The following is a 288,358-nucleotide window of genomic DNA, read 5'->3' as shown; positions in this document are numbered from 1 at the left end:
TCACATCTTTCTGATAGGAAGGAGACCAGAATCGCTTTCAATATTCCAACAGTGGCCTAACCAATGTCCTGTACAGCCACAACATGACCTCCCAACTCCTGTACTCAATACTCTGACCAATAAAAGAAAGCATACCAAACGCCTTCTTCACTATCCCATCCACCTACGACTCCACTTTCAGGGAGCTATGAACCTGTACTCCAAAGTCTCTTTGTTCAGCAACACTCTCTAGGACCTTACCATTAAGTGTATAAGTCCTGCTTAGATTTGCTTTCCTAAAATGCAGCACCTCACACCTATCTGAATTAAACTCCATTTGCCACTTCCCGGCCCATTGGCCTATCTTACCAAGATCCTGTTGTAATCTGAAGTAACCTTCTCGCTGTCCACTACACCTCCAATTTTGGTATCATCTGCAAACTTACTAACTGTACCTCTTATGCTCGTATCCAAATCATTTATGTAAATGACAAAAAGTAGTGGACCCAGCACCGATCCTTGTGGCACTCCACTGGTCACAGGCCTCCAGTCTGAAAAACAACCCTACACCACCACCCTCTGTCTTCTACCTTTGAGCCAGTTCTGTATCCAAATGGCTAGTTCTCCCTGTATTCCATGAGATCTAACCTTGCTAACCAGTCTCCCATGGGGAACCTTGTCGAACATCTTACTGAAGTCCATTTAGACCACATCTACCGCTCTGCCCTCATCAATCTTCTTTGTTACTTCTTCAAAAAAATCACTCAAGTTTGTGAGACATGATTTCCCATGCACAAAACCATGTTGACTATCCCTAATCAGTCTTTGCCCTTCCACATACATGTATATCCTGTCCCTCAGAATTCCCTCCAACAACTTGCCCACCATCAACGTCAGGCTCACTGGTCTATAGTTCCCTGGCCTGTCCTTACTACCCTTCTTAAAGAGTGGCACCACGTTAGCCAACCTCCAGTCTTCCAGTACCTCAAGTGTGACTATCAATGATACAAATATCTCAGCAAGAGGACCAGCAATCACTTCTCTAGCTTCCCATAGAGTTCTAGGGTACACCTGATCAGGTCCTGGGGATTTATCCTTTGTGTTTCAAGACATCCAGCATTTCCTCCTCTGTAATCTGGACATTTTGCAAGATGTCACCATCTATTTCGCTACTTTCTCTATCTTCCATATCCTTTTCCACAGTAAATACTGATGCAAAATACATGTTTAGTATCTGTCGCATCTACTGTGGCTCCACACAAAGGCCGCCTTGCTGATCTTTGAGGGGTCCTTTTCTCTCCCTAGTTAACCGTTGGTCCTTAATGTATTTGTAAAAACCCTTTGGATTCTCTTTAATTCTATTTGCCAAAGCTATCTCTTGTCCCTGATTTCCCTCTTAAGTATACTCCTACTTCCTTTATACTCTTCTAAGGATTCACTCGATCTATCCTGTCTGTACCTGACATATGCTTCCTTCAATTTCTTTAGTCATCCAGCATTCCCTATAACCTACCAGCCTTTCCTTTCACCCTCACAGGAATATAGATTAGATTACTTACAGTGTGGAAACAGGCCCTTCGGCCCAACAAGTCCACACCGACCCGCTGAAACGCTACCCACCCATACCCCTACATTTACCCCTTTACCTAACACTATGGGCAATTTAGCATGGCCAATTCACCTGACCTGCACATCTTTGGACTGTGGGAGGAAACCGGAGCACCCGGAGGAAACCCACGCAGACACGGGGAGAATGTGCAAACTCCACACAGTCAGTCGCCTGAGTCGGGAATTGAACCCGGGTCTCTAGCGCTGTGAGGCAGCAGTGCTAACCACTGTGCCAGCGTGCTGCCCATATACTTTCTTTGGATTTTCATTATCTCATTTCTGACGGCTTCCCATTTTCCAGCCATCCCTTTATCTGTGAAAATCTGTCCCCATTCAGCTTTTGAAGGTTCTTGCCTAATACCATCAGAATTGGCCTTTCTCCAATTTAGAACTTCAACTTTTAGATCTAGTCTATCCCTTTCCATTGCTATTTTAAATCTAATAGAATTATGGTCCCTGGCCTCAAAGTGCTCCCCCACTGACACCTCAGTCACCTGCCCTGCCTTATTTCCCAAGAGTAGGACAAGCTTTGCATCTTCTCTAGTAGGTACATCCACATACTGAATCAGAAAATATTCCTGTACACACTTAACAAGTTCCTCTCCACCTAAATCCTTAACACTATGGCAGTCCCAGTCTATGTTTGGAAAGTTAAAATCCCCTACCATAACCACCCTATTATTCTTACAGATAACTGAGATCTCCTTACATGTTTGTTTCTCAATTTCCCTCTGACTATTAGGGAGTCTATAATACAATCCCAAAAAGGTGATCACCCCTTTCTTATTTCTCAGTTCCACCTAAATAACTTCTCTGGATGTATTTCCAGGAATATCCTCCATCAGCACAGCTATAATGCTATCTCTTGTCAAAAATGCCACTCCCCCTTTTCTCTTGCCTCCCTTTCTATCCTTCCTGTAGCATTTGTATCCTGGAATATTCAGCTGCCAGTCCTGCTCATCCCTGAGCCATGTTTCTGTAACTGCTATGATATCCCAGTCCCACGTTCCTAACCATGCCTGAGTTCATCTGCTTTCCCTGTTTGGCCCCTTGCGTTGAATGAATTCAGATACACCTGAATTTTCAGATCGGAAAACCATAATAAATGGGATTCTGGCTTTAATACGTTGACCTTGGTGAAGGAAAGGAGGTGAAATCAATCTCTATATTATATTTACTCAATGGCCCCTTCATCTATTGAAGAACCTATGGTTGCAGTACAGGTACACTTCCAGGAAGAGACACTGAAAAGTTAACTTGGGTTGCTGCACTTTGGTCCAATGCACACTAGATTCTATCCAAGTAGTAGACAGCTGTTGTCTCTGTGTAATGAGTGAGCAGCCTCTGTGGTCTGGTAAGACTGCTTTAGTATTTGTTAGATGTGAGTGAATAAAAATTCCAATATTTACATTATCAAATTACTAAAACAGTGCTTGGGAGCTTGAGGAACACAAATTTAGCTCGAATATAACCTATTCCCAAATGCTCCTTCTTCAACAGCTGTCTAAATGACCTTAGGAATTGGTAGTGTGTATGATGTATCCTCAAGTTCATAGGAAAGAAACTTTGATGTCTAACTACACTGTTGGGGCATGAGGTTGATAAGATAGAACCCATGTTCTCTGGTGTATTGGGCAAATAAATTGAATTTCTCCTTGCCCCATACTCATCAAATTCATCTCCTTGGCTGAGCTTGTGGGAATAACTATTGAGTGACCATGGAGCTATCCACTGGGTCAGACTCGAGATGGTGGTGTAATGTGATGTTACCCACTCTGGTTTACATGTGAGTACAGGTTCACAATAATATGGTTGACCCTAGGCTGACCTCTCAAAATGTTTAGCTAGCCGCCACTGAGTTCAAGTGTAAAAGGGACAAGAGGGCATAGATATGGGAGTGATATGCAAAAGAAGCAAGAGTGAAGTGAGAAAAAGCTTTCTCACTCAGTGAGCAGCAGTGCCTGGAAATGTGGTGGAGGCAGGTTGGATTGAGGCATTCAAGAGGGCATTGGATGGTTATTTGATTAAAATAAAGGGTATGAAGAAGAAACAGCAGATTGGCAATGGTGCTCATTTAAGATGCAGCAACAATGGGCTAACTGGCCTCCTTCTGTGGTAAAGCACTGCGGAGACGGGCAGCGCCCAGATCCCAGGGATGAACAAATGAAAAACAAAAGATATCAAGACTGAATTGTGAGACTGAGGTTAGACTAATTGAAAGGAGTGTGGGCATAAAATCCATTGATTGATATGACAGTCCGTGTATGATTTCATTACAGTCACAAGCTGTCAATGGAGGTAATCTTCTTGGCCACTGATCGCAATGGAATGATATTTTACAATGGGCAGAAGACCGATGGCCGCGGAGACTTTGTTTCATTAAACCTGCGAGATGGTTACTTAGAGTTTAAATATGATCTCGGAAAAGGACCAGCAGTTATCAGGTAACGCTAAAAAATATGTCATTTTGCACTAAGATTCTCACTATATAGCCTTGGAAATGGAGATGAACAACTCCTTGGGATCAGTGTATAAAGCCATGAAAATATTTTATTTGTCTAAGTCCTGTCAATTGCCCTGGCATTTTGAGGGTTCCTCTTCTACAAGGTTGTCCTCAACCGTCACCTGGTTATATGCATTGTTTTTTGTAGTGTTTCTGTTATTAATTATGGGGTTGGTTAGCTTCACAGCTGGTTAGTAATGCAAACAACCTGGGTTCAATTTCCACACTGGCTGAGGTTACCATGAGGGACTCTCCTTCTCAACTTCCCGCCTCAGGCGACTGACTGTGTGGAGTTTGCACATTCTCCCCGTGTCTGCGTGGGTTTCCTCCAGGTGCTCCGGTTTCCTCCCACATTCCAAAGATGTGCGGGTCAGGTGAATTGGCCATGCTAAATTGCCCGTAGTGTTAGGTAAAGGGGTAAATGTAGGGGAATGGGTGGGTTGCGCTTCGGTGGGTCGGTGTGGACTTGTTGGGCCGAAGGGCCTGTTTCCACACTGTAAGTAATCTAATCTAATCTTCTCGCCTGAGGTGTGGTAACCCTCGGGTTAAAGCAGTTGTCTCTCTGTAATGAGTTATCTGGTAAGACTGCTTTAGTATTTGTTAGACGTGTGTGAATAAAAATTCCATAACCTGCACAGATGAGAATTTTTGTGTGACAGTTGACTTTGTTCATTTTGTGATGGGCTCATTGAATAAATGATGAGAAACAGTGCACTTTATTTAAATGGTATTTTGTTGAGGCCAGACCAGTAAGATGCCCATATCAGTAAGCATTCTAAAAAGTATCAGCTGGTCTTTCATTCATTTTAATCAAAAGCCTTACAAGCGATCAACTTTTCACTGTGCCTCGGCACGTGACAATAAATTCAATTCAATTCAATCAGAAAAGTCTCATGTTTCCCATTTGATTGACTGCCCCTTCTATACAATCGCATCTTCCTTATGGAGTAGAGTTGAATTTATCAGCTTTGATTGGATGAAATCTTGGAGGCTACATCGCATGTTCTCATGTGTCGCACCAATATCCTTCCCCTATTGGTTGCCCAAACTGCCTGTTCTCATCATGTGATGCCTTTTGAAAAAAGCCAGTTGAGAGAAGGGTGTCTTCTCATTGGCCAGTCAACAAGCTTACTTTTCCAGCTCCCACATTTCCATAACAAATAGACAAAAATGCTGCAAGGAACTACATTTTCCTTCACGACCCCTCGGATCAAAGATCCGTGTCCTGAACCATAACCTTCAATGTCTGGAAATGCCAGGTCAAACCTGGAAGGCTGACATTTTCCCATTGAGCATTCTGTGTACTTTAGATGAAGTTCTTGCTATGACCGTAAAATCCAACCCAGTGAATCTCTTAATTGAGGCTCATCTTTGGACAAATTAGAGGCACAAAAACATAGAATTAGGAACAGGATTAGGCCATTCAGCCCTTTTGAGTCCCCTCTGCCGTTCTGTATGATTGTGGCTGGTCATCGAAATCAGTCCACAATTCCTGCTTTCTCTCCATACTTTTTGATCCCTTTCGTCCCAAGAACTAAATCAAACTCCTTCTTGATAGTACATCAAGAACCTTCACTTACTGAACACACCCTTTTGTAAGCGGCTTGCTCACCATTTCCAGTATGTGGCCTAACCAAAAACTCCCTAGGAGCAGAGCCTGTTTGGGGAATCACCTCTGGTGTGTACATATTCATGATGGATTAGGAACACAGCTTCTGCAATTGTTGTCTTCTCGATTAACAATACTCAAAATACCATGATGCATACTTCGCTGAAAATGACCGATAACCTTTCTCCCTTAAAATAGGAGTAAGGAACGCATCCCACTGAATGTGTGGAATGTGGTTACTGTTGAAAGAAATGGACGAAAAGGATTGATGATCATTAATAATGGTGAACCCATCAATGGTGAATCCCCGGTAAGTAACAAGGAATATCTGCCTATTGTCGGCTGTGAATTATTCAGGTTGGAAATGTGCTACATGTTTGTGGGCTTTTGTGTTGCAGTGGTAACGTCCATACCACTGAGTTAGAAGACTTGCGTTGAAGTCTGATCTGCTCCAGAGGCACAGAGTAACATCTCTGATTGGAAAATATACTCCATATTTGTCAGATTTGCTGTGTCCTGGAAGGTTTTACTGCTTCATTCTCTGAGCATTTATAATGAGTGGAACATTTTCAAGTTGTGTATAAACTATGCCTGAGTCAATAGCTACAAACCTTCCTGAAACAAGAAGCTCTCACTTTTCAATACCTGGACTGATTTAAGGAACCTCTTCATACAGCTGAATAAGGACACTGTTTTCCAAAAAAAACCTAGCAATTCTTTTGTGAATTATTTTGAGCCAACCTGCTCATGCATGTTATGTCACACCTCTGGGGCAGGTGAGATTTGAACCAGGATCTTCTGGCCCAGAGACACTATCACCATACAGTAAGACACAGAAATTAGGGTGTATAATGAGCGATAGACTGCAGGTTTGGCAAAATCTATTCAATTGTATTTTACTTGAGATACTGAATGATGGAAGAAATGTCTGGAATTAATTTGCAGTTCAGGAGTCCGCTGGTCGATATCATGTCAACCAGCTCCAGTTGAATGTTTTTCGGGCACTTGCGTCATTCCTCTCCATTGCAGTAACATTGGTGGTGAGAGGGTCTTGGGGCTGGGCTTTGGATCAAAGAATAATTTGTGCAAGTTGGTGGCTTGTCTATGTTTGGAGTTCTGCACAAGAGAATGTGTTAGAGAGGGCACCCTATGTGGTTTCCTCTTTGTAATACCGTTCAGGTGTTAAGAGAATCCATACAACATGAGTACAGGCCCTTCAAGTCCACACCAACCCTTTGAAGAGTATCCCATCCAAACCCATTCCTCTACATTTACCCCTAACCTACATATCCCTGAACACAATGGGCGATTTAGCATGGCCAATTCACCTAACCTACACATCTTTGGATTTTGGGAGGAAACCCACATAGACATGGGGAGAATGTGCAAACTCCCCACAGAGAGTCACCTGAGGCTGGAATTGAACCTGGGTCCCTAGTGCTATGAGGCAGCAGTACTAACCACTGTGCCACCATGCAGCCTTCTTCATTTTTCTTTGTTTTTCTCTGCTTTTCTCCATTTGTGAAAATGGTCTGAAGTGACCCTTCCTCCACCCAGAAAACAGTGGCCCCTCAGTGCTGTGACTGGCACCAGGGACTTTGCAATGTTTGGAATGGCGAGGATAATATAAAGGATTCTTTGCTCCTCTATGGTACAATGGCTCTCCAGTCCAATGTTGCAGTTCTAAACCATGCAGTCTGTACCTGATTGGGGAATGTGGAACATGCTGCTGTAAAACAGTTTACTTTTGAGAGGAGCATGTAATATTGGCAGGAGAATTCAAAAATTAGGAAGTATACGGTTTTTAGCAGCTGTATGCAATCTCGAATATTCATGCAGAAGCCACAGAAATTCAATTCGGGTTTTACTGTATAGCTTCCAGCTGACACAGTCAGCATAGATGGCACACCACTGACACCTGTTGCCCATCTAGAGAAGTGCAGGGTTCTGCGCAAGGGCTATCAGTAGATTGAAGGATCCTGGGTCAGAGGAACCTTGATTATCTGAAGGACACATGTGAGGAGTATTTTGTTTGGTTAATCAAATGCTGGATAACACAGTTAGCCAAGTATCAGGATCTTGCGAACTTGTTTGGATAATCCAAAATTCAGTCAATCAAATGGACCTCAGTTTTGATGGTAATACTGTGCTACATAACAATTACAAGATGCTTGTAATAGACAAGGAAATATCTTCTGGCTGCTATCTTGCTGTGTGGTTGAATATTTTGGAAGCAGTCTGAATGGTCATGACAATCAAAGTAACCGCCGAAAATACAGCTCTTGTGTACAGTCCCTGTCCCCTATGATGACATGGGAGTGTAAAATTTACACCTGAATGGGATCTCAAAGAGTTTACCTGATCGGGGTTGTGGGACAGAGGTGGGTGAAAGGGCAAGATGGTTGAAAAATGTTCACTGAAGGCTAGAGAGACCATTTTACCACTGACGTTTAGGACCAGATCTGATACAAGTCAACAGAAAAGAAATTTTCCTTTAGCAGGGACTGCATGTGTGGAGGTGTTCTCCTTGCTACATCAGTTAAGAGATTTTAATTTCCGGGCGGTTTGAATGCAGAGGATCTGCTCTCTCTGTGAACTATTAAAATAGTAGCGTCTATGTGGGTGATGTGTGTGTGCAAATGTGATGAAGCAGAGACCAAACCACAAAAGTCATGGATCCAAAAAGGTTCTCAGAAAAACCCCTTTTATGATTTACTGACAAATGGGCAGGTGTTCTGGAGAAGTGGGTGGCACATGTTATCATTAGATATGGAAATCTTGATCAATTCTAAACTGATTACTCTAACTTAAAAGATAACAGTGTAAAATTTCATGTGTGCCCAGAATTGGTTGGTTTTCAGTATTTAGTGTGAGAAATGGGATTGCAATGAGGCACTGGGCAGTAAAAGAAAAAGGACTGAAAGGTCCCACAGGTCAGCCATTAAAGGAAGACCATTTGGGACAGGTGGGGTGATGCAGTTGAAAGATAGAGAGTGTAACCACCAGGAAGGAAGGGTGGGAAATGGTCTGCAGTGATTGGCAAGGGTGAGAGCCAAGATCAAGAGAGGAACAATGAGACATGATGATGGTCCATGGTGGCCTGTCCAGTCTTATGTGGTTTTAATGTAGAATACTGAAGAACATTCCTGCATCTCCTGGCTCTTGTGTCCAACCAAGTATTTGATGCAGCTCATAATGGCCTCTCTTCAAGGACAGCTTGGTAAGCCAAATGTCACCCAGGCCCAGTTTTCCAAAACACACTTGGGTCCAGTACAGGAATGCATCCTAAAAGGTTTCTCAAGCAGCCAATAGTCCCTCTATTTAATGAAGCAAACAGTAAGTTCCAGGTTCTGCTGTGTGCTCGATGTGGCAGATTTTATTTTTTGCCTACACAGATATAGTGTACCTCCATCTTGTCATGCACATGCTTTTCTTTTCCACCATATTGGAGGTTGCTGTTCAGCATGTGCAAATTGATGATACACAGACAAACTCATGGTAGTCAGTCAATCTTTATAAGTGGCTCAAGGCCCTTACTTCATTAAACAAGCAGCCTGTGTTCCATGCAAGGAGTTATGGAGGAATAAACTTATTGGTGGAGAGGGAAATCTTTCAGAAGTAGCTGCCATTCCAGTGTGCTGGAACAGAGAAGAGTAGATTTGAAGACTGCACAGTAATTTTCTCATCTTTTTGCATGGGGGAGGCACTGAGGCTCTTTGAGTCTTCCACAGGAGCAGGTGAATTTGGGGTTGTTTGCCCTGACATTACCAGGAACACATCACGTATCCAATATCCATGGTGACCACTTTTAATGAAGTTCTTTCTATGCAGTGAAATGCATGTCTGTGAATGTGGCTGCAGGAGGTACAAAGCTATGTGATGATTGCATTTACAGTCTGTGCAATTACCGAAGCTCATCTGGGAAGTTAATCTCCATCCCTAACAAAGTATCTCACAGCCCTTGAAGTATTGTTAATGTTCTGATTAGTTACTAATGTGTTTGACTATGTATTCTTTATTTCACACTTACTGATTCGCTTTTTTCTCTTATGTTTCTTGTACTTATTCTGATGTGCTTTCTGGATTTAAGAAATCACGCAAGGTAAAACAAAACAAAACCAAAAGAAAAATTGGTGTCATCACTCTCACAACATCGTTATCCCATTCTAAACTCATCCAATTCCATTGCTAAACCTAGAGGTAGTTGTAGAACATCTAGTTTTGCATTACATAACCTCTTCAAAATTCAGATCATGAAATGTTAGTGATGATGAAGGTGGACTAATTGGAAATGGAGATTCAGCAGGACTTATGTTATATAGTAATGCCCTGTAACCTGCCCCTTCCTGTCTGGTTCTGGCCTCACTGGGCTATCAGTATACTGACTGGGCTATCAGTATACTCATTAAGCTATCAGTATACTCATTGGGCTATCAGTCATTGGGCTATCAGTATACTCACTGGACTATCAGTTTATTTATTGTGCTATAGTATACCTATTGAGCTGTCAGTACACTCACTGGACTATCAGTACACTCACTGGACTATCAGTACACTCACTGGGCTATCAGTATACTCACTGGGCTATCGGTATACTCACTGGGCTATCGGTATACTCATTGGGCTATCAGTATACTCATTGGGCTATTAGTACAGTCATTGGGCTGTCAGTATACTCATTGGGCTGTCAGAATACTGACTAGGCTATCAGAATACTCACTGGGCTATCAGTATAGTCATTGGGCTTTCATTATTTTCACTGGGTGTTCAGTATACTCACTGGGCAGTCTAAACACATGGTGGGTGTACGGAGATTACTCAGATGAGTGGCTATTGGAGGAGGATTCTTCCCACATCTACTCTGGTCAGGTCCAAGGTAGAAAATGTCACGAATGGTCATGCCCACTGTGCCATCACTGAATTTGTTCCAGTGTGCCCACATAAGGGTCACCTCCCACCGCGGCTGGTGTTCACCCAACAGCAGGCAGGGGGTTTGCCAGTGCAGGAAATCTGTAAAGTTAAGCATGTCAGGATTATATGTAGGCTTCACATTCCTGATGAAGGGCTATTGCTGCCTGACCTGCTGTGCTTTTCCAGCAGCATACTCTTGACTCTAATCTCCAGCACCTGCAGTCCTCACTTGCCCCCACTTCACGTGTATCAGGTCCACAGGCTAATGCATAATCGAGAGATCCTGCATTGTGAAGGAAGGATCTATGTCCTTGCTATTGGTTCCCTAACTTCACTGTAATTCCGCCCACACCATCACCCACTTGCGGCCTTGATCCCATAGCGATCCTGAGCCTTCAGGTGGGTTGCACTGCTGGGAGATGGCATCACTCCCTTGGTGGGTGCTGACCAACAATGGCAGAGCTGTTAGTCACCGATTGACTGGCAGCTCCCAATGGGGAATGTCTGCCTCTGCTGGAGTCCCTGGGAAGGCCCACTGCCCAATCGACACTTAACATGACGGTCTTTCTGAAAAGGAACACCACTGTGTTGTTGCTACCTCTCCCTTTGAGTTGCTGCTACCCTAAAAAATACATCAAACAGGCACCTTGGCTCTTTTGTTTAAATCCAAAGTGATTCTGTCACCCTGCTCAGGCTCTGCTTTCAGGGACCGTACTGGTAAGGAGGCACCTCAGATAGGGCCCTCACTGCATGCAATTCATCTTGTAGATCCTGGTGTCGCACAGTTATCATTATCACAGTCTGGCAGGTAGGGGAAGGAAACAGGCAATAACTCATCTGGCCTCCAACCACAGGGTTCCATTACCAGGTGGTCTATCTGATAGGCCGTGCAGAACATTCCCTGAGCATAACAGTTGCCTATACCTGGTTCCTGCTCTAAACTTACGGCCATACCAATGTCATCACATCGTGTTCCTTACTGGCAGTCAGCAAACTGGTACTAAATTTGTTTGGTTTCAGAACATTAAAAGTATAATGTTTGTTGAGTAATTGGTTCTAAAAACAAAGTGAAAAACAGGAAAAGTAAAATCAGGATCATAGGAGGACAAAGTATTAAAATAAAGTCAAAAATGCATATAATACCAAACCAAAAATAGCAAAAATTAGGGGAATAAAAGAAAAGCCAGAGAGAGAGCAAATAAAGATTAATGAAGGAGTGAGCATGGAAACTACAGTCTAACAGGCACAAATGTAATCAATTTTACGTTATGTAAATTTTAACCTTACTGTTTTTACAATCTCCACCTTTGTAAGATTAGTTTTAATGATCTGACCTCTGTGACAGCTTTATAAACAAATGTGCTGCAAATTCACCTCTGCTACTGACAGATTGATCAGCAAGTTTTATTTTGGTGGCACAAAGTCCATACATTCTCACAATAAAAGCAAAGGAATGTCTTGCAGCACCTGTGGAGAGAGTTAATACATAGACGATAGACTTGTACAGCACATGAATGGACCCTCTGGCCCACAATGTTGTGCCAAACATGACGACAAATAAACTAATCCCTTCTGCCTGCCCTAGGTCCATATCCCTCCATTCCTTGTATATTTGTGTGCTTATCTCAAAGTCCCTTAAATGCCCCAATTGCACCTGCTTCCACCACCACCCCTGGCAACAGATTCCAGTTTCCTATTATTCTGTGAAAAAATACTTGCCCCTTACATCTCCTTTGAACTTTCCCCTCTCACCTTAAACGCATACCCCCTAGTCAATGTTCGAGACCAATATATCTCTCATTATGACACGAGTTCTGACATTGGCTTACTAGCTTTATATCAAGTTCACAAGGACAAAGTGTCTGAGATTTCCTTCTGAAATGAAATGAAGTAAAAATATAGAACAATATTACATGAATACAAGGAAAGAGAATCTGCTGATTGTCCAAAATAAAATGCTAATTGTTGAAAAATATATTATTGGTGAATTCTATAAAAGAAAAATAAAGCCCATTATTCCATTTTATTTTCTTCTTGTCTTGATAAGCTGACCTTTCAGCAAGAGCAGGAGCCAAAGACATAACAACAATGAGAGTAAAACTTTGGATTTGTCTAATTTGATGACTTTTACACAACATGTAATTGAGCAATGGCTGTTGGATTAATTTAAATTTAAACTTTAGTTTATCCATATTTTATTCTTGAATCAGACACTAGCCATAAAAAAATTACAGACATGTAAAATATTCTTGTTGGTTTATATTCCCATTAAATTTAAACAAACGGTTCTTTTAAAACAATACAAACTTAATATGAACCAAAAAAAAGAGAATATTTATCCTAACATTGTCAGCCCTGGCTTGATTGATCTTCAGTAATACCTGTGAATGCTGAAAATCTGGAACACAGAAAATGCTGGACAAACTCAGCAGGTCTGTCAGCATCTGTGGTGAGAGAATTCACCTGAAGAAGTATCATATTGGACTCAAAACTTTAACTCCATTTCTGCTTCCAAACCAGGCCTCTGGCAGAACTGCTGTGTGCCTTCCAATGTTCTCTGAGACTTTTTCTGGATCAGTTTTAAAACTCTATAAGTAAAACTTCTAATTATACAAATAATGATCGAATCAGTGGATTGAGGGCCCAATTAAATGTCAAAATTGTTTTGAAGAAAGAAAGCAGTGGGATGGGAAATGTGTGGAAAATTCAAGCTGTGAATTTTTGAAATACTCAACTCCATATTTAGCATTTCAATGTGAATTTCATAATCTGTAATAACTTATCAATCATTAAGATTTCATTAGAATATTCAAATCTAAACTAGCTTTTATAAATGTACAGTCCTGTTCTGTGCATTTAGAAACTGAAGTGCCTGTGGTAATCTCTATTAAAGGTACTTTACTTTAATGTACATCTTTATAAACAAGCAAGATCACCACTAACCTGATAAGTGTGTCATTACATTGCTTGTGTGTACTGGTTTGTGTGTGTTTTTCCTCATGAGGCTTTTACTGAATTTGTTTGACATTATTCATTCATCTCATGCATATTTAATCTTGTCTTGCATTCTCATTTGGCACACATGAGCTCAAATCACTACCCGCGGTCTGTTTCTGGTTACACATTCATCGCAGCACTTGACGGGGATTGTGAAAGGGATTTATTTGTCATGGCTGGCAATATATTCATTAGTATGTGATACAAATGATCATGTTTTTTGAGAGAGAATTTCAAAGGCCACGTTTTGCGTTCAGTATCACAAAGACCAGTGAAAACGAGAAAAAGACACCACTTCCCCAATGAAAATATGATCGGTCACAAATAAATTAAATGGGAACACAGTTGAGCCTTTGCTCTGCCCGTTAGCCTGTGTTCACGCCTGACAGTTGAACCATAAAGATTGAGTATGAACAGAAGGCAAATACTCCAGAACATCCATAAGTGTTCACTGTTAATTAGTAAGGACACTTGCGGTTGGATTTCTGTTTTTGTCATGTGAAGGACTCTATTTTAAATATATACAAGTTTGAACAAGTCACAGACGTGACCTGATCCAAAACTTTAGACACAGACACCAGCTGTTCATTGGTATTTTTTAGACTTTAACAACAGTCTTTTTGGGGAGGGTAGAATGGTAGCTCAGCAGAAAGGATTGAATGAGGATCTTCCTGAGAAGCAACAAGTCACTCCAGCAGGTATAACCAAAGAACTGCGGGTGCTGGAGATCAGAAACAAAAAAGAGAGAAACTCAGCAGATCTCACAGCATCTGCAGAGAGAAGGCAGAGTTAGCATTTCAGGTCCAGTGACCCTCCTTCAGAACAGGGGAATGTGAAAAGGATTTATTTGTCATCGCTGTAGATTCATTAGCATCTGACACAAATGATTGTGTGTTTTGAGAAAGATTTCTGAGGAAAGGTCACTGGGATTTAAATGTCAACTCTGTGTTTTCTCTCCAAAGATGTGGCCAGACTTGCTGAGTTTCACCAACAATTTCTACTTTTGTTTCAAATCATGTCAGCGGTTCTGTACTTGGATATTATCAAATTTATCAAAAACAGATATTGCTGGAAAAACACAGCAGCATCTGTCGAGAGGAAGTACAGTTTTTGTTTATGTTACTGATTTCCAAAATCTGCAGCTCCTTTTATTTCAAAAAAGTTCCTTTTTTTTAAGGCTATTATAATTAAATATTTTCCTTTCAAAATCTAAACCTTTAGCTGAAATGTGGTAAGTAGCATTTCTTCCTTTTTAAAACAAACTTGTAATCAGAAACAGACTACAATAGTGTAGTGTGAATCAGAGATGTTGGTTCAGCTGGAATATCATTGTTTCAATTCCAGTACACTGAGGTTTTTTTGCATTTATTCTTTCTATCCATGATCTGTATTTGGCCTTTGTTCAGAAAAACTTGTTTTTCAGCCCAAGCCTCCTCCACAAACAATATCAACAACACCCCTTTCTCATCACTTCATACCTTTAAGTAGTTTGTCACACCATTGTTATAAATTTATATCCCAAATAACAGTACTGAAGCTTAAAGTCAGTCTGTCCACTTCAAAATAACCAATTTAGCCTGTTACTGCAAGTGACTGAGAAATAAAAAGCCCTTGGTGTATGACTTTTGTGGTAATGCAGCTTTAACAAAATAAAATACCCACCAGTGTAAAACCTTATTATTACATTGACAGACTGACTTTACGTTGAAATATTATGCCACATTGGCTGCTGGCTTAATTATTGATGTATAATTATTCAGACAAATATCATCTGAGCCTGATCGTGTCATTAAATAAAAGATGTTCTTCATCCCAAGACCCCGCACACAGCATTGAACCTCAAGGAAGCCTTGTATGTAGGTGGAGCATCGGAGTTCAATGAGTTTGCCCGTGCAGCTGCCATCACCTCTGGATTTAAAGGAGCAATTCAGAAGGTAAACAGAACGAGAAACTTTAGCAGCCTGAAAAACTGGGGACAGAGCACTGGTTAAAAACCATGAGATGTTTGTGCTAATTAGCCTTGTCCCCTCTCCAAGACTTAATCTCATCATTTATCCATTTTCTTAGTATTCGTACTGCCCATTATCCAGTTTTTAATTTGTTATGAGAATGTTCTGTTAATTATGTTGAAGATATATATTGAAAATGCATCTTGAATTTTAAGTGTAAATAGTGCTTTCTGATCAATTTGGCTTGAGTAAAAAGCAAGACTTGGCGCAGTGAGCATCAAGAGCTGGCATTTTATTTTCCTTTGGTGCACAGTGTCTAGTTAATACACCTCGGTTTTCTGTTTTGAAATTATTCCCTCCAAAATTATATTCCTGTCTTGATTAGAGATTAGATTCCCTACAGTGTGGAAACAGGCCCTTCGGCCCAACCAATCTTCTGAACAGTAACCCACCCAGACCCATTTCGCTCTAATTCCCCTCGCACTATGGGCAATTTAGCATGGCTAATTCACCTGACCTGCACATCTTTGGACTGGGGAAGAAACCGGAGCACCCGGAGGAAAACCACACGGACACGGGGAGAATGTGCAAACTCCACACAGACAGTCACCTGAGGCTGAAATTGAACCTGGGACCCTGAGACAACAGTGCTCACCGCTGAGCCACCATGCCGCCTTAACTCTGCCTCTTTCCTTAACTGTGCCCAACAATGGCAGCAATTCTGTCTCCATCCAACAATCCCACCTTCAAATGCAGTACAAGATGGTGGTCAGGTGGAGATTCACCAGTTTGAATGGCATTCCATTTTGCAAAGATTTTGATTAATGAGGATAACATTGAAATCATGCATAGGTCTCTTGGGATGGTGTCAGGAGGATTTCTTCATGGAAGAGTCGTAGAAATCGTGAATATGCTTTCTGAGGAAAGATGCTCAGATGGGAGATCAATGGAACATTCCAGAACTGAGACTGTTAGACTTTTGTAAGGCAGAGCTATTACAGATTACAAAAAGAAGGTGGGTTGATGGAGTTATGATACAAGTTGTCAAGAGGGAGGCCCAACGAAGGCCACAATCTTGCATCAGTTGGGAGTTCCAGTCATCAATATGGGCAATCTGCATGAGTGATGGCCAACACAATAGAGTTAGGGCAGGAACAGTGGGCGTCCATGTGATTCCTGCGTCCGTAACAGACTCTGGACCACACCTCACCTTCTGGCCATTATATGGTTGAGTTTCCCATCCAAGATCAAGAACGGGCCACTGTGGGTGTGTAAAAGTTTAAAAAAAAGAAAGTGGCCCCCTCCCCATCTTCAGACTAACAACCTCCGCCTGTTCAGCCAATGGAGTTGCTAATCTGAGCGTACTGGGGCTTCTCTGGCTCTTCACCATTGGGAACCTGCTGTCTAACCCCAATTTGAAAAGGAGTCTATTCCCTTCGTGTTGATTGGTTCCCATTTTCAGAGCCGAGGTGAGGAAGTAGATAACAAGCTGCACGAGATTGCATCTGGTGCCCATTCTCCTTCTCCAACTCTGAACAAAAATTGATTCAGATTATGGATTGAGTTTGTTTCGTTGGAAATAAAAGTAATCTTGAATTTTTGAAACTAAATTCATCAAAACAAAATGGCTGAATCAAATGAGTGCTTTTTGTATTTTTCCTGAGTTTCAGAATTGGTGATTGTTTCCTAATTGCTTTTCTCTTTGCTCTTAGCTTTCAATAAAATCTATTCCACTGCTTAAGAAAGAAAATATTAGAAAGGCAATGGAGATCTCCAATTACCGCTCTCATCCCTGCACAGCAAGGCGTAATCCGTGCCGCAATGGCGGAATCTGTAGTCCAAAACTCGGGGAATATGATTGCATGTGCCAGCGTGGCTTCTCAGGATCACAGTGTGAAAAAGGTAATTGTGTTTCATGTGAAAATCTGGCCATTGTTTATCTGTTTCATCTGTTACTTACCTCTTTAAGGTACGGACTTGTTATTGTGTTTGTGAGCTTTGACAATGGATTAGGAGAGGTTCATCATCTACACAAAGCATAAAGCTTAAAATCAACTTCCGCACATTTCCAACAGCCACCTTATTGTGATCAAGGATGAAATCTTGTGTTTCTGGAGTTCGCGAGATAGGAGGTGGGAATGTCATACCCCATGGTTTGGTGTACCCAGTTCCCACTGCCTTCCCATGTCTGAACAGCAAGTTTCATGGTTGACCTTCCTGACCTACTGCTAATCATTAAAACATGTCTAAAGAATGAAGGTGTTGCTGGCTAAGCCAGCATTTGTTTCCAATCCCAAATTGTCCTGGAAGAAGAGCTGCTGACTTGAACTGCCGCAGTCCCTGCAGTGTAGGGACACCCACAGTGCTGTTCGGGAGGGAGTTAGAGAATTTGGATCCAGTGTCTGTGAAGGAATGCTGATATATTCTTAAGTCAGGATGGTGAGTGACTTGGAGGTGAACTTGCAGGTGGTGGTGGTGTTCTGACATATCTACTTTCCTTGTCCTTCTGGATGGTAAAGGTGATGGGTTTGGAAGGTGCTGCCTAAAGAAGCTTGGGGTTTGCAGCACTATATCATGTAGATAGTTAACACTGCTGCCACTGTGCATTGGAGGTAAAGGGAGTGGACGCTGAGGTGCCAATTAAGCGAGTGCCTTTCCCAGAATGGTGGTGTGCTTCTGGCATGTTGTTGGACCCACACATCCAAAACCAGCAGAGTAAGGGGAAGATGCAGCGCAGTGGTAATGTCAGACCACCGGTAATCAAGAAGCCCGGGCAGATGCATGCGTTTGAATACCACCCTGGCAGATAGTGAAATCTGAACTGAATAACTATCTGGAAATAAAAAGCTAGTTGAATAATGAACAAGTAACCACCATTAATTCCTATGAACACCCATTTGTTTCCTAATGCACGCTAGGGAAGGAGATCTGCCATCCTTACTTGTTCTGACTTACATGTGACTCCAAACCCACAGCAATGCTCTTGACTTTTAACTGCCCTCTGGATAATAAATGCTGGTTCAGTCACTGGCATGAATGCTTTTTCAAAACAATTACACTCCTGAATTGTAGATAATGGCTAGTTAAAGACCACTTCAGGGACTCCTCCACCGAGGAATCCTGGAATTAATCCAGCATCAGGCAGGCCAGTCGCTGTCCCAGAAGGAGGAAGAGGGCGTGTCTGTTTAGGGGGAGCGTGGAGGTGGAGACTTTTGGAGGGGAACTCATTCAGCATGGACATCAGGCAGGGAGTGGTCACTGAGAGACATCCCCCTCCTTTACCCTTGCTTCTGTACAGTATTTCCTGCTCCCTTCTCCTCACTACCCCACCTTGTAAAACCCTTCCACATTTCACACGTCATTTTCACTGATTCTGCATCCTGGGACACTCTGGAGTTGCACTTTCAACAGCAGGCCCTGAACTTTCTCCTTTGCGCTGCTGAGTGCAGGAGCTGTTGTCTCTGATTGGCTGTCAGCTCCAGACAGGAAGGATCTCCACTGCTCCTGTGGAACCAAATTCCAGAGGAGGATCCTGAAAAGGATCTGCAAGGATCTCTCATTGCTCATGGAAGATTTCACCCCAGAAATTGCATCACTGACTCATTCTCCTCATCTCTAGCTTAGGACTGAGGTCAGTCACAGAAAAGGCTTACATTAATCTAGCGCCAATCACAAACCGTCTGGTTCAATAATTCCCTTAAGGGAAGGAAAACTGCAATCCTTACTGATTTGGCCTACGTGACTCCAGATCCACATCAATGTGGTTGATTTTTAAATGCCTTCTGGACACTTAGGGACGGGCAATTAAGTGTTGGCCTAGCCAGTGATGCCTACATCATATCCAGATGACTACAGGCTGCTCAGTTTAGAGAAGGGAAGTTTGATGAGGTGGGACCTTCTCCAGTACTGGACTTGAACTCACAATGTTGGTATCATCTTGCAATTGTAAACCTATGTCCAGCCAACTGAGATAATCAAGTTTGGGCAGGACAGGGGATAACTGTCCAAAGTTTCTTTGAAATAGTGCCACAGGAGCTTTTTGGATAGATCCTTGGCTTGATAGGTATCTGAAAGGGAGCACCTCCATCAATGAGGTTTTCCCTTTGTATGGCAGCAGAGCATCAGCATCGACTTTCGTGCTCATGCCCTGGAGTGCAATTTGAACCCCAAATCTCGTCATTCAAAGTCAAGCTTAATGCTACCCAAGTCACAGTGCTGACAGTACCCAATTATAGATCATTGAACTCAGCACAGACAGACAAAGAGAGCAGGGCCACTCCAGGCTGTGTCAACTCATTGGATAAACTTACCCAGGCCATTATTGGAAACTGAATTAACACTTTATAATATCGGTAAAAGAATGTTTTGTGTAGAATGTTAAACCCACAAAAATGCTCTTAAATAAACAGTGTAATGAAAAATCTGCCTTATGTGTATAGTTACAAGAACTTTGTAAATACTGGACAATATGTGGATCTAAGCAGACACTGTAATATTTTAATATTCTATAAGCAGCTAAATAATTGTGAATTTCATTATATAAATTCAGAAGCAGCCAGTGTGTTATAATTTCCGTTCCAGCGCTCCTTTTGAAGATACTGGATGTGTTAGTCACCTGCAGTACTTCACTCTAATGGCAATAGTTTGTGGTGAGCCAGGCAATGCATTATCATGGGTGTGCACAGGATGTGCCTCACCAGCTTATTGGATGTCCACACATCGATTCTGCTAAGACACTTCCCTTCGTAGGGAGATAGTTGGATAGAAAAGCCCAGACGGTTTATTCACCCTCTCCCCCACCCCCAAATGACCTCCACAAAATCAACCTCATCCCTCCAGTCCAGTTTTATTATGGGCAGTTAATGTGATATAGTCACGCAGTTCAGTTAATGCAACATAATAGGGGAGCGGAATCAGATCTGGGACTTTCCATCTTTACATGAGTCAGTCCTGTATCGGGCACTGTAGTGGCTAGCTTCATCATTAGGAAATCCCTTGAAATAAATTCCACTAATACATCCTAAAACTTAGGAGACAGATGGAAGGTAATTACTGAGCTGTATAGATATGCTTGAGTGTGCAAGTTGCATATTTAGTCGACTGCAGGATTTTTGCTGCTACTTATTGAACATCACACTGTAAGCCCCACAAATTGTGGCTTTTCGTTCAGGGACGCTAGTTTGAGATTTGTCTAAGAGTGACAAGACTAGATTGTTGTTATTTTAAGCTCAGGCTCTGTTGCCTAATTTGTCAGCCTCTTGTTACTAAGGATACAAGTCGACTAGATTTCAGCTTATACCTAAACACGACAGCAAGCAAATTCTATAGTGTCATTAGCCACTTTAAAATATGACATGAGGCCTCTCAGTTGTGAAATTTCACATTGTATACCTTTCTGCTCAGACTTGAAAACAAATGTGTTCCAAATATCATTGATGGGACTTTTGCACTATGCCATGTATTTAGGAACAAATTACTGCAGATGTACTGAATCTGTATTGAAAACAACAAATGCTGGAGATCACAGCTGGTCAGGCAGTATCTGTGGAGAGAGAGTAAACTAACATTTCAGGTTTAGTTGACTCTTCTGTTCCTTGGATGCTGCCTAACCTGCTGTGCTTTAACCAGCAACACGTTTTCAGCTTTGACTCTTCATCAAGCAATCTTCAGCATTTGATGTTTATAAGCTATGTGTTTAGCTTTATTCTAAAAGTGATGGCTGACTATAATTTGACTACAATTTCCCCTGTTTCTGTAGCGCTTGAAGAGAAGTCTGCAGGTGAGAGTGAATCTGTGGCGTTTAATGGACGGACATTCATAGAATATCACAATTCAGTAACAAGGAGGTATGTCACGTTCTTTGCACATGAATAACTGTTGATAAAATGTTCAATACTTGACATAATCAAATACCAACTTGACTTGAAATTTACTTTTGCCCTAATTTTGGAAATTTCTGCACCATTCACTACCTGACCAATATTCTCCAATCTCTACATTAACATTATTAATGTACATGGAGGTGTATTGGGTAACCTGTCCATCAATATTTCAGACCATTTTGTCAACACACATCTAACTATTTGAAGACAATTCTCACAAGATAGTGGGACAAGGTATGCGCTTTTGCCTTTGACCTGGCTTGCACACATCTTGAAATCAATATCTAATTCCCATATGAGTATGATTTTTGTATCATACAAGTTGATCGACTTTCACTAGAACTTTCTCTTTGGGGACTGAGGGCTTACATCTATTTTCAAGGTCACTTTTAATGAGCAAACATAAAGAATAGTTATTGTAAGGTGATGCTAACCCCGACAGGCAGCTGCAACTCTGAAGACCTTTGAAGATTTGACATAAGTTGTGTATTGAAAATGAGGAGGGTTCAAATACTACAGTATTCCAGGTTAATTAAGGTTAGAAAGGTCAAGATTCACTGTAATAACATGCAGTTTGGCTCTTGTTTTTGTGTTGTTCCAATGCTTAAATCTATGTGTGTCACTTTAAGTCTTCATATGTAACTGGTCAATCCATACAGAAATCTTAATATGAAGCAGTTTTTCTGTACCAAAACCTTCTTGCCTTCATTTGTTTTATCTGGTTGCTGAAAATTCTCCTTCAACTAGTGGTTTGTGCTTGTCCCAGTTTTCTCATGGTGTGGTGTCTGTTTTGTCTCTTATGTATGTCCTTGTTTTCTCTACTCTCAAGCCATCTTGCAAACGAGATCCCAGAGTAAGTACAATGTCCAGATACTGAACTCATTCATATGCTATCCCTCTCCCTATGATACGTATGTGACATGTTATCAAATATGCAAGGAAATGGCATGTATGTGGGAAGTGTGTGCTGGGAGTGACGGATTGTGAGATACAAACATGAGCTAATCTACCCCAGGCATGTTGGAGATTTCTCGGATGCGCTGTGGATTACTTTTCATACTTTATCATTTCTCAAAGTCTGCGTTTCTTATGTTATTTCTGTTCCCAAGTATTTTGTAAACAATGAAGGTTATGATGGTATTGCCTTAAGGCTTACGCCAGTGGAACTGACAGCTACTGCACTAACATTGTGCAACCAGTTGCAAGCTAATGGCAAACCCACCAGATATCTCAAGGGGCCTCACATCAGCCACAACAGATTTGGGTGTTAGAAACACAGACCACAGGCCTTCTGCAAAATCAAAGTACCTTAAATTGAAGATGTTAAATAGCTCCTACTTGTTATAGGTGGAATCTATGCAGAGATCTCCAGCATATTCTGTAGTGGTTTTCTAGAGACATAAAACCATAGAGTGTGAGATACTGTTGGACGTGCAACATTTCAAGTACTGTCAGAATATTAGTACCATCTTTTCTCCCACAGTCTCTGATTTATCTGTTTATTTAATTATATGACCAAAAACAGTCAGTTCATTGCCTTGATTTTATAGATATTTTAATCAAACTGTTCAGAGATGTTACATACCTATGGAGTGGGTGGAACTTGAACCCAGGCTCAGATGTAGGGACATTGCCACTGTACCACAAGAACCCTTGCCCTAATTTTATAATAAAGTATATTTCTTTGCCCTAATTTTATATTAAAGTGCGTTTCTCTTGTGACATTGGTACGCTATGCACCATCCTCGTGCAGGGGATTAGCCTGAAATCAGACCCTGTCCAGCACTACTCTAAGACTCAGCTGCTTGGGGACTGTGCACGTACACTTCTGGATGACTGCTTTAGTGCTTGTTTGGGAAAGGTTTAGCTGTATCCATACCCCAGGGCACAAGTGACCTGCATTCAGGTCAAGACCCACAGCAGGGATGAACTGTGACAAGGGAATCTGCTATCTAAACGCTGTTTTATTCCCTTTCACTCCCCCCACATGGCTGTGAGGTTGGAATCATTTGCTCATTCTGTAATTAGTTTTGAAATAATTCCTTCCTGCTACTGGGCTATGTCTCTGAACATCATTATTATCTGTTGGCAGCCTGAGTATTTTGCAACTGAACATCTTTCTGTTCAGCAGAAAATCGTACTTTAGTATAAAAATTCAATTTTTTTTAAACTGTTGATTTTTTTAATAAAGAATAAAATAAATAGGGGATGCTTTTATCCCTGTCCAACGGGCTGAATAGATTGGGTAAGGTCAGGAGGTTAAACCGTGTAGTCGGTATTTCCAGTCACCTTTGCGCCTATGTCAGCAACCGCAGGGCTTTATTGCCCCTGATTCAATTTATAGAAGGAACTGCAAAGTCACATAAATTGCTGGACCCACTGTTAAATAAGAGTTGAAAAGTATGGCGCTGGCAAAGCAGAGCAAGTCAGGCAGCCTCCGAGGAGCAGGAGAGTTGACGTTTCAGGCACAAGCCCTCTACTGTTAAATGAACCCGATGCTGAAGTATGAAGCTAGACATGAATCTTCTGCTTAGAATCATAAAATCCCTATAGTGTGGAAGCAGGTCATGCAGCCCATCAAGTCCATTCCAACCTTCCAAAGGCCAACCCATCCAATTGCTGTAGCCCTGCATTTCCCATGGCTAATCCACTTAACTTGTATATCTTTGGACTGTGGGAGGAAACCAGAGCAACCACATGCAGGCACTGGAAGAACATGCAAACTCCTCTCGGTTGCCTGAGGGTAGAATTGAACCCGGGTCCCTGATGCTGTGAGGGCAGCAGTGCTAACTACTGAACCACTATGCTTGAATGTAGATGTTTTTACAGAATGCAGCATTGCATATGTCTGCCTCAAAACCTACCAGTGTCCCAGCAGTCTCATTTCAAAATATTCCATCAGTCAAAGCTCTTCATCCATTTATCCCTTGCCTTAATGATTCAATTAAAATAAGTTGATGTCCACCAGCAAAATCTGACGGTATAATTTGAGTCAATTAGTATCAACAAACCTTAAAAGATTTTTTAAAAATTCTTGTGAAGCAATATAATCACACTGTACTCCTCCAGGCCCAAAGAGGAAACCTTACACTGTCTTCTCCGATTAAAAAGATTTTGAATCTCACCCATTCCCCACATCACCTACATCATTTACCTTATTTTCAGAATGATTCCATCCTGATATGCAAAATCCTGTTCTCACCTCCTGACTAATGAATGGATGGATTAATTAATTGACCTACTGTGGGGATTTCTGTGGTTAAAACAAGAAATGAAGCACAGGAGTTAAAATGATCGCTTACATCAGCATGGATACTTTACAGGAAGGGATTTAAGCTTCTTGCTGAGCTAGATGGGGCGGCACGGTGGCACTGTGGTTAGCACTGCTGCCTCTCAGCGTCTGAGACCCGGGTTCAATTCCCGACTCAGGCGACTGACTGTGTGGAGTTTGCACATTCTCCTCGTGTCTGCGTGGGTTTCCTCCAGGTGCTCCGGTTTCCTCCCACAGTCCAAAGATGTGTGGGTCAGGTGAATTGGCCATGCTAAATTGCCCGTAGTGTTAGGTAAAGGGTAAATGTAGGGGTATGGGTGGGTTGCTGCTTTAGCAGGTCGGTGTGGGCTTGTTGGGCCGAAGGGCCTGTTTCCACACTAAGTAATCTAATCTAATCAGGTGTGAGGGCAGAAATTGTTGGTGAGAAATGTTTCTGGACAGAATTGTTTTTAAGAAGTTGTTGAAGATCTGGTGATGCCAGGAACAAAATGTGTTGAATGTTTCCTGTCAGAAAGAGCTCTAATGTTTTATTATTTGTTTCAAGTAAAAGATACCATGAATGAATTTCTTTTAAAAAAAAAATCCCTCATCTCTCTTATTGTGATATCATGTGTACTATCTGGGCATGCACTTCAGTAAACAATACCATGCAAGCCATTACTCCTCATGTGATATCAGGTTGTGAGTGCAAATGAGCATCACTAGAGTCATATGTACATCTTGTTACATTCTGTAACATCCTTCTCGCCAGGGAAGGTAAGTTACTTTTTCACCGGGTATATGTATTTTTTCCCATGAGTCCACATACAGCAGAATCACATCACCTTACCGTTCATTTGCAGTCATCTGGAGCTGAATAGCCATTCACAATCAGAAATGGAAAATGCTACATTGTACTTTGAAAGATTCAGTGCTCCTCGCTGCCCATTTAGATTATGTTCCCCTTACTTGAGATAAAGCAAGGATGACATAGGAATAGAAGTAGGACATTCAGCCCCTCAGAGCTGAAAATGTGTTGCTGGAAAAGCGCAGCAGGTCAGGCAGCATCCAAGGAGCAGGTGAATCGACATTTCGGGTATGAGCCCTTCTTCAGGAATGAGGAGAGTGTGCCAAGCAGGCTAAGATAAAAGGTAGGGAGGAGGGACTTGGGGAAGGGGCGTTGGAAATGCAATAGGTGGAAGGAGGTTAAGGTGAGGGTGATAGGCTGGAGTGGGGGTGGGGGCGGAGAGGTCAGGAAGAAGATTGCAGGTTAGGAAGATGGTGCTGAGTTCAAGGGTTGGGACTGAGACAAGGTGGGGGGAGGGGAAATGAGGAAACTGGAGAAATCTGAGTTCATCCCTTGTAGTTGGAGGGTTCCTACGCGGAAGATGAGGCGCTCTTCCTGTAGGTGTCGTGTTGCTATGGTCTGGCGATGGAGGAATCCAAGGACCTGCATGTCCTTGATCGAGTGGGAGGGGGAGTTGAAGTGTTGAGCCACGGGGTGGTTGGGTTGGTTGGTGTGGGTGTCCCAGAGGTGTTCTCTGAAACGTTCCGCAAGTAGGCGGCCTGTCTTCCCACATCGGGTGCAGCGGATGCAGTAAATGATGTGTGTGGAGGTGTAGGTGAATTTGTGGTGGATATGGAAGGATCCCTTGGGGCCTTGGCGGCAAGTAAGGGGGAGGTGTGGGCGCAAGTTTTGCATTTCTTGCGGTTGCAAGGAGTGGAGGTTGGGTTGGTGGGGAGTGTGGACCTGACAAGGGAGTCATGGAGGGAGTGGTCTTTTTGGAACGCTGATAGGGGAAGGGAGGGAAATATATCCCTGGTGGTGGGGTCCGTTTGGAGGTGGCAGAAATTACGACAGATGATATGATATATATGGAGGTTGGTGAGGTGGTAGGTGAGGACCAGTGGGGTTCTGTCCTGGTGGTGATTGGAGAGGCGGATCTCAAGGGCGGAGGAGCGGCAAGTGGAGGAGATGTGGTGGAGCGCATCATCGATCACGTCCGGGGGGAAATTGCGGTCTTTGAAGAAGGAGGCCATCTGGGTTGTTCGGTATTGGAACTGGTCCTCCTGGGAGCAGATGCAGCGGAAACGAATGAATTGGAAATATGGGATGGCGTTTTTACAGGGGGCAGGGTGGGAGGAGATGTAGTCTTGGTAGCTGTGGGAGTTGGTTGGTTTATAGTAAATGTCTGTGTTGATTCGGTCGCCCGAGATAGAAATGGAGAGGTCTAGGAAGGGGAGGGAGGAGTCTGAGATGGTCCAGGTAAATTTGAGGTCAGGGTGGAAGGTGTTGGTAAAGTGAATGAACTGTTCAACCTCCTCGTGGGAGCACGAGGCAGCGCCGATACGGTCATCAATGTAGTGGAGGAAAAGGTGTGGGGTGGTGCCAGTGTAGCTGCGGAAGATGAACTGTTCCACATATCCTATGATGAGGTAGGCGTAGCTGGGGCCCATGCGAGTGCCCATGGCTACTCCTTTGGTTTGGAGGAAGTGGGAGGATTGGAAAGAGAAGTTGTTCAGAGTGAGGACCAGTTCAGTCAGTCGAAGGAGGGTGTCAGTGGAAGTGTACTGGTTGGTTTGGCGGGAAAGAAAGAAGCGGGCTTTTGAGTCCTTCGTGATGGGGCATGGAGGTGTATAGGGACTGGATGTCCATAGTGAAGACAAGGCGTTGGGGAGCGGGGAAGCGAAAATCATGGAGGAGGTGGAGGGCGTGGGTATTGTCCCGAACGTAGGTGGGGAGTTCTTGCTCTAAGGGGGACAGGACCGTGTCAATGTATGCAGAGATGAGTTCGGTGGGGCAGGAGCAGGTTGAGACAATGGGTCGGCCGGGGCAGTCAGATTTGTGGATTTTGGGCAGGAGGTAGAAACGGGCAGTGGAGGGTTTTGGGACTATGAGGTTGGAGGCAGTGGATGGAAGGTCCCCTGAGATGATGAGGTTACGGATGATCTGGGACTTGATGGTTTGGTGGTGGGAGGTGGGGTCATGGTCAAAGGGGCAGTAGGAGGAGGTGTCCGCGAGCTGGCGTTTAGCCTCAGCGGTGTAAAGGTTGGTGCGCCAAACTACTACCGCGCCTCCTTTGTCTGCCGGTTTGATAGGCCTGTTCCACCATCCAATGAGATCATAGCATAGCCATATGCCTGCCTTTGGCCCTTATCCCTTATTACCTTTGCTCAACAAAAAAAAAATCTACCTCAAATTTAAAATTAACAACTGATCCAGCATCCATTGCCATTTGTGGAACAAAGTTCCAAACCTTTACCATCCTTTGTGTGTAGAAGTCATAACATCTCTCCTGAATAGTCTGGCCCTAACGTTTAAATTATGCCTCCTAATTCTTGAATTGCCAACCAAAGGAAATGGTTTATCTTTATCCACCCAATCACCTTTGGCCTTCTAAATTCTAGAGAAAACAGGCCTAATTTGTATAATCTCTCTTCATAAATTCATCCCTGGAAGTCCAGATATCATTCTTGTAAGCCTACGTTGTACTTCCTCCAAGGTCAATCTATGCTTCCTGAGGTGTCCAGATCTGTTCACACCACTCAAATGACCATTTGGCTCATTGCAATTCAACTTTGCAAAGAACAGGAACCAAAATTCTACTGCAATAGATAACAAGTCCATTAACAAGTGGAAGAAGAGATGATCAGCTACTGTTTCGGGTATGCATTCATAGTTTAGGAGAGCCCTGGTGAGGAGTAACTAGATGAATCATTGACTTAGATGTTTACAGACACTGTTTGACCTGCTTGCACACTTTTTATTTTCTTTATTATAATTGTGCGTTATCCCATTCCTTTGCAACAAGAGATGAATTTAATGAAAGGAAATGCTTTATAGGCCTTATTGGAACACAACCACATTGCTAGTGAGATTTTGATTCAAAACCACTAAATCTACTTAAAAATGTGTTGATATGTATTGATAGTTATCAGAAAAAGACCCAAGTTCTCCACAGCTAATACATACAACTTGATGAAGACTGTACTGAAAACAGCGATGACAAACATGGGGGAAGACTTGTATTGTAAGAATTCAAATGAACTAAGAAAACATTTCATTAATATTTAGTCAGATAAAATTATTTGGAGTAGTTTCAGGACAGGGAAGTTTAAATAGTTGCACCAAAGCTTCTACTCATTTTATAACTAATAGTTCACTGTGTAATTTGCAACGCAGTATGTTTAGACTACTATCTGAATGACATCCAAAAGATTTTCTCGTCAGTGCGTGCTTAATAGTGGAATGTCTCCTCTGTGAATAGTGGGTGGTGAAATTTTCATACAATGTCCACAGGGCTCTGAGAAACATTCAGTGATGTTAATATAGATTATGTTTGACAAAATTAGATTGTATCTAGAGAGTACATCATACTAGGATGAATGATTTAATGTTACGGGTTAGATTTTCGCACAGTCGGAAAGTGTCCTAGAGTAGTGGGAAGGTCTAGGCCTTTCCTCCCAATTACTTCTGTTGCTATTTTACCAGCTCTCCCAACCTACCTCCGGAGAACTTGCAAAATTTTAGCCACAGACTTTCCCATTCTCAGAGATAAAAGGTGAAGGATATAAATGTTGGCACTCTTAATCAAAAAGAGAAAATGTTGGATAAAGAAAGACTGCCCACCAGTATTTGAAAGGAGAACACAAGCAAAATCTGTGACCCTAAATGGCTCATGTTCTTTTGTCTTTGTTTCTTCATGAGCTTGCTCCTTTGCCAATACCCACTGAATCTTCATTCTTCAAGTGAGACATTCAAGAGGGCATTGGATGATTATTTGGATAGACATGATGTGCAGGGATGTGGGGGAGAAAGGCAGGAGATTGGCTCTAGATAATAGAACTGGTGCAGGTATGTTGGGCTGAATGGCCTCTTCCTATACTGTAACAGTTCTCTGATACTGTATGATTTGACCAGATTATAGGTTGAATAGGAAGGAAGCACCTGTACTGTGCATGAAAACTATTAAAGGAAAGTTTTAGCAGGCTAGCACTTTGTGCAATATTGACCTTGCATGGAGGCAGATGATTTCAGTGTCAGAGACAGTAGTGACCTTGGTGTTGGAGAAAGTGAGGACTGCAGATGCTGGAGATCAGAGCTGAAAATGTGTTGCTGGAAAAGCGCAGCAGGTCAGGCAGCATCCAAGGAGCAGGAGCAGATTCCTGAAGAAGGGCTCATGCCCGAAACGTCGATTCTCCTGCTCCTTGGATGCTGCCTAACCTGCTGCGCCTTTCCAGCAACACATTTTCAGCTCTGACCTTGTTATTGAATAACATTTTGCTCCTTCTATGACAAAGAAGCAAATCAAGCTTTGTGTCATTAGATGGTCTGAAGAAAATCACATTTATGGAATGATCTGGGAATGTTTTTGCTTCATAAGAAATAAAACTCCATGGGAGAGATGAGTGAATTAATATTCACTTTTTCCTTTGAGAACCCCTATCTTCCTGATACTCATCAAAGTTAGTCTAATAGTGAGTCTGAAACCATTGTCAATTATCATAAAAACCCACATGGTTCACTTATGTCTTAAGGAAGGGACTGTGCCTACCTTACCTGGTCTGACCAACATATAACTCCGGACTCCAGCAATACGGTTAACATTCAATTTCCCTCTGAAATGGCCCAGTTAAAGGCCAACCAGTGATGGGGAACAAATGGAGAATATGACCATTGTGAGAGTATTTGTAATGTTGCAGAAGCCAGATTGGGATTTTAATTCTCCAAACTAATATGTGCAATCTCCAGGTTCTGAATGAATATTGCAGCACTAATTTGATTTGGAAATTCTTTCTCCACTAAATACAAATGTAATGTGCAATCAGTCTTTTGAAGGAATTGGGTTTTAGTTTCTTTATTTTACTAAGAAATCCTGTGGAGGAATTTCTATTTTACCATAATTAGCAACCCAAACAAAAGCCATATTACATTTTAGAACATTACATCAGTTGTATAGTACTTTGATCTCTTGCTATAAATTCTGTGTCCTATGATCCTGCCCCACTAGCTACCTAATGAAAGAGCAGCCCTCCGAAAGCTTATACCTCCAAATAAACCTGTTGGACTATGACCTGGTGTTTTGTGATTTTTAGATTTTATGAGTTTCTGATCAAACAAATTTTTGCATTGTCAAGAAAAAAATCAAATGTATGTTCGAAAATGGACTGGCAGGTGAACGTATGAATGTAGGAATTAGGAGCACCCCTTGCAATGAACATCAACATATTCATTTTTGCATTCTAAATTATTCCTTCATACATTTGAGGATTGTAGCATGGTCCCAAGAGAATAAAAAATAGATTGATCATAAAAATAGTTTCATTAGCGTGCAATGATCATCAGTGTCTTTGTAAATTATAGATAGCCATTCAGCCTAAGAAAAGTTAATTTTAAGAATTTCCTCAAAAACAAGTACAATCAGTCGAAATGCACAATGGTGGCTTTTTTTTAATCTTGTTGGAAGTGGGATTTGGAAAACAGTATATGGGCGAAGCAAGCTTCCACTGTTTAATCTAACACCAATGATTTTTGTTCATGATTTATTTTTTGTTGTCCATCTCTTGTGACACTTGGTTGCTCAGCTATTTCAGAAAGGATTTAAGAATTGACCACACCTTTTGGATTAGGAATCAATCTAGGTCTGACCAGGTAAGCATGGCAGAATAGTAGGAGCCCTTATGGCAGTATCAGTACCTCTAGCTCAGGAGATCCAGGTTCAGGTCCCACCTGCTCCATAGGTGTGTAATAGCATCCCTGAACAGGTCAATTAGAGAAATAAGTTTTTAAAGAAATCCAGGTGTTTTAGTGAACCACTTTATTTTTATGATGATCAATGATAGTTCCACTGCCACCACAATTGAGACCAGCTTTCAATTCCATACATTTCTTTACTCTTTGAATTTAAATTCTGCCAGTTTTTATGGTGAGATTTAAATCCACGCCACCAGCTTGAGTCCCCGTTGCTAGTCCAGTAACATTGCTACTGCACCAATATGTCTCTGGATGGCAGTAACTCTTTCTGCAATATGCTTAATTTACCTTTGACATTCCCGTATCCTTTGTTATGGGGTTGGTTAGCTCAGTTGGCTGGACAGTTGATGTGCAATGCAGTGTAATACCAACAGCATATGCTCAATTCTTGTAACGGCTGATGTTACCACAAAGAGCTCTCTTTCTCAACATCTCCCCTAGCTTGAGACATGGTGACCCTCAGGTTAAACCACTACCAGTCATCTCTCTTTCTAAACAGAGAGCAGCCATTTGGTCTGGTAAAACAATGGTGACTTTATCTTTCTGTATTAGTTGTTTGATTTTGGGTGAATTACACAGTAAACAGCAGCACATGTCCAGTGAAGAGTTCACATCCATCCCCTCTTGCCAATGTCTAATTTGAAGCTTTCACTGATGCTAAATGAGGATTGACTTCAAACCAAGATAGTTTCAGGCCACACAATAGCTTTCCATCTGTTCAGATCCTATTCAGTATTTCCCAAACCTCCAACTTCTAATACTTGGAAGGACAAGGAAAAAAGATGCCATGGAAACACCGTCATCTCCGGGTACCATTCTGAGCTGGGTGTTTGTCCCTTTCTTTCAAAGTCACTGGGGCAAATTCCTCAACAGCAGTTCAAACAGGCAGCTCATCACAACATTTCCAAGGTTATTTAGGAAGGGTTAATAAATGCTGACCCAGCCAACGACACCCATGTACCACAAGTGAATTTAAAAGAGGTTTGGAAAATACGGAATAGGATCTGAACAGATGGAAAGCTATTGTGTGGCCTGAAACTATCTTGATTTGAAGTCAATCCTCCCTATTTAAGAGTATTGTGTAAGAGTATACCTTTAGCTCAGGAGCTGCATCAAACCAAGAAGATGGCTCAACAGTCCCTTCTAAAGCAATAAATGCCATAGTCAGGAGAATTATTTTGTCTGAAAATGAGTAATATGTGATTGCCTACCTTCACAATAGATCATAATCAGCAATTAATGACTGAGATCCATGGAATAACATTTTACTCTGAGCTATCTATCACCTTTTACAGAACAAATTAAATTTCTACCAAATCAAGTAACTATTACTAATACTATAACTATACAATACAGTAACTATTATTATCCACCTCGCCGGGGAGATGCCATTACTAAGTTTAAAAATGAAGAGTAATCCATTTCTGCATCACACTCGTCCTTCAACTTGAACAGTTAAAAAGACCAATCGCACCGTTACCCTCAGAACCTTTAAGCAATTATATATCATTTATGTGCTGTGTCAGTGACCTTCTACTAATTCTGCAAATCTGCTCAAATATATCATTAAATATTCATATATATCAAAATGATATATTGTCTTGCCTCAGAGAATACATTCAAGAAGCAATTTTGATCACTAAGGATTTCATTTTTACCTGTTCTTCTCAAAACATATACATGTTGGAAGTATAAATGTTATCACTTATATACCTGAAAGTGGCGTAATTTTTGTTTTGGAGAGAAATTATTCTGATTGTTACTGTGCTTGTACATTATTTGTCCTCTTGCTAACTATCTCCCAGCTGGTCCCATATTGTGAAGAATAGTTCACAAATTCTTTGTATCTTAGCCTCGGCAGCCAGTAGACCATTGATATTTGGGGAGATCACATGACTATCTTGACAGTGTCCTTGGTTAATACCCACTTTACAACAGGTTTCACTCAAAAGTGATCCAAGAGCAGCAACAATTTGTTTTAAGCTCCCTTAACCCTGCTGTCAGCCATGTCAAAACAGCTTGCTCAGTAATGAGCAATTGATTAGATTAGATTCCCTATAGTGTGGAAACAGGCCCTTCAGCCCAACAAGTCCACACCAATCCTCTGAAGAGTAACCCACCCAGACCCATTTCCCTCTGACTGATGCACCTAACACTATGGGCAATTTAGCATGGCCCAATCCATCTGACTTGCATATCTTTGGACTGTGGGAGGAAACCGGAGCACCTGGAAGAAATCCACTCAGACACAGGGAGAGGGGAGAATGTGCAAACTCCCCATAGTCATCTGAGGCTGGAATCAAACCTGGGTCCCCGGTGCTGTGAGGCTGCAGTGTTAATCACTGAGCCACCATGAGGAGACTATCTTGTAGTCAATTTTCTTTCTTTCCGTCTATCTATTCTATTATTGTATAGAGGTTGGAAAATTGGTAATTCAGGTTTTCAATCTGGGCTAGTGCCTTGAATGACAATTCCATTTCTTTGGAGAGATTTTTGTTGCCTATAGTTAAAAAGTACAAAAAAAAAATTCCTTTTCTTCTCTTAGCTGTCCTGTTTCCTCCTGGATTTGCATTTTTTTTTACCTTTTGCAGCTAAGAGTGGTTGACAGGCAGGCTAGCCCCACACATCTTTGAATGCTATTGTGAGCACTGCATTGTTGGAATGCAGGTGCACCCTATATCCAAATTGCTGTGCCCCGCATTACTGCTCCAACACTTTACTTCCAATTTTCTTAAACTTTACCTTTAATGACGACATCACTGCTTCCTGATTTTTCCTTTTGGAATGCCAAATTAAGATCACTTTCCACCTCAAGTGTACTAACTGAAGAAACAGGTTCCACTGTATGTCTATTTTGGTGTTTTCAGATTTTTAATTTAGACTTTACATGTATTGGTTGATTGAGGCTTTTTACAGATTGTGCTGTCTAGCTTTCCCTTAATGATTCAGCAATTAAACAATCTTCATGGCTACTTACTGCATGCATGCATTCTTCTTTCTGCCCCCTAAGTCCTGAATTCATGGACTATCCTTCAGATCAAAGGTGAGTCTTCACCGTGCTTACATTCACTGCTTCTGTCTGTCCTCCTGTGTGTGGTGGCTTTCATCATGATGTCTTGGGTACAATTATAAAGGAAGTGAGAGCTACATTGAGCTTGCTATATGATTGGATTTTCCAGCTCATTAGATTCATACGTAAATATCTATACCATTTGGTGAATTCACAAAGATAGTCACGCAACTGCTTTGGATTAGGAATCTGTCACACTGTTAAAAAATAATCAAGATTTGCATAATTAAATGTATTGCTGACGTTACAACAATGGTTACACTTCAAAAGCATTACATCGACTAGGAAGTGGTAGGGATGTTGCAGGGATGCAAATAGCATTAGCTAAATGCAAATTGTTTTGACCATTGTAAACAGATTCCTTTTCTTCCTTCTCACATCCCCACTCTCAAACCTCCTCCGCTCTGGAACAAGAAAGCAGCAGTTATAGTACTTATTTGTCAAGATTGGTTTAAAGTATCTGGCATTCAAGATTCTAGATATAGATGATTAAAATTATTTTTTGTTTGACATAATGCCTCAAAATGCTGAACTTAACAAAACTGAAATGATTACAAGATTACACTGTATTTTATTATTAGTATGGACAGCTCTAATGAAGGTCAGTTAGCTTGCTCCACCCAGTCAACTCATTCCTGACCCTTTTTCATGTTTTCCTTGAAATACTTGCATGTGTTTCTTTTTAATCACTATTACATATTCTGCTTCCTCCACTGTTTCTGGTAGAATATTCTCTCTTATTACTTGGGCTTTTGCTCTCTTCTCTTTTCAGTGTGTTCTCCTCTCTCATTATTTTGGTCTTTATTATAAACTTGAGTTTTTATGGTTTAAAATAGACTTTTTACATCATCTTACCATTCTCCCAGTTCACGAACAGAATGCACAGTTCACCACCTGCATGTCTCAATTGATTTCCTCACTTGTTTAATCCCTTCTGAAACTGCTAATATAAGCCTTAGTTGTCACTCGAACTAAACACTTGTCTGCCTTTCTTATTATCTTCATTTTATATATTCTGCAGTCTCCTCTGTGTTAGCCATTTTAATTCTTCCTTCACGGAATTTTAAAAATTTCAGTTTTCTATCCTTGGTCTCCCTGTTCCCACTTGTCATTTAGTAGTTTGAAGCAACTTAATCTAAAAAAAACTTTCATTGGATGAAAGCCAATCTTTAGGTCTCATTTTATCATGTCCTGTCAAGTACCAGCATGTAGCCTGCTGCAATCTAGATGAGTAAACTTCCCCAAATAGTCAAAGAACCTGCACATCTCCCTGGCTTGTTGATCCTGTAGAATGCTGTAGCTTTCAGTAGATATAAGACCTAATTGTTTTTGCCTTTCACTGACAGTATGGTTCTAAACTGTGAACCTTTATGAATCTTGAAATCAGACCACCAGGATTCCTGTATAAATACTTTATTGATGTAGATTTGATTCTGTGATATTTAAACCTATTTACAGCTTTGACAGGCTGTACAGCAGATTGCTCTCAGTTTCTTTAACCTAAAGGCCTTCTGATGTTGTGTTTGATGCTGGTTGGTCTTTAAATGTTATTTATCTCTGGATGTTGTGTCTGTGGCACTGCAAATATCCAATGTGGTCTATTAACCCTCTTAAGTTCACTGCCCAGATTTTCTGATGGATACCACCCCAAAATCAGACAGTATTCACATGAGCAGGAACAGGAAATGGGTGGAAGCCCTATTTTCACAGAGATATGTTCATTTTCACCTCTTTGCATTTTCCAGAGGGTGAAACCAACAGCAGAGAAAGCATCCAGTTCAAACAGATGGATATTTAATTGCATTATTTCGGGTTTGTAAGGCATGACATTTCCTGCCATTCTAATGTGCAGGATATGAAACACTTTATGCAGGTATCCAGTATTGCTAGTCAGCATTAAGATTGGGGAAAGTACACTGTTAAATTATGGAAGGCCTATTTTAGTCATTTTTGGTTATTTGTCTTCATTTGTTTAGGCAGTTACATTATCACAAACCTTTGTGCCAAAGTAAATAGTTTGTCACTCCTCATCCTGTTACTGACACCAGTGGGTTTTCCGACTGGGAATTACCCCGTCTGGCATGCTTAAAAAAAGAGAGAGACTTATGAGGTCAGAACAGAAAGTGCTGGAGAAGCCGAGTAGGTCTGGCAGCAACTGTAGAGAGTGAGACAGTGTTAACGTTTCCAGTCCAGTATGACTCCTTTTCAGAACTTATGGCGATCTGGTTGCACATGAGAGTGTCCATTTGCCAGCACCTCAGTTTGTTGGACAAAGATGTGACTGGGGTTACCTCTTCCTAAAAGAAACTGGGCCACCAAAACCACCAGCATTATAACAAGATGCCTAACAATAATATAATTAGCATCAAGATTAGAATGGTGCTGGAAATGCATAGCAGTTCAGGCAGCCTCCGAGGAGCAGGAAAATCGACATTTCGGGCAGGAGCCCTTCATTAGGAATGAGGCTGGAAGCCTCAGAGGTGGAGAGATAAAAACAATAATAATATGATACTACTTAAACACAATACCAGGTTTTCAGTGGCATGTATCAAAGATGGCTTAACTAGACGATTAGTACTTGGTGTATTAAGTACACCTATCAATATGCCATCAACTTCTCTAAAACAGCATCTGAGAATTGAATGCAGAGCATTTTCTTAAGATCTGTTTTAGCAATAAGGCAGAGTTTGTGCAATAAGGAGAGTTTGTGCTATTTGTTGGCAAGGATACTGAAGCTACATGGAGCTGATGGTTTGCAGATTCAGTGATGGTAATGACTAGCTGTGTCCTGAACTTTGGCTCTCAACATCCTTACGGGCATCGCACGGAGGCCCAGAGGATAACCATACTCGCAGCTGTCTCATGAAGTGCTACCTCCCACTTCATCAGCCATCAGGAGATTGGTGGTGAGACTGCTTTTGTCATTTACAGACTTGTGCTTCATATCCTGTTGTTTCTATCAGTCTCCTCTTAATCCGGTGCCTCTCCAACTATGGCAAAGTCTTCTAAAGACTTTTAGGATTTTCGGAAGGCTTTCAGAATATTGTCACACTGTTGTGAAGGCTCCCTTTAGTTGAGTTAAAAATCACACAATACCAGGTTATAGTCCAACAGGTTTAATTGGAAGCACTAGCTTTCGGAGCGCTGCTCCTTCATCAGGTGGTTGTGGAGGACACAATTGTAAGACACAGAATTTATAGAAAAAGTTTACAGTGTGATGTAACTGAAATTATACCTTGATTGTTTGAAATTATACCTTGAAGTCTCTCATCTGTCAGAATGACCATGTTAGCTTCACTTCTTTCATATGTAAATCACAAAACATTTTTTAAAAAGTACATTCTCAGGTTAACTTTAACAATTGGCGTCAGCACAGATAATGTGTTGAAGGTGTTAGCCCCCTGTGTGCTGCTGTCTGTGCCATAATGTTTAGACTGATTCTAATCTAAAAAATGAATTAACAGATTCTTACATGGATTCATATGAAAGAAGTGAAGCTAACATGGTAATTCTGACAGATGAGAGACTTAACAAATTATCAAGGTATTTTTCAATGTAGAATTTCAGTTACATACACTGTAAACTTTTGCTATAAATTCTGTCTTACAGTTGTGTAGTGCACAGCCACCTGATGAAGGAGCAGCGCTCCGAAAGCTAGTGCTTCCAATTAAACCTGTTGGACTATAACATGGTTTTGTGTGATTTTTAACTTTGTACACCCCAGTCCAACACCGGCATCTCCAAACCCTTTAGTTGAACCATTTCTTTATACTTATACATAATATTCTGCTTTGACTACCAGTAAGCCATATTCAAATCTGTACACGAAAACATTCAAATGAACTGCAAACAGCAAATTAAATCCAACTTCCTTGAATCTGGCTATAACCTATCTCTTTATCCTTCTAGGCAAACCCCAAAAGCCACAAATCTAGGTCACTGGGTATGTGAAAATGTCAATTTCTTGGTCCTTTTTAATGTAAATTAAGAATTGATCATTTATGATGAGTCAAAGTGACAGAGGAGTTAGTGGACCCAAAACGTGATACTTTGTAGTGAATGTTTAGCACTGGCACTAAGTTAAGATTTGAATCTCTGAATCTGTTCTTAAAGATTTTTGTTTCTGTATTTAGCGAAAAAGCGATACAAATGAATTACTTTGAACTGAGCATCAAAACAGAAGCAACGCAGGGACTGATTCTGTGGAGTGGGAAAATCGCTGAGAGATCTGATTACATTGCACTGGCTGTAGTAGATGGGTATGTGCAGATGACCTATGACCTGGGTTCCAAGCCGGTCATACTCCGGTCTACAATTCCAGTCAACACAAATCAGTGGATTAAGATCAAAGCTAACAGGTACATTTGACATGCATATTGCCTTTCATTTCAATAGTTACTAATTGTGGTTTGGGGACGGTAAATGTGAGTGCAGACAATTGATTAGAAATTTCTATTTGTTATCCTAGTTGTTAAATGCATGATGTATCCAAATGACTTATCTTTTTCCATTATTTTAACAAAGATATTAAGACATTTAAAATAGCATTAATACTTCTAACATGAATGTGATAAGTGTTCTTCCTTAATATCATGAATTCTACTTTCCACCCTCATATAACTAAGATCTAAGATTTAGTATTCCAGTGGGATGGTCAGATTTTGCCTTTTGCAAGTTTATATTGTTGGTATCAGTAGTTTGTCATGAGGGGTCTTCAGTATTATTTCAGTTACTCAAATCAGTGCCCTGCTCCTTGCTCTGGTTACCCAACAGGATACACAGATATGGGACACTCCAGGTGGGAAATGAAGCCCCTGTCACTGGTTCTTCTCCTATTGGTGCCACACAGTTGGATACCGATGGCGCTCTCTGGCTTGGTAAGTTGGAACCATCATGAGCAGTGTTTACAATTCTAGTATAAATGTTTAGAGTATTTGGATGGCAAGGCATGTCGCCTTGGTCACGTGAATCACTTTGAAGCCAGCCTGTATCAACCACCTCCTGTAATAACTACTAATTTGAGGATCAGGATCTGAGCTAATGACCTTATGGCCTATCTGATTCAGCTAGTCACTAAATAAACTCACCAAGTCAATAGGGGATGCCAGGTTAATGTTCTTGGAACAGAGCTAATTTCTGTTTTAAGTGATCCTAAGTTCAAAAGGCAAAGTAAAGGTTTATTTACCAGAGTGCGTGAGTTCTGTGAATAGGTTGACAGGCTTGTGTGTTTAAGGGTTCAGAAGCTAATCTGAGTGAGAAGTCATGGAGTAATACTGTTTGGGGCTAGGAATTCTGGTTTGCTTTAGCTTTGAGCTTTATTTGCACCAGCTCTTTATTTTAAAAAAATTGTTTTAAACTCTGTTGTGAACATTTAGGATAGATTTTCATAGTGCCATGAGCAACATAGGCTATGGCATAAAATCTGGGAGAAATCAGGTGAGTCCTTTCTTCATGTCAGGACTAAATTGTTGAATTTTCAGACGCAGTTGAGAGCGTCAAGACAAGATTCTCATCGGGAAGTAATGAGATGCCTCTTCACGGGGATTATAGCTGGTTGGCAGCTTCATGAACAATGAGTCTTACCTCATTAATCAGCAGCTTCCTTTCCAAGCACCCAGCATGAAGAAACGAGGCATCAGTAATTCCTGACATGAAAGCCAGAGTGAGTACCTGGTAATTTCAGCTCATCGCAAACTCCTCCAGGCCACTATCTGTGACACCCGACAACAATGTCTCAGAGATGCTGCATGGACACAAGCTGCACACACACTGTGTCCATGGATGTGGGCATCTGACACCCACCAGGTTCTCAGAACCCTCATGTCACCAATGCTGCACTTGAAAGGTGCACTTTGGGAAGCAGCGACAACTAGCATTCCAATGCTGCTGCCCAGGCACTTTGCATGCAGTAATCACAGAATTGTTACTTTTATTGTCATGGCCAGATGAAGGCCATTTGGCCCAGGCTGCCTGTGCTGGCTCTTCCGATGAGCATCATGATCTAATGACAGTGGCAATGATGGAGCAGGCATTAGGAATATTTTAAATGCTTGAATCAGTCAGTGGAGGGGGAGTTGGGGGGTGTGGATCTGAAAAAATACCTTGGACCAAATGCACTCTATCATCATAGCATGCTGCACCCTATAGAGGGCAGACAATGAGAGGAGGACATTGGGGCAGGCAACGGTGTGATGTACCGGATACTGAGGAACACAGAGAATGGGTGTCATCTTCTGAGGAGGAGGAAGAAACTGTCCTTGTTCATGACAGACCTGCAGTAGGTGGTACAAGCCAAACAGGACCTACTGATACGCAGTCCCAGTAGATGAGAGCTGGGTGCAGCAGGAAATTGTGGACTGTAAAATAGTTGTTGATCATCATGCATTTGTTTTGAGTTGTGGAGGTGAACTGCATGCTCTGTTTGTTTTGCCAGTGTTTGCTTTTGGTGAAGAAATAAACGCTCTCTGAAATTACCCGAATGTTTGTATGTGATGGCCCATGTACAATAATAAGATGCTGGTCTCCAGTGTGCACTGGGGCACAGTAATGATGACTTAGAGGCAGTGGTAGCATGGGATGTGGCTAAAGAAGATAAGCTGCGTGGCCTAGTGGTTAAAAATGATGAGGACAAGAAAGTGGAGCTATGTGCATCTAGGAAGTGTCTGTCATGCCTGCTATGTGTGTGGGGATGCTGCACCATTATATTGCTGGTTATATCAATAAATGTCAACGTCAACATTTGGCCAGATTTTTGGCTGGAGTTTAAGGTGGCATGGGTGCCAAAGATGCAGATCAGCATATTCCAGGATATCTAGTGACTGGTGAGTTCTTTTGACTGTGGCAAATAAGGACCTGGGCTAACATTGCACAAGAGGAGTGTCATGGCAGCACAGTAGGTGGTTAATGAGTGAGATGATGTGGCGAGAATTCTCAATAGGCCCCATGAAGAGAAACCCTTTGTGAAACTTGACAAAATTGATGCTTGGTCTAAATATAGTGGGATTCAGGCCCTTCATGTTCCACTAGAAAAAGAAAACATGTAAAAATATATGGAGTTAAATATTTGGAGTTAAATCCTTATCGAGTACCATAGATTTTCTCTTTGAAGTTAGTCCGTATACACACTTATTAATATCGTCTATGCTAGTGACTCCGTTTCCTTTCTTAATTGCTCCATGGAGTTTCCTGTACAAAGAATTGACATGGATTGAAGATGTGCCAGTTTCAAAGTGCAATTGACAATTACGGTTGTAAATGTGCTGAACAAACAATTTCTTACAGCTTCCAAAGTAAATGCATTTTTTAAAACATGCAGTCTTCAGACATCCTGAGCTAAGCATAACCCATTTTAACACACTAGCTATATTATACATTAATCAGAATTCAACTGAATTGATCTATGTCATTAGTACCAAGAGTTCTTAGGCCTGTAATGCAATATGTCCATTAATTCAGTCGGTTCTGCCTTCAGCAAAAGTGCTTGGAATGGCAATGCATACCATGTAAAGCTTTTAGTTTTGTGGTGCGTGCTGTGCACAATTCTCACTGATAATTGTTCCTATTTTTTCCAGGTGGAATTGAGAAGCTAGCACTTGGAAACAGATTGCCAAAGGCCTACAGCACTGGTTTCATAGGCTGCATAAAGGATGTAATCATTGATCGTCAGGAACTTCAACTAGTAGAAGACGCCTTGAATAATCCCACAATATTACACTGTCCAGCCAAATAATGAACAGGCCATGCCTATTGCTGTAATTATTTTCTATTTTTGTATACTTTTATTGCTTTTTATATTGAAAATGTTTTGTTGCAGTATATCAAGCTGATCTCACAAGCGAACCAAACGATCAAAACGTCCTAGGCTACAACTACACTGTACACAGTTAATTCAGTCATACTTGAACCTGTGAAATTTGGTGCTGATAGTACCCGCTGCCTTCTTTGAATCATTCTGCTTCATAATCTAAGAACTTGTGGTTAGGCTCTTCTTATTTAAGGCAACTAGAAGACTTAAATCTGTAGTGTTTACTATCTGCGAACTGAATCTGGCCAATGTATTTTCTCAGATTTGACCCTTCACATCAAATTGTGAGACACAATAAGCATCGACTGTCTTTGTTTCTCTGCTTTTAATAATTTGTGTTGTTTATGTTTAATTGTGTACTACTTCAAGGATTAAATATATTGCAACACTGAACTGGCCAACACGTGTTGTTTTGGGAAAATGCTATATCCCTTTTATAAAAGAAATGAACTCATCAGACAAAATGATGTACAGCTAGATGGAAAGAGATAGCTTTGCATGTCACCTTTTTTTTAAAAAAATAAATTTACTTTCAATATTCCCAAGTCAAGGCAGCACACCTTCAATTGCTCTGGACTTTTTAGATAGTTCTAAATCATTTTAAGTTTTAAAAACCTGTATTTCACAACAGAATCTCATAAATACAGCTGCTTTTCAATCATCAAAGTTCAGATATTTTGGTTTGCAATCAAAAGGAAATAAATAGAATCTCTTGATTATTTTGTAGCTTCTGAAAAGAAAACAAAATGTCATTTAGATAAAGTCTGCTAATGCAACGTTTCTCAACTATCAAATGTTTTCATTCGCATAAGGAGCTTGCTCCTTTCTCTCCATCAAGAAAAAAGTTTTTTTCCCCAAACATGCAGTGTTCATTCACTCTGCATAAGAGGTAACCCCTGGTTCTGCGCTGAGATCCTAGAAACCAAGGGAATCTTTATTGCATTTCATTAACTGGCACTTGAAACTCAATATGGAATCAAGCTGATATAATTTCCTGAATTTGTTTTTCCATTTGTCTATATTTTTGTATGTAAAGACTCAAACTGTTTAGGTGTTACAATTTGCCACATGCAGAAATAATCTCCTACTTTTGATGCCCACTGTGTATAGTGTATGTACTATGGACCAATATGTAACAGATACCTTTCACTTAACACTTGTGAGATTGCATGTGGCCTGCTGGTGGTCCATTTTTTTCTAATGGTCTTGGACAGGGAAAAATATGCCTACGTTTTAAATTTAATGGAGAAAGACTGATGTCCAGTTGGCGATCACACTCAAAAAAAACCCAAGAGCTTTGTATTACATGTGGCATGCTACTGAGCCAGTCCCATAATATAATTTTCTCCTTCGCTGCTGCTTGCTGTAATGTGCTCCACCTGCAGACTTGACCAATGGAAAGTACATGGGCACAGGTGGGAAGTTTACTGCTGTAACTCCGTGCCCAGTAGCTAAATTAAAATTACAATGGGCTGTTGGAAAAGGTTTGCGGAAAATGAGCTTTGCTTTCATGAAATATGCCAAGGATTTTGCAAGTGGCATGAGTGGCCATTAATGTGTCTAGTCTGCTGTAAAATTTGGTCTCTGCAATGTGCATTGATTCAGATTGTGATATTTTTGTCATCGGCATTATTCAGTGGTGTCAATTATTTTATTTCTGGCCCTATCACCTGACTTTTTTTTAAAAATCCACAGAAGGTGTCTTTTTTTTAATTCCGCCTTAACAACTAATGTGTATTCACAGAATTTCTTTATATTATGTAACATTCAAATACATATCATTCTATAAACCTGTAAGGAGATAGCTGAAAAGAGCACAGTTAGGAATAGAAAGGGGCACTGTATCACTGGGAATTGGAATGTGACAACCACCAAAATAAAATCACTGAAAGGTGGTCAGACAGAGGTGACCACAACAGAGGGAATGAGGAATGCCTTTCTGACATTTACGTGGGTGGTGCTGCTGTTAGTGTGCTGTTTTATTACTCTGTGAAAGGCATCTAGATCACCTGCAAAGAAAATAAGTTCTCGCTGTCACTGTGTGATATTGTCAACTTTTAGGCCAGTATTTAGACTTTGTAGTTGTCATGGTTTCGGTCATTTTTAATGTCACAACTTTTATTTTAACGTAATCTCTGGCCCTTTGCAATGACTGGTGAGGAATGCAGTCTGTTGTCTATTGTCCTTTTAATGCTTACCTCATCATTGTTGCAGACTGCAAGTGAGCAGACAACTTTGGAATGCTGGTCACTGGGTTTGAGAAGGTCAATTAAGTGAACTTGCGTGTGTTTTTTTTTCCAACAAGGGAATTGAAGAAATAGAACATAAGCAGAAACATTCCAAAATGCTGTGTCTTGAATTCAGAAATATTTGTGAGAAAGGGGGGCTTTAGAAATGCCTTAAATGCCACGTTCACCAATCTTCTGGTGAGCCTCACCGTGCACACCTTGTATTGTGCACTTATTTTTATTTGATGTTTTACTGCTGGTGTTTTAACTCTAGTGTAAAAATATTCAAGCCCTTTTTTTTAAAAGAGAAGAGAAATGCTGGTTTTATTTATGTGTTTCCATACAGTGTTTTTTCAGGTACATGACCATTGTAAACTGCTGTAATTAATCTGTAAGGACAGTGCACAGTATATGATCAGCATGATGTAACCATTACTAACTTTATTACTCGTGTCTTTTGTCCAATCATCATGAAATAAAGTGGTAAAACTTCCGAATAATTTTAATTTCGTTTTCCTGTTAGTGTGGAAAGTGATCTTTAATGATTTATTAAATGTGTGTTGCTGCTCTTGAGAAATTTTCTGATCCTCTCCCAATGAAGTTGCCTCCAAAAACTGAAATACTGCAGTTACAGGAAATCTGAAATAAAAAAAACAAAGCGCTGGACATGCTCAAAAGGTCAGGCATTATCTGTGGAATGAGAAATGGAGTTGGCAATTAATTTGGCCTGAAATGTTGATCATTTTCACCAAAGGTGCTGAGTTTACAGATTTATGATGGTCTGACAAACTGTATAGTAGCAATGATTCAGAGTTAGGACCACACCTACAAATTATCACTTTCTTCTACTTGCTGGGTCTCTCCACAATGTCCATAAACCTTGTGTGTCCACTGTTCTTTTAATAAACAAAAAGCTTGTAAAAGGTCATAAGCCATTACCCATTTATTCACCTCCTCAGAGCAGATTATCCACTTGTACTTTGATTATGAAAGTGCTCTTTACTTACTATTTTGTTCTTTGCTAGCTTCCCAGCTGTAGGTTTAGAGGTCAGTACATTGTAGAAAAACTAAAGAGCTAATCACTTTACAATTGGCACAAGGTAATACTGCCAGTATTGCTGTCAAAGTAAATGATTGCAGAAGTTATACAGTAGCCTAACGTATTTGGTTAATAGAGTTAAAAGAATACTGATAATACATTTAGCGCTAACAATACTGTATGCTTAAGGTAAAAGATGAGAAGTTATCATCTCAAAACCACACATGAAGTAATAGGTTCAACATTTATCAGTAAATGAGCCAATGTCTGTGGGAACTCAATTCAGTAAACCAGCTGAATACTTAATGCGTATATGTGAAGATAATGTGATGATAGAATTAATCACAGCCAATTTCATTTTGTTGGCATATGTACATTTTGAGTAGCAGAAATGAACCAGGTGAACTGGGTAATTAAGGTAAACAGTATGCTACTAAATATATTCAAACAATAGTCTATATACGATAATATGCATCTTCATCTTACTCTCATTATGTCATATTAAGGTGATATTTATTGGACTGCTTTTGTGTTCTAATTTGTTTTGTTAATTTAACACCAGAGAAAATATGGACACAGTGTACAAAGCACAGAATCAAGTTTTCAACAACCTTGTGTTGCACAAACCAACATGAGTAATTGGCAAAATCAAAATACATTATTCCAGTATGATTACACAATCCTATCATTGAGTTTGCAATTCACAAAAAGAACACAGAGGCATCACAGTCCAAATTCAATGTTATTAAAATGTGTAGTGGGTTCCTCAAAGCTCTCCTACCAATCTTACGTTTGAGCTCTACTTTTCATGAATGCTGCCTCTAAATCACAATACATCAATACAGTCACCAAGATGTATATTGATTGTTAAATTCCTGGGAAAACATATGCTTGACTTGTTTGGTTTGGAAGGTTCAATGAAATTGTCCATACAATGGCACTGGTTCCACAGCTATCATATATTTGTGTGGAGATTGTCTCTGGTCAGTGGATAACAAATCTCCCTGGCTGTTAGAAACCTATTTACATCATTGACATTCCAGCATGTAACATTAGGCTTATTATTACCTTTGTGCTGCTCTCTCAACAAACGAGCGTAGTGGCCCAGCAGTAACTCCATACTATGGGGTATCTCATGAAGGTCATGGGAGTGAGTAACTAAGTGGGTGAGAGCATTTAATTGAACAAGGGGCAAAGTGTCAGCTTCCTGATGTAATGAAAGCTGGTTATTAGATTGCCTGGAGATTGTGCTTCCCAGTGTCGAGTGGCAGGAATCCCATTTTAATGCATCAGCACATAATGCATGCTTATTAAAACACAACTTCACCAGATTAAATTCAACCTTTGGCATTAAGTATGCAGCAATTCAAAAAAACACTCCTTAAGTTTCATAGAAATATAGAAACTAGGTTAATTAGTAAGCTATTCAACTCCCCCCAGGCTTTCTCCACCAAACAATATGATCACGGCTGATTCTCTATCTCAATGCAATTTTCCCATTTTCTCCCCATACCTTTGGATCCATCTAGATCTTCATTGGTTAAAAAGTGCCATTCTATAGGTAAGGACCATCTTCTTGGTTTTGTATATAGTGAGAGCAGCTTGAACAAGGAGCTTTATTGAACCAGCAGAAAGGACACGTTGATGTATTGACATCAGGTGATGGCTGTGAAAGGGGACTGACAAATAGGGAGGAGGCATCTCTGAATGGCTTGGAGGAACAGAATGGATTTTTACACTTAATGGATTTTATGTTCTATATGTTCTAGGGAAGTTCAGAAGATAAGGTCCTGAAAGTCAGGGATAATCAGTAATAGCAACTTCCCACCATGTGGCTTTTGCATGATTTTTCAAATTGTTATAGCATGGAGTACTCTTGCACATTTGTGCTACATGGTGCCATTAAGTAAACTAAGTGGTGAAATGTTTCTTTCAAGGCTTGAGAACATTGTTTATTATAGTCATTCCGGTGTTTCTCAGATGTGTTGAGCATCATAAAAACTAGGACTATCAGCCAAGGTGAAAGAGGTTGGGCAGATCTATCAAAAACCATACTTGCAGGTATTGAGGCATTATAATCATCTAAAATGCTGAAGATTCTGTAAAAGTTCTATCAGATTGGAATATAATTGATATGGCAACTTTATTTCAGAAAGGTGGGAGACAGAAAGTGGAAATTATAGGCCAGTTAGCTGAGCATTTGTCACAGAGAAATTGCAAGTGTCCGTTGTTACAGAGGATACAGCAGGATACTTAGAAAATCAAAAGTGTTCACATGTGGAGAAAATGCTTCCTTTTATCGGATGCACTGTTAAAAGTTTGGGTCACCCATTAAAAATCAGGTGATTTTTTTTCTCTTCTGAGTGTCATGAGTATCTGAAACTCTTCTTGAAAAAGTGGTGGAAGTAGAGTCTGAGAATATTTTAAAGCAAAAGTAAATAGAATCTTGATAAGCGAGGAAGTAGAAGGTTATCGTGATAGACAAGAACGGGGATTCAAGGTTATAATCAGATCAGCCATGATCTTATTGAATGATGAGCAAGGGGTTGAATGGCCTCCTGCTCCTAATTCAGATGTTCCTATGTTTGATATATTCCCAAGATGAAAGGCTTAGTTTGTGAAGCAAAGTTGAACAAGTTGAGCATTTATCCACTTGTTTAGAAGAATGAGAGGGTGATCTTATTCAAACTTGCCAGCTCCTGAGGGGACTTGACAAGGTGGATTCCGATAGGATGTTTCCATTGCAGGGGATGCTAGAAGTCAGGATCAAGCTTTGTTAAGAAGTCTTACTTTTAAAACAGAGATGAATCATTAGTATGTGGAATTCTCCTTAGAAAAAAGAGATCAGTCACTGAATGTTATCAGGTTTTGTTAGATTTTTGATAGACAGGAAAGCAGGTTTGGGACTACAAGCAGATCAACTCTGATCTTATTGAATGGCAAAGCAGGTTTGAAGGTTAGAATGATCTACACTTGCTTCGAAGGCATATGTCTCAATGTTCCAAGATGTTATAATCATTCAAATGTTGCACATTGCAAGGCAGCTCCAGAAAACTTGACATTAAATGAGGATGTCCCATGTATTTACACATTGTGTTATGCAATATTCTGTCTCTTCTGTTATGTCTCATTGTCTGTATACCTTTAAGAGACATGTTCACGAAGTTGAAGATGTTCTTAAGATTGATCTGATACACTTTGGCCAGAACCAGTGTGAATAGTTGCAAGTAGTAATTGCCAAAGATGAGCAACTGCAACAGATGCAAACATCATGTTCCGGGGGTGGTCTGAAAGTGTTTTAAAAAAAAGTACCTGAGAAGATTTTGTCCATGGTATTCCAAGACAAATCCTAATCTCAAAAGCATTCTGTTGTGATATCATATCCATGTTACATAGAGTATTGAATGCACATGATAGCTAGCACATCAGTACTGGCTGGAGATGATTCAGAGTTTTCAATAACTTGTGAGTATATGTAGGACATGCCAAAAGTGTCAGCTCCTACAGAGGAGGGAGCCTTTACATCCACATGATTTTTCATCCACTCTTTGGACAGAAGACTGATCCATTCACATTGCACATGGAAAATTATATGCTAGTGATGGGTCACTTCTCTAAATTACCCATTTTTCAACAATTTAGCAGCACCTCTCGCACAACTATTATTGATACAATGAGTCTATTTTCAGTTTAGTTGGTGTCCCAAAACAGACTGTGTCTGAAAATGGACTACTGTATGCTGGAAATATTCTCAACATGTACTACACGGGGAGTAATCCATATCACATTGCCACCCCACTATCCATGATCATGTTGGTTTAGCAGAATGGACAGTATTACTATTAAATCAATTATCATTAGGAATCAAAGTTAAAAATCACACAACACCAGGTTATAGTCCAACTTGAAAGTGCTTCCAAATAAACCTGTTAGACCATAACCTGGTGTTGTGTGATTTTTAACTTTGTACACCCCAGTCTAACACCAGCAACTCCAAATCATTAAAAGTTAAGCATTGAACAAGATTGTTGCATTGCATTTCTGCATTTTCCTACGACACCAAAGGAAAAGGAAACACTGCCCTATACACAGATGCCAATTGCAAATGATCTTGCCCAGCAATCAACAGTCTAAGCATTCCAAAATACAAGACATTCTTTTTAAAGACAGAGGAGAATGAAAGTGTTACATGATGAGTGAGGAGATAGAGAACTACAGGACAGAAAGTGTATTAGGAGTACAGCTCAGATACTTGGTTCTAAAATATACAGTTAGCCAAGATCATACAAAATCATTACTGGTTTATGGTGCTACCTTGAAAAGGAGTGGAAATCGGCTCAGACCAACGTATGGCATACCATTCATACGTAGACAAGTGTTTCATCACCAGATGAGGACAAGTTGTCAAATATTCAAAATGTTACACTGAAGTATGAAATGTCAGACTACAGCAACTAGCAAAAAGCGAGGACCACAGATGCTGGAGATCAGAGTCGAAAAGGGTAGCGCTGGAAAAGCTCAGCAGGTCAGGCAGCATTTGAGGAGCAGGAGAGTCAACATTTCAGCTATTAGCCTATCTTGAAGAAGTTCTCCTCCCTCTACAAGGATCTCAGTGAATCTCTCACTCCCTGCACGCACCCCCCCACCCCCCACCCTGCCCCAGGTCATCTGCTCTGCCCTGATGCTCTTCAGCCACGTTCTGAATCGGACCCGCTACTACCCATTGCCTTCCCAGCTGAAACCATCCCCACTCCAACCCTCCTGTTTATATCTCAGCCCCTTCCACCGCGCTCCACCACCACCACCCCCATCCAACTGTCCTGGTGACAGGCTTATGCCTGAAACATCGATTCTCCTGCTCCTCAGATGCTGCCTGGTCTGCTGTGCTTTTCCAGCTCCACACTTTTCAACTCGAGTATGGAATGTAAGTCTCGTAAACTTTGTATTACCCATTTGTGTATCGAATTGACAACACGTGTCTACGTTCAACCACGTATGTCTGTTTGAGATACATTTTCATCTTTTATAAAAGGAGACTGTCTCATGATCAGACTGTCAGTACACTTTTAAGAGACAAACTCATGAATCATGCTGCTGTTTATAAGAAATATAAATTCTGGAATATCTCGCAATGAGTTGTTACCTCAGTGTGTAAAGGAATTGTTATCTAGATACAGCAGGTTTTTTAAGTTCTGGAAAATATTCCATGCAATCAAAGATTGTAGACATAAGTGTGGATGAGCAGAGGGATCTTGGTGTCCATGTACACAGATCTCTGAAAGTTGCCACCCAGGTAAATAGTGCTGTGAATAAGGCATATGGTGTACTGGCTTTTATTGGGAGAGGAATTGAGTTCCGGAGTCCTGAGGTCATGTTGCAGTTGTATAAGACTCTGGTACGGCCGCATCTGGAGTATTGTGTGCAGTTTTGGTCGCCATACTATAGGAAGGATGTGGAGGCACTGGAACGGGTGCAGAGGAGGATTACCAGGATGTTGCCTGATATGGTAGGAAGATTGTATGAGGAAAGGCTGAGGCACTTGGGGCTGTTTTCATTGGAGAAAAGAAGGTTTAGGGGTGACTTGATAGAGGTGTACAAGATGATTAGGGGTTTAGATAGGGTTGACCATGAGAACCTTTTTCCACGTATGGAGTCAGATATTACGAAGGGGCATAGCTTTAAATTAAGGGGTGGTAGATATAGGACAGACGTTAGGGGTAGATTCTTTACTCAGCGAGTCGTGAGTTCATGGAATGCCCTGCCAGTAACAATGGTGGACTCTCCCTCTTTATGGGCATTTAAACGGGCATTGGATAGGCATATGGAGGAAAATGGGCTAGTGTAGGTTAGGTGGGCTTGGATCGGCGCAACATCGAGGGCCGAAGGGCCTGTACTGCGCTGTATTTTTCTATGTTCTATGTTAACTGCACAATTGAACACACACTAATCTAAATCTGGAAGGATGACAATAACCTTTCCAATAGCTGTATATTTTAACAAAAATAGTACTTTATTGAATTACGTAATATTGAGTGTGTTACCATTGCACATAAAAAGAAATAAGGCTACACATGCAAGTACAGAGATAGGGCTAGAGAATGAAAATAGCTGGGTAGCTCTTCTGGGAGCTGATACAGACATGATGGCTTCTTCGGAACTGTAAAATTCTCTAGTTCTAGGTATTCCTAAGGAATACTATTGGAGGAAATATATAAATGTTTAACATGGAGATTTCTTTCTCTGCTTCAATAACATTAGACAAATTAATTATAAGGTTGAACTGTATAATTTCTTTAAAATGGATTAACATCCATATTAAATAATTACTCATTTTATTGCTTTGTGTGTGGATATTCCCTCACTTGGGTGCATCCACCTGGGGTATGGAAGCTACTAGTAGAATACACATTGAGATCTGTTATGATGCTGATTGCTAGAAGGAGACCTATTTTTCTATCGTGGAGAAAATACCACAAGCTTGTCTCCATTTCCTTTCACAGAATCAGTCTTTGCATATCTTGATTTGTTGCCATTAATGAACAGAATTAATTGCACCTGCATAGTTGTTATATCAAAAATTTAGCCTAGCCCTGAAATTTTTCAGACCATGATTATTTTGCGATGCCTCACAGCTGGTATGGCAGTATAATTAGATTAGATTACCTACAGAGTGGAAACCGGCCCTTTGGCCCAACAAATCCACACCACCCTCTGAAGAGCAACCCGCCCAGACCCATTCCCCTACACCTAACACTATGAGCAATTTAGCATAGCCAATTCACCTAACCTGCACATCTTTGGACTGTGGGAGGAAACCGGAGTATCCCCACGCAGAAGAATGTGCAAACTCCACACAGACAGTTGCCCGAGGCAGGAATTGAACCTGGGTCGCTGGCACTGTAAGGCAGCAGTGCTAACCACTGAGCCACCATGCCGCCCAAACTTTGGCTCATAAGATTTAACAGAAAGGTTTATGAGATCATTACTGTACTTTGGTTGTGGGTATGTTCGCCAAGCTGGTAAGTTGATTTGCAGACGTTTCTTCCCTGTCTAGGTGACATCTTCAATGCTTTGGAGCCTCCTGTGAAATGCTGTGTCTTCTGGAATTTATTTGGCTGTGTTCCCGCGGCATCTGGTTTCTGATTCTGGTAGTTCATTGTGATGGCTGACATTTGCATCGAGGTCTGTAAGTTTGTTAATGGATTCTGTGAATGAGTGCCATGTTTCTAGAAATTCTCTGGCTGTACCTCTGTTTAGCCTGTCCTGTTATCATTGTGTTGTGGATGTAGGTTTGCTCGCTGAGCTGGAAAGTTCATTTTCAGATGTTTTGTCACCATACTAGGTAACATCTTCAGTGAGCCTCTGGATGAAGAATTGGTGGTGTAGCCCACTTTCTATTTATATCTTTGGGTTCCTTGGGTTGGTGATGTCATTTCCTGTGGTGACGTCATTTCTGGTTCTTTTTCTCAGTGGGTGGCAAATGAGATCCAAGTCAATGTGTTTGGTTGGAATGCCATGCTTCCAGGAATTCCCATGCGCATCTGTTTGGCTTGTTCTAGGATGCATATGTTGTCCCAAATTTACAGATTGGCCAAGAAGGTATAACAAAGACTAAAACACTTCGTAGAAGACACACTCCACTCCAGCCACTCCACCCACGAATTCCTGAAGACCATCAAAGACACCAAGATAGAAGAGGATGAAATAATGGTCTCCTTTAACATAACAGCTCTGTTCACATCCATCAACATCAACCTGGCCAAGGAAACACTGTCTACACTATTAGAAGAACCAAAAATGTGAATTCCTAGAAGCATGGCATTCCAACCAGAACTCTATCAACAAACATATTGACTTGGATCCCATTTACCAACCCCAGAGAAAAAGAATGGGAAATGACATCACTATAGGAAATGATATTGCCAAAGGAAATGACATCACCAATCCAAGGAAAGTCAAACATATAAAGAGAAAGCAGCTTAACCACCAGTGCTTCATCCAGAGGCTCACTGAAGATGTTACCTAGTGTGGTGACGAAACATCTAAAAACAAACCTTCCAGCTTAGCGAGCAAACCTACATCCAGAACCTCAACCTGAGCTACAAATCTTCTCAAAACTCACTATTATTGTGTTGCCCAGTCAAATTTGTCATCCTTGTATCTGTGTGTATGGCTACTAGGGACAGGTGGTTGTGGTGTTTAGTGGCTAGTTGATGTTCGTGGATGCGGATTGCTAGTTGTCTGCCTGTTTGTCCAATATAGTGCTTCGTGCAGTCTTTGCATGGAATCTTGTAAATTACACTAGTCTTGCACATGATGGACATAGGGTCTTTTGTTCTGGTGAGTTGTTGGTTTGTGAGCTGTTATAGACCTGAGTGGTTGGAAAAATCTGGGTGTTAGTTCCATGACATCTTTTATGTAAGGTAGTGTGGTTAGTGTGTTGGTTCGTGGCATGTCCTCGTCGTGTGGTTTGTCTGTTATCACCTGCGGATGAAGTTGAGGGGATATCCATTCTTGGTGAAGACTCTGTAGAGATGTTCTTTTTCTCTTCACATGTCAGGTGTGCTGCAGTGTGTTGTAGCCTTTTAGAACAGGGTCTTAATGCAGCTTCTTGTGTGTGTTCAGGTGGTTGCTGTTGGATTTGGTCCATGTCTGTGGCTTTTCTGTGCACTCTTATATTGTATTCCCCATTCTGTGTTATTCTTATAATCACATCCAGGAATGGGAGCTGATTGTTGGCTTCCTCCTCTCTCGTAAATCTGATCCCTGTGAGCATGATGTTGATAATCTGGTGTATGTTCTCGATTTCTGTTCTCTTAATGATTATAAAAGTGTCATCCACAACCAAATATAACAGATCAATGGAACACCTTTGGGCTCACCCACCTCCAGGCTTAAAGCAAAAGTGGTGATGCAAAGACTGGAATGAACAGTCCTCCCACAAATCCAACCCAAACATGGGATCAGATATGTGGATGACACTTTTGTAATTATTAAGAGAACAGAAATCGAGAACACACACTGGATTATCAATACATGCTCACAGGGATCAGATTTATGAGAGAGGAGGAAGCCAACAATCAGTTCCCATTCATGGATGTGATTACAGGAATAACACAGAATGGGGAATGCACTACAAGTGTGTACAGAAAACCACAGACACGGACCAGCTGCTGAGCTACAACAGCAACCACCTGAACACACACAAGAGAAGCTGCATTAGGGAACTGTTCAAAAGGGCTATAACACACTGCAGCAACCCTGACCTGCAAAGAGAGGAAGAAGAACACCTCTACAGAGTCTTCCCTGAGAACAGATATCCCCGCAACTTCATCTGCAGATGCCTAACAGACAAACAATGCGTCGAGGACATGCCACGACCCAACACACTACCACACTATCTTATAAAAAAGAATCTCGGAACTAACACCCAGACTTCTCCAATCACTCAGATCCATAATAGCCCAGAAACCACAACCACACTCAAACAACTCACCAGAACAAAAAAAACACTATACCCATCATGTGCACGATTAGAGTAATTTACAAGATTCCATGCAATGGCTGCATGAAGCACTATATAGACAAACAGACAGACAACTAACAATCCGCATTGACGAACACCAACTAGCCACTAAAAGCGGGGGTGGTACCAGGGGACTGGAGAGTGGTGAATGTTGTGCCCCTGTTCAAAAAAGGGAACAGGGATAACCCTGGGAATTACAGGCCACTTAGTCTTACTTCAGTGGTAGGCAAAGCAATGGAAAGGGTACTAAGGGATAGGATTTATGAGTATCTGGAAAGACATTGCTTGATTAGGAACAGCCAGCACGGATTTGTGAGGGGTAGGTCTTGCCTTACAAGTCTTATTGAATTCTTTGAGGAGGTGACCAAGCATGTGGATGAGGGCAGAGCAGTGGATGTAGTGTACATGGACTTTAGTAAGGCATTTGATAAGGTTCCCCATGGTAGGCTTATGCGGAAAGTCAGGAGGCATGGGATAGTGGGATATTTGGCCAGTTGGATAGAGAACTGGCTAACCGGTCGAAGTCAGAGAGTGATGGTAGATGGTAAATATTCAGCCTGGAGCCCAGTTACAAGTGGAGTTCCGCAGGGATCAGTTCTGGATCCTCTGCTGTTTGTAATTTTTATTAATGACTTGGAAGAGGGAATCGAAGGGTGGATCAGTAAATTTGCAGATGATACGAAGATAGGTGGAGTTGTGGATAGTGAGGAGGGCTGTTGTCAGCTGCAAAGGGACTTAGATATGATGCAGAGCTGGGCTGAGGAGTGGCAGATGGAATTCAACCCTGCCAAGTGTGAGGTTGTCCACTTTGGAAGGACAAATAAGAATGCGGAATATAGGGTTAACGGTAGGGTCCTTAGTAAGGTGGAGGAGCAAAGGGATCTTAGGGTCTATGTTCATAGCTTTTTGAAAGTTGCCACTCAGGTGGATAGAGCTTGTAAGAAGGCCTATGGTGTATTAGCATTCATTAGCAGAGGGATTGAATTCAAGAGTTGTGAGGTGATGTTGCAGCTGTACAGGACCTTGGTAAGGCCACATTTGGAGTACTGTGTGCAGTTTTGGTCGCCTCACTTTAGGAAAGATGTGGAAGCTTTGGAGAGGGTGCAAAGGAGATTTACCAGGCTGTTGCGTGGAATGGAGAATAGGTCATATGAGGATAGGTTGAGAATGCTAGGCCTTTTCTCATTGGAACGGCGAAGGATGTGGGGTGACTTGATAGAGGTTTATAAGATGATCAGGGGAATAGATAGAGTAGACGGTCAGAGACTTTTTCCCAGGGTACAACAGTATGTTACAAAGGGACATAAATTTAAGGTGAAGGGTGGAAGGTATAGGGGGAATGTCAGGGGTAGGTTCTTTCCCCAGAGAGTGGTGGGGGCATGGAATGCGCTGCCTGTGGGTGTGGCAGAGTCAGAATCATTGGTGACCTTTAAGCGGCAATTGGATAGGTACATGGATAGGTGCTTAAACTAAGACAAATGTTCGGCACAACATCGTGGGCCGAAGGGCCTGTTCTGTGCTGTATTGTTCTATGTTCTATGTTCTAAGCAGCTGTCCCTCGTAGCCATACACACAAACGAAAAGGACCACAAATTTGACAGGGACAACACAATGATAATAGGACAAGCTAAACAGAGGATAGCCAGAGAATTTCTAGAAACATGGCACTCATCCACGGAATCCATCAACAAAGACCTAGACCCAATATACCAGCCATCACAACAAACTACTAGAATTGGAAATGAGAAGCAGCAGGAACAGAACCAAATAAATTCCAGAAGACACAGTACAGCAGTGCTTCACAGGAGGTTCCAAAGTACTGAAGATGTCACCTAGGCAGGGAATGAAACATCTGCAAGTCAACTCCCCAGCTCAGTGAACATGCCCACAACCATGACAACCTGTAGTTGAGTTACAAATCTCTCCGCAAATCTTGAAGACCTACAGGCGAGGCATGCTAGGATCATTCCTCATTATAGCATGTAATCTAAGGGTATGAAGGTCTCAGGTCCCCTTTTATCTTAGATCACTTGAAGCATGACACTCTACTGGAAACATGCTCCTCTGTTGTAATCAAGTAGCTTAATACTGCATAGATGATTATGTGCCGGCTGAATGTAATGTTTTTACATAATAATCAGGCATCATAAATATATGTTGGATTCTTCAAAACACAATATCTATGCCCAGTTTCTAATTTTATGGGAGATAATGTAAGTATTTCCGCATTAGGTAAAACACCCTAAGATTGGAGGAATTTCACACCACTGCCCTATTTCTGTAATCCTTAATAATAAAGTCCAAAGCAGCACCTTTGTTCAACTGGTGATGCCCTGCATCCTTGGGAATTCATCATCTTTCTGCCTGGATCTCAATTGCTATGGATCAGTGCCAAAGTCTCCTAGCAGGAGAAGTGCTCTATCAGAAATTCAATGATCCCTTGCAGATAAAGGTGTATCAAGGAGCAGTTTACTCTTGTCAAATTCCCTGAGATGATTTGAAACATAGCAAAATAGGGGCTGTGATCATTTCAAGAGCCATAGATACAGCAGTGACAACTGAGATTGCCTCCTTGACTGTGGCGCCATGAGATGTCACATAACACAGTAACCATCTCCTTCCATAATTAAATTGTTACATGCACTTCATTAAAGTCACATCCAGAGTCTTGCTCTTAAAGTGGTAGATGTAACCTAATGAGTGACTCCAAGGGGCATGAAGTCTCACTTTATACAGGTCACACTTTTGTAATCTGTGTGTATGTACAAACAAACAAATGCTGCTCATTGTGCATGGCATACATTTACTGAATCCAAAATGTTATTACTCCAGTTTGAAGTAAGACTAAATGGTGTGCATCACTTGAAAGGTATTAGCAAATAATGCAACAAAACGGGACTTAATTGGCCTTAGCAGCTTGAAAGTGACAAAAAGTAAATCGCTGCCAAAGTCAATCACTACTCACATCACAAGTTGGCTTCCATCCACACCCATATTTTACATTTCCACCTTGACACTTGATATTAACAGCCAGGCGTGTTACCCATGGCAAAGGTCACACAACCAAAAACAAATGGGGGAATGAACCCTGGAGGACAGTTTTGAATTTTCTTCACAGTGAACATTTTACCCTTGCTACACTATAAAGCCTTGTTCCTAGGCTGCATATTAATGTTATACAGGGAACTGCGTAGAAGAAACCCATTACCGGTAACAGTCCCACTAATCTAAACATTAAATCCAATGCCCTGTTTACTCATTAACACATCAGTTTGAACCTTTCCTATTGGAGTTCCCTTGATGCTGCAGCTGCGGAGGGTGGCAGAAATTAACCTCACAATGAACAATGTGTAGGGAGTGAATTATTTCCCTACCATAGAAGTCAGGTGCTGCGACCGTTAAAAGTTTTGGTATTTCTTCTTTGCTGCATAAGGCCCCATTTTACATAGAGAAAGTGAGGACTGCAGATACTGGAGATCAGAGTCGAGACTGCGGTGCTGGAAAAGCGCAGCGGGTCAGGCAGCATCTGAGGAGCAGGAGAATCGACATTTTGGGCATAAGCTCACAGCAGAAGAATGATCCTGTCCCATTCTTTTAACACTGGTTACATCATTCTCTGTCAGCCTTAACCACAATAGACATGACTTGACAATAGATAAGATTGAAGTGGATTGAGTTCTAACATAGCAATGCAACAAAAGGATTGCTTTGGTCTTTGTCAGATATCAACCATTCGTTCTTTAAATCTGCTGACATTTTCCCACTCATTAAAGATCAAGGATAAAATATGTACATGGACTTTTGGGAACTGCATTAAGAGAGGTACGTTAGAACTGACTGCTATGCAGTGTATCAGGCGGTGATAGAAAATGGGATAGGAATCCTAGAGAACATTTAGGATCAAGTCACAACAAGAAGCATGCAAAGGGCACACATTCAGAAAATCCTTATAAAGAAAGGTCATGGCTGAGTGAACTAATCTGAAGCAAATTCTGTACATTCATAGCATTTGTTTGCAAGTGAAATAAATAGAAGTCAGAGAACAACTTCTCAGAAAGTTATCACATGAGGCTATACATCAGAAAACAAGTATTCTGTTATTCTGAACTTCCTATTTCTTTATTTTTTAATTTATTCCAATGATCTGTAAAGCTGGATTTTTTACTTCTTTATTTTTCTCATTTTTTTCCTAAGGTGGTCCTATAGTGTGACGACTTGTAAACTTTTCACGACATAAATATCACATTTATACATGTGATAATAAAACTAATTCAATTAATTCAAACAGAAAATAAGTGAGGGTGTTCAAAGAAATTATTTCATTCAGTTGCCAACAATGAGTCACAAGTCAAGATGTTGGTTAGCATGTGATTCAGTTTAACATCAACAACAAAAACTTCAGTCTCAATTGCAGTAAGTTCAGGGCTGCCCACCTTGCACTAACCATTATAATAAAATCATTGAGCTTAGCTGAACAATCACCGAGGACTTGCTTTCAGGCAGAGAACTGAAGTAAAATTCGAAAGTACTTCAAGGATTCCTGAAAGGTGTTCTGGTATTCCAACAGGTTACATATTTAATTTCACAGCTTCCAGGCTGTGTCCTCAAACTAAACTGCTTCTCCACCCATCTTCCTCCTAGAATCCCTACAGTGCTGATAAAGACCATTCAGTCCATTGAGTCCTCACCCAACCCTCCGAAGAACTACCCACATTACCCCGTAACCCTACTTTTACCATGGTTAACCTCCTACCCCTGCACGCCATGGGACAATTTAGTTAATCCACATAACTGCATATCTTTGGACTGTGGAAGGAAACTAGAGCACCCAGAGAAACACATACAGATACAGGGATAATATGCAAACTTCACACTGACAGTCACCTGAAGATGGAATCAAACCCAGTCCATAACACTGTGAGGCAGTAGTGCTAACCCCTGTGCTAACCATCAACACTTCACATGAATTTTTGTTTCTGATTTCCAACATCCACAGTTTTTTGTTTTTTCTCTGTCATATTATTTATCTGTCTGGGACCTGGTCACAATTTTTTAAAAAGTAGATAATATGTGAGATTCAGCATTTACTAAGAGAGTTAAGACTCAAAATTCCATGGCTTTATGCAAACAGCAATGAACTACAACAATAGCACAATCTACAATAAATAAACAATGGAGATCGAATGTCACTGACACAGTGGGTCATCAAATCTCATTCTACCACACAAGAGGTCATAATTGTCCACATCTGTTGGTCTGGCCTTGAATTTCCCTCGCTGAAGCACTTTGTCATGGACTCTCTCAACAACACCTCCTGCTTTGTCACCCCTCCTTTCCTGGGCCTGTACTCCCCAGACATTGAAAAAATGCTGTATTACTCATTCATAAGCACAAGTCTAGCTCTTCACTGACAGATTATTTCACCAAGCTCAAACTAACCCCAGTTTTTGTTCCTTGAACTGCAACACTTCTCAGCGTCATACATCTGTTATTGCTTATGGATTTTTCAAGCTGCCACCCACCCCTGTCTCAGTTATTGGAAATAATAATGCTCAGAGGATTGTATTGAGCCTCTTATGGCTTTCTCCTATACAGAATGAGACTCTAATCCAATTTCTCAGCTTCCCAGGATGAATTCTAAGCTTTGGCTCCAATATTTACCTGCTTCCTTATTCTTAGAATGTTCTCCTAAGTTCTGAGAGTGCAGAGCTATCCAACTGTGCTTGACTCTTCCCTGAGCCATTTACACAGAGTGTCTGCAGTTCCTAATGCAGCTAACTGTGGCACTCCTGAAATGGAGGTAAAAACAATGGCTGCAGATGCTGGAAACCAGATTCTGGATTAGTGGTGCTGGAAGAGCACAGCAGTTCAGGCAGCATCCAAGGAGCAGCGAAATCGACGTTCTGGATTCCGGATGAAGGGCTTTTGCCCGGAATGTCGATTTCGCTGCTCCTTGGATGCTGCCTGAACTGCTGTGCTCTTCCAGCACCACTAATCCACTACTGAAATGGAGGCTACACCCCTCTCCTTCTCATCCTAATGCTTTGAACTCCTCTTAATAAAATCCAAACAATCCAGAGTAACCTACTGAAAAGCTCACAATAATACCCTCCCCTATTACTGGGCAGAATTTAATGTCAAAGTTGAATGTAGCACCTTGGAATTAAGTGTAGCCTGGAAGTTACATTCACATAGAGAGCTAGAAATGGAATTTATAACATTATATAGTAATGACTGATCTACAACTCAAAAAAAACTATCTCTGATCCACACCCCTCAACCAACAGAAGATCTTCCAAAGTAAAATGCTATGCAATGTAGAAACCTGAAATGTAAATATCAAATACTCGGGGAGGTGATAGCCTCGTGGTACTATCACCAGCCTGTTAACCGAGCAGAACCAAATAAAATTCTGGGACCTGGGTTCAAATCCAGTCATGGCTGATGGTGGAATTTAAATCCCAGTTGAATTAGGAATCTAATAATGACATGAAACCATTATCAATTGTTGAGGAAAAGCCCATCTGGGGTATTAGTGCTTTGTGGGATAGAAAGCCTGTTGTCTTCACCTGGTCTGGCCTACAGTAATATGATTGACTCTTAAATGCTCTCCTGGTAATTAAAAATGGGTAATAAATGCTGGCCTAGCTATGCACATCCACATTCTGTAAATATTTCCTTAAGAAGGCAGGTTAGACACTATCTTTATAGAGAGAAAAAATAAGGTTAGACTTTGGTTACCTTTCATCTGTAGTCCTACCTGCACTGTATTGAAGAGTACTTAAGTTATACTAACAATACTTCACTCCCTTAAAATTTGTATATGCTTTAGATTTATGTTTCTGTAACAAAACAAAATAAGTTTATTTCACAACACTTTTATTAGTACACATTTTTAAATTAAAATAATTAGACTGAGAATAATTGAAAACCTTTTACATATTTGAACTCATAATTCAGAAATAAATTAGTTTTATGTCATGCAAATCTGAAGGGAGTGCCATAGAAATTATAAATTTGTGTTACCAATTTCGTTGTATTTAATACAAACCATAAATAAAAAATATATTTAATTTCTAATAGGTTTTAAAAACTTGTGTATTTTAAAACATAGGTAAAGTCTATGGTAATCAACCATTTTTACAAAGCACAGTCTTGTGATGGAAGGCAGAGTGCTGAGCAGCATTAGCAACTCCTAGATAGCAAGGGTCTTTGTTTTGGACTGAATGTCACAAGAAACCAAATTACTACATATGACAGACACAAATTGATTTTTGTAACAGACAGACAAAGATGTTTGAGTCATTTTTTTCTCTCTAGACACTCAGCCTTTGTAACTTAATTGAGCCCATATTATCCCCCTTGAACAAAAAGCACAGTGTTTAAGTTCATTGGCACTTGGCTATAAATACCAAAGTGTGATTAATCGTTAACAAGATTCATAACATATTATATGGCATGGTGTATGAGTGAGTGCATTATTCAATTTTAAAATTAGTACCTGTAAACAGAAAGATCATGCTATTTACGTCTTAATCTCTCAACATTTCTACAAGAAACTCAGAATTAAAGGGTCTATACTGCAGAAAATGTTGAAAGAATAACTAAAGCTCTATAGGTTTATGTAAGGTAATCTTTTATGGCTAGAGGTTAGTCTTGTTACAGCTTCGGAGAAATATGTATTGTGGAATTGGTTATCTGCAATGTGTTATTACCTCAGTAAGTAAAAGCAATTGTTATCTCGGTACAGCTGTTTGCTTAAGTTCAGGCAAACATTCCATGCAACCAAAGACTTGCAGATATAAATATACAGTTGAATAAACACTAACCTGCATCAAGTAAGATGACAACAATCTTTCCAATAGCAGCATATTTTAAGGAAAATATTACTTTATAAAATTACATAGTATTGAGTGTATGTTACACTCAATACTATGTGAAATAACAATACACATGAAAGGAAATGTTATTGGAGGCAATAGGGAAGTGTGATTTATGGAGACTTCCATCTCTGTTTTAATAATGACATTAAAACATTTAATTATGAGGACGTATTATGCTGGTTTCTTTAAAATTAATTCATGGCCAACTTAAAATACTGACAAAAATAATGATCAAAAAATGAAAAGTTCACTTATTTTATTGTTTCATGCATAAATTGTCCCTCACCCACGTGCATCAACCTGGGGCCTGGACGTTACTCATAGAATGTAAGTTGAAATCTGTCATTATACTGATTTAAAAATCATACAACACCAGGTTATAGTCCAACAGGTTTATTTGGAAGTTCAAGCTTTCGGAGTGATGCTCCTTCATACGTGACACGTACGTGGCAGGTACTCATGGGTGAAATAAGAAGATGAAATAATGGTCTCCTTTGATGTAACAGCCTTGTTCACGTAAATCAACATCAACCTGGCCAAGGAAACACTGGCTACATTATTAGAAGAACCAAAGACACATACACCAAACACCACCAACCTCATCAGCAAGGACAGTATCGTCAAACTGGTGGACTTAAGCCTTACCATCCACTTCACCTTCAACAACAAACCTACAGACAAACCAACGGAACACCCATGGGATCTCTGATATCAGGGTTCTTAGCAGAGGCATTAATGCAGAAACTTGAACAAACAGCTCTGCCAACCATCCAATCCAAACTTGGATCCACCACATGGATGACATTTTTGTCATAACTTATTAGAGGAAACAAATTAGAGGAAACCTTCAAGACCATCAATAATACCCTGACTGACATAAAATTCATTGAACAGGAGGAAACCAACAACAAACTGCCTTTCCTAGATGTCACATTAGAGTGAACAGCCAATGGGGAACTTCAAACCAGAGTCTACAGGAAAATAACACATACAGTCCAAACATTGAACTACAGAAGCAATCATCTCAACATCCACAAACAAAGTTGCACTAGAACTTATTTCATTGAGCCACCACACACTGCAGCACAGAGGAACTTCGCAGAGCAGAGGAAAATCATGTGTTCAGGGTATTCAAAAAGAACGGGTACCCAATAAACACAGTACACCAATTTCTCAGCAATAAGCCCAAACACTGGCCACTCCCCCTACATCAAAGACATTGCAGAAATGACTGCCAGACTACTCAGACTCCTTGGCATCATGGTAGCCCATAAATCCACCAACACATTAAAACAGCAGGCAATGAACTTTAAAGACCCTATACAGACAACAAGCAAAACTAATGTCATTTACAAAATACCGTGCAAAAACTGTAACAAACACTGCATTAGACAAACAGGCAGAAAACTAGCCACCAGGACACATGAACATCAACTAATCACAGAACGACATGACCCTTTCTCACTACTATCCTTACAATAAGATAAGGAAGAATACTACTTCGACTGGGACAACACATCCATCCTTGGACAAGCCAAACAGAGACACTCCCGCGAATTCCTAGAAGCATGGTACTCCAACCGGAACTCTATCAACAAACACATTGACTTGGACTGCATTTACCACCCCCTGAGAAAAAGAACAAGAAATGACATCACCACATGAAATGACACCACCACAGGAAATGACATCACCAACCTGAAGAAACTCAAACATGTAAATAGAAAGCAGGAAACATCGGCAGTGCTTCATCCGGCGGCTCACTGAAGATATTACCTAGAATGGTGATGAAACATCTGAAAATGAACCTTCCAGCTCAGCGAGCAAGCCTACATCCAGAACCTCAACCTGAGTTACAAATCTCCTCAAAATTCGCTACCAAGCAGATGCTACGACAATGGATGAATGGACCCCACGCAACAATTGCCAGACAAGGATGTTCCTCTCAGCGGTCAGGAACATTTGGCCTCGGATCTTCGGGTGACTATCCTCCAAGATGGACTTTGCAATACACAACAACAGTGAGTGGCTGAGCAGAGACTGATAGCCAAGATTGGTACCCATGGGGATGGCCTCAACCGGGATCTTGGGTTCATGTCACACTACAGGTGACTCCACTGCACTATACACTCTCACACAGACATTCACACTCAAGCACACATACACACAGTCTTACAGTCTCAGACACTCACGCAGACACTGCCTCATACACATGCTGTCTCTCAGGCATACATCCCACTCCAACCCCCCCGCCCGCACTCACATCCATGTGCAGATCCTATCACAGGCATATACTCTATCACACTCACGTGCACATTCTATCAAGCACACACATACACATACTTCCCCCCATCCCTGTGCACCCCCCCTCCACATAGACACACACTCTTACTCTCTCTCTCCCATAAGTCTATGGGGTGAATTTGCATTTGCAGAATTGTATTTGCAGATACATTCTATTTTATTCAAAAAGCACACTATCTGTAGGCAGTCAGTATTTTTTTATAATCCATGTGACATTTTATAAATTCTTACTTTGGAAATAGAACCAGTCTGGCTCAAGATTGGAATACTCACAGACTCTAACCTCACCTTTAATGCATTGACTGAGCTGAGATGTCACCTTTCTTCATAAAACCTTATGTTATCTTGGGAATGTGACTTGAAAGAAGTTCTGGGATTTACATATTAATGAATCAAAACATGCAGCCCAATCTAAAAGATGAAAGACTTAACATCAGTCTAGTATTTTTCAATATATCACATCAGTATGACACTATGATATTTTGCTATAAATTCTGTGTCTAGTGATCCTATTCCACTAGCTACCTGATGAAGGAGCAGCACACCGAAAACTTATATTTCCAAATAAACCTGTTGGACTATTGTCTGGAGGTAAAAACAATGACTGCAGATGCTGGAAACCAGATTTTGGATTAGTGGTGCTGAAAGACCACAGCAGTTCAGGCAGCATCTGAGGAGCAGCAAAATCGATGTTTCGGTCAAAAGCCCTTCATTAGGAATAAAGGCAGAGAGCTTGAAGCATGGAGAGATCTAGCGGAGGGTGGGGAGAAAGTAGCATGGAGTACAATAGGTGAATGGGGGAGGTGATGAAGGTGATAGGTCAGAGAGGAGGGTGGAGTGGATAGGTGGAAAAGAAGATAGGCATGTAGGACAAGTCATGGGGACAGTGCTGAGCTGGAAATGTGGCTGTGGTAGCGAGTTTGTTTCAGGACATGGTTGAAGAGCTTCAGGGCAGAGGAAATGACCTGGGAGTTGCAGTGGGAGAGGGACTCCCTGAGATTCTTGTAGAGCGAGGAGGAAAACTTCTTCAAGGCAGGGATCCTTGCAAGAGGATTCGCAATAGAGGAGGAAAACTTCTTTAAGGCAGGCTACAATCTGGAAATGAGTGATCTTTAACTTTTCCACCCCAGTTCAACATCAGCATTTCCACATACTGATTGCCAGAGGGAGACTGTTATGGAGAAAATAACAATAGTTTGTCACTATTTCCCTGCTCAGTATCAGTCTTTGCGTGCCTCAATTTGTGCTCATTTGTGCAGCAGAGAAACTAAAACTGAAAGATCCACCAAAGTAAATATCAGATATTCAGTCTAGCCCTGAAATTCCTCAAGTCATGATTCTTGTGTTAGTCAGTATGGCAGAATGCCTTTAAGAGACATGCTCATATCCTGATGATACTTTAAACTGGTGGCACAGTGGTTAGCACTGCTGCCTCACAGCGTCAGGGACTCAGGTTCAATTCCAGTCTCAGGCGATTGCCTGAGTGGAGTTTGCACATTCTTCCTGTGTCTGCGTGGGTTTCCTCCAGGTGCTCTGGTTTCTTCCCACAGTCCAAAGATGTGTAGGTTAAATGAATTGGCTATGCTAGATTGCCCATGGTGTTCTATATGTATTAGTCAGGGGTAAATGTAGGGGAGTGGGTCTGGATGGGTTACTCTTCAGAGGTGTGGACTTGTTGGGCCGAAGGGCCTGTTTCCACACTATTGGAATTCTGTGATTTAAAAAGAAAGGCAGGGGACTGGAAACCAGAGCAGCAGGTCATCAAGAGGAAGGGGAAAGTAGATGTTAGGACCAGTAAGTCAGAAGGGAAGGACAGGCAGAGACAGGTTAATGAACACAATGGTACTAATGGACAGAATTGTGTTTATTTCAATGCAAGGAGTATTATAGGTAAAGCAGATGAGCATAGAGCCTGGATTAGTACATGAGACAATGATGTTGTGGCCATTACAGAGGCTTGGTTGAGAGGGGGAGGACTGGCTGCTCAACATTTTGGGGGTTTTGTTGTTTTAGATGAGATAGAAAGGAAGGTAAAAGAGGTGGAAGAATTGCATTACTAATCAGGGAGAATGTCACATCTGCACTCAGAGAGAACATACTGGAGAGTTCATCCACTGAAGCGATACAAGTACAGCTCAAAAATAAGATGGGTGCAATCATTCTGATAAGATTATACTATATGTCTCCCAACAGCCACTGAGACATTGAGGAACAAATATGTAGGCAAATTACAGAAAGACAGAATAACAACAGATTTGTCATAATGGGTAACTAACTTCCTCACTATTGACTGGGACTCCCTTAGAGCAAGAAGCTTAGACAGTGCAGAATTTGTTAAGTGCAACCAAGAGGTCTTTTTCAAACAGTATGTGGATAATCCAACTAAAGAAGGGGTCATACTGGACCTTGCATTGGCTAATGACCTACCTTTAGTGGGAAAGCATTTTGGAAACAGTGATCACAACTCCTTAACTATTAAGATAGCTATGAATAAAGATAAGTCAGGATCTTGTGGGAAGGTACTAAATTCAGGGAGGGCAAGTTACGTCAGTATTAAGCAGGTGCTAGGGAATGTTAATTGGAAGGAGCTGTTATGGCAAGTCCATAATTGATATGTGGGAGCTGTTTAAAGACCTACTGATCAGAGTTCAGGACTAGCATGTTCCAGTAGGGAGGAAGGACAAGGATGGCAAGGTAAAGGGACCTTTGGAGAATGAGGGAGATTATGAATTTAGTCAAAACAAAAAAAGAAGCATACATAAGGTTTAGGAAGCTAAAATCAGGCAGGGCTGGTGAGGGATATAAAGAAAGCAGGAAATAACTCAAGCAGGTAATTAGAAGGGAAGTAAAGGGTCATGAAATGACCTTGGCAAGTACAGTTAAGGGGAATCCCAAGACATTTTACACATACATTAAAAACAAGAGGATAACTAAAGAGAAGTTAGACCACTCATGGACAAAGGAGGGAACTTGCATTTGGGTGCACAGGATGTGGGCAAGATCTTAAACGAGTACTTTGTGTTGGCATTCACCCAGGAGAAGGATACAGAAGACAGTGAAGTTAGTGTGGAGCATGTTAATATGCTAGAGCATTTTGAAATCAAGAAAGAGCTATAAGGAGAGGTTTGTGTTGTTTTCTGTGAAGCTGCAGAAGCTGAGGGGAGACTTTATAGAAGTCCATATAATTGTGATATGCATAGATAGGGTTAACGGTCAGAATCTTTTTCCCAGAGTTGAAATGACTAACACTAGGGGACATGCATTTCAGGTGAGAAGGAGAAAGTTCAAAGGAGATGAGAGGGACAAGATTTTTACATAGAGAGTGGCAGGAGTCTGGAATGCGCTGCCAGTGATGATGTGGAGACAGATGCAATAGGATCATGTAAGGGACTTTTAGATAAGCACATGAATATGCAAGGAATGGGGGGATATGGACCAAAGGGCAGGCAGAAGGGATTAGTTTAATTTGGTGTCATGTTTAGCACATCATGGCCTGAAGGGCCCATTCCTGTGTTGTACTGTTCTATGTTCTAACTGCATCATAGCATGTAAACTGAGGGTATAATGGTTTCATACTCCTTCTAATCTCAGATCATTTGAAGCATGACACTCTGTAGGATGCATGCTCCTCTGTTGTAAGCTAATAGCTTAATATTACCCCAGACACTTATGTGCCTGAGGAATGTAATACTTGTCCATAATTGTTAGTTGTAATAAATGGGATTTTTCAATACACAAAACCCATGCCCAACCACTTATGTAATGGGAGATAACATGAGCAGTGTCAAGGCACACTGACCATGACTGTCCAGTTTTATGACAAGCATGCTCCACAGTGCCCTCCCGCACTGACTCTGGCACAGATGGTCAATTGAACGCATTTAATGTGCATGAGTCAAATGTGCATGTTAGGCCACTTAACTTGTTTCCTCTGTCTGTGAAAATCATGACCAAGGAAAGTGTTTTGAGCATGTTAGGAATTGTTCTTCCAATGTCACCACGAGAAATATCAAGACTAAGTTTCCATATGCTCAAAAAGGTGGATGAGAGATATATGTATGCATATGTATTGAAATGTTGCATTTTATATTCCTTCTGTTGTATTGAAAACCACGATCAATCTCTAACATTTAGAGAAACAAGACATAAGTGTCAGGTTTTCCTTTGCTTTCATCTCACACCTGGAAAATGGCAACACTAAACACTCACTTTGAATTTCTTCAAGAATAAACGAACAAAAATCCTATTCTTTACTTTTCCAGTTTGAACACACAATGCTACAGAAAATGAGGACAGCATAGAGTCTGGGATGTTTTCCAATGTAAGGTGAAGACCTGAAAGCTTATCAGCATCATCCCAAACCAAGCTGTGGTACTCCCTTAAGTGTTCTCTGAATCTTGTTTTTTCAGAATGTGTTGGAATTAAACAATTACAGTTTCCCAATCTTTTGTTTTGCCAAGATACATTTCATAGTGAAGAGTGTTTCCTGTTTATATCACGTTATTCAGCCAAAAATAATACTGTGATTTATTATGCTGTTTTTGAAAGACAAGGATAGTTTCACCAAACTACCAGGTAGAATGTGAAAGCCTTTTTATAACGTATTCTTAGGCTAGCTGTCATCAAACATTGAAAATCAACTGGAAAATGAGTGCACTGGTAAACATCTGCACACCCTGCTTGTAAATCTCTAAACAGTTGCTGTATCGCCTCAATACCTCTAAACCTGTATCATATTTTAAACTCAGTAAATGACTCTCATCAGCTTCTGCTTTCCTATTGAAAATCAATATGTTTGGATCCACACATCTGTGAGCATGAATGTAAGACTAGTACAGCAGCAACAAACCAAAGTTGTGCCACATTCCATACAAGCTAACGGATAGCGAATGCGAAGTGTATTACAGACAAGGAAGAGATTGCATAATTCATGAGTGACAAAGTCACAAGTGCTTTCTCAGCTCAGCAGAATCAATTAACAAATTCAATTCTACCCCCAACGTAGACAAAAATTGTACAATTTTAGGAGATGATGAGTTTTCCCTGGTCTATGAAACAATATTAACATCTCTGTGTTTGATTTTATATCCATTGCATTGTATTTGCATAAATGTTAAGGTGGGAGGTGCTGAACAAAGCTTCATATCCTGCACATTGGATCTCAAAGATTATACTATATCAGGAAATAGAGGGGTTGGTTAGCTGAAAGACTGGTTTGTAATTCAGAGTGACATCAACAATGTAGGTTTCCTTCTGTACTGACTAAGGTTACGTGAAACCTTCCCCCACTTCCCCCAATCCCTTCTTAATCTCACTTGAGGCATGGTGACCCTTAGGTTAAACTCACTGCTGATCATCTCTCTCTATTGAGAGAATAGTCTGTGATCCTCTGAGACTATGACAACTTTCACTTTCAAACCATAATAGTTCAATAAGGTTTGAGTGTGTATACACGAACCTCAACTGAACGTCTGCTTATTCCTGCTCCTCAGATGCTGCCTGACCACCTGTGCTTTTCCAGCATCACACTTTTCAACTTTGCATTTGCCATAAGCCACTTTCTCTAAAATATATAGGAGGGAAATGAGCAGAATTCACTGAGAAATTCACTTTCTTGTGCATAGAGAAGCAACTAGTCTTGAACAACTTGCCTTCTACTTGATGACAGTAACAAATGAACTTATCACATGGAGAATCACAACTGTGATTGTACTTCTGGGCATTTTGGCACAGAAATGTTCATCAGGATTTTCATGGAGCTTGGGAGGAATGTCAAAAGGTATCAGTGAATAGAACATTGTTAATTTTTTAACACATCCTATAGCTTGTAGGTTATATGTGGTTAATGGTTTACCAGCTGAAAATGTGTTGCTGGTCAAAGCACAGCAGGTCAGGCAGCATCCAAGGAATAGGAAATTCGATGTTTCAGGCCCGAAACGTCGAATTTCCTGTTCCTTGGATGCTGCCTGACCTGCTGTGCTTTGACCAGCAACACATTTTCAGCTCTGATCTTCAGCATCGGCAGACCTCATTTTTTACTTAATGGTTTACCGGATATGTATGTGCTATCCACAACCAATCACAACTCTACAAAGCAATCAATGACCTATTGCCGGCCGAATTTCACTTTGTACATACCCACTGGTGCCAACCCATCTACAAACAGCCTCCTCCACTGCTTAAACAAAGCAGTTGTGTAAACTCAAATATGTGGTTTACTAGATCCATAAACTTGATGAAATGGTTCGATATATGGCAGTCAAATTTAATAAAGAATGTCTCAAGTGATCTACTTTGGTAGAAGGAAAGAGGGAGGCAATATAAATTAAATGATAACATTTTGAAAGGAGTGCAAGAACAGGGCAACCTTTGATTCCTTTCAGGAGATCTAGGTAGCATTGGAAAGGTCAGCATTTGTTGCCCATCCTTAAAAAAACCCTTGAATTAAGTGAGTTACTAGGAAATTTCGGAGGCCAGTTAAGACCAAATGCATTGCTGTGGGTCTGACATCATATGTAGGCTAGACTAGATTAAAATTACAGATTTCCTTCCTTAAACTTTTATAAAATACTATTTTACTGGGACATCTTATATTAGGAAGGATATTAAGGCTTTTAGAAAGGTGCAGAGGAAATTTAATTGCATGGTACAAGGGATGAGGGACTTCAGTTCAGCAGTGAGACTGGAGAAACCAAGTGGGGAGGGCGTGGTTGTTTTTCATACAGCAGATAAAATGAAGAGGAAATTTGAAACTGGTAGTCAAACGTGTGAATGGTTTAGGTGGGTTAAGTAAGTAGAAGTAGTTTCTAGGGGCAGAAGGGTCAGAAATCAGAGGGCAGAGACTGAAAGTCTTTGGCAAAGGAAGCAGCAGTGACATGAGAAAACATTTTTTGTTACTTAGTATGTTTTGAGATTTGGGTTGCACTACCAAAAATTTTGCTGAAAGCAGATTCATTTGTGGCTTTCAGAAGGGAATTAGATGAATGCAAGCTGTGAAGAGGACTTAACTGGATAGCTCTGCAGAAGGGCTCACACAGACATAATGGATGAAATTCCTCCTTCTATGCTGCAGCATCCTATGTTTCATGATTTTTTTTTCATCAACATTAGGTTATGCACATCACCACGCAGGCTTGGGCTATTTCAGTAGAACACATTTTAAAGATTAAATTTTTAAAATTTTCTGTGCTTTTTATTTTGGGCTGAAGTAGAAATAAAAGGACTGTTTTACTGCAAATAGCTGAGGAAGGAATTATTGTACTATTTAAAAGCAAGTTACTGAAACTCTAAACACAAACAGAAAGAACTGTGGATGCTGGAAATCAGAAGCAAAAACAGATATTGCTAGAAAAACTCATTCTGAAGAAGGGTCACTACATCTGAAGTGTTACCTCTGCTTTCTCTCCTTAGATGCTGCCAGCCTTGCTGAGTTTTTCTAGCAATTTCCGCTTTAATTACTGAAACTTATGGTGAGTTGGGTTTACACAGCTGCTTTGTTTAAGCAACAGATGAGGCTGTTTGTAGATGGGCTGGCACCAGTAGGATTTGGTTGGCAATGGGTTGCTGTGTGCTGTGTAGAGTTGTAACTAGTTGTGGATAGCAAAGGTCATCAGCCTGACAACAAGCATTGGATTAGCTCCTGAGTAGCTGAAGATCTTGTGGGCAGGCATGATGCTGGCAAAAGCCTTCAGATTGCCACAAAGAGCAGAAGGTGCACTTTTCATCCAGTAAGATACCCACGGCTAGGAGAAAGCCAGTTTATTTTCCCTCACCACTTGCTGCAATCTTTGGCTTTTAACTAGTAACTAAGAGGCTTTGGAGGGAATGCACAAGTTGACTTTGCATCCTGTAAAGAGGTGAAGAGGACCTCAATCAAAGAGACTGGAGAACCACAAGTCTTAGCAAGCAAAATAATCCTCTCAGACCATTGAACTGCTTTCCCAGATTTCACTTCCATCCATTACACCTATGCTTTTTTTGTCTGTCTCTGTCTGGAAGGGAGTTTTAGTAGGGGTATAAAATTTTAATCAGTGGAGTTGTCTATCAACATCTCATAGATTTTTTTTAACATGCAATTGCTGTCTATTTATTTGTAATAAATAGTAATTTCTCTTAAGTACAGAAACCTGAACTATGTTTCTGTTAACTTGAGTATGTCTGACAGGCAAATTAGGAAATTCTGGGTACTTTGATAAAATCTTTAATTTTTGGTGACACTATGGCAACAGTGGGGCTTGATTCCTAGTGAGTTACCCCAGTGAGACATGACAATCTCAATAATTTGGTTTAAAGCTGGCTTTTCATTATTAATTCAATGTGAAATCAAGCTAAATTCCTGCAACATGCAAATATTTTGCCTTGTAAACTCTCGTCCTAATGTAATAAATTATGCTGCAATGGAAATTCCATAGTAAAGAAGTTTAGAGTATATTTCTCCTCAGTTTATTCCCTGTAGCCTCCCTTCCCCCATCCCACACCTCACCCACCATTCCTGAGGATAGTGAATCATCCAGAGGTGTGGTGGCATATCTTGCACCCAGTGGTACTTCGCACTTTTCAGATAAATCTGGATTTCATGACAGTCTATTTTTAGTCTGGATTAAGAGAAAAACAACTTCTGCACTTTGTCAGCCTATTAAAATGAGAATGTTGCATGCAAGATGCTTTAAAGTACATTTATTCCATTTATAAAAGAGACTTCTGTAACTCACTCAAAGCATATATTTTATGAATATATCTTGTACAGTGTTTTGTTTCTTAATATGTGGTGAGAAGCAGGATCTAATGTCATATACAGTACACAAAGGCACTTAGTCATTAGAGTACTGCTTGCAATATCAGTTGACATTTAGCTATCGGAAAGTCCTGTGTAGGAATATGAGTCTATATGACAATTATTAGGTCGCAGTTTTGGTGGGCAGCCTGACTTGGTTTACTTAATTATGTTGCACTTACACATTTCTCTGGCTTGTACACAGTTCAGCAACCATGCTGTTGTCAATAATATTTGCTCAAATGTTATTCTCTAAAATGACTTGGGGTTAGCTATTGGCAGGGGTAGTGTTCAGGTATGTAATTGGCATAGATCAATCAGAAAATAAACATGATTGTGGAGACCATTTAGCTCAATGAAACTATTCCATCCAGTATGTTCAGGGCATGCCTAGCTGTTTTATGTACTTTTAGCCTGACTGAGTGTCATAGTCCTGCAACTCTCTCCACTGAAGAGAGATGACAGGTTGTGGTTTCACCTAAGGGTCAGGACTTGAACCCATACTGCATTACAAACCAGCTGTCCAGCCAACTAACTAAACCCCCAGACTAGGACTAGACTCGTGACAAAGTAGCTCATGGTTTAGAAGATCCAGAAAATTCTGGAAATGCTCACTGTGTTGGGGGCACAGGAAAAAGTAAATTAAAGTTTCAGTTATAGGGATGCTGCCTCAGATAAGATTCTAGATTTGTCACCTCACAATATAAATTCAATTTTTTCCAAATACAAAGCATGAAACTACTTTTGGACACAAACGTTGGCTGGACTTCAATATCAGATAGTGAAAGGAAATGTCAATACTGTATCGTTTATTCTAGAAATAAGGAGCCCCTCAAACTCCATATCCTGGTTCCTTTAGATTTAGTTTTGACTGTTGCTATGGTAAAGCAGTGTGAACCGAGCTCCCATTCTCCAATGAAAGCAAAACACTGTGAATGCTGGAAATCTAAAAGATAAATAGAAAGTGCAGGAGAAACTCAGCACATCTAGCAGCATGTGTGGAGAAACAGAGTCAACGTTTCGATTACTCTTCTGTGGAATTGAAAAGGCTTGATTTTTAAAAATATATTTTAGACAAAACTGGAGGAGACCCAAGGGGAACCGGTTGTGAGCGTACCCTGAGATAAAGACAAAGGCAGTAATAATGTTTGTAAAGAAGATAGGATAGATAGATAGATAAAATAGGTGTACAATTAGGTAGAAAAATGAGAAAATGGGTTTGCTATCCAGAAGAGGAAGCTTCTAGGAACTCAATATTGAGGTCCACAACTTCAGATTATGGCCTTTGTATCCTCCATTTCTTTTACATCCTCTACCCTCTCTCAGGCATGTCTTGCCTTTGTTGTCAGCAGAGCAGATCCACTTTCTACTAATATTTTGCACATATTTAACATCCTAATCACCCCTAAACTACCTCAAACACTCTTTGAACACCCCTACCATCCCTGCTCACTCCTCTTTCCCTCTGCCTAAAAAGAACATTTTAAAAAACCATATAGGTATTTATGGTGCAGTCTTAATGACACTATCTCTGAGCCAGGAGGCCTGGGTTCAAGTCCGACCTATTACACAGGCAGGTAATAACATGACTGAACAGATTAATGAAATATATCTTTTTTAAAAAGTACCAAAATCCAAAGCATTGTCTTCCAAGGAAGAGTCATGCCGGACTGTAAACGTTAACAATGCTTCTCTCCCCACAGGTACTGCCAAACCTGCTGAGTATTGCCAGAATTTTTTGGTAGCCTTTTCCCCCCCATCACCTGCTCCTTACCCTAATCAATCCTCCTGCTCCCCTACTGCCTCCCTGTTCACTCTACCCCCCCTAGATTCCCAACTCCCTCATTCTACCAAATCCCTCCTCCCCAGCACCACCCCTCCCCCAATTCTCTCATTCTTCTCTGCACTCAATACCCCCTTCCAACTCCCTCAGTCTATGCACACCTTGCCTCCCTACCCGCCAACTACCTCATCCTTCCTCCCTCCCACCTCCCCCACTCAATCCATATCCTTCATCCATCCTCAACCCACTCCCACTACTTCAACCCGCTACTTCTCCAAACTCCCTCACTTTACCCTGCTCCTCTCCCCCAACTCCCTCACTCTACCCCATCCTGACCCTTCCCCATTCTTCCCATTCCATTACCTCAACCTCCTAATATATTTTGAGAAGATCTGAAAACAAACCTTGCAGGTCAGCGAGCTAACTTACATATATATCAATCTTCTACTTTCACCCAACTCGTTCATTCTTCCCACTCCCTTAAGTCCAAGCTCCTCACTCTAACCCTACCCTACCCCTTCACTCTACCTCCACTTCCCCACCTCCATCGCTCTACTCCCCTCCCATTAACTCAAACTCCTACTTCCCCAACTCCTGCCCATCTGGCAGCATGTAGTTGGAGAAAGGGAGAGCTGTCACCCAATGCGCGCGCACGTGGAGAAAGGGAGAGCTGTCACCCAATGCGCGCGCACGTGGAGAAAGGGAGAGCTGTCACCCAATGCGCGCGCACGTGGAGAAAGAGAGAGCTGTCCCCCCCAATGCGCGGGCACGCGGAGAAAGGGAGAGCCGTCACCCAATGCGCGGGCACGCGGAGAAAGGGAGAGCTGTCATCCAATGCGCGGGCACGTTGGGGAGTACTGTCATCCAATGCGCGCGCACATGGAGAAAGGGAGAGCTGTCACCAAATGCGCGCGCACGTGGAGAAAGGGAGAGATGTCACCCCAATGCGCGGGCACGGTGAGGAGAGCTGTCACCCAATGCGCGGGCACGTGGAGAAAGGGAGAGCTGTCACCCCAATGCGCGGGCACGTGGAGAAAGGGAGAGCTGTCACCCAATGCGCGGGCACGTGGAGAAAGGGAGAGCTGTCAGCCCAATGCGCGCGCACGGCGAGGAGAGCTGTCAACCCAAATCCGCGTGCACAGTAGGGAAGGGAGCGCTGCCAACCCAACGCGCGCGCACACAGATTAGCTGTCAGCTCAATGCGCGCGCACGCTGGGGGAGCTGTCAATTAATTGCGCGCGCGCGCATGCGACGGGGGGAGTCGTCGTTGCACAGCGCGCGCACGTGGGGTAAGTGAGAGCTGTCAGCCTATAGCGCGTATGCGGAGCGAAGGCGGGGCTGTGACCGTTAAACGGTCAGCTCGGCTCCTTAACGCGACTGACTGGTGTTTTGGGGAGGCTGTCAATCATCCAATGTGCCCGCCGTCGATTGGCCCCCCGCCGCACCAAGTGGGTGGGACAATAGTGGGCGGGATCCCGAGTGGGCGGATCTACCGGCGCACAGCTGGCGGGCTGGCCGTCAATCAAGGTGCGACCGCGCCGTCGAATGGGTGTTGCGGCTGGTAGGCGGTGCCCCGTGTGGGTACACCTCCGGCTCACTGTTGGCGAGACGGCTGTCAATTAACTCACCTGCGCGCTGTCGATTGGCTACCGCTGGAGTGGGCGGGGTCGATCAGGTCGGACTACTCGCTGTGGATTGGGGGCGGTAGGTGTCCATCATCGGACAGGTCCCAGAGGCTGGTGTACTCTTTAAGCCGGTAGCCGCTGTCTCCTGGTCACTCACTCACTCACTCAGAGGTCTCTGGATCCATCCAGCTTCTCTTAACAGCCATGACATCCCGGAGGTAAGACATGCCACCACTTAATAAATTCTGTTTCACTCGTTGCTGAACGCACGAGTTGTATATATATTTTTCCCTCTAAAGTTCTAGTTGGGAGCCGTCTCTAAATCCATGGCACTGGAATAAGTGACAACTATAGTACGGTTCAATCTTGCAGGCCCTTGGGTTAATGAAGGTGGAAAATACATATGATTAGATTATTACTTGAATTGGACATGCTTTAAATATAACTATCCTCTGCGTATTTTGTTTATTTCAGAATTCCCATTAAGTCCAGTTTCGCTTACCTCCTGAAGTTTACAATATAGGATTTTAATAGAACTTCACTATTCATCGACTAATTTTTAAACAAAAGTTCGACTTTCATCAACTTGCTAATAGTTTTTCTTACCTTTCTGTTACGGACGTGTAACAAAGTGTTTGAATAATGGTGAAAAAAATGCATTTTGCAATTTAAAATATAGCTATTTGAATAAATTGGATGTTTTACTTGAGGATGCACCCTGGATAATTACAGAAAATAATAATTGTGAAAGCAGTTAAATACTTGGTTGTTTTCTAAGTACCAATTCAAAATGGATTTCTTGTTCTTTAAAGGTTTCAAGACTATAAGTTTCTCATGGATTTAATCAAATTTATGAATTTATAAACATATTTCAGGAATATTCCTTGCTTAGAATTCTCCACAGTTGTAGATAAGGGTCTTTTCACTTTATCTTTATTCAATTGCATTGAATTTAACTTAGCGCGCAGAGAATTGAGCAGGCTTGATGATTCAACTACGATACTTTTTAAAATCATCTTTCACTCCTGGTCCTTTTTGTCAACATGAAGATAATGCAGAATAGCCATATAGCCTGTTGAAATAAAAGATTTATCAAATGAAATTAAATCACTGGCAGAAAGAACATATGCACTAAAAAGCAATGAATACTCCAGATGGTATTAGCATGCTGTAAATTTTTGACAAGTTGATGTTTGTACTTTTTCCAGGTTTTATTATGTTATATCTCCATGTTTTATAGTATTTTATCAATTCCTTAAATGATTGATTTGATAAAGCACAAACTTTTAGGGAGGAAATAGAAATATATATGATATTTACTTGGTTTTACAGTTATTTCTGTTTGTTTGTGACTTTTTAAAAAAATAAGTTCAAATAGTTACAATTCAACAGCATATTCAGTAATGTTGAAAGAGTTTTCAGCAAATGTATAATTGTGAATAATTACTATGAAATGTACTAATAAGTATGTTAACAAGTATTTCAGATGAGATTGCTCTATTCGAGTTGGGAGGTCATGTTGTGGCTGTACAGGACATTAGACAACTTTTGTAACATTGTGTGCAATTCTGCTCTGCCTCCTATTGGAAGGATGTTGTGAAACTTGTAAATCTTTCCTGAACCCTTCCAACAATGTTGCAGTATTAGAGGGTTTGAGCTACAGAGAGAAGCTGAATAGCTGGGGCAGTTTTCCCTGGAGTTGGAGGCTGAGGGGTGACCAGATAGAAGTTTGTAAAATCAGAGAGGCATGGATAGAGTAAATAGACAATGTATTTTCCCTGAAGTGGGGGAGTCTAGAACTAGAGGGCATAGTTTTAGGGTGAGAAGGGAAAGATTTAAAAGGGACCTATGGGGCAACACTTGCATGCAGAGAATGGTGTGTATATGGAACAAGCTGCCAGAGGAAATGGTGAAGGCTGGTAGGCATCTGAATGAGTATCTGAATAGGAAGAGTTTACAGGTATATGGGCTAAGTGCTGGCAAATGGGACTAGATTAATTTAGGATATCTAGTTGACATGGATAAGTTGGACTGAAGGGTCTGGTTCCGTGCTGTACATCTGTTTCCACAATATATTCAAGCACTTTGATCAGTTCCTGATGCTCAGCTAAGTTATCTCATCTTTATTTTGTCATCTTTGGAAATACTTTCAATTCTTGATGAAGATCAAAATTTCTCTCTAAGATTTAAATGACGGTGAGGAAGTGAATCCCAATCGTGTTTGCATTTAAATCATACACAATATTTCCACTAATCTTTCTTGACTGCGCCAGTCTTACTTGGGTATCTTGGAGAAGCCCAGGATTTATTGCCTCAGCCTCACTGTGGAATTCAGTCACCCAATTTTACTGTTTGTTGTGGGTTGACTTAATAGCTAAAGGAGTTGGATAATTCTTCACAAAACTGTGAAATTCCCAATGACACAAAGCTTCTGTGATAATTTTAAGGTTATTCCAAGGCACATTTATTGGATAAGGAATCGGCTGTCGCTAACTGTGTAAAGCAAGTCACTAGCATGCTTGTTGGGGAAATACTTTGACGACTTTTTCATTGGAAATGTTATAACTACAGATGGTTCAGACCTTTTGTTGGCAGGTTTATTTGCTCAGTGCATTATAAAGGGATCTTCATGTTGCCGCACATCAACAGAATACATTTATGAACAGAAGGGAAATGTAGTTCATGTACATTTGAGTGTTTTTTTTACCACAATAATAGAATACCGTGTGGATTTATGATTATCCAGGGACCATCTATGATGATTTTATTGTGCAGTAATCCACATAGTTGTACCACTTGAAAATCCTGAGAGAAGACTGATGGCTCATAGACAAAATTTTGTCCTCATTTAAAACCACTACATAGCAGCAGTACATACCACTTTTGCAATCAGTTGACTTTATGGACCACTTCAGATCCCTCCAAACTACTGAACAAATTTTAACCAGCTACTCTAAAAATTATTTTTTGTGAACTTTTCCTCATTACTACTGACTGCTTGCTTGAACCTTGCTGTGAAAAGGCAGCTTCAATTATTACTAATGACAATTCAAGTAAATATCAGTGATTTTTTTTTGTTTGACATTTTCAATCAACCAGTCCAGGCATTGTCCGAACTGAGATGTCACCTTTTTTTTGTTATAAAACCTTCGGTTATCTTGGGAATGTGACTTGAAAGAAGTCCTGGATTTACATATTAATGAATCAAAACCTGCAACCCATTCTAAAAGATGACAGCAATCTAGGTTTGTTCAATATACCGCATCAGTTGTATGACACCATGATGTTTTGCTATAAATTCTGTGTCCTATGATTCTGCTCCACTAGTTAACTGACGAAGGAGCAACCTCGTGTTGTGTGATTTTTTTTTTAAAAACTTTTGTCCACCCCAGTCCAATACTGGCACTTCCACATCAGGAATGTTATGATAAACAGCTATAACCTGGGCCTTCAGGCAGAGATTAGAATACTGTCAGTGCATCACAAGAGCTCTAGTATTGACTTTTAGCCAGACTCCTATTGCAGAATCTGGGTAGATAGGGGTTAAAATTACATGTATTTTCATTCCTGAGCATTTCTGTAGCCTATGCTTTATGAAGGACATATACCAAAGACTTGTGGTGTTTTATATTATTAAGTATGCAAATCAGATGTTGATGAAGTCATTGAGACTTGACTTCCATTTTAATTTATATATATAAATTATATAATTTATAATATACACTCAAATAAGTAAATACAGGGACTAACAAGGTTCAAATTCATTGAAGAATCAACAGCATTACTCAAATAATTCTGTTGTAAAACTTTGTAAATAACTCCTGGGGACTTCATAATCGCTATTAGTTTATGAGGCTGCCCTTGATGAGCATGATTGGCATTGATGGTGTGTACTGTAATTGAGTCTGGATGTGAAAGATGGCACGGAAGAAACTTTTCAGCATCAGTCGTACCAATGCAAGTACAAGTATGGTATTGAGCAATGCTAAGTGGTGAAGGTAAGCAGTCTTTGAGATGGAGAGTTTGGAAACTCCTGTCCAGGTCATATAAGACTCAGTTTATAAACCATTTACTTGACCATGAGAAAATGGGAGTGCAAGGAAAAAGTGCTGTCAAATAGATGGGAAGAGTATGGCATTTATTCTAAGGGGTGATGATATCATTGGGTTTCCCAGTGTTTAACTGAAGAAAAATTTGTGGCTGTCAGGATTGGATATCAGTCAGGTAGTCTGATATCACTGAGGTGCAGGATGAATCAAGAGATTAGGAGCAGAGAGACCAATCTTGGCTTTGTCAGTGTACATGTGGAATTGACCTGATGACCAGGGTATTAATATTTATGCAATGGTCCCAAGGTCAGAAAGAGTTGCAGGTTGTTGATGCAGATGGTCTGACTTCCCTCTAAATAATATGAATGGCAGCCAAGTGACTGCCACCGTCCTATTGAGAATGGTGGCACACCAGGTCTAACGAAAAGCCTGGAAGCTAAATAGCTGTTGGTTCTGCTAAGGTAGACTGGGCTTGAGGAGCCTGACTCACAGACAAAGACCAGATTTAAAAATAGCATTGATTGAGATAATAGCAAGATACAGCATGTATTCAATTGGAATCTGCATGGTATAAAGAAATACAAAGAAAGGTATTTGAAAGTGAACTTGGACTGTATTAGTTGAGAAATTTATAGCATATGACTGAGGTACTTAAAATTATAAAGGAATACATTTCTTTATAGTGGATGTAAAACAAGACACATGGCCATGGTGCATAAAATTAGGTATACTACTTATGCAGAGAGAAAGCACCAGCATGGACTATTGGCCGGATTCCATGTTATAATTTCTGTAATTCAATGAACAGTAAAGGGCATAGCCAAAAGCCCAGTCCATTAGTGGAATTAATATTTCCCTCTTTACCTTGTCAAAATCCCTCCCCATTTGGAACAACCTTATCAATCTTCTATTAATCCTCCTTGTTCCAGTAAATTTACTGGCTAAAACAACCTTGAACAGATGTTTACAAATCCCAAGACTGAAACTGTTTTCAGGCGAGCATTAAACTTTGTGCAAGATACAAAATCAATTCTAATAACTGAATTCTGCAAAATTTTAAGGATAACGGCTTCTGATTAGTTTTGGGATGTTAATCATTTCCTTTTTAACATGCTCAGAGGGAAATTAGAATTACTTTTGTGCAAAAATGAACCAGATAGTCCTAACGGACTAATTTTAATTATTGAAAGGATGCTAAACCATACTGTTTCCAAAATGTTGTTAAATATTGTATTGTTTTGCATTTGCTTGAGACTGTGTATGAGCAAACGTAAGGATTTAATTTTCAATAGTGAAGGAAAATCAAAGGTATGAAACTGATACAATGTGCAGGAGATTGGCTTTGAAATAGCATTGATAGGGTTCAGGAATTGGAAATAAATTGGTGTTTTCTAGTTCCTTCCTTTCTTAAACCATTTGGGTATTTGCATGCACAGATAATTTTGAGTTGCCAGTTTGTCTTGCAAAGTTTAATGATATTTCCTTTGTACTTGTTTCTTCAGGACTTGCAGTAATTCTTCAGGTGAAATATTAAACAAAGTAGATCATTAAACAAGTCTCATTCTTTTTAAAATGTACAAGTGTTTTGACTTGCCAGAAAGTGTTTGATGACGATTCTACATGACAGGTTATTAGTAAAAGTGAAAATGATGTGATTATGGAAATGGGAGTCAGAACAGTGATAATGCCTGCGATTACACTTGACAAGTTGTGACGAGTGGCGGTCTGTACCGGTGCATTCGTTTTTAAGTGATCAGTGATCTCGATAGAATTCAAGAGGACGTGATCACTGTTTGCTGAAAATACCCAGGTGGCAGCGCAAGTACTATAGACAGGAATAGGAAGTTGCAAAGGAACATTAGTTAATTTAAAACGAATGGCCAAATCTGTGCCATTTGTGGTCCAGTGTGGAGAAATGAGAATCGTACTGTTGGCCAAAAAAACTGTAATAGTCAAAATGCTAGGAGTAATAGAGCAGCCAAGAAATCTAGGTGTCCACATACTTCACCTAATAAATAAATAACTGCAAAATGAACATACCTCTCCTGAGGGGTTGTAATAAAAGTGTTGGAAGTTATACAATCGACATTGGAAAAAATAAATTGCCCTTGGGAATGGTGCGACATAGATTCAGCAGTGAAATTTAAGGGTTAACTTAGAAAGATAAATTGAATAGACTAGACTTGAATCCACTTGATTATAGAATATTTAAGATAATTTAAAGGATTGATAGATTTGATGCAACAAAACCATTTCCTTTAGTGATACAAGCCAGACTAAGATGGTAAGTTAGGCTTCCTCAAAGGCAGTGTCAAAGTCCTTTCTTTATGTAAGGAGTAATCCCAAAAGCTGTTAAAGCTGTACCAGTTGAAAAGTTCTAAACTGAAATTGATTTAGTTTTGTTAGGTCAGAATGTAATGGGATATGGAACCAAAGTACATAAATGGATTTGATACAAATCAGCTATGATCTAAGTGAATGTTGAAATAGGTTCAAAGTCTGAATGTTTTGAATTATACAATGTTAGCAGAAACTGTCTACAGTTGCATTAATTTTTGATTTAGCATGCCCTTTATTGTAATGGGGATAATTTGATTTCCCCCACAACCTGCCAACCCAACCATTATCCTATAGGCCTTACAACCATTATTTTTAAAATTAATATTTTTCTTCTGTAAAAATGCAGACAATTTCATAGAAGAAATGTATAGACAACATATAGCAAGCATCATGCCACTGGAATCGTTAATGATATTCTCCACGTTTTAAATTGGGATTTCTGCAATTTATAGCAGAAAGTGATTCATTGACTTTATATGAAAAGTGGCTTCAACAATGAGAAAACTGTCAATTATTTGGTATTTAAGTGGACTGAATGCTTATTTGGATAATGCAAACTGTATGGAGCTACTGTTGTCCTAGGTGGAATGAAACAAAACTGATGACCAAGTCAGGTTTGAGAGGATTGAGATGGTGTAGATATTGGGTGAGGGGAGGGAGGGAAGGCGGAAGAGGAAGAGAGAGAGAGGGAGGTTGAGTGTGCATGTGATGGGGTGTAGCACTAACAGCTGTTCAAGAAAGTTTTATGTCTCCAAGATATCTGTAATTGTGGGTGGCATGAGGAGGAGTTGTACTGGACTTGACATTAACTCAGTTTTTGTCACCATGGACACTACAGGATTTGCTGAGACTCAGTTTTTTTTTAAAATTGTGGTTAACGTTCTCTCATGGTATAATTTTAAGTCTGACTCAAAACAAAGTTTTCTGGTGTACCTTTTGTATAGATATTTCAATTTAGTTTATAATCACTTTATGTTCTATGCAAACAAACTAAATTCTTGCAAATTATATTAAAGGCCACACTGTTAGAATGTTAGAAAAAGTTTTTTCCAAATTTTTTTTATGATGTCTATGTCCTTTCCAATTCTTTTGGTGCAACTATAGCTGAGGGAAGAGCTTCATTGATGCCTGTTTGGAATTACTCCCAAGAGCTCCCTGAAAGTAGCTTTAATGTGGGATTACTGTCAAAATGAATCAATGCCGCAGGAAAAGAAAATCTAATCAGTAATTAAATTATTTCACATTATATTAAAGCGTTAAAAATACAATTTTTAATGCAATTAGATAAATATATTTACATGTTTCTTTCTTTCATAATTATTTTTTGATATGTAGTTCATAAAAATGTGTTCAAAAGTATTACTGTTTCGTTATAACTGTAGTTGTTATTTCTTTAGTTTGATAATATGCTTCAATATTCAGTCCTGCTGCTAGTGGAATCCTAAAGCTGAGGCTAAAATAGTGACCCCAATATTTTTAGGGAGGTCGGAAACTGAGTGGGGAGATAGAGTTCTGGATGGGTAAAGTAACAGGTTTCCTGGGCACCCTGCATAAATTAACAACAGAATATATTAATTTTCTTTGTCTGGTTGGGAATCTACAATCAGTCTAACTGACAGTGTGGGTTTGGTGAATTTGTCTATAACAAAGGAGGCAAAGGGGATATATTATGGTCTTGTTCGCGTGTGTGAGTGTGTGAGTAAGTCTGCAATATATCTGTTCTTCCTCTACCAGGTTTCCTGAGGTCTGAGAAACTCAGCCAAAATAGGTTTAGAAGAAAAGCACTTAAAAATTTGAGGAACATACCCTCTTTAAGTGCTTTTTGGTAACTGATTTCTTCCAGAGACCAGGTTGATTACCGCTGAAGTGAAGATAATTATTAATTTTCCCATCTGAAGTGGTAAAGAAATTCCGTGTTTTTAACTTCCTGGTTGGCTGTGGTGAGGATACTTCAGTGTGACTGGCTGCTTACCTTTGGAGGAGAAAGTGAGGACTGCAGATGCTGGAGATCAGAGCTGAAAATGTGTTGCTGGAAAAGCGCAGCAGGTCAGGCAGCATCCAAAGAGCAGGAGAATCAACATTTCGGGCATGAGCCCTTCTTCAGGAAACACATTTTCTGGCTGCTTACCTTGTTTGCTGCTGTACATCTGAAAGTGTCCTAATCTACCATAGCGAAAGACCGTCTGCTAGATCCTAGTCGTCAATTTCCTTCAAGATCAGCATGCTAAATTTCATGATCCAAGCCAATATTTTAATTGTCTTCAACATAATACATTCACAGCATTAGTTTGATCATTTCAGATTTGTTTCTTTACCATCTTACTACTGTACTGACAAAGCAGTACCTCAAGTCAACACTGGTGTGACTGCACTTGTTAAATTCCTTGCAAATACCTGTATAATGATCTTTTGACCTCATGTAAATCAAAACCATTGTAACATTACAATCACAACAGCAACCGAAGATGCATCTATTTAAAGACATTTTAAATAAAGTGGCGATTGTCTCCTTTAAATCATTGAAAATAAATTTATTGATTATTTGTATTTTGAGATAAATCCTATGTCCTGTTATAGTAATTTTCATTCTAAAGTTGACCTAATATTACTTTGCAGCCTAAAACTTAAGAAATATAATTTCTACTTTAGGTACAAGTGAATCAAACAGTAATACTTATTGAAATACAGTGTACCGGTTACAAATGAGTTGTGATTTGGAGGAGCCGGTGTTGGAATGCGGTGGACAAAGTTAAGAATCACACAACAGGTTAACATCCAACAGGCTTATTTGGAAGCACTAGCTTTCGGAGCTCTGCTCCTTCATCAGGTGGTTGTGAAACTGGACAATAAGACACAGAATTGGTAGCAAAGGATTACAGTCATTCAATAATATATTGAACAAACCTAGCTTGTCAAGCCTTTTCATCTTTTAGAATGGATTTGCTGGTTTCGATTCTTTAACATGTAAATCCCAGAACTTCTTTTAAGTCACATTCTCAAGATAATTTAAGGTTTCTGTAACAAAAGGTGACATCTCAGCCTAGACAATGCCTCAAATGATGTGAGTCAGACCAACCTCGACTTTTTAGATGGGTTTGACTCGCACCTTTTTAAATCGAGAGTGCGATGCTGGAAAAGCACAGCAGGTCAGGCAGCATCCGAGGAGCTGGAAAATCGACGTTTTGGGCAAAAGCCTTTCATCAGGAATTAGACTTTTGAGCCAAGGGGGTAGAGAGATAAATGGGAGGGGGGTGGAGGGGAAGGTAGATGGAAGTGGGGGTAATGGCGATAAGTCGGATAGGAGGGTGGAGTGGATAGGTGGGAAGGAAAATGGACAGGTCGTGAGTGTGGTGCCAAGTTGGAAGGTTGGATCTGGGATAAGGTAGCGGGAGGTGAAATGAGGAAACCAGTGAAGTCCATATTGATACCTATCCAGTCCACTCTCCTCTCCAGCCTATCACCATTACCCCCACCTTCCATCTACCTATCGCACACTCAGCTACTTTCTCTCTTTCTCTCTTTCTTTCTCTCTTTCTCTCTTTCTCTCTTTCTCTCTTTCTCTCTTTCTCTCTTTCTCTCTCTCCCCCCCTCCACTCTGCTCACAAGCCTCCTTCCTGATTAAGGGCTCTTGCCCGAAACTCCTGCTCATCAGATACTGCCTGACCTGTGCTTTTCCGGCACCACCCTCTCGACTCTGATCTCCAGCATCTGCAATTCTCACTTTCTCCTAGTTAATTTTCACATTTTTTAAGGCGTTATCTGAGCTAAGATGTCACCTTGTTGTTGTAAAACCTTTTAAATTATCTTGAGAATGTGACTGAAAAGAGGTTCTGGGATTTACATCGACTTGACAAGCTAGGTCTGTTCAATATATCATTGTAATCTTTTGCTACAAATTCTGTGTCTTATGGTCCTGCTTCAAAATCATCTGATGAAGGAGCAGAGCTCTGAAAGCTAGTGCTTCCAAATAAACCTAGTGGACTATAACCTAGTGTTGTGTGACTTTTAATAGAGTTGTTGACTTTAATTTTTGACAGATCTTCGCTGTTGTTTCAAATTTATTGAGCACCCTCTTTCTTTCTTGCTGTTTCTCACTCTGCTGCCCTACAATTGTAACTAAGCAAATAGCCCAAGAAAGGAAGCTGGCACACGGTTTCCCAGACTTGGAGGTGCAGACCAAACAGGACAATTGAGAGAAGAGCAGTGTAATCTCCTCCAGGTCACCAAAGGAAACCATGCCACCAAACACAGCTAGCTTGGACAGAAATAGCTGCCTGGGCTAGCATGGTGTCTCATGTTAAAAGAAACACCCAGCAATGCCAAAAGAAGGCTACTAATCTTTGCACTCACAACGGTAAGCGCCACCATTTGCGGCTGTATTATGTCACATTCCCAGACTCGCCATTACTCCCTCTAACCCTGCCACTGCATACTGAGGCTCGTACTGCATTCAACACTAAGGGTTTTATGTCTATTCAATGGCTCTCACTCACGTCATCCTCCCAAGATGCTAATTTTTATCTGACCTTTGCATTTCTTACTCTCTCATTGCAGACACCTCCCCACCCATCTTGGCCTCACCTTATCAATAACATCACTTCCATTGCATTCCATCCCTCCCTTTGTGTAATTGCAGGCAAAAATCATCTCCTAACCAGGCTGAGATTTCAAGACTGGCAATGGGATGGCAGATATTAGACTCCATGTGAGTCATGCAAAGAGCAGGACTGCTCATGTGAGGACGCAAACAGCCAAAAGGCCACAAAGCAAGTGAGCTTCATGATGTGCTGCTGCACCATACAAGCCAGTGCTAGATAATTTTAATCCTTATCCTGAACAAGTGTTTAGTCCTTTTCCACTTTTCTGCTTATGTAGGTATTAGTGGGACTTTGAGCTAAGAGTAGGCAGTCATTCACAATCTCCACCTCTAAGGACAAAGCTATGCAACACTAAGAGGACACACCAGCAAGGCTTTTATCTGCATCCTTCAGCATATCAGACTTTAACCTCATTGGATTGTCTGTGCTACCGACTTTAATCAAGAAAATCTGGTGAGCACATGACTGAAACATCTCTGTGGCTTGTCAGGGAAGAAGTGCCCCTGGACTCGAGTGTTCAGCACTGCTGGAGACCAGGCACCAGCAGCTCCCTCAGGCAGAAGATGGTCCCATAGTTTCTGCCATTATTGACTTGATCAAAATGCACTGAGATGCAAAGGAATATCGGATAGGTTTGTCAAAAGCAGTCAGTAAACAGGATCAAGGATGAAGTCCATCAACATTTATCAGTATAATGTGGTTTCCAAGATGCATACGTGTAGCTGCCTCCATGAACAGGTCAGCAACCAACAGGAAACCCATGTCCAGCGCACTCTGTGTACACTGGAAATATTAGATTACTAACAGTGTGGAAACAGGCCCTTCGGCCCAACAAGTCCACACTGACCCGCCGAAGTGCAACTCACCCATACCCCTACATTTACCCCTTACCTAACACTACTGGCAATTTAGCATAGCCAATTCACCTGATCCGCACATCTTTGGACTGCGGGAGGAAACCGGAGCACCCGGAGGAAACCCACACAGACACGGGGAGAACGTGCAAACTCCACACAGTCAGTCACCTGAGTCGGGAATTGAACCCGGGTCTCAGGCGCTGTGAGGCAGCAGTGCTAACCACTGTGCCACCGTGCTGCCCAATATGCATGAACTTGCATTCCATCACTTTAGTTATTGGTGTTCTGCATCTGTGACAAGGTGAGAGGAGGATGAGGGATCTTGACTCTGAAGAAAAGTTGGTGTCAGCAGGCACCAAAAGGAAGGAAGGGCCAAACACAAGGCCTCAAGATACGTTCTCGGGACACTCCTGAAGATGCTCTGTCTGTCCACCTACTCTGTACCTGTCCTGCCAATGCATGCTGAGGAGGGTAAGCCTACAACTGCAAAAGGCATTCTCTAAGACCTGGGCCCTGAGTCCTCCAGGTCAGCTAGAGGCTGGTTCTCCTCCCTATTCCAATTGTAGACATTGGAACAGTGCTTTAAATGTAGTGGGAGGGAAAGGCAGCAAAAAAACCTACCAAGGACACAGGTGGCACTACATTTTACAAATCCTGCCGTTTTTGTAAATGTACATTCACTTTGTAGCTGTCGGTCAACCCATTGTGTGAGCCTGTTCCTGTCCCACTGAACGCAACTCTGCATACCTTGACATTGTCCTGTCCCCTTAGTCCAGGAACTCCCCACCCATGTTCGGGACACCCTTTAATCACCTCCAAGACTTTTGTTTCCCTGACCCACCTTATCTTCACTATGGACATCCAGTCCCTGTACACATCTATCCACCTTGACTAAGGCCTCCAAGCCCTCAGTTTCTTCCTCTCACCATCCTAACGAGTACCCTTATACTGATACCCTCATCTGCCTGGTTGAACTGGTTCTCGCCCTCTAACTTGTCTTTCCAATCCTCCCACTCCCTTCAAACCAAAGCGGTAGCCGTGGGCACCCACATAGGCCCCAGCTATGCCTGACTCTTTGTAGGGTATGTGGAATAGTCCATCTACCGCAGCTACACCGGCGCCCCTCCCCCAAAACCTTTTCCTCCACTATATCAATGACTGTATTGGCACTACCTCCTGCTCCCATGAGTATGTTGAATAGTTCCTCAACTTCATTTGCACCTTTCACCTGACATTAAATCCACCTAAACCATGTTGGACACCTCCCTCCCCTTCCTGGACTTCTCTGCCTCCAGCAACTGACTAACCACAGACATCTACTACAAACCACCAACTCCCAAGGCTACCTAGGCTACTCCACCTCCTGTAAGAATGCCATCCTTTATTCCCAATTCCTACGCCTTCGTAGCATTGGTTCTCAGGATGACCAATTCCACCTTAGAAAACCCCAGAAGGCCGCCTCCTTCAAAGATTGCAATTTCCCCTCCCATGTAGTTGACTATGCCCTCCAGCGCATTTCCTCCACTTCCTGCACCTCTGCCTTAAATCCCACCCCTCCCAAAACAACAAGGACAGAACCGCTGGTCCTCACCTTCCACCCCACCAACCTCCGTATTCACCCCATCATCTTTTGCAACTTCCGGCACCTACAAACAGACCCAACCATGATGGACACGCACACACTCGCACATGTGCACGCGCATACATCTCAATCAGTGTTACAGAAAGACCGTTCCCCCTCTGACTCCCTTGTCAGATCCATGCACTTCCACCAGCCCACACCAGACTCCCAGCACCTTCCTATGCCACCTCAGGAAGTGCAAAACCTGCACCCACACCTCTGCTCTCCCCTCCATTCAAGGGCCCAAAGGATCCTTCTACATCTGACAGAAATTTACTTGTACCTTCAGTGTCATCTACTGTATCCATTGCATCCGATGTGGTCTCCTTTACATCGGGGAGACTGGATGTCAACTTGTGGATCGTTTCAGACACCCGCACAACAAACCCTACTGCCCCATGGCTGAACACTTCAATTGCCCCTCCCACTCTACCAAGGACATGCAATTCCTAGGTCGCCTCCATTGCCAAACCCTTATCACCCAATACCTAGAGGAAGAATGCCTCATCTTCCACTTTTTTCCGACCCTGCAACCACATGGGGTTAATGTGAATTTCGCCAGCTTTCTCACTTCCCTTCCCCGCCCCCCCCCCCCCCCCCCCCACAGTATCTAGCCCTAAGCCTCCAAATTGGCACTGCCCTCTTGACCTACCCATCATCTTTCCTATCCATCCGCTCCACCCTCGTCTCAGACCTATCACCTTCCCCACCTTCATCTATCTATCACATTCTTGGCTTTTTTTTTCCCCCAACCCATTTGTCTCTCAGACCCTGACCCACAAGCCTCATTCCTGATCAAGAGCTTATTGCCCGAAATGTCGATTCTCCTGTTCCTCTGATGCTGCCTAAGCTGCTCTGCTTTTCCAGCACCATACACTCGAGTCTGATCTCCAGCATCTGCAGTCCTCACTTTCTCCTAGTCTCTTTGAACATCCCAATATGAAAGTTGTTGTAATAACCAAGCATTTTTTCTTCACTTTGAAGTAACCGACTCCTTGTTTGCAGATAATATCATTGAGGGCAAGGATACTTGAACTATCATATTGTTGACTACAGCTGAGGCATTGCATTTTGTAGCTGCAGCATTCCCTTTCCCTACCAGGGCAGAATTAGTGTCTAATTCCTTCAGCAACTGGTCAATGAACAGCTATCCCACACTTGAGCTTCCCACTTAGACTAGCTGAACTTCCTACTAAAAATATTGGACCTTTTTTTAATTAAAAAAATTACTGTAAAAGCTTCAGTATTATTACAAAATTATCATCTATGACACTTTAGCAAAATGTTAGGTTTTCATATCACTTTTCTAGTTTAATTTGAGAATTTGATTGTGATTCATTTGAGTTAGTCAGTAAGGAATAAGTGACACATTGGATTTGACCTGTTTCTGCTTTAAATACCTTGCAATACAATGAACAAACTACATATTAATTTTAAGTATACACATGGTCACAGCTACCTGTGTTTATATAACCCTGTTGTGAACATGCATACAAACTTATTTTCTCCTCTACTTATGCATCCTTCAGCTCATTCTGTAAGGCTTTGTGCATTTATCTACTGTTAATTTAAATATTGCAACATAGGTTTCATAAAATAAAATATGACTTTGCCAGTTTTCCTACTGTTGCTCCTGACGAGATGATAAAAAGACAATGTGCTAGCACAAATGTTAGGTGGGTTTTACTGAAATTGAGAGCCAACGCCTTTTTATACTTTTCTATTTTACTGGTTTTCACAGACTTGAAAGGGTCTCGTGCTTGGGTATGAGGAAATAGAGGAAGGAAACTGAATGATCAAAAAAATAATTTATATAAGAATAAAGTTACCAAATATTAACTCCAATCGGCTAAGTTTGAATATTTTATTCAGGATCAATGGCTATCCAGACTTGATTGCTTTAGGATTTTTAAAATTTAATTATTTTTGTAGATTCACTGACTTCAATGTGATTAATACTTGAGCATCAGCCTATACCATTAGTGCATCTGTGTTGAGCCGTTCAAAGATTCTTTTGCTAATTACTGAACATTACTGGACTTGTGGATCTACAGAAATATAACCTATTTTCTCCTGATAACTTTTTTAAAAAAAAGGTTTTAACTATGCCATATTCAGGAATCTACAATTCCAAAAAAGAAATGCAGTGTGTACATGGGATGAGAGATTTAGCACCGCCCCAAGCAAAATCTGTCTGGGGATTGTTCTCCGAGGCAATAAAATTGGTAAGAATGTCAAATGTTCACATCATCTGGAAAAATAAACTAGTTAACCTGCCATTCCAAGTAGAAACCCTCTCTGTTTTGCACAGAATTAGAAATGCCTTTTTTTTTCTATTCAACAAAGGGCACAGATGCAATTTGAAAATATAAATATATATCAGTTCAATGAAATGTGAATTGATTTTTATTTCATTCAAATTTTGAGGATAAATGAAATTTGCTGTTTCGTACTTTTCAAAGCCCAGTATAATTTCTTACTAATAAGAAATGTGGAGTAATGTAGCTTCGAAAGGGGAAACAAATCAATTTGGAATATGAATGGAAGATATATGTCTGCTGTAGAATTCAGATAGCTACTTTTGTACCTACACCCACATTCTGACCTTTAAACATGCTGTTCAGAAAGATTTAATAAAAAAAAATCGTTACCAGTTAAAGTGATTCTTTTGGAAAAATTGACAATGAATGAATGAAAACAAAACCACATTTATACAATTGCCTTTCATGACCTCAGGAGGTCCCAAAACACTTTACAGCCAGTTAAATCCTTTTGAAGTTTAGTCACTGTTCTACCACACAACGCAGTCAGAAGGATATTTATAATGTTTCTCACACACTAAACCTTTTTGACACTAACATTTTTTTTAACTGAGGAAAATAGTTTGTTAACATTTAATAGAAACATTGTTTTAATCATTTATTTTTCTTTTAATGACTAATTTAGTTATCTGATTTCCTCCTCTTCCTGAAACCATTCTTTACAGTGATCTAATACTGTTGATGTTTGTCTAACTTTGGTAACATATCCTTTTTTTAAGAATTTTTTTTTCCATGTGATTAGTCATAAATTCAAGGCGATGTACAGCACGGAAACAGACCCTTCAGTCTACTTCGTCCATGCCGACCAGATATCCCAACCCAACCTAGTCCCACCTGTCAGTACCCAGTCCATATCCCTCCAAACTCTTCCTATTCATATACCCATCCAGATGCCTTTTAAATGTTGCAATTGTACTAGCCTCCACAACTTCCTCTGGCAGCCCATTCCACACACTCCTCATCCTCTGCATGAAAAAGTTGCCTCTTAGGTCTCTTTTGTCTTTTCCCTCTCACCCTAAACCTATGCCCTCTTGTTCTGAACTCCCCCACCCCAGGAAAAAGACCTTGTCTATTTACCTTATCCATGTCTCTCATGACTTATAAATCTTTAAGGTCAAGCTCCGCCTCCAATGCTCCAGGGAAAACAGCCCGAGCACATTCAGCCTCTCCCTATAGCTCAAATCCTCCAACCCTGGCAACATCCTTTTAAACCTTTTCTGAACCCTTTAAAGTTTCACAACACCTTTCTGATAGGAAGGAGACCAGAATTGCACGCAACATTCAAACAGGCCTAATCAATGTCTTGTACAGCTGCGACATGACCTCCCAACTCCTGTACTCAATACTCTGACCAATAAAGGAAAGCACACCAAGCGCCGCCTTCACTATCCTATCTACCTGCGACTTTACTCTCAATGAGCTATGAGCATGCACTCCAAGGTCTCTTTGTTCAGCAACACTCCCCAGGACTTTACCATTAAGTCTATAAGTTCCTGCTTTAAATTTGCTGAAATGCAGCACCTCCCATTTATCTGAATTAAACTCCACCTGCCACTCCTCAACCTATTTGCTCATCTGACCGAGGTCACCTTCTTCGCTGCCCATTACACGTCCAATCTTGGTGTCACTTGCAAACTTACTCACTATACCCCTTAAGCACACTTCCAAATCATTTCTATAAATGACAAAAAGTAGTGGAGCCAGCACCAATCCTTGTGGCACTCCACTGGTCACTGGCCTCCTGTTTGAAAAGCAACCACCATCCTCTATCTTCTACCTTCGAGCTAGTTCTGTATTCAAATAGCTAGTTCTCCCTGTGCTCCGAGATCTAACCTTGCTAACCAGTCTCCCATGGGGAACCTTGTCGAATGCCTTACTGAATTCCATATAGATCACATCTACCACTCTGCCCTTCTCAATCCTCTGAGTATTACTTTTTTAAAAAAATCAAGTTTGAGACATGACTTCTCACTTACAGAGCCATGTTGATTATCGCTAATTGTATTATAGTTGTCCTGAGGATGGCGTAAACTGTTGTAATTCACAATTCTCGTTCTCTTTCCTCTGCTCCCTCCATCCGCAATTACACCCCCCCCCCCCCAAGAATTTTTTTAGAAAATGCTTCCTTTTGCACTAGTTACTTTGCTTGTTTTCACACTTCTCAAACTTCAAGTACTTATTACAGATTTGTTCACTTTGGATCACAACAGTATCCGGGCACACTCCCATGCAGCAACCTTGATATATTGCCAGTACTGCCATCCTTAAAGAGTTGCAGTTAATTACTATCATTTTGTATTATATTTTAACTTTGTAAGAGTGGAAGAGACTTTAATCACTTAGCAAATACTAACCAAGCAGTTAGCTCTTTGTAATGGAGCAAGAACCGATTTTTTTTTCTCTCTCTCTCTGTGGGGTGAGAACAGTTGTACTCAAAATCCAAATTTGCACTCCATTTCCTCAGTTATACTTCCTCACTGAATTTAACACACTCTGCTGTGTGGTGAAATGACAAAATAATCATGTTCAAATTGGACATCAGTGGAGTGGTAGCCCTGCAACTTATGAAGAGCATCTGTGGTAGGAGAGCCAGATCAGGTTATGTTCCGTATGTGTGTTTTTCTTTGGAGAATCCTGCCAACCCAAAGCAGCCCAGGTTTCTGATATATACCTTTCTGTTATCAGGGGAACCTGCAGTAGATATTTGGCCTTCTGAATGAGGCAATCAATGTTTGATAGTGAATGACAAGAAGATTCATGGCATTGGTCACCTTTTCAAGTATGACTGAGTTGGCCATGTTTGTTAAAATGATTGAAGATCCTTCATCAAGAAGGTGTGGATCCCTTGGAAGTTTTCCTTTTTATTAGGCATAGCTTTTGAAGGAACTCCACTAATACTTGTAAAAAATGTTATTGCTTCTGCAACTGTTCTTCATCTATTGGTGACTATCGCTGTCACTGTGCAACCGTGGAGGGAATCAATGTTTCGGGTGACAGGTTGCTTTGTCCTGGATGGCACGGAGCTGTAATGATCCATACAAGTGGAGATTATTCCATATCTTACGGATACCTTACTATCTTACGGATAGAGGCTTTAGATGTTCAAAATGTGAATTACTTGCTGTAGAATTCCTAGTTTCTAAATCTTGTAGTCACAGTATTTAAGTAGCTGCAGTTCAGATTCTGATTGGTAGCATTGGAGTGTTGATGTTGGAGAATTCAGTGAATGTGATGCCATTGAACGTCCAGGGAAGATGATTAGATTCTCTTTTTGTCAGATGACTATTGTCTAGTACTTGGACTATTACGCAAATGTTATTTGTTGGAACTAAAAATGGTGAGATTCGAAGAAAATTAAAGTGAACTGGTCTCATGACCCAGTTCTATTTAATTAAGCTGTAGTTAAATTTGAAATGTCTTGAGGTGCACAGGAGTGGAGCTTCAGTAGAGTACAAATGCAATTAAACTGCAAAGTTAGCATAGATATCCATTGATGTTTTTCTTGTGCATCTTTCCCTTTTGGTTTGTCTCATCAGTAGGTGTACATGGGCTGCATAGCAGAGGAAAATTTGTCCTTCGGTCTTATTTGAAGTTTTGATAGTGTGTCCGGGAAGGAATAGATTTAAAAGAAAGGAAATGGGTTATAATTCATATTGAATTGTGTTGTGGCTGACTGCCAGTTCACTGCAGTTTTTCTTCTTCTACTGTTATCGTTCCTTGCAGTGCTTCCTAGTTTTATCTTGGGACGTCAGCAGGAACATATTTAGAAAGCCAGCCTCATTTAAAGCATTTATTACAAACTGCTCCAGCTGTAGTTAGCAATATCAAACAACATGCAATTTCAGGTGGAAACTATCCTTGAATAAAATCTCTTTCTAACAGATCTCTAACTGCACGATTGGTAATGCTACTGCCACCTAGAGAAATTTCCTATATTAACTAGTTAATTTTAATTCTGCATTTAGTAGATTGTATCTGTATAATTTTTCAAAGGTAACTGCTTTCAGCTAAATTCAAAAAATTGGACCAAGTACAAAAAAATTAAATTGAAGAAGACCATTTTGGCTTCTCTGTGATAACTAACTATAATAATTTTTAATGTTGAGAGGTCTGTTTTGTTTCCAAATAGAATATTGAAATAAGATGGTAGCTCTCCTCCCTTCTGCATCAGAAAAAGTATTACATTACAGCATTTAGGATTTGAGCAAATAATCTAAGTTAACACGTCTGTGCAATATTAAATATTTTCAGGGATTGTTTTGTTTGATGTTAAAATTGGATGAATTTTACCATGGAGCTGGAGTGAAATTTGCACCGTTTGTTTTTGCTGTCTATCTGATTAAAATTTGAGAATTATATATACTGCGTGTCAAATGGGACATTTTTAAACGTTCTCCATTAGGTGCAAGTGAAGGGATGTTATCATCAAAAATGAAGATTGACCTGTTTTATGTTTTTTATATGCTGATTAAATGTAGAAGCCCTGTGTCATCAAATAACGTGCTACTAATTGACTATTGTAACTTTACAATGCTATATCACTATGACTTCTTTATATTTGACATTACTTTTACTTTCTAAGATTAAAAAGTGATCATTTTCAGTGATTTTCTACAATGTTTCTTAGAATAATAGAACTGGAAATTCCAGATTCAAATAGTCAATCCAAACTAAACTTCAAGGTCCTATGTGCTCATGGTATCAAAGAGGTTGTTGTGAGAAATAGTCCACATAAGATCAACATCTTTCCGAAGTTGAAGTTAGCATATATTTTCAAGTTACCCTGGCCCAAAATGTAATCCCAAAGCTGGATTCTGAGAGTGCAAAATATGAAGTGTTTCAGTTTCCTGTATAGTGGAAGCTATTTGTTTTGTTCACCTGAGAATATAATCAAAAATGAAAGTTGGGTAATGGCACAATTGGACAGTTGGTAGTCCTGAGAAATGTGTTTATCTTTTTTTTTGTACCAGTTTGAATGTTGGTATTTCCATGGAGTGAAATATATTTTATTTAGACATGAGTTGACAGATAATTTAAAAGTTAATTTCAGAGCACAGAATCTAATTTGTTAAAAAGCTTAATTCAGTTCTTTATTGTTTCCAAATTGGTCAATATTTTTGTTTTGAATTTGGTGGACCTACATATAAAATAAAATTAATCAAATTGTTGAAGTTCTCATTTATGGAAAGCTTGACTGGCCTTTTTTGAAGTGAACATGTTTAGTAGTTAGAAGGAAATTATGTACATTGTATTAGAGCATTCATTTGATTTAAAACCAACTCATCAGCAATACTTTAATAGTTCATACTGAGTATTGAGCTTGAGTAAATCTTTATGGTTGCAGTAACCATTTTTTTATAGTACAGATAAATACTAAGTAGTTAGGGTTGGGGAGATGGAAATGTGGGGTGGTGGGAAGAGGAAATATTTTACACCCTGACAGCTGTTTGCACGCATTCTATTATGAGATTGATGTTCAGAAAAATAAAAATAGTCAGAACTTCAGTTCAGTTATTCAGTAAACTTTGTCTGAGAGCTTCCACTACAACCATTAAATATGAAATATTACACAAAATACTGCCATTGAAAATGATGAATCGATTCAGTAAATATCAAATTGAACGTTTTTACAACATATCAAATAAATCTTGAGGAAACCCGAATGTTAAATATTATGCTCTAATGGAAGCCAGTAATAAAGCTAAGCAGCGTTTTTACTTCCTAAAAATGTCTGCTGCTCTCTCTACGATAGGACTTTGATCCGATTTCCTTTTCCGCATCATAACCTCATTGAAGCAGCTGTTGTCTCTTCTTGGAAGCCTACTGAGGTACAGTTGTAATGTAACGTTGCAGTGACTCTGAACAAGCGTTGCAATCTGTTTGTTACAAAATTCTCTTAACTGCCCAACCACACTCACCAAATCCTAATTAAGCCCTTTCCCTTATTTCCCTGAGCTGTTCTGGAGTTATTGACTTTTGTATACTTAAGCTGGATTAGTGGCTGTTGGCTTTATTTGTAGGGCTGAAGAACTTTGGACAGTATGGTGAGGTATGGAAGCTGTGAAGATTTTTATGTTTTTATTCAAAATTATAAAATATTCTGTTTGAGAATGTTTGCAATAGTGTGTAGTAGGACACATATTTTTGTTGGATTTAAAGTAAAATGTCTGAAATAGAATAGCCATTCAATGTTGGAGTGCAGTATGGTTCCTTAATGTATACTCAATACTAATTTGAAATACTCAGCTGCAATACCATGTGTAAAGCTTCTTTTTAGATTTGAAAATACTCTGCAATCCAGAAATGTTTTATTTGGGCCAATGTAGATTGGTGTATAGTTTTGTCGGATATTTTGTTTAGTTTTCAGATTATTTTCAACTCGAGCTTCTAACATTTATGATGCCCAAATCACTAAACTTAAAAATTAATTCAAATTACTATTAATTCAAATTATTATTGCTATACGAAGTGTGAAACTACGTGCAAAGGATAACAGAAGTTTAAAACTCTGTTCCACAAAACAGTAAATTATGCTTGGTAAATTGTTCATTTAACTCAAAGATTGATTTTTATTAATCACTGGTAATGGAAATGAAGCAAAGACATCCATGTGGATTTGGGTCACAAATAAGCCATGATCTCATTGAATGGTGAAACATGGCTGAGGGAATAAAATGGCCTACTGCTGTTTCCATATACAAGTAAATTAAATTGGAAAAGAATGCAGTGGTTTTGGATTTCTAAGGAGAGTTAGAAATGGTTTTTTTATCAGAAAATTGTTATCCATTTTTCCTACGTTCTTATCCGTAAGAGAATATCGATATGAATGTTTAACCCATTTGATTACTTTACTTTCTTGGGTTTAAACCTATGTTTTATTTGTTCTGTATTATTATACTTATTCCATTAACAAACAATTTTGGAAATTGAGATGAGACTTCAGTGTAGTTAATAAACTCCTTTTTTTTTGTAACTTTACTTCTTGGTTAATCAAGGCTCTTTCTTTTTCCCTTGCTAATGAAGGGAATTGTGTGACAGTTAAAACAATAACTGAGCAACTCTGATCCTGAATTTAGATTTGGTTAAGAATGCAAACTAAAAACACCGTAAATATTATCAATATCTTAGATTGAAAAAGAAAAAGGAAAACAAAGTATTGAAAGATTGTAAGTACTAAGAACTGGAACTTTTAGGAATTCTATTATTGTTTCAAATGCTGTCAGATTTTTAAATGTTGATAGTTTCTCTGATGTGAATTCAAGTGTGTTAGTTTATTGTGGGACTTTGACCATGAGCAATCAGTTGTTAGTTGTAGTAGTGTATTATAGAACTGAAGATATGTGCATACTTCAGGGTAAGAACATTCATCATCTTTATCTTGCACTTTTCTTTCTTAATTTCATGTGTTAGATGAATGTTGTAATACAAACACTTTTTTACTGAATTTGTCACAAACTTATTCCTTTCAAAGAATTTTGACTTGGTGATTTTATTGTCACTAGCTTGCTGGTGACCTGCTATCTAATTTAGGAGAAAGTGAGGACTGCAGATGCTGGAGATCAGAGCTGAAAAATGTGTTGCTGGAAAAGCACAGCAAGTCAAGCGGCATCCAAGGAGCAGGAGAATTGACGTTTCAGGCATAAGACCTTCTTCAGGAAACGTTGATTCTCCTGCTCCTTGGATGCTGCCTGACCTGTTGCGCTTTTCCAGCTGCTATCTACTTTACACAAGTACTGGAAAAGTACACATCAATCCATCAATTTGTTGCTCCAAACTTCGAGAGGTAATTGAACAGCAACATTGTTTAACCAGGGTAATTATTTTAAAAATTCAGTATTATTGGAATCATTTTAAACTATATTTGCATTTCAGCTGATAAATTTTGATTTTATTGTCATGTAGAAGATTTACAGCACATCAGGATGTGGCTTCATGTGCATCCTTAATCACAATAGACCGTTCAAAAAATTCCTCAGTTGGTTTTATTTTCTTTAACATGAACAGGAAAATGCCATAGTTCCAGCAATTTCATATGGTATCAGATTTTGCAAGGTTTAAAAAGAAATTTAATTCCTATTTTATACTTTATTCTACTAATCAGAATTTTTGAGACATTTATTTTCTCGAAATAAAATAATCATAGAATTGTTGTGTAATGGGTGATAAACAAAATGTTCATGTAACATTTTAGCTAGGCCTCTTTATGTTGCTTCATCAAAATGCCACTGAAGTTTAAAGCAGACATCTGTTGATGCCTGACCCACCTCATTTACAGTAACAATAAAAATTCACTTTTTTTTTGTGGGTCCCTTGATCAAAATAATGAATACTGGTCTCCAAAATGCATTGAACCAATTCAGTATTTTTTAGCATTGCATTTGTGGCATGCCAGTACATCAATTTGGCTCAATTTTCAGCACTCTGATCCACCTGCCATGTGTGATGGCGAAAAGGCACATTACTTCTAAGTATGTTCCTGGACTAGCCTCTACACCAGCGTAAAGACTGGAACAAAATTATATAGGGATAGTGCACAGAAGCCGTTTTCTCTAATCTGAAACAATATGTGAATCAGTGCCCTTGTTTGAAGAATGTAATCTAGTCTGAGGAAACAAGAAATTGAGACTTAAAAATATATTTTATCTCTCCTCCAGAAACTTGTATTACTATCTGAACTGCTGTTTATTGCAATACAAATATCTTTTTAAATGTGAAGTTCACCAAATTGTTGTGAAATAAAATGAACCATCACTTTACTGCATTGTTAGTGGTGGGACCTGGCAGGATTTCGCCAACTGCTGCAATTAAAATCTCCACTGTTTAAAAAGAGCCTGTTCTACATGAATATATGATAGCTTCCTTTAGTTACATCAACATCACTGAGATTATATGTTGTGCAAAGTTCCTTGCATAATGTCAAGTTCCCTTTTTTTATTTCTAGAACTATTTGCATTAACCAAGTTTATAGTCTGGTTGAAGATTTGTAGCTCGGGTGTCCGTTGTTGTGGTTCTGTTCGCCGAGCTGGAAGTTTTTGCTGCAAACGTTTCGTTCCCTGGCTAGGGAACATCATCAGTGCTATTGGAGCCTCCTGTGAAGCACTGCTTTGATAAATACCGGAAGAAACATCAAAGCAGCGCTTCACAGGAGGCTCCAATAGCACTGATGATGTTCCCTAGCCAGGGAACGAAACGTTTGCAGCAAAAACTTCCAGCTCGGCGAACAGAACCACGATAACCAAGTTTATATTCTAATAATTATGCTTAGTGCACATTTACAGAATTTTGAACTGCAAGTTGATGCTTTTTCTGTTAAATTTAGTGAGTGGGAAGTTGTCAAGTATGGGTGTGCAGTTTTGCTGTAAACATTTCCAACACGCTGAAGCTGCTAGGAAGCGCAGGAGTGACTTTACACCGTGTCAGGTAGAGAAGAATGTGACTGTAAAGCAGAAATGTTATCCTGTTACTTCTGAGCATTTTGCACTACAATGATCTGGTTTTCCACAAATTTGGGACAATTTACCAAGGTATATATGTCAAGGCTTTAATTAGTTCACCTTTTGTTTGTTCAATTATTGGAAAGTTTATTTTTGTTTCAGTGAGTGGAAGTGATAACTTTTATGTTGGTAGTGCAAAGTGCCATTTCAGACTGCAAAATGCCAAAAGTTATTTAAATTTGTGGCAGGCATGTGCATTTGCAAGCTATAACAAAGCAAATTGTTATTCCTAAAAGATATTTGGGCTTAATTTAACCTCAGATTCAAAAAGACAGCAAAACCATTTTTTTTTACATTGTACACATCAGTAATCATGGAGATGTACAGCACGGAAACAGACCCTTAGGTCCAACCCGTCCACAACGACCAGATATCCCAACCCAATCCATTCCCACCTGCCAGCACCCAGCCCATATCCCTTCAAACCCTTCCCATTCATAAACCCATCCAAAGGCCTCTTAAATGTTATAATTGTACCAGCCTCCACCACTTTCTCTGGCAGCTCATTCCATACACGTACCACTCTCTGCGTGAAAACTTTGCTCCTGGGGTCTCTTTTATGTCTTTCCCCTTTCATCCTAAACCTATTCCCTCTAGTTCTGGAATCCCTGACCCCAGGGAAAAGACTTTGTCTATTTATCCTATCTATGCCCCTCATAATTTTGTAAACTTCTATAAGATCACCTCTCAACTTCCGACGCTCCAGAGGAAGAAAACCCAGTCTCTTCAGCCTCTCCCTATAGCTCAAATCCTTCAACCCTGGCAACATCCTTGTAAATCCTTTCTGAACCCTTTTCAAGTCTCACAACATCTTTCCAATTGGAAGGAGACCAGAATTGCACGCAGTAGTCCAACAGTGGCCTAACCCATGTCCTGTACAGCTGCAACGTGACCTCCCAACTCCTATACTCAATAAGAAAACATTTGTGGCTTAGTGCTAGTGCTAGAAAAGGCCACAATAATCAATGACCAATCTAAGATTTGGTAAAATTTCAGTTGAATAGAATGACAGTGTTAACACTGTTAAAACGATAATCTTTTGGGTACTTTTAAACATTTTAAATGAGGAAGGTAGCACATCAGTAAAATGTGTACAGTAGCAAAACATATAAAACTTTACAGTTTCAGTAGAGTCAAAGTCTTGCTGTTGTGAATGTGATCTTTCAGATAAGCTAACGTAGAATCATATACATCATTAGAGATATTTCTCTGATCTATCCTTGGAAGATATGTTCTGTGTAACCTGTGTTTTCTGTATGGAGTCTTACTCTGCAACAAATGTCAGAGATATTGTTAGGCTTTCACAGCTGGTGTAGAATGAGTGATTGATTGTATATGTACAGATGACACCCAGATCCACCTGACCACCCCTTCTTTTGACCCCTTTGCTGTCACTGAAATTGTCGCATTATTTTTCAACATTTAGTACCTCGGGGTGCAGAAGTTTTCTGCATCAAAATATTGGGAATAACAATGCTCAAGGTTTGTGCGAAGATTTGTAGCTCGGGTGCTCGTTGTTGTGGTTCTGTTCGCCGAGCTGGAAGTTTTTGTTGCAAACGTTTCGTCGCCTAGCCAGGGGACGAAACGTTTGCAACAAAAACTTCCAGCTCGGCGAACAGAACCACAACAATAACAATGCTATTGATTTCACTTCCTACAGCAAACTGTGTTTTGACATCATCGGCTTTATCCCTCATATCAACAGAACTGCAGTTTGCAATGTCAGTGTTATGACAGCACTGAGATGAGCTTCCAATCAAATAGTGTCAATCATAAGCAAGGTGGATACTGACTATTCTAACAATATTGACTCTACGCCTGCCTTTGGCTCCACTGCTGAAATCCACTTTATTGCTTGTAGGCAATTTCAACACTTGACTGGTCTTTTATCTTTCTTTCTCTGTAAAGACCAGAAGACCATAAGATATAGGAGCAGAATTAGGCCACTGGACATATTGAGTCTACTTTGCCATTCAATCATAGCAGATCTGCTTTTCACCCCCATTTTTCTGCCTTCTCCTCATAACCCTTGAACATCTTACTGATCAAGAACCTTTCCATGTCTTAAAGATACTCAATGATCTTTATAAACCTCTATAAGGTCACCTCAGTCTCCACTCCAAGGCAAAAAAGCCTCTGCCTATTCAGCCTCTCACTGTAGCTGAAACCCTCCCAGACCTGGCATGATTCTTTGTAAATTTTTTCTGCACCTTTTCAAGTTTACCAACATCCTTCCTGTAGGATCGTACACAATATTCCAAAACTGGTGTCATCAATGTCCGCACAGTCGCAAAATGACTTCCCAACTCCTACACTCAATGAAGGTAAACTTGCCTATCTACCTGTAACTCTACTTTTAAGGAACTATGCACCTGCACCCCTAGTTCTCTTTGTCTGCAATACTCCCCTAGACCTTATTATTAACTGTACAATTCCTGCCCTGGTTTGCCTTCCCAAAATGCAACACCTCCCATTTATCTAAAATAAACCTCATCTGCCACTTTTCTGCTCATTCGCCCATCTGTTCAAAGTCCCTATTTTGGTGTCATCTGCAAACTTGCTCACCATTTCTCCTATATTCACATGCAAATCATTTATATAAATTACAAAGAAGCAGTGGACCTAGCATTGATCCTTGTGGCACATTGCTGGTCGTAGGCCTCCAATCTGAAAAACAACCCTCAACCACAACCACCCTCTCTCTCTTACCGTTAAGCCAATTTTGTAGCCAATTGGCTGGCTTCCCAGGATCCCATATGATCTAAACTTACTAACCGGTCTATTGTGCAGCACCTTGTCAAATGCTTTGCTGAAGTCCTGCATCCCCATTCTAAATTATTAAAGACTTAACAGCAAGCTAGGTTTGTTCAATACATTGCATCAATTGAATGATACTTTAATCTTTTACTATAAATTCAGTGTCCGATGATCATCCCCACTAGGTACCCGACGAAGGAGCAGTGCTCCAAAAGCTTGTACTTTCACATACACCTGTTAGACTACAACCCGGTGTTGTGATTTTTAACTTTCTCCACCCTGTCCAACACCGGCACCTCCACATCATGAAGTCCATATAGACACCATCTACTGCTCTGCCGCCTTCAATCTCCGTTTGTCACCTCTTCAAAAAACTCAATCAAGTTAGTGAGACATGATTTCCCATGCACAAAGCTGTATTGATTGTCCCTAACCAGTCCTTGCCTTTCCAAATGCATGTAAATCCATTGCCTCACAATCCGCTCCAACTGATGTAAGGCTTTTCCTTGCAACTTTACTTAAATAATGGCACCACATTAGCCAACCTCCAGTCTTCTGGCACCTTACCCGTGGCTATTGATGATACAAATATCTCAGCAAGTGGCTCAATCTGTTCCCTGCCTCCCCATGAAGTTCTGGGGAACACCTGATCAGGTGCCAGGGATTTATCTACCTTTTGTGTTAGAAGACATACAGCACCACCTCTTCTGTAACATGAACTATTTTCAAGAAATCAATATTTATTTCTCCAAGTTCCCTAAATTCTTAGTCCTTCTCCACAGTAAACACTGACGCAAAATATTAATTTTGTATCTTGCCCATCTCCTCAGCTTCCACACCTAGATGGCCATTCTGGTCTTTTAAGGAGCTCTATTCGCTCCCTCATTGCTCTTTTTCCCCAAACGTATTCATAGAATATTTTCCTGGATTCTCATTTTTGGAAGCTTTATTTGCACAGTTACCTCATGTCCCCTTTCTGCCCTCCTCAGTATTCTCTTAATGCTGTTTTGCTCTTTGATACCAACTGTCTATACCTGATATATGCCACCTCCTTTTTTTTTGTCTCTTGACCAGAGCCTCAATTTCTCTAGTGATCTGGCATTCCCTGCCTCTATCAGCCTTTCACCCTAACGGCAATATACTGCCTCAACTCTTGTTACCTTATTTTTGCCAACCATCTGTGAATAGCCTCCCCCCCCCCCCCCCCCCCCCACCCCCCCCATCAACTTTTGAAAGTTGCTGTCTAATACCATCAGAATTGGCTTTACCCCAATGTAGAACTTTAACTTTTTGATCAGTTCTATTCGTTTCCATAACTGTTTTAAAACTAATAGAATTCTGACCGCTTGCCCTAAACTGACACCTCAGTCACTTGCATTTCCTTTTCTTCCAATAGAAGGTCAGGTATTGCTCCTTTTTTAGTAGGTACATCCACATATTGAATAAGTGTTTTTTTTCATACACACTTAATGAATTCCTTCCCATGCAGCCCTTAACGTTATGACAATCCCAGTCTATGTTTGGAAAGTTAAAATGCATTATCATTACAACCATATTTTTCTTACAGGTAACTGAGATCACCTTACATATTTGTTTCAGATTTATAGCTTCTATTGATGTTTACCCTTACCTTGCCATAGATATTCATAGAACTGAGTGGAAGAGATGTGCCTAATCGTTGTAGGTATTGTGAAACAGAAGATTTTAATTATGGTCTTTTCAAATGCTACTTGGTCACAGAACAGTATCAGTGGAGGGCATAAGAACATCAATTCACAAGTCACAGAAGCTCCATTTCAAAACTAAGAAATTGTAAGTTAAAACATTTGAGATTGCTGAATGTGAATGTAGGTTGGAGATGGTCGTGACAGTACTAAATATGTAATCCATACCAGACATAATTTAAATTTTTCACAAGCCTATAGTTTTTGGCTGGAGGGTTGATAATCATTTTCAGGTATTAAGGCATGAAAGAGATTGTATTTCAAGTATTCTAGCTTTCATAGACTTTATAGGTGGCATGAATGCTATATCATAATGTAGAATTAGAAATTAATTGCAAAGCTTAATTTGATGGTCTGCTGTTACACGTATGCACAGAGGGAAATTTACAGTTGGACAAAGAGGAAGTTTGTGTGTGAATGGTTTTTTTTTTGTGCTTTGAACCATAAATCATTGAGACATTAAGACCAGATGCAGAGAGCTGACTGAATTTAGCATCAGACATAACGACTAATTATGTAAGCCTGGCTAATTGTAAACACTGAGACCACTATATATTCCATTATAGTGCCAATTTTGCAACCTGTATATACGTGGAGAGAGTTATCCCATTGCACGACACCAGTAAATCTTGTAATGCTTTGTTTGCATACCATTAAAATAGTTTTTAAAATGCCGCAGTGAGTCCATCTTTGCATTGGAGTGACTGCGATATTATTTAATCAGTTGTATTGTTTGTGAAAAATTTATGTTTTAAGCATGTTGTGGGGGGGAAAATAAAAATATTCCTTCTAAACAACAACAATTTGTTGGTGCTGCAGCTGATCTTTTACTAGGTTGAAGGCAATGTAGTGGTGATCTTGTATATTCCTTCATAACCAGTACATGGGAAAGTGAAACACCTTAAGATAATCCTGTTCATCAGGGAATGAATGTCTGGCAACAGAGAGGAGGTATCAACAAAGATGGTTGTGAGGTATAATTAATTTATCATTGTTACAACCCTGGGCAAAGTTCTCCAAATTATTACAGTTCCAGACAGGATGCCCCAAATTCTTACACTCACAGGTGACGAAAGATAAACTGGCTCCGTCTTTATGCACTCACTCCTTGGTTGACGGTTGATTAGTATTGACGTTGTTAGTCAAAGGGTTGATTTTTGAGATTCTTGGCTTTGTGGGTTGATTGAAATTATTTTCTATTAGTTCATTTTGACAGCAGCTGGCTGATAGCATTTTGAAAATTGTTTGTTTTTGTTTCTTTTTAACCTGCACTGTTAATGTGTTTACCGTGATCGTGGGGGATTTCAATATGCAGGTAGACTGGGAAAGTCCGGTTGGTAGTGGTTTGCAAGAAAAGGAATTTGTGGAATGTCCACGAGATGGCTTCTTGGAACAGCTTGTGATTGAGCCCAGTAGGGAACATGCAATACTGGATTTAGTTGTGCAATAAGGCAGAATTGATCAGAGAGCTTAAGGTGAAGGAACCCTTAGGAAGCAGTGATCATCGCCTGATCGAATTTAGTCACAATTGGAGAGAAAGAGAAGATTAAAATCAGAGGTAGCAGTATTTCAGCTGAATAAAGGTGGCTACAGAGGCATGAGGGAGGTGCTAGGTAGAATTGACTTGGAGAGGAGCCTAGCAGGAATGACAATGGTACAGCAATGGCATGAGTTTCTGGGAGTAATTCGGGAAACACAGCAGAGATTCATCCTACGTGGGGGAAAAAAAAGCATGGTAAGGGAGTATAAGTCAACCATGGCTAATTAGGGAAGTCAGGGATAACATAAGAGCCAAAGAGAGAACGCGTAAAGTAGCGAATAACAGTGGGAACCCAGAGGATTGGGAAGTTGACAAAGACCAATCAAAGGCAATCAAAAAAGAATCTAGGAAAGATAAGATTAAATATGAGGGTAAGCTAGCCAGTAATATAAAGGAAGACTAAGAGTTTCTCTAGATATATAAAGGGCAAAAGAGGACATTGGGCCACTGGAAAATGATGTAGGATAGTAGTGGGGAGCAAAGAAATGGCTGATGAACTGAATAATTACTTCACGTCAGTCTTCATTGTGGAAGACATGAGTAATTTTCCAGAATTTCAAGAGTGAGGGGCAGAGCTGAGTATGGTGGCCATCACCAAGGAGAAGTTGCTAGAAATACTGAACAGCCTGAAGGGGGATAAATCACCTGGACCAGATGGACTACACCCCAGAGTTCTAAGGAAGATAGCTGAAGAGATAGTGGAGGCATTGTGGTGGTCTTTCAGGAATCACAAGAAACAAGGAGAGTCTCAGAGGACTGGAAAATCACTAACTTAACACCCCTGTTTAAAAAGGGAGTAAGGCTGAAGATGGGGAAATTATAGACCAGTTAGCCTAACCTTGGTCGTGTATAAGATCCTAGAATCCATTGTGAAGGATAACATTTCTGAATACTTGGAACTGTATGGTGAAATAGGGTAAAGTCAGCATGGTTTCATCAAAGGTAGGCCAATCTGCCAGAATTCCTTTGAGGAAGTAACTAGCAGATTAGACCAAAGAGAACCAATGGATGTTATCCACCTGGACTTCAAGGTGCCACACAGGAGGCTACTGAGTAAGATAAGGCCCATAGTGTTAGAAGCAATGTTACAGCATAGATAGCTTGGATGTCTAGCAGAAAGCAGTGAGTGGGGATAAGAGTCTTTCTCAGAGTGGCAACTGGTGATAAGTGGTGGGACAGCAATTTTTCACTTTATATGTTAACAACTAGATGAAGAAACTGAGGGTATTCTAGCTAAATTTGCAGATGATACAAAGATAGGTTGAGGGCCCAGGAGCATTGAGGAGGCAGAGAAGCTGCAGAAGGATTTGGACAGGTTAGGAGAGTGGGTAAAGAAGTGGCAGATGAAGTACAACGTGGGAAAGTGTGAAAATGCACCTTTAGTAGGAAGAAAAGAGGCATTAACTATTTTCTAAATGGGGAGAAAATTCAGAAGACTGAAGTGCAAAGAGATTTGGAAGTTCTAGTCCAGGATTCCATCAAGGTGAACTCGCGGGTAGAGTCGGTAGTTAGGAAGGCAAATGCAATGATGGCATTTATTTCGAGATGAGTTGAATATAAAAGCAGGGATGTACTTCAGAGGCTATAAAAGGCTCTGGTCAGTCCACATTTTGGAGTATTGTGCGCAGCTTTGGGACCCATATCTCCGGAAGAATGAACAGCTTAACATATGAAGAACGTTTGAGGACTCTGGGTCTATACTTGATGGCGTTCAGAAGGATTGGTGGGTGCGGGGTGGGGTGGGGTTGGGGGGGGTGATGAGGGGAGGGTGGAATCTAATTGAAACTTAGAATACTGAATGGCTTGGACAGAGTGGTTGTTGGGAAGAAGTTTCCTGAAGACAAAAACTAACTAAAGAAGAAATACTTGCAGAACACAACATCGTGTTATGCCGTTCCTGTGTACAGCGATTTCTGTGCATGCACAGAACACAAGAAACGGTCTTTCATGGGCTTTTTCTGTACCTGTCATCCAGACTATAAAAACTACTGTACCTATTGTTCTGAGAGAGACCACACGGTCAAGTCCTGCGGTTAGGGTCAGAATCACGCTGCCCCTCCCAGAAGCTTTTAATTTAATAAATTTTATTGACTTGCTTCTAAATTTGAGTTTTATTAATTTTACTACAACAAATTGGTGCTGCTAGTGGGGTCCTGTTCCTGTCCCAGGTAGGGTGGCCACCTCCCGGGAGTCGGGGCAGGATATCAGACAAAAGCAGGTCGAGCTACAGAAGCTGTTGATCTGGTAAGAGTGAATGAGTGTCTGCAAATTTAGCTAGAATGAGTGTGTCTGTCTGTTGTGTGGCCTCTGAGTTGAGTCATACTCAGATGCCAGTGTGATTGTTTCTGCCTGAGATAAAAGCCTACATTAAATAAACTGGATTAGCTTAGATTACTTACAGTGTGGAAACCGGCTCTTTGGCCCAACAAGTCCACACTGACCCTCCACAGAGTAACCCACCCAGACCCATTCCCCATATTTACTCCTGACTAATGCACCTAACATTATGGGCAATTTAGCTTGGCCAATTCACCTGGCCTACACATCTTTGGATTGTGGAGCACCCGAAGGAAACCCACACAGACGCTGAGAGAATGTGCAAACTCCACATAGACAGTCACCCGAGGCGGGGATTCGAACCTAGGTTCCTGTCGCTGAGAGGCAGCAGTGCTAATCACCAAGCCACTGTGCCGCCCTTTGTGCGTTCTTTAAAGGAGAAGACATGAAATTTGTCTCACAGACTTCTCCAGAGAACTCGCAGGACATTACAATTCAGTTAGTTGTGCGTTTGTCCCTTGTTTGTCCCCAGGTGTGACTTTCTTGATGTCTCTTTCTTTGGTCATTAAAATTATGTCCACAGTTATGAATTAAAGTTTTGATATATTCATAGGTGACTAGTAGTTATACCTTTAGAACCTGATGCTAATATATTTGAATAACATTACTGATTCTCGGGCATGCCCAGCAATTACACCTTTGTTCGTGCCACAAATTTTCCTAATTAAAAACAAAGTTCTGGTCATGCTGCACGATGGCTGACATTCAACCCTCAGGCCATCACTGCACTGCTTGTATGTAGAACTTCCACTGTAGCCCTGATTTTTGCCTTATCTTCCTTTTGTTACAACACAGGATAGCAAACCAGATCAAATCAGTCTTACTAACACTGGATTCGCAACACAGTGAAATTAAAATATTCAATGAGCCTCAAAATTGCCCCCCAAAAATGCCAGATACTAACACTTTATTAATACTGTAACTTCAATAGAGCAAAGCTAAACAACAAGGCAATCTCATTATTGTTTATGATTTTAAACCTAGCCTTCTTTGAATATAGCCCACTCTGTCAGACATCCTGACAGATATTGTTGAGGGACAAATTAAAAAGAAAATAAGAGTTATAACTTGACAGTTTGATAAATCTTTCAACTATGAGTACCAGATCTGTTATGGAGTCTTTGAAAAATATGTTTTATTTCAGAGGCACATGATTGTATCTTGATTGAATTCTGAGGTCTCTTGTCAATGGAGGCAGCTTCCAGCAGTCTCCAAGAAATATTGACTTATTTCTTTATAATATGAGTTTCTTTTCTCTGAACAGTCAACAATTCTTCAACAGGATATAAAACTAGAGAAAGTAAAACTCAAAAACATAGCCCTCCAGTTCAGCAGTTTCCAATATAACCTTCTGCCCAAAACTTCAATTAAATCGATGGTTTCACTTTCATTTTCAACATTCTCTCTATGATTGGCTGACCAGCATTGGCCTTCCTTTGACCAGTGCAACATCTGCAACCAGCTGCCAGTCACTGAGCATAACACATCCTGCTGCTGAAATGTCTACACTATTTTTGGAACAATAATGTAATAGGCAATTATCTTTCCAGGTAAGTTCCAATTTGCAAACATCAGTTTGCTTGTTCTCTTTAAAAATGAACTGCTGTTCAAAGTTCGATTCTTAACTTCAGCTCACCATTCCAAACCAAAAATGAGAAAAAGAGAGAGAAATCAGTGGTATTAATGCTTGCACCAGTATGAGAATATCAACCAATCTACTGTCCATACAGGTACAAAGCAGGTGATGGATGCATTATTTGCTGCAATAAACATTTGCATAATGACCTAAAGTATAACCAGAAGAGACACCGAAGTGTCTTGGCCTAGTCAGATGGCAGTATCTTCCAGATGCCATAGCATCTTGATTCGTAGATCATAAGTAATTGCCACTTGAAAGCATTGTCAGCATCGCTTCGCATCACAATGCTTTGTCTAAACAGGGATGATGCACATTTGCTGTGTCATATTTGTCCTTCTGTTTTGTAGACATTATTTTTATTGGATAGTTGATAAAGTGAAAAAATTACCAGTATTGCAATAGCCCAGATAGAGGTGCAGCTAGTTCCGGTGCATGTCTTCAGCAGTATAGCCAAGATGGTGATTATGATGTTTGGACCCATAGCTTTCACTGCATCAAGGGAATTCAGCTGTTGTTTGGTGTGAATTGAATTGGTTGAATGCTTGCTTCTGTGTGGTGGAGACCTCCATGAATACGGATGTTTTAACTTTTTTTTTGTTTCTTGCATAATACAAGACTGTAAATGAAGCTAGTTCTTCCTGTTTTTTTTTATTGTCCACTATCATTCACAGTTGGTTGTGGTAGGAGTACAGAGTCTTGATTCTATCTGTTGGTTGTGGAATCACTTGACTTTGATTTTTAGCATGCTGTTTCTTTTGTTTAGCATTCATATAAATCCCTTTTTTCATGTCTTTGATCAGGTTGATACCTCCTTTTGGTACCGTTCCTGACAGTTAACCTAGGGGCTAAAAGGAGTGAGGGAATGAAGGCAATGTCAACAGAAAAAATGTTCTCTCAAAACCTAAGGATGGTCCTTTCAAATTCTAAATTAGCAAATGTTATACTACTTTCAAGAAGGGCAAAGGGGGTGGGGGGAAGAAAGCAATAGCTCAGTGGGCCTGATACCAGTCTTAAGGAAAGTGGTGGAATGTAGAAGGAAATTTTTAAATTACTTCAACAAGCACGGTTTTTTTAAAATCGGCATGGTTCTACAAAAGAAAAGTTCTGTTAACGAATTTGAGTTTTTTGAGAATGTACTAATCGGATTCATTTCAAAAAGGAACAGTTAGATATAGTACGCTTGGATTTCCAAATTTGATGAGATGCCACATGCACAAGATTAATAGGAGATAAAGGCTCATACAGTTGGGGATGATGTGTAAGCATAGAGAGAAAGCAGAGGGTAGGCATAAATAAAACATTTTCAAGTTGGCACGCTCCACTTAGGAATGTGCTGCAAAGATCGGTGTCAGTGCAGCAGTAATGAGTATTGGAAGTGGCAATTTTTTTTTTAAAAATGCGGATTATTGGTTTTCTTGCAGATCTATGGTGAAGTAGAGTTGAAGCCCATGATTCCGTGGAATGATGCAGCAGGCTCATTGGGCCATAAGACTTTCTTGTGTTCTCCAATGTGGTGACAATCTTCGGTCTTGTAAGAATATTTGCGGCATAGTGGTGTCCTCTGTTAAGCATTGTACGATATGGCGCTTCTGCTTCACTATAATATGGCTATCTCTACTGCATTTGCTACAGGGGAAGACTGTGTGCTCAGAAGGTGCTTAAGTCACTGACATTTCTATAGTGATTGAATCACGATTGTCTCAATCCTGGTGTCCAATGGTAGAGTAAGGGATATGCTGGGCTATGAGGTTGTGTGTTACGGTGAAAGTTTTTTTTTGCTGTGCTGATGGCCCATAGCACCTCAGGGTAGCCTACTTTGAAATGCTAGATCTATTCTAAATCTAACCCATTTAGTGCTGCTAGTGCTCCAAAACATGACTGAATGTGTCCTTTGTGTAAAGATGGGATTTTCTCTCTTCAAGGTGGCCTTCATATTAGCAGTATCATGGATACATACGTTTTGTGACAGATTTGTGAAAGACTTTTGTGCTGTACTATTCTACGTCTTAAGTTGCATAAGTGTCTTCGTGCCTTCTGCTGTTGGATAACCCTTCAATGAAAACAGCAGTTGTCTTCAGTGTTCGTATTGCAACCCATAAATAGATTGCAGTCAATAGATGATTAACAGAGCTGATAGCATTTTGGAAACAATGGTAGCAAGCCTGTTCTGATTATAAATTTCCTTTAGCAAAAACATATCTGAATATTTTGAATCTGCTCAATGAAATAGTTTAGCAATAGGAATGCAAGGATCTTCAGTTCTAACATTCATAAGCTAAATATGATTGAAACCTAAAAGCCTTTAATTGTATAGTTGAACATGATGAGGTTCGTGTTCTTTGGGCAACATAACTCGTGCATTTAATTATTTTTGATATCCTTAGATAGCTGCTAAAGTGCATAATTGTATTTCACACTGCAGCAGCCATGCTGTTAAAATAATTGAAACCAACATTGAAATGTGTCTTTAAAAATGGGGAACAAACAACTGAAACATAAGGTGTAACTAGTTTTAAGCTTTGTTAAGCTTATTAAATTATTTATGTGGAAGTAATGAAAAATCTATCCCGCTGCATTTGTCACATCTGATACAAAACACAACAAAAGCACAACCAAGAAATCTATGGCTTTCAGCAGCTTTTTCTCAGTTTGTAATGGTGTCTAGAGGCAGCTGAAATAAGTAGAGGAGCCAAGCAGAAACTTTTAACAATAATAATTTAGCCTTTAATTGACCAAAGGAAGTATTCATATCGTTTTCCAATAAGGAACACATGAACAGTACCCAAACATCATTAAATATTACAGTTTGCTTTGAAATTGAGTACGTATTTAACAGTGATAGGGGAAGTTAGTTCATACATCAGATAAAATATCTTTACCGTTCTATATAAAACTGCGCTATAAAGTCAATTTTAATTTCATCCTTTATTTCAAAAAGGCAAGTGCCCTTGATCAGCATTGTGTGACCTGTTGTGGTTGTGTTCAGGTATTGCTAGTTTTGATCAAGAATGTACCAAATAAGCTAAATGACTTCTGTCATCTAAGCGTATGCATATTTTTTAATAAATACATTCATGCCTGAAAGACTCAACTGACTGGAAAGTTGCAGCTTTAATTAATTGAACAGCACATTACGTAATGTGTAAAGAAAATAATGCAGATGTCAAATGATCTGCAAATTAGTAAAATTTAGTTTTGATAAGGAAAAATAAAGTTTCTTCAACTAATATAATGTAGAAACAAAATTGTACACTCTTTTTTTACAGCCTAATCAGACTTAATGTTTCATATAATCGACCTGTTCTGCCATCTGATTTACATGGATGAGCAGTTATTTCACGAGCATTTTGATTCTTTTGTGTACAGTTGTGATTGTATCTTCTGGAAAGGATATGCAGGCACTAGAGAGTACAAAAAAGATGCTGGAATGGAGGTTATATTAATCATTAAAAAGATGAACAGGCTCAGTCTCAAAGACTGTAGGACAACTTGTTAGAAGTATTTGGTACTATGAAATAGAATAGACACTGACAGGTAAGTTGTTTCCACTTCTGGGAAGCGAAAAACTAGGTGCCACAAATATAGGATAGTTGCCAATAAATCAAATAGGGGAAATTAAAAGAAAGTTTTTTTTTCCCCAAGAGTGGTGAAAATGTAGAACCTGTTACGGAAGGGAGTGGTTAAAGTGAGGTGTTGATGTATTTAAGGGAAGCTAGATAAGCATACGTGGGTAGTGAGAATAGATGGTTATGCTGATAGAATTAAACAAGGAAGGTTAGAAACTTCAAGTTAAGCATGACTGCTGGCATGGACTGGTTGGGCCACCTGGCTTCTCTGGTATTTGTTTAAAAAAAGCTTTTCAATTAGCTGCTCTGGCACGCTACATCCTACTTAACAACAAAGAAACTCTCTCTAGTCTTGTTGTGTATGCTCATAAGTGTTAATTATTATATTTTCAACTGCATTATAGTGACCTACATATACTCTCTCACAAATCTAAAGCTGTAATGATTGTGGCATCATTGATTTAAAAAGAAAGGAGTTTCAAGCAAGTAATTACTGATGTACTGCTGCCTTAGAGGAGACCTAGTGAATAGGATTGGGGGAGGGGGGAGCAAAAGAGAGGGTTTGAGCCAGGGTACATGCTTGTTGGATACTTAGAAGCAAATTAATCTTGGAATAACTATGGTGGTTTTCTTCACTAATGTATAACAAACGTTTGGAGATTTTTTTATGCACCTGTAATGTTTAATATTTAATCATGGTTATATTTTTAAAAATGTTCTCATATGATTATACATTGATTTTAAGCATTGTCAAAGTATACTTTTAAGGCTCAAACGGTTGGTTGATTATCAGATCTTTGATTTCAGTATTAATAATTAATGTATCACATTACAATGATTATCCATAATCGGTTCTTTATTCCAGTGATTATAATTTAATTATGTAATAAATATTGAAATTATAATGCATATGAAAACATCAATTAAAATATCCACCTGTCATAAACCCAATCATAATGATTAGTATGAGTTTTGCTTATTTAAAAATTGTTACATCAGAGGACGATGCAAGCATCCAATGGAGACCGAGTGAAACAACTGCAAGAGATTTTTGCATTGCTTCATCCAGTGTGAAGGATAGTGTGTCACTGGGATACGTGGAACTTTTCCATAGAAAATGCATTGAAATCCATTGACAACCATGCACAGATATTTGACACACTTCATTCTTGAATAGTGATTTGTTGTAGCTCAACACTTTTTTTTTAATTTGTAGTTTGTGTCTAGTACACCTCAGATGAAGTTTCTTTTAAATTTAAGTTTCTACTTCACTTAAAAATAATTAAGTGTAGAAATCATGGTTGGATTGAAGCCAGGTCATAAGTAATTTATCTGATTCTTTTGACCAAATATGGAAAGTTTTAATTGGATTCCAGTATAAGTAAATCCCAGAAGCCAAAAAGAAGGGCTTTGGTTTGTTGGTAACTTTGGGTTTAGATGCTTCTGATTTGGTTTTGTTAATATTTTAGCACTACATATGTACCCTACTGAGTGTAGCAACTGCAAATACCTCCGTTTTCTTAGTGGCCTCATTTTGTACTGTGGAAATTCATTAGCTGCTTGTTGGAAATATTTACAGGTTAGTGATGAATTTTGTTTCTGTGGAAATAGAACATAGAGTTTGGGTTTTAAATGGAAAATGTGGTTAGCCACAAAAAACTGTGCAAGAATAAATGTGAGGTTTGATTTAGTCGACATTTCTTTCCTAATATGACCAAATGTAACCCCCTTCAGGTTTTATAAAATAAATATTTGGTTTTTTAACTCTTTTTTATCAAAAGACTTATGGAAGAGGATCCTTTATGGTGCAATGGCAGTATCTGAGTGAGGAGGCCCAAGTTCAAAACTTGCTTCTTCCAGAGGTGTGTAAACTGAACACCTGGACATGGTTGACTTTTTAAAAAAAGGAACATGGTCACAGTTTTACAAGCATTTTTGTGAGATCACTCAGTTTTTACGTTTGGGCTCACTAAAATCAAGTATTGCCTTTTTCAAACTGTAGATTTTGTTATAAACAGAAATGTACATCACAGAGGTATGATTTAAAGCTATGTATCATTTGAGTAACCTCCACTATGAATTAAATATAGTGATCACTGCAAACAACTTGTTCAGTGGTTGAGTCATTTGTGCATGTGTTGACTGGAAATATCAATGACCAGCCCTTTACTTGGGGTCAGTTAGCTCTGTTGGCCGGACAGCTGATTTGTGATACAAAATCATGCCAACAGTGTGAGTTAAATTTCTGCTCTTGCTGATGTTACTATGAAGGACTCTGCTTTTCAACCTCTCCCCTCACTTGAGGCTTGGTGATCCTTGGATTAAACCGCCAGCCATCTCTCTCTCTCATGAGAGGGCATTCCTATAGTCTAATAAGACAATAGCTATTAAAAAGAATAGTTTCTACATGATACTACTTTTAAAGTATTACCTGGTGGTCATAAATGTAGATTTATGTTAATCCAAACCTCATGTCAACAAATTTGTTGCCAGGAACTAGGAATACTTCCATTGATAGCAGAGACATGTATTCTGAAAGTTATCCTTGCTGTAAACTCTGAATAATTACAAATAGTAAAACAGAATATGCTAGAAACATTGAGCAGATCAGGAAATGTTTGTCGAGCTGCTTTTTTTTGAGCGAACATTTGTCCTGAAACATTTAACTCTGTTTCTTGCTCTCAACAGATGCTGCCTCATCTGAACATTTCCAACGTATTCTGTTTTCTTTTGATTTCAGATTTCCAACATCCACAGTATTCTGCTTTGTTTATTTTTGCTAAATTTAGTCAAATCAGTGGATGATATCCTAAATCTTACAAATGGAGATGAATAGCCAATACCCTATATGTTATAAACTGATAACTACCATTGACACAACTGGCAACAGCAATTGCTGTTAGTAACTACTTGTAGAGAACAGTGGACCTATAATACAGATTATTGACTTGTGTGGTGAATGCTGGTCTGTGATGGCTGTTCAAAAAACAGCTAGACTTTTTTCTTTAGAGAAGTTCACCTTCTACAAAAAGTAGGTTACACTATTGTGTAAGTCCAAGTGAATATAATTTAGATGAATTTCAATTGCCTAGCAGCTTGGAGCTGAATTTTTCTTTTTTTTTCCTCCTCCTTTTCCTAATTAGCAGGGGTTTTCTCAAGGAGATTACATGGTGGATGTGTTATTTATATATAGTAACACACAAGGCAGTACAATAACTTGTGAAGTTTTGATGTGCCAATTTATCTTTTTTCCTATTTATTATTTTAAGTATTTCTGTGTGCATTTTTTCATATAAATTACTTTTAAACTCTCACCTTAGTTTCTAAAATGCTCAAGCTAGTAAAATTCCTGGTATTTTACTCTTAAACCAGTAACTGGTGGTCACCCCAAGTCTCACTATACCCATGACTCTGCATTTTCCTCTTCCACCTTGATTATCCTTTGCTTGTACCTGTCATATTATTATTCTTCTTACCTACTCCATTCTCATGCTGGCAACGGCAAATCATAACTGAAGCAGCATAACTCAACACAAATAAAATAAATACCTGAATAGTGATAGCAAAATTCACGTATCAGCATGAGAGAATTTGACAAGGCCTATATAATAGAGCATGTCCCAAAAGGACATTGTGGAAAAGTGAATATAAGTTTGTGTAGTGAAAGGAGGCTGTGTTTGGCTTAAATCAAAATTAATAGATTTTCAGTATTTTAGCACTCAGAATTATTGAATAATAAACTATAATAGATATGGTATTAATTAAAACTTGTTTCTTTATTTTATTGTTACACAGGTGGTTCCATCCCAATATCACAGGGATTGAAGCTGAGCGGCTTTTACTGACAAGAGGTGTTCATGGGAATTTCCTAGCTCGACCCAGTAAAAGTAATCCTGGCGATTTCACTTTATCGGTTCGGTAAGTCGCAGTTAACTATCTAAATGAAATAGTAGTTGGAAAGAAAGAAAGAAAGAAAGAAAAAGAACTGCTATAAAAGAAGCAGCCAGGTATATGTTTAAGAATTTGCAGCTCAATTTAGAAGGTTTATTTGTAGGTAGGTTGTACTGTTGTTTGGTACCTTCTGGTTGTTTTGGGGTCTGTCATCCAATGTGAGAAGATTATATCAGGTGGACAGTTTTATCCAATAAGAGGTGAAAATACAAGATTAGGTCTTGAGAGGGGTAGCAGGAGTGAACAACTGTGAATACTGACTGCTTTTCTATCAATATGGGGTCAATACGAGCATTCCCTCTCCATTTCAATCAGTAGTCAATATCTTAGATGGAGTACTGTTTTGGGTTTTCTGGCCCGAGGTGCATTTGCTACAGTCTGGCTTAGCAGGGAAGCCAGAGTGGGTAAATTAAGTAACATTCATGCCACAATTATTATATAATGGGAACCCAATCCATATGTTTAAAGTACTCCATTGTTTTCCAAGTAGCTTTTTCCAATTCTTCCATGGGATGTAAACATCCAATGGTATTTGCTATGCAACGCTTCGTTGGCCTTCAGAAGATGATGATAAGCTGCCTTTTGAGACATTGCAGTCCACCTAGTGCAGGTCTGCTCACATAGGTAATACGCATTGGTGCTACTACTGTGTCAATGATTGTGGAGAGAGTGAATGTTTGTGAACATGGTGCCAATCAAGTGGGCTGCTTTGTCGTGGATGGTATAAAGCTTCCCAAATGGTATTGGAGCTGTGCTTATCCAGGCAAATGGTCATTGCCTGCCCCTTATGTGGTGCAGATACTTGCCACTTATCAGCTTGAGCCTGACTGCTGTCAAGGTCAGTGACACGGATGCCTTTGGTATCTGAGGAATCGCAACTAGTGCTGAACATTTTACGATCATTAGTATATGTCCCCGCTCCTGAAATTAAGATGGCGGGAAGTTCATTGAATTGGTTGAAACTGGTTGGTCCCAGGCCACTACCCCAAGGATCTCTTGCAATTATGTCCTCCAACAACATCATCCTAATCTTTTGAAAGTTGATTTTTACCATGTCAGCTCCAAATGATGGTCAGACTTGCCTTAAATCTGCTTACTAATATGCGCATGCATGGAAGACTCTGTCCACGTCATGTTGTAATCTAGCTTTGAATTTTTATTCAAAGAAACATTGCAGCAAATGAAAGACCATTGTATTTTTTCGGGAAAGTTATCACTATTAACATGATGTTTGAAGACCTAAATTTAATTTCTAGTCATCAATATTTCAAGGTTAACCATCGTTACTGAGTAATTTCTAACTGACTTGCATTACTACATTATGTAATGTTCTTGTAGCCAAGATAATGGCGTTTCAATGGGTCACTAACAACCATAACACTGTAACAACAAATTGTTTGTTATCACTGTACTTCCAGAGAATACAGTACACTCTTTATGGTTAAGTAAATTACAATAATTAGAATGCAAAAACAATCAAATCATCGATGCAAAAAATCCCCACTACAACTCAACATTATCAAGGAATGATTTACGATCCTACTTTGACCCAGTCTTATTTTGTTAGATCCGAGACCATTTTGTCTACACCAGAAGCTGCTATATGCTCTGTATCAGCAGAATGCTGCCTCTGTTGATGAGCAACATGCCAGAAATACTGCAACTGAAAAGTTGCTGTAAGTTGTAGAAGTGATACTGTGAAGTGGCCAAAAAGCCTTTATGATAAAGCAATAATTTTTTTGTATCTGCTTATAGTGACCAAATCTCTCACTCATTTGTGATTCAATCTCTCAAACGTGTTCTAATTCTGGCTCATGAAGATTTTTTTTTAGTTCTTGTGTGTGTGGATGACTGGCACCAGCATTTAATGGTTATTGTAGCTTCTCCTTCAGGTGGTGGTGAGCAGCCTTTCATGATAATAGTGGCTTGCAGTTTTGAAGGTTTTCAAGAGTCCCTCACATTGCTGTATGTATAGAGCTTGTCACTGTAAGAACTTTCCTTAAAGAATATTAGTGAAAAGGACAGGTATTTTTTTTTTAATGACAATCTGGTAATTTCTTGGCAAGTATACTTGATATTGAGTCTTTTTATTTTCAATGTTTACTTTAAATGACCTGGAAAGTAAATTTTTCAAGGTCATTTTAATAGTCAGGGAATCGAATAGATAGAATAGTGATATGGATTGACACCATTTAATTAAATGGTGCAACGGGTTCGTGTGACTGAACACTACTACTGTTCCTGTGTTGGTATTACCATTCTGGTTGTGCTAAAGATTGGTGGAATCAAAGATAGATGACGGGAAATTGCCAGGTTCCAACTCTCCTCCATTATTGGAGAAGAGTTTGACCTGTGGTCTTTCCTTTGAGTGGAAGTGGGGAAGGAACACAGTCATGATCTTTTCTGCTCTTTTAAAGTTTTTTTTAAAATTCATTTTGTGGCTTGTGGGCATTGCTGGCTGGTCAGCATTTATTGCCTGTCCCTGGTTGTCCTTCAGAGGGTAGTGGTAAGCTGCCGCCTTGAACCACTGCACTCTGTGCTGTAGGCTGACCCATAATGCCATTAGAGAAGGAATTCCAGGATTTTGACCCAGCGACAGTGAAGGAACGGCAATATATTTCTGAGTCGGAGTGGTGAATGGTTTGGAGAAGAACTTGCATTTATCCCAATTATCTGCTGCTCTTGTCCTTCTAGATGGAAGTGGCCGTGACTTTGGAAGGAGCCATCTGAGGATCATTGGTAAATTTCAGTGGTGCATCTTAGAGTACACACTGCTGCTACTAAACATTGGTATCGGAGAGAATGGTGCTTGTGGAAGTGGTGCCAATCAATGGGGCTGCTTCTTGAGTGTTGGAGCTGCACCCGTGCAGGAACGAGGAGTATTCCATCACATTCATGACATGTGCCTTGTAGGTAGTGGACAGGCTTTGGGGAGTTAGGAGGTGAGTTACTTGTCACAGTATTCCTAGCCTCTGATCTGCTCTTGTAGCCACTGTTTAATATGGACAGTCCAGTTAAGTTTCTGGTTGAGCATAACCCCCAAGATGTTGTTAGTGTGTGTAAGTGGTGTAAATGAACAGTGGTTAGATTGTCTCTTGTTGGTGATGGTCGTAGCCTGACATTTGAATGGTGCAAATGTTACTTGCCACTTGTCAGCCCAAGTCTGAATATTGTTCAGATCATCTTGCATTTCAATATGGACTACTTTAGTATCTGAGGATTTGCAAATGATACTAAACATGGTACAATCATCAGTGACCACCCCCCACTTCTGACCTTCTGACAGGAGGTAATTTATTAAACAGCTGAAAATGCTTGAGCCTAGGACATTATCCTGTGGAACTCCTGCAGAGATGTCCTGGAGCTGAGATGACTAACCTCGATCAACCATGACCATCTTCCTGTGTGTCATGTATGATTCCAATCAGCGGAGCATTTGCCCCTGACTCCCATTGATTCCGGTTTTGCAAGGGTTCCTTGATGCCGCACTTGGTCGAATGCAGCTTTGATGTGAACGGCTGTTACTCTCACTTTACTCCTTAATATAATTTGGGACATCCCATTTACAGAGTATGATCTCTTTGAATTCTCTGTCCAAAAGCAGGTTGTTGGGAATTAAATGCTAAGCTATATGAAGTGTCATAATCTGTGTTCACCTTTGGATAAGATGTGCATCAGTATTTACAGTGGAAAAGGATATGGAAGAAATAGAATGTAGGAAAATAGATGGTAACACCCTGCAAAATGTCCAAATTACAGAGGAGGAAGTGTTGGATGTCTTGAAACGCATAAAAGTGGATAAATCCCCAGGACCTGATCAGGTGTACCCAAGAACTCTGTGGGAAGCTAGAGATTGCTGGGCCTCTCGCTGAGATATTTGTATCATTGATAGTCACAGATGAGGTGCCGGAAGACTGGAGGTTGGCTAACATGGTGCCACTGTTTAAGAAGGGTGGTAAGGACAAGCCAGGGAACTGTAGACCAGTAAACCTGACGTTGGTGGGCAAGTTGTTGGAGGGAATCCTGAGGGACAAGATGTACATGTATTTGGAAAAGCAAGGACTGATGTGGGATAGTCAACATGGCTTGGTGTGTGGGAAATCATGTCTCACAAACTTGATTGAGTTTTTTGAGGAAGTAACAAAGAGGATTGATGAGGGCAGAGTGGTACATGTGATCTTTATGGATTTCAGTAAGGTGTTTGACAAGGTTCCCCATGGGAGATTGATTAGCAAGGTTAGAATTCAGAATACAGGGAGAACTAGCCATTTGGATACAGAACTGGCTCAAAGGTAGAAGACAGAGGGTGGTGGTGGAGGGTTGTTTTTCAGACAGGACGCCTGTGACCATTGAGTGCCACAAAGATCAGTGCTGGGTCCTCTACTTTTTTGTCATTTACATAAATGATTTGGATGTGAGCATAAGAGGTACAGTTGGTAAGTTTGCAAATGATACCAAAATTGGAGGTGTTATGGACAGCGAAGAGGATTACCTCAGATTACAACGGGATCTTGACCAGATGGGCCAATGGGCCGAGAAGTGGCAGATGGAGTTTAATTCAGATAAATGCGAGGTGCTGCATTTTGAGAAAGCAAATCTTAGCAGGACTTACACACTTATTGGTAAGATCCTAGGGAGTGTTGCTGATCAGAGACCTTGGCGTGCAGGTTCATAGCTCCTTGAAAGTGGAGTTGCAGGTAGATAGGATAGGGAAGAAGGTGTTTGGTGTGCTTTTGTTAATTGGTCAGCGTATTGAGTATCGGAAAGATATTGTGAAACTTGAAAGGGTTCAGAAAAGATTTACAAGGATGTTACCAGGGTTGGAGGATTTGAGCTAGAGAGAGCGGCTGAACAGGCTGGGTTTTTTCCCCCTAGAATGTCTGAGGTTAAGGGGTGACCTTATAGAGGTTTACAAAATTGAGGGGCATGGATAGGATAAATAGACAAGGTCTTTTTCGTGGGGTTGGGGAGTCCAGAACTAGAGCGCATGGGTTTAGGGTGAGAGGGAAAAGATATAAAAGAGACTTAAGGGGCAACGTTCTCACACAGAGGGTGGTACCTGTACGGAATGAGCTGCAAGATGAAGTGGTGGAGGCTGGTACAATTGCAACATTTAAGAGGCATTGGATGCCTATATGAATAGGAGGGATATGGGCCGGGTGCTGGCAGGTGGGACTAGATTGGGTTGGGATACCTGGTCGGCATGGGTTGGACCGAAGGGTCAGTTTCCATGCTGTACATCTCTATGACTATAAGAGATGGGGTCTGGGTCTACCTCCGCTGAACCTTATGCTGTTAACATCTTCTAGGATTCACGTGGGGATTTCGGGGAGGAAACTGCTGTCCTTACCTGGTCTGGCCTACATGTGACTCCAAACACTTAATTGCCATCCTCCTCCGAGATGGGTAATAAATGCTGGCCTGGCCACTGCCACCCACATCCCATAAAAGAATAAAAACAAACATATTAGCTATCCGGCCAATTGAACTAACTGGCCTGAAAATGTGTTGCTGGTTAAAGCACAGCAGGTCAGGCAGCATCCAAGGAATAGGAAATTCAACGTTTCGGGCATAAGCCCTTCATCAGGAATTCTGATGAAGGGCTTATGCCGGAAACGTTGAATTTCCTATTCCTTGGATGCTGCCTGACCTGCTGTGCTTTAACCAGCAACACATTTTCAGCTGTGATCTCCAGCATCTGCAGACCTCTTTTTTTACCTGAACTAACTGGCCCCCTGCATCATTTATATTTGAAACAACAAAACTATCTGATCTTTACATCATGGAAAACACATAAAAGCACACTGAAATTATGGCATTTCTGAATGTGTGGAGAAGTATGTTTTGAGAATGAATCCTGTATACAAAGAAGGTGACACAATCAAACAGGAAGCAATGAAAGAGAGCTTACTCAAATGGAAATTTCACTGACATGGTGCAATCATTTCAAGGCTCGCAATCAGATAAAGAATAAAGATGAACTAAATTTAACTAATTTGTGTTTTAGATTTCCTATCAAAATTTTGAAGTAAAGCAAGCTTTTTTTTCATGAAAACATATGGATCAGGCCTCCTGGGTGTTTCATACATTTAGTAAGTTACATTGCTTTGGTCTTATAATCCTTCTCCTGCAGGTAGAGGTTACAAATTTTTGTCCTTTCCGTTATCTTATTTTTCAATATAGTGCTTTTTTCTGTTTTATAAGTGAATAAAGCTGACCAGTTTGGTTAAATGATCTGGTAGAACCTTTACAGGATTAAAAAAGCAGACAATGCTTGAAATGCAAGATATGTTCATTGATTAGGAGTAGACATGGAATATTGTTTCGTCAGTAAGAGCATTTTTTAGATATTTTCTACTCAGCCTGCTCGCAGATGTTGTTCCACATGTCTGGAGTAGGTGGGATTTGACCTCCTACTCCTGGTACAGAGATGAGGACACATCCTCTGTGCCAAAAAGTAAGAGCGTTTTTAAACTGACAAATCTCTTTGGGTCTCCAACTTTCCCTGTGCACAATCCATCACCGCCCCAACTTTGACTGGGGCTCCATTATTGACCCAGAGATGGGCTTGTATTCAGTTAAGGACAGTGGGATTTGAGTCAGATGTTTCCAGCATGAAAGGAGTATCAGGCTGTGATTGAGGGCTTTGAAATGGAAGCCACCTCTTCCCAATTTTTTTTTTAAAAACTTAAAGCAGTGCGTAACTGTTGACGCATCCAAGCCGACAGGGAGATCGTCTAAGCTGCCTGGGCACTGCAGCTCAGTCTTCTGTTGGGGGAGTTGCCTTTAGGCACCAGAATTAATCCTTGTATCTTGTGGGAATTTGGAGGCGAATTGGAAAATCCTAGTCATTGACCCTCAATTGGTCACTGTAGGTTTTCAGAAATCATGCCACTGCTATCAACTCTTGGCCTTCTTCATCCCACATTTTGTGACTACTTTCCTCCTTGCTTGCCCCCTCAGGAACTAAAAGTTCAGCCTGGTTTCTCTTTCTGAATCCATATTGTCTAAACAATTACTATTGAATTTTTAAAGTTTTAGTCTGAGGTCAACTGATGTTTTGACCACATTTAAGGGTAGACATTTGCAGAATTGGATAGTTTAAGTTAATGAAATTACATGTTTTTCAGGTTCCTGCAGCAGATAATTCTTAGAAAAACTGGTTTACTTTTGAAGATGTATAAATATTGCAATTGTAACATTGAACTTTGAAGTAGATTGCTACATTCATGGGGTTAATGTTATATGCACTTCTATGCATGTTTAAAGTACAGCCCTTCGATTCAGTGAGTTGTGTGGTTTGTGGTTTCAGTGGTAGGAATGTCAGTAGTAAAGACTGGTTTAAAGGCATCTCATGCAATATGAGTTTTCATTTATGGCACTTGGATTTAAGGACAGCTTGTGTGCAAGGAGTTGTTTGGCTAATTTATTTGTAATTGTTTCAAAGTGTAATTTTAATAGAAATTCTTTACACCACAAATTATTAACTCCGGCTCCCTTTTTTCTATTACACAAATCATATGTTGGATTGATAACCACATTTGACTCTTTTGTAGTGTTGGTTAGACCAAATGTACCAAGTGGAAAATTGAAGTTTTAAAAATTGAATAGAAAATAGAAAGAAATAGGGAAGGAATATTAAGAGACAAGTGAGGATGATGTGTATCAATAAGGTAGCAGAAAGCTTTTCTGTGCTCACTGTTTACAGTTAAGTATAAATTTGCCCTCCAAGAATGTGTGTACAATTTAGTCAATTCCTTTCCTTTGTATGTTCATCAACCTATTCAGGCTCATTGTTTCCATGTTTTCCCCTGGTTTATGCTGCAGATTTTCACATCATTTCTGTTTATTTAGCTCTTGTTCAGAAGTGGTAAGAGTTGAGGCCTCCTCTAAATTTTGTTTCTTCCCATTAGACAACCAAATGATGATCATCTATGGAAGGGAATTGTGTTTAAGTGGCATCAGTCATACAGACATGCCATCTGTCTCCTTGAACCAAAACCTTAGACTTTTTGTGCCCTTTTTAGATGGAGGCAATTTCTGATAGAAAGGACTACCACACATGTCTTTTGGTAGCTAGTTGGGGCTTGTTTATACACAAGCCAGAGCTGAAAATGTGTTGCTGGTTAAAGCACAGCAGGTTAGGCAGCATCCAAGGAACAGGAAATTCGACGTTTCGGGCCAGAGCCCTTCATCAGGAAATGATTGTAGAAGTGGGCAGTGCGGGGTTGTGGGACTATGAGGTTGGAGGCGGTAGATAGGAGATCCCCTGAGGTGATGAGGTTATGGATGGTCTGGGAGATGATGGTTTGGTGGTGGGAGGTGGGGTCATGGTCAAGGGGGCGATAAGAGGAGGCGTCCGCGAGCTGGCGTTTGGCCTCAGCAGTATAAAGGTCGGGGCACCAAACTACTACCGCGCCTCCCTTGTCTGCCGGTTTGATGGTGAGGTTGGGGTTGGAACGGAGGGAGTGGAGGGCTGCACGTTCTGAGGGTGAGAGGTTGGAGTGGGGGAGAGGGGTGGACAGGTTGAGTCGGTTAATGTCGCAGCGGCAGTTGGCTATAAATAGATCGAGGGCAGGTAAGAGGCCAGCACGGGGTGTCCAGATGGATGGGGTGTGTTGGAGGTGGGAGAAGGGGTTGTCAGGGGGTGAGCGGGAGTCTTGGTTGTAAAAGTAGGCACGGAGGCGAAGGCAGCGGAAGAATTGTTCAATATCTCGCCGCGTGTTGAACTCATTGATCCGAGGGCTTAGGGGAATGAAGGTGAGGCCTCTGCTGAGGAATGATCTTTTATCCTCAGAGAGGGGGAGGTCTGGAGGGATGGTGAAGATCCGGCGAAGTTGGGAGCTAGGACCTGGTGTGGTACTGGAGCTGGGGGTGGGGGCGGGGTTAGGGGTGGGGACAGAGATCGACATGGGGCGGAGTTAGACATGGTGACGAAGCTCGGCGTGGGGGCGGGGTCATGCATGGTGATGGAAGTAAGCGTGGGGGCGGGGTTACGCGTGGTGACGAAGGTTTGCGTGAGCCATCAAAAGACAGGACCAAATACCACCTAGTATCCTTACACACAGATAAGGAAGGACATCATTTCAACTGGGACAATACATCCATCCTAGGACAGGCTAAACAGACATGCATGGGAATTCCTCGAGGCCTGGCATTCAAACCGGAACTCCATCAATAAATACATCGATTTGGACCCCATTTAGCAACCTCTGAGAAAAAAGGCCTGAAATTATATCACTCACCATAACAGACCAAGATACTTAAATTGAATACAGGACAGAGCACCAGTGCTTCACTGGAGGCTCACTGATGATGTTACAGAGCATGGTGACGAAATGTCTGAGAACAAAATTACAGCCTGAACCTCAACCCGAGTTACAAATCTTCTCAAAAACCACAAACCTAGGCTAAAGGATTTGGCTTCATCTAGCATATACCTTCGATTGTTGTTTGTTTCCAATTCAACACCACAATAAACTCTGAATCAATTACTGATAACTGTCAATTATCTATATTTGGAACACGAACACATCTTTTGTGGGAAGTTAAAAATTAGGTTTTGTTTCAAATGGACATTACTATAATTGTGGAGAAAATGAGGTCTGCAGATGCTGGAGATCAGAGCTGAAAATGTGTTGCTGGAAAAGCGCAGCAGGTCAGGCAGCATCCAAGGAACAGGAAATTCGACATTTTGGGCATAAGCCCTTCTTCAGGAATGAGGAAAGTGTGTCCAGCAGGCTAAGATAAAAGGTAGGGAGGTGGGACTTAGGGGAGGGGCGATGGAGATGCGATAGGTGGAAGGAGGTCAAGGTGAGAATGACAGGCCGGAGTGGGTGGGGGCGGAGAGATTAGGAAGGCGATGCTGAGTTCAAGGGATTCGACTGAGACAAGGTGGGGGGAGGGGAAATGAGGAAACTGGAGAAATCTGAGTTTATTCCTTGCGGTTGGAGGGTTCCCAGGCGGAAGATGAGGCACTCTTCCTCCAACCGTCGTGTTGTTACGGTCTGGCGATGGAGGAGTCCAAGGACCTGCATGTCCTCGGTGGAGTGGGAGGGGGAGTTGAAGTGTTGAGCCACGGGGTGATTGGGTTGGTTGGTCCGGGTGTTCCAAAGGTGTTCTCTGAAACGTTCCGCAAGTAGGCGGCCTATCTCCCCAATATAGAGGAGGCCACATCGGGTGCAGCGGATGCAATAGATGGTACGTCGAGGTGCAGGTGAATTTGTGGCGGATATGGAAGGATCCCTTGGGGCCTTGGAGAGAAGTAAGGGAGGAGGTGTGGGCGCATGTTATGCATTTCTTGCGGTTGCAGGGGAAGGTGCCGGGAGTGGAGGTTGGGTTGGTGGGGGGGGGTGTGGACCTGACGAGGGAGTCACGGAGGGAGTGGTCTTTTCAGAACGCTGGTAGGGGAGGGGAGAGAAATATATCCCTGGTGGTGGGGTCCATTAGGAGGTGGCGAAAATGACAGCGGATGATACGCTGTGTATGGAGGTTGGTGGGGTGGTAGGTGAGAACCAGTGGGGTTCTGTCCTGGTGGCGGGTGGAGGAGATGCGGTGGAGGGCATCGTCGATCACATCTGGGGGGAATTTGCAGTCCTTGAAGGAGGCCATCTGGGCTGTATGGTATTGGAACTGGTCCTCCTGGGAGCAGATGTGGCGGAGATGAAGGAATTGGAAATATGGGATGGCGTTTTTACAAGGGGCAGAGTGGAAAGGGGTGTAGTCTAGGTAGCTGTGGGAGTCAGTCGGTTTATAGTAGATGTCTGTGTTAATTCGGTCGTCCGAGATAGAAATGGAAAGGTCTAGGAAGAGGAGGGAGGAATCTGAGACAGTCCAGGTGAATTTGAGGTCGGGGTGGAAGGTGTTGGTGAAGTGGATGAACTGTTCAACCTCCTCGTGGGAGCATGAGGCAGCGCCGATACAGTCATCAATGTACACTGGTGGTGCCAGTGTAGTTGCGGAAGATGGACTTCCACATATCCTACGAAGAGACAGGCATAGCTAGGGCCCATGCAGGTGCCGATGGCAATTCCTTTGGTTTGGAGGAAGTGGGAGGATTGGAAAGAGAACTTGTTCAGGCCTATAATTGTGGCCATTTAAGTTCCCTATTATTGCAGAGCTTTTGCAGTGTCTCCCCCATTACAATCCAATATTTTATACTGGGATAGTAGGTGGAACATTTTGTCAATGTTTAAAAATAATGTTCTAAATATTTTTCATTAGATCCCTCACAGTCTGATCTACAGTTGTCAAACTTTCTTTGAGGAACAGATTCTAGTAATTAAACCAAAGTTACAAGGTTTCAGAAATTGTCCCACACTAAATTGTCTGAAATGTGTGTAGAGGATAACATACACTTCAGGTGAACACTGCAAAATGACATTAACTGATGTCTGGCAACAGGTTGTCACTTTGCTTGTGGCAAAGAGTTGAGAGAAAATAAAAAGAAAATGTTTATAGATCATTTATAAAATATACTATATAAGATTTGACCTATCCTTTGTAATTTTTTTTTGTTTAAGATCATGATTCTGAAGTTAATGTAACATTAAACTCCTCCAATTTGCTGCTGTTACAGTCTGGGTGAAGGTGGTGAGTACATGCTTGCCTTTGTAGGAAGCAGTTATGTTCTGTGCAGCTCCTGAAAGGCTAGTATTCATTCATAGCAGAAATTTGTAACAGATCTGAGTGCATTGCTGGAAGAGCACAGCAGGTCAGGCAGCATCTGAGGAGCAGGAAAATAGACATTTCGGGCTGGATCCCTTCAACACTGGTTTTCCTGCTCCTCGGATGCTGCCTGACCTGCTGTGCTTTCCCAGCAACACACTGTCAACCCTGATCTCCAGCATCTGCAATCCTTACTGTCTCCCTGTCCACAGATCTGCCAGACCTGCTGAGTTTCTCAAGTACTTTGATACTGAAAATCAAATAAAAACAGCATTTTGCTTTTGCCAAATACTGAAGTGTTCTTACTCCTATAAATATAATGGAGCACCTTGACAGTGCCTCTCAAGGGTTTTGTGATACATTGACTCCACTGCAGGGTCAGAAAGTTCAAGTACCCAGCAGGAAGTAATGGCCACAGTGCTGCATCATAACACAACCAAACAAGGTTTTTTTATTAAACATGTGCCTCCTGTAAAGGCCCTGGCATATCCACTACCACTGATCATTAGACAAGCTCAAGTCAAAGGAAGATTAATAACATCAAACTACTTCAAACAACCATCACTCTTGACCACATACTGACAGACGTGTCAGATACCATGAGGTGCAATGGCAGTCAAGGTAATAACATACCTATTCCTCTCTCTCCACACATATATGCACATTCCTATCTTTTCACTCTGAGCATGTAGCCGCTCAGTGAGAAAAGATTTTAAAATTGGCTCTTTTCAAAACACGTATTAATCTTTGAGATTGTCAGTTTGGTGGTATGTTAAATCTTTGATCTCTACACTGACAGAAAAATGTGCCTAAATGTTTTAAGTATCATATTGTATATTACTAATAACTGGATTTTCCTAGTAACCGATCAATTCCTCATGAAGAAGTCAGTTAGCTCAGTTGACTGGATGGCTGGTTTGCAACAGAAACTGATGACAACAGTATGGATTCAATTCCCATACCAGCTGAGGTTACCATTGAAAATCCTGCATTTTCAACCCCTCCCCTTGCCTGAAGCATAGTGACCCTCTGGTTAAACTACCAGCAGTCGTATCTCTTCAGTGTGCCTGGTGGTTACTTTACCTTTAAATCAGGGAAAGAATAAAGTGCTGTTATAAGTCACAGCTTCACATGAGCTTTTCTTTCTTGAGTTTTAGAATGAACAACAATACAGCACAGAAACACGCCCCTCAGCCCCCCCAAGCCTGTGCTGACCCATTTTGCACTTCCATATTAAAACTATCTTCACTTACAGGATCAATATCCTTGTGTTCCCTTCCTATTTACATATTCATCCAGATGATTCTTGAATGCTGCAATTGTGTTTGCTTCCACCACCTCTGGCAGCGCGTTCCAGGTACTCACCAGCTTTTGTGCGAAAAGCATGCCTCGCATATCTCTCTTAAATTTCCCTCACTTGCACCTTGAACCTGTGTCCCCTAGTAAATGATCCCTCCACCCTGGGAAAAAGCCTCACACTTCCCGCCCTATCCATGCCATTCACAATTTTATAAACTGCTATCAAGTCCTTCAACTTCCTATGTTCCAGTGACAAAAAACATGGTCTATCCAACCTTTCCTCATAGTTAAAATCCCCGATGCCAGGCGACATCCTAATAAAGCATTTCTGTATTCTGTCTAAAGCATTCACATCCTTCAGGTGGTGTGGTGACCAGGCTGCATACAATATTCCAAGTGGGGCCTAACTAAGGTTCTATAAAGCTGCAGCATAACTTGTCTATTCTTATATTCAATGCCCCTTTCAATGAAGGCAAGCATGCCAAAGGCCTTTTTTTTTTAACTACTTTATCTACATGCATTGCGCCTTCAGTGATCTGTGGATCTGAACACCCAGATGACTCTGCATATCAATACTACTAAGGATTCTGCCATTCGCAGTAAAATATCTACCTGCACTTGACCTTCCAAAATGTGTCATCTTACATTTGTCCAGATTAAACTCGATCTGTCATTTTTCTGCCCATGTCCCCAATTGATCGATATCATACTGTATACTGTCCGATTGGAAGTAACCTGAACTGGTATTAAAATATTGGACTTGATAACTATGGACAACTGATATTCAACTCAAAACTTGTGAAACTGATCGACGTTTCTGCTCATATTAATGTTTCATGAAATTAAGAAATATATCATTTGATGAGTGCTGACAAGGAAGCATAATTGATTTAGTAAAGAAGGTATTGGTGCTGATATTCGATGCAAACCCAATAATTGTCACATTGCTGCTTTGCTCATAAATTCTGAGTTGACGCTGCTGTACATTTCTACTTATCCCTTCATATCCCTTCATATGTCAAATTCATAATGAAAGATGGATAAATTCTTAACATGGATAAAAGCAAAACCAATCAACTCCAGTAGGAAACAAAGAGGCTCTTTATTTGGACAATTCAGAAAATATCCTTTCAACTGAAATGATTTCAGGATTTATCTCTAGCTGAATTATGAAGACTGGCTTAAAAGCATTACATTTTTCTCATTAGAATCACATGTATCCCATCGTTTTTCTAATTTTACCGTAACAAACCGTAACAAACCATTAACAGCACCACTGAGACAGAGTTATATGTCATAAAAATGAGTAATTTCTCACATTTTCATGCATTTGTTTCAAAATGCATTTGGGAAAACATTACAGACAGTCTATGTTGTAAGGGGCAAATTTTTAAAGAAGTCCTGTTAATTCTATAACTAATCTGTGATAATGATCACAAACACCTATCGCAAAATTATCTGCATTTTTAACTGCAAGCATTAAATGTCTATCTTGACAGGAGTCGAGATTTTACATAATAAAGAAACCTGCAGTGCATATCATGAAGGTATTGGTTGGAATTTCCTGCTTGGCCTATATGTTAAAGGCAAGCCTGGCCCTTGTCTGGTGCCTGCCCGGCAGCCATTTATTCGTCAACCAGCTTCTAATTGTGGCAGGAGTTTTGCCTTGAGCCAATTCGGAAGAAAGTACAGTCCAAGTTACCAGGAGAACAATTCTCTGATCCCAGCAGCATCATTTGGGAGCAGTGGCCTCTGCTGGGACTACATCCAGCCATCAGCAAATTATCATTTGAGCCTGATACAAGAGGCAATAGGATAGGGTGTAGGGTGGAGATTCTAGAGCATTGTGCCCTTTGTATGTGATTTAAATTGCAAATGTGTTGCTGGTCAAAGCACAGCAGGTTAGGTAGCATCTCAGGAATAGAGAATTCGACGTTTCGAGCATAAGCCCTTCATCAGGAATAAGAGAGAGAGAGCCAATGCCAATTTAGAAGTGGAATAGCTGCTTCCAGTCTGCACGCGCATTGATACCACACTGTTAGATTCCTTGGTGAAATTTTTGGCATTCAGCATGGATTTGAAAAACTTTTATGCCTATTGTTATCTAAATTAGAGGCCGAACACTTTTTGAGAACTTCCTTTAGAATTTTTTCTTCCAGGAGCAGGGCAGGTGAATGCAAACTACAGATATTGAGGGTGTGTTTTATCTTAAAGAAATAATTTCTCTTTCACAAGACTGTTCCTGTTGCTTTATGGGTTTGTGATCCACTTCAGTAGGGTGTGGGAATTCCAATCACGCCTCCTCAGGCCAACGTCTTTGCTTGGCAGACCTGCCTGCAGATGCATAACCACATTGCTATGCTGTCAAAGCCAAGGATTAATCTGTATATGTTCACTGGCCTTTTGCTTTGGCCACACACCCAAGCAAATTGAGTTTGCTCTCAAGATGGCTTCAGAATAACTTCTATTCCCTTCTGGTTTTGATTGTACCTTTCATGCCAAGACATTTAACAGGCCTCCTTCTGTGCTGCAGCCATTCAGTGATTCTATAATTGCATTGCTGTGTCTACTCTTCTACTGGAAGACAGCTGCTAAATTAAGATGTCCTCACACAAACTTGGATACTGCTGTACATTTGCAGGCACATATTGCATCATTCATGCACTTACTGAGGTGAAAATTCTTTCCAATTTCGAAGAAATTAGGCTGCTCAGAGTGCATGTGTTGGATATGCCAAACTCGCTACATTCCTCCTATTGTCTACTTGGCTAAGAAGTTGAAATTATTACACAATGGTGCTGTGCATTTTTGAATATGGTTACAACAAATAAACAGCACCAAAACCGATTGTTTACAGCAAGGATGTGAGCCTGCATTTATACTCCATTCAACCGAAACCCTGGCACTACAGCCTTGCTTTCCTCAACTAAATCTGTTATCCTCTGTTCCTTTCCCCTTGTTGGTTACCAGATCTCCTCTTTAGATGCATCTAGTCTAGTCTATTCATTTCAATTATTTATGGATTGTTTGCCAACTAGCCTGAGCCATAAGGATCCTTTCTGTCTGCACTGTCTATTATAAATATGAGCATCAGCTGCATGCCTGCACATAGTTTTGAATTCCATCGTCATTTTGCTTATCGGACCAAAGCTAATACATGACACCATTGTATGGTCACCTCCCTGGCAAACCGTTTTTAGGATAACAGCGTTAACAGAGTGCTGTAAAGTGACAAGCACTTTCATTTTGATTTATTAAAATAAACAAACTTTTTAGTACTATCCAGTTAAAAGTATAATTAAATAAAAAGAATTAATTTGGGTATAATTTGAGAGGTAGGATGCATCTTTCATAAATAATTAACTTCAATCTCATTTTTGAGCATGTCATTGTTAGGACAAGAGATTGAAATGATACATACTTAATGACTCAGTATGTTGAGTCCCCAATGTATTTTGCAGTTCAATGACAAAATGCAAGTTCATCATTCAATACACTGGATACTTCAATTGTGTTGCCATGAAAGCACCTTTAGTAGCAGACAAATATCATTCACTAAAGTGGGATAGAAAAGTAATGAGATTTATTAAGATTGTCAGAAACTTTAATTTGAAATTGACTTCATTACATATTGGAGTTTTTTTTTCTGTTCCCTCATTTGTTGACAAGTGTCCATAGGAGAATTTTTTTTCTAAAATGCTAATTAAAAATTTTCACCCCTGTAATGGAACAAATTATATTGAATGCTGACAGAATACAGTATTCAACCCTACACAGTACAGTGCTATTTTTCACTCTGAATAAGAACATTTTTTAGGAATGGAAATACTTTGTGGTGACTACAGTTTTTCGATTAGAATTCAGCTGCAACTCTTCTGATAAAAGAAGAAACTGATAAAGTAACGACTGTGCAGTATGAAATTGTCATTGTGTTGGAACAAAGACACTGTTCTGGTGGGACTTCATGTTAAAATGATGATATGATTTTGGAATGTATACCAGGCTGCTATTAACTCTTTTGTTCAATGACTCGGGCCAGATGAAATTGAGCATGCTTTATATTGATAGTGTAGCTACTTGATTTCTCTGGCTGCGAAGAGAAATATGAATCATTGTAAAATTGTCTGAACTAATACTCTATTTTGCCTGTTTGGATGGGGAGAGATAATGAAGCAACTGGCAGCTGTGTCCTTTAGAAGAAATTACTCTTCATTAAACTCTTCTCAGTAAGGAAGTAGAATGCAAGTCTGTTCTCAGCCTCCACAGTCCAGTTTCAGCCCAGTATTAGCTGTGTAGATATAGGATGTGTGCTAGTTGTCAACAGGTACTATTCATAGCTCTACATAGGACAAATTATGTTAACACGAAAATTTACAGACAAGTACATAATCTGAAGTTATTCATGAATTAAATGAAACTTTAATTTGAAACTAAAATGATGTTTTTGATATGGCTTGTCAAATCTAGAATTAAGAATCTACTGATAACCATAAAATCATTGTTGATTTGTCAGAAACACCCACATGGCTCACTAATATCTTGCAGGGAAAGAAATCTGCCATCCTAATCCTGATTTACAGGTGACTCCAAACCCACCGCAATCTGACTCTCAACTGCCCTCTAAAATGGTCTAGCAAGCCACTCAGTTGCATCAATCACTATGAAGTTTCATCAAAGAAATGAAACTGGACGGACCACCTAGCATTAATCTAGGCACCGGTAAAGATACTGGCAGAAACAGTCCTGTCTACTCTGCAAAATACTCCTCACAAATATCTGAGGGCAAGCATAACTATCAAGTGATAGACAGAGGTAAGTGATCCCACAGCAAACCAATCCGATTTAACCTCTGCAGTCCTGCCACGTTCGGTCATGAGTGATGGTGGACAATTAGTTACTGGAGGAGGAGGCTCCACAAATTATCCACATCTTGAAAGAGCCCAACATATCAGGACAAAAGTTAAATCTGAAGCATTCTCAGCAATCTTCAGCCAGAAGTCTGAGTGGGTGACCAACTTGGCCTCCTCCATTAGTCCCCAGAGTGTCTCATACCAGTCTTCAACCAATTTGATTCAGTCCACATGATATTAAGAAACTATTGGAGGCTTTGGCTACTGTGAAGGCAATGCACCCTGATAACATAGTCCTGAAGACTTGTGCTCCAGAACTTGACAATCCTCTAGCTGAGCTCTTCCAGTACTGTTGCAACATCCACCCAACAAAGCAGAAAATTGCCTGGTTATGCCCTATACACACAAGCAGGACAAATCCAATTCTGGAGAGAGTGAGGACTGCAGATGTTGGAGTTCAGAGTCAAAAAGTACGGTGCTGGAAAAGCACAGCAGGTCAGGCAGCATCCAAGGAGCAGGAGAATTGAAGTTTTGGGCATTTGCCTTTCATTGGGAATATGGTTGGGGGGGGGGGGGGGGGAAGGGGGCTGAGAGATCAATAGGGGGGTGGGGCGAGGGGAATGTTTGTTGGGAAAGTGATGGATAATTACACATGGCGGGGTGATAATGATGGAGTGGAGGGTGGAGCAGATAGTTGGGAAGGAAGATGGACAGATGGGACAGTTCAAGTGGGCGGTGCCGAGTTGGAGAGTTGGATCTGGGATGAGGTGGGGGGGGGGGGGGGTGGAGAGGAGAGATGAGGAGAAACTGGTAAAATCGACGTTAATATATGTGGTTGGAGGGTCCCAAGGTGGAAGATTAGGCATTCTTCGTCCAGGTGCTGGGTGGCCAGGATGTGGCAGTGCAGGAGGCCAAGTACTTGCATGTCCTTGACGGAGTGGGAAGGGGAGTTGAAGTGATTGGCCACAGGGCAGTGAGATTGTTTGGTGTGCGTCCCAGAGATGTTCTGAAACATTCTGCGAGTTGGTATCCTGTCTCCCCGATGTGGGGGAGATCACATCAAGAGCAACGGCCACAAATCCAACCCAGCCAGTTACTGCCCTATCAGTGAACTCTGAATCATCAGTGAAGTGATAGAAGGTGTCATCAACAGTGTTATCAGTAGCAGCTGCTCAGCATTAATCTGCTCAATGATGCCCAATTTGGGTTCTACTCAGGCCACTCTGCTCCTGACTTCATTAACTTGGTTAACGCATGGACAAAAGAGCTGAATTCTATGGTGAGATGAAGGGACAACCCTTGCAATCAAGACTGCATTTGATTATGTGTGGCATCAAGAAGTTGTAGCAAAACTGGAGTCTGTAGATTTTAGGGGCAAACTCTCTGCTGGTTGGAGTCATACCTGGTATGTGGGATGATGGTTGTGATTGTTGGAGGGGAGTCATCTTAGCATCAGGATATCTGTGCAGGAGTTTCACAGGATAATGTCCTAGGCCCAACCATCTTCTGCTGCTTCATCAGTGGCCTTTGCTCCAGTATAAGGTCGGGAATAGTATAGATAGAATTAATGGTAATTGTCTTTTCTCTGGGAGGAGGGATTTCAAGACGAGGGGGCAATTTCTTTACATGGCGGTTTGCGTGTGGAATGAACTTCCTGAGGAAGTGGTGGATGTGGGTACAATTACAACATTTAATAGACATTTGGATAAATACATGAATAGGAAAGGTTTGGAGGGATATGGGCTAGGCAGGCAGGTGAGACTAGTTTAGTTTGGGATTATATTTGGCATGGACTGGTTAAATCAAAGGGTCTGTTTCCATTTGCTATACAACTCTATGATAATTACACCATTCATGACTCCGCCAGTACTGAAGCAGACCATGTTCAAATGCAATAAGATCTGGACAATATTCAGATTTTGGCTGACAAAGGGCAAGTAACAGTTACACGACACAATGCTCGGCAACGACCATCTCCAATAAAAGACGATCTAATCACCACCCCCTTAAGATCTGAATTTCCCCACTATTAACATCTTGGGGGTTACCATTGACTTACAACTCAACTGGATTCACCACATATACTGTGGCGACAAGAGCAGGTCAGAGGCGAGGAATACTGTGGCAAGTAACTCCCGTCTTGAAGCCCCAAAGCTTGTCCACCATCAACAAGGCACAAGTCAGGAGTGTGATGCCTGAATGGGTGCAGCTACAACATACAAGAAACTGGACATCCAGCAGCCTGTTTTGATTTGAACCATGTCCATGAACAGCCACTCCCTCCACCATTGTTGCTCAGTAGCAGCAGTGTGTGCTATCTACAAGATACACTGCAGACTTTCACCCAAGATTCTCTGATAGCACCTTCCAAACCCATGATCATTTCCATTTCGAAGGACAAGGGAAGCAGCTACATGGGAACAAGTGCAAATTCCATTCCAAGCCATTGAACATCCTGACTTGGAAAATGTCACCATTCCTTTAGTGTCACTGGGTCAAAATCCTGGCGTTCCCTCCCTGAAGGGATTATGGGTCAACATACAGCACATGGACTGCAGTGGTTCAAGAAGACCGATCACCACCACCTTCTGAAGGGCAACTAGGGACTAGCAATAAATGCTGGCTAGTCAGCGACGCCCACAACTCGTGAACTTTCTCAAAAAAAAATGTTGCTAGTTAAACTATCTAAAATCTCCTCCTATTTAATTGTTTTTTTTTAACAAAATTATCTATGGTTGAAGATTTGGAATTTTACTTCCAAAATTTCTCCAATCTAATTTGCAATCTCCTTGGATCTCTTCGGTTTGACTTTGTTCAAACCATACCCATTCAGAGCCATAATTAAATCAGTTTAAAATTATAAATTGGATGAATAAACAACTAATTTTCAAATACATTTTTAGTTTCAGCGTGTCAGTAATTGGAACAAACTTGTCTTGGACTTTTTCAGCCGATATTTAAACATACTTTATGCATCAACTACCAATCAAAGTCAGGTATGAGTGAACAGCTGTTTCTTGTCTTCCTTCTCTTACTCCCTTACTCCCTTTTGTGTACTTCTGGTCTTCCCAGCCACCCAAGATTTAACCATGGATCTACGCTTCAGAGTTTGTTCTGTCACATACTGTACTGAGACCTTTCAAAGTCTTTTACTTTGTACTGTATCCCTTTTGGCAATAATGATTTACGAGGAACATTAAACAGACATACTATATCACATCTCTGGGGCAAGTGGGATGTAAAACCAGACCTTTTTTCCAGAGACCTCTACTACTGCATCATTAGTAGCTGTTTGTAATACCTGTTACTGAGACTGAATGACTATTATGAACAACTAAGTTATCTACTTCCGAATCAGACTGCTGAACTGCAGGTTGTCGCTAAGGGAACTTTTATTTGAATTCCACAAATTAAATACCTTGTTTCAACAAGTTGATTAGGCAAGGTTAAATGAAAATCTTCTACCTCTTTGCCAGGTGGAAGTAATAACATATCTGAACAGGTCAAGTAGAAAATGTCTAAATTAAAACTTCAGCTCTGTGCCAGACTATAGTTGTTTGCTTTTAAAACCTACTCAGTTGCTTTCCCATAATTATGCTTCATCTGAGCATGGTTTTTTTTTCCCCATGTTAGATACAATCATCGCCTAACAATAATCATTTCACTAGCTTTAATTTTACAGAAAGCTGAGTAATTTCCAGTTTTTAAAAATGTGTACCACACTAACCTCTTCCTTTTACCATGTTCAGTTGATCTAGAAGTCTTTTTGTCCTCGGCCTTTTTTTTAAACCATCTTTACTGTTTGTGATTAACTGTTACATTGCATCTGGTAATACTCTGAGGGGCCTTGTGATAGTTCTATGACTTTAAAGTTGCAACATTAATGCAAGTATTTAAGTGCACATGTTTAAAAATAGAGAGAAGCACAGAAGAGACAGTAGGTGGGAGAGAGACCTTGGGAACACTAGCTGACTGTATGTAGTGCCTATACTGGGAAGAGGTACAGATATCCAATATTCCTGGGATGTGGAAATATTAAAAGGAGATCTCATGATCCTCTCATTAAAAGGTGATCACACGGGGAAACAATCCAAGGATGTCAAAGCTTTGGGGAGAAACATAAAGGAGTCAGAACTGGGAGCATAGGGTCTGCAGAAATTTGGGATTAATGCTATAAGTGGAGTGGATCCCAAAGTGTGCATGTATTGTTGGTGAAACCGTAGGAATTAGCAGTATTGGCAAATCTAGTATCTAGGATAACTGCAGAACAGTTAAGGGATTCCTGGTTTTGCAACGCTATGTAAGAATTTCAAGGAACTGGGACCTGTGAGCGGGATCTTGCCAGCATACAGCAAGACCTGGACAACTTTCAGGCTTGGGAAGGTAAGTGACAAATAACTGGACCAACTATAAAAATAGCATGGTTGACGAGCTGGTTTTAGAGACTGGGAATTGAGATTCTTTCTGACTCCCAAAGCCTGTCTACCATTGATAAAGAATTGTGATGGAATACTCCTTGCCTGGATGTGTGGTCCTTCAACTGAGACACTTGACACCATCCAGGACAAGGGTAGCTTAATCAGCATCCAATACCCCAGCGCATAGTGACAAAAGTGGCTACCATCTACCAGATGCACTGCAGGAACTTAGCAAGACCCCTTTTGATAGTCCTTTTAAACCTGCAACCTCTATTACCTACGTGGACAAGAGCTGCAGACGTGTTTGGAATTGTCATCATTTCTCCAGTAACAGAACAAATCTTGGAATGCCCCCACTGGGTTACCTGACACACCTGGATCTCAGTGGCTCAAGAAGGCAGCTCTCCACTATCCAAAGGGAAAATAGGGAATAGGCAGCAAAACTGGCCTTGCCAATATATCATACATTCAATGAATTTGTAAAGAAAACAGTATAGGAAAGTCTGAAGATCTAGAGAAAGAAAGATCTGCAAACAATAGGGAAGACCTTGGACTCAGTTGTGAGCATTAAATTCTGCCTGGCCATTGTTGCCCAGATCTGAAGTTTTTATTAAAGTCCAGGGACGGGGAGCACTCAAAAGAAAATCTTGAAATCTCGGAAGAAAGACTGAGGCCTAACTCTTGCTGCTATTTTATGCTCCCAACATAGCTGATTTGAAAGCTGCATTTATGTAGCCTTTGCATTTCTAACAATGTAAGTTTGCTGGCCCTCCAGTCTGGGATCATCATTGTTACAGGTGGAGGATCTCCTGACCTTCGTTGCTCTTAGAATGATGCTCTTAGAATTGTTGGCATATATATTGCAGTCTTATTTTAATTTTTTTTGTAATTTCTTTCTATGTAGTTTGCTAGTATTTGATATTAACAACGTAAGCTTGTCACTGTGCAATTAAGTTATCTTACCTGGGTTGATTTGGGCGTGTTGGGAGGAACAAGTAATTGCAGCAATGTAAATTTAACTGGAAAGCTACCATTAGAAGTGTGAATTTAAAATTGACAAGAAATGTGGGAAGATCTTATTTATTAGGGTCTTTTAGATGGATCTGAGTGTGAAGCAGAACAATGTTTGATTTCACACCATAACATAAAACTGTATACAAAACAAAAATGTATGATGCCCTGTTTCCTACATTCTGAAATTACTTTATTTGTACTCTGCTTGGAAAGCCAAAAAGAAAGTGTATAACTATCGTTAGAATTTGTCATGGTAAATGAGCATGCTCAGAAATTGGACTGTTTGCTAGTACCTTACATTATTATTTAGTAATCATGTAGCAAACTATCTACTGTGCACAACATAAAGGGATATCATGCTGGCTATAAATTCCACTAAATCTAGTCAATTCCTACTCACCCTTTCCAGTAAGAACAAAGTGAGATGCTTTTAAAACAGAAATTTGACTTACAACCTCAGAATTGTGTAGTAATTCTCTTGTTGCCATTTTAATTGCTCATTGTATTTCAATGCAGAAAACCTACCAAAATTAAATGGTTGCTCCCAGCAAGTAGATCTGATTCCTATGATTTAATTAATACCCTAAAGAAGATCCATTCAGCTTTTAATGCCTATCCTTAATTACCCTTGAAAGTGGTAGTGAGCCACCTTTTTTTTTTGAACTGCTACATTTCACATTGTAGGCATACCATAGCGCTATTAGGAAGTGTGTTCTTAGACTTTGACTCTGACCAGTGAAGGAACAGCGGTGTAGTTCCTTGTCGAGATGTGTAACTTGGAAGGTCATTTGCAAGTGGTGATTTCAAAGATGCAGTTCGCTCTCAGAGCTGGCTCTGAGGAAGCTGGATCAGTGTCAAGTACTTTGCACGTGTAAATAAAGCATGACCTGGTGACAGGATACCGGCCTCTGTGGAGTTATTTACAGCCACACCAGGAGTTAGTCTGAAGATCCTACACCTTCATTCCTACATTGGAAAGTATATTTCCCCTTGGGTAAGACGACCCAAACTTTTCAGGTGCAATCTCACTCAAGTTTTACAGAATTTAAGCAAGGCTTACTCATATACTTGAATCCTCTTGCAATAAAGGCCAGCATAATATTTGCATACCTACTTGCTTTCTGCATTTGCTTGAAAAGAACCATGTGAACAAAAGTGTCAAATATAATAAAGGCAATTGGTGGAATGATGAATACAACAACCATCTTGAATGCATTTCTTACAGAAATGTCAATTATTATTACAAGGAAGCTCAATGAGATACGTTTGTAATGTTACGGAAGGCTATTGTTACTTGGGTTGAGACCCTATGGATGTTTGTGCATGGTAAAATGCAGGTGGTGGTAAAAGTCACCATAGTCATTGGGCTGCTCTCTCATTAGAGAGAAAGAGATTGAGAGATTTCTGGCAGTCACTACACCACCGACAAAGGTCGAGCTTGAGAAGATGGGACTTTGGTGGGAACCTCAGCCAATGTAGGAATTCAACCTGCACTGTTAGCATCATTTTGTTCATTAACTAGCCCTCCAGCCAACTGACTCTGACAGGTGCTGGCACTTGTGAGGGACTGCTTGTAGATTATTATAACATAAGCTGCTGCTTTTTTAAAAAAAATTACTTCATGAGATATGAGCATCGCTGGCCAGGCCAATGTTTATTACTCATCCCTAATTGCTGAGAGGGCTGTTAAGTGTCAACCACATTGCTGTGGTTCTGAAGTCACATGTAGGCCAGACCACATAAGGCTGGCAGTTTCCTTACATAAAGGATATGAGTAAACCAGATGGAACAATTTAGCTGAGCTGACTTTCTGGCAACATAGAATCATAGAGATACTGCATGGAAACAGACTCTTTGGTCCAACTCATCCATGCTGACTAGATATCTTAAATTAATCTACTCACATTTGCCAGAATTTGGTCCGTCTCCCTCTAAACCCTTCCTATTCATATACCCATCCAGATGCCCTTTTAAATGTTGTATTTGTATCAGTCTCAACCACTTTCTCTGGCAGCTCATTCTGTATGTGCACCACCTTCTGTGTGGAAAACGTTGCCCCTCAGGTTCCTTTTAAATCCTTTCCCTCTCACCTTAAACTCCTGCCCTCTTGTTTTGGACTCCCCTACCCCGGGGGAAAAGACCTTAGCTATTCACCCTATTCTTTTCTTCATGATTTTATAAATCTCTACAAGGTCACCCCTCCAGATCCAATGCTCCAGGGAAAACTGCACCCGCCTATTTAGCATCTGCCTATAGCTCAAACCCTCCAACCCTGGCAAAATCCTTTTAAATCTTTTCTGAACCTTTTGAGTTTCATAACTCCTTCCTATAGTGGAGAGACCAGAATTGCACACAGTAATCCAAAAGTGGCCTAACCAATTTCTATATAGCCATTACATGATGTCTCAACTCCTGTACTTAACACACTGACCAATATAGCCGAGTAAACCAAATGTCACCTTCACCACCCTGTCCACCTGCTATTCCACTTTCAAGGAACTATGAACCTGCACTCCAAATACTCTTTTTGTTTTTATTTGATAACACTCCCCAGGACTTTCCATTTAAGCATGTACATCATGTCCTGATTTGCCTATCCAAGATGCAACACCTCACATTTGTCTAAATTAAACTCTATGTGGCACTTCTCGGCCCATTGGCCAATCCGATTAAGGTCCCATGGTATTCTGAGGGAACCTTCGATATCCACTACACTCCAATTTTGATGTCATCTGCAAACCTACTAACTGTATCTCCTGTGTTCACATCCAAATCATTTATGCAAATGACAAAAAGCAGTGGATGCAGCACCGATCCTTGTGGCACACCACTGGTCACAGACTTCCAATCTGAAAAGCAACCCTCAACCACCATCCTCTGTCTTCTACCTTCGGGTCCAATGTGATCTAACCTTGCTAACCAGGCTACCATGGAGAACCTTGTGTGATGCCTTACTGAAGTCCATATAGATAATGTCCACTGCTCTGCCCTCATCAATACTCTTCTTTTCTTCTTTTTAAAAAAACTCAATCATGTTAGTGAGACATGATTTCCCAAACAAAAACCATGTTGACTATCCCCAATCAGTCCTTGCCTTTCCAAGTGCATGAAATTCATCGCTCAGAATCCCCTCCAACAACTTGCCCACCAATGATATCATGCTCACCAGTCTATAGTTCACTGGATTTTCCTTGCCACCTTCCTTAAATAATAGCACCATATTAGCCGCCTCCAGTCTTCCAGCACCTCACACTTGGCTATCAATGATCCAGATATCTCAGCAAGGGGCCCAGCAATCACTTCCCTAGCTTCCCACAATGTTGTAGGATACATCTGATCCGGTCCCAGGGATTTAACCACCTTGATGCATTTTAAGACCTCCAGCACCAGCATCTCTGTAATATGGATACTTTCCGAGATATCACGATTTCTCCAAGTTCTCCAGCTACCATATCCTTCTCCACAGTAAGTACCAATGCAAAATACTCATTTTATATCTCAACATGGTAAATACTAGTTGAGGAGGTTGCAAGAGTGTAAACATGCTTACATTTTGAGGTAATAACTTGTGCTGCTCCTGTTCTGTCACACCATGGAGCTGAAGATCATTCTGTTCACTAGTCAGCATTACCAGGAAATGTGCACAAAGTTGTCAGGTGGCATGCATAAATGGGTCATCTATCTGGTTTAACAATTGTTCGTGACTTTGCTATGGCATTTTGAAGATTTGGTATCATCTTTTGCATTTATTTCTCTGTCCTGCAGTTTCTATCAATTCATTAGCCTCATCTGTCACCTACTGCAAAGCAAGCTTCAATTTTTTTATTCAGCAAAGTCCCTTATATTATCACATATAGAGGCTGCCTTTAATTACCCTTCCTTTTTTTTTGTGTTTTGGTTTCTTGCCACTGCTTTGTCATCCTGAATATTTCCTGCCACCCAGTTCCCTAATTTGCCAACCAAATGTTTAATGTTCTCCATATTCTACCAATTAAAATAGCAAATTTAAAGTCCAACCTGCCACAAAGGTTCGTCATCACATGTCTGAACAGTTTGAATAAAAATATCTACGACACAGACTAATAGACTGTCTAAAATTAACATAAGTCAGTTGATCTGAGTTGAATGCTCTCAATGTCTGGAAAAACATCAAGCCAATAAAATAAAAATCTAGAAATAAAGGTTATGCCCTGCAACTTTAAGGCATTCAATTAGGTTCCACATGGGTGACTAGTTAGCAAGGTTAGATCTCATGGAATACAGGCAGAAATAGCATTTGGATACAGAACTGGCACGATGGTAGAAAACTGAGGGTGGCAGTGGAGGATTGCTTTTCAGACTGGAGGCCTATGACCAATGGTGTGCCACAAGGATTGGTGCTGCGTCCACTACTTTTCATCATTTTATATGATTTGGATGTAAACTTAAGAGGCATAATGAGCTAGTTTGCAGATGAGACCAAGATTGGAGATGTAGTGGACAACAAAAAAAGTTACCTCAGATTACTACGCAACCTTGATCAACTGGGCCAATGGGCTGAGGAATGGCAGATAGAGTTTAATTTAGATAAATGTGAGGTGCTGTATTTTGGAAAAGCAAATCTTAGCAGGACTTACACACACAATGGTAAGGTCTTGGGAGTGTTGCTGAACAAAGAGACCTTGGAGTGCAGGTTCACCTTGAAAGTAGAGCTGCTGGTAGGTCGGATGTTGAAGAAGGAATTTGGTATGCTTTTCTCTACTGATCAGAGCATTGAGGATAGGAGTTGGGAGATCATGTTGTGCCTGTAAGGGACATTGGTTAGGCCACTTATGCAATATTGCATGCAATTCTGGTCTCCTTCCTATTAGAAGGATGTTGTGAAACTTGGAAGGGTTCAGAAAAGATTTACAAGGACGTTGCCAGGGTTGGAGGATTTGAGCTGTAGGAAGAGGCTGAATAGGCTGGGGTTGTTTTCCCTGGAGCATCAGAGGCTGAAGGGTGACCTTCTAGAGGTTTTATAAAAGCATGTGGGGCATGGATAGGATAAATAGACAAAGTCTTTTCCTTGGTGTTGGAGAGCCCAGAACTAGAGGGCATAGGTTTAGGGTGAGGGTGAAAGATATAAATGGGACCTAGGAGACAACTTTTTCACGCAGAGGGTGGCGAGTGTATGGAATGAGCTGCCATGAAAGTGGTGGAGACTGGTACAATTACAACATTTTAAAAGGCATCTGAATGGGTGCATGAATAGGAAGGGTTTAGAGGAATATGAGCCAAGTGCTGGCAAGTGGGACGAGATTTGGTTAGGGTATCTGGTCGGCAAAGATGAATCGGACCGAAGGGTCTGTTTCTGTGCTGTACATCTCTGACTGACTCCATAACTTCAAGAACCCTGTTTGTTTTAGGTAAACCACATTTATATTGTGATTCTCCATGGTCTGCATTTCTTACTTTTGTGTATCACATATAGCATCGAATGGATGTTCTTGGACATATGTTAAATGAAGTGTTTTATTTTAAGTAGTTAGATCTGTTCCTTTGTTAGGCAAGCATAATGGAGATACATTGCAGCAGGAAAATCTTGTACAGTTACAATGGAGTACCAAATAAATAGCTGTCAGGAGCAGGTTCTCTATGCAGCAGTCTCATTTCAACATCAACCATTCCTACAACCATCTGGATGGAATTAAGTACTTCTGTGGATTAAACTATACTCGATATGTATTCTAAATAAAATGTGTGAAAATGATTAATCTATAATTTGATTATGAATGCAAGAATATTTTTGCCATGCACAACAGGTACTTCGAATTTGAAAGTGACTACGGCTTCTGAAAGGAAAATCTCTACAATTTTCGGTAAAATTGAAACTGATGTCTTTGAAAACTGAAAACCATTTAGATTTTCCATCAGCAGTTTCATTTAGTGTGAAATTTAGTACAGGATATTAATGTGTGCATATATAGTGCCTTAATTTAGATTTGATATGGAACAAATTAACTTCATTAAGCTATAGCATTATTACTAAAGATGGTAGTTGCTTAAAATGAACATCAAATACAGACAAATTTGGCTCAAGCAGTTATGCACTAACAGTAAATGAGTATCATTTTTTTTATCATGTCATCATATCAAGTTTAGTGTATTATAACAAATAATATTTGCTGTAAAGTATAGTAATGTAATAGAATAGACATTAAAAGCACATATCAAATTAAATATAATCATACACCATTTGAGGATTTGATTGCAAAGTACAGGCACAAAATGGTTGGAAATGATAGTGTTTTGAATAATTCATATTCAAAATAAAATTTAAGTTCTTATCATAGCTATTTATGAAATCAACAGACTAGAACTCAAAATATTGATCTTGACTCTTTCAATATTTCATTCACTGGTTGTTGTGAATTTTCTCCAAAGACTGGTTGACGATAGTGCTTTTATGAAAAAAATCTTATCTAGCTTTGAAAACTGCAGGATGTGGGAGTTTAAGCAGCAGTGTGGAGAGAAGGTTACCAATTCTAATTTTAAAGATAACACAACCACAAAGTTGTGATTAAAAGAAAACTAGATTATACATTGTAACTTACTTGCATTTAAATTTTTTAGTGCAATTGCAGTGTTTTCTTAGGAATTTGACAAACATTAAAATATTACTTTTACTTGTAAACTGACTAAATTGTTTCCATCCTCATTTTTCTGAATTGATACATGACAACTTGAAAACAACAAAAGTGATCTCTCCCTCACCAGCACAGCTTAAGAGAAACACTGTTAACATGTCTCTCTGAGATTCCCTCCTATCTTCTGCTGAGGTTACAGTGGCCATGTGGAAAACATTGAGAGGAAAGTTACGAAAGTATACAAATGAGTTCTCGACTAAAGCGCACGTAGATCTTTGTACTTTTGTTTTTTCCACCAAAATTGTCTTCACTAAATTTGTGAAGTTATATTATATGACAGTTCAAAGTTGTCTTATATAAAGTGAAAACAGTACTGTAAGTGACGCAACTAATGCGCCTTATGTAATTTGCATTTATATTCATAATACTCGTCCCATGTCAAACATATAGCCTGAGGGCTTTTGCACAGTTTCCAACAATTCATCTATACTGCCCTTTGTTCACTGTTGCTGGGTCAAATTTCTGGAACTTTCAGCCTAACAGCACCATGGATATACCTACAATTCATGGAAATCAGCCATTCAGGGAGCTGGCTTACCACAACCATCTCAAAAGCAATAGTGAAAATTGATTAAAGATGGCCTAACCTGCATTGTCTATATCTCTTGAAAGAATATATTAAGAAAAGCACTCCATATTATGATAGCAAGAGAGCCATAGAAAATGGACTTTCCCCATTGTGCCTTTGCGGTAACTGCCTCAAGATTTAAGAAAGTGCTGTATTTTTGTTTCTCTTGTTTTGGACAAAAAACTTTCTTGAATTGAATGCCTCTCCTCATCCTACACAATAAATTCAACTCTCTCTCACTGTCTGACATGGGGTTGTGTAAGAACCATGACTTTTTAATGCTGTCTTTAAATACTGTGGACTATAAGAAGAGAAATATTTATTTTAGGAAAACTAGAAGGATTTACCAGATGGCTGCATAATTTCACAGCAAGGAATTTGATACCTGGATGTAGGCTTGCTTGCTGAGCTGAAAGGTTCATTTCCAGATGTTTTGTTATCTTTGCTAGGCAACATCTTCAGTGGATGTTATGCAAAGCAATGCTCACTACCACCTGATGAAGGAGCAACGCTCTGAAAGCTAGTGTGCTTCCAGTTAAACCTGTTGGACTATAAACTGGTGATGTGATTTTTTTAAATTTTGTACACCCCAGTCCAACACCAGCATCTCCAAATCCTGAAAATTCCTTCTTTCTATTTATATGTTTGGGTTGATAATGTCACTTCCTGGGGTGATGTTATTTTCTGTGGTGAAGTCACTTCCTGTTCCTTTTCTCAGCGGGTGGTAGATGGGGTCTAACTTGATGTGTTTGTTGATTTAGAGTTCTGGTTGGAATGCCATGCTTCTAGGAGCTCTCGTGTGTGTCTTTGTTTGCCTTGCCCTAGGATGGATGTATTGTCCCAGTCAAAGTGTTGTCCTTCCCCATCTGTATATGAGGATACTAGTGAGAGAGGGTCGTGTCTTTTTGTGGCTAGTTGGTGTTCATGTATCCTGGTGGCTAGTTTTCTGGGTGTTTGTCCAACATAGTGTTTTGTTACAGTCCTTGCACGGTATTTTGTAAACGGTATTTTTGCTCATTGTCTGTATAGGATCTTTCAAGTTCATTAGCTGCTATTTTAGTGCGTCGGTGGGTTTGTGGGCTATGATGCCAAGGGGTCTGAGTAGTCTGGCAGTCATTTCCGAGATGTCTTTGATGTAGGGGAGAGTGCAGACAAGCACACAAAACACGTCCAGAAACCCTAGTCACTCTCCTCTACATCAAAGTCATCTCGGAAATGACTGCCAGACTACTCGAACCCCTTGGCATCATAGCCCACAAACCCGCTAACACACTAAAATAGCAGCTAATGAACTTAAAGATCCTATACAGACAATGAGCAAAAATAACGTCACTTACAAAATACCATACCAAAAACACTACATTGGACAAACCGGCAGAAAACGAGCCACAAAAAGATATGAACCTCCCTCCCTAGTATCCTCACATACAGATGAGAAAGGACACACTTCGACTGGGACAATAAATCCATCCTAGGACAAGCCAAACAAAGACATGCACGAGAACTCCTAGAAGCATGGCATTCCAACTAGAACTCTATCAACAAACACAGAGTTAGACCCCACCTACCACCCCCTGAGAAAAGGAACAGGAAGCGACTTCACCACCGGAAATAACATCACCAACCCAAATAAACCCAAACATAGAAAGCATGAATTTTCAGCATTGCTTTGCATGATGTCCACTGAAGATGTTACCTAGTATGGTAATGAAACGTCTAGAAATGAACCTTTTCAGCTCAGCGAGCAAACCTACATCCAAAACCTCAACCTGAGCCACAAATCTTCCCAAAACTTGCTTCTTTGATACCTGTTGTGAAGTCTGTATCTATGGATTCCTACATAGTATAGATGATTTAAGGGGTTGAGCAGAAGTGTACAAGTGAAGCTGATTGGTTTTCACGGGACTAAGCAGGTTGGAACTGGAAACAAGTTACAGACAAAAACGGAAAAGGCACCGAAGTCTGTGCTGCTGTTCTCATTGGCAAAGCTGCCTGTTCTCCTGTAGTTCTAAACAAAATTAGTTTAAACTTCTGGAAAAATAGTTCCATTGCCTGTAATTGTTCTTGTGAATTGATATATTAGTTATTTTCCAGTCTCTCTGTACTACTTACAATCCAATGGAAGCTTCCAGAGAGACAACTGATCATCAAGGGTCTGGCGAGTGAAAGATGGGTCATCTCAACATTGGGAGCAAAGACCACTGAACTGACTTTCCAGTTTCTTTTGTCTGCTTGTGCCAATAATCTTTTTTCCCTCATTGTGTGTTTGACAGTTTAATAAAAGGATTATAGTTTTTTTTAGTTAGTAGTGATGTATGTAAATAGTTTATACCTGTTTACTTTTAGCTATAGTCTATTTACTCATAATAACTAATTTTTGTTTAGTTCAGAAACCTGGTCCATGCTTCCTATCAACCTTTTTTGGCTGAAAGCCAATTAGAGTACTGCACATACTGTGTTTTTTAAATATTCCACATTTGGTATGACTCTAGGAATAGCAAGGCTCAACTCTAGAGGATCCCGGACCCATCACCTTCTGTCCACATTCAGATGGGATTGTTAGTTCTTAGCCAAGGGCTCACTCCACTTTAAAATGGTATTGATGGAAATTATTAAAAGTTTGTTTAAAAGCTTTAGAATAGCTTTGGAAATTTTCACTGAGGGTGGCCATGCATGTTTGGAAAGCAACTTTGTGCCATGTCATACTAAATGTGTTGATTTGTGGTGGACATGATTTATGCCATTGTCTGGTTTGTCCAACCTTTTTACAAAGAAGGTAAGGTCACTTGCAAAACACTATCTGGGAAACTGAATCTGTAATTGGGTAGAATATATTTGAAGTAGCTTTTTTTTCTAAAATAAATTGTTAATTCCAGTCACTTTTCATCAGGGAGAAGCTAGGTTTATGCTGGAATCACTTTAGTAATCCAGAAAAGAACCTAACAGCTGGATCTAATTGGCACTTTTCAAAGCCAATTCTGGAGTGCAGCTCTGAATCGAAATGCTAGATGGTTAGATCTCTGGTATCATATCACAGTGTAGCAGAAGAGAAAAAGTTTTGTTGGAGTATTAAGAGGGCTGAGGACAGTGATAGGACGGTGATCGAAAACTCTAGAGGTGTATCTGGAGATCAGAGAAGATTATTGTGGAGAGGTTTGGTCCCAATTGGGGTAGGCCACAAGTGGTTGTACTCGAGTTCACGAAGCACATGAATATACATTTAAGTTATTGTGGGCAGAGGAGGGCAGTTTGTGAGATGATTAGGTCGTGAGGACCTAATGCCAGAATGATTAACTTGGTAGGCTTGGAAGGCAATGAGAAAATGCTTTGTCTCATTTTAGCACTCAGGAGTGCTGGAAATGTGTTTATCTTTTGCAACCATCCTCATTTCCCTTCAGCTGCCTAGTTTCTCAAGATCTGGGAAATCATAGCTCCTAGCCCTGACTGATGGACTGCTCCCTGAGTGAGCTTTTCACCTGGTCATCTTCCTTCACTCCCCAGTCTCTTTTCCAATACCAAAAAAACTTAATTTTAACTTGCCATTCAACCCAAAGCCACCTGTTTTTGGGGGTTAAAATTGCACCATATAACCTGCTGGCTGAATTGGGAGGAAGATCATTTTGACTTCAGCATCAAGGATGCAACCATACCACTGCAAGGGATAACTCGTTTTAGAGATGGGAATAAGCTGAAGGGGAAAAAACAATCAGAAAATAAGAGAAAAGAATGTTCATATTTCGTGAAACAAAATGTTAAGCTGTTTCAATCCTCATTGCTGACTGGAGAATAACCAAATTAAAAATAATTTTCAATCAAGTGGGCGGCACGGTGGCACAGTGGTTAGCACTGCTGCCTCACAGCGCCTGAGACCCGGGTTCAATTCCCGACTCAGGCGACTGACTGTGTGGAGTTTGCACGTTCTCCCCGTGTCTGCGTGGGTTTCCTCCGGGTGCTCCGGTTTCCTCCCACAGTCCAAAGATGTGCAGGTTAGGTGAATTGGCCATGCTAAATTGCCCGTAGTGTTAGGTAAGGGGTAAATGTAGGGGTATGGGTGGGTTGCGCTTCGGCGGGTCGGTGTGGACTTGTTGGGCCGAAGGGCCTGTTTCCACACTGTAAGTAATCTAAAAAAAATCTAAGTATTATGGTTCATTCCTGTTTTGACCAATTTGTGCAATTAATGTAACAGCATGAACAATATAATTGCATTTAAAAGTCAATATTTCCCTCTGTTCAATAGCTTTGCACATACAAATTTATGTCTGACGCAAACACCTGTGTGTCTGTCTGTCTGTCTCCCCTTCCCCCTCTCTTTCTCTTTCTTTTTCTCTTTCTCTAATTGATTTAATGCTTGAATGTTGGCTGACATCACCTTGTGATGGTATCCATCTGAAATTGGAAAAATTACCATGAGAAATTTTAATGTAAACCCAATTTCTGCTATTATGTACAGTTTCATAGTCACTTTACTGTCTTCAAAAATCTCCTTACTTCAATATTTTCATTTACAACCAATGAAGGAATTGATGTAATCTATACTTTTTGTTCCTACTATCTCTTGTGGCTCAACGTCCTGTGTGGGTGGCGGAAATGAGTATATGATCAGCACAATTCAAGCAATTAAAAGATAATATTTCTTAATTTCTTTTATTGCGATTTCAAAAAATCCAAGTAAATTTTAGAGCTAAAAGAGGCTGCTCTCATTTTAATTTGACTTTAGTTCATTGAAATGCAACATATAAATATTTTTGGATTTAAAGATAGGTACAGCATTTTAGTTTATATTATAATGGAAAATAATAGAATTGAATGTTCTATAAATCCTCATTCTTTGTTGTCTTACTCATTATATGTTTAAGATATTATTGAAAGAAATTATAGTTCATGTTTATATTAATGAGCATCAGTTGATAATGCAGTTACTAAAGGCAAATGAATATTGATGGTTAAACCAATTGGTTATGAGGCATTCACCAGTCAAATACTCTGCAAATGAATTGTGTTCATATAGCACCTTTCACTGCCTCCATTGCACCTTTATAACCAATGAAATACTTTCAAAATGTGGTTGCAAATACAATATAGGAATCAGCAGCCAGTGTGTGCCTGGCAAGCTGCTAAAATAGCTATTCAATAATATATGATGTTGATTGAGAAAAACAGTGGTCTGGGCATCACTAGCTCCCGACTTTTCTTTGTAAATATTCCATGGGTTCTATGATGGTAGCTGAGGCCACTTGTTGGCAGCTCATTCAAAAGACGCCATTTCCAATAATTCAGCATTCAGTTAATGTTTCATTGAAGTGTCAGCCAACTAGATTAGTGTACTCAATTCTTAGGATTGATTATGAATCCACAGCATTCTGACTTGGTCATTTCTATTATCCACTGAGTCATAGCTAACCTGGATCAGCATGCTTATTGTGTCCACACGCTGAAATTTTATAAAGGATACTATGTAATTTGTTTGTAATACTAGCAGTTAACTGGCATCCTGAGGGTTCATGATTTGGTTTATTATTTCAACGTACTGAGATACAGTGAGAAGTGTTGTTTTGCAATTCTATAGACCTATTGTACCACACAAAGTGCATGAGGTAGCAGGACAGAGTGCAGAATACAGTGTTACAGCTGCAGAGAAAGTGCAGAGAGAGAGAGAGATGTTAAAATTCGGAAGTTTATTAAAAACTCTGATAACAGCGGGGACAAAACTATTTTTGAAGCTGTTCATACGTGCATTCAAAATTTATCTTCTGCCCAATGGAAGAGGGTGGTAGAGAGTATAACTGGGGTGGGAGGTGTCTTTGGTCGTTTCCCAGAGGTAGCAGGAAGTATAATGGGAGTGAATGAATGGGAGGCATGTCTGCGTGATAGACTGGGATGTGTTCAAGAATCTCTGTAGTTTTTTGTGGTCTGGGGAGAGAAGTTGCCATATCCTGCTGAGATGCACCCAGAAAGGGTGCTTTCTATGGTGCATCTATAAAATTTGATAAGAATCTTTGTGGACCTGCTGAATTTCCTTTATCCTCATGAGGAAGTAGACCGTCATGACCATCATGCCCACGTGGATGGACCAGGATAGATTGTTGGTGAACATCACTTCCAGGAACTTGATGCTCTCAACCACTTTCCACTCGCTTCCTGAAGTCAATGGCCAGCTCCTTTGTTGTGCTGACATTGGTGGAGATTGTCTTGACACCATGTGGCTAAACACTCAACCTTATTCTTGTACTCTGGCTCGTCATTGTTTGAGAATAATGGTGTTGTCACCAAACTTGTAAATGCAATTCGATTGGAATTTGGCCACATTATCATGAAGTGTATCTGGAGTACAGTCTGGTGCTGGGTATGCAGCCTTGCGGGACACTGGTGTTGAAGAGTACTGTGGAGGAAGAGTTGTCTCCTATTCATACTAATTGCAGTCTATGGATCAGGAAGTTGAGGATCCAATTAGAGAGGGGGGAATTGAGACGTAGGTCTCAGATTTTGGCAATGATTTTGTTTGAAATTATGGTGTTGAAGGCGGAGCTGTAGTCAATAAGTAGGACCCCTGAAGTAAGTAGAACCCCTGCTTTCCAGATGTTCTAGCGATGAATGTAGGGCCAGGGAGATGGCATCTGCTGTGGACCTGTTGTACCAGTAGATGAATTGCAAAGGATCAAGGCAATCTGGTAGATTGGAGTTGGTAAGCCATAACTAATCTGTTGAAACACTTCATCATTATTACGAAGGTCAAAGACAGTGGTTGGGAGTCATTGATGCACTCAGCATGATTTTCATTTGGCACTGGGATGAGAATTGTTGTTTTGAAGCAGGTGTGGACCAGACTGAAGTAAGGAAAAGTTAAAAATGTGAGTGAAAGCTCCCACCAGCTGTCAGCACAGAATCTTAGTGCATAACTGGGCACTGTGTTCGGGTCAGTCTCTTCTTGTGGGAACTTGTATTTTAGTAGAAGGAGCAAAAGTAGGATCTTTAAACCATTTGAGCCTGCTCCACCATTCAGTAAGATTATTGCCTGACCTGATTATGGCCTTAACCCAACTTTCCTAACACTTCTTGTAACCCTTGACTCACCTTAGAATTCCATACATTTTCAACCTTCTGCGAAAAGAAAATTCTTCCTCATCTCCATCTTAAATGGTAGTACTTCTATTTCAAAACTGTGCCCCTAGTTCCAGATATCCCCCATGCTGAAAAACATTTTTTTTCAGCATCTATACAATCAAGTCCCTTCAGAATGTTGTGTTTCAATAAAATCACCCCTCATTCTTTTAAACTGCTAATGAGTATAGGCCCAACCTGATTAATCCTTCCTCATACAACAAAATTCTTCACTCTCATCATACTGAACCTCCTCTGAACTACTTCCAGTGTAGGTATGATCAAGCAAGGATCAGTTCTTCTTCCTAACTGAACTCTTCCATGTATAATCCCAATAAAACCAAATATGATTAATGAGTTGGAATCCATGTGGGGTGAGTCTGAGCCAGAGGCAGCCACTGAGGAATGTGATGTGGCTATGGAAACAAGTTTTAGCAAATACCTTGTCAAACACCAGGAACAACAGTGAAATTAGTGACGATGAACAGGTAAAAATATTGCAACAAAAATCTTGTCAGAGAGAGGAGCAGAACCAGTTCTGAAGAAGGATCACTCGACCTGAAAAATTGATTCTGATTTCTCTCCACAGATGCTACCAGACCTACTGAGCTTTGTCAGCAATTTTTGTGTATATAAAGATTATTGAACTTGGTAAATGAATATTAGAAATAAGTAACTTTCCAATTTAGATGGACCAGACACAACCTATTAATTATAGGTTTTATTTATGGTCATGTTATAAAGAAGGTAGATTATATTCTTACGTTCATAATTAGATCTGCAAATGACACAGTGGGGTAAAACTGAATTTTATTGTATATATTTTCTGAATGGAAAGTGGGGAAACAAAAGACCTATTTGGAGGGCCAATCACCTGTAGCCACACAAAGTTGGAAACATATTCATGAATTTTGATTGGATTGCCATGTAATGGCATTTTGAGAGAGTACATAAAACAATCATTTGACTCTAATAAGGGAATTTAATGTCAGTATTAGGACATAATCCAGAAATATATTTTTGAGCAGTTCAGTCACTGGGGCTGCTGAGTTGAAGGTTACCTAGTCTACATCTAGTCCAAAGGGATGGCTGGAGGCCATCACCGATATATATTTTCCTTTGCTTAAATTTTCTCTGGCTGTCAGCACGATTTGTGGCATGGCAGATAGAAATCGAAGGTGACCTGAAAGATTAGCTGACTAGAGACAGGATAGGCACTCATGATTAACTCAAAATATTGAAATAAGAGGCAAGGATCAATTTTGGCTTAGTCTTAGACCAGTCTCTGCTCCTGTGTAGGACATTTGGTTTGCCCTTAAATGATTTTATCACACATTCAAATCAGGAGCAATACTAGATTTGATATTCTCTATAAAGTTGTCTTTGTCACTCAGTTAAAAGTTCTTTTTAAGGATGCGTTTGCAGTCATGTTCTGCTGTTTTCCAGTTCAAATCGGGACTTCAAACAATACATTCATAAGATCAAAAAAGAATATGATTGGTGAGGAGGCTCTAAAGTACAAACATTGTTGAATGCATGCTGTTTACTTCCCCTTTCCTATCCTGTTTATAATCTGTTTGAACTACAGAATATATTTTAAACTAAATATTTGAATACCATGTCAACCATTTGAAATATGTTGTTGTTTTGGGTATGCGGATACCACAAAATAAGGGAGATTGCTAGAATTTGGAATAAAACATAGATAAATGTTTATAGTTGTATTTGTGAGGTATATTTTCCTCTGTGTAATATAAATGTCAAATTCATTTACTACAAACAAATGACAAACATTTAATTTGCAAGGAGATACTGTTGATTTACGTAATTTTTAGTAATGGCATATTTGCAACATTTCGTTCCGTTTTAAATGGGTACCCCATTTTAAGAAGGAAATAATAAAAGTAACTTGCAATGGAAAACCTACACTTAGATTTGCTAGGGTGTTGCCAAGAATTATCAGTTGCAATAACAAGACAAATGTGTGAAGCCAGATTTCTCTTACTTTTCCACTGGGGATAAGTTGATAAGGATCTTCGATGTTATGACAATGTGCATGATTATTTCAGTTATTGATTGTTGAAGTGGAACAAAAGGGCACAAGTTTAAAACAAATGCAGAAATAGTTAATGAGGTTAAAAAAAGTTTCATGGCTGATTGATGCCAGAGTGTATGATAAACAAATAAGAGAATGAATTCCAAAGAACTCAAAAGGTTAACTCAGTTTCTCTACTGATGCCGCAAGACATGCTGAGCACTTTGTTTTTATAAGAGAAAATAATTTCAACTAGGTAGCCCATGTAGAGAGAAAACACTAGCAGTACTTATGGTTCAGCTGTTGTGTGGAAATTTTAAACAACTTGCCTCTGCAAATGGTATGTGCCCATGCAGTTAAGTCGTCTCGGTAAAGACTTACTGCTTCATTCCAACTTGATTCTTGTTTGCTAAAATCTTAATTAGGCCCTTAACCTGATGAGGCATCCATCTGACTTGGGTATAGGCCTCATTAATACATTCACACCAAGTCCTATGATTTCATTGGACTAGAAATTATGCTTAGCTTGCCTGGGTGATCTAACTACCAAAGACAACTCGGTTTTAAAAAGAAAACGACCAGTAAAGCAAGTCAGAAAATTTCCTGATTGAGACCAGGAGGAGCAGGATTAATTTGCTATGTTCTCTACAGTTGTGTGAACAATCTGTTTTGCTGCTCACTATAGTTTATGAACTCTCTGTACTGTTACTCACAATAAGGTATATTTTTGCCAGAACCATTTCTAGGTAGGGATATGCAGGGCTTGCCTGGTTTAATGTGGTAGAAAACTAAACTGCAGCCTATTGAGAAGATGCTGTTGTCTTGTGCAAGATGGATGACGGCAACCAAGTACAAATTATACATTTGTGATGGACATTGCTTCAGAGACTGAGACCCAAATGGTAAGTCTTACCCCCTTTGAGATCAGAAGTTGCTCTTCACCTAAACCTGTGTGGCAGCTTAGTAAGTGATGCTTAAGGCACTCCTTAGCATTAACTTTTCCATACCCTTGCTTGCTACAATATTGACACAGTCTGTACCTTTTGCTTCCCATGCCCCTTTTTTCACAGAAAAGATGAGCCCTGCAATCCCTTTACAATTGTGATTCTAACCTGCCCAATACCAGTTGGCTGCTTCTTGCCAGCCTTTTTGGACGATAGCCTGTTCTGGGGAAACAAATGAAGTCCAGGGGTTAACACAGCTGATGTTTCAAATAAAATGCTAAGTAGGTTGTTCATTGATAGTGACATTTTCAATTCATGAAGAACAAATGCTTATGTAATGAACTCCTGCAAATATATCCAGTGTTTCACTTGCTACAGACCCTTTTAATTGACCCTCTACTTGAGCTGTAAATTTGTAAGCTAGCACTTGAAATAATGTGAGTGAAAGCTGACATATCCTGTTCACACTTCAAGAAGAAAGGGAGCCTGTTATTATGTGGATATGATTATTGTTCATATCAGAATGGAATCCATCTCAAATCTATAAAGGAAAAAATAGGTTTGAAGAAGTGATGGGATCAGAAGCAAAGGTTCGAAGTGGCTGCAGAATGAAGTTCAGCAATGAGTGCAGCAGTGGAATTGAAGAAAAGCTCATGAGTACTAGGGCTATAGATGTGCAAATAATAACTGAACTGCAAGTAAGCACTTAACCAAAATAAGCCTGGTCAAATAATTGATTTTTCCAGCACTGTTGCCAGATTCTCAACGTAAGCTTGCAAGCATCTACTGGTTAAGCCAACATTCCCCAGTTTGAGGACTATGTGCTTTGATATCCTTTACGTATCAGTTGAAAATTTTTCCAACTACTGAACCACTACATAAAGACCTTCCATGATCCAGTTTAAAAAATCTTGGGGCTTTTCCCAACCTTGATGTGACTGTGTGTATTCTCTCACTCACTCTTTCAGTTGCCTATATGATAGTATGCTCCATCAACTTTGTGGCCAGGTTTGATGCAGGTTGAAAATTCCCACAATTAATCTTTCTATATAATTTTCTATAATAATGTAAAGAATAGGAATGAAAGAACTTAAGCCTAGTAATATTAGGTATTAGTTGGAAGAAAATAAAGACTTTGACAATTCAACAAAGTCCAAAGACTGCTATTATCATGATTCCTCATGATAACTGGTTATTGCATTCACATGGTTTTCCTATCTGCCTGTCTGAAAGAATTAGTGAACAATGTGTTAAAATGCTGAATTACTACCTCAGTAAACGTTAAGTAATCTGGAGATATTTTAATATTAGCTATCAGTAATCATTTTGAAATGGATGGAGAAAAACAAAAGTTAATTACTGTGCAAATCCATTCTACAGCAAATGGTTATTTTCTCTTTTATTTCTCAATTCCATTTTCTATACATAGCAAAGCATTGATATAAATACATCCACTCGAGAATTGACCCAGTTAACTTCCAGTGCTTCAGATGATAAAGTCCTGAGTTTGGTTTAAGTACTTCTATGTGAAGAAGGTGATGTCACATCCATAAGTATCAAACTACTTAAGGAATGTATTTTTCATTGGATGCATTACTGTGTTACTTTAAGATATGTAACACTTTTTGAGATTCAGCTATTGTGGAATCTAACCTGTTTATATTGCAGAGGGGTAATTCACAGCATTTGCAGCAGCAAAGGATAGCATGTGTACAGATTCAGGTCTAGATCCTTTATTAAAAGTTATCATCTGAAATGTTATTTTCAGCCTTTAGAACTTAAAGGCAGCTTGCATTATTGAGCTGAATAGTTGGTGGCTGTACATCTACACTATACTATGTAAGAGTGTCAAAGTACTAACATCTTGAAATGATACTGAAATACAAAAAAATGACATTAGTTATTCCTATTGGGAGAACTTAAAAAGAATGCTTGCTTGATGTGTGATTTGTGTGACAACTCAAAATTATTCAGATTAAATTTCAGTATTCAATGTAGTAAATGTTTGTATTTTTATTGCTACAAGTGTGGTCCAATGAGTATTACCATTTGCTAATAAAACATTTTTAAGCAAACAATACATAACATATCATTAATATTAAAAGTTGATTTCATGTTAAATGTAAAAGAAAGTCTGGAAGGAATTTTATTTCCAGTCAATTAGATTGCTTAGTAATGTTGCTAATACATAGCTGCCTCATGTAGACTTGAATTATTGATTGTGAACTGTTGGGCCCACAGCTTAGAACTGACCTAAAGGCATCTGATTCTGGGAAAATGTTTCTGGTTAAGCACCCAATATTCTTTGTTTGCTGCATACTGTGATTAGATACTTTTGCATTTTCTCTGAATATTAGAACATTTTTCACATTTGAAAATATCAGAGTTTGATAACTTTCACTTTTTGTCAGTGATGTAACTCAGTCAGAGATGTACAGCACGGAAACAGACCCTTTGGTCCAACCCATCCGTGCCGACCAGATATCCCAACCCAATCTAGTCCCACCTGCCAACACCCAGCCCATATCCCTCTTAAACCCTTCCTATTCATTTACCATACAGATGCCTTTTGAATGTTGCAATTGTACTAGCCTCCACCACTTCCTCTGGCAGCTCATACCATACACGTACCACTCTGTGTAAAAATGTTGCCCCTTAAGTCCCTTTATATCTTTCCCCTTTCACCCTAACCCTATGCCCTCTAATTCTGGACTCCCCCACCCCAGGGAAAAGACTTTGTCTATTTATTCTATCCATGCCGTTCATGATTTTATGAACCTCTATAAGGTCACCCCTCACCCCTCCGATACTTCAAGGAAAACAGCCCTAGCCTATTCATCCTCTCCCTTTTAGCTTGAATCCTCTATTGTGGGCAACATCCTTGTAAATCCTTTCTGAACTCTTTCAAGTTTCACAACATCCTTCCAATAGGAAGGAGACCAGAATTGCACGCAGTATTCCAACAGTGGCTTAACCAATGTCCTGTACAGCTGCAATGTAGCCTCCCAACCCCTGTACTCGATACTCTGACCAATAAAGGAAAGCATACCAAATGCCGCCTTCACTATCCTACCTACCTGCGACTCCGTTTTCAAGGAGCTATGAACCTTTTCAGTTTATTCCCGTAATTAGATTTTCTTAGGCAGATTTTGATGACTGAGATTACCATTAATGTGGCAGGAAAGACCTTGAAATAGACATAGTAGACTTTGGGCTTTAAGGCTCATAGTTCAGGACCCAGCATTTTGAAGGGGCCTTTCCTTGAGTTGATGGGGTGACTACCAGATTCATACATTTGGGTTTCTTTATGCAAATATGACACTTATGGGTGTGAAAAGTACAAGAATAGAGGCTTGTTTATGTCTGCTCAAATCATGTATGGTTCAATCAGAAAAAATGTTTCTTCCTGCTGACTCCCTACGCAAGCTCCTCCCATAACACTGTTTAAGTTTCTTGGGGTCTTTCCCACCTTTGGTGTGATTGACCAATTGAAGGAGCGAGTGAAAGAATGTACAATGTGATACCCAGCTCTAATTTCAGTCAAGAAAGAAAGACTTGCATGTACATCTGCCTTTTGTGTGCTTTACAGCCAATTAAATACTTGTGAAGCATACACTTCCTGCACTGCTGCAGCAGCTAACAGCCAATATAAAAATAGCAATATGACAATGACCAGATAATGTCTTTTTTTTCTGCTGGTGATTGAATGATACTTATCAGCCCAAGACACTAGGAGTATCTCCTTCAAAATATGTCCATGGGACCTATTTTTAATTCACTTGAGAGATTTGATAGGGGATCAGTTTAACATCTTTTGGAAAAGACAATATCCCTAGAACCGTATCATTCGCTCCATCAGTACCTTTTTAAATAGTGCAATGTCCCCTGTACAATGCTGAAATGTTAAGCTTGATTTTTGTGTTCAAGCACTGATGTGAGACTTGAGCCATCAACCTTCTGACTCCTGGAGCCAAGAATATTACTCACAGAAATCATGCAGCTATTAACTCAAACATTTTCTTTCCCACTTTGAAAATAATTGAAAATCTGATTTGAATTTCTTTCCCCCAAAATCTTTTATAGTGTGATGCTGTAGGTTTTCAAGACTAAATAATGCTAAGCATATCCAGAGTCTTCAAATTTCACTAAGATGTTTACATTTTCGCATTTGGAAAATATCAATTGAAAATGAAAATGTCCTTTTTAACTTTAACACACACACTGATTATGAAATTTGATTAAACAATGTTTAGTGTATAGTACTTATTTCCTTCTATTTTGTGCAAGATACCTGGTATAGGTTATGTGAGGGAGTCAGTTGGATTTCAAAGTGAGTGGCAACTACAAATATGATCATCCTGTCTTGAGCTAAGTATTTGTATTGTTCATCACCCCATTGCAAGATAGCAGATAATGGTGTCACGTTATATTGTTGGATTCTAAGCTCTTACTCTGAAACATTACCAGATGCTCAGTTGCAAAGTACTTTAAGGTTATATTCATCAACTAGCCAGTTTACTTTTTTTACTGTAAACTATCATCTGTATTGGCTAAACTGTAAACTGATGGCTTTTGGTTTCAAGTAGTAAAGGTCTTAAGTTCAAGATGTAACTGCAAAATCTAGGGCTGGATTTCTTTTTCAAGAAGTGAGAGAAATGAAATGGAAATTTGAGTGGTTGGCTCATGCCTGACCCGACTGTGAAAAGTTACATCCGAAACGTCGACTTCTGCACCTCCTGATGCTGCCTGGCTTGCTGTGTTCTTCCAGCCTCCCTGCTGTCCCAGGCATCGCTTTCAAAGGCTGCTAGTTGGAGCAATTGAAGACACCAAACTGTACAACCCTGCGCGCGCGCGCACACACACACACACCAGGCACATCACCCTAGTTACTCATTTGGGAAATCCAGTACCATTCGTATCTGCTCAGAAGGTGATAATCAGGGAGATGGCACATTGAGACCCATGTGAATTGAACACTCAAGTGTCTAAATTGATTGCCTAACGTCTCCCAATGAACCTTCTCATGCAAAAGGTAATTGATAGATTGGCAAGAAAGTAATGAGTATCTCTTGGGGCCAACTCATCCAATTATTGTCCCTCCTCACCACCTCCCAAAAGAAAAATTTTGCCCTTAATTTCTGCTAATAAGATTTAGGTTAAAAGAGTTGTACATGAGCACTTCTCAACACAAATCAGTTATTTCTTTCTTATGTTTAACGTAAAAGAAAGCCTTGCAAAAACTCCATACCACTTTTTAACATGGTCGCATCAAATGTTATCTCATATCAAAATTGATATGCTTATGAAAGCCTATTTTTATTCTATTATACTATGATATAACCTACTCAGACAGTGCCGTTTGTGATTGTTTTAAGAGTTGCTCCTAAAAATTGTTTTATTACAAGGAGACAATAGAAAGTATTAATGTTATATTGTTATTACCACGTCATCTTGTTGTTACACTAGGAAATATACAATTGTGCTTTAATCCTTGCATGTTCCTCAACAATAAGTATTTTAAGAGTGCTAGGCCTTTTCTCATTGGAACAGCGAAGGATGAGGGGTGTCTTGATAGAGGTTTATAAGATGATCAGGGGAATAGATAGAGTAGACAGTCAGAGACTTTTTCCCAGGGTACAACAGAGTGTTACAAGGGGACATAAATTTAAGGTGAAGGGTGGAAGGTATAGGGGGAATGTCAGGGGTAGGTTCTTTACCCAGAGAGTGGTGGGGGCATGGAATGCGCTGTCTGTGGGAGTGGCAGAGTCAGAATCATTGGCGATCTTTAAGCAGCAATTGGATAGGTGCTTAAGCTAGGACAAATGTTCGGCACAACATCGTGGGCTGAAGGGCCAGTTCTGTGCTGTATTGTTCTATGTTCTATGTTCTATTAAGATCCAATAAATATCTCTTTTTTTTAAAAAAAACGTGGATTTTGTCTGTTTTCTCAGTTATAGTTTAATTTTGTTTTCCTTTGTGTTAATCTACCCATTTTTTTTTGAAACCTCAGGCGAAATGAAGAAGTGACACATATCAAGATCCAGAATACAGGGGACTATTATGACCTTTATGGAGGAGAAAAGTTTGCAACATTGGCGGAATTGGTTCAGTATTATACAGAGCAACAAGGTCTCTTGCGAGAGAAGAATGGAGACATAATTGAACTAAAGTATCCTCTGAACTGCCAAGATCCAACATCTGAAAGGTACTATATTCCTTTTGTTTTTCTCTGCACCCCTTGGCTCTTTTTGGCTCAATAGAATCGATAAGCAGTCAATTTAAATATTTGCCACTGTTCTTTTTCGATCAAACTGCTGTGAGTATTCTTTAATGCACACCTTTTCTTTAAAGAAAGTACTTTCTGTTCATTCTTGGATGTTGATGACACTGACAGGGTCAATGATTTCCTAATTTCCCTTGAGACATTGTTGGTGAGCAGCCTTATGAAACTACTTCTTTCTGTATGGTGCAGATACTCCCACTGCATTTGAAGTAGTGGGTAGCAGGATTTTGGCCCAGTGATAATGGTACCACAATATATTTGTAAGTCAGGATAACATGTGACATGGAGGGAGCTTGCATTTCATTGTATTCCCTTGTAGCTCCAAGCAGCAAAAGTCATGGATTTGAAAGGTGCTCTTCCAAAAACCTAGGCCAGTTGCTATAATGATGGCACATACTACAGCAACTGCAGGCTGATGGTGGAGGGAGTAAACGTTTATTGTGATGTATGGTTTGTCCTTGATTGTTTTTGGCCAAAACACTGAAAAGGCTCAAAACCATCAGGAGTAGGACTGGGCCACTGCTCCTTTTGGCTGCGCCACCATTTAAATAAGATCATGACAGATCTGATTAGTCCCCATTGCCATCTGCCTAATGATAACCTTTCAGCCCCCTTCCTTATCAATAATCTAACTTCCTCTGCCTTAAAAATATTCAAAGACCACACTGCTTCCATCACTTTTTCTGAGGATGAACCTTCTAAAGACTTGTGACCCTGTTCATGGAGGATCACCTATTCAGGCAAAAGGAGGATATAATATTAGCTTTAGTGAAGCTATTTTTGTTACTACATGTTGACAGTACTTAATAGAAGCAAGAAAGTTTCATCACAAAGTGAAAACTAAAATCAATGCCTTCAGAGATCATGGGTGATCTTGGTAAATTTTATAATACTCCTAATGATGGAGTCAGAAAAACAAGTGCCAAGGACATAGTTGTGTGCCATTTTTAAACAATTATTGTTACTTAAAATATACAATTTATCTCGCTCACACAATTGATAAGCAGGGCATGGGTGTAGACAGCAAACTTGCAAGTAGACTTCAACCCCAAAGCACATTTGATACTCATTTTCCATTGGCAAATATTAGTATCACAAATGAACTCTTATTCAAAGATTCCCCAACAACTCGACAACTGCAGATAAATATAGATCTTCAGGATATGATTTCCTGCTGATATTTTTTTAAGCTGAGAATTAAAATGTCAGCAATGTCATGAGCGATTTTAAAGGGGAACTATATTTAAAGGGGCTTCTATATTTTTTTTCTCTTCTACAATAACCTTTTAGGTTTTTGAGTTTTAGAATTTTGACGGCAGGAATAATCAATGTGTTTTATTTTCAGTTACCATTAACTATTTGTTTGTTATTGTGAACAAAATATTCTTATTATTCCCAACTGAGTGCACAAACAATGAATAATAACTATGGTGTAGGATAATTTCTAACCTAGCCTCTGTACTCATATTTCAGGATGCCTTTTCTTGAACCTTTTAGAAATTATTTCATTCCTACAGCATTGAGGGACCGAATTACTCCAAAATATACTTTTGTGGTCATCAGTAACTGTAAAAAAATCATTTTTAAACGTTTTTGCATGCTACCAGGATCCTTTTGTGGCAGTAATGATGCTTAATTTGCTATTTACTTTTCCAGGGCAAAAGCTTCCCTATGAGGAAGGAATTTCTAAATTTAAAGGTGTGCAATATCTGTATTCACAAGTAATTTTATAGTGAATGGAAAAGATGCAGGAAGCCTCTTATAATATCAATATTGTGTTTTCAGGTGGTATCATGGACATTTATCAGGTAAAGATGCTGAAAAACTCCTGACAGATAAAGGAAAACCTGGAAGTTTCCTGGTGCGTGAAAGTCTCAGTAAACCAGGAGATTTTGTTCTATCAGTGTTGACTAACGAAGAGAAGTTTGAAAATGGAGACCGTAAACCAAGAGTAACCCACGTAATGATTCGGAATCAGGTGGGCTGTTCAAACTGGCCGCATTTTAAAAACAATATTTAGGAGATTTCAAATTTGCTACTTTTTAAGCTAATGTAAAGTGCTTTGAAATGTAAATTTTGTTTCCAGCTGTCCACTGGAGTCTAATATTTTCTTGTGTAAGATTCAATACCATGATTGCAGCAAAGCGAATACTTGATGCAGATTAAAAGCACAGCATAAGTAAGGCTTCTGTTATTCATCTATTTGTTAATGTAACACTCGGCATGAAAGGGACTATGCGGAGTTAGTTCATCAGTATAAGGAGTAAAGAAAATTCAACGGGATAATCACCACTGGTGGCAACACTGCGGCTTCTGATGGAAAGTGTGTGTGGATTCCCGTTTAATAGATTGCTTCCAGCTTTAATATCCCTATTATACAGTAGCTCAGTGACTTTTCCCATATTCTCACAAGTGCAATAATCATTCAATTTTTATATTACTCATTTCTGGCACCCAAAGAGAAGTACCCATCAATAGTTTGCCCCTTTGCAAATAAGAGATGAAAACAGAACAAGGGGTACTCATCCCACATAAAACACAAAGATTTTCTAAAGGTATTCCCTTAGTTAATTTAACTTTGCTGCTAAATCCTGGAACAGATAAACAATGTTGAATATATGCAATGGTACATGAAGGAATAGTTTTTCAAAAAAAGATACATCCTAACTGTAATTTCTTAGTGGGAAAGAGAGAGGAGTAGAGTAAAAGTGAATGAACATTTTCTCAGGAATATAGATCATTATGAAGCCGCTGTTCAATAAAGGCAAATGTTACTCATTATAGTTACAATAAAAACGTTTGCAAAATAATACATATGCTGTAATATAATGTAGGCTTTCTGAAGGTCATGATGAGAAAGTCTGAAACTGAGAATAAGCTTCTGAGCAGTTAATGTTATTTCTCACTGAATAGGATCAAATTATTCCTGAAGAAGGGCTCATGCCTGAAACATCGATTCTCCTGCTCCTTGGATGCTGCCTGGCCTGCTGCGCCTTTTCAGCAACACATTTTCAGCTTTTTCACTGAATAGTTTACCATCATTTAACCTTCCCACAACTATTATAGTACTGTATACAGAAATTATAAATTCTGAGGTAGTCCCCTGATTCAACTAGTAAAATAAATTTGAATATCACTGATGTTTCATTCATCTAACTCATGAAATCCAACTGCTGACTGTATTGATTTTTTTTTATACAAAAGTGTTGAAACCTGTAAACCAGAGATCGGTGGTTTTGTGAATTGAATAGTGTGAGAGGCTAATTGTTCATTTATAAGAATGCAGCATTTAAGATTACAAAGTAATTTTCAATTTACAGTAAGCTACTGAAAATGTCACATGAAGTGGATATTTTGTTAAAACCTGTAACCACAGTTTGTAACAGTATATTTTAATCAGTACATTTTTGGGTCAATCCAGGACGGGAAGTACGATGTTGGTGGAGGTGAAAGATTTGACACACTTACTGACTTAGTAGAACACTACAAAAAGAATCCGATGGTAGAAGTTACTGGAATTGTAGTTCACCTTAAACAGGTACAGTATTTTTTCTTCTAATTTGGATAATTTTACAGAGTGATAGCTTGCTTTTGATTAAGCACAAACTGGGATTTTGGATAATACACCATCAAACTTAAAGTTTGTTAGAACTTGGGAGGAGGTATCTTTATATTATTTTTTATTATTAAATTGATGTGTCTCTGCATGTATTATCATAAAATCATTAACGTAGCACAGAAGGAGACTGTTCAGTCCATCGTGCCTGCGTTTGCTATTTTGTAGAGCTATTCGGCATGTCACTCATTTTCACTAAGTGTTTTCCCATTCAAAGACGATTGATTGTTCACCTATCCGTCTTTTCAAGCACATATTCCAAATCATAGCAGCTTTAAGAAAAAAATTTTGTGGTGTCAATTTTGGTTCTTTTACCTTCACTCTGTGTCCTTTTTGTCCATTTTGATGGGTACAAGAATAGGAAGGGTTTAGAGAGGTATGGGGCCAAGTGCTGGCAAATGGGACCAGATTAAATTAGAATATCTTGTCAGCATGAACAAGTTGGACCAAAGGGTCTGTTTCTGTGCTGTACGTCTCTGATTCTATGCTCTCGGAACCAGTTTTGTATTTACTCTGCCACAACCAGTCATGATTTTCAACACCTCTATTTGATCCTCTTAAGGTTCTCTATAGTAATAAGAGCCAACCTGAACTTCTCCCTTTTTTCACATACCTCCCAACTCTGTTTCCTGATGCACTCTAGTAAATTTGTTCTGCCTTTCTTAGGCTTTGATATCCTTCCTAAAGCTGAGTGTCTAGAATTGGACAGAGTACTCCAGCTAAGTTTAGCCAGTATTGTTATGTGAGTTTTCTGTAATACCATTTTCTCTGACCCTTCTTTTAGGGTCCATAGACTCCCTACAGTGTGGAAATAAATCATTTGGCCCATCAAGTCCACACAACCCTCCAAAGAGCAGCCCACCCCTGCACGCTGTAACCCTAACCCTACAATGCCCATGGCTAACCCACCTACCCTGCACACATGTGGACAGTAGGGGAATTTAGCATGACCAATCCACCTAAGCTGCACATCTTTGGACTATAGGAAGAAGCCGGAGCACCCGGCAGAAACCCACACAGATACAGGAAGAACGTGCAAAGTTCATGCAGGCAGGCACCCAAGGCTGGGATTGGATCCAGGCCCCTGGTGCTGTGAGGCAGCAGTGCTAACAACTGAGCCACCATGTTTACAAAGCTGTTAATAAAGCAAAGGATCACCTATTTAAGAATCTTCTAAACTTGTCATCTTCAGAGATTTGTGTTAGTATGCCTTTAGATCTCTCTAATTTTCAATTCGTTTTAAAATTGCTTTATTTAGTTTGTATTATTCATCATTCCTGCTGAAATATATCCCTTCACCTTTGTCTTAAATTTTATCTGTGAGGCATTGCTTATTTCACTGCACTGTCATCTGTCCCCTGAAATCTGTTCCTGTAAACTTTGACTTGTCACATCAATCTTTTAATCCTTTATAAGATTTTCCAAGAAATGTGCTAAATGATTTTTCTACAACAGGCTTTTTTATATTAGTTAAAAATTAGTTTCCTGGAATTGTCATTCATTGTAAATGTGACTGGTTCCCTGGCTGCAAGTTGAATTTAAATTTCCAGTGGTTTATAACAGCTGAAAATGTAAAACTTGTAAAGCTGTTCTTAAAAATGTACCAGTCAAATACATTGGAGGAATGATGTTGGGTGGAATTTTCCCCTTATTAGAGGTGGTAGAAGGGGAAAAAAATTGAGTTGGCCCTGGAGTGATACTCTTTCTCTTCCTTGCCACCTGTACCTGGGCAAGAAAGTCCGTTGGGGAATTTTGTTTTATCTGCCAGTAATTAAGGTTTGAAGTGATCAATTAACAACCAGTTATGGGCTTCGACTTTTTCTATCTGAGTTTTCAGCAGATGAGAAAAGTGTTTGGTTACCTACATGAATACCCAGGGCAGTCCACCTGCTGGATTGGAAAGGGGGCCTTTAATCGCCTCTATCTGGAGGCAGTCAGTCATCGAACGGGGCTGGCCTCTGTCAGAACCATCCTTGGTTCTGTGAGACTCCTTCACCAGCTCCTAGGCCTCAGGCTCTCCCTTTTTACTATGAGAACATAGAGCTGCTCTGTCATAAGATGGAGATGACAGGTGGTGACCTGAGCTCATGAGCAGACAGTTTGAGAAGAAGAATCCTTCATGGTAACCTCAGCCAGTATTTTCAGCTAACCTGCACAAAACAAGAACAACAGGGAAACTTTATCGCACAGTATCTTTGGTTTAAAAGGAAATCTTTGCAAATTCTGGCCTATAGCATTCACAAAGATGGTGTACATGCCTACTCAATTCTGGCACACTACAGATGCTAAATTCAGATTTTTGATTTAGCTCATCAAAAATGCATGGCTAAAAGTTGAATACTTCCTCAAAAGTAGGATAAGGAACCAATGCTGTTTTAATGTTCATTGGATTTTATGATTAATTTGAATTTAACTGTTTGTCAACTATTCAGTTGAATTAACTGAAAAAAATGTAATTTTAATATTACAACAACTTTGCACAGCCATTCAATGCCACAAGAATAAATGCTGCAAACATAGAGAATCGAGTCAAGGAACTTAATAAAACAGCAGATAACACAGAAAAGGCCAAGCAAGGCTTTTGGGAAGAGTTTGAGGTAAGTAGAGTAATTATATGTGTTTTTTTTAATACATTTGAATAGGACTCCTGAAGTTGATGTGAGAACCCATGATGTAGGCCCTAGAATAGACCATTTGGAAGTTCAAAGCTGCTGTTATGCAAGAGTATAGTTGATTTACCTCAAGTGGACATTTCTGCCATATCCCTTTAATGTCTTTCATACTCAAAGCATTCCAACCTCTGCTTTAAATATATTACAACTCAATAGTTGAGCAGACATAGCTGTATGGGATACCACAAGTCTCTGACCTGCACATATAATCTGACTACCTCCATTACAAGAAAACATTTTTAAAAATAGTTTAATTTTGTCTCACCTTTCTCAACACTATGTAGTCCCCTATCTTATTTTATCCCTCCATAAATATACTTTGATGCTACTTTAATTTAAATTGCACGAGACTGATGTTTTTGCCCCACCAGACACTGACTTTGTTATTAACATCATGTCCCCTAACCTAACAAAAAGGTCATAGATACTCTATTGTGTAGCTAAACTTTTAGCAATGCATTCATGCTGATATGCATGACCTTAATGTCTTGACCTGAATTGTTGTGGAGACAAATACAAAAATGTTCAAAAGCTGTTTTGTAAGACTTGCCCTTGGCCACTTTATAAGAAAGCATGCTAAAATCGACTACAATTTTTTCAATAAGCTATGACATTTTTTAATATTGCTGCAGTGTCTAACTTGCTTTATTTCATAACATAGATGTACGAATATTGCTGACAGCAGCAGTCAGCTCTCTGCCAAAAGGTTACAGCAGAAACCGCAAAGGATCCTTTCATTATCCCAAATAATATGCAGCCAGTCCACTTTATTATTTGGTTGTAATTAAATGATTATCTGCATAATACAAAATAAATTAACTAAATTTCTGTGCATTTTAAAAAGAATATTTTTTACATCACTCTGCCAAAAGAAAGTCTAACCTCAATTAGAAGAGGTTACTGTAAACATTTGACATATCTTTTGAAATTTTCTTTAACAGCTTCTTCAGCAACAAGAATATAAACTACTCTATAGCAGAAAGGAAGGACAAAGAATAGAAAACAAAAGCAAGAACAGATACAAAAATATTTTACCATGTAAGTGGGCTTCACTCGAGGTTTATATCAGCATTCTCATTCTCATTCTCCATGAGCCATGGGAAAGCAAATTTTCTACAAAACCTTAATTCAATGCAGAAATGGAGATGATCATCAAACCTACAAGCATGGTGTTTTAAATTGATGTTACACTTCTATTCAGAATTGCAGGTTTAATTTTAATTTTAAAATTATACTCAACCGGTGGTTAAATATGGCGATTCAGTTAATGTTTCCAAATTTAATTATTGTCTGGCAATAGCAACAAAATGTTGCAGTGAACGTAGTTGCAATGCAATGTTTTCTGTGAGCTTGCATGAATTTGGTTGTGCTCATATAAGCACAGTATCTGGATGTATAACATACATACTCTAATAGTATATGTAATTCTTGGAATGTAAGTTGTTATCAAAAGCACAGAAAATCCTAGTAAAAAAATTATTACTAGTATAGTATAGGTTGAAGTACTTTGAACTACTATAGTTTGAACTGCAGAGGTTTATAAAATAATGAGGGGCATGGATAGGTTGAGGGTGGGGGAGTATAGACCTCGAGGGCATAGGTTTAGGGTGAGAGGGGAAAGATTTAAAATGAGTCTATAGGGCAACTTTTTATGCAAAGGGTGGTCCATGTATGGAATGAGTACCAGAGGAAATGGTGGAGGCTGGGACAATAACATTTAGAAGGCATCTGGATGGCTATATGAATAGGAAGGGTTTAGAGGGATATGGGCCAAGTGCTGGCAAATGGGGCTAGATTAATTTATGATATCTGCTCAGTATAGATGAGTTGGAATGAAGGTTCTGTCTCTGTGCTGTACATCTCTATGACTCTAATGATGGTAATTGTTCCATCTTTCTTGTAGTTGATAATACCAGAGTTACACTGAAGGAAGTGGATGAAACCATATTGGGATCAGATTACATCAACGCTAATAATATTACAGTAAGAATCTAAATTTCTTCAAAATGGTTTGAATTGATTTTATTTTCCTTTTCAAACTTAGGGATCTGTTTGCTGCCATCAAGGCATTGTACCTATTTGTGCACACATGCATTATATTAAAGTAGTTATTCATCATTCAAAGGAGCCGCTGAGCAGGCAGGTGCTAGTTGGACTTGCTAGAGGCCATCCTTGGTTCTGTGAGACTCCTTCACCAGCTCCTAGGCCTCAGGCTCTCCCTTTTTACTATGAGAACATAGAGCTGCTCTGTCATAAGATGGAGATGACAGGTGGTGACCTGAGCTCATGAGCAGACAGTTTGAGAAGAAGAATCCTTCATGGTAACCTCAGCCAGTGTGGGAATTGAACCCACCTGCTGGATTCACTCTGCTTCACAAGCTAGCCAACTGAGCTGACCATGCCAGTCTTCATCCTTCTCCTTGTATGCTGTTTGCATTGCAGTCAAATCAATGGCACAAATTAATTGCTGCTCTTTATACCCTCACATATTTTCATGGGCAATCTAGTTTCGCCCTTATATTTTACCCAAAGACTCCCTGTCAAGACAAAGGACTGAGGGGAGAAATCATATCATGAGATTCAGGCAATTCCAAATTGTCCAGATTCAAGATATTTCTATTTGATCGTAATGTTATCTAATATTATACATCTTAATTGATCCACTATCCCATTTTGGACATGTGCCGAAAACAAGACAAGCCAGCAGCTGTTTATTGTGCAAATATTCTACTCAAGGCAATTTGGTGCGCACCTGGGGTTTGTGCTCAGGGACTCTGCTAACATGGAGCCACTGGTAAAACTTCATTTAGTTGTTTCCCGACGGGAACAGAAAGCTACTGTAATCACCTGGGCATTGGTTTGAGCAACCCAAGAGAAAATAGGGAAGTAGAGATTGCTGCGTGTATCTCACGTTTTGATTTTCACACGTCTGTAGACTTTCTTTGACTGTTCACAGTGGTCACTCAGGTGGTAGAATCCCTGTGTGTAAGAGTTGAAGTGTGTAAGGCACCAAAACTATCACACCCCAAGCTCATGATCCTCAAGGCTATGTTGCTGAATAGGCAATTCTCGAGAAAATGACTGAGATCTTTTTATGCCAGTTCGAATGGTGTTGCCTGGAACAGCAATGGCAGCATTTTAGTATAGGTATTATTTCTAAATGTTCATAATAATTACAGTATTTTTAGTCTTCTCATACGTTGCATGCTAACATTAAATAAATAGTTTACACTTGTTTCACGTACCACCGCCTTTCAAAAATGATTTCCTGGTAAATTAAGAATTTGCAATACGTACCCAATAGAAGGCAAATTTAATTTATTTTAATATAATGCTGCATAGAACAGTTACATCCTGGACTATTCTTACTGGGGAAATACTACATTTTGGTCTATAGTTCCCTGGCTTGTCCTTAGCCACTATTTAAGAAAATATCACAGCAGTTTTTTTTATTGTCAGCAAGTTAATGATATAGTCATCAAGGTGTATGGTATGCTTTCCTCTATTGGTCAGAGTATTGAGTACAGGAGTTGGGAGATCATGTTGCAGCTATACAGGACATTGGTTCGGCCATTTTTGGAATGTTGCGTGCAGTTCTGGTCTCCTTCCTATTGGAAGGATGTTGTGAAACTTTTAAAAGGGTTCAGAAAATATTTAAAGGATGCTGCCAGGGTTGGAGGATTTGAGCTGTAGGGGGAGGTTGAAGAGGCTGGGGCTGTTTCTCCCTGTAGTGGTTTATAAAATCATGAGGGGTATAGACAGGGTCAGGGAGTCCAAGACTAGATGGCAAAGGTTTAAGGTTAGAGGGGAAAGACATAAAAGGGACCTAAGGGACACCATTTTCACACAGAGGGTGTGCCTGTGTGGAATGAGCTGCCAGAGGAAGAGGTGGAGGCTGGTATGATTATAGCATTGAAAAGTCAGGCATTTGGATGGGTACGTGAATAGGAAGGGATTAGAAGGATATGAGCCCAGTTTTGGCAAATGGGACTAGATTTATATAGGGTAGCTGGTCAGCATGGATGAGTTGGACTAAAGGATCTGTTTCCGTGCTTACATCTCTATTTCTCTATAAGTCCCTAGGGCCGAACGATTGTTCCCTAGGATGGTGGTGGTGATCAGGGAGGAAATAGCAGTTGCTCTGAGGATTATTTTCCAAACTCACTGTACACAAGTGAAGTGCCAGAGGCTTGGAGGAATGCAAATATAGTTCCGTTGTTTAAAAAGGGTACAAAGGAAATGCTAAACAAATATGGGCCAGTTAGTCTTACTTCAATGGTGGGCAAATTGTTAGTTTATCTGATCTCTCAGAATCTATTAGAAAGGCATGGACTAGTCAGGAATAGTCAGCATGTAAAGGCTGGTTTGTAAAGGCTTTATTTGTCATGCCTGACAAATTTGATTGAAATCTTTGAGGAAGTGACCTTGGTGGCTGAACGGTGAGGTTTATAAAATTATAAGGGGCATGGATAAGGTAAATAGACAGAGTCTTTTCCCTGGGGTGGGGGAGTCCAGAACTAGAGCGTAGGTTTAGAGCGAGAGAGGAAAGCTATAAAAGAGTGTGTGTGTGTGTGTGTGTGTGTGTGTGTGTGTGGGGAATGGGCTGCCATAGGAAGTGATGGAGGCGTGTACAATTGCAACATTTAAAAGGCATCTAGATGGGTATATGAATAGGAAGAGTTTGGAGGAATATGGGCCAGATGCTGGCAAATGGGACGAGTGGGATATCTGGTTGGCATGGACTAGTTGGACCGAAGGATCTGTTTCAAGGTGTGCATCTCCATGAATCTATGACTCTATGATAGTAAATAACTGTTAAACCTGTTGTTAAGCTTACAAAACATCGTCTTTTTGTGTATGTAACAAATTAATCTTTATTGTTTAAGGATCGTATAATGTGATATGACCTGCTTTTTGATTGGTGTGGTATAAATAGAACCATAGAAATGACATAGCACAGAAGGGTTCCTTTGGTCCATCTAGTCCATGCCGAACAAAAGATACCCAGATGCTCTTTTTAATCCCATCAACACATGATACAAGTCTTGCAGCTTACAGCACTGAAGGTGCAGATCCAGATATTTTCTAAAAAGTTTACTCCTCATGCGGTGAATTTCAAGCACCCACCATTCTCTGCATTAAAATAAAGCTTTGCCTGACAGCCCCTCTAATCCTCTTCCACTCAACTTGAATCTATGATCTCTAGTTTTTGAACACTGCCAAATGAAACAGGTTCCTCCTGTTTACTCTATCTCCTCACAATTTTGTACACCTCAAATCTATCACCCCTTAGCTGTCTTTGCTCTAAGGAAAACAAACCCAACCTCTGCAATCTATCCCCATAGCTACAATTCTCCAGTCCTGGCAACATTCAAGTAAATCTTCTCTGTGCTCTCTCCAGCGCAGTTACTTTCTTCCTGTGATGTGGTGCTCAGAACTGTGCACTACGCCAAAGTTTACAAAGCTATCTACCTCCACTGCTACCCTTAGAGACCTCTTCACTTGCAAGCCAAGCTCTCTCATTTCATTTACCCCTCTCAGTACCTCCTGTTTATTGTGTATTCCCTTTTATTATTTGACCTCCCCAAAAGCATTACCTCTCACTTACCAGAGTTGAACTGCATCTGGTACTTTCCTACCCACTCCACCAACCTATCATCATTTTGGACCTAATAACTATTGTCTACACTATCTACTACATGGCCAGTTTTTGTCATCTGCATGAATTTCCCAACTGTGCCCCCCATGCTCAAGTACAAGTTGTTATTGTATGAAACAAACAGTAGCGGTCCCAACACAGAGCCCTGTGGAACACCACTTTCCATTCGCAAGACAACCATCAACCATTCCCCTTTGTTTCCTGTTACTCAGCCAACCTTGGATACACTGACAAATTATCCTATATCCCATGGGCTTTTGCTTTTTTTGACCAGTCTGCCATGTGGAACCTTGTTAAATACCTTACTATAATCCATGTAGACAAAATCCACTGCACTGATTCATTGATCCTCCTTGTCACTTCCTCAAAGATTTCAATCAAATTTGTCAGGCATGACAAATAAAGCCTTTACAAACCAGCCTTTACATGCTGACTATTCCTGACTAGTCCATGCCTTTCTAATAGATTCTGAGAGATCAGATAAACTAACAATTTGCCCACCATTGAAGTAAGACTAACTGGCCCATATTTGTTTAGCATTTCCTTTGTACCCTTTTTAAACAACGGAACTATATTTGCATTCCTCCAAGCCTCTGGCACTTCACTTGTGTACAGTGAGTTTGGAAAATAATCCTCAGAGCAACTGCTATTTCCTCCCTGATCACCACCACCATCCTCGGGAACAATCGTTCGGCCCTAGGGACTTATAGAGAAATAGAGATGTAAGCACGGAAACAGATCCTTTGGTCCAACTCATCCATGCTGACCAGCTACCCTATATAAATCTAGTCCCATTTGCCAAAACTGGGCTCATATCCTTCTAATCCCTTCCTATTCACGTACCCATCCAAATGCCTGACTTTTCAATGCTATAATCATACCAGCCTCCACCTCTTCCTTTGGCAGCTCATTCCACACAGGCACACCCTCTGTGTGAAAATGGTGTCCCTTAGGTCCCTTTTATGTCTTTCCCCTCTAACCTTAAACCTTTGCCATCTAGTCTTGGACTCCCTGACCCTGTCTATACCCCTCATGATTTTATAAACCTCTATATGCTCACCCCTCGGCCTCCAATGCTCCAGGGAAAATAGCCCCAGCCTATTTAGACTCTTCCCTACAGCTCAAACCCTCCAACCCTGGCAACATCGTTGATCTTTTCTGAACCTTTCAAGTTTCCAAACATCCTTCCTATTGAAGGAAAACCAGAATTGCACACAATACACCAAAGGTGGCCAAATAATGTCCTGTACAGCCACAATATGACCTCCCAACTACTATACTCAGTGCACTAACCAATAAAGGCAAGCATACCAAACACTACCTTCACTGTCCTATCTACCTGTGACTCCACTTTCAAGGAACTACGAACCTGCACTCCAAGGTCTTTGTTCAGCAACAGTCCCAAGGACGTCAGCATTAAATGGATAAGCCCTGCTCTGATTTTTCTTTCTAAAATGCAGCACCTCATATTTCTTTAAATTCAACTCTATCTGCCACTCCTTGGCCATTGGACCATCTGATCAAGATCCCGTTGTAATCTGAGGCAACCTTCTTTGCTTTGACTTATTCATTTTCAAGGATTCAACTCCAAACACATCCTCACATTATGACTATTTTAACCAATATTTCACACTGTTCCTCTTGGATTACTTTATCTACATTGTGCTTTTCCGTTGTGAATATGGACACGCAAATTCATTTAAACTTCTTTCTGTAACTTTTGCACAAGCTACCTCCTTCATTTTTCTCTGGTATTTCTACATAGTTATTTAGAGGTGACATTTCTGATATCTGATGATGTGAGTGCGACTGCCTTTAACATCAGCTGTATCTACTGAGTGATATTAAGGAGCTCTAGCAAAACTAGAGTCAGTGAGAATTGAGGATTAAGTTTATCCTAGTTGAAGTCATACCTAACACAAAGGAAAATAAATTGTGGTTGATGGTAGTCAGTCATCTGGATTCCTGAACATCATTTGAAAGAGTTCCTTTGGGTAGTATCCCAGGCCCAACCATCAAAACCCAAATCCCATTAATATTAAAAAGCTGTAACATTGGAAAGTGTTGGCTAGTAAAGAGCAGTTATTTACTGAAACCATTTCCAAGATTCCCATTTGAAAGTCAGATGCAATAGAAATTGCTTACTTTTTGATCTCCAGTTGATATTAGCAAATGACTGCATTTTTTAAAAATCCGCACAGTTTGAACAAAATCACTGTAGGTTGGTTTAAAAAGATCTTTTATAAGCTTTAAAAATTTAGGTTTTGAAAATTTACTCACTCCGTTGCAAGTATGCAATTTGATTGTTACTAAGTGGCAAATGATGGTATTTTTGTTTAAATTGCAAGGAATGGGGTGAACCAGTTGCTGATTTTTCAGGGTATGATTGAGTTGTTAGTTTAAACAATCCGCTTATGTCTATTAGCCTTAGTGATAATCACTGAAATATCTTACTTAAACTCTGATAAAATAGAAAAGTTATACATTGGAACAATGGTTTTCTTTATTCCACATGAAATTGAAGAATGGAAAACTTGGAGAGGATTCCAAACATTACATTGCAACACAAGGCTGTCTTCAGAATACAATCAATGATTTTTGGAAGATGATTTATCAGGAAAACGCACACGTCATTGTCATGACAACCAAAGAAGTAGAAAGAGGGAGGGTGAGTAAGCTCTTACTTGTGGATAAAATATTTACAACTGAAAATAACAACTTTTTAAATTAAAAATATTCTTTTAAAGTAATTGGCTAAAAGGACAAGATTTTATTAAAAATTTGTAGAAAGTACACCTGTTTTGCCCACATCAGAGGATTGAATTAGACTTAGCTGACACCACTATACATCCTGTTACACCCTCTCTACCCTCCAGACCCCATACACATTACCATTCCAAGACTCATTCACAGGAGCCAATATCAACATCTTTTGAAAATGTTGCTCTTTTTGAAGAGTTAACACTATTTTTCTCAAATTAGATTTGCTGCTAAATGGTCCACTTATTCTTTTAACATATTATTTTACAAAAGCAATAGTTTGCACATTTATACCTTGAAAAAAAACTTGTTGACTTAAATGTAGCGCTTAGAGCTTGTGTGCCAATCTCAAAAATATTTCATTATTGCATGAATTCAACTGGTCATATTCTGTTGAAGCGACAGGAGATTCTTATAAAATTTGCTCAAAGTACTGAGATTCTGACATCATAAATAATTACAAATAATTAATATTTGACAAACACTCCTTACTAAGCAGTTGCTTAAATAGAACATTAAGGATTATTTGGCCTATCAGTATGGTTTGCTACACCTCTCTTTACCAAATATCAATGTTGAAATTAATATGTGGGTACATTTTATAAGGAGATACATGTCATGAAAATGTGTTGCCAGTTGTAGGAGAGTATAATTTAACGAGTTAGTCTGCACTGGACATGTACTTCCTGTTTATTATGGTGCATTTTTCCTACGTTTTCTATGAAACATTGGCTGTGTCCTATTGTTTCTCACCTTTGGCAACTTAAGGAGATGTACAGGAGAGTGAGGACTGCAGATGCTGGAATCGGAGTCGAGAGTGTAATGCTCGAAAAGCACAGCAGGTCAGGCAGAATTGACGTTTCGGGCATTAGTCCTTCATCAGGAATGAGGCTATGAGCCTCGGGAAGGGGGTGGGGCTGGGAAAGATAGCTGGGGAAGTGATAGGTGGGTGAAAGGGAGGGAGAAGGTGATAGGTCAGAGGAAGCAGCGATGGATGGGTCCAGTGCCGCGTTGGAGCTTGGGACTGGGATAATGTGGGAGGGACATTATCGATTCTCCTACTCCTTGGATGCTGACTGACCTGCTGTGCTTTCCAGCACCACACTCTCGACTAAGGAGATACAGTCTACTTTTAAAGCAATTTTTTTCACTAAAAGAATGAATGATTTAATATTTATTATGATGAAATAAGATGGGTGAAATTTTACTACTTAAAATAAATTAATTGCCAAACAATCTGATGTAAGCAAGCAGTATTTAAAATGAAAACTTTATTTTGGTATACATAAAGGAATCCTGGCTGAAATTTAATGTAGCACTGGGAGTTTCTCCTTTTGGCTGAAGACCTGACGGAAAGGTCAGATTGCTTCCATTGGGGAAGATCCACTGAAGTTAAGGGCCCATTAAGCATTTCATTGGACAATGTCTGGTCTTTGCCAGGAGTCCTGATGTCAGTAATGGAATCCCAGCCCTCAAGATCTGCTGGTCTTTATTGCCCAGGCTCAGTACCTGCTGTTAGTAATGCACCCACAGAGGTCTGTGATCAGTGAATGACTTAAACCACATTTGAGCAAGGACAGGTTGTGGGTTGCATAGAGGATTCATCCTGAGGGGAGGAGGTCTGAGATTGGAATGGGGGTTGACTTTCAGTTGACTGTCATTCTCAAGGTTGGTTCAGGCAACTGGAGACTGAGGGCCTTTGTACAAGGCTTTTCTCATCTATAGCCCATGCCCTTAGAAAACAAAACCAGAACCTCTGACAAGATTGCTTTCCAGAATCAGAATGGTGACTCCTTCCCACATCACTGCTTGAATATTGGCAGGAAAGTTATCAACAAGTTTTCACATTCTAGTCTTTATCAGGTAGAGGTGGGAAAGAGACAGGGTGTCCAGACTTCACCCCAGTCTTTTCCTGCCTCTGAATATTAACTTGCTTCCGTTCTTTCATTATGCTTGTCTCACCAAGGATTCAGTTTTGAAACTCTGCCATCTTCTGCATTGGGATGATTCTGCATTAAAGGTGAAAGTTGCCATTATGTTGCATTTCCATCTAACCAACTTTTTCCTCTGTTTCAGATGATGTCAGTCATAAGTGTACTGCTTCACATATCAGATCAGTGCTTACTTTTCCACAGTTAATAGCTTTATCATTTCGGTATTGGAAGACAGCTGTATCTGTCTCAAAGGAGTATGCACTTTCAATGTGATTGGCTGTTCAGCCTGCTCATTACATTACTGTGGAAGATACTGAGTAACTGGACTCGCAAGATTATCTCTATTCTATTCCCACAGATGCTGCCAGACCTTAATTTCTCCAGCAATTTCTGTTTTTGTTTTAGATCTCCAGCATCCACAATTTCCTGTTTTATTATATTGGAATGAAATTAATATTGAGAAATATGGAATCCGCACCACTGGGGTGATCAGATTATTGTGAATAACCCTCTTCCTTCTAAATCAGCAGCGAGCACCATCAGCTCATTATTGACAAACTCTGGCATGTGAATGTGTTCAACTATGTGCTCGAAAATTGAGTAATTGCTTGTTTTCGGTTTGCTGCAGAATAAATGTTATCGTTATTGGCCAGATTTAGAAACCTCAAAACTGTATGGTACAATTTCTGTGCGAAATCTGAAAGAACGCATGGCGCAAGATTACATTGTGCGTGAACTGGAGGTTATACAAACAGCCCGGGTAACTATACTCTTGATCAGAAATGTTAATTTACATACTGGCTTGTTTCCTTATCCCGTAGAGAATGCCAAGTAACTGAAGAAGAATTACAGATACTGTAATCCAGTTAACATTACTTCATGAGGTACTGAGGAAGTGTTGGATTGCTGAAAGTGTCACAGTTCAGATATAATGTTAAACGGTGGCTCAGTGGTTAGCACTGCTGCTTCATAGCACCAAGGACTCTTGTTCAATTTCAGCCTCAGGGACCTGTCTGTGTGAAATTTGCACGTTCTCCCTATGTCTACGTGGGTTTCCTTCAGGTGCTCTGGCTTCCTCCCATGCCCAAAGATGGGCAGTTTAGGTGGATTAGCCATGGCAAGTTGCCCATCGTGCCCAGAAATGTGCAGGCCAGATGGGTTAGCCAGGTGAAATGCAGGGTTACAGAGATAGGGTAAAGGTGAGAATCTGGGTGGAATACTTTTCAGATGATCAGTGTTAACTTGATGGGCCAAATGGCCTGCTTCCACACAGTAGGGATTCTGTTGTATTCTGTAAAACCAAGGCCCTGTCAAACCTGTTTAAGGGATTACAAAAGATTCTACAATACCATTTACAGAAGCACATATTGGTGGACCAGCATTTATCATTCAATTAGCATCACCAAAACAGATTGCTATTCCGTTCAATTTGTAGAACCTTGTGAACAATGTAGAGAGCAATTTTGTTCACATAACAGTAGTGACTGCATTTGAAAACAACTACTTCATCTGGAAAGTACTTTTGGTCAAGCAGCTTTAAGAAAGAAAGCTGATGCTGTAGACTTTTGGAGGACGGTGATCAGAATCTCCAAAGAAACCTCCTCTCCACATTCCTGTCCTGCAAAAATTGATACTATTGTCAGTTTATTTATGAACTTCTAATGCCAGCTGAAGAATTGTGGTGAGAAAAACATTTGGAGTATATTGTAAGGATTTGAATTTCGTGCTGCTCAGTAGGATTTTTGTTAATTTGTGTCGAATGATCTGGAGGAATATTGGAGCACATCCTAGACTATGCAGATTTAATTACTTGCCAATTTCTACAGTACCACTAGCCCAGTATTTTTTTAAGATGCCTCTGTGTGGTGTGGGGGGAGAAGGAATCTGGTACTTACCAATGCCACCCATACAGTTATATTGCTTAGGCAAGGAAGGACAACAGTTGAGAAATAATGAGTGATCATAGATGAAATAACAACAAGGATTAAAAGATTATTATTATTATTGGAGGAAGGAAGTATATGTTATTATCATTACTGTTACATATAATCATCGTATTGTGATTGCTGAGATTTAAACTGCTAACCGTGGAGAAATAAAAAACACTTTTATGCATTTAATCACAAAATGAAACCTATTTGGGGGGGGGGGGGGGGGGGGGCGGTTGGAATTGAATTGGCTTAGAGACTCCACTATATTTCTTGTTGCTAATAGTGCAGAATTGTCTGGAAATGCATAACAGTTGCTAGATTCCATGTTGTTACTCTTCAGAGAATTACAAATGAACTGACTAACATTTTATGATTTTATTTCACACAGAAGGAAGCACCTAGATACATATGGCACTATCAGTATCTCAGCTGGCCAGATCATGGAGTGCCCAATGAACCAGGAGGAGTACTGAGTTTCCTGGACCAAGTAAATCGTACACAGCAAAGCATTCCAGATACTGGCCCTATTACAGTGCACTGCAGGTACTTGGATAATTTGGATCACCGTAAACTGGCCACTATGTACTGTCCCTCCTCAAATCAGAACTTGTAAGAGTTTTAAGGTTAATAGATAATTCAAAAACTGGTCAAAAACTGAACCACTGTTCCCTTAACTGTATCATTTTATTGAGAATCAATTAGTCGTGTGTCTTTGATGTTGCTTGCACCTTTCATTTATGATGGTGCTTAATTGACCTGTTCAGTGGAAAAGCTAACCAAGTACAGTGTGTGTTTGTTTTATTGAATTGGTAGTTACATTTTTTGACAGGCATATGGGACATTTCTATATCTGGTTTTCCACTTGAAAGTCAAATCTAACCTTTCAACGACTAACTATTCTTTCTTGACTGTACAAGCAAACTTTATAAACAAGAAAATAAACTGTTAAGAGCCTAAAAAAGTTATGTCTGTAACAACTGCTCATGAAAACTTGAAATTTTATGTTACTCTCAAAGAGTTGCTCAGGTCAGTTTTCTGGCCCTGGTAGATCATATACGTCCTTGTATCTCTGACAGCAGCTTCATGGGAAAGTGCAAATTTACTTTGGACTGGCTTGAGTCGCACTCTGGGTCAGTCTCTAATGAAGTATTCCGCTCTTCACTACAAATTTCCGCCACTCCATACCAAGGTGCAGGGTGGGTCAAATGTAAAGATCAGAATTCTTGTTGGAAGAAGGTGTACTGAACAGCCATTTTGTGAATGTAGGCCAAATAGAGATACAGGCCTAGGTTATCACCTGCTCTTCCAGAGAAAAGTATTTTTTTTTGTGCTTTTTAAAGGAATAAAATAGAGGCACATTTAGTTTTATTTTTCTGGAGTGGACCCAGCTTCACTTTCCCCCAAGGAACTTTCCCACCTCTGGAACAAAGTTGGTACCATAATGGGTCCCAGGTCACATCGTATCTGTCAGAGGCACTCACGATTAATGATGTTCCTCTGGTCTACACATTATGGGTTGAACAACTGGAAAAGTCCTGGCATATTTAACTGGCTGCAAGCTGTCCAAATTCTTTGGTTTTCTATTTAAGTATCGGAACTGCCTTCTTTCTAAATATAACATTTAAAATATGGGCAAACCACAATAATTCAAAGAACCGAGGAACTCTTTTTATGGTGAAGCGTTCCTTACAGATCTCTGAGCCCTCTGTTGATGGAAGTGGATCGCAAGACCAAAACTGCTCACATTTGAGATAAGACTCAAAATGGTTGGAATCCTGTAGACCTGGGTTTCTTCTCCCCTTAGCCCATATCCTTTTTGACCTGTGAAATTTTGTGGCCCTTATAGTTCATTATCAATCTCATGGCAATCTGCACTCTCCACACTCGTTCTCAATGCTAGAACTCCAATCAAAGCTGCTCGAATGTTAATCTCCATATAACCTACTTTCCTACTAACATCATTTTTCCTCCTTCAGTGCTGGAATTGGAAGAACAGGAACCATAATTGTTATAGATATGTTGGTAGCTGACATTAACAGACAAGGTAAGAAACAGTCAAGCCAGATAAAAATAAGATTAATAAACAGTGTAATGAGTCATTTACACTCCAGTTAGATTTTGAATCATTTGTTATGCTTGAAAGAAAGCACATAATTGTCTCACATACTATTCATGGTTTCCAAGTGAATATTTCTCTCGAGTGTTATTACTATTCATTATCTCTGCTCACTTTCCTTTTCTGAAGACAAAAATTTGGATTTGACCTATGATAATTGGGGCTATAACAGCCCAACCATGATGTTGGGCCTGTAAATTCCTGGTGATGCCACATCAACATGATAGGGTCTTTTGATTGATGCCTGATATCTGGGTCCAATGTACCTACTATCTCAATTGTAATTTTTGATATGAATTGACCAGCAGGTATAACGTGTACTGGCAGTTGGATTGGATTGAACAACCAAATTGATAGATTAGATTAGATTAGATTAGACTTACAGTGTGGAAACAGGCCCTTCGGCCCAACAAGTCCACACCGACCCGCCGAAGCGCAACCCACCCATACCCCTACATTTACCCCTTACCTAACACTACGGGCGATTTAGCTTGGCCAATTCACCTGACCCGCACATCTTTGGACTGTGGGAGGAAACCGGAGCACCCGGAGGAAACCCACGCAGACACGGGGAGAACGTGCAAACTCCACACAGTCAGTCGCCTGAGTCGGGAATTGAACCCGGGTCTACAGGCGCTGTGAGGCAGCAATGCTAACCAGATCACCAGAAAACAGTGCCACCTTTTCTTGCTGCTGGTTTGCTACTCCTAGTTCCAGAAAAATACTTTAGGAAGCTGCTCATCGTCTTAGCTCACCTACCCTAGGTCTGGACTGTTAACTTTGCTTTGTCAAGCGCAGTTTAGAACATAGAACAGTACAGCACAGAACAGACCCTTCAGCCCACGGTGTTGTGCCGACCATTGATCCTCATGTAAGGTAAACCTAATGTACGAACCCTCAAATTTCTGTGACCATATGCATGTCCAGCAGTCTCTTAAATATCCCCAATGACCTCGCTTCCATAACTGCTGCTGGCAACGCATTCCGTGCTCCCACGACTCTCTGCATAAAGAACCCGCCTCTGACACCCCCTCTATACTTTCCACCCAAACAGCTTAAAACTATGGCCCCTCGTGTTAACAATTTCTACCCTGAAAAAAAGTCTTTGGCTATCAACTCTATGCCTCTCATTATCTTGTACACCTCAGTTAGGTCCCCTCTCTTCCTTTTTTTCCAGTGAAAAAAGTCCGAGCTCAGTCAACCTCTCTTCGTAAGATAAGCCCTCCAGTCTAGGCAGCATCCTGTTAAACCTCCTCTGAAGCATCCACATCTTTCCTATAATAGGGCGATCAGAACTGGACACAGTATTCCATGTGCGATCTAACCAAAGTTTTATAGAGCTGCAACAAGATCTCACGGCTCTGAAACTCAATCCCCCTGTTAATGAAAGCCAAAGCACCATATGCTTTCTTAACGACCCTGTCCACTTGGGTGGCAATTTTAAGGGATCTATGTACCAGCACACCAAGATCCCGCTGTTCCTCCACACTGCCAAGAATCCTGTATTTAATCCTGTACTCAACTTTCAAGTTCAACCTTCCAAAATGCATCACTTCGCATTTATCCAGGTTGACCTCCATCTGCCACCTCTCAGCCCATCTCTGCATCCTGTCAATGTCACGCTGCAGCCTACAACAGTCTTCTATGCTGTCAATGACACCCCCAACCTTTGTGTCGTCTGCAAACTTGCTAACCCATCCTTCAATCTCCTCATCCAAGTCATTAATAAAAATTACAAAGAGTAGAGGCCCAAGAACAGAGCCCTGTGGAACACCAGTCACACTGACTTCCAGTCAAAATACTTTCCTTCCACTATCATTCGCTGTCTTCTGTCAACCAGCCAATTCTGTATCCAGACAGCTACATTTCCCTGTATCCCATTTCTCCTGACCTTCTGAATGAGCCTACTATGGGGTACCTTATCAAATGCCTTGCTGAAGTCCATTTTACCAGGTCAAATTAAATAAGGTCTGGTCTCACGTCTCATCAGTAATGACAGCTGTCCACAGTAGCACTCCAAACACCAACTCATTTGTGCAAATTGTTAAAATTAACTCCATTTATTCCTTATTGCAAACGTCCGTGATATTTTCCTGGTTCATTGTCCTAGTGCGTATTATTCAAGTTTTAATCTTGACACTAATAATGATATTCAAGCAAAGCAAACATCAAGGAAATCCTTGCAAATTTTCTTCCTGAATTTGAGTTCTTATTTGACACCCTTGTCATTGACTGAGACAGCTAATTCTCAAATTTGAAATTGTTTGATTCAGCTGCCCATTAACCCAAGGGAGATTCATTTATTTTAAACTTGAAATTCAATGTGGGAGAGAGAATCTCCCTAATATATCAGAGAAGAAACAGTTTCACTTCATGTGTTCATTATAAGCTACATCATTTTAGTCATAGAGATGTACAGCATGGAAACAGACCCTTCGGTCCAACCTGTCCACACTGACCAGATATCCCAACCCAATCTAGTTCTATCTGCCAGCGCCCGGCCCATATCCCTCAACCCTTCCTATTCATCAACTCCTCCAAATGCCTCTTCAATGTTGCAATTGTACCAGCCTCAACCACATCCTCTGGCAGCTCATTCCATACATGTACTACCCTCTGCATGAAAATCTTGCCCCTTAGGTCTCTTTCATGTCTTTCCCCTTTCACCCTAAACTTATGCCCTCTAGTTCTGGACTCCCCGATCCCAGGGAAAAGACTTTGTCTATTTATCCTATCCATGCCCTTTATAATTTTGTAAACCTCCTATAAGGTCGCCACTCAGCCTCCGATACTCCGGGGAAAGCAGCCCCAGCCTGTTCAGCCTCTCCCTTTAGCTCAAATCCTCTAACCCTGGTAACATCCTTGTAAATCTTTTCTGAACCCTTTCCAAGTTTCACAACATCTTTCTGGTAGGAAGGAGACCAGAATTGCGCACAATTTCCCAATAGTGGCCAAACCAATGTCCTGTACAGCCGCAACATGACCTCCCAACTCCTGTACACAATACTCTGACCAATAAAGGAAAGCATACCAAACGCCGCCTTCACTATCCTATCTACCTGCAACTCCACTTCAAGGAGCTATGAACCTGCACTCCAAGGTCTCTTTATTCAGCAACACTCCCTAGGACCTTACCATTACGTGTATAAGTCCTGCAAAGATTTGCTTTCCCAAAATGCAGCACCTCACATTTATCTTAATTAAACTCCATCTGCCACTTCTCAATCCATTGGCCCATCTGGTCCAGATCCTGTTGTAATCTGAGGTAACCCTGTTCGCTGTCCACTACACCTCCAATTTTGGGGTCATCTGTAAACTTACTCTTATGCTCGCATCAAATCATTTATGTAAATGTCAAAAAGTAGAGGACCCAGCACCGATCCTTGTGCACTCCACTGGTCACAGGCCTCCAGTCTGAAAAACAACCCTCCACCACCACCCTCTGTCTTCTATCTTTGAGCCAGTTCTGTATCTAAATGGCTAGTTCTTCCTTTTATTCCATGAGATCTAACCTTGCTAATCAGTCTCCCATGGGGAACCTTGTCAAACACCTTACTGAAGTCCATATAGATCGCATCTACTGCTCTACTCTCATCAATCTTTTTTGTTACTACTTCAAAAAACTCAATCGAGTTTGTGAGACATGATTTCCCACACATGAAGTTATGTTGACTATCCCTAATCAGTCCTTGTCTTTCCAAATACATGTACGTCCTGGATTCCCTCAAACAACTTGCCCACCACTGAGGTCAGGCTCACAGGTCTATGGTTCCCTGGCTTGTCTTTCCAAACATTCTGAACCTCTGTGCAAAGCAAATGACCAGAGAAAGAACACTGCCCTGCAAGCGTTTAATGACCAATTGGCCTCAGAACAGCCAGACCAGTCAGAGACTGGATTCTCTCAATTGTTCCAGTAACACCAAGCTGCTAGTGCAGGTTCTTCACGTGACTGTGAAGATGTAAGAGCCGATGGATCAGATCTTTGTGTTTTGGAGTCAATAAGAGAGGGTTGGTGAGCTGCATGGTGGTTGGGGTTCGATGGGGCATGGGAGCAAACAATCTGTGCAGCAGGAATACTCAAGGAGGTCTGTCAAGGAGAGACTATTTCCCTGCCATAACAACCTGTGCAGGGAAACCAGCAGGATAAGGCCCTTAAGTGGACATAGGAACAATTTACACCCTGGTGGGCTGGTCACTTCAAATTATTCTGTCAATAGTATAATTGCAGAGGTAGGAAGTTAGATTGGATCAGCAGCAGGGGAGAATTAAATCCAGCCAATTTTGTTTCATTCACATTCTTCTCTCTGCTGCTCACATCCTGAGATACTTTTATTTGAGGTGAAATGTGTCATTTCTGACTACGTGGTGGATTTTAAAACTGCTGGGCCAGTTACATTGCTTCCACTCAAGTGTGTAATTCAAGTGTGAAATTCATTTTTATTAGTGTTTAATTTTTGATAATGCACGCTATTTTTCCATCTGTCTTGTCTTTCATCTTCCATCTCTTTCTAAATGCGTTTCCTCTTGTCTCCTTTTTAAAATATTTGCTGACATGTTTAATATCAGAAATTAGTCTGTCCCTGGTAACATGTAGAATCTTGTAGTTCAGTGCACCCAAGGAACTAGATGGTAGACTGAGAGAAAGACATTATAAAAGAACTTAGAGAATAGATTTTACGAAAGCAAGCCATGCAGAAAATCATACAGGACAGTGACTATTTAGGCCATCATGTTATGCATGCATATAAGAAAACAAACATCCTCTATCTTTTGAGAGCATCTAGTTCTCAGCAACTCGAATGACTTACCAGCACCAGAGACAAATGCCTTGGGTGATGGAGGGAGTGGGGGAAGAGAGGAAAAAGCAGGAGGAGGCCGAAGTTAATATCTGCTCAACCATAAAGAAAAAGGCAAACATACTTACTGATATGGTGAAAGGGGGTAGATTTAAAAGGACCTGAAGGGTAATTCTCTCATGCAGAGGCTGATGCGTGTATGGAGCGAGTTCCCCCAGAGGTGGAGACAGGTACAATTATAACATTTAGAAGGCATCTAGGCAGATACATGAATAGAAGGTGTTTAGTGAGATAGAATCCAAATGTTGGAAAATGGGACTGTGTAAGATTGGGATGTCTGGGTGAAGGCGAATTGGACCAATTGTTCTGTTTCTGAGCGGGATAACTCTGACTCCAAATGAGATTTGTGAAACTGTGTACAATTAAGGGAATGAGAACTTGAGACACTTTTTAGAATATTAGAGCGCAGTACAGGCCCTTCGGCCCTCGATGTTGCACCGACCTGTGGAACCAATCTGAAGCCCATCCATCTTACATTGTTCCATTTTCATCTATATGTTTATCCATTGACCATTTAAATGCCCTTTAAAAGTTGACAAGTCTACTATGGTTTCAGGCAGTGTGTTTCACGCCCCTACTTCTCGGAGTAAAGAAACTACCGCTGGCATCTGTCCTGTATCTATCACCCCTCAATTTAAAGCTGTGTCCCCTCATGCTAGCCATCACCATCCAAGGAAAAAGACTCTCACTATCCACCCTCTGATTTTCTATTTGACACCGCTTCAGTTTTACTTCTGGATAAGCAGTGCCCAACCATCACTTTCCTATACGTTGCAGAGACAGGTTTTAATTATCCCAAAGCAGAATTATAAATTGTACACTTCATTAACATAAAGATATGTACTTCTCCAATCAAATGTTAAAGCACCTTCTAGATTGCCTCCGCATCATCTGCTACATTGTAGATCACAACAAGTAGTATTCAAGAATGACATCAAGTTCAGTGTGGAATAACAATGTGTGGAAATATATATTTAGGAAGAGAAATCTGCTGTTTTTACTGATTTTCTACTGAAGTTATGACAGTGCATTAGGAGTATCTCCTTTGAAATTTCGATGTTAATTTCAAAATCTGATCAGAACAAGCACACACTGTTAGACAAAACTTCTATGACTGTTGTGTTCTGACTGAAAGCATGTTTTGTAAGCCTTTGTTCAAGATTCAGGAACTGTCTTTTCTTCCCCATTTCTGTAGGTTTGGACTGTGATATCGACATCCCTAAAACGATCCAAATGGTACGAAAACAAAGATCAGGCATGGTACAGACAGAGGCTCAGTATAAATTCATATACATGGCTGTACAGCAATATATTGAGACAGTTCAAAAAAGACTACAGGAGGAACAGGTAGTTATATCACTTACCAATTTGAGAAAATGTTAACACTTTCAATAGAAAAGACCCAAGTCCTTTACACTGCTTAGTAAAATTTTTAGAACCCATTCATGTCATTATAATAAACAGAGAGAACTTTTTTTGTGGCATAAATATTGACAGAAAAGACTGGTTTTCAAAGTATTTAACTTTATATTAACCAAAATATTACAGCATTTGAATGTGCAAACCTAATTTAGATCCAGAATGGATCAGCTGAAATCTCCTAAATCATATATATATTTGTGTTGTCTAAAATTAGAACTATTTTAATAACTTTCTTTCCATTCAAAACACGCATTGGTGTATTATCTAATTTGGATCTGTAAATATTTCAGCACTATCTGCACACAGCAGTAGCAGTAAACTCTCATCTGTTGACACAATTTCTATGATTTTGATCAAAGTTGTTTTTATTGGATGCCTATATTATGCTAAATGTGTTAGCTGCCCTTCGGCAAAAGTCAGATTTAAACATGCTTTAAAACATAACTTGGGCATGATGCATTTTTCATAAATTGTGCAATTCCTATCCTAATCGAGGAGTAATCTTCCACTAGCTATAATCATGCAATGTGCCACCAAATACAAATAAAGTTTTTCACTTTTTTTTATTTAAAAAAAACAACTGGTTATTAAGGTATATATTCAACTATGAAAGTCTTCAAGAAAAGAAATTAAAATAGTTGCAAAGAGAGGAGTAAACAACAGCCAGTGTAAGAATTGACCCATGAACAAGTCATATCAATTTATTTTTTATTCATACAGATAAGGGGGAGCATTGTTTATGATCATTGATTTCCCATTTTATCTGTGCTTGAGATGTAATTAAATGACTTGCTAGACAGTTAAAAGTCAATGACATTGTTTTGGTTTGGATACTTGCATAGGCCAGACCTGGTGGGGGTGATAGTTTTTTTTCCCCCCCTCTTTCACGCACTCCACAAAAAAAAGTGAAGCAGATTTCTCTGGTAGTCTGTGAACTTCAGGATTATCCACGCTGCTGCTAGTTTTTTAATTCCAGATTCAATTAAGTACATCATGATGGGATTTAAACTCAGGGTTGCAGTTAATGGAGGTGACCTAGATCTCCTGAGAGTTGCAAGTATCCTTTTATAAAAAAGATCTTCCAGAATTAAACTACTATCTCAGGATTTGTTCATCATGCTTTCTGCATGGTGAAGCCCTAAATTGATTCCCTATTTTCCCTCCTAACTTAAACACAAGCCAAGGAATGAACATTTTGATGTCTTTCCTCAGATTTTGGAGGAAGTTGTTGTTAACAAAGTAAAATGAAAGAAACCACCAGAAATAGTGCAGGAGAGGAAGCCATAGCAGGAAATGGTCCTGCCTTGAAAGTGTATTGTTTCATTGGTGAGCTCATTTAACATGCAGAGCAGTGCTGCCTGATCGAGGTGGGACTCCAGTTCCCAAATTAAGACAAACTAGGCAGTGCACACTCCATGGTGGTCTGCATTGTTTCAATCGAGGTTAAGCTAGAGAGACCCTAGTTAAGTTAATAATTACCTTTTTGGGAGGGGTAAAAGAAGCATGATCACTTCTCCAAATTCCACAAAAATTCCATCCCTCGGCTGCTACCCCTCCAGGTCCATGCCAGCCAGCCCTCCCTTTCCTCCGCACCCAGACACTGACAAGTTACCCAATATTTAAGATTGCCCAGACCTCTGATATAATTATTTACATCACAGTCTACTGGATGGACGTTATTAATATATATTTGTATAAATAATGTGATCACAGCCATAGATTCCATTCAGCTTTTGCTGCTAAAATTGTTTCGTCCACCTATTAGATGTGTGCAGCTAGAATATAGTAAAACACCAGATCTTGGGCAAGAAAGTTGCCTTTAGTCTGTTTTAATCAGCAAAACTTTGCGAGTGTTGATGTTCTTCTTCCTTCAGCCCAACTGGTTACTATGATGTTTATTTGCAGTAAGCTTGCACGCAGCTCACCAGAACTGTTTCAAAATAGTTTAGATTAATGTATAGCAAATGTTATATTAAGCAGCCATAAAGTGCCATTATTCTTCAGATTGAGAGAAACTTATGCTGTTATAAGACAGAGGAGGACAAACCCATTCTCGGTTTGCTAGTTTTTTGGAATGACTGTTCTAAGTTGGGCACAAAGTGTTGCCACAGTTTTCACTGAGAGTGACAGGCTGGCTATCAAATGTTAATCTGGTGGAATCCAGCTGCACAGGGAGCCAGCCTGAGGTGTGTTAGATGTCCTCCATAAGCAAAGGTTTTACGGACTTCAATTGTGCATTCAATGTGTATCGCTAATGTCATGCCAGATCTTTTCTTCGAGAGTACATCCACAATGTAAACAAATTCCATGGGAGATCTGTACGTATGTCTAAAACTGCCATCTTCTCCCTGTCACGTTACTTTTGGACTTCACACTTATAAAAAATTATACGATGTTGAATGTTTTGTAAATATTTTGTAAACATACATGGTTTGAAACGATTGTAGGTAATTCCAGAACAAGCATGAAACCAGTAGAAAGCAGAAATGATGTTCAATCAACTAGCACTTTGTAGAGTTACCTGGTCAAAGACTCTCTGGTCAATACTGTCCCCAAAGACAGTGCAAAAGGAGGGGAAAAAACTATTACTATTAAATTTTTATAAATAATAGCTCAATGGAAACAGATTATTTTGTGTCCACTAAATTCATCAATTTTTTTCAAATACTCAAAAAGCTATATCTGCATTTTCATACAATTTATTCAACTGTTTTTCAAAATGCAGGAAGGAATGCTACTCAGCAACATAACATCCACTGAACACATCAAAAACCTAAAAAGTCACTCTCCTTATTATCTTCAGACAAAATAATACATCCCACTCTGCTTCATAAATGGCATAATCACATTTGTTATCAACATCACCTTCGTCGGCAATCATCATTAAACAAAATTGTTTGTCTTCATTAGTCTGCTACACCATTCAGGGCTTGCTTTGAAATCTGCGATACTTATTTCCTTTTTTTATTTCCAAGTGAAAATTTAGAGATATCTCTAAGAAACTGAATCCATTGTAATAATTGTAATAGATAGGTTTTGCAACTTCACTTTCCAAATGCAGCCTCAATCTCAGGATTTACTCTACACGATTATTCTTAGACATCAATTTAAGCTGTATTCAGAACTTCCTTCAGTCTCAAAAGTTCTTATCCAATATCTTGATGTTTTAGGTGCTGTTAAAATCTAATTAGTTTTGAACCGTGCTTTGAGTCTTCAGTTCCTCCTTGATATTGTGGCTCAAATCTTCTGAAAACATCAATTGCCATATGATTGCTGCTCCTGCACGACTTTTTTGCCATATACTCTGCACTTATGGGCCCACGTTCTGATACCAGAGGCTACAGAAATGAGAAGCGCATCTTCATTCCAGCTGAATTGTATAGGATCACCTGAGAAAGCCAAGCCACAGTCTCTTTTACAGCACTCAAAGAATATTTGAATAAGTGAGGAATTTCTGAAAGCCTTGTTGAGAAGCTATGGAGAGAAGTTAACCGGGTTGGGTGGGATGATCTGGTCAGGTCAAAAAGAATGAAGATGTCATGGTTCAGCAGGGTTGAAATGTATGGATTTCAGAGAGGGTCTGTTTGAGTCACCCCTGAGTAAGAACAGGCTTCAATTCTTCCTGTGTAACTATTCAGGCAAGTGAGTTGGAACCATCCAAAGTTTCCAACTCTGACTAAGAGTAAGAAACTTCTGCAGAGAATTCCAGATGTCCATCAGAAGTTTAAACTTTCTGAGCAATTCACAGGTGGTCAGTGTGCAGGGACTATTGAGAGGTTCTTTAGCGTATCATTCAGGCTACATTGCTTTTTTCCCAATTAGAAGATTTGGACTGTGTTGCCATTTTAGAATGCAGGAGTGGCCAAAAGTAAGGTGTTTGGAATTTTTCAGCTAAAATTCAGCTGTCAACATATATGTGAGTTAAATGTAAAATACATAGTTTTTGTCCAAAAATCGGAGGTCAACTTTTATGAGAGATTATTCATGTCTACAGACAGACAGCAATGACAATCTTATTTTTAGAAACATGGCTATTAGGTTTAGCTCCTTGAGCCTTGGACTTTGTCAATGGCTATGTGAAATTTTTTTGCTGATCCAAGTTGCCCTGTATTGACATTTCAAAAGTCATTCAATTCTTTGACTGTCAGGCAACATTTACACAGCCCCCACCCATTCACAACCATTTAATTCCATTGTCTGCTTAAAGCCATGAGATGAAAAAAGGAAAGTACCGAGGAATAAGGGCATTTAAGTAATGTCCTTTAGGTAATGAAATCTGCCACCCTTATTTGGTCATAGCAATGTGGTCAGCTCGTAACTGCCTTCTGAAATCACCAAATCACATCCGATGATAGCATGAATAGAAAAAGTGATCAAACCTTTGAGTGAACTAAACTAAAGAGAATATATTTTTAAAGTAGAAGCAATATCTTGTAAACATTTTGTAAATATTTGGCTAGACTACTGATGACTTTTGAGCATTTGAATATTATTTCTTCCAGAAAAACAAAACAAAGGAACGAGAGTATTCAAATATCCACTATCTTACAGATAAAGCAAAAAACAAAAGATATCCTGCACCATCTCGAGCTTTTTCAACGTAAGTAATTCTGTTTGTAGTAGATTGAGGAAATTCTGTCAAAGCATTTTGCAGATTGTAGCTTGCATTTTCCACGAGTTTTCACATTTGTACAGCATAGTTCAACTGAAAGTCACGTTAGCACAAGAAAAATTTCTCCCTTCACCACCAAAGCTCAGCAGAAGTGTGCACCACAAAATGTACCATAGAAATTTACCAAAGCTCCTAAGACAGCAACATCCAAACCCATGATCACTACTGTTTAAAAGGACAAGGGCAGGAGATTCGTGGGAACACCATTACGTGCAGGTTCACCTCCAAGTCACGGACCATGCTGACTTGAAATATATTACAGTTCTTCTGTGTTGAGTCAAAATCTTCGGATTCCTGGATGAATTGAAGCTTTATTGTACAGTGAATACAGTGAAAAGTTTACAAGTTGCCACATTATGGCATGATCTTCAGTATAAAGGTATAGATTTCAAGAACAAATTCATAGGAAAAGAATTCAAAAAGTAATTAGTAAGTTTGCAGATGACACCAAAATTGGAGGTGTAGTGGACAGCGAAGAAGGTTACCTCAGATTACAACAGGATCTTGAGCAGATGGGCCAATGGGCTGAGGAGTGGCAGATGGAGTTTAATTCAGATAAATGTGAGGTGCTGCATCTTAGAAAAGCAAATCTTAGCAGGACTTATACACTTGATGGCAAGATCCTTGGGAGTGTTGCTGAACAAAGAGACCTTGGAGTACAGGCTCATAGTTCCTTGAAAGTAGAGTCTCGGGTAGATAGGATAGCGAAGAGGGCGTTTGGTATGCTTTTCTTTATTGGTCAGGGTATTGACTATAGGAGTTGGGAGATAATGTTGCGCTGTACAGGACATAGGTTAGGCCACTTTTGGAATATTGTGTGCAGTTCTAGTCTCCTTCCTCTCTGAAAGATGTTGTGAAAATTGAAAGGGGTCAGAAAAGATTTACAAAGATGTTGCCAGGGTTGGAGAATTTGAACGATCGGAAAAGGCTGAATCGGCTGGGGCTGTTTTCCCTGGAGCATCAGAAGCTGAGGGGTTACACTTAGAGATTTATAAAATCATAAGGGGCATGAATAGAGTAAATAGATAAAGTCATTTCCTTGGGGTGGGAGAGTCCAGAACTAGAGGACATAGGTTTAGACTGAGAGGGGAAAGATATAAAAGGGACTTAAGGAGCACCTTTTTAAACAGAGGGTGGTACGTGTATGGAATAAGCTGCCAGAGGAAGTGGTGGAGGCTGGTACAATTACAGCGTTTAAAACGCATATGGATAGGAAAAGTTTAGAGGGATATGGGTTAAATGCTGGCAAATGGGATTAGATTAGGTTAGGATATCTGGTTGGCATGGGCAAGTTGAACTGAAGGGTTTGTTTCTATGCTGTACATCTGACTCGTATGACGCTAAAGAAATAAAATGTTCAGAATAACCGTCTTTCCAGCCCACTCTACATAGCACATAACCTCCAGTAATTGAAAGAAAGACAGACTTCCACTGTCTTGCTGCTGTCTGCACAGGATGTAGGAGTTGCCTCACTTTATGCACCATCTCGTCAACATTGGGCACACCTCACTGATACTGTTGATCCCGCATTTGTCCCACAACCGAGAGTCCCTGGCTCTGCTGCTGCCTTGATGACGCCAGGACTCCCCACTCCTGGCATAAACATGCTGCAGCTGCTGCCACACCAGTGCCAGGAAACCCTGCTCTGAGCCTACTGCCACCAGGAGTTCATGGCTCCACTGTAAGCCAGGCCACCAAGAGGCCCCACTTCGGCTGCCGATGTCACCGCCATCTTGAAGAGTCCACTGCTATCTCTGATCATTGGAAGAACTTTGTTGCCATTGTCAGTGCTTGGAGGATATCCATGCTGTCGCTGTCTCCAGTACCCAGGAGAATCTGCGTCACCACTCTGCACATGGCCTGCTCTCACTGCCACACCAATGCTGTCGACCCACCTGCCACAGGGAAAAAAAATAAGCAGAAGCAAATGGTGGCACAGTGGTTAGCACTACTGCCTCCCAGTGCCAGAGACCTGGGTTCAATCCCGACTCGGGCGTCTCTGTGTGGAGTTTGCACATTCTCCCTGTGTCTGCATGGGTTTCCTCCAGGTGCTCCGGTTTCCTCCCACAGTCCAAAAATGTGCAGGTCAGGTGAATTGGCCATGCTAAATTGCCCGTAGTGTTAGGTGAAGGGGTAAATATAGGAGAATGGGTCTGGGTGGGTTACGCTTCGGTGGGTCAGTGTGGACTTGTTGGGATGAAGGACCTGTTTCCACACTGTAGGGAATCTAATCTAAAAGGAAAAAAAAGAGAAAGCAGATGGGAGCCCCAGGCAAGAGCTTACATGCAACCCTGCTACTTTGCCATCATCTTGAACTTGTATCAGTGTTGGCCTGGCCAGTCTTGCGTGATTGAATAAAACAAAAATGTGGACTTCACGTGCAAATTACATCCAACAGACATTAAATCCATGATCATTTATGACACTAAGAAACACTATCCAGCAGTTGACCCCATCCACAAAACTGGCCGTATCTCACCCAGATTACACTAATAGACATGTTAAAAGCTTTTGAATGTATATATTTTTATTAACTTAATCAGAAATGGACTGGTGCATGTCACTATAAGTGGCAAATGGTTCACTGTATATTTTTGTCATTTCAGTAATTTATGATCAGCTTCATCACAATTAGTTAACCAGACAATTTTATAAAGCTTTATTTTTCACGATCAACCCAATTTCAGTTGTACAGTTGGTTCTGTCATAACGCAGTAATTCTGTTCTCGTGCAATCCTGTGTTATAAGAAAATTAGCTAGTAGCAGCACCATTTAAACTAATAAGACTGAAATCATGTTATAACCAATACATGCTTTAAAAGTTAGCACTTTAGAAAGTGTCCCCAATTTATCAATTGCGTTACAGCAAATTTGCATTAATAAGATATGTTATAGCAGAATGACCTGTATTAATCAAAATACTTAGCATTTAAATTAATCAATAAATATTTTTAAGACTTTTTATAAATTAAGTTCTAAAACTCTACCCAATTTGTGTTGAGTTACTACAGATCTTACATTTGTTAATATGGAAATTGGGAATAGTTGAGGAAATGATACTCTTTATCATTATCCCAGTTGTTTGCAAAATTTTAACTTAAACTGTGGACGCAATTTGCAAAGTAAAACCTACTCACTGGACTGGGAAGTACTGTAGGATATCCCTTATATGCAAAGTTTAAGAGGGGATTCAAACAGATTACCAACTCTTACAAAGTTCAGACTCCTGACTTTGTGAACTTTTATATAATAATGTCACTCAGTGTGAGATCTAGGTTTTGGATTTTGTTAATTGGCAGGGCTGCAAAATGACATTTTAATGGCTCACCAGAACCAGAAGCAATAAAATGGAGTAGGACATGCTGGCAGTTTACATAAATATTAGAACATTACAGTGCAATACAGGCCCTTCGGCCCCTGACATTCCGCCAACTTGTAGAACCAATCTGAAGCCCATCTATCCTACACTATTCCATTTTCATCCATATGTTTATCCAATGACTATTTAAATTCCCTTGAAGTTGGCGAGTTTACGACTGTTGCAGGCAGTGCGTTCCACGCCACTACTACTGAGTAAAGAAACTACCTCTGACTTGTGTCCTATATCTATCACCCCTCAATTTAAAGCTATGTCCACTCGTGCTTGCTATCACCATCCAAGGAAAAAGGCACTCATTATCCACCCTACCTAACCCTCTGATTATCTTGTATGTCTCCATTAAGTCACCTCTCAACTTTCTCTCGAACAAAAACAACCTCATGTCTCTCTGCTTTCATCATAAAACCTTCCCTCCATACCAGGCAACATCTTAATAAATCTCCTCTAAACCTTTTCCAAAACTTCCACGTCCTTCCTATAATGCAGTGACCAGAACTGTATGCAATACTGCACCAGAGTTTCATACAGCTGCAGCATGGCCTCATGGCTCTGAAACTCAATTCCTCTGCCAATGAAAACCTGACAGGTACATACTTACCAAGGGCATGCAGTAGCTGTTCCTTGAATAAGCTCCACATTTCAATTGTGCCCATCCCCTGCAGTTTCCTTCCCCATCCTATGCATCCTAAATCTTGCCTAATCGCATTATAATTACCTTTCCCCCAGCAATAACTCTTACCCTGCATTTTTTTTACCTATTCTTTTCCATCGCTAAAGTAAACATAACCTATTGTGGTCACTACCACCAAAGTGCTCACCTCCCTCCAAACCTAACACCTGATCAGGTTCATTACCTAGTACCAAATCCAATGTGGCCTCGTGCCTTGTTAGCTTTTCTACATACTGTGTCAGGAAACCTTCCTGTGCACGTTGGACAAAAACTGACCGTGGGCGACACGGTGGCACAGTGGTTAGCACTGCTGTCTCACAGCGCCTGAGACCCGGGTTCAATTCCCGACTCAGGCGACTGACTGTGTGGAGTTTGCACGTTCTCCCCGTGTCTGCGTGGGTTTCCTCCGGGTGCTCCGGTTTCCTCCCACAGTCCAAAGATGTGCGGGTCAGGTGAATTGGCCATGCTAAATTGCCCGTAGTGTTAGGTAAGGGGTAAATGTAAGGTATGGGTGGGTTGCGCTTCGGCGGGTCAGTGTGGACTTGTTGGGCCGAAGGGCCTGTTTCCACACTGTAAGTAATCTAATCTAATCTAAAGTACTTGGAAAGTTAAAATCCCCCAGAAAAACTACCCTGTTACACTCGCCTCCTATCCAGAATAATATTTGCTATCCTTTCCTCTATATCTCTGGAAATATGTGGAGGCCTATAGAAAACTCCCAACAGGGTGACCTCTCCTTTCCTGTTTCTAATCTCAGCCCATACTACCTCAGTAGACAAGTCTTCAAATGTCCTTTCTGCCACTGTACTACTGTCCTTGACTAACAATGCCACACTTCCCCCTGTTTTACTATCCTCTCTGTTCTTACTGAAACTTTAAATCCCAGAACCTGCAACAACCATTCCTGCCCCTGCTCTATCCATGTCTCCAAAATGGCCACAATATTGAAGTCCTAGGTGCCAACCCATGCTGCAACTTCACCTACCTTATTCTGGATGCTTCTGGCATTGAAGTAAACGCACTTCAAACCCCCTTCCTGCTTGTTGGTGAACTCTTGTGACCTTGAAACCATATTTCTAACCTCCCTACACTCAACCTCCTGGACACTGGAGCTACAATTTAGGTTCCCAGCCCCTTGCTAAATTAGTGTGAACTCTCCTGAATAGCATTTGCAAATTCTACACCCCCCCCCTCCCCACCCCAACCAGCATACTGGTACCCCTCTGGTACTAAAACAGTTTGTTGGGCATGTAAGGAGAAAGCTGATAATGAAGCCAGTCAGTTATTCAACTGGTTTCATGGATATCATGTAAAACCAAAGAAAATGGGAGCAGGAATAGTCGACCCTGATCTGCCATTCAGTAAGGCCATATCTGATTTGATTGTAGTCTTGCCTCCACTTTCTTACCTGGCACTCCTCCTAACACTTGACAAACATCTGTGCAATGAGCAGATCTGCTAATTACTGTTCACTGACGTATTCAGCAACACAAAGGACCCCCACCAGCTTTATGTCAAGGGTCTGGTTTCCAGGTGAAGTGCTTTGGTCTGACCTCTGCTGTAAGGTTAGTGCAAATACTGTGGCTTGCTCTAACAAGTTTTACAGTGACCTGCTGTCCATACTCAGGAGGCTAGAGGACCCAATGGTGCAAGAAAAAAGGGTGTTTTTTTTTTTCAGTCATAAGATGTGAACCCAGAATTTATTGCTGTTCCTTAATTACATTTGAAAAGGCCACCACCTTGAACCACTGCAGTCCACGGTGTAGGTATGCCCACTGTACTCATGATAAAGGAGGTCCATGATTTTTACTCTGCAGCAATGATGGAACAGCAATATAGTTCCGAGTCATGGTGGTATGTAGCTTGGAGGAGAACTTGATGTGATTGCAGCACCTCTAGACCTACAACATGTACAGCAAATACAGCAGGAACCACTGAGAAGGGAACGGCGCTCCTTAAAAACGGAAGTAGAGGGTTGCCAACCCACTAGGGGATTTTCCAGAGTATGCTCTCGCCATCACCTGAACCAAACCTGAGGTAACCCAGGTTTGAAATTGAGGTAACTCAGGTTTGACATTGAGGTGATATGGGCCAGGTGCTGGCAGGTGGGAATAGATTGGGTTGGGCTATCTGGTCCGCATGGACAGGTTGGACCGAAGGGTCTGTTTCCATGCTGTACATCTCTGACTCAGGTTTGACAGTGAGGTGACCCAGGTTTGACATTGAGGTGGTCATAATGTGAAACAAAGAAAAGGGATGCTGGATCTGAAACAAACAAAAAACAAGTTGCTGGAGAAACTTGGGTCCAGCAGCGTCCATGAATAGAAAACAGAGTCAACATTTCAGGACCAGTGACCGTTCTTTGGAATTGTATTGCAGAATTATATTGCTGCCTTCAGCACAAGGATGAGGATATTGCTACCAGTGGCCACAAAAGTCACAGTATTCAACCTGTATGGCTGGATCTATCTAAGCTGGGAAAGGTGATCAATCCAACAGTCCTTCTGCATGTTTGTGTGCGAAGAGGAGAATAAGCTGTTCTCAGCATCAGCAGAGAGAAGCCATTGAGAGGACCAACGGCTTAGCTAGTTTAGGATTTCTAATGTTTCTCGTGACTTGACTACATGTACCTGGCTTTGCTGCAGAATTCACAAAGGAGAGGGGTATAGGAACTGAGGGCTACACCTCAAGCCATGTGTAATTTAATACATGACAGTTCATAGGGTGTTCAAACAGGAGGGACCCCTGTCAGCCTGCAAAAAACATCACCCAAGGCATGGTTACTTCTTGCCTGTGATAAAATACCAGAGGAAATGGGTAGGTGATATGCAGCGTAGAACCCATACATACAATATCCTCACAAAGACAAAGAATATTTGAATTACAGAATCTGACATTTTTCAAATGCAACCACATTAAAAGACTTCAGATCTAAAGTTTTCTCACCATTTACTTTGCTCATTGCTTCCCAAATGTGTAATGGTTTATTTGATGAGGAAGTGCCGGTGTTGGACGAGGCTGGACAAAATCCGAGGCACATGACACCAAGTTATAGTCCAACAGGTTTATTTGAAATCACAAGCTTTGTCAGGACTTCACCTGATGAGGGAGCAATGCTCTGAAAGCTTGTGATTTCAAATAAAATTGTTGGATTATAACCTGGTATCATGTGACTTCTGTCATGGTTCATTTAAGTGTACATGTTAATTTTGTACTTTATAATGAATCATTCAATTGTGGAACCACAGCCCCAAGGAAATATTCTGTCACTGTCAAGTGTACAAAAGATGCAAATGATTTCCAAACCCTCAGTGCTCGTGTTGAGCAATTTATAGATACATTCATGCGAAGTTGCAGAGTTACAAGTCGTCATTTTTTTTTCCCTTTCCTAAAGGTTAAAAGAAACCTCCTGTCTGTATGAAAATTTAAACATCAAAAGTCCGAAATCATCGGGAAGTAGCAACACAAAGAGATAAAAGCACCAAGGGTAGAGAGGTTGTATGTATAATAAGTATACTAACAATACAAGTTACTTAAAAACTTTGTTTGTAATGCACACGCTCCTATATTTTTATATGCCACTATTTTGTAAGTGTTTTCACCCACATTGTTGTGAAATGTTCCTTCTGAAGTACATTCATATCTTGGATGCTTTCTTCTGACCTAAACACCCTACTGTCTCTATTTCACTTGTTTTTGGTGTAACCATTATAGACCTTACCTCCTTGTTTTTTTTAAAGCAGTTCTTTCACTGTACCTTTCCCTTCTGCATTACATCATACCCAGTTACATCTCTCTGCCTTAATTGCAATACTTTCCTGCTGAATTCCAGTGTTGTCTCTATTCTGTTTTTTTCCCTGACCTCTGCAACTGGGTAGTACTCTAATATTCAGCATGAATTAGTCCAAGCAATCTCCAAAACTATACTGCTTTTCTCACTCCTAGCATTCATGCAGTTGCCTGCCATTCTCACTGATGGGAGAAAGTGAGGACTGCAGATGCTGGAGATCAGAGCTGAAAAATGTGTTGCTGGAAAAGCGCAGCAGGTCAGGCAGCATCAAAGGAACAGGAGAATCGACGTTTTGGGCATAAGCCCTTCTTCAGGAATGAGGAGGGTGTGCCAAACAGGCTAAGATAAAAGGTAGGGAGGAGAGACTTGGGGGGAGGGGCGTTGGGAATGCGATAGGTGGAAGGGGGTAGGTTAAGGTGAGGGTGATAGGCCGGAGAGATCCTGCAATCTTCTTCCCGACCTCTCCGGCCTATCACCCTCACCTTAACCTCCTTCCACCTATTGCATTCCCAACGCCCCTCCCCCAAGTTCCTCCTCCCTAGCTTTTATCTTGGCCTGCTTGGCACACCCTCCTCATTCTCACTGATGGCCAATTTCTCCAGCTCTCTTCACATTTTCTCTCTCCTTTTGATACACCCCAACTAAGTCTGGCACGAGTTCTGCCTCCCAACTTGATTCAGTGGGACTATTGTTCCCTCTGCACTAAAGTGTAGAATGCCTGTTTCTTCAAACAAAGGTTTTATCAACTCATGGCTGGAGGTGAGCATCAACAAGATGACCTGATTTGAGACCTGCTTTGTTGCTGTTGATGTGCTCTCCCTATAACTTGACCTGCCACTGTGTAGATCTCCACTTCCAGAAGCAGAAATCAATGCATTGGCACATGATCAACATATACGGAATCTTTGGATGGCTGGATGACCACACAGCTTAAAGGGGACATTGCTGTTAACTCTTACCCTTTTATCATGCCTCACTGCCTGATTATTTAGCCCACCATCCAGACCACGATAGACAGCAGTCCTCAGATTGTATTATGTCTGTGTCCTTATGCCACCAGATCTTCATTTGTGCAACCCGTCCTTTACTATTCCTACCAATCCTCTTAAAATCCTTTAAGTTTCTCATTGTCTACAACCCTACTTAAATCTCTTCCCCTGGAACTCAATTTCTACACACACATGCTGTTTCTTTCCAATCAAACTTAATTTTTCTGCATGCATTACTGTCTATTCTTTCATTAGGAACAGATAAAGCAAATAGTTAACCGTGCCTTTCATGTAAACTGCCGCCTTCTGGATGTCACAATTTCATAACTCCTCAAATCTTTACAATCTGAATCATTTCCTCACTCCAAACAGAGTTCCTCTGACTTACTTCAACTCCCACCACATCCATCTTCTCTTTACCTTACTGCTTACACTGCACTACTCTCAAACAATCCCCTGATACTGCTCTCTCACTTCCTCAGGGAATATTTTAGAAACCTCTTTATTCTCCTGTAATTTGAATTTTTGCGGCCGCCACTCCCCTCTTAACCAATTGTAATGTTTCTTTTCCCAACTTGGGTTTGAAGGTACTTTGAGGATAAATAAATACTAAATATCACTTTGCAAATTTTTAAGTTATTTTTGATATCAACCTTTGTGTTATAAATAAGCTTTGAGCTGCTTTTGCATTTATGTAGCAAACTTTATGATTACTAATCAGATTTATTTGTATAGTGATGAAGGATTAAGTCATAAGATTTTGCAATTCTATTTAATAAATGTTTCTGCCATCTCATTTCCCTGCCACACCTTTTAAACGTGAGCAGTAACAAGAATGATCCTGTCACCTTTAATATTCCATTTTTGCTCTCTCTAGAATTACTTTGGTTTACGTCAAGCTGCTGCCTGCATTTGTAATGAGAATTGCTGTGTCCTAGCTTGCCTGTGGATCTCTATGCAGTGCAATTCTACAAACCAAATGTCTACAGAAAACTGCCTTTCAGAGAGACTGTTTAATTTATGAATAAGACATTTTAAAAATTACACTTTTTGTCAAGCTTGTATTTATATATTACTTTAAGTGCCTCTTCTTGAAAATGATAAATAATGAAGTTTAATTTTAAGATTTCATGACTATTCAAATACATTGCATGCATTAAGAAAAAACCAAATATTTGACCTAGAAATCTGTAAGTCCATTAATTTCATCATCTGCTGCACTGCATGTTTTCAAGATGGAAAAAAAAGATAAATTATGATGACAAGAAGTTAAACTATGACAACTACGTTTTGCAAATGTGTTTTTGTATCTAACCATAAAACAAGCTGCACTGGTGGCACTGCCCAGCTTAACAGCAATTCAGATGCTAAAGGAGCCGATTGCCTCAGCAACAGTACCACCAGCAGGAATCATGTGGTACTGCAACAAGAGAAAGTTTAAATCTATTATAATTGTTATTCATAATTGTTTTGCATTGCAGTGAGATTGTAACAATTTTGTAAATTTTAAAGTTGAGGAACATTTGAGATTCTGTTATATTGGGATTTGCCCAAGCTTTCACTAGCACAACTCGTTGCACATTATAACATTTGATAGAATGGCACTTCTATTGTATTTGAAGTTAGTGGATATATCCGCTAGCCAAAGACACAGGTTTGTATGTTTTTCTTTAAAATTTAAGTGTTGATCACGTCATTAATAAGGCATTGTGCGGAAAACAACAATTTTCTTAAAAGGCATTTTTTACATAATAAAATAGATCCCTCAAAGCAAAATTAGTATGAACGATGGGTTCACTAATAGTTGTGATATATTTTTAGTGTTGACAATATGGTGATAATTGCCTCAAAGTCAGTGGGATGCTGTCTTAAGCCACTAGTTATCAGAATTCACCTTTTATATATGTTAATATTTATTACTTATGCTAGTATTTGTTAAACAGTAGATTCTAACCTGCAGAAATAGAATATTTTGGAGAATGATGGAAGGGGGGAAAAACAATTCATTAATAAGTTGACCTTAAAACTACTTCTTCTGATTGTGGCTGATTATTAGCCGATTTGGGTTCAGCTGTGTCTTTTGGTGAGAATGGTTTCTGTATTTCAGCTAAAACAGTGTTTTGCTTTCAAGATTAGTATTTCAGAAAATAAATTGTGTTTTATATGGGCACTGTCTGAGAAGCAGAGAACCCCTTTGGTGCCCTTACAATGTTGTTAGAGTCTCTCTCGCTCACTTCCAGCTAACATCTCTTTATACTGTTCATGGGGAATTATAATGAGATGTCTCAGGAGCATGCAAAACCTAGTAAAATTATATTGAGACCAGTTTATAAACAGACCTGCCTGTTATTCCTCCAAGTTTAAACTTCAAACCGTATTTCTGTTTCTAAATGAACTTAACGTTTATGGAATTTTGAACTTACAAGCATTGCAAGAACTCTGTAGCTCAATGAATGTAATGGAACAAATGTATTCTTCCAAATTTTTTTTTAATTTTTAGGAAAGATTTGGAGGGATATGGACCAAATGCAGGCAGGTACGACTGGTTTAGTTTGGGATTGTGGTCAGCATGGACTATTTGAATCAAAGGGTCTGTTTCCATGCAGTATGATTCTATGTATAAAAGACTGCATATTAATACTGATACCCCTATTATAAAATCGAAAAATGGCAATCCCATAATTCATTTAATTTTAAATAATCACACTTCCCAAGTATTTCGTTTGTTTGTGCCTTTAGGTACATCTCAGTTTCTGGACATCCTAAATCATTTTTAAATATCAAGTGTATGTCTTTAACACATTTCAGGTCACTAAGTCAGAATTCATATTTATAAACACATTTTTCAGAGTTGCTGCAAAGAGAAATAAAGTTTAGATGATAGAAGTGATACAAAAGCAAAGTTTTGCAAATAGAGAACAGCTAAAGCTGAAAACTCTAGATACAGGCACCATCCATGGACACAATTTTTGTTTCTTCAGTCTCCTTGGCTACTGGATCATGAAATCCTTTGTATCTAACCTTGCCTGTCCTCCACCCTTCTCCTTTTGTTTTTCCTGCCCTACCCTTTTCTACTGGCTTTAAAAATTCTTCCATTTCTTCTACTTTCCCATTCTGATGAAAGATCACTGACATTGTTTATTCAGTTTCAACATTTGTAATACTTGAATTCGCAGCTGCATTTAAGAAATTCTTCACATGTTTGACTGGGCTCTATCCTGCTCTCAAATGCATGTTGAAATAGAACAATCAAATGAACTCTGTTATAGTTGAGAGCTTGCTTCTCGTACCTACTGCAAACCTACCTCCTCTGTTACTCCCACAGTCCCATGCAGTATATGATTGGCCTAACAGCAACCTTGTAAACAGGGTCCTGAAACATGTGTACACCACAAACCTGCTGGTGAAATAGAGTGCATTGCAGCCATCCTGTGGAATAAAGTTACTCTAACCCAATCATTTCTCATTGTATTTAATGCAACGTATGAAAGGCATTAAGGCAATCAATTTTGCTCCTGAAAAATGCTCAATCTATTTTGATTTAATTCAAACCTTTAAGTAACAGGTGAAGTTTGCTGTTTCATGCTACTACTGTGAGGTAGCAGTGTGTGGTGTTCACCATTAGTAGAACATTTCCTTTGTTTGATGGCAGTGCTCTGTCCAGCAGACAAATGAGTCATGTGATCCATGAATTTCAGTATTGATGTGATGCCAGGAATGTAAATTGTATAGTCTGAAAACTGGATTGCTATGTCAAACAGCATATCACTTTGGCTGTTTGCAACAAGCAATATACTGACTGCACTAATGCTTTCAAAACTTGCAACACAATGACCAGCATCAAATGTAATTCTGAAACTGGACATAATTTACTGGAATAACTATGAAAAATCATGCTGACAACCAGTTTAGGATTGTCAGTCAGGTATGCTTAATGATGCATGTGCATGCACTGAAAGCTACACATGTGAAGAGTCCTGTTCTTTGCCGACAGAAAGGACATTTACATGCAATATGGCTATTTCACCTCAACAAATTAAATTTCAACCATTACTGGTTCATTTTTCAATGAAATTCCCTGACTAATCAACCAACCTGCCTGGTTTATAATTATGAAATAGCCTGGTGGTTCACTGTCAATCATCATTAGTTGATGCAATCTCCATGGCAATGCCTCCACCAGTTAGAGTCCACTTGCCAAACGATCAGTGCCTTCTGCATTTAATTCAAATGTTAATTTCCACTCTTTCTCCCCCCGCCCCCCCCCCCCCCCTCCACCTCCGCCAAAACAATTAAAATCTGTTTGATTTGTTATAATATTTGATATCTTGATGACTCATATGTTGCATTGGTGGATTGAAGCTGTGTTCTTCCCCACAAGAAATATTCTTTTTGTATCAAGTGCTTTCTGATGGATATCCATGCATTTCTTAAATCAACCTTGCCTACTTTCTTTATCCTTTTCCATGCCTCCGTATTATAATGTGGCAATTAGAACAGGGCACAGTAATTCACAACAGAAGATTTGCTAGTTTTTAGTCCCTTAAACACCTTCAATACTTTTCTATATTCTAATATTGATTATCGGAAGTTCCAGACTTGTACTGACCTGTTATTCCAACTATTTATTTTAGCAACTCTCCTCCCTTTTCATATACTTCTAACAGCTATTATAATCTATTATACTTTATAGCTGGTTTACTCATTCCACTTTTTCCCTTTTTATGAAATTTAGCTTTTTTTTTAAAAGACTTTCCCATATTTCCCATCATACTTTTTAATCTATTTAACCAAATTACTCTTAGCCAGATCTCAATACTCCTGTAATTGGCTTTCATTAAATTCAAGATTATTGTTTGGAACTGGAGTATATTGCTTGCAAATTTAATACAGCGTTCATTTGTAATATGATCCCTTCTTTCCCATCTGCTCTTATAGTATGACATTGCTAGTTAAACTGCCTCAATGCACAATATTTAGCCTTATTCCCACTTGGCTCCACAATGTGTTGCTCTAGGAATCTATGAATGTGTTCTACATGCTCAGCTTGCAAATGATCTATGCAAATTTAATTTGTCCAGTGTACATGAAATTCAAGCCTGCCACAATTACTGTATATTACCTTATTGCAAGCTATCATTATTTCTTGCTTAAAACACTATCCAATGGTAAAATTGGAGTGAGGGTATCTATAAAGTTCTCCCACTAGTATTTTACTGCTTTTTATTGCTAATATCCACCTATACTGTTTCTAAAACAAGATCCTTTTCTTTCTATTGTCCTTCCATCTATGTTGACCTTTACTATGTGAGTTACTCCTCTCGTCCATTCTGTTGACTGAAATCTGTAAAGAAACCATTACTGACACTAGCTTAAGTTCCAGATTTATTAAATGAAATTTAAGTTCTATCAGCTGCTGTTGTCGCCATTGTAACAGAGTGGCCCTCAGGATTACTAATCCAGTGCCATTACTACAACATTATGTCACCCTATAAATACTAGGGGAAAGTGAGGACTGCAGATGCTGGAGATCAGAGTCCAGAGTGTGGTGCTGGAAAAGCACAGCAGGTCAGACAGCACCCGAAGAGCAGGAGAATTGATGTTTCTGGAATAAACCCTTAATCAGGAATGAGGCTGTGGGCCGGAGTGGGGCTGAGAGAAATGGGAGGAGGGTGGTGTTGGGGGTAAGGCAGCTGAGAGTACAGTAGGTAGACAAAGGTGAGGAAGAAGGTGATAAGTCGGAGCGGAGGGTGGAGGGGATAGATGGGAAAGGTGAGGGACGGGTCAGGAAGATGCTGCTGATTTGGAGGTTTGGGACTGGGATAATGTCGGGGGAGGGGAATTGAGGAAACTGTTGAAGTCCACCTGGACTCTGGTGGATTTCAAATAAGTAGTCAATATTTGTTGCTCTCTATTAGAGCCATACTGTATTTATGATTGATTACACTATCTTGTTCCCTTTCATGACAGAAAAATAGAGAGAATTGTAAGGGATAGGATTTATGAACATCTGGATAGGAATAATGTGATCAAGGATAGTCAGCATGGTTTTGTGAAGGGCAGGTCGTGCCTCACAAACCTTATTGAGTTCTTTGAGAAGGTGACCAAGGAAGTGGACGAAGGTAAAGCAGTAGATGTGGTGTATATGGATTTTAGTAAGGCGTTCGATAAGGTACCCCATGGTAGGCTACTGCAAAAATTATGGAGGTATGGCATTGAGGGTGCATTAGAGGTTTGGATTAGGAATTGGCTGGCTGGAAGGAGACAGAGGGTAGTAGTTGATGGACTATGTTCATCTTGGAGTGCAGTTACTAGCGGTGTTCCACAAGGATTTGTTTTGGGACCATTGCTGTTTGTCATTTTTATAAATGACCTGGAGGAGGGGCTTGAAGGCTGGGTGAGCAAGTTTGCAGATGATACGAAAGTCGGTGGAGTTGTGGACAGCGAAGAAGGTTGTGGCAGGTTACAGTGGGATATAGATAAGTTGCAGAGCTGGGCAGAAAGGTGGCAAATGGAGTTTAATGTAACTAAGTGTGAAGTCATTTACTTTGGTAGGAGTAACAAGAAGATGGATTACTGGGCTAATGGTAGGCTACTTGGTAGTGTGGATGAGCAGAGGGATCCTGGTGTCCATGTACACAGATCTCTGAAAGTTGCCACCCAGGTAAATAGTGCTGTGAAGAAGGCAGATGGTGTACTGGGCTTTATTGGTAGAGGAATTGAGTTCCGGAGTTCTGAAGTCATGTTGCAGTTGTATAAGACTCTGGTGAGGCCTCATCTGGAGTATTGTGTGCAGTTTTGGTCGCCATACTATAGGAAGGATGTGGAGGCACTGGAACGGGTGCAGAGGAGGTTTACCAGGATGTTGCCTGGCATGGTAGGAAGATCGTATGAGGAAAGGCTGAGGCAATTGGGGCTGTTCTCATTGGAGAAAAGAAGGTTTAGGGGAGATTTGATAGAGGTGTACAAGATGATTAGGGGTTTAGATAGGGTTGACAGTGAGACCTTTTTCTGGGTATGGAGTCAGCTGTTACTAGGGGACACAGCTTTAAATTAAGGGGAGGTTGGTATAGGACAGATGTTAGGGGTAGATTCTTTACTCAGCGAGTTGTGAGTTCATGGAATGCCCTGCCAGTATCAGTGGTGGACTCTCCCTCTTTATGGTCATTCAAGCGGGCATTGGATAAGCATATGGAGGGTATTGGGCTAGTGTAGGTTAGGTGTTACTGCGCTGTATTTTTCTATGTTCTATAACCTCTTGCAATTATGCTGTCTCTCTCTCAAATAGGCACAGTTAAATACAGCTTAGTTTTGTATGTAAGCAATTTTGGTTTAGAATCAGGGAACCTTAGAATTAAGACTTTGTGATCTTCTTTCAAGACAGAAAATAACCTGTCTCCTGTTATGTATCACACTAACTTTAATGGAATATGTATTGCAACACACCTGAGGCAAAATAAGTGACTTTCTAACTTTGCCATTGATGTTCCATTAGTCAACTGTCAAGAAGTGTGCACATGTTCACTGTAAAATGACCAGTATATTGTTTTATTCATGTGCTTACACTGAAAACTGACAAAATCCAACATTCCATATGAGGGAACTAATCAGACTGTCAGCAGTTTTTTTGAAACTTCACAAAATAAACCCACCTATAAACTTCTGAGTTGGGGGGAAGGGAAGGGGGGAGGGAAAGTGAAAGCGACAGGGAGTATGGAGTTAAATAGAAAGATAAGCAGCAGGATAGCATGTGTGCAGGCGGATTTAAACTTGAGGCAGACTGGGAATGCAGCAAAAAGGAAGAATAACTTAGGACAACTTATGACTTCCAATATCTCTAATGATAAGAAAGTTAGCATTAAGGCACTTTACCTGAATGCTCGTAGCATTTGTAACATAGCAGATGAACTAATGGCACAGATCATCGTGAATGATTATGATGTGGTAGGTATCGCAGAGACATGGTTACAGGGGGGGTCAAGACTGGCAGTTAAACATCCAAGGATTTTCAACTTTATCCGGGGAGGGATTAGACAGCCATGGCTGACAAAGGAAGTCAGGAAATGTATTAAAGAAAAAGAGAGATCCTATAAAGTGACCAAGAGCACTGGGAAATCAGAAGATTGGGAAGGCTACAAAAACAAACACAAGATAACAAAAAGAGAAATGAGGAAGGAGAGGATCAAATATGAAGGTAGGCTGGCCAGTAACATTAGAAATGATAGTAAAAGTTTCTTTCAATACATAAGAAACAAACGACAGGCAAAAGTAGACATTGGGCCACTTCAAACTGATGTTGGAAGCCTAGTGATGGGAGATAAGGAAATAGCTGGAGAACTTAAGTACTTTGCGTCAGTCTTCACAGTGGAAGACATGAGTAATATCCCAACAATTAAAGGGAGTTGGGGGCTGAGTTGAGTATGGTTGCCATTACAAAAGAGAAAGTGCTGCTAGAAAAGCTAAAAAGGTCTTAAAATTGATAAATCTCCTGGCCCCGATGGGCTACATCCTAGAGTTCTGAGAGAGGTGGCTGAGGGAGGTTGAGATCTTTCAAAAGTCACTGGAGTCAGGGAAAGTCCTGGATGATTGGAAGATCGCTGTTGTAACCCCCTTGTGCAAGAAAAGATCAAGTCAAAAGATGAAAAATTACAGGCCAATTAGCCTAACTTCAGTTGTTGGTAAAATTCTAGAATCCATCATTAAGGATGAGGTTTCTAAATTCTTGGAAGAGCAGGGTCGGATTAGAACAAGTCAACATGGATTTGGTAAGGGGAGGTCGTGCCTGTCAAATCTGTTGGAATTCTTTGAAGAGGTGACAAGTAGGTTAGAGCAGGGAAATCCAGTGGATGTGGTCTATCTAGACTTCCAAAAGGCCTTTGATAAGGTGCCACACGGGAGGCTGCTGAGGAAGGTGTGGGCCCATGGCGTTCGAGGTGAGCTACTGGTATGGATTGAGGATTGGTGGTCTGACGGAAGGCAGAGAGTTGACATAAAAGGTTCTTTTTCGGAATGGCAGCCGATGACAAGCGGTGTCCCACAGGGCTCAGTGTTGGGGCCGCAGCTGTTCACGTTATATATTAATGATCTGGATGAAGGGACTGGGGGCATTCTAGCTAAGTTTGCCGATGATAGAAGTTAGGTGGACAAACAGGTAGTACTGAGGAAGTGGGGAGGCTGCAGAAGGATCGAGACAGTTTGGGAGAGTGGTCCAGGAAATGGCTGATAGAATTCCAATGGGAGCAAATGCGAGGTCTTGCACTTTGGAAAAAAGAATACAAGCATGGACTACTTTCTAAACGCTGAGAAAATTCATAAAGCCAAAGTACAAAGGGATCTGGGAGTGCTAGTCGAGGATTCTCTGAAGGTAAACATGCAGGTTGAGTCTGTGATTAAGAAAGCAAATGCGATGTTGTCATTTATCTCCAGAGGATTGGAATATAAAAGCACCATTGTGCTACTGAGACTTCTAAAGCTCTGGTTAGGCCCCATTTGGAGTATTGTGTCCAGTTTTGGACCCCACATCTCAGAAAGGACATACTGGCATGAAGCGTGTCCAGCGGAGATTCACACGGATGATTCCTGGAATGGTAGGTCTACCATACAAGGAACGGCTGAGGATCTTGGGATTGTATTCATTGGAATTTAGAAGATTAAGGGGAGATCTAATAGAAACTTACAAGATAATACATGGCTTGGAAAGGGTGGACACTAGGAAATTGTTTCCGTTAAGCGAAGAGACTAGGACCTGTGGACACAGCCTTAGAATTAGAGGGGGTAAATTCAGAACAGAAATGCGAAGACATTTCTTCAGCCAGAGAGTGGTGGGCCTGTGGAATTCATTGCCGCGGAGTGCAGTGGAGGCCAGAATGCTAAATGTCTTCAAGGTAGAGATTGATAGATTCTTGATGTCACAAGGAATTAAGGGCTATGGGGAGAGTGCGGGTAAGTGGAGTTGAAATGCCCATCAGCCATGATTGAATGGCGGAGTGGACTCGATGGGCCGAATGGCCTTACTTCCACTCCTATGTCTTATGGTCTTATGTCAAACCATTCAGAATTAATACAAAGTTGCTTTGTAATCGTTCTGTGTTGTATTATGCAAGTGCAGCTGATCACTGATACATTGATCTACTGCCATTGGGCTTACTAGCAACCAACACTAATGAATTTGGAATATTTGCCTTGGAATTGCTAAACATGCAAAGTGTATGCCACTTAAAAATACTGTTTGTCTTAAGTAATTGTCAAGGTTTACCTTCATAAAAGGGTAGTCTCTGAATTTTCAGTTTGGTTTCTGGAGCACTGATATTCATAGGCTAACTTTCAGTCTTTATGTTGTTTAAATTTGGCTCCCTCATTCCAGTGGCTGACTTGTCTATCCAATTTCTCTGTCTGTCTCTGGAGTGAGGGCATCAGTGTGCTAGGAATGTATAATGACCTAAAGAGGTGCTAAAGTAGCTTAGACTTAATTTTCCAATAGCAATGACACTTTTATATATAAAAAATACTTGTTGTACACTCTCCAACTTTCTGCAATGTAATTTCAATCAGAAACCAATTGCTAACCAGTGCACAGCCTTCACATTGTTAATTAACTGCATGGATCGGGCTCTTGATATTTCAATGTGCAGAATAATTATATAGCATGCTTTGAAGAAACCTTAAAATATATTTTTTTAACAAAAACTATTAACATCTGAGGCATTTTCTGAGTTTTTAATGGTGTTATAAGAAAGACTACTTGCTGAAAAATCTCACAGCATGTAAAGGTGGAAGTGGAATTGAGACACACCAATATCTGTGCTCAAAAACAATAACCTTCATTATGTTATATTTAACTTGCTAACCTCCTGAAATGGATAACAATCAACTGTTTATTTGTGGATTTAAGTTTCAAGGGCTGCCTGTGTTTCAAGTCTTAAAATGAATGCTGTTGACTCTTTTTAGATCAACATGTCAATAGCAAATACCTCCGAGCAATCTGTTTTAAGAGCACTGTCATCACAGCACTTCACATCATTATGCAGGTATTTCCTTTTGGGGCCTAAGTACACTTTCAAAATACACGAGTCATTGAGAACATTTTAAAAGGTGTTGCAACACCAGACCTCATGAAGGGAAGAGGGTAGAGTGGCATCAGTTGGAAAGCAAGTTAATAGATTAACTCCTATCAAAGCCAGCACTTACTCAGGCCAGCTATAAAGCTCTGTCCTTCTGCCGTGATAGTAATAAATATTATCTGTGTGTATGAGAAAAAACATGTCAGTTAAGAATGTTTCTTTGGGAATATCTACTGGATATTATTATCTTTCTGTGGAGTCTTCCTTGGAATGCTAATTCTGCCCAGAATGCGACAATAAATGCAAAAAACCATTCATGTTTTGAGTTTTTGATTTATGTAAGGGATTGGGAGCAACATAAACGGTTTGCTCCACTATTTTTAAAAGCAAAACACAGTAACTGCATCTGTAAGTGAGCTCTCAATGGACACTGGAATGACATTTCACACATAATTCATTTACCTGATGATATTGCATTCTTGCTTGCTGCTTCACAAAAAGACAAATCTCCCTGGTTTAAAGATAGGGCTTATATTAATACAATTAACCACTTCTGCAGTGGCACTTTATAGTATTAATATCAAAATTGCTCGCAGAACTTTGAATCAATCAGTCCAACACATGTGCGTGCAAACGCTGTGATAATTATGAATACTAACCTAGTTTTAACATAAGATGTGCGACATCTAAAGCCACTACTTTTATAGCTTTTTTTTTTGTCTATTTATTCATGGGAAATGGGTTTGGCTGACAGAATTATTACCCATTCTTAACAGACCTTGAGAATCTGTTTTGAACCTGGCAAGTCTATTTGACATAGTTATATTCACACTGCTGTTAGGAAAAAATCAAAGATTTTGACCCAGAGGTGGTGAAGGAATGGTCATGTATTTCCAAATAAAAATCAAACTAACTGTGGATGCTGTAAATCAGAAACAAAAACAAATTGTGGAAGAGCCCCTCTACTTGCAAATTCCCTCCAAGCCACTCATTCAGACTTAGAAATATATCACCGAAAATGCAGGAAAAGCTCAGTAGGTCTGGCAGCATCTGTGGAAAGAAATCAGAGTTTATATTCTGAGGAAGAATCACTCGACCCAAAATGTTAACTCTGATTTCTCTCCACAGATGCTGCCAAACCTGCTGAGCTTTTCCAGCAATTTTGGTGATGTGTTTCTAAGTCAGAATGAGTGGCTTGGAGGGAATTTGCAAGTAGAGGTGTTCCCAAGTATCTGCTGCCCTTGTCCTTCTACATTGTTGTTGCAGGATTGGGAAAAGTTCTCTAAGGAGCCTCACCGAGTTTCTGTAGTGCATCTTGTAGAAGATATGCACTTGCTACTGTGCATTGGTAGTAAGGGAGTGAATGTGGATATGGTGCCAATCAAGTGGGCAGCTCTGTCTTGAATAGTGTCATGTTGAGTTTTGTTTCAGCTGCACTCCATTCTGTCTTATAGATGGCAGATAGGCCTCAGGATGAGCTATGTATGCAAATTGCTGTCTCGCCTGCTCTTATCATCAATATCCCAGTGCAATCATTGTGCTGTATCGGCGCTGCCTCGTGCTCCCACGAGGAGGTTGAACAGTTCATCAACTTTACTAACACCTTCCATCCCGACCTGAAATTCACCTGGACTGTCTCAGACTCCTCCCTCCCCTTCCTAGACCTTTCCATTTCTATCTCGGGCGACCGACTCAACACAGACATCTATTATAAACCGACTGACTCCCACAGCTACCTGGACTACACCTCCTCCCACCCTGCCCCCTGTAAAAACGCCATCCCATATTCCCAATTCCTTCGTCTCCGCCGCATCTGCTCCCAGGAGGACCAATTCCAACACCGCACAACCCAGATGGCCTCCTTCTTCAAGGACCGCAGATTCCCCCCAGACGTGATCGACGATGCCCTCCACCGCATCTCCTCCACTTCCCGCTCCTCCGCCCTTGAGCCCCGCTCCTCCAACCGCCACCAAGACAGAACCCCACTGGTTCTCACCTACCACCCCACCAACCTGCGCATACAACGTATTATCCGCCGCCATTTCCGCCACCTCCAAACGGACCCCACCACCAAGGATATATTTCCCTCCCCTCCCCTATCAGCGTTCCGCAAGGACCACTCCCTTCGTGACTCCCTTGTCAGATCCACACCCCCCACCAACCCAACCTCCACCCCCGGCACCTTCCCCTGCAACCGCAGGAAATGTAAAACTTGCGCCCACACCTCCACACTCACTTCCCTCCAAGGCCCCAAGGGATCCTTCCATATCCGCCACAAGTTCACCTGTACCTCCACACACATCATCTATTGCATCCGCTGCACCCGATGTGGCCTCCTCTATATTGGTGAGACAGGCCGCTTACTTGCGGAACGCTTCAGAGAACACCTCTGGGCCGCCCGAACCAACCAACCCAATCACCCCGTGGCTCAACACTTTAACTCCCCCTCCCACTCCACCGAGGACATGCAGGTCCTTGGACTCCTCCACCGGCAGAACACAACTACACGACGGCTGGAGGAGGAGCGCCTCATCTTCCGCCTGGGAACCCTCCAACCACAAGGTATGAATTCAGATTTCTCCAGCTTCCTCATTTCCCCTCCCCCCACCTTGTCTCAGTCGGTTCCCTCAACTCAGCACCGCCCTCCTAACTTGCAATCCTCTTCCTGACCTCTCCGCCCCCACCCCACTCCGGCCTATCACCCTCACCTTGACCTCCTTCCACCTATCCCACCTCCATCGCCCCTCCCCCTAGTCCCTCCTCCCTACCTTTTATCTCAGCCGGCTTGGCTCTCTCTCTCTTATTCCTGATGAAGGGCTTATGCTCGAAACGTCGAATTCTCTATTCCTGAGATGCTGTCTAACCTGCTGTGCTTTGACCAGCAACACATTTGCAGCTGTGATCTCCAGCATCTGCAGACCTCATTTTTTACACAAATATGTAAGCAATATAATTCATTGTAATTCATCTCCTCACCTACTTTATTGCTTAGGATGTTTATGCTGCTGAGAAGACCACAATTTGTTGCTGATTCGCTACTTGCGTTTCAGAGGATGGTGGTAAGCCATCACACTGAACTGCTTCAGTCATTCTGGTTTAGATTGTTGGGAAGGGTGTGCCAACTTTTTGATCCTGCAAAGGCGAAGGAACAGCAATTTATTTCCAATTTATTTCAGGATTATGTAAGTCTTGCAGGGGAGCTTGTCCAATAAATCTGCTACCCATGGCCTACTTTTACACACAAACTTCACCAGTTAGAAAATGGTGTTGAGTTGTCACGATGCATCTTGTAGAGGGAACACTTGGAGGTAGCTGACCTCATTTTCTCCAGAGCATTTAGGGATGGGCAATAAATGCTGGCCGAGCCAGACCCACCTCCCACAAATGAACAAAAAGAGTTTGGGTGGGGGGCACAGTTGTTGGCAGATGGAGCAAGTTTTCAGTTTATTCATCAGGTGATAATCAAACCAACTGCTTTGTCCTGAATGTTGTCAACCTTCTAGACCATTGCTGTAGCTGCACTCATCCAGGCAAATGAGGAATATTCTATAAACCCCTGACAAGTGCCTTGTAGATAGTGGACAATTAATGGGGAGTAAGCTAGTTGCTCACCTGAGAATTCCCAGCTTCTGACCTACTCTTGTAGTCGGTGTATTTATATGGCTGACTTAGTCCAGTTTCTGTTCAATAGTAACCCACAGGATGGTACTACTGGGGCTTTCAGTGATAGAAATGCCATTGGAAAAATTCTTTTTAGAGATGGTGATGTGAATGTTACTTCCATTGATCAACTCAAGTCTGAAAGTTGTCCAGGTCTTACACCATATTGACTCAGAATCCTTCAGTACTGTCTCTGAGGAGTTGTGAATAGTACTAAACATCAGGGTGCAAATATCTTAATTACTGACCTTCTGAAAAAGGGAAGTTCGTTGATGAAGCAGCGGAAGAGAGTTGGGCCCTTGACACTACACTGAATAATTCTATCTGCGAATCTCTGGAATTGAGGTGATTGGCCTCCATCAACCATAAATAGAAACATAAAACAAAATATCTTCCTTCACACTAGTTATGACTTCAACCTGTAGAGGCTTCAGTTGTGCCAGAGTTCTTTCATGCTGTGTTATGATAAATGCTGCCTGGATGCCAAAAGCAGTCATTCTCACCTCCCCCTCTCCATAACCACAAGTAGAGCAGTACAGCACAGCGCGTAATTATGGAAAATACTAGCTAAATATAAAATAAACCAAAACATATTCCATGCAGATAGACAGCAGTAATTTGGATCCCTTAGAGGTTAGATAGAAAAATTTGACCTTGCCGATGCATGTTTTTCATTTGGAAGAAATATTCATTGTATCTAAAAAAAAACGAAATACCTTGCATCTGGATTTCTATCACAATTATTAACGTGCAGGAGGCCATTCAGCCCATAATGCTTGCACCAGTCCTAAAACGAGCATTACTTACGAGTGGCAATCTCCTGCTTTTCTACATACTCTTGCACAGTAACTCTATCCAAGTAATCATTCAATGCTCTCTTGAATATCTCAACTGAACCTATCTTCACCACAATTTCAGGCGATGTGCTCCATACTAATCACTTGCTCTGTGTAAAGGTTTTTCTCATATCACATTTCTACACATCACCTTAAATGGGACTTGTCTGGAATATGAACACAGGACATCTCACGTATTACACAACACACCCCAAAGTAAGAATCATACCTTCAGACTAGAATATAAAGTCATTATAAGGTTGTTGGTCCCAACTATGAATAATAGGTATGCTATCATTCAATCTTGGATTTCTTTGATTCTTTAATGGGCCAGAGGTGTCACTGGTTAGGACAGAATTTATTGTCCATCCCTAGTTGTCCTTGAGAAGATGGTGTTCAGCTGCTACCTTGAGTCCATGAGCTAATAGATAATGGCAATACCATTAGGGAGGGAGGTCCAAGATTTTGGCTGAGACACATTGAAGGAACAGCAATATATCTCAAGTTAGGGTAATGAGTGGATCAGAGGGGAACTTGCAGATGGGGTCATGTTTGCATTACTTCACAAATGACTACCAGGAATATGTTATGGAATCCAGTAGAATTCTAGTTGAACAAATAAAGCCTACCAGGCAAATACCCAGCATTTGGCATTCAGTAACAGAAGGTGGTATCAACACTCCCATATGTCGCCATAAGAATCATTGCACAAAGTTATCAATATGTTTTGTACCATATCTGCTTACAAGGTTCAAACTAAGCGGTTTACTCAATAATGCTCAAACGATATTTTTCACCATGAGAAAGTAATCATAGACTAGCCATTTGGCCCACTGAGTCAGACTGACCCGCCAAAGAACATCCCAATCTCATCCCACATTTACCATAGTTAACTCACCTAGCCTGCACACTTCCAAGTCAATTTAGAATGGTCAATCCATTAACCTGCACATCTTTGGACTGTGGGAGGAAACTGGAGCAGCCAAAGGAAACCCCACACACAAACAGGGAGAATGTGCAAACTTTGCACAGACATTCACCAGAGGCTAGAATCAAACCTGGGTCCCTCAGCCTGTGAGGCAGCAGTGTTTAATCACTGTGCCACCCTGTGGTTTGTTTATTCTTTATGAACCCTCCTTTAGCAAGCATCTCATTTTCTGAAAGATGTAGATGCAGTGAGGGCACTGGTGGGTTTTCTCTTTGGAGATAAAGTATTGGAAAACTGACAATGTAATGGCTTACAAGTGTTACCGTTAATTGGTCAGCTGCAGTTCGTGAAAAGTTGAGTAAAATTTCTTCACAGATGGTTACTGTTGTTAAGTGCAATCTGGCTAAATAATATAAAACCAAAGGTTGACATTTTATTTTTGGTTTCCATCAAGTTACCTGGTCTCTGTTGTAGGATTGCTACAGTTGAGCATATATATCTAGGATGAGGTGGGCAAAGAGAGCTGGGCTTGCTGCTGCTGGTTGATACCATTGCAAACCCTGCAGGACAGTGTGCACATGGGGGCTTTTGATGAACCAGCTGCTGATACTAACTGTTGAGATTCATGAACATTGCCAAAAAAAACTGAAAGCAACTTACCTATATTAAAATATTCAAGCGTAGACCAGGAGAGGACGAGAAGGATAAATTAGCAAAATTTAAAATAAAAAATTTAAATAATTTAATCAAAAGTTGAATCAACAAGGTATATTGGGATCATTGTCTATAGCAGACTGGGCACTATTTGCATGGCTGGTGATACAATACTAACAAGTGAGCATTGTCTGTTTACAGATTTTTCATCTGCAGACTTTGAGGATCAAAACTCAATTTCTTCACAACTGCAGCTGACTTTTTATCCTAACTACCCAGCTGGCATATTTTCTACCAGATAGATTTGGTCTTGGAATAGAACACCAAACATTGCTGCGAAAAGAAAAACTGAACAGACCAACAGAAAGAGTCTGTGAAGAGAGATGGGTTGGATAACATTTCACATCAATTGATTGATCAGTTGGGAGGCACTGGCCTAGTGTCTTTTAATCCAGAGACCTAGGTAATGTTCTGGGGACATAGATTAGAATCTTGCGGTATTTGTTCATGAAATTTGAATTCAATAATAACATGGAATTAAGAGTCTGATGGTTACCATTAAACCATTGACAATTGTCAGAAAAACCCTATCTCGTTCACTAATGCTCTTTAGGGAAGGAAGTCTGGCCTACACGTGACTCCAGACCCACAGCAATGTGGTTGATTCTTAACTGCCTTCTGGGTAGTTAGAGATGGGCAATAAATGCTGATCCAGCCAGTGACACTCATATCCCTTAAGTTAATTTAAAAAAAAGGAACAGTTCTGCACCAATACTGCCTGACTTGAATGTTTCCACCTCTATCTCTTCTTATAGGATAAATTATCATTTTATAACAATTTAAAAAAAAATGATCTTCACAGATGGGCCTTTGGTACAGTCCTTAAATTTAGCCAAGTTCCTTCAATGATTCCACTCCACCAGTGGGGGGCAACCAATCAGCAAATTATCTACACACAGCCAAGACTTGTGTTTCTCAAGTTAATCTAGTATCGTATCTTTAAGATTCCAAATGCATGGAACTTGACAAATTAACTAGATGTGACACAATGCGTGGTACTTTGAAAATCCCATTTTTGTGTAAAAAAATGTCTAGAATTTTGATAAAAACCTAGATTTTGCAAAACAATGGCACTCAGTATTAACCTTGAAGACGTCCTCATTGAGCCATCGCTATGGCATGAAATAAAAGACATAGAAAATAGGAGAAGTAAGTCATTGAGCCCACTGAATCTTCTCCATTACTCAACAGGATCGTTATGGATCCATCTCAACCCACTACGCCCATATCCCTCGATGCTTTGACCATCCAGAAATCTGTTTCTTTCTTAAACGTATTGTGTGTCATGGTCTCCACTGCTTCCTCTCATACTGAATTCCACAGTTTCACTACCGTCAGTGAAGAAATTTGTCTTCAGTTCGAAATGGTCCACCCTGTATTTTGTATTTTGAGACCATGATCCCTTACTCTAAGTCCCACACACTGTTGGTGTCCAGTGGATCCTGTCAGAAGTTGATACGTTTCAAAGAGATTCTGTCTCATTCTGCTAAACTTTAATAACCCCCTCGATATACAAGCAGTTGTAGTGTTTTAAATGCAATAATTACTTCAAGCAGCCAAGTGCAGAAAACAACCAAGAAATTAAAGCCTCTACTACTTTGTAGAGAGCAAAATAAAGATATGAAATGGGGTTAAGATAGAAGTTGAAATATCCTCAATAGCCTTAAAGATATATATTTTAAAATCTAGCTAATCATGAGAGACTTTAGATTAGATTAGATTACTTACAGTGTGGAAACAGGCCCTTCGGCCCAACAAGTCCACACCGACCCGCCGAAGCGCAACCCACCCATACCTCTACATTTACCCCTAACCTAACACTACGGGCAATTTAGCATAGCCAATTCACCTGACCCGCACATCTTTGGACTGTGGGAGGAAACCGGAGCACCCGGAGGAAACCCACGCAGACACGGGGAGAACGTGCAAACTCCACACAGTCAGTCGCCTGAGTCGGGAATTGAACCCAGGTCTCAGGCGCTGTGAGACAGCAGTGTTAACCACCGTGCCGCCCACAGACTTTGAACATTCTACAAATATAAATTACTTTTTTCTCAGCTAGTTTATTTGTTAAGTGGTGGCTATGCTGGGGTCGCTGTCAAAAACTGAGTTAAACTTCAGGAACAGGGAACAGGAATTAACTTGCTACAGTTTCCTCACAAGTTGAGAGTGTCAAGTGGGAATCTCTATCTAAAATCAATTGATTTTGATGATTACCAGTTTTGATAAAATGCGATTTGGTTGAGGTGGGATGTTTCACACCTTCAAGATTATTGTATTAATCTGCGTTGATGTTATAGCCCAAATATGTGGTCAGATTCAAAAGGGATGATGACGGTCAACACTGACAATTTACGATCAAAATCTCCACAACCTCTCATTCCTATGGTATAAGTTCGTAGATTCAGCAATAGTCCTGAAAATGTGTTGCTGGAAAAGCACAGGTCAGGCAGCTTCCAAGGAGCAGGAGAATCGACGTTTCAGGCATGAGCCCTTCTTCAGGAAGAAGGGCTCATGCCCGAAACGTCGATTCTCCTGCTCCTTGGATGCTGCCTGACCTGCTGCGCTTTTCCAGCAACACATTTTCAGCTCTGATCTCCAGCATCTGCAGTCTTCACTTTCTCCTCTCAGCAATAGTCCTGCCAAGTTTTACTTGTTAAAGTACAACGGGACAGAGCAATAAGCGTAGACAAGCCAAGCCTACCCGGATATGGTGCTAATGTCCAATTGAACTGCAAGAGGATGATAAGAAAACAAAACAAGCAGTAGCATATTCGGGAATTCTGACCCAGTCCCTCAGGTAACTCAGCAAAGGTTAAATTCCATTGCAATGACGCCAGCACATTGTCATCATAGCTCACTAATAATTCATCTGTGAAGCGTCTGGGGCTTAACAAATTCCCTTTTACAGGATGAGAGAGCGTTTGCCCAATACACATTTCAAAGGCTGATGGCTCACTGTAATTTCCTGTTACAAACATATGGAAGTTATCCAAATCAAGTCATTGAATATGAAAATTACAAACAAAGTCTGTAATCAAATTATCTCTGCCCAGTCGAGGAACACTGATCAGTCTCTGCCAAGAATGTTATCAAAGGAAGCAGGCAAATTCTTAACCTCTTTGTCTTAACTTCAATCGAATGGACCCCTGGGTTCAGGTTGAATCCTGAGATGAAGGACTTGCCTGCTAAGATGTTGATGGGCCTTATACCCTTTGGAGTTTACAAGAATGAGATCTGACCTTAATTAAATTTATAGAATTCTGAGAGGGATTGACTGGGTGAATGCTAAGATGATGTTTCAAATCATGTGGCATAGTTTAAAAATAATGGACTCTCATTTAAGATGGAGATGATCAGAAATTAATTATCACAAATAGTCAGTTATCAGTCTTTCATAGAAAGATAGATTGCCTACAGTGTGGAAGTAAGCCATTTACCCACATTGACCCTCTAAAAGAGCATCCCACCCAGACCAATCCTCCCAACCTTGCATTTCCTGTGACTAATCCACTTAGCCAACACATCCCTGGACACAATGAGCAATTTAGCACAGCCAATCCACCTGATCCACACATCTTTGGACTGTGGCAGGAAACCCACGCAGACGCAGGGAGAACCTGCAAACTCCACAAATTAAAGTAGTAGAGCCTTTAATTTTTTGGTTGTTTTCTGCACTTGGCTACTTAAAGTAATTATTGCATTTAAAACAGTACAACTGCTTGTATATCAAGAGGGTTATTAGGGTTATTTAGTGTCAAGATATGTTTTAAACAATTTCTGCAGAGGTGTTATTTTACATCAATGCAACTTGAACCCAGGTATACTGGCTCAGAGGTAGGGACGCTACAAGAGCCATCCTTCATTTAGAGTTAACCGAGCCCAACCTGCATGTCTACAGCTGAAATAAGTGTGGCAGACAGATCAATTTAGGATTTGGCTCCTTAAAAAAAAATCTGATCAACAGTATGCGATAGCGGATCTATTGAATAGAAATGTTTGTGTGCCTGTTGTCAGCAACGTTTCTGGAATTTATCCAAGCTTATAGTTGAGGTTATGCTGGTATCCTACCTTTAAGCCAGAAGGTGTGGATTCAAATCCCACCTACTCCAGAGGTGGGTCTGAACAGATTGAATAAAATGAGGTGGCCTGGCGAACTGAGTACTTCACCATTCTTGGAGGGGATGGGGTTAGCTTTCCCAGATTTCTTGTTAAACCTCTGTCTGTAGGAGGTGCTGGCCATCACTCCTAGCTACTCCCCTCCTGAGTTTCTTTCCATTCTGTACAGGTGACTGTTTCTTAACCTTTGATGGGAGGAACACTTGCACCTCTTATACAAGATATCTCAGGGCTTCACAAAGCGAGGGCTAGGACCCCAAGTGGGGACTGAGCTGAAATGTTGGCGTCATGGGCTCCTAGATGATAATAGCTGCTGTAAAGATCTGAAGTAGTCATAAACACTGCTTCCATTCCAACATACAAAGCCCTCTGCTTTCACAGGCTCCTTAGCTCTCAGTTCACACTGAGGGGGTCATAACTACTTTAAAGTTTTAAACTGGGAATCACTGTGGGGAAAAGGTTTGGGCGGCACGGTGGTTAGCACTGCTGCCTCACAGCACCAGAGACCTGGGTTCAATTCCCACCTCAGGCGACTGACTGTGTGGAGTTTGCACGTTCTCCCTGTGTCTGCGTGGGTTTCCTCTGGGTGCTTCGGTTTTCTCCCACAGTCCAAAGATGTGCAGGTCAGGTGAATTGGCCATTCTAAATTGCCGTAGTGTTAGGTAAGGAGTAAATGTAAGGGTATGGGTGGGCTGCGCTTCAGCGGGTCGGTGTGGACTTGTTGGGCCGAAGGGCCTGTTTCCACACTAAGAAATCTAATCTAATCTAAAACCTTCCCAAATTAACTTCTGTAATTTGCATCTGTTGGGACAGGACTTCTGTCCCCGTGTTCGTTTGGAGGAGAGAGACACCGGGTCTGATTAAAAGTATAAACAGGTTTAATGAGAGAGAATCGTACACGGTACAGTGAGGTGTCTAGCTCACTGGAGAAGGCGCGTTCTGACTATATTTTTAATTTGTCTATCCTTTTGTTCTCTCACATTCCAGAGTTACATCCTCATTTGGTAAAATGCAGAATTTTAGTATGTCATTGGTTCTCACCTGATAACATTCTATTACCTCAGTTTGAGCTACGTGCATTTAGACACGGCTCCAATGTCCTGTTATCTCTCACCCTCCCTGGGGCCTCTTCAGGCTGTGCCATCAGCTTTTCAGTCTGTTCTTAGTGTAACATAATGGCTTACTGTTGTCTAGTGAAGCTAACAAGTTCCAGACTTGCTAATACTACCTTACGTGAGCACTACCTAACAATAAAGTTTCTTACACTACCTAACTTTTAATAATGGATCCCAATACATCTCTGTTGATGATGCTCCTGTTAATTTGTGGGTCAGCTGTGGCTCAGTAGATCGTGCTTTTGACTCTGGGTCTCAAGCTTCCACTTCACAACCTGAACATTTAAAATAAAAAGGCCGACACTCCAATACAATAGAGGGAGTGCTGCACTGTTGGAGGTGCGATCTCTCTTGGTTGAGATGTTCAACTGAGGCACTGCCTGGCATCTCTGGTGGATGCAAAATATTTTCAAGAGTATGGTGTTAGAAAAGCATAGCAGGTCAGGCAGCATAAGGAGCAGGGGGGACAAAAAACCCTACATTTCAGACATGAGCCCTTCAATCTGGAATTCCTGATGAATGGCTTATACCCGAAACGTCAACTCTCCTGCTCCTCAGATGCTACCTGACCTGCTGTGCTTTTTCAGCAACACACATTTGACTGATCTCCAGCCCTCACTTTCTCCTGAGTTTTATTCCAGCATTTTCTGTTTGCGTTTCACATTTCTAACTTTTCTGATGCTGTTTTGCAGACAAGCAGAAGAGTTAATGTTAGTCATAGCTGCTCAAATAATCGAGTTGTTTTTTTTTTTAAACAAAAAATCACTCATGGGAGCAGGGGTCACTGGTTGTACCAACATTCATTTCTCCATTCCTAGCTACCCTTGTAAAGGCAGTAATGAGCTGACTTCTTAACCACAACAATCCCATGTGCTGCAGGTAGACTCAACACCCTTGAAAAGAAATTCAGGGTCAAAATTCTAGAATTCGTCACATTGATTGTGGGAGCTTGCTAGGAGTATATTTGCCACTTTCTTAAAATTACAAGATCACATTAAAAATTCTTCATTGGTAGTAAAGAGCTTTAATATTAGAAGGATGTTGTGAAACTTGAAAGGGTTCAGAATAGATTTACAAGGATGTTGCCAGGGTTGGACGATTTGAGCTATAGAGAGAGGCTCACTAGACTGGGACTGTTTTCCCTGGAGCATCAGAGGCTGAGGTATGACCTTTGAAGTTTGTAAATGAGGGGCATGGATCAGGTAAATAGACAAGGTCTTTCCTTGGCATAGGCAAGTCCAAAACTAGAAGATGTAGAAGGTTTAAGGTGAGGGGGAAGATTTAGAGAGGACCTTAAGGGACAAGTTTTTCTACAAGAGGATAGTGCATGTATGGATGAGCTACCAGAGTAAGTGGTGGAAGCTGGTACAATTACCACATTTAAAAGACATCTGGATGGGCATATGAATAGGAAAGCGAGGGATTGGGCCTGGTGCTGGCAAATGGGACTAGATTAAATTTAAAAGATATCTGGTCAGTGTGGACAAGTTGGACTGAAGAGTCTGTTTCTATGCGGTTTATGACGACATGAACTGTTATATTTCAAGAACCAAGTGTCTTAACATCTTGACTGACAAAATATTTTGCCATGGGATGTTTCACTGTGATAGTGTCTACACTGCATTGAATTTCAAATGCTCATCCTCAGCACAAAGAACATAAACAGCCCCACACCATTCTGAAATGGTGGTCAGTGCTCTCATTCTAACATCCTTCATCTATCCCAGCCCAGCTTTAAGAAACTCTTCCTAACCAGTTTTAATTTTTAAAAATTTTCCCCCAGACAGGTCATTGGTTTCACTAGATGGGTCAGTATTTATTGCCAACCCCTAATTACACAGGAGAACGTAGTGGTGAGAAGGTAGTGGTATTTATGGTTGGGCATAGATAACAGCACAGTTACCTAAATTTTTTATTTTAATCTTGAGCTCAAATCATTATGGTAAGGTATCTCTGCTCATTTTTTTTTTTAAAATCCAATCAATCCCTGAAAAATATGAACCAGCATATGCTAGTGACTGTAGGTGTTCATGTTTTCTTGAAGCCCCAGATGTGAACAGGGAACTAACCTGGAGGTACAAGGATGTAATTTCTCTACATTTAGTTTGATTCTCTTGCAGCTTTTAAACAGATTATTTAAAAAAATGACATTTGAAAAAGAATTTTTGTTCATGAAAGTGAGTCCACTGGTGCCTGTAGTTTAAATTTTTCAGCACAGATGTTCAGAAGTGACAGATTTAAATGCAATTTAAAATTGAAGAACAATAGGTTGAATAGGTGTGGAATGATATGAATTGCTACAACAGCAACTTTGAGACAGTTTGACCTCTATTAAAACAACTATGTACAGCATGCCAAGTGAATGAACAATATATCCTAGCTTTGATCCTCCAACTCAATACACAAGTGAGTGTGGGCACACCTTAGCTAATAAGTTAGGGTCAATATTAAAATGCTTCTCAAAACAGAGAGGCTTCATGGTTGGACTCTGCATTAGGAAAGGGGGAAGCAGATACCAGCGAAGCCATATGTCCTCATTGGGAGCAGAGGGAGAATCTGATATGGGGTAAGCACCCAAACCAAAGACACCTCTAGAATGCACATGAATCAGGGCACCAGTCTGCATCACAACCCATTGCACAAGTGAACTGAATTTTAAAGACTAAATTATTTGACTATCAGTAAATGGTGCCTAAAGCCACCAGTCTTTGTAGGGAGGAAGGAAAATCTAAATTGCCATCAGCTACATATGTAATTACTGTTGCAACATTCAGACATGAAGTTGTGGGAATACAGGTAAGGTAAGCAGTCAGGCACATCCAGTCCATTGTTTTAGCTATGGATGTACTGACCAAGGCAATCTGTGGCTGTTGAAGTGTGGCCCATTGCTATCTGCTTTATGGTCATTTCAATCTAGGCTGAAATCACCCACAGTTTACTCATTAAACAGATCAATTCTTAACAGTTGCCTCCACACCATTTGTGCAGAGGGTGTCCTCACATGGGCTGCTCTGGAAGGACCCTGCCATGCTATAATAGTTGGGGTACTCTACTGTAGAGGAGTTAAAGCAGAGGGTGTAAGAGATATTTAAGTATTTTCCCTAAAAATATTTTATGCTATGGAAATCTGGGTTGGAGGGATGTGCAGAGAAGGCTCTGGGAAGTAGCAACTCAGGTTTTCCCCACATGTAGCTGTGAGGAAAAAAAGGGACCCAAAAATTACACATTTTAAAAAGCAAAAAAGTTTCATCTGCAAAACAATGCATGGTTTGTTCCAATCTTGACCCACAAACACCACAATTAAACTGTTCAGATCATAACCAGATACTTAAACCTTCATAGCACTGATACCTGCTATGGCAGTTTGTTCCTGGCTGTGCAGTACAGCCCTGCAGAATTCTTTAACCAAAAGCTGGTCACCCATACAGTGACTATTTGAAGTAAAAATTTTAGCCACATGTAGCACACTGAAAATCCTCAACTCCACACCAAGCTTTTTTTGCATGGATTACATTGCAGTTGACTTTTACCCAACTAGCTTCAGGGGGGGGGGGGGGGGGGGGGGTGTAAAAGAAAAGCAGCATTCTATGGGATTGAACTACTACAATCTTATTTAAACAGGGAGAGGCTTAATGGCCTTTAGAAGTGTTGGTTGGCATGTTCAGCAGGGTGAACTTGTGATACATGAGGAGTAATTTGAATTGGAAAAAAAAGTGAACTTAACACTAGCTTAAATTGCTTTGTTAGTTTCTTCCCTCATGGAGGGGCATTTAATAAGTTAGTTCATGAAAGAATTTGGTAATCAGTCTTTAGAACCCCTTTTGTTGAATAAAAACATACAAAATTTACTGGAAAGACTAAATACCAGAGGAAAAAGTTTCTCCACAAAGTGTATTCCAGTTTCCAGTCCAAGACTGGACTCATTTATGGTTTGGTTTGATAGGTGGGGTTGGGGAAAAGTAGTCAGCAAGGTTTATTCAAGTTTAATTTGGAGATGGTGTGGATGGCAGATACTGAGAATTCAGTTACTAAAATGGAGCTGGAACCAGCACAGCAGGTCAAGCATCGGAAGAGCAGGGGAATTAACATTTTGGACAGGAGACTTCATCAGGACTCAAGGGTCAATGGACAATAGGTGCAGGAGGAGGCCATTCAGCCCTTTGAGCCAACACCATTCATTATGGTCATGGCTGATCATCCCCAACCAGTGCCCTGTTCCTGCCTTATCCCCATAACCCTTGATTCCACTATGTGCTCTATCCAAGACTTGGCCTCCACTGCCTGAAACAGTCCCCAGCTCTGATGTTGCTTGACCTGCTGTACTGTTTCCAGCTACTCAATCTTGTTATTCCCATTACAGAAGTTACAACCCAAAGACAAAGTCAAAAGTCTAAAACCTTTATTGAAATTGTACTTCACCTTTCAATTGCACAAATTTAGAACACCATTATTAACCTATTAGTTGCAGACATAGTTAAAATGATTCTTCTGTTCACTAAAGACACATTGAATTCTCACTAATATGTTTACAAAAATGGGAATGAACTCAGCTCAAAATCTGGCAGAGTACAGATATTGCATTTACAATTTCAAAAGTAAAAACAAGTTCACAGTTGCAATGTCCTATTTAACACTGAGAAAAGGTATGGCATTTCTAGAGCTTCACTGAAGCAATTCAAAGAATGTAATAACCTCATTGGAGAGATTAGCATTTACCTGTAATTGTGAGTATTGCTTCAGTTAAATTCATTGCTAACCTGGTAAAGATGTCTCTAATGAGAAAGACCACTTACTAGTGTAATGAAGCTTTTACTACAAGTCCATGCACTAGTACAAAAATGATATTTGATACAATTGGCCAGTATTCTAAAGGACACTGGTTAAATTTATCCAACCATCAAAAAAGGACTTAATTCAGGTATCAAGAGCAGATTGCTTTGATTGCAAAGACAGACCCCACACACTTCAGATGGTGATGTGCAGAATTATGGAGTTGTCCTTACTGCAGCTGGGATAAGAGCACTTGTGCCAAATAGGTGAGAGAAAAAAAAAACAAGGGTTGAACAGATTACTTTCATTTCTAGTGCAAGCAAATAATTATGATTCATAACTGGAATAGATAAAGGGATTTTGCATTTTTAACAAAAAAAGTGAAGCTACATATGCTAAAATTTCTGGTAATATTGAATTTTGGGAATATTTATGAATTGTTGCAGGGCAAGGAAAGTGCACGTGACAAAATTGGGACTGCCACAATACCCTAAAATAGGCATGTTGCTAGATTAATCCAGTGGACTTATTAATTAATCACTTCCAAGGAAAAGAAAGTCATTGCCAAAAGGAAGCATTAGAGTGAACTGTAGTGAAAGTTAAGCTAAACAAATTAATTGTTTTAGTTTAAGAAAAGTGTTAACTGCCACAAACTAGTCATTGGCTTTGCTGGTTAGTCAGTGACTTGTTAAAAAAGGATTTTTGTACAAGTCTTTCTACTTTTACAGTAGAAAAGTCACTGACTAATGAGGGGTACATGAAAGCCACTTGTGACAGGAAAAAAAAAGTGTTTTCTATTAACAATTCAGTAAGTGCTCAAATTTCTATTCAAATAAGAATGCCAGAACTTCATTTATACTGAATATTTTGTAGCATGTATTCCGACTAAAAATTGCAGACTTGTTTTACCCCCTCCAAAAGAAAGTTACTGTAGACAACTGACTGGCTTCAAAAGTTCCAGTTGTTCTCTAACCATTAGTTCCTCATTTGCTTGACCACCTTTGATAATTAAACCTGTTCAGTTTGTTAGCTGCACAGTGCATTGCATGCACAAGTCTTAATTGAGAGTTCTGGAACCCTTAACTTATACCAAGTTGGATATTATTTCTTGCAGTGTTTGGTGAATCACTTGACTGGTTGTGAATCTTCCAAGTTTAACAGATAGCAGAATGCTCAGATGTCATGCAACACCAGCTCCACATGCAAAAACTTGCCCCTATGATTATCTTGTAGTATTGACAGGGGCAGATGTTGGAGGAGGATTGCGAGCACAGCTTAGATTTTGTGTGGCAATTGCACATCGGAGTGGCCATAACACAATGCCAAGGAAAATTATGAGTACGAGTATAAATAGTACTAGTCTCTTCCAGTCACCAAGGAGACCGAAGCAATTTAGTAGTCTATTGTCTATTACTGTGGCAGGAGGAGCTGCATTTTCTGGTTTTGTTTCACCAATGTCAATACAGATGCAAAAGTCAGAATTACCAGGCTCTTTTGAGTTCTTGCAGCACAGTTTCTTGCCTTCCACCCATACTGGTTCTTCAAGTTGTAGCTGAGGTGGGAGCTGAGCGAGTAGCTCTTGGCTTGTTTTTAAGGCAGGAGTTCCATTTTCAGGCAACGCTGTCTGGCTCCTGCAAAGTGGGCAGATGATATCAGAGGACTGGTCAGCTGGTGTGCTGGCTGCCAGTCTGGCCAGACACTCCAAGCAAAAGGCATGCTGGCACTGCAGCAACTTGGGAGTCTTGAAGGTGTTGTCATAGGAACTGAAGCAGATTGTGCACTCCAGACCTCCATCTGAGCTCCCGTCAGAGCTTTCTACACGAGAGCAAGTCTCCTCAGGGAGAGAGTCTTCAGTGTGCCATACATCCGTGGAAGTAGACATTGTGCACCTGATGGAATTAAATTTAAAAATGTTGGGTAGCTGGTTAATAATGAGAGCGAGGCAATGAATACATGCAAGGCTTTACTGAGCCACAAGGCTATAGTGGCATGCACCACCAGCATTTCAAGAATCTTAAACTGCAGTCAAATTTGGGAGACATTTGTCCCTGATCACAAAGGAAACAAATGCCAAGCAAGTTTCTTGCTCATTTAACCAGGTTCACACCTTCTAATACATTTTCTGAAAGGGAGGAACTATGTTACTTCACAAACAACTGAACCCAACGCTAGAACAGTAGTGACAATATTCCAATATAAAAACATTGCTTCTGACTGGCCCTTATCCCCCAGTAAGATTGGATCCTCAAGGAAGGCTGACCCAAGGCAAGACCATGGAATGGGAATAACCCATTTGGCTGTTCTACTATTTATTGGGATCATGGTGGGTTAAAAGGAAATACAGACCAACAGGTCTTTGGGGAACCTTATCAGCCAGTCTCAAACAAGGTGCAGTCACAATAAACAGTTTGTGAGCAGTGTTCTTCCTGAAACTAAACCATACACCAAGGGGTCACGGGGAATTTCTTGAAGAACTTCCTGAAATGTACTTAGACATTTAAAACCTGTGGGGTTAGAAATCGGCTGCAGACAGTTTCGCAAACTAATAAAACACATTCAGAAGAGGCAGGGGATGGACCGGAAAAGTCCTAGACCAAAATAGTTATATAGTGACTAAAGCCTGCAGTATTAGTAAGAGTAATTCTCAAATCTTTTAAGACTAGGAAAGAATTCTATAGAGAAATTCTAAAATAACTGAAGCTAATTAATTAGTTAGTTCAAATAAAACATCCTTAATTAAAGTGGAATTAAGGAAATTTTAATCACGCGATTAAATCCTGGATTCTGCTAGCGTTTAATTCAAGTTATTGAAATCAGGTGGGCGGGAGGGGAAGATTTAGCTGAAACGAGTTATGAACTAGTCTTTGCTTTTTGAAAACCAAGTTGTCCAGTGTAGATGTTTTCTAGAGGCATACTTTTCAGCCTAACCAAGGGACGGTTGGTTTTTAGTTAAACTTGGTAGAAAGCGACTCGAGGGTGTCAAAAGTTTCATTTAAAAGAAAACCGCGATTTGGGTTATTGGTTGCAGAGAAGAGCGGTCTTTCCGCCTTTAAAAGGAAATTTTGGATTTGAAAAACAGCCACTGGTTCCAAGCGAGGAAGCCATTCGGGTCAGTACACGCTACACCTAGCCTCACTTTTTGCCTTATCCACACTTATGCAAAAGTGGAAATGGTAACAGATGCTGATCTTGAAGAGTGCAAAATCCATAACATTTTTGTACAATACATGCTGGAATACATTCCACACCAAATAATTTTAAAAAGTTTATACCAGAAAAAACGTTATAAATATTGAAGTGGAATGTGACGTGTTACTGATTAAGTGGTATTAAAAACGAATCAGTATGTTTCCGAAAGATCTTGCTTCACGAACACTTGAAGTTTGTACAAAAAAAAGTTATTTTAAAATTAAAATAATTCAAAACAAAACTACCCCCACTACTTAATGTAGGGTAACTCAAAGTAAATTCACACATTTTTTTCCTCTTTTTGACAGTAACAGTGTTTATACAAACATAACTTAGTCATACCTTGTTCTGGGTGTTCCTCAGCCTACAGAAGTACTATCCTGAAAGCTGTTCTAATGAGGTTGAATGAAGTATTCCCGCCGCTGGTGTGGTTTTTATAGGGGAGTGACTAGCGTGTACTTCCTTGTTTTGAGTTGATCCAACCTGAACAGGCTTTGAGTGCGCAACGTGTGAGTGGTTTTCAGTAATTTGTGAGCTGGACTATGATGAGAAATTGCCTTTCCTCCCTCGCCTGGTGTCTGGACGTTTCGGATTCACCTGGTCCCCCGAACTCCGGAAAGCACACGGGGATGAATCCGCTTTTTTAAAAAACAAGTGGGACTCTATCCCAAAAAAAATCGAGGAAGTCTGGACAGGAGGAAAAGTCATAATATGGAATCTTTTCCCAAACATTCACAATAATGCGATTTTTTTTAAACTGAAGAGGTCATATCGGCGGATTCAAAACATTGGCTTTGTTTTCCTCACCACAGATTTTGTTTGTATTTACATTTGGGTTTCAATAAATTGGCAACATCTAAACATAACTGGATGTCTGGAAATCGAAGTGTGAATACGTACCCGAAAATACAGTAAATGCAAAATATTGCCGATGCTCAAGATCTGAAACAAACCAGAAATTGCTGGAGAAACTCAGTAGGTCATCGAGTCCGAGCACGGAAACAGACCCTTCGCTCCAACTCGTCAATGCATGCCAGATATTCTACATTCAACCCGTCCCGTTTGCCAGCAATATCCTTGGAGAGAAAGCAGAGTTAACGTTTTGGGTCCAGTGTGACTCTTTCTAACTCATTCTCACTCTCATTGTAGGCTGGACCTGCTGAATTTCTCCAGCATTTTCTGTTTTAATATTTAACTCACTTGTCTGAAGTGTTTAAAGGGAACCTTCGTTTTATTCTTCCTGCTTATTATCAGACTGTAGGTTGTTGCTTCCTGATAATTTATGGTTATCTTTTTTAATTAATTGGGCCGAATGTCCTCCTTCATTGTGACTGGTCACAGTCCAACAATGTGGAAATTCTCTTCCTATTCAATCTTCTGCCTGACTAGGAGGGGCATTTACTGCTCATTGCCCTGGGAAAGGACAAAGCCAGAAACTGCTGGAGAAACTCGGCAGGAACCAATAGTAGAATATCATAGAATCACTGCTGTGCAGAAAGAGGCCATTTGGCCCAACAAGTCCACACTGACCCTCTGGAGTATCCCACCCAGACCAATTCCCCTACCCTATTACTCTACATTTACCCCCCCCCCCCCCCCCCCGACTAATGCACCTAACCTACACATCCCTGAACACTATGAGCAATTTAGCATGGCCAATTCACCCTAACCTGCACATCTTTGGATTGTGGGAGGAAACCGGAGCACATGGATGAGACCCACGCAGACACGGGGAGAATGTGCAAACTCCACACAGTCGCCCGAGGCTGGAAGAAATGTCAGTGGACTCTAAACTTTAACTATTCCTGTCTCCACAGATGCTAGCAGACCCGCTGAGCTTCTCCAGCAATTTATGTTTTGGTTTCAGACGTCTGGCATCTGCAATTGTTTGTTTTATTTTAGTGGAGGAAGGACACTTGGCTGTTTCTTTGAAATTGATGCAGCCCCTTATGGAGATGGGTCTGCCAGAATGGAGCTCAGTTGGGAATCCCAGGGTATTGAACCAGTGATGATGAAGATGTGGGGAAGTATCACCTGTTCAGGATATTGGGTGTCTGAGGACGCTTTGCAAATCTCACAGTCTGTACAACAGCAGTGTAGGGAATATGCAGCACAAAGATAGGCCATTCGGCCCAACCCTGTATGTCCACTCCACTCTACTCCTGAAACTCCTCCCATCTTTTCTCATTCAAATCTATCATCATGCCATTCTATTCCCTTCTCTCATGTGCTTGTCTAGTTACGCCTAAAATCCATTGATATTTATTCTATACACGATTCCCTATCACCACTCTTTGAAAGCATAATTCTCCTGAATTCTTTATTAGATTTCTTGTTGATTATCATAGAGTCATAAAGATGTACAACACAGAAACAGACCCTAAGGTCCAACTTGTCTATGCCGACCAGATATCCTAAACTAATCTAGCCCCATTAGCCCATATTCCTCTAAACCCTTCGTATTCACATTCCTATCCAGGTGCCCTTTTTTCAAAATATTTTTATTGAGAAAAAGATTTTGATTTTCTAAAAAAACTTATAAAATTACTACAAAATAGTATAACAATCTTATAACAACAAAACTGCTACTCTACTCCATAAGCAATTTTAAATGAAGAAAAAAGCTCTGCATAAACTGCAATTCAATAAATAAATGAAACAAAAAATGAACTAAATTAAATTAAATTGAGTCAAGACAAATTAAATTAAATTATGTTATAACACAGTGCAATCCCATCAGAGCTCCCCATTACTAGGAGCATCAGTTGGCAAACCTGTATTTATTCAGAATTCCCCCTACCAGGGGTCCCGGCCCACCAGATACAGCGCTCACGGCTACACAAAGGCCCTGACCAATATAGCCAACAAGTCTGCATCTATATAGCTCAAAAAGAGCCACCACATCCTACAAGAGTTCAATCTTCTGGTGCACCATACTGGTAAGGAAGTCCAGGGGGATATCGTCTTTTTCTGTATGAAGCCCCTAATCTGAAAATAACGAAAGAGGTCCCTCCTAAATAGTTCATATTTCTGGCTCAACTGCTTGAAAGACATCAAGACCATCCCTTCAAGTAAATCTCCCAGACAGGAAACTCCTCTAGATTCCCAAAGCCTAAAGCTAGAATCCATCGATCCCGGCCAGAATCCTGGCATTCCAACAATGGGAGTAATATACACATCCCTGAGACCCCTGGGGGATTCTCTGACACCCTGCTCATCAGAATGTTCTTCCTCGCACAAAGTCAAAAAATATTAAGCAGTTTCGTCCCATGCACGTCCAAAGAGGGGAGATTCTGCAAACCCAACAGGAGGCATACCTGATCCGCCTTGACCTCGGTTCCCAAGATCTCTTCCAAGACACTCACTATAACGCTCCAATACCTATGAAGCATGTGGCATGACCACAAGCAATGTGTAAGAGTACCAATATCAGTTGTACAAATGGAGCACATTGGAGATGCTCCTGTTTTAAATTTTGTAAACTGCTCTGGTGCCAAGTAAGCCCCGTGGAGTAAATTCAGTTGCATTGCCTGCATCCACTTGCAGATTGAAACCTTCCTTACATTCTCCCAAATATCCTCCCACACCTCTGACACAATCTTCACCCCCAATTCCTGAGTCATTCAATGTCCTTTGATAATTACATCCGAATAAATGATAGAGGGTGCTGACTGAGAGAGTACCCATGGACCAAAGTACTCCTTTCCACATCAGACTTATGGGGACTAACTATTAATGTAGTCTTTTTCTGTATAAAATCCCTAATCTGAAAATAACAAAAGAGGTTCCTCCGAAATAGTTCATATTTCAATAGCTCAACTGCTCAAACACATCAAGACCACCCCCTCAAATAAATCTCCCAGACAGGAAATTCTTCTAGATTCCCAAAGCCTAAAGCTAGAATCCATTGATCCCGGCCAGAATCCTGGCATTCCTACTATGGGAGTAAAAGGGCAAGCTTTTTGTGATTTTCTCTCACTTTGTCACATCATTCTCCATGCTTTAACCGTATTAAGGATAATCGAATTTCTTCAGTGGTCCATAACAGTCCTCATTTTGTCCATAAGCACCAAATTAATGAGGGGGCATTTCACCTGGGAAGCCTCAATGACCAGCCAAATTGACCTCAGGTCCTGGCCAACCCAATCAGCCACATGGGATAATAGGGAATTTAATGGATATTTCTTAAAGTCTGGAAAGCTCACATCCCCCCATCCTCTGCAGGAGCTGCAATTTTGCAAGCTTAATAAGAGGCCGCCTATGATGCCAGATAAAAGAACCGAGCCAGCTGTTTAGCCTCCGTAGCACTTACCTAAGCAGCATCAAAGGGAACATTCCCATAGGATATAATAAATGAGGAAGAAGATTCATTTTGACCAGAGTTATTCTACCCAACCAGGATATCGGAAGATCCTCCCAGCACTGAAGGTCCTGTCTTATCCTCTCTAGCAACTGCACAAAATTAGCCTTGTATAATTGATTGAAGGCTGGTGTGATAAAATGCCTAAGTACAAGAAACCTCCCTGTGACCATCTGCAAGGGAACCAGATCCCACCCCCAGCCAGATGCCTTTTAAATATTGTAATTGTACCAGCCTCCACCACTTCCTCTGGCAGCTCATTCCATACACACACACACACACACCACTCTCTGTGTGAAAATGTTGCCCCTTATAATAATGACCTCCAGTTATACTCTACCCCACAAGAGGATTCACTATTATCAAAGCCCTTCACAATGTTAAGAACCTGTATTAAGTCAGCGCTCAGTTTTTGTTTTTCTTAGAGTAAGTGGGACCCAGAAAGTGGTGAGCCTGTGGAATTCTCTGCCACAGAAAGCAGCTGAGGCCAAAACAGTGAATGTTCTCAAGGAAGAAATTGACATAGTTCTTGGGGATTAAGGCTGTGGGGTAAAAAGTGGCAATAGCATTTTGGGTTGGATGATCAGCCATGATCATATTGAATGGCGGAGCAGGCTTGAAGGGCTGAATGGCCTATACTTCTTTCTATGTTTCTATGATTCTGGGATTCGGGTGGCAGAGGGTGTTCTGCCTTGGGTGGTGTCAAGTCTGAGTGTCACACCTGCACCATTCGAACCAAATACAGCAGTAAGTTTCCGTCACATTACTGACTTGTTGGCAAAGAGGGATAGAGAGGTGAGCTATTTGTTTTAGATTAGACAGCATCTGCCCTATTGTTGTGAATGAAATGGAATGCATCAACACCCATGAGCTGAGCATCAACACCCTGAGCTGAAATGTCACCTTTTTTTAATGAAACCTTAAGTTACCTTGAGAATATGAGTTAAACTGAAATCAAGTCATTTTATGTTTTGTTTTTACTGTCTCTGCTCCTTTTGCACAGAGGCTGTGTATTGGGCAAGTGACCTGTCTTTGGAAATAAGTAGCAAGAGAACTAATTCAAATGATAAATGGTTGTCAAAATACCTGGGTGTTTTTTGTCCTCAATAAGTCATTCCCTCTCAGCTTAGTCCTTCACTAACACACATATTGAAATGAAACTGCTGTAATTCTTCAGTTCTATTGTTTAACACTGAAATAATCTTTCAGCTGACAACTATAAAACCTGTTCTTGCAGTTCTCAGGTTTTCTGTTTAATAATGCTGTTTTATAAAAAAAAATGAGCAAGTGTGAACGAGTGGAAATATTGCCTTTTGCTGTATAACTTTTAAGTTACCACCTGCTCACTGTAGCTCATCAACATTGACATTAAGTCCTCAGTTGGAAGCTCCACTCTTGCTAATTGTATGACCAGTGATCGAGTATTTAACTAATCAGAGTGTTATATGGACAGAGTAAGGTGGTGTGCCAGCGTGTTTAATATGTGGCCAATTAAAATAGAAGTGGAGATTTGAGAAGAAACCTATTGCGATAATTGCTCTGTCAGCATTCACGTGCATTTATATAGCTCCTTTTAAGGTAGTAAAATCCCCAAAGAACATCCCAGGAGCATTCATTAAGCAAAATTTGACACTGAGCTACAAAAGGCAACATTACAACAGGCCTTCAAGCACTTGTTTAAGGACATCCTTTGTATTGAGTGCTTTTAAAAAGGAGAAGTAATTTGGCAGAGAGATTTAGGGAGTGCTAAATTTCACTTTAGCACTGGGTGGTTTCAGCTGACAAATTACTGCTCTAACAAAACAAAGATAATAAACGTCAAAGCGAGTTCGGGGTGGGTGTAGTCACCTCAGTTATAAAGCACTCAGTTTTCACTGATAATTTAAGATCCAAGATATTTAAAACAATCACTACACTACTTTAATATCCCAAAGAATAAATATAGAATGAAGATGTGAGAATCATCTTCACTCAGCTTTCCTAACATCAATGAGAGCCTGTCCCAAATCAACTCATCAAATAATTTCCAATCTCTCAAAATTTTCGTTTCCACTGCTGTCCCTAAAATCAAGTTCATGCCGATCTCTGCGAAGAAGTTATTTTTAAGATCAATTGTTAATGTGCTTACACTTCTTTGAGCCTGTGTTGAATTGTTTGATGTTTGAAACCTTTGTTGATTTTGATGGAACACACAAATTTCCAACTGTATTGTTGCTATTTATTGGTGTCATTAACATGTAGTAATGGGGCAACTGTCTTTGTCTTTTTTTGAAACATCTTGATGGAGGTTTGTTAGGAAATTCATATACACTTCTATTCTTGAACATTTCAAATAAAGCTGAGACGACATGAAAATGTGATATTTTTGAATGTTGTCTCTTTCGAGTGCCTTTCAATCTCGTTTTGTCCAAATTGTCTAATTTGGTTCAAAGAAGGCAAGAGGTATTAGAATAATGAACTGCCATTGCTATATATCAGAAACAAAAACAGAAGTTGCTGGAGGAAATCAGTAGGTCTGCAGGAGGGTCACTCCACAGATGCTGCCAGACCTGTTGTGTTTCTCCACCAATTTCTGTTTTTGTGCACAAAATATGGAGCATGGAACAATTTTTACTTGTGGGAGGTAGTTGTAGCATCAGAGACCACCAGGTCAGGCACAGCATGGGCTAGATGCTCATTCCGACATCCTTCAACACATAAACGACACAAAGTTCACCTTAGACCTATGTTACTGAAGGGATTATATTTCAACAAAATACTTGGGCTTGTAAAGTTCTCTGAGGTTGTGAAAAAGTACTGCATACTTGCAAATCTGTTCTCTTCTTTTAAATATTCCAAGTTTACCTTTCCTATACCAAGTTAAAAGTAACACGACATCAGGTTATAGTCCAACAGGTTTATTTGGAAGCCCTAGCTTTTAGAGCACTGCTCCTTCATCAGGTAGCTGTTGATACCTGATGAAGTGATCTGATGAAGGAGAAGCACTCCGAAAGCTAGTGCTTCCAAATAAATCTGTTGAACTATAACCTGTTGTTGCGTTATTTGTAACTTTATCCACACCAGTCTAACACCGGCACCTTAACATCATTTCTTATACCATTCAATGAAACCATACAGCACAGAGAAAAGTCAGTTAACCTACTGAGTGGTGGTGCTTCTTTGAAAAGATTTTCCAAATAATCTAGTGCCTTGTTTGTTTGCAACTGCCCTGCAAATTAATTCTTTTCAACATACATCAAATTTCCTTTTCAAAGTTATGATTGAGATTACTTTCACCTCCCTTTTAGGCAGTCCATATCGGATCAGAAATAATTGCACAATCACCTTTTATATTTCTATAAGGCCCCTCAATTCACACCTGTTAAGATTGAAGAGACTCCATATTTTTTACTTTTCTCAATGCTCTGATGTTGGATGATGAACCTTTGAATTGCCTCCAAGGCTTTACTGTTTCATACTTTGGAGTGAGGTGTTCTCCGATCAATGTTTTCTCAGTTATTCAGTATCCCAATTTTCCATTTGGAATAAAGAAATAATGGAACATGTGGTGTAAACCATTCCCCCTGCATCCTTCCAATTTGAGAACACCAAAGCTCGGATAATCTGAAATGCAGTGACACAAGGCTTTGGTCAGGCTAAAGAGATCCTGTGACATTTTGAAACTCTCACCAGCGCTGTACTTCAACCTCTTCTTGCTGGAAGATAATATGGTGCTGCAAACAGTGAGGCCATTCTAGTGGTGAATACTCAATCTTACTGGAATTGAAAATAGCTGAGGTTATCAGTGACTTCATCTACACCTGTTGGGTTAGTGAAGGTTTCACAATACAGTTGGATCTGACACAGCAAGCAAAATCCCAGCTACTTAATGATGTAATTAAAATGTAATAATGGAACTACTGTCTCCATATAATGTTTTTTCAGAAAAAGTCATGATGAAAGTTTTTCTTTTCCAGAAAAGTCATTAACATTTTAACTCTTAAACCATCTAAAATTAAAAAAATCATAAACGAAAAATGTAATATCTTCTGAGTGCTCCATATATGTCTTTCTCTTTGTCCAACTGTGATTTTTTAAAAAGCTGACTTTGCTTTGAACAAAGCGAGAGTTTTAGTGCTACAGAGTGCAACAATTTCTATCCCTGGGAGCCAGTAGAAAGTATTGCCAAGCTAGGTACAGCTTGGGCTCAATGCTGATGCTTCCTTCACCACAACAATTTGCTTCAGTTCAAATGTCACTCACTCCTACCCTGTTCTTCACACCAGCCATTTGTGTGGCCTCACAAAGTGAAATTGCTGTGGTCACTCTACTTAACATTGGTTGTTGTTTCAAACTGAGTTGAACAGAGAGTTCTCTCATGTCATTAGCATAATAATAGAGTCATAGGCATATTTGAGTTATACAGCATGGAAACAGACCTTCGGTGCAACTTGCCCATGCCGACCGGATATCCTAAATTAATCTAGTCCCATTTGCCAGCATTTGGCCCATATCCCTATTCCTATACCCATCCAGAAGCTTTTTGAATGTTGTAATTGTACCAGCCTCCACCACTTCCACTGGCAGCTCATTCCGTACACGCATCACCCTCCATGTGAAAAACTTGCCCCTTAGGTCCCTTTTAAATCTTTCCCCTGTCACCTTAAGCGTATGCCCTCTAGTTCTGGACCCCTCCACCCCAGGGAAAAGGCCTTGACTATTTATCCTATTCATGCCCTTCATGATTTTATAAACCTCTATAAGGTCACCCCTCAGCCCCCAAAACTCCAGCGAAAAAAGTCAGCTTCTCTCTGTAGCTCAAACCCTCCAACTCTAGCAACATGCTTGTAAATCTTTTCTGAGTCTTTAACAACTTCCTTCCGATAGGAGGGAGACCAGACTTGAACGCAGTATTCCAAAAGTGGCCTCACCAATGTCCTGTACAGCTGCTAAATGTCATTCCAACTCCTATACTCAATGCACAGACCTGTAAAGGCAAGCATACGAAACGCCTTCTTCCCCACCCTCTCTACCTGTGACTCTGCTTTCTCATAACCTCTTTTGACTTATACACAACAGATGTAAGAATATAATGAAGAATCCAATTTATTCTGTGCCCAGTACCTCACATCCTGAGCTTGATGAAGAGAAAATTAATGCCAGTCAGATTAAACCAAGGAGGAAGATAGATGGGCTGATATTTTTTGACGATCAAATGGAAAAGTGCGAGCAACATTGAAGGAAGATTTTGAGTATAATACTTTGTATTTCATTCATGGGATGTGGACCTTGCTATCTGGGTTGGCATTGGTTTATCATCCCCACTTGTCCTGGAACAGGTGGTCTTGAGGTGACTTCTTGAACCACTGCAGTCCCTAAAGTGTAGCAATATCTGCAGTGCTGTTAGGAAGGGATTTTGTTGCAGTGATTGTGAAGGTACGCTGATATATTTTGAAATCAGGGTGGTGAGTGGCTTGAAGGTGGCGGTGTTTCCATGTGTTTGCTGACCTCGTCCTTCGACGTGGTAGACGTTGTAGATTTGGGAGGTGCTGACAGAGAAGTCTTGGTGCATTACTGCAGTGAATCTTGCAGAAGGTTCTCACTGCTGCCACTATACATCACTGGTGGAGGGAATGAGTGTTGAAGATGATAGATGGGGTGCCAATCAGGCAAGCTGCTTTCTCTTAGATGGTGTTGCATGTCTTGGGCATTAGTTAGACAAATGAGTATTCTATCATACTTCTGACCCATGTCTTGTTGTGAAACTTGAAAGGGTTCAGAAAAGATTTACAAGGATGTTGCCAGGGTTGGAGGATTTGAGCTGTAGGGAGAGGCTGAACAGGCTGGGGCTGTTTTCCCTGGAGCGTCGGAGGCTGAGGGGTGACCTTATAGAAGTGTACAAAATTATGAGGGGCATGGATAGGATAAATAGACAAAGTCTTTTCCCTGGGGTTGGGGAGTCCAAAACTAGAGGGCATAGGTTTAGGGTGAGAGGGGAAAGATATAAAAGAGACTTAAGGGGCAACCTTTTCACGCAGAGGGTGGAATGTGTATGGAATGAGCTGCCAGAGGAAGTGGTGGAGGCTGGTACAATTGCAACATTTAAGAGGCATTTGGATGGGTATATGAATAGGAAGGGTTTGGAGGGATATGGGCTAGGTGCTGGCAGGTGTGACTAGATTGGGTTGGGATATCTGGTCGGCATGGATGGGTTGGACCAAAGGGTCTGTTTCCATGCTGTACATCTCATGACTCTATGACTCTAATTAAAAGAACTTTCATGTTCTGGGAGCATCTCCGTGAAGTTCTGGATTGAAGTCTGTTTTTGTTGAATCTATTTTACACAACTGGTTCCAGTTGGGCTCTGCCAGTGATCATGACTCACTTACATTTCTCTCCATCTGATTACCAGCCTGCCGCATCTTCTTTTACGCACAAATCAATCGTTACCTTATACGTATCAATGATCTGAGCTTTAAATCCTCCATATCCTTCTCAAGCTTTGGACTGTGAGTAGGCACTGCTTTTAACTGACTGTACCAGGATTTCTGACTAACAGCAGCCTCTTTGAGTTGTCTGAGGATGACAGCACTTTGACTTTGAGACATGGCTATTTGGTTGATGCACCTGCATGTGTTTATCAGGTAGGGTCCTGGCTATAGGGGTGAGATTGACATAGCACTGTGCCTTACAGCAACATGTCCACCCCTTTGACAGATGACTGCCAAGAAGTATTTGAAAATTGCCTGGCTTTGTATCTCTGCTAAACAGTACCCTGAGCCTTTAAGTTCCAACTAAGAAAGCAAAGTGCAAAATGGCAAGGCAAGGTAAGCATGCTGTCAGCTTCCAGGTAGGTGGAAAATGAGTGAGCGCAGCCCTGACATGCAACCTTGTCCAGTTTGTGAGCTGGCTGTCTGTCTAATTATGCAGTGCCTTTGTAGCAGCTTTGTAATGAAAGGTGCTGGTGTGCTCCAAAGTGCAAAGTTAACGGCATCAGGTTATAGTCCAACAGATTTATTTGAAATCACAAGCTTTTGGTGTGCTGCTCCTTCATCAGGACTTCACCTGACAAAGCAGCAGTGCTCTGAAAGCTTGTAATTTCAAATAAACCATTTGGACAATAGCCTGGTGTCATGTGACTTCTGACTACATAGCATTCTGAGTATTCCTCCTTTTATTTGTACCACCATTGGCAGCTACACTTCCATTGCAAAGATTCAAAACTCTGCAATTTACTCTACAAACCTGTGCACCTTAATTCCTCTTTCCTCCTTTTAAGATGATCCTTAAAGTCCCACACCTTACAAGGATATTGGTCAGCTGCCCTAATATCTTATTTTTTTGACCGGTGTTAAATTTTGATGGTGCAATTTCTTAAGGATGTTTTAATGTTAGAGGATTCAAATAAACCAGTTGAACTTTAACCTGGTGTTGTGTGACGTCTGACCTGTCCATCCCCAGTCCAACACTGGCATCTCCACTCCAAGGTGCAGCATTGAAGTACAGAAACATACAGTAAGTAGAGTGGAGATATGCCATGGTAATGTGGTGAGTCTAGCACAAATCAATTGTAGGGTGCATGGAGCCACTATCCATAGAGTGTGCCCTGAGATATTGATGTGAGTGTCTGACATGGAGTTCCAGAGAAACGCACTGTGAGCTGGAGTTGCCAGGTGCCCGCACAGATTTCCACATCAAGAATTTTTGGTGCCTAGTTTCAGTCCCACAGTTTGAGAACAGGGCAGTGTATAATAACGAGATGAGATTACATAATAATGAGTGTGATAATGAAGGGTAATCCATGCTAATGATATTGCAGATAATACTACAATATATGGAAAAGTAAGTTGCAATGAAGAAATAAGTAATTTACTGATGGATATGGATAGTTCAGGTGAATGAGGTAAAATCTGGCAGATGCAGTTCAACACCGATAAGTGTCAGGATTTGGAGATGCTGGTGTTGGACTGGGGTGTACAAAGTTAAAAATCACATAACACCAGGTTATAGTCCAACAGGTTTAATTGGAAGCACTAGCTTTCTGAGCGCCGCTCCCTCATCAGGTGATAAGTGTCAGATTATCCGAGAATAAAAGGGCAACATTTTGTCTAAATGGAAAGGAACTGCAAAATGCTTTGGTGCAAAGGGATCTGGGTGTCCTGAGTTGCAGAAAGTTAGCATGCAAATATAGCAAGTAATAAGGAGGGCAAATGGAATTTTGGTGTTTATTTCTAAAGGAATGGAGTATAAAAATAGGGAAGTGTTGATCACTAGAGTAATTCCAGAGATGAAAGACTTATTTTATGCAGAGAAATTGAGCAGTCTAGGCCTATACTCTCTGGAGTTTATAAGAATGAGAGATCTAATTGAGGTATGTAAGATGCTAAAGGAGATTGGCAGAACAGATGTAGGGTGGATGTTTCCATTTGTGACATAACCTATAATGAGATGTCATAGTTTTAACCTACGCAACTTGTCTGGACTTTTCATCTCTGTCCAAAATAATCCCAACTCCCTCTTGCGTGATCAATTGTTCTTAATTTAATGATCACCTTTTTAAACTTACTAAACCATGAGAACACTCCAAACCACATTAACCATGTCTGGCAAAGCTAGCTGGTAAAATTGAAAAGCTTTGTATCAAGATTTGCAAAACTAATGCTAAGTTCATTCTTAACAAAAGTGGATATACTTCTGCCCAAGAGAACAAGAAAGTGAACAAGTTAATGTCAACAGTGGGGTATACTTGCTCCATCTCTGATCAAATAAAGGGAGGAATACTCAGAATGCTATGTAGTCAGAAGTCACATGACACCAGGCTATTGTCCAAATGGTTTATTTGAAATTACAAGCTTTCAGAGCACTGCTGCTTTGTCAGGTGAAGTCCTGATTGATCAAGTTGTTTTCTGATCACCATCTAACACAGTAAAATAATAGTGAAGGCTTTGAACCCTGGATTGGAGTTAGAGTTTATCCTTACAATATAGTGCTAGGTTTTAAGGGTAAATGTAATTTTTTGAAGATTGAAGACAGATTTTGAATTCAGTTGGTTATAGTTTTTGGAATGCTTTGCACAGCCAGCAAGAAATTGCTTACATATTTTTGAGTGATTTTCATATCTCTGAAGATACCAGCGCTGTTACAAAACACTTAAGTGCTTTTAAAGTGTGCTACTGCTTATTTTGTAATGGAATCCGCACAGAGAACGAGGAGGGCCAGGTGAAGAGAAGGCAGGGGGTTGATTGAGAGAGAGAAAACCAGGATGACAGACAAGAGAAGGTATTTGTTGGAGACTACTGGGTCTTGCCAGGCCAGCTGGAGAGGCATGGTGGAGGAACCCGGCATAAGGAAGGAAGGGTGTGTGATTTCTGACTTGATTGCCTTTGATCCTGCAGAAGACTTGCTGCTGCTCAGCGCATTGGCGGGTAATCAGGCAGGCTTTCTCAGAAAAGAATGCAGGGTCAAAAAGCACACACCATTCCCTTCCAATGGCGGGTCCCTGGGTCAGTCACTGAGTACCCATAAAGGGTTTTGCTTTTAAGGCTTCTCGCATGACAAGCCTCTAGCACCCTGCTGGATGAGGCCCTGAAGTGGACAATAATTATCCAATTGATTGGGTTGTTGGGCAGTTAGATTGAGCCACATCCTCCTGCCCCAGAATGAATCAGGGCAGAAGCCAGGATGGGGTTCCCTGCTCCCTCTACACATGATGAAATGCCCTATGTACCCACAGCCCACCTCTCAGAGCAGTAAATGTTTATGTAGAACTTTGCACTTCGAACAAAAAAGCTTATACTGACTGGATTTTCTAAATTTCATTGGGCTAAGAATAACTCAAATGTTCCATTAGTAATCTGTTTATGATACTTATTCTTTCAGTTCAACTCGCTTCAATGTAATGACTCAGTGCCTGTCAGAAATGAATGCCAGCAATGTTTATTCCAGTAAACCACCCAAGACACACTATTTTACATAACAATGGCTCTTTAAAATTGAAAATCACACAACACCAGGTTATAGTCCAACAGGTTTATTTGAAAGTACAAGCTTTTGGAGCGCTGCTCGTTCATCACCTGAGCTACAGCTTACGACTGAAACTTGAGGCATGTTGTCACATGATCAGAATACAAATGATGTATTACAAATCAGTGTTGGGTTACCCTGCTAGTAAAAAGGTTATTGCATTTAGTTTTACTCCTTTGTGGGCTATTGTACTAGTCTATGTTACTCTTTTCCCTGTATGTATAGCAAACTTCCTTGCTGGAGCAGAAATCAGTTGGCCCGAAGTATTTACATGTACTTAAGTCATTATTTGTGCATTGCTCTGTAGTTGTCAGGAACTTTGAGAAAAGTGCAGTTAGATTGTACATCTGTTCTTACCCCTGGCTCTGGCCGGCGATATTCACCCCTCTTCCTTAAACACCAGCATTAATCATTTTTATTTTCAATCAGTTGATTTAAAGCAAAGATTAACAAATGGTTGAAAAGGTGATGTGGTGAGTTCAACCACATAAATACACATTCATCCTGGAACAGAGTGGCTACTGACTTGAGTTTATTCCAGTTTTTAACCTTGGGAATTTTGTAAATTCCTGCAGACTGACTTGTAGCCAAGTCATTGGGTGTGAGATCATCATATTATAAATAGATCAACTGAAACAAGTAATGGTTTTCCTGGTGACATATTATTCACAAGCATGTTATGGTAAAGGATGTCAGATGCAAGGTGTGCCCCGCCATTAGGAAATTGTTGTGTGCTCGATCTATATGAATATTCACCCTCTCCTGATTGACAAGAAGGTACTGCAGATCTAACTAATTTCTTAGAGCCAAGACCCATCACCATGAGAGAGAATTTCTCTGAAACTCCACACACTAGGGTCCCAGTATCATCTTGTAGTGACATTAGTATGACATAGCTCCTTACTCACATGATCAGTAGCTACTGTCAGAGTAAACATATATTTAACCCTTTACTCATCAGTTCCCTCCACATTTGTCCATTCAAACTGTTAGCCTTTATCCTTTACTCCACAAGGTGCAGAAGATTAAATATTGGACTGTTATTCTACTTTTCAGTGTTTCCAGGGTCAGGTGACATTGACTTGTGAAGACTTGTGCTTGTTTCATCTTCAACATGTTGTGGTGTGAGGGCCAGTCACTCCTTGTGAATCTGAATCATTGGTTCCACCATTGCAGGCGAAAAGCTTGATGATTGAACTGGGGAATGTGGCCAGCTCTTGAAAGAGGGTCAATTCAGAACTAATCTCAGTAAGTGATTGGCCTTTGAAACAGGTTCCCTCTGAGGATGGTGGGAACAGTTGTAACTGATTCGTTCAAGTCTGAAATAGAGATATCTTTTGGAGTATAACTATTCACAACACCGTATGTGAGTATGTGGTTAAGTGTAGATTGCTTGGGAGGATGAGGTGAACTTTGGACTATTATTTCAAAAATTCTCCACTACTGTAAGTTTATTTGTTTAAATTCCAGATGGTTCTGCTGTAGTTTCTTTCCGGAAATTATTGACTATGAGTAGTCATTATTACCATTATCATTAGACCAGCAGGATGCTAGATCCCAGATTAAGCTTGCTCTTTTGCATTTAGCAACTTCTATACATTAAAACAAAGTGTTTAAATTATTATTGAAAACAGTTGAAAGAGAGACTCACATTTATTTCACAATTTTCTGAATGCACTTACAGCCAATGAGATCCCTGTGTAATCTAGAAAACAGAACAGCCAATTTGTGCATAGCAAACTCCTACAAATAGCAATTGACTGGATCATTAGATTTTTTGATATTGATTGAGGGATAAATGTTGCTCAAGATTCTGGAGATAACTCCCTTGCTCTTCTTTCAGATGGTACTGTAGAATCTTATGCATCTGCCAGAGCAGATATCTCAATTAATGCCTCATTTAAAAGAAAGCATTGAGCACTACAGCTGCTGGAGATCAGCAGTGAGAGGGTGGTGCTGGAAAAGCACAGCAGGTCAGGCAGCATCTACGGAGCAGGAGAATTGATGTGTCAGGCATAAGCCCTTTATCAAGAATTCCCGATGAAGAGCTTATGCCTGAAATGTCAATTCTCCTGCTCCTCGGATGCTGCCTGACCTGCTGTGCTTTTCCAGCATCACACTCTTGACTTATTGTCTCATTTGAACTGTAGCACCCCCTCCCTCCTGGATGTGGAATATTTTACTCGCAACCACTGGTGGCATCTGATTTATGTAGAAAGTTGCCACCAATCCATTTTTCTACAAAGTATTTCAGATCAGCCTGTTTGGACATGTTATGATACACCTCTGGTGCAGGTGGGACTTGAACCTGGACCTCCTGGCCACTACCACTGTACCACAAGACCCCAGCCAGAGATAACATGTCTGTTTGCATTGTGATAGACTCCCTTTCCTCCACTCAAAGACATAATTAGACAGGGTGAAGATTAACACAGTTTCAACATTAACCTTTTCAGAACCATTAGCTTCTATGACATTAGCTTCTGAAACTTCACTACCACTTGATTCTTCAAATGGGACTTGAACCAAGAACCAGAGGTACAAATGCTGTCAAATGAGCCATCAAGAGGGCGAGGATAGAAGAAATAGAGGAATGAGGAATGCCATGTTCCTAATTTACTTGAGTTAGTTCAACAGATCGTAGCTGATCCTTAACGTCAGCCTCACTTTCCCAGCCTCCTTTGATGCCTGAAAATCAAATGTCTCAGCCTGGAATGTATAGAACAGCTGAGAATTCTCAACCCTGTGGCTTAAAGACTTGCACAGATTCACCACCTGCTCAGTGAAGAAATATCCTCTTATCCTCAATGCTTATCAGAATCCAGAGTGGCCTGATTTAGTTCCCCACTTTGCAGACTTGAGTTGGAGAAATTGACAAAGCTGTTTTGCTGGACAATGATGATTTGGTTTCAATGACTGCAGCAGCTGATGCTGTGAAGATTAGGACCTTGCAGAGGCCATCGTTTCAGCACAGCACCAGTGAGCTAAATTATATGATAATAACCTTTGGAAAGATTTTTTTGAATGTAAGAGGGTACTTAGATAACTGGGGAGGGCACAAACTAAGTGAGTGAAATTTTAAACAGGTTAGCATTTGGATCTGAAAGGCTATATGCAAGAAGAAAGGAACTTGGTACAACTGTTCGTGTTCAAATATAGGTCAGTAATTCCAGTCTCAATGAGAGTGTTTGTCATTGATATCACATAACACAACTGAGTAAGGATGAAGGATTAAGAAGGGCATTGAGAAAATTAGAAAGAACTAAGAGTGTTAAGGCTATATTATTAAACAACTATTAAACAAGAAGAGTAACTGATATCGTCATGGGAGGTAATGCAAGGTTCAGTTTTGCCAAAGGACACAGATTCGGTAAATGTGATAAATAAAGGAAAGTGCAGCTTCTGGAATGGGGTTTGGGGGAGAAGGTACAAACAAGGACCAAGGTTGTAGGGTTTGGGGGTTGGTAGAAACAAGTTGCATATCGGGCAGGAGCAAGGTCAGGGATCTGAATTAGATATACAATCAAGGAGTTGGAGTCAGGTACAGATTCAGGATGACACAAAAATAGGTGGGAAGGCACATGGCAAGAATGGGACAAAGAATCTACAGAGGAATCTACAGAGTTTAGGAGAGTTTATGCAAAATCTGGGCAAATGGAATATAACATGGGAAAATGTGAGTTTATGCATTCTGGGAGAAGAATTGAGAGACCTGAATAGTATTTAAATGGAGAAAGACCACAGAAAGCCACAGAACAGAGGGATTTTGGAGTTATTTGCAAATAAGCTAGATTCTCAGTTCAGTGGGTAATAAGGAAATGGAACATTGGCCTTTATTTCAAAGTGAATGGAACATTAAAGTAATGTGGCTTTGCTAAAAGTATATAAGGTGTGGGTCAGACCACAGCTGGAATAGTATGAATAGTTTTGAACCCCTTATCTAAAGGAAGATGCATTGGCATTGGAGGCTGTCCAGAGAACATTTGTGTGGCTGATTCTAGGTATGGACGGACTCTTTGAACAAGAAAAACTGGGTCGGTTTGACCTGTACTCATTGGAGTTTAGAAGAATGAGAAGTGCTCTTATTAAAATATGCAGGATTTTTGGAGGACTTGACACAGTAGATGTGGAACCTTCCCATGTCATAGAGTCATAGAGTCATAGAGATGTACAGCATGGAAACAGACCCTTCAGTCCAACCCATTCACGCCGACCAGATACCCCAACCCAATCTAGTCCCACCTGCTGGCACCCAGCCCATTAGTCCCACTTGCCAGCACCCGGCCCATATCCCTCCAAACCCTTCCTAGTCACATACCCATCCAAATTCCTTTTAAATGTTGCAATTATACCAGCATCCACCAATTCCTTTGGCAGCTCATTCCATACATGTACCACCCTCTGCATGAAAAAGTTGCCCCTCAGGTCTCTTTTATATTTTTCCCCTCTCATCCTAAACCTATGCCCTCTAGTTCTGGACTCCCCCACCCCAGGGAAAAGAATTTGTCTATTTATCCTATTCATGCCACTCATAATTTTGTAAACCTCTATAAGATCACCCCTCAGCCTCCAACGCTCCAGGGAAAACAGTCCCAGCCTGTTCAGCCTCTCCCTATAGCTCAAATCCTCCAACCCTGGCAACATCCTTGTAAACCTTTTCTGAACCTTTTCAAGTTACACAACGTTTTTCCGATAGGAAGGAGACCAGAATTGCATTCAATATTCTAACAGTGGCCTCATCTGGTCCAGATCCTGTTGTAATCTGAGGTAACCTTCTTCGCTGTCCACTACACCTCCAATTTTGGTACCATCTGCAAATTTACCTCTAATGTTCGCATCCAAATCATTTATGTAAATGACAACAAGTAGAGGATCCAGCACTGATCTTTGTGGTACTCCACTGGTCACAGGCCTCCAGTCTGAAAGACAAACCTCCACCACCACCCTCTGTCTTCTACCTTTGAGCCAGTTCTGTATCCAAATGGCTGGTTCTCCCTGTATTCCATGAGATCTAACTTTGCTAACCAGTCTCCCATGGGGAACCTTGTCGAATGCCTTACTGAAGTCCATATGGATCACATCTATCACTCTGCCCTCATCAATCCTCTTTGTTACTTCTTCAAAAAACTCAATTAAGTTTGTGAGACATGATTTCTCACGCACAAAGCCATGTTGACTATCCCGAATCAGTCCTTGCCTTTCCAAATACTTGTACATCCTGTCCCTCAGGATTCCTTGCAATAACTTGCCCTCCACAGACATCAGGCTCACTGGTCTATAGTTCCCTGGCTTGTCCTTACCACCCTTCTTAAACAGTGGCACCACGTTAGCCAACCTTCAGTCTTCCAGCACCTCATCTGTGACTATCGATGATACAAATATCTCAGCAAAAGGCCCAGCAATCACTTCTCTAGCTTCCCACAGAGTTTTAGGGTACACCTGATCAGGTCCTGGGGAGTTATCCACCTTTATGTGTTTCAAGGCATCCAGTACTTCCTCCTCTGTATTATGGATATTTTGCAAGGTGTCACCATCTATTTTGCTACTTTCTATATCTTCCATATCCTTTTCCACAATAAATACTGATGCAAAATATTCATTTAATATCTCCCCTATTTTCTGCGGCTCCATACAAAGGCCACCTTGCTGATCTTTGAGGGGCCCTATCCTTTTGTCCTTAATGTATTTGTAAAAACCCTTTGGATTCTCCTTAACTCTATTTGCCAAAGCTATATCATGTCGCTTTTTTGCCCTCCTGATTTCCTTCTGAAGTATACTCCTGCTGCCTTTATACTCTTCTAAGGATTCACTCAATCTATCCTGTCTAAACCTTACATATGCTTCCTTCTTTTTTCTTAATCAAACCCTCAACTCCCTTAGTCATCCAGCATTCCCTATACCTACCAGTCTTCCATTTCACCCTGACAGGAATATACTTTCTCTGGATTCTTGTTATCTCACTTCTGACAACTTCCCATTTTTCAGCCGTCCCTTTACCTGCGAACATCTACACCCAATCAGCTTTTGAAAGTTCTTGGCTAATACCGTCAAAATTGTCCTTGCTCCAATTTAGAACTTCAACTTTTAGATCTGGTCTATCTTTTTCCTATTTTAAATCTAATAGAATTATGGTCGCTGGCCCCAAAGTGCTCCCCCACTGACACCTCAGTCACCTGCCCTGCCTTATTTCCCAAGAGTAGGTCAAATATTGCACCTTCTCTAGTAGGTGCATCCACATACTGAATCAGAATATTTTCTTGTACACACTTAACAAATTCCTCTCCATCTAAACCTTAACACTATGGCAGTCCAAATCTATGTTTGGAAAGTTAAAATTCTCTACCATAACCACCATATTATTCTTACAAATAGCTGAGATTTCCTTACAAGTTTGTTTCTCAATTTCCCTCCGACTATTAGGTGATCATCCCTTCTTATTTCTCAGTTCCACCCAAATAACTTCCCTAGGTGTATTTTCAGGAATATCCTCCCTCAACACAGCTGTAATGCTATCCATTATCAAAAATGCCACTCCCCCTCGTCTCTTGCCTCCCTTTCTATCCTTCTTATAGCATTTGCATCGTGGAACATTCAGCTGCCAGTCCTGCCCATCCTTGAGCCATGCTTCTGAAATTGCTATGATATCCCTGTTCCATGTTCCTAACCATGCCCTAAGTTCATCTGCTTTCTCTGTTAGGCCCCTTGTATTGAAATAAATGCAGTTGAATTTATTTGTCCTACCTTGACCCTGCCTGCCCTGTTTGACTTACTCCTGTTCTCAAACGTACCAGTCTCAGATTGAGGTCTTTCCTCACTATCTCCCTGGGTCTCACCATCCCACCCACCGCCCTCCCCCCCAACCTTACTAGTTTGAATCCTCCCAAGCATCTCCAGCAAATTTCCCTGCCAGTATATTAGTCCCCTTCCAATTTTGGTGCAAACCGTCCTTCTTGTACAGGTCATGACTATCCCAAAAGAGATTCCATATGTTCCATTTGCCCAGACTTTGTCCACTCACTTAAACTCTGTAGATTCCTCTGTAGATTCTTTGTGCCAACTCGCCATGTGCCTTCCCACCTATTTTTGTGTCATACTGAATCTGTACCTGACTCCAAACCCCTGATTGTATATCTAATTCAGATCCCTGACCTTGCTCCTGCCCAATACTGCAAAATGTTTCTACCAACCCCCATCCCCACAACCTTGCACCTTGTTTGTACCTCCCCCAACAAACCCCATTCCAGAAGCTGCACTTTCCTTTCTTTGTCACATTTACTGAATCCATGCCCTCTGGTGAAACCTAACCTTGCATTACCTCCCATGACGATATCAGTTACACTTCTTGTTGTCAAGCTGTTTAATAATGTGGCCTTAACACTCTTAGTTCTCTCTAATTTTCTCAATGTCCTTCTTAATCCTTCATCCTTACTCAGTTGTGTTATGTGATATCAATGACAAACACTCTCATTGAGGTTGGAATTACTGACCTATATTTGAACAAGAAGAGACGTACAAAGTTCATTTCTTCTCGTATATAGCCTTGTGGGAGAGTTTAGGATCGGAGGGCATAATCTCAGAGTAAGGGATTGTCCCAGTTAAATCAGAGCTGAGAGGAAATTTATTTTCAGAGAGTACTGAATCTGTGGAATTCTTTATCAGAGTGAGTTATAGAGTTTGGATCATTTAATATATTGAAGGCTGAGGTGGATAGCTTTTTAATCAGTAGATGAATGAAGGGTTGCAGGCAAAGGCAGGAAAGTGGAAGTGAGGATTATTCTGTCAGCCATGATCACATTGAATGGTGGAATAGACCGATGGGCTGAATGTCCTATTTCCACCGCTATGTCTTCTGGTCTTATGATTACATTTATTAAAAGAAAATGAAAAGAAAACACAGCAGCAAGTTGAGGTGTATACTGACACTAGCCACACTGACCTCAGCATTACCAGCTCTTTCAACCCATTCACTATCTTTAAATTATCCGGCATCCAATACTGGAAGAGCAGAAATGTTGTCAAACTAAATTTTGGCAAGGCTGTTATTCCTGGTCCCCTTTTCAAACTCCACTCCCTGGTGAAACATTTGCTAGCAGTGGTCTGAGGCTGAACAAAACTGCCCACAAACATGGTCTCAAAACTGACCCAGGAAGGAATCTCTGACTCCACATCCATCCCATCACTAATGCTTTTCCAGCATCATACTCTTCAACTCTGATCTTCAACATCTGCAATCCTCACTTTCTCTCCATCACTAACACTGTCTAGTTTCACCGGTGTAGTGCTGTCCTGTGCCAGGAACAGAGAAAAGGGGCCAAGTGTTGTTCTCTAGCCCAAGCTCTTGTCCCTATCTGCGACCTGGACACAATGGGCCCCATCTTCAACCTGACCACAACAAAGCCTGCCTCTACCACAAGCTGAAGGATGCCTTGGAAACTCAGTTATTGGGCCATGATATAATCTCCTGTCTCAGGCTCCAGTGGCAATGTTCAATTCCTCCCTTGCAACAGCGTATATGCTGGTGAAACCTCCACCAGGTCTTTTAGTTTGCTCCCAATTAAGCAATGGCTCAATTTAAACTTATCTATCATTGATTTAATCACAGAAATGAAAGGCCATTTTGCATCTCTGTCAACTAAAAAACACTATCCAATCCCTCCTCACTTCCAATTCCTCCATGACCTATCTCTGTTATAGCTGCGCTCATCTAATTCCAGAGTCATGAACATCCCAAGTCGTAATGACTCCACCTTTGGAGGCTCTGTCTTGAGCTGTCTGGGACATAAGCTTTGGAATTCCTTCCCTTCATCTCTCCATTTCTTTGTCTTCCTTCCCTCCTTTAAAACACTCTTTAAACATTCCTCTTTGACCTAGTTTTGGTCAACTGTCCTATATGTGCTAAAGTGGCTCAGTAATATTTTATCTTGCAATATCGCTATGAAGTGCCTTCATTAGATTGAAGGTCCTTTAAATATAAGTTGCTATCATTGAGTTTTAACATTCAAACCATTCTCTTGGTCAAGAATTTTTTCCTGAACTCCTTATTGGATTTATTTACGCCTCCTAATTTGTACTCTTGTACTTTTGGACTCTTAAAATAAATTGTTCAAATGTTATCATTTTAATAGTTTCTTGGAATCTGTCATGTTCTAAGACAAGCAATTATTTTCACTGTTTTAAAGAAGTTAGCTTACATCATGCATATTGTTAAACTTTGTGCCAATAGTACAGACCTTATGTTGACTTTGGCTGATGACATAAAATGCAGAAATACAGTAACATAACAATTATGTTCCTCAACTGTAAATCCAGCTGGCTAGCCTGGGTTGAAATATGAACAAGGTGACGAGGAAATTAAAACTGACTTAAATAATTTTAAAAGTGTAGCAGTGAAATTAACCATAAATCTACTGAAATTTTGCAAAATCATGCTTGGTTTGCCATTTTGGGAAGGAGATTTGCTACCCTTGCTCAGTCTGACTTCTGAGTGAGCAATGTGTTGGACTCATTGACCTCTGAAATGGCCATGCAAGCCATTCAGTTGTATTCTACAAGATGGTTCACCTCCAGCTTCTCAAAGGCATTAGAGATGGGCAGCAATGACGTGATTCCCACGGGAATGAATTAAAAAAACAACAACACACAACTTTAGATTTTGCCAGAAGCGTACATACCTTCCAAGGGGAAGACCAATTTGGTCTGACCGAGCTTGGACAGGTTTGCTCTGGTATTCAGTGACTTTACTTCATCAAAGGCGGTAACATTCACAGCTGACAAAAAGGGATCCTTGCCCGCTTCAGAATCACTCACCATTGGTCACACCCGGAACTGAGATACGGTAGATTAGCATCAGATCAGCATTTATACCTGAGGGCAAAACGTCTTCTGACATCAGCAGCTAATTATAATTCACTAACTGGTTTGAGGCAATCTTTCATGTGAAAGAGATTGGAACCATGGTATTGCAACATCGTCCTGGCTTTGTCTGAGTAGAGTTCAGAGCCTTCAGCCTCCACAACACCCTTACGCTGTCCAAGGGGTGGATTGATACTCCTGGCAATTTCCAAGTGGCTTTGAGACTGTCAAAATCAGAGTAGAGTCATTGAGTCATAGAGATGTACAGCACTGAAACAGACCCTTCGGTCCAACTCGTTCATGCCAACCAGATGTGCTAAATTTAAAAGACAAATAATTTTATAATTCACAGGTTAACAGGTTGTTGTGTACCCGTGCACAGTAACGTGGGATGTTCTCAGAAAAAGATGGTGGTGAAATAGGGCTCCTCACTGGAACTCATCCACTCTGATCGCTTTTTGTCCTTCTTCGTTCTTCTTTTCTCACTTTTTTCCTTTCTTTTTTTAGTTCTTTAGTCTTTAGGGCTCAGTTGCGGAGGTGGCGATGGTTGCAGCTGAGGGACTTTGAGCCAGCTGATGGTGGTCAGTGGCATCATGGCTTCGTCGATTTCCGGAGCTGCATTCTGCAGCAAGGGGGCAAATGCGTCAATGGAGCATGGCATTGTCTGGGGCACAGTGTGAGCCTCAATGGTGGTGGTGACAGTGCATGATGAGGCACCAAAGAATGGCAGCAGCAGCGTTCGGAGCCAAAATCTTCTGAGTTGTGATGAAGCTTGACATGCCTGATGGAGACCATGAGTGGTAGTCAGCAGCTGGAAAGCACAGGTGGGTCTTAGTCCAGCCCGGGTGAAAACATAGCCAAAGTGGGTAGAGAGCGAACTGTCTTGGGGAAAGCCCAGTGTGAAGTGTCTGCAGGCCCATGGCTTAAGAACAGACCGTAATGTTTGACTTTTTAACTTTATTTCTTTATTTTTCTACTTCTGTAACTAAGATTTTGTGGCTAGGTACTTTATATGTGGCAAAATTATACACTTTTCACTAATTCTTGTACCCTGTAATTGAGTACAAATCTGAATCCAGTATAGTCCAGGACATTCTGCTATAACGGATGTTTCATCAAAGTGAATCAGCTACAATGCGATTGATGAATTGCGGATGTTGTTTGGATAATGTGAACTGATTGTGATTTTCGATACAGGTTTTCAATAGCGCGAGGTTGCAAAGAAACACAGCTGTCACACTATAGCAAAATAACCTGTAATAGAGGAAGTGATGATCTAATGGTATTATCACTAGATTACAAAAATTCAGAGACCTAGGTAATGTTCTGGGAAAAAAGCAAATTACTGCGGATGCTGGAATCTGAAACCAAAAGAGAAAATGCTGGAAAATCCCAGCAGGTCTGGCAGCATCTGTAAGGAGAGAAAAGTGCTGACGTTTCGAGACTAACTGACCCATTGTCAAAGCTGTACAAAGAGTAATGTTCTGGGAAGGTGGATTTGAATCCTACCACAGATGATGGAATTAGATTTCAATGCAAGTCTAAGAATTAATAGACATGGTGGTTAAAAGCCCATCTGAGGGAAAGAAACCAAGGCATGGGATTGAGGGTGATTTAGCAGTTTGGATCAGAAATTGGCTAGCTGAAAGAAGACAAAGGGTGGTGGTTGATGGAAATACTCATCCTGGAGTTCGGTTACTTTGATGATCTGTTTTGGGCCAACTGCTGTTTGCTATTTTTATAAATGACCTGGATGAAAACATAGAAGGATGGGTTAATAAATTTGTGGATGACACTAAGGCCGGTAAACTGTGGATAGTGATGAAGGATATTGTGGGCTGAGAGTTGGCAATTGGAGTTTAAGGTAGAAAAGTGTGAGGTGATTCTCTTTGGAAGGAGTAACAGAAAGAAAGAGTACTGGGCTCATGGTTAGATTCTTAGTAGCGTAGATGAACAGAGAGATTTTGGTGTCCATGTACATAGATCCTTGAAAGTTGCCACCCAGTTGTTGAGGTTGTTAAGAAGGCATACGGTGTGTTAGCTTTTACTGGTAGAGAGACTGAGTTTCGAAACAATTAATTCATGCTGCAATTGTACAAGTTCTAGTCACTGCATTTTAGGAAGGATGGGACGTTTTGGAAAGGGTTCAGAGGAGATATACTTGAATGCTGCCTGCTATGGAGGGAAGGCTGAGGGACTTGAGATTGTTTTTCTTAGAGAGACGAAGGTTAAGAGGTGACTTAATTGAGACATGTAAGGTAATCAGGTTTAGATAGATTGGACAGTGTGAGCCATTTTCCTCAGATGGTGATGGCTAGCACAAGGAGACATAGCTTTAAATTGAGGAGTGATTGATATAGGACAGACATCAGAGGTGGTTTCTTTACTCAGAGAGTGGTAGAGGTGTGGAACGTGCTGCCTGCAATAGTAGTAGATTTGCCAACTTTCCAGGCATTTAAATGATCATTGGATAGGTATATGGACAAGAATGGAACAGTGTTGGTTAGATAGGCTTCAGATTGGTTTCACAGATCTTTGCAAAATCGAGGGCCAAAGGGCCTGTACTGCGCTGTAACGTTCAATGTTCTATAAACTGTTATCCTTACCCAGTTTGGCTTACATGTGACTTCAGACCTATCGGTTGATCTTTAAGTGATCTCTGAAGTGGCTTACTAAACCACTCAGTTGTATCCAAGAGCAGCTGGGGCTGGGCAAAAATGTTGGCCCAGATCACATGAGTGAATATAAAAAGGTGGATATGCATGGGTCACTCTGCAATCTTGAATGTACTACGCAATAAATGCACCACACCTAATAAAGGTAAATCTGATGGAACATTAAAATTTATCAGAAAGTTACCTTTCAATAGGAAGCTCTGCCACATTAGGATTTGTTGTCCTTGAAGAAGTATTCAGCACACAGTAAAACTGCCAGATAATCGTGTTGAAAATTCATTCACCAACTCCCCCAAACAGGAAGTAAAGAAATATGTTTGTCACTAGGCATTAGCAAGTTACCAATTAAGGGGGATTATTGTTTGTTAAATTACTTTTTAATTGCCCAGCTCAACTCATAGAATGCCTACAGTGTGGAAGTAGGCCATTTGGCCCATCAAGTCTACACAGATTCTCTGAAAAGCAGCCCACCCAAACCCACCCCCTATCCTATCCCTGTAACTGTGCAATACCCATGGCTAATCCACCTAGCCAGCACATCTCTGGACACTATGCATAATTTGGCAAGGCCAATCCACCTAAACTATACATCTTTGGATTATGGGAGGAAACCAAAGCACCTGGAGGACACTCACACAGACACAGGGAGAATGTGCAAACTCCACACGGAGGGTGGAATTGAACCCGGGTCCCTGGTGCTGTGGGGCAGCAGTGAGCCATTGGGCAACCCATTAATATTCAGTTTCCGATCTTTCAAATGTGTCTGGCAATCTTGGCATGGCAGTCATTGCTTTACTCTGAGCCATCTCCATGTTATGTAGCACCAAAATTAAATAAAATAACAGGAAAGTCCTGTTTCTGTGAGATCACGCACAAGTAATTAAAGTGAGACAGAAAGAAAGGCAGAGAGACGGTGAGTTTTTTTAAGCTGAGTGAGTTATTTTGCCTGCAGGGAATAGTTAAGAATCAACCATGTTGCAATGGGTCTGGAGTCATATATAGACTGGACTAGATAAGAAGGGCAGATTTCCTTCCCAAAAGATCATGAGTGACTCATATGTTTTTTTCACAACAATTTAGTTTCATGACCATTATTAAGGAGACCAGGACTAAACTCCAGATTAATGAAGGAATTAAATTTAGATTTTGTAGTCATGGTGTTTGGATTTGAACTTGTTTTTCAAAAGCCTCTGGATTACTAGCCCAGCAAAAATATCATTATGCTTTCACCTTGAAAAGCTGTGAGTGTGGTGATGGTGGCTAGTAATTACCACAGTTAGAAAGGGCTGTATAAAGAGTGAATAATAAAAATTAAAAATTAAAGAAATACAGAAGTAGGTAGAGAAGTAGATAAAAAGACTGACCAAGCCAATGTATAAAAACAGAAATTGCTGGAGAAATTCAGCAGGTCTGGCAGCATCCGTGCAGAGAGAGCAGAGTTAATGTTTCAAATCTAATCATCCTTTTTCAGAGGGTCACTGGACTCAAAACATAATGCTGTATTCTCTCCACAGTTGCTGCCAGAACTACTGAGTTTCTCCAACAATTTTGGTTTCTGTTTCAGATCTCCAGCATCCACAGTCCTTTGTTTTATTTAAGACAACTGTAGAATCTCTCTGAGGCTTCTTGGATGAAGTAATCTTTCTGGGTAATTGTTGGATATGATGCATTGATAAAGAAAAATGTCAAATCTGTACAAGTAAGATTTAGACTCATTGAAGGAGGTTTTCATCTTTACCATCTAACTGTGAAGCATTATCCAAACAGAGAAATAATCTCAAACTTGGCCGAATCTAGCTCTATCCTGTCTGCTTTTGGTGAGTGACCAGTTTTTTACTAGGTCACTCAGCAAGTTATCAGTTAAGCAGGTTTATTGCTTATTAAATTACTTTTTAACTGCTTAACTCAACTCATTAATATTCAGCATCCTATCTTACAAATGTGCCAGGCAATCTTGGTATGGCAATCAGAGATTTATCCTGAACGCTCTCCGTGCTGTGTAGCACTAAACAGAACTTCTGGGCACAATCCTCAAAAACTAGCCCCATGTACCCCTCGACAATAAACATTGGCACCTAGCCACTCTTCTCGACTGTCGCTGATACACTGTCGGGCACTCTGGAAGCACAGACCCGCCTTATAGGGTGCACTGTCAGCTAGCATTGGAAGGCTGCAGCATGGATAGTTTGCACTCACAGACAGGGAGCTGCTCACACATTGGACCAGAATGCATCTCAGGGCTGCTCACTCGCTCTCTTAGTCTTTGCTCACCTGCGTGCTAACACCATCCATGCCTTGCCATGTCGATTAGTGCAGTCACACAACCAGGCAGCTTGCCTTGCCACTCAGCTGGCCTCACACCTGCACCATAAGGCCAGCAGCTCACGCAGCAAGCATACTGCATGGGCAGCAAGCAAGCAACCAAGTCTCAAACTCATAGGGAGGAGACCTCCCTAAAGCCCATGGAGGAATCCATCAGTCAGAGGGTTCTGGCAGAGTAGGTCAAGAGCAGGTTCCAGGGTATTGCCCACGGTCAGGTGTCTGGTTGGGAGTTTGTGACTCTGCAATCAGTCCTGTAGCTCCACAGTGACCAGACTTGGGTGGGGTGGGGTGGGGTGGGGGTTGAGGAGGGGTAGGCTTAGTGTGTTTGAAGAGATGTACTGCCATCAGTCAGGGAATCTGGGCTGTTCTCATTAGGACTCGTTCTGTTCAATGGTTCAAGGGAGTGGACCACAATCAGTTTATTGGATTTGCTGCAGGGTGATCGTTCCATGTGTCATTCACCGAGAGGCTGGGGTGTAGGTTAGTTTAGATTAGTTTCCCTCCAGTGTGGAAACAGGCCCTTCGGCCCAAACAGTCCACACCAATCCTCCGAAGTGTAACCCTTCCAGACCCATTTCCCCTCTGTCTAATGCACTTAACACTATGGGCGGGACAATGTCTTTAGGCTGGTGATCCTGAGGCTCAGGAAATCCTCTGGGGACATAGGTTCATGTTGATCTTAGTTAAATTAATTAATAAAAATCTGAAATTGAAAATTAGTCTCAGTAATGATGGCCATGCAAGTATTGTTCTGAAAAACCTGATTCACTAATGACATTTATGGAAGGAAATCCTTTTGTGGCCTATAAGGGAAGACCAGAACACTTTGGGAATGATCATACTGGAGTTCCATATCATGATATGTGTGATCAGTTGTTTCTCTTTATAGCCTATATATGACTTCAGACCCACAGCAATGTAGTTAATACTTAACATCCTCTGGTATGGCCTAACAAGCCATTCTGTTCAAGGCCTCTGGGATGCAAATGCCCATGTCCCATGAAAGAATGAAAATGATTAAGCAAACGATTCTGAAGCTGGAATAAGGCAATGTTGAATACAAATATTTCTTTAGTGTTCAATGTGCCTCGAGTAACGTTATGGTGAATCAATCCTAGCCCTCTCTCTGCTGTTCACGTTTACCCATTATATTTAAGATGAATAAAATAATACAGCTGAACACAATGGCACACTAGAGTTTATTGTATAGAATCAGAACCAATGCAAGCCTCGACAGGTTTGCTGTGGTTACCAGTTATCTAGGAATTGTTCTGCAGAGTATAACAAATCAAGGCATACAATCAATGGAGTGGGAACCCACTGGAGCCCTGCTTTCATTACCAGTTTTAGCCAGAGTTCTAACTTGACAGATTGGAGTCAGGTTACCAGCTAAATGAAAACCTCCCGCAGACTCCAATCTCTGGCTGTCAATCTTGTGGTGTAGATGCTGGTTAGCAATTCTGCATGGGATAAGGAACTGGTTTGGGACGGTCTTCCCCGCAAAAGTGCTTTTAGAGGTCAACTCAGTCAGAGATAGTTGCACTTGCTTATAACTTAGGGCAGCATAGTGGCTCAGTGGTTAGTGCTGCGACATCACAATGCCAGGGACCTGGGTTCGATTCCACACTCAGACACCAATCTGTACAGAATTTGCACAGTCTCTCAGTGTCTGTGTGAGTTTCCTCTGGGTGCTCCAATTTCCTCTCACAGTGCAACAATGTGCAGTTTAGGTGGATTGGCCATGTTGAATTGCCCATAGGGTCTAGAGATGTGCAGGCTAGGTCGGTTAGTCATGGGAAATGCAGGGTTACAGGGATAGCGTAAGGGAATGGTCTGGGTAGGATTTGATGGGCTGAATGGCCTGCTTCCACACTGTAGGAATTCCATGATAGTGAACTCGACAGAGTTTGCACTAAACTTGCTAGCTGCGATCATCGAGTCATAGAGTAATTTCGCACAGAAACAGACCCTTCAGTCCAAACAGTCCATGCTGGCCATAATCCGAAACTAAACAAGTCCCACCTTCCTGCACTGGGCCCATATCTCTCCAAACATTTCTGATTCATCTACTTATCTAAATGTCTTTTAAATGTTGTAACTGTTTCCACATCTGCCACTTCATCAGGAAGTTCATTCAACACACTAACCACTCTACGAGTAAACCAATTGCCCCCATGTCTTTTTAAAATCTTTCACCTCTCACCTTAAAAATATGCCCTGTAATCTTGAAATACCCCAATCTTAGGAAAGACGTCTGTCATTCACCTTATCTATACCCTGCATGAACTTATAAACTTCTATAAGTTTACCCCTTCTACGCTCCAAAGAAAAATGTTCCAGTGGTTAGCACTGCTGCCTCACAGCACCAGGGTCCCAGGTTCGATTCTGGCCTCAGGCGACTGACTGTGTGGAGTTTGCACGTTCTCCCCGTGTCTGCATGGGTCTATTCTGGGTATTCCGGTTTCCTCCCACAGTCCAAAGATGTGCAGGTCAGGTGAATTGGCCTGCTAAATTGCCCGTAGTGTTAGATGCATTAGTCAGAGGGAAATAGGACTGGGTGGGTTACTCTTCAGAGGGTTGGTGTGGACTTGTTGGGCTAAAAGGCCTGTTTCCACACTGTAGGGAATCTAATCTAATTTATCTAGTCAGTCTTTATAATTCAAACCCTCCACTCCCAGGATCATCCTGGTAAATCTTTTCTGAACCCTCTTCAGCTTAATAATATCCTTCCTAGAATAGGGTAACCAGAACTGGACACAGTACTCCAGAAGAGGCCTCACCAATGTCCTGTACAACCTCAACATAATGTCTCAACTCCTTTTGTCAAAGGTCTAAGCAGTGAAGGTAAGCATGCGAAATGCCTTCTTAACCACCCCATCTATGTATGACATGAACTTCAAAGAATTATATACCTGAACCACTAGGTCTTTGTTCTAAAACACTACCCAAGGCCCTTCTTTTAATTGTCTAAGTCCTGCCCATGATTGTTTTACGAAATGCAATACCTCACATTTATCTGAATTAAATTCCATTTGCCACTCTTTAGCCCATTGACCCAATTGATGAAGATCTCTTTGCAATCTTAGATAACCTTCTTCACTGTCCCATAAACCATCAGTTTTGGTGCCATCCACAAACTTACAAACAATGCTTTCTACATTCTCGTCTAAATCATTTATATAAATGGCAAACAAAAGTGGACGCAGTTCCGATCCCAGTGGGACACCATTGGTCAAAGGTCTCCAGTCTGAAAACAAACCATCCACCAGAGTGCTGTTAAGCTAATTTTGTATCCAATTGCTAAACTCACCCTGAATCCTGTGTGATCTAACTTTATTAATCAGTCAACCATGTGGAACTTTGTCAAAGGTTTTACCAAAGTCCAAGTAAACAACGATTACCACTCTGTCCTCATCAATCTTCTTAGTTACTTCCTCAAAAATCCCCATCAACTTTGTGAAATATGATTTTCCTCACACAAAGCCAGTCTGACAATCCCTGATCACTCCTTGCCTCACCAAATGTATATAAATATATCTTTCAGAATCACATCCAACGACTTACCAACAAAGTCAGACCCAAACTTTTATAGTTTCCAGGTTTCTCCTTAGTGGGGGACACAGTGGCACAGTGGTTAGCACTGCTGCCTCACAGCACCAGAGACCCGGGTTCAATTCCCACCTCAGGCAACTGTCTGTGTGGAGTCTGCACATTCTCCCCGTGCCTGCGTGGGTTTCCTCTGGTTTACTCCCAAAGTCCGAAGATGTGCAGGTTAGGTGTATTGGCCATGCTAAATTGCTATAGTGCTAAGTGAAGGTAAATGTAGGGGAATGGGTCTGGGTGGGTTGCTCTTTGGAGGGTCGGTGTGGACTTGTTGGGCCAAAAGGCCTGTTTCCACACTGTAAGTAATCTAATCTAATTCCTTCTTAAACAAAGGCATATTAGCCAATCTCCAGTCATCTTGCCTGTAGTTATTGATGATACAACTCCCACAACATCCTAGAATACACTAGATCAGGTCCTGGAGATTTATCCACCTTGATATTTTCTAAGACTTCGTCTTCTGTAATGAAAACTGTTTGCAATTTTTTCCCCCTGAGTTCTCTCTCCTCCATTTCTCTCTCCACAGTAAACATCGATGTGAAATATTCATTTAGTATCTCTCGTAATTCCTGAGTTTCAGCACAAAGATGGTTGTACGAGAAGGTTGCTCTCTTACTCTTAATATACAGTCTGTTCTGATATAATGTGATAGTCCTTTTTCCATGTGAACTCGCCTTATAAGAAAATTGCATAATAGCATCACCATTTAAACCAATGGGACCAGAAACAGTACAGGAAAGGAAAGTTTGTGTTCAACAAATAATGATCTAAATTTTTCAATCATGTTATAGCCAATTTGCATTGAAAACATATGTGTTATAGCAGAAGCAACTGTACTCATAATTACGGCAATGGCTGAGGTTATTGTGAAGGATTCTCTTTCTCAACCTCTCCTTTCACCTGAGATGTGGGTGACCCTCTGGTTAAACCACCACCCGTCATCTGTCTCTAATGAGAAAGCAGCCCTATGGTCTGATAGGACTATGTTAGCTTTTATCAGTCAGGACTCAGGATCTCAAAGAGAACTTCAAATTGGCACCAGGTTTTAACATCCACCTGAGTAGGTAGTTGGAAGTCTTGGATTTAATCAAAAGATATTGTTTCTGGCAGAGTCCTCCGTGTTGCACTCAAGTGATGGTTAGCTTGACTATATATGTCAAAGGTGTGATAGAGAAGTGAGAGTTGTCACTGTTATCACTCTTGATGTGGGAGGACTGACTAAAACAATTAGGCTTACTGAATAAAAGTTGCAAAAATGTTCCATGCATATTCAAACAATGATGTAAGAACATGAATGGATACCTCTGGGTCAAGGACAAAAGGAGAAAGTGATATGGTACTGATTTTTTCATGGTTATTCGGTTTTTAAGAAATGTTAGCATTAATTTTGTTACAATTTTCTCAGAAGTATTAATCCAAATGTTCACATTTGATTGAACTCTGTGAATTGCTCTAACCAGAGACTTGCAACCTAAAGTGGCGTGTTGTAATAAAATTTGAGTAAAACACTGTATGACAGGGAATAAGAAATGCTGAAAACTTAATAGATTTCAGGCTTAAACCAGTTTGGACATGCCCATAGGACTTATGGTCATCTGTTGGATGTGAATGAAAATTTGCAACACAAGCAACGATTGTAATCATGCTGATTGGAATCACACGTGTAAACATTCCACAATGGCCATTTGGATGCTCACTTGTAGCAAACCAGTTTCGTCTGGAACTATGTGAACTATTAGGCGTAGATAGTTGCAAATACCTCAAATGCATATCATTTGGCTCAGGTTTCAGAAACAACTAATGTCCAAGAGAGCTAGCAGATAGTGAAGTGCAAGCGACTAGCTAGAGCTGGTTCACCCCTCGATTCCTTCCAGGGAGATGAATTTTGTTCAAGGCTTCCTGAGCTTTTGAATTGCAAAAGAATATGGAATCTGGTTGGATTTGAACCTGTTTTGGTTCAGCCACTTGACAGCTTGACCACTTGACAGCTGTGACCACAGCAACTTCAGGTTTTCTGAGGTATAAGGTGTTGGGGGATCCGGGGCTGTCAGTTTACCTGTCCCTTCTGTTCAGCTTGCAACTTGCTTTTGTACTCACGCTGGATTCTTGTCAACTTACCTTCATTATGTAAGTGTGTGCATGGAAGAGTTAGAAAGTAGGGAAAAGAGTTTATATTTGGGAGGTCGGGAAGGTAGGAACACATGTGGCTAGTTTTAATGGATGAGAGCATGGTGACAAACTTTGTCTACCTCTGGTTTCCGAGATTTCAGGTAGTATTGGCTGGCATCGAATTCAGGTCCATCTAGCTATTGTTTAGAAGTTTTAGAAATATATTGGAGACAATGGAATGTTGTTCTCAGGTGCCTAACTTTATAGACAACATCAAATTGCATGCAATCGTCACAAATATTTGTCACTGTATAATAACCCAACAGAACATGCTAATTTGTGCAACTCTAAATGTCATTGAGTCATAGAGTCATACAGCATGGAAACAGACCCTTCAGTCCAACTTGTCCATGCTGACCAGATATCCTAAGTTAATCTAGTTCTATTTGCCAGCATTTGGCCCATGTCCCTCTAAACCTTTCCCATTCATATAACCATCCAGATGTCTTTTAAGTGCTATAATTGCACCAGCCTCTACCACTTCCTCTGGCAGCTCATTCCACCCTCTGTGTGAAAAAAGTTGCCCGTAAGGCCCTTGTTAAATCTTTCCTCTCTCACCTTAAACCTACGCCTTCTAGTTTTGGACTCCCAAGCCCTGGGGAAAAGACCTTGTCTATTCACCCTATCTATGCCCCTCATGATTTTATAAACTTCTTTAAGGTCAGCTCTCAGCCTTGTTCATGCCATTCTAGTCTGTTTATTAACTGTAGAAGATACAATGGTGTAATTGGCAACATCATCACATGAGAAAATGTATGAGATTATGAGGATTAAAGCATTAACGTTGAAGTCCCACACATTCTGCTCAACATGATTTGGAACAAAAAAATAAATGTAGTTATCCATTCCCTGGGATTAAATATCATTAATAATTGATCAGCTGTGGTTGAAACTCACCTTCCAATCTTTCCACCTTAGCTCATTGATATTCCCCTAAATCCCTGCATTTCTGATGTAATAGGCATCTTCATGTTTTAAAAATATTCTTCAATTATTGAATGCACTTTTCTCCCCAGTCTCAAAATAACCGTCAAGAGTTCCACTCTACTTCAGTGGTTCAGATCACCCACCAACTCGGCTGTATTATTTTTTCAATGAAAGTAAAACTGAGAGAATAAATGGAGCGTAAGGTGGAATGAAAACATTTCTGAAAGATGGAAATATTCTTTAATTTCACCATCTTAATATTGTGTCCTAATACCCCAAAATGACACCCTAAAACATTTGAGGAAGATCTGGCCATTTTAAGGATAATAGGAATTCCCCTAGTGATTCAAACTCATTGATTTTAAGTAAAATAAATAGTGCTTTAGAATGATGAAATGCTAGATACTTTAATGTTTTCATAATGTAGAAAGCAAAGTCGAGTCACTGACTATCTATCCTCAGAAGCTGGGTTCAAATCATTACAAGACTCTGAGCTAAGGTGATTGGCAAAGGCTTGAAAGGCAACAGGAGCAGAACCAAACACAGAGAATGCTGGAGAAACTCAGTACGTCTGAAAGCATCAGTGGGGAGTGAAACAGAGTTAATATTTCGAGTCCAGTATGAATCTTTTTCAGTTCTATTAGAAGGAAAGAGAGAGAGAGAGAGAGAGAGAGAGAAGGGACAGTGGCATCTGGGAGTGATATGGAAAAGCACTGCTCTTAAAGGTACTACATCCAAGAAGCTCCACAGTGTGGAAAGAGGCAAATCAACCCATCAACTCTGCACTGAGCCTCTGATCCGCATCTCACCCAGTCCCCTACTCCATTCACATAACCCAGAATTTCTCATGGCTAATCCATCTACCCTGCACATCCCTGGACACTGTGGGGTAATTTAGCATGGCCAGTCCACCTAACCGACACGTGTTTGTGCACTTCACCTGACAAAGGAGCAGCGCTCTGAATGTTTGTGATTTCAAATAAATCTGTTGGATTCTAACCGAGTGACTTCTGACTTACTTAAAACAATACTTCAAATAGACTGGGAAGTCTACATTGGGCAGAATCACACTACAGCAATAACTTGCATTTATGCTGACCCACAGCGCCAGGAACCAGGGTTCAATTCCAGCCTTGAGTGACTCTATCTGTGTAACATTTGCACATTCTCCCCATGTCTGTATGGGTTTCCACCGGGTCCTCCAGTTTCCTCCTACAGTCCAAAGATGTGCTGGTTAGGTGGATTGCCCATACTAAATTGCCTACACTGTTCAAGGATGTGCATGTTAGATGGATTAGCCATGGGAAATGCAAGGTTACGGGAACGGAGAAGGGGGCTAGGTGAGATTCTTTTCGGTAGGGTCAGTGCAGAGTTGATAGCCTGAATGGCCTGTTTCTACACTGTAAAGATTCTATGATGTAACACTTAACATATTCCAAACAATCCGAGGCGCTTTACAGGAACAGTGACAAATAAAATTTCACACTGAGGCATGTAAACTATTAGAACAGATGTTCAAAAACTATAGCTGAGGGGGTAGAGGATCTGAGATGTTGGGGAAGGGAATGTTAGAATGCAGAGCCTCGGTAGTTAACACCAAGTTGAGGGCATCATTTTACATTTTACAAATTCTTGAAGATGACACATTAACCTCAGTGACCTGATTGTATGGTGCTCCTGAAGCCCAATGGATGAATTGCTAATTTATTTTCACCTCCAATTCTTTCAGTTCTTCGAATCTGCCAACCAGCATTAACCAAATCTTACTTTTGCTTGCTCTATTTTTCATCTTGACTTCATCTTTCAAAATTCCTGGCTTTACCAACTCCTCTGATTTCAAATAGAAGCCTTACAGCTTCTCCAAAGACTTCCGAAATTTCCTTGTTCGATTCCTATTTGGGCCTCCACCCATAATTCTTTCTTTGGTACATAGATTACATCATCAATGCTGCCTCCCTCTCTCGTCTGGAGTTGGAAAAGTTTATCAATTTCACTTCCAATTTCTATCCCACTCTCACCTTTATCTGGCCCATGTATGACTTCTCCCTTCCCTTTCTTGACATGTTTGTTTCCATTTTTGGGAATAGGCTGTCCACCAACATCCATTACAATCCCACCAACTTCTGCAGTTACCTGGACTATACAACCTTACACTCTGCTTCTTGCAAAGACTTCATTCTATTCTCCCAGCTTCTCTGTTTCTGTTGCATCTGTTCCAATGATTCCGGTTTCTACAAGGAGGGGCTCCGAAATGTCCACTATCTTCCACAATGGAGGATTCCTCACCACTGTGGTTGATAGGGCCCTCAGCCATGTCTGACCCATCTCAGCCTCATCCCTTCTCTTCCCTTCCACAGCAGCCATAGGGTCTCCTGGATCATTGGCTGCCGTTTCCACCATGTCCAATGGGCTGTCACCATCAGACACATACTCCCCTTCCCGCCTTTGTCAGCCTTCCACAGGGACTTTCCATCTAGGACACCTTTGTCCGCTTATACTCCCAGCACCTCCCCATACCCCTGAGGCACCTAACCCTGCAATTGCAGAAGGCATAAAACCTTTCCATTTACTTCCCCCCTCCTCACTATTCAAATCACCAGGCACACCCACTGGGTGAAGCAGCAATTTACCTATACTTCACTCAATCTAGTCCAATGGATTCACTGCTCCCAATGTGGTCTGGTGTACTTTGGGGAGACGAAACGCAGACTGGATGACCGCTCATGTTCTATCTGAAAAAATGACCCTGAGCTTCCTGTTGCTTGCCACTTTAATGCACCACTGTGCTCCCCTGGCCGACATGTCTGCCTCAGGCTTGTTGCAGTGCTCCAGTGAAGCTCAGCGAAAGACGGAAGAATAATATCTAATTTTCCGCTTGGGAACTCTGCAATCATCTGGACTCAATATCAAGTTCAATTATTTTGGGGCCTGAGCACCTTCTCCCATGCTCTTCCCCCAATCCTCACACACCAGGCCTTGTCATCACATGGCCTGCTGCCACAATCAACCCTATGACAGCTACTAATAGTCCCAATTAGCAGCTATTGATTGTCCCAGGCTGGCCATTACATCAGCCCAACTGTTGAATTCCATCTCCGCCTATTGTTTACTCCTCTCCCCGCCCCCACTCCATCTTCAGCATAAATGCCAATCTTTTCATTTGGACAAGTACATGAATAGGAAATGTTTGGAGGGATACAGGTCCAAGGTCGGAAGGTGGGACTAGTTTAGTTTGGGAACATAGTAGGTGTGGACTAATTGGACTGGATGGTCTGTTTCCATGATGTATCACTCTATCTATCACTCCGTTTTCCTCACTGCAATCGGTTTTGAGAAGAATCACTGTACCTGAAATGTTAACTCTGCTTTCTCTCCACAGATGCTGCCAGAACTGCTGAGTTTTTCCAGCAATTTCTGTTTTTGTCTCTAAGAAACTTGGTTTCCCCTTCTCACTGTCACCTTCAGTAGCACTTAATCCCCGATGAAGTTCAAGTCTGGCCAAGTGTTAAAAACCACATCTGGGCAAGCACTTGCACAGCCCTCACAACTTAGGATAGGATACGACAAAATACTACTACATTGACTACAAGTCAGAAGTGTTAAATGGGCTGCAAAATGCTTTGGGATGATCTGAGCTAATTGGCTGGTGCTATGTAAATGCAAGATTTTCTTTAGACATTTGGAACCCCTTAATGCCCATCTGGCCTCCATGCAGGACACTCAGAAGATTCAACAATTGTCCAAAACAGTAGCTCACTACCATCTTCTCAAGACTAGCTGAGATGGGCAATAAATATTGTCTAAGCCAACAATTCCTAGGTTGAGAGCTTATAATTATCAATGTCAAAAAGCTCATGTAGAGTCATGGAGTCATAGAGATGTAAAGCATAGAAACAAGCCCTTCAGTCCAACTCATCCATGCTGACCAAATATCCTAAGCTAACCTAGTCCCATTTGCCAGCACTTTGTGCATATCCCTTTAAACCCTTCCTATTCATATACCCATCCAGATGCTTCTTAAATGTTGGAATTGTACCAGCCTCCACCACTTCCTTTGACAGCACATTCCATACACGCACCACTCTCTGCATGAAAAAGTTGCCCTCTTTTAAATCTTTCTTCTCTCACTCTAAATGTATGCCCTCTAGTTCTGGACTCCCCCACTCCAGGGGAAAAAAATCCTTGTCTATTTACAATATCCATGTCCCTCATGATTTTATAAACCTCAATAAGGTCACCCCTCAGTCGCCAACGCCCCAGGGAAAACAGCCCCAGCCTATTCAGCCTCTCCCAATAGTTCAAACCCTCCAACCCAGGCAACATCCTTGTAAATCTTTTCTGAGCCCTTTATCTAGAATAGAGAAGACTGAGCAGTGACCTCATAAAGGTCTTCAATACTATGAAAGGATAGGATTGAGTAGGAGCACTTTTCCAATTGATGATGGGCACATATTTAAGAAAGAGAATGAAAATTCCAGTAGGGAAATTTATCCAGAGAGTGGTTGGAAGATAGAACTCACTACCACAAGCTCTACTAAGGCAAATAGGCAAATAGTAAAGAAGCTAAATAAACACACAGAGAAAGAAGTGGAAGGATTATGCAGATGTATTTTGTAAATATTAAGTCTATTGAATCATATTACATGCTTTATGAGGACAATTCGAAATTGTTTTGCAAATTCTAGACAAGATGTATGTATTTTTGCTAATTTTTTGAGTGACTAATATTTGTGGAGGAAAAGAAAGGGTGAGATGACATAGGGTGGGAAATATCAGAAATATTAGCACAGAGGATGAATGGCCTGTTTCCGTGCTGTAAACTCTATGTAAGTTTTTGTAATTTGTAAGTATTACAGTTTGATGTAAACCTGTTGTTTCAGCTTTATTGCTGTGCTTCAATTTCTATTTATCATAAATCAAATTTCTAGATTAGAACCTACAATGCACAATTATTATTCTTTCACCATCCAAAGACTAGGAGGACATGGGAAGGTTCATTTCATTTTCAAATGAACAAAAAATGGAAATAAAGATATCACAACCCAATGTGGCGCCTAACTCTCAATGTAGTTAATGGGACCACTTGAGGATCTATCTGATTGATCTCACTCAGTGACATTACTGAAATGGCCTGCAGGCAACAAGAGCTATCATGGTTTTCAGTCAAGTGAAAAATGTAACTCTTATCTCAAAATGTCATGCATATATTTTCTTTAAAACATTCTTCCTTTCTGTATTTCCTCCTTTGTTAAATAGTCTTGCCTGCAACAAAGTTATCTGATTGATCGTAACAGAATGTTTAGAAAGGAACAGATGTTAATTTATATATGTTCTTACACCAAATCATGCAGATTTGGGGGCACAAAGCCCTTGCTGGTGTTTATTTTCCACTTAAGTCTCTCTGTAACTTCACCCATCTTTCCTCATCTTCTTTTATTCCCTCTTGACCATAGTTTTTGTGTCCTGTTTGGCTTCCATGCTACTTACCTTGACGTCTTTCAGGATATTTTCTTCAGGTCCTTCACACTGGGTGCTGTAACAGTATTCCTTGCTCCTGACAAGTGGATTTTCTGTAGTCAGTCACCAGGTTGAAGGCTGTTGGGAAGAGTCCTCTCAGTCGCAATTCTTTGCTAAATCTGACCAATTTAAATTGAGAATGTCAACAATTGAGCAGAATGCACAGATTGGGGGTCACTGGGAATGGTGCACCACCAGTTCCAAAATCCAACTAACCTCAGTGGTACAATTGGAAGGGATTGATGGCTCAGTAGCCATCACCACCAATAGTGGCCAATGCTAAGATTTCAGCCACATGGAGAGGTCACCTCAATTGTATCAAAATGTCTGACAGCAGGGATGATGTCAAACACCCTGACACCTTTCCCTGTCTCTTTAACAATCCTTCTGCTTCACAGCCCACCTCAAACTCGCCCAGAGGAGTTAGCCTAGAGTCAACGAGTTTATTTAACATCTTCACACGGCTTTGTGACTTAGCTGATCATGCAGTTTGGGCCAAAGGTAAATGATCTGGGTGGATATCAGGTACAGCCTCAGCAGCTCTGCGCAACACCATGTGTGGCTGCAGTTTATTGTTCTGACATTTCACACGAATCTAATTACCTCACGGAGCGTTTATTACTTTTTTCCAGGAGCTGTTTTGTGTGACCTTTCTCTAATCTTTACAAAAGCAACTGTGTAAAAAAAAAACAACTCTATGGAGAGAAGATGGATTTTGCCCATATACAGGAGCTGTGTCAAGGAGGACATGAGACTGATTGTGCCGAAAACTATCATGACTTTTATCGATACAGTGGCTTTGTCAGTCCACCGCTCACTTTTGCAGAAGGATATGGTTAAAAAAAATCAATAACAAACAATTACGCAACAAGTATTCTCACATTCATATCCCTTCTGACTTAATGTGAGCAGTATTTTTATTTTGAGGATGGCGAAATAGCCAGGAGGGTAAAAGTGAGTATTTTGATAGGAACTGGGTCAAAGAGACAAAAGAACAATGGGTTGAGAAACATGAAACATAGCCCCATTAAAAGTGTAATCACAATCTGAAACTGTTTCCCCAAAATGTTGTTGAAGCTAGAATTTCAGAGTTGGGTTTGCCAGATTTTCCTCAGTCAAGGGTAGCAGGGTGTGAAAGATTTTGGAATCAAGATGAATAGTTGGAATTAATATATAGATCAGCCATGATCTAATCAAACTACAGCTCAGATGCAGGGGGCCAAATGGGCTTATTCCCATTCCTTCCAAGGTGTTATGGTACTTTTCATTCATTCACGGGATGTGGACATCACTGCTATATATTGCCAATCCATAAATACCCAGAGGGCAGTTAAGAATCAGCCATGTCGCTATGGGTTTGATGTCACGTTTGGCCAGACCAGGTAAGGACGGAAGATTTCCTTCCCTCAAGGATTTCAGTGAAGCAGATTTTTTCTTTATGACATGAGACAATGGTTTACCTGATCAGCTTGAGAACTCTTAATTTGGATTTTAATTGGATTGAAATTCCACTACCAAAGCCAGATACATTGAGCATTACTCTGGATTAATAGTCTAGCCGTAATACCACTCGGCATCACGTCCCCCTTAAAGGACAGTTTTAAAGGAGAGGGAGGCAAGTATTTGAGTGCTTTAAGGAAGTTGGGATAATATTTTTGCCAGTGGATAGATGGTAGCAGAGTTGCAGAAAAGTAGGGAGATGAACAAGGACATCATAGATGGTTCCCTCAGTGGCCAAAATGTTTTGAATGGAAAAGCTATGAAAGATGAGATCAAGTGAATCTGTTCATTTGTGAGAACAGCACTGGAGGGTTTGGGTGTAGACTTAAATTATTGAGGTTAAGGTGTTGCCCAGTGTAGAGATTAAAGGAGGAGTTCATGGTGGACGTATGTATAATTAGGAGAGCTGGAGGAAGGTGAACTACAAAAAGAAGAATGTATCAGAGGAGTTGGGGGAGCAAGAGGAGTCTGCTGTTCTTCAGAACAATGTTTTATCAACAGCAAAAGCAGATTGATAGCTAATTTCTCTCAATTGTGGGTTGATAGGTCTTGAGGTTTGTGTAATTCTTGCTTTTTGGAGAAATACAATTGTACTGAATGCACTGGGGCACTTGCAGAGATCAGTTGATATCTGCCTCTGATGTAAGCACCTTTGTATGCAGTTTGTGGCAGCCATTAAACACATAGCAACAAGAATGTGGCAATGTAAAAATATGTTGATCTTCAGACCTGTGAAAGAGCCAGTTATAGAAAAAAAGCAAGGAGGAAGTTTAAAAAAATGTCATTTGCAATTTTTAAATTTCTGCGTGATTTGAAATTGTGCTTTTTTTCCACTCCCTGTTGCTGTGGAAATGATATGTGATTTGAGACAGAATGATAAAGGTTTTGCATTCTCAAAGGCAAAACTAAAACCTGAGTGTAGAAGAGTTGTGACCTTTACTCAGTGGTGGGAGAAGAGTGTTGCAGCCTGGATTTCAGTAAAGAGCAGGTAAGTCAGAGCAGTGAGATTTTGCAAAGACCAGCAGAAAGACCAAGGCCAGAGGGAAGCAGTAATTCTTGTGGAGGATATCACACAAAGAAAAGAAGCATGCTCAGTTTGGGGAGAGCAGTGCTCCATCCGCAACAAGTCACAACAGTTTGCACGTAAGTGCCGAGCTGGAAAGAAGCAAAACAAGCTTATAATGATGGCTGCTGGAGAGATGCCAGATGATGATTCTGATGACTCATTCCACATTATATAACAGGTTGGTGTCGTTGGGTTTAAAGGTGTTTAAATGGCTTGCAACTGTTTGCATGCTAACTGCAGTAAGAGAGCGTTAAGTGAACATGAATAATCAGATAGACACTGGTGCTTTATACAACATCATGAACTTCACACACCTGATGGCTCGGGCTAAAACCCAAAAGTAAAGTCCATTAAAGTACGATTGAGACTACATGTTGGAATGACACTCAGGCCAAGAAGGCAAATTAGACTGAGAGCCCAATGCAATGGGAAGAATGAAAATCTGGAGTTCCAGAGACTGGATGTTAAACAAAATCAACTCATCTCAGGTGAAACAATGACCATAAAAGTGCTAGAAGAGATTTGCAACACTTCATAGAACACTAAGCTGTTGTCTGCCATTCAGATCTCAAAATGCTGCAAAGCTGTATTTGCAGGTTTTGAATGTCTTCCTGGTGAATATTGAATCTTAAAGACAAAATACAAGTATCGTTAAAAAAGGGATGAAGTAAGAAAGTGACAACTGCTACAATTTAGCAGAATGGTTGCAACAAAAGTACCTGGAAAACTAAGAGTGTGCTTAGTCCAAAGGGTCTCAGTAAAGCTTTGAAGAGATCTCATAACCTCGTGCCAATCATAAAAGAAAGTAGCCACAATTTGCCAAGGCTAAGGTTTTGACCGAAACAAAAACAGAAATTGCTGAAAAATCTCAGCAGGTCTGACCGCATCTGTGGAGAGAGAGCAGAGTTAACATTTTGGGTCCAGTGAACCATTTTAAGAACTGGCTTGGACTACCCTCAATAGAAAGGATGTTTATTGGCAACTAAAGCAGATGAAAGCTGCAGTTTTCTAATTACAGTACTAAGAATAACACAAAGTGGATTTGAAGGTGAGGTGGTCAACATACAAATGTTGTTGGCAAATATTGTTTTACCTCAAATGAGAGTAGGTCCATGTGCCATTTTTGTCACGATCATCACTGTAATTTTAAAAAAAGTTCTTAAATTCTGCAGTTAAGTCCAGTATTTATTAGCCATCCCTAATTGCCCTTGAATATATGGCTGTGAGCTACTACAGACTATTCAGTATAGACACACCCACAAGGTGTTGACCCAATGACACAGGAGGAACAGTGATACATTTCCAAGTCAGGATGGTGAGTGGCTTGGAGGGAAACCTGTAAGTGGTGGTGTTCCCATGTACCTGCTGCCCTTGTCCTTCTTGATGATAAAGGTTGCGGGGGTTGGATGCTGCCTTTATGTAGGCACTTCTTAAAATTTGCGTTGATGGCAAATATGTTAACACTGGCAGACATTTGCAATTGAAGCATGAGAAATCCCTTTAAAGAATCTGCATCAAAAAGAAACAAATTGTTGAATCATCCTGATAGTAATTCCATTCCCACAAATCCCTCACACACAGCAAACAGCACTAAAATCTCAGTGTCAACTTTGAAGCAGAAAAGATCTTTTTAAAAACCTGACCAAAGTAGGGCTCTCATTTCAACAAAAACTTCCTGATGATGAGATGTTGCACTGTATGCAAATTTTTATTCTGCCAACATTCCGAATCCTTGATTTCATTGTTTCCTCATATTGATTCTCACCAGTTTTCCCTGTTTTGAGTTAATATCATCTGACCCATCAGCAAAATGACAGTCAATGAACTTTATTTTGAAACAATTACGTTCTGCATTCATGAAGAAGATTTGCATTTAGACAGCTCCACTTACATTACAAAGCACTTTACAGCCAATAAAATCATCATTATCAAGTTCATAGGGCTGCTTTTTCATAAGAGAGAGAGAGAGATGGCTGGTGATGGTTTAACTCGACTGTTACCACACCACAGATAAGGGGAGAGATTGAGAAGGAGAGACTTTGTGGTAACCTCAGCCAGCGTGGGAATTGAACCCACACTATTGGCATCATTCTGCATTGCAAACCAGCTGTCCAAGCTAACTGACCCCTTTTCACAGCCAAAGAAATGCTTCTGAATCAGAGCCACTGCTGTAATATTGGAAATATGGTGTCCAAACTGTGCAAATCCAGCTCCCACAAGCTACAATATGATAATGAACAAAAACGTTTTTAGTTCTATTGCTTGAGCAATAAGTATTTCCAAGGACAACAGGGAGCAATCCCTTGCTCTTTGACATGTGCTTGGGGATCTTTCAAGTCTGTGATGATCAAAGGCACAGCCACCTCCTGTCAAAGATGGTGCCTCTGAAAGTACAGTGTATCTTTATTGGAGATGCCAGCCAAGATGATTTGCTCAAGTTCCTGCAGTGGGGTTTCAATCCACAACTTTCTCACTTGGAGGTCAGAAAGCTAAACACATGGCAGCCACCAAAGCAGAAGATGCTACAGAAGGCCACTCAGCACCTGGGTACAAGAGTAGACAATGACCATCGTCTAGAATCTTCTGTCAAAATTAAAAATGGAAGGCAAACTCATTCCTTTAAAATTATTCTTGTTATTTGTGTTATTATTTCCCTTTTACTGATTTGATTAAAGATCAAGTTCACCTGCTTCTGATGAAGGGTCGAGTTAGAAATTGCTGCCTGTCATGCTCTGTGATTCTATTGCTGTGTCTTTTTGATCTTGAAATAGAATATTTCTGGTTCTGCATGAAAACTGGTTTCATTCTCTGTCCTAAAAATGATTCACAATAGCTGTGGTTTCAAGCGAAGGAGGTTTCACATTCCCGAAACCTGGTTGATGCAGAAAACAGATAAAAAAGTCTTTCTTTCAGCAGCCACAGAGTCCCATAGGACTTATGAATTGATTTTGACAGGGACCATCACCAGATCAGCTACATAAAATGCAGGACTCTACCACCAAAAGGCTGGTATTGTATCACTCACCAGAAATTAGAGCAGGATAAAATTAGCTGTGAAGGCGGGATGACAGAAACCCCTTTTGTTTAGATCCAGAAAAGGAATCATGTAACAGGATCATACAATGAGACAGCAAAAGAGGAGGCCAAACAGTGCATCATACCTGTGTTAGCCCTTTGAAAGAGTCAAGATTAGAGTGGTGCTGGAAAAGCACAGCAGGTCAGGCAGCATCCGAGGAGCAGGAAAATCGACGTTTCGGGCAGGAGCCCTTCATCAGGAATGATGAAGGGCTCCTGCCCGAAATGTCGATTTTCTTACTCCTCGGTTGCTGCCTGACCTGCTGTGCTTTTCCAGCACCACTCTAATCTTGACTCTGATCTCCAGCTCTGCAGTCCTCACTTTCGCCTTTGAAAGAGTTACCCCATTTAACCCCACAGTCCAGCAATTTTTCTATAACCCTGCAAACAAGACCCCTTCAAATGTCTGTCCAACTGTCTTTTGAAAGTTCCTGCAGAGTCTGCTTCCCCCACACATTCCAAAGCTTGACAATCCTTTGAATAAAAAAAACTTCCCCTTTATTACTTCCAGCAATTGAAATTTATGATAGCTACTTGCCAGTAGAAACAGATTCTTACATCTTACTCAATAAAATCTTTCCATATCTTCTCTCTCCTTTATAGCTTTCTCTTCCACCTACCTCAATTCAGCCATCTTCTCTCCTCTGCCTTGTAGACTCCTTTTTCTAACACCCTTTGCAGCTTTCCAATATCCCTTCATACCCCTTGTAGTGCCCTCCTCTCCTCACACCTTACAGGGTCTTCTATTCTTGTCTCCAGCCCTTGCAGCTTCACCATCAGCTCCCCCCCCACCCAAACCCACTACACGTGGTATTTCCCAGACCTGACCAGCAATAATGTTCAAAGCTCAGAACAGTGTTAGATAACCCTCAAAAACCTCATTTAACCTTGCGTTCTTTAATGAGAGGAATCTCAGGTTTTTCAATTTCTCAATTCTAAAATCCCTCATTTCTGATAATATCCTGATTTTCCACCTTTTCTAAGGTGATGATACCCTTCCCAAAGAGTAGTGTCCAGAATTGGATACAATACCCTAGCTGATACCCAATTAGAGATTTGTAAACATTGAGTATGATTTCCCTTACTCAGTGCCTTTCATTTGCAAAGCTTATTGTAAACCTTTCCTTAAGTCCTTCATCAAACCATCCCGTCACCTTCAGAAATGTGTGAACATGAATCCCTAGGATCCTGTGCTATTGCCACCTGAGTCTCTGTGACAAAGCACACAATGAACAATTGTGAAGTACTGTAAAAGAAAATTATGGTTATATTAAATGCTGTAAAATATTAAACCCAGCGATTTCCACTTGCAATTATCAATCAAGCTTTCATTCTCGAGCTCAATTTTATTGACTTTGCAATTGGGATAGGTAACTTCTGGTAACATGTTTTTCAAACTGCCAGTTGAATTGAAGTCATTTACATGTCAATATAATAAAACTGAAATGTTTAGAAGCAACTTCAAGGCTACAATGAAATTTAGAGGAGTTTGATCTTTGCTTCCAACAGTATATGACACCACCTGATCATTCACTTTGATGGTTCACTCATAATTGTTTCCAGTTACCCCTTCACATAATGGGTGGGGACAAAAGATAACAGTTTGAAAAAGGTGAGTTGTGAAAATCATTTTGGCAAATGAGTGGCTATTGATCATTTCTATATAATCATATTTGGGGTGTGAGTGTTGTTTAGAAAACAGGCATTTATGATCCATCCACAAGTACTCTGAGATGGGCCTTCACCTTACATAGCTACAGTCCATGTGTCAAAAGTACTGTCTAGCTGAACTGCTTTTGGGACCTGTTCAGACGGCAGTTCGGAGTCAACCAAATCGGTGAGGAACTGATGTCATGTATAAACCAGACTGGAACAGGATGGCAGACTTACTTTCCGGAAATAATATTAGCGAACTCGATTATTTTTAAAGCAACAATCTGACAGCTTCACAGTCACTTTCACTGATGACAGCTTTTTAATTAATCTTCCAATCAGATATTTTCTACCCACTTTATTCAATATTAAGAAATTTCTTATTCTGTCACCTCGAGCTTTGACCTTACTGATTGAAAGTAAAATGACAATTCTACAATTTGCCTATTCAATTTATTTTTTGATCTCGCTCACAGCAACTTTGTTTTTCAAGGTGTTGACTACTTAATAATGTGCATATTCCCAAAAGCCAATCATCCTTTGTTCAGATTGATATGATTATTATTGATGGTGTATCTGAATGCTGAATGAGGTAACCCTGTTTAGTTGCAATCCATCGATGTCCAAGCTGCCCTCTGTGGTCTCTAGTGTCTGTTCCTTGAAAGCCTAACATCTTAAATCTTTACTCTTGAGTTTAAATCCTTCAATAGCTTCACTTCTCTTTGCTTTTGAAACTTACTCCAGTCCTACAACCTGCTGAGATCTCTGATAAAATCAATAGGGAATTGATTTGTCAGTCAGGATCACCCAATTCTAGCTGGTACAAAATATTGATTAATGTTCCTTTCTCTCTGCCTGTCAGTGTATATGATGCCTTACTGACCAAGTCTCTAATCATCCCTGGACATACTGCAGGGTAGATTTGACAACCATAGAAAACTCAACATATAAACTTATGTAGTTGACTCTTGATGTAGCTGACAGGTCATGAATGCAACTTTACAACACCAAGTTTATTCATGTTAGATTAGTAAGGTGGCAAGGTGGCTCAGTGATTAGCACTGCTACCTTGCAGTACCAGGGACCCAAGCTCAATTCCTTGGGGAGACTGTCTGTGTGGATTTTGCACATTTTCCCCATGTCTGCGTGGGTTTTCTCTGGGTGCTCTGGTTTCCTCCCACAACCCAAAGATGTGCACGTCAGTTGAATTGGCCATGCTAAATTGCCCAGAGTGTAGGTTATTAGTCAGGACAAAATGTATAGAAATGGGTCTGGGTGGGGTACTCTTCGGATGGTGGGTGTGGACTTGTTGGGCTGAACAGCTTGTTCCCACACTGCAGGGAATCTAATTAGGCTGTAAAAACCAAAAATGGTCAAATGCTTACACCTTTCATGTAACGCCCCAAATCCCACTTAGCCGACAAAAAGTCAACATTGGGCAATGCCAGAAGTTATCAGCACAAGTGGCAAAACGCATAGGATTTAATAAGTGCCTGAAAAGAGGAGGGAGAAGCAGAGGAGTTTTGGGAAGGAATACAGATATGGGCAGCTGAAGACACAGCTCTCAATAGCAGATTGATGAAATACAGCCTGTCCCCACATGAGGTTTCCAATTCATTGCAATTCTAGATGGAATGCCCTCAAATGGTAAGGTTCCAAAGTGAA

At 40.4% G+C, this 288,358-nt stretch overlaps 3 protein-coding genes across 8 annotated transcripts in view; 2 read left to right on the top strand and 1 right to left on the bottom strand.

Moving 5' to 3' along the window:
• The window catches only part of agrn (agrin), a 526,525-nt gene extending 481,475 nt beyond the window's left edge, over positions 1-45,050 (top strand). For all 3 annotated transcript variants that reach the window (XM_060852337.1, XM_060852336.1, XM_060852339.1), the window contains 8 exons: positions 3,867-4,031; positions 5,898-6,009; positions 15,425-15,541; positions 17,269-17,458; positions 21,315-21,402; positions 38,646-38,870; positions 39,286-39,389; positions 42,084-45,050. In XM_060852337.1, the coding sequence (XP_060708320.1) occupies positions 3,867-4,031; positions 5,898-6,009; positions 15,425-15,541; positions 17,269-17,458; positions 21,315-21,402; positions 38,646-38,870; positions 39,286-39,389; positions 42,084-42,241 (1,159 nt within the window). In that variant the 3' untranslated portion in view covers positions 42,242-45,050. The remainder of the gene's footprint in view (positions 1-3,866; positions 4,032-5,897; positions 6,010-15,424; positions 15,542-17,268; positions 17,459-21,314; positions 21,403-38,645; positions 38,871-39,285; positions 39,390-42,083) is intronic.
• Positions 45,051-77,598: 32,548 nt separating this feature from the next.
• On the top strand, positions 77,599-209,925 carry ptpn11b (protein tyrosine phosphatase non-receptor type 11b). Of its 4 annotated transcripts, none has more exons than XM_060852439.1 (16): positions 77,599-77,695; positions 120,116-120,238; positions 166,843-167,037; positions 168,901-169,093; positions 170,537-170,653; positions 173,215-173,328; positions 174,345-174,441; positions 175,307-175,386; positions 181,587-181,730; positions 184,385-184,516; positions 186,076-186,230; positions 187,664-187,731; positions 193,855-194,006; positions 198,584-198,681; positions 206,197-206,297; positions 208,459-209,925. In XM_060852439.1, exons 1-15 carry the CDS (start codon positions 77,682-77,684, stop codon positions 206,276-206,278), a joined length of 1,764 nt encoding a protein of 587 aa, XP_060708422.1. In that variant the 5' UTR covers positions 77,599-77,681; the 3' UTR covers positions 206,279-206,297; positions 208,459-209,925. The 4 variants fall into 4 exon arrangements, with proteins under 4 accessions (XP_060708422.1, XP_060708423.1, XP_060708425.1 ...); XM_060852440.1 differs by having other exon boundaries at positions 206,197-206,300; XM_060852441.1 differs by lacking the exon at positions 77,599-77,695 and adding an exon at positions 99,229-99,312.
• A 24,496-nt stretch (positions 209,926-234,421) lies between these two features.
• On the bottom strand, positions 234,422-238,390 carry LOC132833657 (RING finger protein 223). The gene is made up of 2 exons (XM_060852100.1): positions 238,315-238,390; positions 234,422-236,672 (listed from the first exon to the last, which is right to left on the bottom strand). The coding sequence occupies exon 2, from the start codon at positions 236,663-236,665 to the stop codon at positions 236,006-236,008; it is 660 nt and encodes a 219-aa protein (XP_060708083.1). The 5' UTR covers positions 236,666-236,672; positions 238,315-238,390; the 3' UTR covers positions 234,422-236,005.
• Positions 238,391-288,358: the final 49,968 nt, after the last annotated feature.

This window comes from Hemiscyllium ocellatum, chromosome 37, assembly GCF_020745735.1.
Source record: "Hemiscyllium ocellatum isolate sHemOce1 chromosome 37, sHemOce1.pat.X.cur, whole genome shotgun sequence".
NCBI classification, from domain to species: Eukaryota; Metazoa; Chordata; class Chondrichthyes; order Orectolobiformes; family Hemiscylliidae; genus Hemiscyllium; species Hemiscyllium ocellatum.
The sequence above is the reverse complement of the archived record's forward strand: the minus strand, read 5'-3'. Positions and strand labels throughout refer to the sequence as shown.

Coding starts and splice junctions, on each gene's coding strand:
- ptpn11b (XM_060852439.1), top strand. Junction 169,094..170,536: donor ACGTAATGATTCGGAATCAG/GTGGGCTGTTCA, acceptor GGGTCAATCCAG/GACGGGAAGTACGATGTTGG. Junction 186,231..187,663: donor CCTATTACAGTGCACTGCAG/GTACTTGGATAA, acceptor TTCCTCCTTCAG/TGCTGGAATTGGAAGAACAG.
- LOC132833657 (XM_060852100.1), bottom strand. CDS start 236,665: ATGTCTACTTCCACGGATGTATGGCACACTGAAGACTCTCTCCCTGAG.